This window comes from Podarcis tiliguerta (assembly GCF_965153285.1).
Source record: "Podarcis tiliguerta genome assembly, chromosome: 14".
Lineage (NCBI taxonomy): Eukaryota > Metazoa > Chordata > Lepidosauria > Squamata > Lacertidae > Podarcis > Podarcis tiliguerta.
In genome coordinates this window covers 37,161,104-37,378,108 of record NC_139547.1, presented here as the reverse complement: position 1 = coordinate 37,378,108, position 217,005 = coordinate 37,161,104, and the positions used below count along the sequence as shown (strand labels likewise).

The 217,005-nt window shown below is 45.9% G+C and overlaps 1 protein-coding gene and 1 long non-coding RNA gene across 3 annotated transcripts; one reads left to right on the top strand and one right to left on the bottom strand.

The window, feature by feature from the left end:
• The first annotated feature begins 78,883 nt into the window (after positions 1-78,883).
• On the top strand, positions 78,884-82,555 carry LOC310664777. The gene is made up of 4 exons (XR_014505056.1): positions 78,884-78,902; positions 81,670-81,747; positions 81,984-82,053; positions 82,142-82,555. It is a non-coding gene; the product is annotated as an uncharacterized lncRNA (long non-coding RNA).
• Positions 82,556-99,875: 17,320 nt separating this feature from the next.
• On the bottom strand, positions 99,876-213,768 carry NTN3 (netrin 3). 2 transcript variants are annotated; one of them, XM_083412442.1, is made up of 8 exons: positions 213,543-213,768; positions 213,319-213,407; positions 177,178-178,189; positions 156,680-156,868; positions 131,261-131,410; positions 128,950-129,003; positions 107,601-107,675; positions 99,876-102,695 (listed from the first exon to the last, which is right to left on the bottom strand). In XM_083412442.1, the coding sequence occupies exons 3-8, from the start codon at positions 178,142-178,144 to the stop codon at positions 102,367-102,369; spliced, it is 1,764 nt and encodes a 587-aa protein (XP_083268568.1). In that variant the 5' UTR covers positions 178,145-178,189; positions 213,319-213,407; positions 213,543-213,768; the 3' UTR covers positions 99,876-102,366. The 2 variants fall into 2 exon arrangements, with proteins under 2 accessions (XP_083268568.1, XP_083268567.1); XM_083412441.1 differs by having other exon boundaries at positions 213,319-213,651.
• Between the last annotated feature and the right edge of the window lie 3,237 nt (positions 213,769-217,005).

Genomic DNA, 217,005 nt, shown 5'->3' with positions numbered 1-217,005 from the left:
TATGATAGGAAGCATTTTTTTGGTCATTTTCACCAATATACAATTTAAATGTATCGGACGGATATGGCCAAAGACACCTAGATCTTTTTCGCATGTACTGCTGCCAAGCCAGGATTCTCCCATCCTTTTCTTATGTCATTGAATTTCTCTCACCTCAGTGTGGGATAAGCGATGGAGCATATGTCGGTTAACTTCTTAATCAGGAGTCGGCAGATACTAGCCTGGTTTACCAGCCAGTCATTATTTGTGCTTGCCACCAGACTGTTCCCCTTTATCCTCTGGCATGGGAGACAGACAGAATCTTATCTCATTTATACAGGGGTGTAGAAAGGAACAGCATGAGTCTCTCCTGCTGCTTGGAAGGGACTACTGTATTGCAGCTTCTGACCTGCTTGGAAACTGCAGTAGAAATTAGACTTCTGGGCTAGTAATCCGCATGGTACCAATTGTTCCGCTTGCCAGAGAACAGGGGCACTCCTGGCTGCTAGCAAACCAGTGGGTGGATCTGTGTAAACCTATTCTGAATGGATAGACCTTAACAGAGGGACTGGATTTCAGGGAAACCCATAGAGCACACCACTTGTACCATGAAGGACTTCATATATCTCTGGATTCTCTCACTTTAGCTTCTTCTTTTTTTTTTTTTAAAAAATACCCCTCCTCTCTTGCATCATTGAATATTTGAGAAGCAGAAATGCATATTGGTGTGAACAACAGAGTTGGCAGTGCTAAGCCACTGTACGTTTTTGCATGATGCTGGGTTGTTTATTATTATTATTATTATTATTATTATTATTATTATTATTATTATTATACCACCCTATACCTGCAGGTCTCAGGGCAGTTACAACATGAAATCACAATATAAAATATTTACTATACTCGGTTCCCATTGCGAGCACCAGAGTGGGAGGCAGGGAAATCAACATTTTTGTCTATTTATTGAATCTTTGTTGTAATACCCACCAGGAACTGAGTTAGTAGATCATGAAGCCATAAGAACAGCCTGGCTGCAGGCCCATCTAGTCCGGCCTCCTGCTTTTCCAGTGGCCAACCAGATGCCTATGGGAAGCCCACAAGCATCACCTGAGTGCAATAACACTCTACGTTACTTGTCTGCAGTGGCCGAGGAAGGAAGCAATGGGCTAAGAGTGGAGGACTTGAAGGAGCAGGGCACCATCCAATTGCTTGCTTCAACAATTTGGAAATATCATCAGCTACTTGTCCCCTTATGGGACGCGGGTGGCGCTGTGGGTAAAAGCCTCAGCGCCTAGGGCTTGCCGATCGAAAGGTCGGCGGTTCGAATCCCCGCAGCGGGGTGCGCTCCCGTTGCTCGGTCCCAGCGCCTGCCAACCTAGCAGTTCGAAAGCACCCCCGGGGGCAAGTAGATAAATAGGGACCGCTTACTAGCGGGAAGGTAAACGGCGTTCCGTGTGCGGCTCTGGCTCGCCAGAGCAGCGATGTCACGCTGGCCACGTGACCCGGAAGTGTCTCTGGACAGCACTGGCCCCCGGCCTCTTGAGTGAGATGGGCGCACAACCCTAGAGTCTGTCAAGACTGGCCCGTACGGGCAGGGGTACCTTTACCTTTTACCTTACTTGTCCCCTTACAGTGAATGTCTCTGTCCTTGGGGAGTTGGGGTGGATATCGAATCTTTGGCTCATGTGCTTCTTGCCTGTAATTTCTATATGATGACTGAATCCAATTGCTGACTCCTGTTGTCTCAAAATTTCCAGGTGGGACTTCCAAATGGTATCTGGCCTAGCTTTTGGCAGATTCAAACATTACATTTCGATACCATTTTCCATTGTTCCAGGTTGGAGACTCTGTCCTGTTCAAAAGCTTCTTTTTCCTCAGTAAACAGCAGAGAGCGCCCTTTCTCTTCCTAAAGCCTAATACTGTATAGGAATATCAGAAGTAGCTGTAAATTGGTGTGTGTTGCATTAAGTCAGACTATGAGGAAAACCATTGAAATGAATGGACATGACTAATTTAGGCCTATTAATTCCAACATGTCTAGTCAAAGTAGAACGTAGAAGGATAAAAGCCTGAGTTTTAAGATGCACCCTCTTAAAGAGAGGGCAAGCTTCCCCATTGCAGCTTATGGTACTGCAGAAGCTAGTTAGGGTTGCCAAAGGAACAAAATGAAAATGGGGCAGAGTCCTTATAGGCCACCTGCTGTGCAGAAAGGAACAGGCAAAGCTTTTCATAACACAGGGGTAAAGGTTACCACTTGTTTAGGTCCTCAGAGTCAAATGCCTGGCTTGACCTCTTGCTCTTGGCTAGCAGGTTCATCACATGAAGCCATTCCATACCTTTCTTAATGCTTATTTCCCTGATCAGCAGGATGTAAAAAAGGGGGAAAAACCATGCTCATATATGCCTTGAGTTGCCAACTCCACTCCCCACCCATCCCAGCAGGGCTCTTGTGCCACTACCATCTGCACAACAAAAGAAACAATCTTTTCTCCCTGCAACTGAATGAAAAGATGTTCCTCACTCAACTTTGTGTCATGACTCCAGAGTCTGGCTTTGGGGTCAGAGGCTGTGGAGGCAACGGAGCCAGTCCAGTCCCCAGGCCCTGAAAATTGAGAGACCGAGCTTGAGGCTGATGGACAGGAGCACAGAGAAGAATGTCCTGTACCACTGTGGCCTGGCGGGCCGGAGCCTTGACCCTCATGGCGCCTCCCCCTGAATCTCAGGAACCAAATGCCTCACTGGTCGAATGGTTCAGGGAGCACACCAGATGAGAGGCTATGGAACAGACCAGAGGGCTGGCCCTTTATGAAAAGGAGGTTATCCACAAGGGGGTGGAGCCTCGGAGAGGCAGTCGGAAGAAGGAGGGCAGAAGCTTAAAAGGGCTCAGTCTGCTCTGAACTTTTGTTGGAGCAAGTTGCTCCCCTGGAGCTATCCGTGGTCCTGACCCACCTTGCTGCATGGGATCCAGCAGCAGATCAGATCCTAACACTTCGCTGACTTTTTATATTTATTTTACTTAGGGTGGGATGGGATAGAGGAAAACTTGAGAAGCTGTTGGGCCAAAAGTCTTTCAGAATGGTATAAAACTTTAGAAAGAGTCATAGAATAATAGAATTGGAAGGGAGGCCAAAGTTCATGGAGTACAATCCCTGGCAACACAGAAATCTTAGCTAAAGAATCCCTGACAGGCGGCCGTCTAACCTCTGTTTAAAAACCTCCAGTGAAGGAGAGTCCATCATCTTCCAAGCTAGTCTGTCCCACCGTCAAACAGCTCTTACCACCAGAAAGTTCTTCCTAATGTTTAGTTGGAATCTCCTTTCCTGCAATTTGAACCCATTGGTTCGCTTCAGTTCTTGTTGTTTGTGGCTTTAACAGCAGCTCAATCTGCAGGCATTGGGACAGGGTCACCAATGCGGTGCCCACGGAGACTTTCCCTGGTGTCAACAAGGTCCCTTCCATCCACCCACCCCAACTGAAATTAGGCTTGGAAGAAGGACTGCACTGTAACCAGTAGAATAAGTTGCTGTTTGTGTGTTGCACCCACAACAATTTCTCTTGTGTGCAAATGGGCCCTGAAAGGTTGGTGACGTCTGCATTAGTAGTTCAGATGCTCTACCACTGACCAGTGGCCCTTTGCAAGGCCTTTTCACTACTGGCCCCAACTTGGTGGAACGCTCTGTCACAAGATACTAGGACCCTGTGGGACTTGACATCTTTCTGCAGGGCCTGCAAGAAAGAGCTGTTCCGCCTGGCCTTTGGCTTGGACTCAGTCTGACCCTTATGTTTCCCTCCCCTTATGGTTTTGACTTTTAAAATGAGGCTGCATTTTTAATTACATTTTAACCTGTATTTAATTTTTTTATGTTTTTACTGAAATTTTATTGATGTTAGCTGCCCTGAGCCCGGCTCTGGCTGGGGAGGGCAGGGTATAAATAAAATTTATTGTTATTATTATTTGCCCAAACCACTGAGTGTGTTTTCCCCGCCCTGGTGGTTTCTCAGCGTTTCTTCAGGGCTGTGCTTTTGCATAAGAACATTGTGCCCCAAAACATGCATTTTGGGGTGCCGCCATTCTCTCGTGTGAAAAAATAGGATGTCCCGTTTTCCCAGGACAGTTGCAGGATATGTGCACACACACACACACACACACACACACACACACACACACAAGCATCACCATTCATGGGCATGCATACCTACAACCCGAAGTGGTCTAGCGCAGACAAAGGTTTTACCTCAATGAGAACTAAACCCATGTCTGGCCCACTCTTGCTATGCTCTCGCTCCCCTCTGGCAACCTGACCTCACCCAGAGAAGCAGGTCATAAAGACCATGAGCAGATCCTTTGCTCAGACCTTTTAAAAGGCTGCAGCCGGGCCTGGCTTTATTGCACAGAGAAAGCAACACCTTGTCCCTGGCTAACTGCCACAGTCTTTGGAGGCCAGGGCAGGTCGAAACAGAATTTAATTATCATTGGATTTTTTTGAATGGCAGCTCCAAGAGGGCTCTGAGCAGATCAGTGCCTAGGAAGGGAATGGCTAGAAGGAGAGGGTGGTGGGGGGATGAATTGTTGTATTGTCCTCTTTCTAACGGCCCTGCCAGGGCATGCCCACCCAGGCTCCTGCCCCTGCTTGCTCCTCTTCTTGGGACACAGTTGGCAGAAAGGGGATTTTCCAAGTCGTTCCAACCAAGCGTAACAGTTCCCAGGGATCCTTGGGAGGTAAGATAAAGCAAGTAATTGTGCACCAGAAAGACAGAACTCTGGGTTCGAGGCAGTGAGTAAAAAGTGTGCCCAGGCTGGGAGGCAGGGAGGGTGCTGTTTATTAAAGAGGAAGAAAAGAAAAGGAATGTACAGGTCTGCAACAAGCAGTCTATAGCAGAGTTTTTCTAACACACCGGAGGCTATGGGTTGCATCCAATGCTAGTTCTGATCAGAGTAGATCCATTGAAGGTGATGGACAAGACATTTCAGTGAGTCTACTTTGAGTAAATGTTAGCTGATGAGGTGTTCATTTGCCAGTGGAAGCCCTGCACAAATATTTCTGCTTGCGCAATGGGGTTTCACCCCTCCAAATTGGCTCAGGGTGTGTGTCAGGAAAACCCCCAGAACAGCATGCTGCGGGGGGGGGGGGGGAGAAGGAATGGGGGAGGCATTGATCTATCTGGCAAGCAGCAATGCTTGTGCAGACAGCATGATTGGAAGAGTATGAAGTTGAATTCTACCCAAAATCTTTATATACATATATGAATTTACTGGTAACTGGGGACTACAATCTGGCTGGCCACTGACAGAGACAGAAAACTAGGTTAGATGGTCTTCTGATCCAATATGACAATTCTGATGTTCATAACAATATGGTAGCCAATGGTCAGGGTTGAGTCCACAGCAAATCATCCAATAGTTTTTCAGTTGAAGGCTTGTGCTTTTGCTCTTAGGTTCCTACAACGTCACATGTTGTACAGCGAAAGAGAACATCTTTAGCAATAAAAAGAACAAAACAAACAGTAACATTAAAGAGACACTAATAAAAAAAATAGCAAAACCTTTGCCCATGGTAAGAGCCATTTCTGATAAGAGAAAAAGGCACTCTGCATATGCTCAGAGGACTTGATGGCAGGATTTTTGAAAACAAAGGCAGCCATAGGCCAAGGCTACTTTTATTCCTGCTTACACTTCCCTAGAGCACAGGCAGATGGATTGCTTTGTAATTATCTGCATATGGTGCACCGAAAGGGCTCTGAAGTTATTAAAAAAAAACACCTGGGTGCCTTTATGATGTGCAGAGTGGCTTTTCATTGCCGCTGCCGAAATAACTCTGACCTTCACATACTAAGGACTAGTGGAAAAGATTCAGAGGGCAAGAGACAGAAACCAGCACCATCTGCAGTGTTTTTCAGACAGGAAGGCAGTGGTCCTATGCTATGCAGGATTGGATCGCGCCAGTGGTGTAGCGTGGGGGGTGCAGGGGGGGCCGGCCGCACCGGGCGCAACATCTGGGGGTTAGGGTTAGGGGGCGCAAATCCACGGGTTAGGTGGTGCAAATTACTTGACTTGCCCCGGGTGCTGACAACCCACGCTACGCCACTGGATCGCGCTGCAAGTTTGTTAGGCTTCTGAATGGCACCCACAGAGAATTCCCAACAGCACCTTGCAGCCACCGGCTGCATGTTTTTGCTTTTGCAAAGCATAGGAGGGCACACTGTGCCCTCAGCTCCATGTCTTGACTGATCCTGCCGCTGAGTTCCTGCAGAGCTTCTATCTTGATTTCTTTCTGATGCGATCTGCTTTTCATTTGGAAGGGATTAAACTGTATCTCACTCTCTGCTCTCTTGATCAACTTTAACCAATGGGTGGGGGTGGGTGGGGGGCTGAATTGCCAGATTCAATCAGACATGTTTGTCCAAGACCTTTCGGAAACTCACTGGATCCGGCCCAAATTTTCATTTCTTACATGCATTCCTTGTCGTCTGATATTTATAGTTTACTTAAAATAAACGAGTCCTGATGTTCCCGTCTTCCGTTTCCCAAGGGGATATGACAGTGGGGCTTTGCTCGACGTCTGGGGCTGCCATCTTCTTCTTTCTCTCCACAAATGCTTTGATTTCCACCCCCGACCCCCCTTTCCGCGTTCTGTAAACATTTTTGACGGAACCCTACATTGTCCAGATGCAGCTCAGCTTTGAAGGACTGCTCTAATTTCCAAGGAGGATGTTTTACATTTTTACCCATTCTACCAATAAAGATGCAAAGGAAAGATTACGACAGATGGAAAAAAACCGATAGCTCCGCTGCTGCCTGCCTGCCTGCTCAACAAGGGACTGCGTCCTAATTTTTTTTTTGCAGATCCCGGTAATCATCAGCTGGGGAACAAGCCGAGTGAGTTGGTGCCAAGGCTCTAGTCTCGGGTCAGAATGTGGCCCTCCAAGCCTCTCTACCAGGCCCTTGGAAATATTTCCCAGCCACACCCCCTCTCTGCAGGCCACGCCTCTCACTGACCCTGCTTTGCAGCCTCCTGGAGTGTTCTTCCCTTGTAGAGATATTAGCCAAACTCATGGAAAAGAAGGCTGTCAATGCCTACCAGCCATTATGGCTATGCTCATTACATTTGCAGTAATGTTCCTTAATGCTAGTTGCTGGAAACTGCAAGAGGGGAGAGTGAACCTGTGTTCAAGTCCTGCTTGTAGGTTTCTGACAGCCATCAGGTTGACCATCGTGAGAATGGGATGTTGGACGGGGTAGACCACCGTGAGAATGGGAAGCCATTGACCTGACCCAGCAGGCTCTTCTTGTGTTCTTAGTCCACTGTACAGCAGTAACACTTGCACCCCTTGCTCTGCCCACGTTTGAAGCTGGCCCTGCACATTGCCCATTACAGCAGAGGTTTTCAACCTTTTTGAGTCCACGGCTCACTTGACCAACTACATTCTTTGTGCGGCACCCCTGTGGGGCTCAGGAGTCCAGTTATGCCATTGAGATGTGGAAAATATGGAAACAATGAGGAGAGGCAGGAGTGAAATGTGGAGATATGCTTCAGAGATCCAGACCATGGGGAGCTCCGAAAAATTAACAATTATAATTTAGACTATACAGTGGTACCTTGGGTTAAGTACTTAATTCGTTCCGGAAGTCCGTTCTTAACCTGAAACTGTTCTTAACCTGAAGCACCACTTTAGCTAATGGGGCCTCCCGCTGCCACCGCGCCGCCGGAGCCCGATTTCTGTTCTCATCCTGAAGCAAAGTTCTTAACCCGAGGTACTATTTCTGGGTTAGTGGAGTCTGTAACCTGAAGCGTATGTAACCTGAAGCGTATGTAACCCGAGGTACCACTGTAATTTGGTCTTTTTTATTTTAATTGGAGTATTATGATTGGATATATTAATTGGATGTTTTTTATTGGAAAATCAATAAAAATGATTTTTTAAAATAAGGAGCCCAGTTATGCCACCCCTTGTCTGCAGAGCTGCCAGCCTCTCGCCCTTTTTCGAACAACCTTCCTTTAAATTCTGAAGCTCCCCATTAAGCCACAGAGCTCCATGAAGGATATTCTGTGCATCTGCACTGAGTGAATTACATGTATTATTAATCCCATGTTAGTCCTGCTCAGAGTAGACCCATTGAAATTAATGAGTAGCATATGTCAATTTAAATGCATCTACTCTGAGTAAAAGTCACTCGCAGCCACTTTTTTTTAAATATACCGCTAAACTGCTAAGGTGGCAATTACATTTTTTTTTCATGGAGAAAACCAATTGCCAAAAAATATAAACACACGTAATTAAAATGCACAACAAAACAATTTCCCCCAAACCTTAAAGCATCCACAATTAAAATGTATCATAATGCAAGCCTATCCAGACAGCACATCGAAACGGTTAAGACAGCTATTAAACCAGGAGACTGTAGTTAGGGGAACAGGGAAATAAACAGGTGTGCCTTCAAGAGCTGGCAGAATGCCAATAACCAAGGAGGCCTCCGGTATTTCAGCAGGGAGGGCGTCCCATAGCCCTGGTGCCACCAGTGAAAAAGCCTGCAAGCAGAAAACCATCAGGGGAAACCAACTGGGTTCGATTAGCTGTGAGGCTCTACCAAGGCTGGAACCGGGATCTCTGAGCTTTGTGACCAGCTTCTAAAGCTGGCGCAAGACATTTTCGCCTGTGGTAGAACAGCAGACGATACCCACGCTTAATCTTAAGGGGTTCCCAGAGCCTGGTATGCGATGTAAGGGTTCCTGAACCAATTGAGAACAGTGGACCCACTGCTAGTCAACATATAGGCTAAGTGTACAATTGAGAAGGAAGTTTAGCATAGTCAGAATTTTCCCTAAAATGAGAGGGACTGGGGGGGGAAAGTTAAAACGGAAAGTCAAGAGGGTCAAATCTCTCCAGAATGCTTGGGGTTTGTTTAAAACCACACTCATAAAAGAAAAAGAAACCAGACACATTATATGCTATTTGGTGGCCGTTTATTACAGATGCCAAGACATCAGGTTTACAAAACACCGTATCATCAGCATCAGCTCAAATTTGGATGTCATGATTATGTTTCTGCTCTGAACTTTGTCCTCAGATATCTTGATCTCTTCTGGCCAATGAAAATAGTGACACATGTTCCTGGCAATACACAGTGCAAGGGCCCTGCAAGAGCAATGCAGAAGATGAATTAAACAGGCAACAGTGACTATACATAAGAATATATAACCATTACTTACCTGGCTTCCAGCATAGGGAGGAGGGTTTTTCATTGTTTGCTTTTTATATCTTGTTATATTTAATTTCTGTTTTGTGACTTTACATGATATGCATATCTTATGGAAGAAGCCAATAAAATTATTTCAAAAGCAGCAAACCACAGTAATAGAAGTTCTGCAATAATGTATATTGCAGGTTAGAAGAGGCGTCTCTAGGCCCAGGTGGATGACAGTGTGGTTAATGTGCAGAGTCAAGGAAGCAATTAGCTCCCTCATTCTGGTGTTTTCCTTGCCTCTGTTTCCCCTCCTGCACAACAAAACCCCACATTCTTCTCTGACAACTGCCTTTTTGAGCCTCAATCATCATAAAAACAGAATGCATTGTATCTGATGCTCATTCCCTTGATTTAGGGGCCAGTGGAACAACCTCTTGCTCCTGATTCATCTTCGAACCTTTCCTTTAGAACAAAGGGTTAATTGCAACTTTGCTTGGCGGTCTCCAAAATATGTGAAAATTGCTATTGTTGTTCACTCACCTCCCCCCTCCAATGGTCTTTCCTTGAAGCAAAATCTGCCCAAACTCTTCATACTTTTCTCATAAGTCACGCATTCCAAACACTTTGTCATCCTTTCTCATCTTCTTTGCATCCTTTCCAGCTCCTTGGTATCCTTTTTTTGAAGGACCCAAATTATAGGAAACCATTTTTTCAAAGGCCTGCTGCTAAGCAGTGGGGGGCGGGGAGGAAGTTCTGTTATCTCTCATGTTACATTCACATGGTGCTCCTGATGATGATGCAGCCTGAATCACGATTAGCTTGTGATCATAGGAACACAAGAAAAGCCCTGCTGTCTGCAAGCAGGACGTTAGTGCACTCTGATCACTTGTACCCCCCAGCAACTGGTATTCAGAGGCATAATGCCTCTGAGGGTGGAGGGAGAATGTTAAGTTGTGGGTGAACATATCAGGCGACACAGCAATTCTTCAAACAGCTCTTGTTTATTCACAGGCCAGAACAGAACTGAACTGAAGGGTTCAGTCAGCCTGCTTATATGGAGCTCCAGTACAACGTAACTGTAACAATTTTCTAAAACTATCCAATCACTGAACGTCACTTTCGATCCCTTATTTGCATAACTATCTACAGTATCCCCCTGCTGGCCCAGGGTGAGAACTTCAGTACATAACAGAGAACATAACCATCAAGGTCATTTTTGTCCCCAGAGTGGAGCTAAAGAAACCTAGAACTGGGGTGGGAATCCTGCGGCCTTCAACCTCATTCCATACAGCCTAATTTCATTCAGGTGGCAGGGAGGAGGGTGGGCAATGGAATGGAAAAGGGTGCTGGAAAGAAAAAGAGAGACACACACAGAGGACTCAGCTACATTAGTCCAAAAACAGCATTTTGAATGCGTTGTAAACATGCAACATCAGATGGCGCTGTAGAGCAGAAAACATTTCTGTGTGATTTTACATGGCTTTTTTTCTTTTGTTCTAATGATTTAATTTCTGACTTATTTATAGTTTTCCCCCCTGTGTGTAGATCCACCAAGGGGGGGGGCAGTAAGAGAGAAAATTAAAAAGGGGAGGTGGCAGAGAGAGAGGGAGGGAAGGGGAAAGAAAGAAAGAAAGAAAGAAAGAAAGAAAGAAAGAAAGAAAAGGGGATTAGAGGGAGAGAGAAATAAAAATAAAGGGGGTGGCGGAAAAAGAGAGAAGTGGTGACCCTGCCCACTTTTGGACCAGATCAGCCAAACTGAGAGGGGCGTCTTGTTGTCTGGGCAGCCCAGGACCTCCATAGACACGGCCCAGGCTTGCAGCCAGGTAAAGTCACTTTGGGCTGCTAACACAGCGGTTCAACTTCACCCCCAGAGGTGCACCCAATTGTCTCTTGAGACAGATGGATGCCAGCAAACAACACTGACTGAATCTCCTTTTATTGCAGTTTGCCCAGTGCTCAAACCAGCCTTTCTGAATATGAATCTTGTTCTTGGCATTATATGCGACTCCCCCTCTTTTCTGTCTTCTGCTAATAAAAAAAACAAACCTTCATGAGGCCCTGAGCCAGAAATGCTGTGTTGAGGTAGCCTGAGGGGGCCAGGAATTGTTACAAAACTGGCAGAGCATAAATACAGGGAGTCTGATATGTTGATAGCTATTTAATTGCACACAGTATTCATCAAATAAAAATTAATTTGATATAATTTTACAATAAAGGATTAGGGCTCATTAGCTTTTGCAGTCATCTGCCAGAACACCGGGGAGCTTGTTTTCTTCTTAGGCCTAAACAAGAGATGATGCTTGTTGCTTGTGTGAAGGGAATTAATGTTCATGTTTTGCTTTGTGCAAACAAGAGTCACAGGAAAGCCTAGACAGCCTCAGAACTGTGTGGTGTGGGGTATAGGATTAGGCTAACCTCCTTGCAGAGTTCTACAAGGGCCAACTCTGAGACTAAGGAGGAGGAGAGTGACAGACAGACCCAGTCCCTGGGATAGTTGTAAATAAGGAGTCAAGCAGGTGGGGCTGCCTGAGGGCAGACTGAATTTGGTGGGGCAGTGCCCTGTTTACCCTAAGAAACCCAGACTCCAACTCCCATCAGCTCCAGCCAGCATGGTCAATGGTCAGGGGCTGTGAAAGCTGTAGCCCAGAAACATTCAAAGAGCCATAAAGGTAAAGGGACCCCTGACCATTCGCGGACGACTCTGGGGTTGCAGTGATCATCTTGCTTTATTAGCCGAGGGAGCCGGTGTACAGCTTCTGGGTCATGTGGCCAGCAAGACTAAGCCGCTTCTGGCGAACCAGAGCAGTGCACGGAAACACCATTTACCTTCCCGCCGGAGTGGTACCTATTTATCTACAGGGCCGGGGCGGGAGAGTGCTAGAGTCCTGTCTAGTCAAATTGCGTGGGATCAATTCCAATCTGTTACCTCCGAGGATGTGGACAGGCTGCTTGGACGAGTGAAACCAACCACCTGTCTCCTTGATCCTTGCCCATCCTGGCTTATAAAAGCTAGCTGGGAAGGGCTGGGCGATGGGCTTCGTGGGGTGGTGAATGCTTCCCTCCGTGAGGGAGTCTTCCCAGACCCGCTGAAAGAGGCGGTTATTAAACCGCTTCTTAAAAAACCATCTTTAGATGCGGCCACGATGGCCAACTATCGCCCAGTCTCAAATCTTCCATTCTTGGGCAAGGTGATTGAGCGAGTGGTGGCTGAACAACTCCAGGCACGCCTGGAAGAAGCGGACCATTTGGATCCCTTCCAGTCGGGATTCAGGCCTCATCACGGGACTGAAACTGCCTTGGTCGCACTGGTTGATGATCTCCGGCGGGCTAGGGACAAAGGTGAGAGCTGTTTCCTAGTTCTGCTGGATCTCTCAGCGGCGTTTGATACCATCGACCATAACATCCTTCTGGACCGTCTTGAGGGGCTGGGAGCTGGGGGTACTGTCATACAGTGGTTCCGCTCCTTCCTCCTGGGCCGTGTTCAGAAAGTTGTGGTGGGGGATGAGTGTTCAGACCCCTGGGCTCTCACTTGTGGGGTGCCTCAGGGTTCTGTCCTCTCCCCCATGCTTTTTAACATCTATATGCAGCCGCTGGGAGAGATCATCAGGAGGTTTGGGCTGGGTGTTCATCAGTATGCGGATGATACCCAGCTCTACCTCTCTTTCAAATCAGAACCAGTGAAGGCGGTGACGGTCCTGTGTGAGTGTCTGGAGGCGGTTGGAGGATGGATGGCGGCAAACAGATTGAGATTGAATCCTGACAAGACAGAAGTACTGTTTCTGGGGGACAGGAGGCGGGCAGGTGTGGAGGATTTCCTGGTCCTGAATGGGGTAACTGTGCCCCTGAAGGACCAGGTGCGCAGCCTGGGAGTCATTTTGGACTCACAGCTGTCCATGGAGGCACAGGTTAAATCCGTGTCCAGGGCAGCTGTGTACCAGCTCCATCTGGTACGTAGGCTGAGACCCTATCTGCCCGCGGACTGCCTTGCCAGAGTGGTGCATGCTCTGGTTATCTCCCGCTTGGACTACTGCAATGCGCTCTACGTGGGGCTACCTTTGAAGGTGACCCGGAAACTACAACTAATCCAGAATGCAGCGGCCAGACTGGTGACTGGGAGCAGCCGCCGAGACCATATAACACCGGTCTTGAAAGACCTACATTGGCTCCCAGTACGTTTCCGAGCACAATTCAAAGTGTTGGTGCTGACCTTTAAAGCCCTAAACGGCCTCGGTCCAGTATACCTGAAGGAGCGTCTCCACCCCCATCGCTCTACCCGGACACTGAGGTCCAGCACCGAGGGCCTTCTGGCGGTTCCCTCACTGCGAGAAGCCAAGTTACAGGGAACCAGGCAGAGGGCCTTCTCGGTAGTGGCGCCCTCCCTGTGGAACGCCCTCCCACCAGATGTCAAAGAGAACAACAACTACCAGACTTTTAGAAGACATCTGAAGGCAGCCCTGTTTAGGGAAGCTTTTAATGTTTGATGTATCACAGTATTTTAATATTCTTTTGGAAGCCGCCCAGAGTGGCTGGGGAAACCTGGCCAGATGGGCGGGGTATAAATAATAAATTATTATTATTATTATTATTATTGCACTTTGATGTGCTTTCAAACTGCTAGGTTGGCAGGAGCAGGGACCGAGCAACGGGAGCTCACCCCGTCGCAGGGATTCGAACCACCGACCTTCTGATCGGCAAGTCCTAGGCTCTGTGGTTTAACCCACAGCGCCACCCACGTCCCCCAGAGAGCCATAAGGTAAAGGTAAAGGTACCCCTGCCCAAAGGCCAGTCGTGACCGACTCTAGGGTTGCGTGCTCATCTCGCTCTAGAGGCCGGGAGCCGGCGCTGTCCGAAGACACTTCCGGGTCACGTGGCCAGCGTGACGAAGCTGCGTCTGGCGAGCCAGCACCAGCGCCGCACACGGAAACGCTGTTACCTTCCCGCTATAAAACAGTCCCTATTTATCTACTTGCACTTAGGGGTGCTTTCGAACTGCTAGGTTGGCAGGAGCCGGGACTGAACGACGGGAGCTCACCCCACTGCGGGGATTTGAACCGCCGACCTTACGATCGGCAAGTCCTAGGCACTGAGGTTTTACCCACAGTGCCACCCGCGTCCCCCAGAGAGCCATAGTTCCTTACTAAAGCTCTATGCCCACCTCTCTGTCTTTCTGTACACACACACACACACACACACACACACACACATGTTCTAACCCAAACTCTACCTAGGACAGTCCCCTCTTGGCTATCATGGCATCAGTCACCTCCTAGGAAGAAGAGCCTGTTTGATCAGGCCGATGACCCATCCAGCTAGCATCCTGTTCTCAGAGTGGACAAGCAGCCTGTAGAAGACCTTCATGCAGCGCCCAAGCGCAAGAGCACTTTCTCCTCCTGTGGTTTCCAGCAACTGTTATTCAGAAGCATTGCTGCCTCTGACTGAGGAGGCAGAGCCCAGCCATTGCTACTAGTAGCCATATCCTCCATGAATCTGTCCCATCTTCTTTTAAATACCTCCAAGTTGGTGGCTCTCACTGCCTCTTGTGGGAGTGAGTTCCATAGTTTAACGATGCACTGTGTGATAAAGTAACTTTCTATCTGTCCTGAATCTTCAGTTCATGAGTTCTAGTGTTATGAGAGGAGTGGAAAAATGTTTCTCAGTCCTCTTTCTCCAAGCCACGCATAATTTTAAAAACTTGTATCATCTCACCTCTAACTTGCCTTTTCTCTAAACTAAAAGCCCCTCCGAGTCCATTAAACAACAACATGCGAATTGCTTCTAAATGCTGCAGTCTAATTGCGTACTCTGATTTCGTGACACTTTTTATTCCATTATCTAATACTGTTGTAAGTTTGAAGAGTCAGACCAAATCCTTGATCCCAGGGAGGGATTAGAGGGAAGCCTCTGATTAGCAATCATATCCATATGCTGAAGCGGAACATTTGGATTTGTGTTTTGTCTCCACGCCTCCCCTCCCTAACTTCAGGAGCATCTCCAGGGCTCCCTGCCAATTTCACACTATCTCCTTTCCCCTTGCTTTGTCAGATGCTCTAGACTGTACTTCAGTGTAGCGGGAAAGAAAGCCAACACACAGCAAAGGCTGTCACTTGGGCGTGGAGGGGGGTTCCTAACATTCTGGCCCAGATAATGTCAGGTCTGCTGCTTGACAGAGAGGAGATTACATTGGATAGAAATCAACACAAATAGCAGCCCGGTTCTTGTCTACATAAATGGAAACACTTTGTTTATAATGTTCTTCTGGTTGTGATCAACCAGAAGAACTTTTTTTTTTTGCTTAAATCAGGTGTGTGTGTGTGTGTGTGTGTGTGTTTTGAATTGGACAAGAGCCGCAGTACTGGGTGGGGTGTCTAACTCCCGCCCAATGTAATTTCTTTGAAAACACACACACACACACGAGAGAGAGAGAGCTTCTGTTAGCTTTCTGCAATGGCGGCTGGTACCCATTGAGATTGGTTGGGTGGAAGGCAGGGAGGCCACCATTAGATGGCACCAGAGAGCATGACAGGCAGAGCCAACTCATTTGACATTTACCCTTATCCTACAAGGAAGAGGAAGCTGACAGCTAGTGTCACCACCCGGACTGGTTGTAAGAAAGAAGACAGGCTGTAGGGTTTGAAGGAATCAAGACTGAGGTTGGTGGGCCAGTGTCCCCTTTATCCTAATGGATCAACCTCATAAGAACATAAAACAAAGAGCCTGCTGCATCTACTGGCTACCTAGTTGCTTGTGGGGAAACCTCAAGCAGGACCAGAGCACAAGAGCACTCTCCCCTCCTGTAGTTTCCAGCAACTGGCTTTCTGAAGTACTAATAATAATAATAATAATAATAATAATAATAATTTATTTGTACCCCGCCCATCTGGCCGAGTTTCCCCAGGCACTCTCGGCGGCTTCCAACAAAGATTAAAATACATTAAAATGTCACACATTAAAACTTCCTTGAACAGGGCTGCCTTCAGATGTCTTCTAAATGTCAGGTAGTTGTTTATCTCCTTGACATCTGATGGGAGGGCGTTCCACAGGGCGGGTGCCACTATCGAGAAGGCCCTCTGCCTGGTTCCTTGTAGCTTTGCTTCTCGCAGTGAGGGAACTGCCAGAAGGCCCTCGGCGCTGGACCTCAACGTCTGGGCAGAACGATGGGGGTGGAGACGCTGTCTGTGTGTATGTGAAGACTCATATCTATATTGTCTCTATCTTCATTCTCTACTGGAGCTAAGAGCCTTTCTAGGCACTTCTTAACAGCCATGCCGTTTGTGTAATTTAGTGATAAAACAAGCATGCACAGCATTTTGTCAGGCACAGTTTCTCAAGCAGTGGGCTGTGACTTACTTGTGGGCCTTGGTCCACTTTCAAGTGGACCTGAGTTCCACAGCCTGCCCTGGGTCTCCTCACTTACCTGCCTCACCCCCTAGCTGTGCCTGTGCCATAGGAGATAGTGTCAGCAGCATTTATTTGAGCAGGGATGCTTGCATTTGTGAGTGTCCCTGCTTCAAGCACTTGTGCCATGGCTAGGTGTCGTATTTACAAAATGTTGTATTTGAGGCTTGCCAAAGTCAAAACAACCAAGGGATGCCGACAGGTCTAAAGGCAATTGAATTTTGAGTTTAAAGATTCATATTTAAACAACGGATGGAAATAGAATGTTGCTATGAAGTTTCTCATTCATAAAGACAAACAGTGAAACTGGAAAAATCAGCCAAAACGGAATATAGTATTAGTGAATTATTGAGTTATGGCTCTAAACCAAGGCAACAATGAACGAACCACCAGAACATTTGCAAGAGAAATGCCATTTCCTGCCTATACAAAATTCTGGACCTGAATGTTGGATCCACAAAGATCAAGGAAGTTTTCTCTTGTTTTGCTTTATTCCTGTTCTGGGAAACTTCTGGCATGTGCATCCCTGGAGCACCTTCACAACAGAGAGCTGTTCCAAGACAATAAATGGGGAAGTTGATTACTTCTTGGAAAAGAAATGTATTAGAGAGACTCACGCAATGTTCCGCCAGGGCAGGCTATGCATCTATGCTCTGACATTCCTCTCCTTAGATTTAGCGGGCCCTCTCCATTTCGCTATGGTGCCTGCCTAGAAACTTTGTTTGGAGACATGCATAATCTACTGTTTCTAGTTTCACCATGGCAAAGCCATATATGCCAGGAATTTAACAAAGGAGGGGAGGGAAACTCAAGGAGAGTCTAGGCTCCTGCCTTGGATATTCAGCTGTCACTCAAACCTACTGCTACCATTGCTGCTGCTACTACGAAAGTCACTGGCTCTTCTACAGAGATATAAGAGAAATTTAAGTAAGCTGTGTTCTGCCAGCTTGCTCATTAAGAAGAAGCAAAGCTCCCATTTTCTAATATTCTAGCAACACAAAGGCACTTGGCATTCGGAAGTGGTTGGCGGCGAGGCGCTCCTCCACGGACCCAGGCATTCTGGCAGTGGTGTCCCTGCTACCTAGCAGGAGGGTGCAGGGCAAGGTGGCAAGGTGAGGATGATGTGGGTACCCTGGTAGAGCTCGTCTGGCACTTCTGCCTTTGTGCCTACCCTACCCCAGCACAATAAGTAGTGGCAATGCTGGTGCCAGGAAGCCAGCCTGATCCCTCTTAACTCCTCCAGCTGCTGCTTATATTTTTACGTTATTTTAAATAAATCAATTGGTTTTAATTTCAAAACATTGTATTATTTGTATTTTGACATCTGCTAGGAGTTTTTTTTGGGGGGGGGTGTGCTTCTCAGTAGTAACATCCCTTCTAAAAAAAAGAGAGGAAAATATCTTAGCTGCTTTAATTTTGCCAGAAAATTGTTTTATTTGTACTTACACCCTTTGGAAAGCTGTCTTCTACTGAGTCAGGCCATTGATCCATCCAGCTCAGTATTGTCCACTGCCAGTATTGTCCACTGATTGGCAGTGGCTCTCTAGAATTTAGGATTCTCTCTCTCTCTCTCTCTCTCTCTCTCTCTCTCTCTCTCATGTGTTCACCAGCCTCCATACTGAACATATGCAGATCTTATGCAAATCAGTGGCCTCTCTTTTTTTTTGGTGATGCGTAAGTGGCAATCCTAAAAACAACAGTTGCCTATGTTTTTAGCATGCCTTCCTAAAACTTGGTCAAGTCACTAGAGGCCAGATAAAATTACTTTGGAGGCTGCATTCAGCCTGCCGGCCATTAGCTGGCCACCCCTGATTTAAACAATACTAGGGTTGTTGCCTCTATCGGGTGGAATTCCCAGTTCCCTTAAGCAGCACAGTGACTTATTAGTTCATTCATAAATTACTTGTTATTGCTTTAGGGAATTTAGACCAGCAGAGACAACAAGCCTCATATTATTTAAATTTAGGAGCGGCCAGCCGATGGCCTACAAGCTTGATGCAGCCTCCAAAGCGATCGTATTTGGTCCTAGCAGATTTTTAAAAATGCATAGTGTGGTTACATTTGCTCCAAAAAGTTGTGGGTGATGGAGATTCCACCCTTTAAAAGTCACATCCCTTGGGGTTTTGTATGTAATGCCCTGGTGGTGCCTGAGCTGTTGCCAACTTGCTTGGAGAGCCTGGCCACAGTAAGGGTGTTTGGCCTGCACTGAAGAGTGAAGCTTCCCTTGCAAAAGGAGAGACACCAGCCACCCTCCCGCCTCACCTCACAATTTAAATAGTCCTAGGCTGGAAGAAAGGTAATTCAGGAGGAATTTATTTCACTAGTTGAGTCAACTTTCTTCAGCCCCTGGATTCATCCGTTCAACTCCTGATTTGCCCCTTTGCCTGAAGGCTCTTACAGAGAATGGCCTTGGGGTGCTTAGCCCATCATCCATCATCACGTGTTCTTCTTAAAGTTGTACTTCAGGAAAACAAATGGCTAGTCAAGATTGTGATACAAGTTGATGGTGTAAAGAGTGTATGTAGAAAGAGAGTTTAGTCCAGTGCTCAAAGAACTGGGCATGGAGGACCCAGAGGACTTTCCCAAGAGTCAATATTTTTGGACTGTCAAAAGGGTATCATTAAAATTTGCATTAATGTTTATGAGAACTGATAGTGCTTAGAATGAACTAGTTCGTTTAATGAAGTTCATTGAATTAGTTCAAAAAATGTCTGAACTACACCTCAAAGCAGTTCTCATATCAGCCAGGTGAAATGAACATAAATTTTGTTCATTTGGGGGTAGCACTTTGAAATATTTCTGGTCCAGGTTCACTCTCTAACATTTTTAAAGATGCTTTTGCCTCCTTGTATCATAACCGCTGGGAAAAATTAAACCGCTGGGAAAATTAAACAATTCACATTCCACTGTGTGTGCGCTTTGATGTTTTCTTGTTAATATTCTGAATGTAATATTCTTTTTCATTTTAACCATTTATATACCATCTACCACAAAGAATGCTGAAATAAAATGAACATGAACCAAACTAGTTCATTATATAAAAGGACAGACGTGAACTGGAATCATTTCCTTTTTGGACATGGTGAACTAGAACTAGTTGCCTTTAAAAAATGAGCTTTCCGAGTTCTGGAACTGACTGGCTTTCAGGTGCCCTGCCAAAGAAAAAAGGCCTAGCTCTCAGCTACCTATCAGCTTCCTGCTTTAACAGGAAGCATGTGGAGAGTAGCTTGGAAGGGTTACTGTTTTGTATTCTACCACTGGGTTTGCCTAGGTTACCTTCTACACTGGTTCTCTTAATCCTTTAAAAAATTCTGGTGAAATTTCCTCTTGTTCCTCGTAGGATTTTTGCAATTAGGCCCAATTTGTGTAACAGATTAACTCATCTTGTACGTTCTGAAAGAAGTTTCCATTTTTCTGTGAAAACGCGCTAATTAATACCACAAGTGATGTCGTGATTTTGGCCCATCTGCAGGAACGTGGGGCTTGACAGCTCCTAACAGAAACCAGCTGGCCTCTCCCGTCTCTTGATCCAAGCCATTTTCCCAATCTCTCTGCTTTTACCCCCATCAGGTTTCCAACCTCTTTACTCCCCGCTGGTCTGTTCCCCCCCTAATATGACAGCTTTGGCTGTTAAAATGGCATCTCCTCCAGCTCTCCTTTCACCTTGACTCCAGTGCATTTGGTTTGGGTTCCCTTGTGTGTGTGTTTGTGTCTGGTTCCACTCCCCTCTTTGTTTTATGTTACACACAGCAGAACATCATAGGGAACGGTCTGTATCAGCTACACTCGCTTCCTCCTCCTTTACATCTGTTGCTGGAGACACTGGGGAAGAGTGTTCAGCGGAGGACCACACACCTAGGTTCCACGGCAGAGAAAGGGGTTGATATTATTCGCCACCCTCTGGTATATACTGAATAATCAAAGTCTGCTTTCATGGGGCTGGAAGAGGGACACCATTTTTGGGTCTTAGAGGTGGAATGAAGTTGTTTTGGGCCACCACAGGTACTTGAAGGCTTAACAAACCCTATAAGCATTTATCAGTTCTCTGCCTCCCTTAGTCATCCTAAGATACACCACAAGGTTTGAAAATGCATCCTGTGAGTTAAGCCTCATTTGGGGCCTGCATGATGCTTGCTGTTTCTTGAATTAAAGGGGTAGCTAGAGCAGTAGTTTTCATGTTGAGGATGGGAACTGGTCCAACATCAGCTGGAGAGTCGTGGTGGGGGGTTATTGGTTTGTTGTTTTTATTTTGATTATCTATTTTGTGGATTTATATTTTGATTTTGTTGTGCGAACCGCCCTGGGCCCTCCGGGTACAGGACAGTATATAAATTACAACAACAACAACAACAACAACAACAACAACAACAACAACAACATATGTATCCACCCAACATGGATCAGCTAAAAATCCTTGGCAGGTCTTAGTAGACCACTTTATAAACCTTTTTTATTGCTTGACAAATCAAAACACACACAAACCCATATTTCAATAGCCTTTCTAATGCAATGGATGTGCCTGCTTATTTTTTTGAGGGGGAGGGTTAGAAATAGTACTTTCCACAAGGCAGCGATGGAACCAAGTCATAGGAGCTCAGGATCAGTTATGCCAGCTTAGTTCCCACACTCACCTTTTAATTAATAACTACAAATTTGTACTTGCATCATATACCATCATATACTGTATTTACATGGCTTCACTTCTACATTCGTCCATTGGATCAGGCCAGTGGCCCACCTAGACCTGCTTCCTGTTCCCACGGTGATCAACCAGATGCCTATGAGAAGCCCACAAGCTGGACATGAGCGTATGGACCGTCTGCCCAACTGCAATTCCCAGCAACTATTTGTATATTTCATAAAAGGCACACAATAACAAAGGGTGACCAATCAAGGGATCCGGTGTGCGTTGCACCACTTCCTCATGCAGTTGCCAGCAGCATGTGTGAAGCAGCTGCCTAGGCATGCCTCTGAACAATTGCCACAGAAACCCATTCTGTGCCTTGTTATCCTCATGCTGGGAGGCCTGTAGCTAACCTGATCATATTGACTCCTTCCCACAAGTATTTCCATTGGCCGCGATCCTTTCCTGCACCTCTACATGTACCCTGGGAGGAGGGTGGGCTGACCAGTGGAATGTCTGCTCCATCGGCCGCCTGGCCGCCCCCATTCCCCTACCCACCTTTTCGTTTGTTTGTTCTCTTCCTCTGACTTGGTCAAAGACCTAAGAAACAACAACAGTTACTCTGGGCGATGCGTGCCGTCGGGCCTTCTGCCTTTCCCCCAAGTCCCACTGGCACGCAGCCTCCTCGAGGGGGAACCTTGCCAAGCAGGCATGCCCAGAATCTTGAGCCTTAATTGGGTTAATTACAGCACATAGCACTATGGCTCTTGTGTGTGTGTGTGCGTCCTCCCCCCTTTCTCAAAAGGACAAAATATTTGAGATGATGAATGAGCAATCAAGGATGTTTTTCTTTCTTTGCCTCACTCTGCTTGCCAAAGAACCCAACGCAGAGAGAGGAGAGAGCGAGAGCTCTAGAAAGTCTTCGACTACAGTTCTTTCTGCCAAGTACCCACCCTGGGTATTAATCCTGTCAAACATGTGTTTGCCCTTGGGGGGGCTCCCTTCTATTCCTTAGCTGTGTTGCTGGTAAACAAATTGCTCTTAAAGCCATTTGCTTAACTTTATTCCTTCCTCGACTTGAGTCATGCACCATTTTCTGTTTTTTCGCACACAGTTCCAAGTAACTCTATACCCTACTCTTTTTTTAAATTGTTATTTCCTCTGCACCCCTTGCCACGAAATATTATTTTTGGTAAACTTCCCTCCATGCCACATTGTGCTTAATAGGTCGCAGAAAGGAAAGCTGCACCAAACAGCAACATCAAGATCAACATTGTGCATCCATGTAAATGTGCTTGCCCCAAGAAAATAAAAATGGGACTTGATAAGCCAGATCCAAAGAGCTCTGAGCGCAGGGGAAACAGCCGCCAGCGCTGTTCTACAAACACTTGTGCAAGAGTCTACTACGCCATGCTTAGGGATGCTGACAGCTGTTGTTCTGCATGCCCAGATGCTCAGAAAAAAACTGCTTGCAAAATCCACCAGGGATGGGTTTTCTAGTTTTACAGCAGCCCTGCGGTTTGTTCATGCAAGGAGCCATGAGGGGGATGCACGGAGTTGCCTTTAAGAACGTATATGTGCATAAGAAGAGACTGCTGGATCGGACAAATGGTCCATCAAGTCAAGCTTCCCATTCTCATAGGGGTCATGCAGATTCTTGTAGGAAACCTGCAAGCAGAACCCAAGCACAAGAAAATTCTCCCCTCCTGTACTGTCTTGCAACTGATATTCAGAAGCATTACTGTCTCTGTGGAGGCAGAACATAGACATCATGGCTAGTATCCTCCATGAATTTGTTTGATCATCAAGTCCTGACTTTTCCAACATTCAGCTTCCTTGTGCCAATATCTATCTATCATCTATCTATCATCTACCTGTCTCATAGTTTGGGTGCTAAAATCTGAAAATGCAGTTTGTATCATTCCACTGGGACCTGGTGACTTGGTACGGAGAATAATTTTAATTACTGTTTGCATTTCTTCTAATTACAGGGTTTGCAAGAGACATTTTCTTTGTGTTTCTGAAAGATGAGGTAGTTTGCAATCTCTGTGTCAGCTGGGTTAATCTCTTTGCAGTAAACTTTAGAACAAAACTCTAGGAATGGCAAATAGGAAAGGAGTGCTCTAAGCTTTCAATGCCATTGACTATATGGCAATTTTGTATGCATTTATAGACACATTAATCCTGAATCACACATATTCATTACATTCTGGTATATTTTTTGAGCCAAGAACTGTAACGCAAAATTTGGAGAAGTTTGAAATCTGATAGATAATTGTATTCTGATGCCCACATTAGTCTAAGAGAAGGGGTTCAGGTCAGTTTGCATGGGAATCCACAGAAATGGAATTCTGGAAACACCTCATGTCTAGAGCTCTCTTAATCTTATCCCTGAAGCATGGGGAAGGCAAATGAGATGCCATTTGTGGTGCCATCTGCCGGCCAGCCATGGAACAAACATTTTTGTTTCCTGCTGGGTAGACAGATATTGGCACATACCAGAAAACATCTGGCAACCAGTACTCATTCTAGTGTGGCAAAATATTTCCTCGAAGGCGCCATCCCAAGCACAGTCGTTCGGGCAAGTCGCTCTAGCATCTGCTCAGCTGAAATTGTTGTGGTTCCTTGTGCTAAACAGAGTTCACCATTTGATGAGATTCACCTCCCCAGCAGTGGTGGCTGGTCCATACACCTAAGAGGGAGCTACCTCAGACTGCCCTCAGTTAGCTCCCACTTCCCTGCCTCTTTTCTTACAGCCATCAGGAGGTGACTCTGCCTGCCACTGATTCCACCTTCTGTTGGCCTCCCTGCCTCCCACCCTACCAGGTCCAAAGGGTACCAGCCATCACTGGTCCTTAGTGCCATAAGAGACAAAGCCTAGCTTGCTCAGTCAAGAAGCATCATGATGTCGCACCATCGTGAGGCTCTGAGGTGTGGGGGCCTGCATGTGTGTGGCAGAGGCCTCTCTACCTAGTGATCTTCCACTTCTAAGGCCATCTCTACAACCCACAAGGAGCTTTGAAGAAAAGCCCCAAAGTATGCCTTTCATTAAGATTTAATAAAGCGGCGGCGTGTGTTTGGAGTGCAAACTGATTATCAGAGCCTTTATTGAGGATTAATAGCAATGTAATCGGTGCCTATCTGGATCCGAAAGGCATCCATTACAGAGCTTCAAAACCTCCACCGAACTGTGTTTCTAATTGGCCTTTAAGAGCATGCTGTTGCTTTATTAAACCCTAATTAAACACACATTGCGTCGATGCAATTCAAAGTGGTTGCCATAAGCTACTTGTCATTAATATGCAGCCTAATGTGTTTTTCAGCTTGGTTGCTCGGCTAATTATTATTAGTTTATTTCCCTTGCCTGGCCTTTGTTGTCTTCGTAATTTGGGGAGGCGTATATTGTTTTCTTCATGGTTCAAGTGGTGTTTTCTTGGGAGGAAGGCAGGGGGAGTGCAAGCTACTGCCATGGCGGTAGGTGAGTTGAAATGAAACCAGGATGTTCTTACAACAGAGGCACTTTGGAGCTATATCACTTGATTATGATAAGCCGCGTTGTGATATTTATTGGGTGTGTGTCTGTACTTTGACTATATTTAGGGGACCTTGTATGATCTAGAGCAGGAGCGGGGAATTCCAGGCCTCTCTGCCTAGGCCTTAGGATGTTCCTAGGCCACACACACTTCCTTGGCCACACCCCTCGCTGGCTTAGCTCCGTGCCCTCAAGTGCTCTTGGCTGGCTTGGATGCATCTCTGAGCTGTCACAGTGCCTCTTGCTCACCTGCATGGAGGGCAGCAAAGTTTGGGTTGGACAAATGAACCAATAGCTCTTGCATCTGGGTAGCCCCAGCCTTGCCCAGGGAAGCTGCAGCGGCACCAGTCATTGGAGAGTGGCTCTGTGGCTCTGCCCCAACTCACCAGTTGCTACTGCAAGTCCACCTCAAAATCTGCAGCTGAGACTATTTCTCATCTGTATGATCATTAGCTTATTCTGCTATAATGAGTTTTGTTAAAAGGCACAAAGAGGCCCAAATGAATGACTGAGGGTTCATCCACACTTACTTTTTTGCCCTGTCCATGTCTGAGCACTTTCCCCTCTTTTTTTTGATGATGCAGCGTATTCTTGTTTTGAGTGATTTTGTTTCCTACACCTGTTTCCTAATAGTCTGCAGTTTTACCTCCATACTTGTAGAAGTGTTGTTTTGAGAATAGAATGTTGATTATTGTTTTGTTGATTTCTAGTGAGTTGAGTTCCCTCCTTTTTTAGCTCCTGTTTGTGTGTAGCATGATGAGAGGGCCGTGATGTCTTGTTCTATTTTGCTAATTTTTGAGGTTTGTTTTTTAAGGGATGCTTTCGCTTTTATGCAAGCTCCTCTGGTGACCACTTCCATTGTGTCCTAAAAGAGGGGGGTTGTTGTATTGTCTACGTCATTTTTTTTTGGGGGGGGGAGTAGTTTTGGAGAGTTTTTGCGAGACTTTCTCTAATTAGTTTATTTGTGGTTAGGATGGGACTGAAGGACCATGATGGGGTGGTTCGTGTTTCTTCTCCTATATTAAGGGTAGCTTCTACTGAGGCATGGTCTGTGATTTTAATGTTACCTATGCTTATTGATTTAACCAAGGGGATCAGGCCGCGCGTGAGCAGAATGCTGTCTAGTCTGGACACTGTGCCATGGCGCCTGGACTTGAATATGTGTCTGGCGTCTCCTGGGTGTACTTCGCCCCATATGCCATAGAGACTGCTGTTTTTTTAAAAGCATCTTTAGCAGTTTGTAAGAGTCCCTAATTGTTTGGGGTTTCCTTCGGAGGAAGGTTGCCCATGGGGTTTTAGGGTGGGTGTCTTTCAGGGAGATGCGTCTCATATTCACTATATGCATTTTTTTAAACTTTGCTTTAAACAAATACAGTTAAATATAAATAACCAAAATTACAAAAGAAAAAACCTTAATAATAATAATGAAAAAAACTAGAAAACTACAAAAAAATCCAAGTACATGGCATAGAACATAAGCCATTATGGGAAAGAAAAAAGAAAAAGGAAAGAAGGAGGAGGAGGAGGAGGAGGAGGAAAAAAAGAAAAAGAAAGAAAGAGGAAAATGAGCAAAAACACAAGAAGTCTCATCTATTGTACGCTTCTGTCAAGGTCACAGCAGATCATTATTCTCATCAGTTCTATCTGCATTCCATAGAATCCCTCATCTTGGTATCAGGGAACTATATGCATTTTTGTACAAATCCTGCATCAAAAAATTTGAATAAGGGCAAATTTTGCAAGATATATGTGCTTTGCTTCACATGGTGTTTTGAGAAGTGTAAATAGGTAGATTCGCCTTTTAAAGTGAACTGAATCAAAATTCTCTCCTACCCTTAATCATGGGGAGAAAGTTATATTCTACAAAAGCTCATGCTTTAAAAGTGAAACCAGTTAGTCTTTAAGATGTGACAAACTCCAAATCTTTCCTTTCTTAAGGTCAGACAGAGGTGACAATTAATGGTGCAGCGAAATTGACATCGCTGGGGTTGGGTGGCTGTCACCTAAGCATTCTTTAAGGACCCGCAACATGAAATAGCTAAACTATTAACTACAAAATGTGACATCCTTGAAAGCAGCCAGAGGCTTAGCAAGTGGTAATTTTAACACAAATCGTTAAAAAACAATTGAGGCTGGTTTGGGCTTGGGGGAGATTCAGCAAAAGACAGATGTCAGCCTAAATTCTGTCCTGGGCAAATTGATTGAAAGCATTATTACCACTCAGATTGTGAAATACATAGAACAACAAGCTTTGCTGAGAGGGGGAATCAGCGTGGCACTGACAGAGATAAGTTTTGGCTCATTAAACTTTTAAGATGCTGCTGCCCCAGACTGGCAGTTTTAAAAATGAAATCTGCTACTAATATCCCTGCAAGGAAGCTTGTGGTTCACACTGCATTCCAGGATCTTTGCCACTACTCATTATGAGCTACTTCCTGGGTCTTTTTCCAAAAAGAAGATGGTAACATTCATCTTAGTACTCAGCTGTACTGTGGGGTGCTGTCTTTGTGCATGACTGAAAAAAACACAAAACAGTTTGGGAGAGTCAAGGACTGCAAAGACCATTATTAGGGTGTGTGTGTGTGTGTGTGTGTATGCATATACTTTATATTTTTCTTTCCTAGGGCAGGCTCTGTGGGGGGAGATTATGTGGGAAGACGGGGGAGGGGAGAATGGGCACCATCCATGGCACTTTCTCATAAATCCAAATATGCCATAGGCCTAAAATGGTTGGTGACCCCTGATTTAGAAGATTTGTTTTTGAAGATTTGCCTTCAGCAAAGCTATCAGGGCAGTGCACAGTGGGGACAGTCAGACATAGAATCATAGAATCATAGAATCATAGAATTGGAAGAGACCACAAGGGCCATCGAGTCCAACCCCCTGCCAAGCAGGAAACACCATCAGAGCACTCCTGACATATGGTTGTCAAGCCTCTGCTTAAAGACCTCCAAAGAAGGAGACTCCACCACACTCCTTGGCAGCAAATTCCACTGTCGAACAGCTCTTACTGTCAGGAAGTTCTTCCTAATGTTTAGGTGGAATCTTCTTTCTTGTAGTTTGGATCCATTGCTCCGTGTCCGCTTCTCTGGAGCAGCAGAAAACAACCTTTCTCCCTCCTCTATGTGACATCCTTTTATAATAAATATGCAAATCACACATAGGCTCCCTGTTCTTCCCCCTTTTCTTCATATTTATGTTGGCCTTACTGGCATTGGCAGTAGTCAGCATCTCTCTCATCTGCACCAGGTAGAAATGAACTGCCTGCCATTTTGAGGAATTACAAGTTCAGATGCTCAAGAGTCAGCTTGCATTCAGAAGTGAACCAACTGGATTCTCACATCCTGAGATGCAAAATGGGAAGCAGCTAGCCTCCAAATTTCACAATTCTCTGGATTTTTAAAAAATGCATCAAAAATGTATCTAAAACCTGCATTTTATGTGAAAGTGGTATATAAACGCACACTTTGCATTTAAATATGTATATTTTGCACATGTGCACACACATGTTCATGTGGATTCCCCACACCAGAGATAAATACACAGTAGGAAATGCATTAAGAATTAACACATTTGAAACTGATATGAATTGACAATGGGCTGATGTACTGTGGGTCATTAAAATGAGTGCTGGCTTGCAGAACCAGTGCAGAGAAGGGGAAGGTCAATGCCAGTGGTAGACCCTGGCATGGTGCTGGGACCATGATATCTGCCTGAGGATGCTGAGTGCTGCCACCAGCCCTGGTGGAAAAGCTACAACCATCACAACTTTCTCTTTAAAAAATAAATTGAACTTAGAGAACTTCAATCTTGAATAGTCCTGACCTGGTGGGGGAGAAAAAACTTCCCACTTGGTAAGTTTGCTTTTATTAACAACAAATTCCTGTACTTTTCCAGTCACTTTCTGTCCCATTTTTGTCTTGTTGCTTGAGTGACTGCGTACTTCTGTTGTAATAAGCAGAGGTGGACACACTATGGAATAAGTAACCCAGGCTGAACTTTCACCTCAAAACTAAACTGGACCCAAATCAAATTTTCTTCCGTTTGAGAAAATTTGGTACTGATTTTCCTCTCCTATTATTTTTTAGGTTTTGCAGCCTTTGTAGTTTCTCGATTCCTGCTGAGAGCAGAGAGGCCAAAATACTTCAACGCTGGCGGGCCTTGCATCGTTTCCAAGAATCTCTCTCAATAGGAAATGGTGGTAGAAGGAGAGACTCCTAAGATTTGCAAGGCAGTTCAGCTGAGCATTAGGGTGAATCGGTGTTCATGAGTTGACTTTCCCCTGGTTGCCGCCTCCCTGTCTGCTCCCAGCCATTTGCCTGCCCTGGTATCCGGCCACCTGACTATATGCAAATATGGAAAGAGGGAACAAATCTTTAAAGCTGTGGTCTGAGTCAAAATGACACCCCAAAGTTCTCCACCTTGCAGGCAGAAAATAGGGGGTGGGGGTAGGGAAAGAGCCTTTGCTAAATATTACCAGGACAGGGGGGATGTCACAACAGCTCACAGAAGAGGGCCTCACTGTTAGAAACATTGGTGTGGCTTTCTTCTCTCTGCCCCACCTTAGGATGTTATCCTATGGTATTCCAGGGGCCACAAGATGCACAGGAATGTCCTCTCCAAGGACAGAGAGAGCGCTCTGACCTCAGAGAGGGAGATCTGATGTTGGATTTCCCCTTCCCTGCAGGGAGATGACTGTACTCCTGGATTGTCTGTGTTTCAACTGTTGCCATACGAAGCAACAACCACATCAGAAGAGGTCTTGGGTTAGTTCAGTTTAGTATGCTTCATAGTGTCCCAGATGTAGTGTCATTTAAGGGTGAGATGAAAATCACACACACTTAAAAAATGGAGAATATTCAGCACTCCCTTCTTCTTTTTTGGGTGGTGGTGGTGGGGAAGAATGTAATCATAAAGTTTTCCAGAAGATTCTGCTTATTTCCAGCCCCTTACAAGTTAGCTCATTTCCTCAGTAATAAAAAGGATCCCCACCTTACTTCCGTCTAACAAAAGTTCCTGATGCTGGGAGAGATTTCACTCCGTCTAGGTTCACTGAGGTGAATCTCCACATTTTAGCTGGAATTCTTTCCTTCTGAGATGTTTCCGCTAATGATAATCTCAAAGGTGGTGGGGTAGTTTCAGACTCATCAGTCTGCCAGCAAAGCTTTAAAGACCCCCTAGAGAATAATCAGGCTGCAAAGATAATGATGGACCCATTAGAGTCAAAGGCAGTTTATAAACATCAGAGAAGAACTATGGGGAGGAGAAAAATCTTCTTAGAGAAGTCGCACGCACAAAGAACCTTCGTTTTCAACGGGAACTCGGTCAGTGTATGTAGGATACTGTAAGATTGGTTGGCCCAGTTCCAATTAAGGCAATATGTACATCCACTTGGTCCACCTATTCTCTACACTGACTAGGAATGGCTTTCCAGACTTTCAGACGGGGTTCTCTCCCAGCCCTAAGCAGAGATGTTGGAGATTGTCTACACTGAATGGCAGGAATGCTGGAGAAATTAGATTCAGTTCACATTTAAAGGCATGCCTACTTAATTTGCACTTCTTGAAACAGTACCCAAACCAAAACACAGCCACCTTTGAACATTCACATCACACTTCTCTGAATTTTGCAGTGCTGTTCTCCAGCCCAGTAAGGTGTACAAAAATGCACATGTAAAGCTATGGTTTTCGCAGTAGTGATGTATGGAAGTGAGAGCTGGACCATAAAGGAGGCTGATCGCCGAAGAATTGATGCTTTTGAATTATGGTGCTGGAGGAGACTCTTGAGAGTCCCATGGACTGCAAGAAGATCAAACCTATCCATTCTCAAGGAAATCAGCCCTGAGTGCTCACTGGAAGGACAGATCCTGAAGCTGAGGCTCCAATACTTTGGCCACCTCATGAGAAGAGAAGACTCCCTGGAAAAGACCCTGATGTTGGGAAAGATGGAGGGCACAAGGAGAAGGTGACGACAGAGGACGAGATGGTTGGACAGTGTTCTCGAAGCTACCAGCATGAGTTTGACCAAACTGCGGGAGGCAGTGGAAGACAGGAGTGCCTGGTGTGCTCTGGTCCATGGGGTCATGAAGAGTCGGACACAACTAAAGAACAATTTTTTGTAAAGTGTGCACGAAATGCGCACGTTGGTGAAAACAACATACAAAAATGCATTCTGTCACAGGGAAATAATAGGCAAAATTGTGCACAACCATATGTATCGGGAGAAATCCACGCTGACATTCAGACAAATTCTCAGGATGGAATTTGTTGTTGTTATTCTTGAAAACCGATGCAAAAATGGGAAGAACCCAATTTTAAGATTGGAAAAAATGAGAAGATGAGAGAAACTGAAATGGACAGATCCGCCCACCCCTACTGACCTGCCCCTGATTTTCCAGGCTTTTAGACATGAGTCTCTCTCAGCCCTGCCTATAGATCCATGCAAGGCAAATGCTCTACCATAGCACTACAGCTCTTCCCCAATGGTTCTATGACCACTGAGCATGCTCAGAGTTCGTGCGATTTTGGTATCCCCCCCACCTTAGCACTTTCCCTAACATTTTTGTATTTCTGCAAACCTTGGGATTATCCTGAGCCTGCTGATTGTGTGTGTGTGTGTGTGTGTGTGTGTGTGGTATTGGTTTTGGATAGACAAGGACCCATCCTTGGAGATAGGCACCCTCGCTTTGAAGGGCTGTCCATCCAAGGCTGGTTTAAAGATAAAGAACCCGAAGGAAAGAGAACAGGAGGGGCCTTGAGCCTCCCCATCAACAATTGACGCATGAGCAGCAGACTGAGCAGGTGCACACACCCCGCCTGAACTCACAGTCTTCCCCACAATGCTGAGATGCATTTTCATTTGGATTATAGCAGTTCACATAAATGCAATTCAAATAAGCACTGAGCAAATTCTATGTAAATAGAAGTCCTCTTTTGGAGTGAGTCCTCTTTCTCTGGCAATGTGTGAGAGCCAACCTCCTTAATGTGGAGTGTGGGTTCACTTTTAGTATACTGGGTTTATTATCTGGTCCTGGATCAGGGATAGGTAAAGGTAAAGGGACCCTTGACCGTTAGGTCCAGTTGTGGCCAACTCTGGGGTTGCGGTGCTCATCTCGCTTTATTGGCCGAGGGAGCCGGCGTACAGCTTCCGGGCCATGTGGCCAGCATGACTAAGCCGCTTCTGGCGAACCAGAGCAGCACACTGAAGTGCCATTTACCTTCCCCCCAGAGCGGTACCTATCTGTCTACTTGCACTTTGACATGCTTTTGAACTGCTAGGTTGGCAGGAGCAGGGACTGAGCAACGGGAGCTCACCCCGTCGCGGGGATTCGAACCACCGAGCTTCTGATTGGCAAGTCCTAGGCTCTGTGGTTTAACCCACAGTGCCACCCGCGTCCCTTGGATCAGGGATAAGGAGTGCTTATTTTGCTGCTAGGCAGTCAGGGAGGAGGTGCTTTTGCCTCCACGAGAGCACAACTACTGGCACTTTGGTCTAGTAGAGACTAGGCAGCTGTTTCAAAGTCATGCAAAGCTGTTTCCAACACACACACACACACACTCCTTGAGTTGCCAGGTTGTCAGTTCCGGATGAAGTTCCTGAAGCCCTTCCGTTCCTGGGAGGCTCTTTGGCTGGCTTCACAAAGTGCAAATTCTCCCACAGGACTGAGATGACATTTACACTGGGTGGCTTTACCTCCATGGCCCTTTAAAAACAAAATGGGTTTCTGAAACGAGCCACCAGTTTGAGATGGTGATGAGAAACCTCTCCTGCTTTCTTGTGGCAATTAGGGAGAGGGAGGGGCTGGAATATGTGGAGACCTGCTGCTTGCTGGTGTATCCAAATCACATAAAGTTTATCACAATCCCCCTTCCTCACACAGTGATTGTGCTGTCAGCAAGTCTTTCTTTACTCTGTCCAGACATTTGCTCACAGCTGTGGCGTCCCAAAAGATGTGGCTGTTTCCACTATATCCCATCCTCTGTGGGGCTAGGAATATATATTTTCTTGGCCGCCTCGCTTTCCAGATTTATAACAGATCTCCCAATGCTGCCCGCTGCTTAGCATGTGGTTGGAGTGATCTGAATCAGGAGGAATTGGATATGTGTTTCCTTTTAAAGCCATGAGCCAGCAGTGCTCTCTGTTGCATTACCTGGTCCCATTGATTTCAGTGAAACTGACAACAAAATAAGCACGCATAGACTTGCAGACTGGCACCTTTCTGGGGCCTTAGAATTGACAATCTTCCTGCATTGCCAACAACTTGCATTGGGCCTGAGCGGTGCATAGGTTATGGTTGGAAGAAAATCGGCCTGAAGGTCAAGTCAAGACTGAAGGATAAGCCAGCAGGCAAGGTCATAGAGCAAATCAAAAGTCAAGGCTGAAGAGCACGGCCCAGGTGAGAGGGTTAAGGAACCAGTCAGGAGTTAGAACTGAAAAGCTATTCAGAACTGGAGGGCAAACCAGGGCAGAAGAATAAGCCAATGAAACATGGCACATATCAGAGACTCAACTGGTACAAGAATAACTCTTACACTCTTTCCTGTCCAAGTGGTTCTAATAGATGGTGGGGGTGGGGGTCAGCCCTGAGGCTGAGGGTATTTCATGGAAATGCTGCCTTCTGCAGCTGAAAAGGTTCACCACATGGAGGAGCTGCACACAAACCTAGCAGTTCCTGACAGTTGCACACATCACACTACATTTCAGAGGCTGCACAAGCTGTTCAACCTCTCTTGCTAAAAATGGTGACTTTCTGGGAACCTCAGTGGGCAGTAATACCCCTTTGTGCCTGCAGGAGGTGATGCAAGAACGGAGGCACACTGGAAGATTTGGGTGTCTCTTGTTCAACAGCTCTGTGTTTGCTGATGCTTGCTGCTTGCTCACTCACTGCCTTCATTGTTTCCTATCCAAATGTCTCATTCTCTGCAAAAACAGAACTCTTGAAAGTAAGATAAGGGAGACAATTTATAACAATATTTTCGTGAACTTTGGAAACTAACTTTGCAGCTAGATTTTCCAGACCACACAGGCAGAAGTTACACTGTCCAAAAAGAAAAGAAAAAAGTGTGTGTGTGTGTGTAAATATATAAAATTTAGAAAGGAGAAAAGATGATTTCCAAGAATTAAGTATCACGGGAATGTCCAAAAGATGATGTGGGGAATATTCTCAACTGCTTGCACATCTGTAGTTAATTTTGGAGATGAGCTGAATTGTTTTTTAAAAGGAAGAATAAACACTGGCATCAAAAGTGTAAATAAAGTTACCAGACAAAACTTATGTTCAAAGGAACTTGACTCGACTGTATTAGCCGGGCAGACTTTAATGGGCTGCCTGGAAATGGCAGATGATAAAGGACTATCTATGCTGATTAGCGTTGTGTAACTAATTGTGTTTCTCTGTTTGTATGTGTGCTACTAACACTTACTTTTCAGGGACCTGAAAACAACACTATCCAGCCCCTTGGACCAGTATTATCATGGGTTTCTTCCGTAACAGGCAAAACCTCATTCCTCTGCAAACCAAACCCCAAGTCTTTGTATCAGCATCCGGACCAACATGGCCCCATCCATTGGTTGGTGAAGGACCTGCTGCAGGAAACTTGCTTCCCAGCTCTCTGTCCAAAAGGGGGAAGGGCCAAAGCTCAATGGTAGAGCAGTTACTTTGCATGCAGAAGGTCCCAGGTTCAGTTCCCAGCATCTGCAGGTAGAGTTGGGAATCTACCCTGTCTGAAACCCTGGAGAGAAGCTATACATGATACTGGGGTAGGTGGATTGGTGGTCTGACAGTTTATGTGAGAACAGGATGCTGGACTAGATGGGCCCTTGGCCTGATCCAGTAGTCTCTTCTTAAGTCCTTATAGATCAGACTGGTGGGGTCCCCAGTAATTTGGGAGCATGTCATCTGGCCCTCTTTGGCCTCCAGTGGCCTCCAGTGCCTTGGGGGATCCAGTCATAGAGCCCCAACACCAGAGGGCATATTTGTCTTCAGAAGGACCAGGTAATTATGACCGTTGCTGTTGTCACTCCTTGTAATCAAGTGGAAAGGCAGGTCCTATAGCAGAAAGGCGCCAAGGAAAGTGAACACTGGTTTAAAGGAGTTCCTTTAAAACAGTACAAAATCTGGCATCCCTTAAGTTATACTCCCATTACCATGTGTGCGCATGCATCCATGGGCCTGAGTTTCTCCCTCTCTGCATTGGAGGTTGCTCCAGGGTCGCCTCTCAGAAAGTGGACAATATCGTTAAGACGGTCATGTGACAGTTGCCCTAGCAACCCGGTACATTAGGAAACACTGGCCTGGGTCCTACTTTTGTAAACTATTATGAGAAAGGTCAGAGGTTAAATGCAGCACATGTGTGGCATTAATTAACAGGATTTCAAGGGCTCTGCTGGAGTGTCTCTCCAAACCTCTTACAGCAGGGTCCTCCTTTTAACCCCTTGGATGCTGTTTGTTTAGCATTGCAGACGAGGTGTTGCCATTTGATCCCAAATGATTAGCAAGCCCGGTTCAGGACATGCTAATGTCAAGAGGTCAATTTGAGTGCCAAAGATCTTTGGCTTTCTGAAGTGGGAGCGGGGTGGGTGGAGTGGGCAATCACTGGCAGCTTTAATGCACTGGAGCTCAGCAAAACACATTTGCGGCAGTCTCCACCATCCATACTCGCCCTCCAGTATTTCAGGGGTGGAAATAGGGATACTTCTATGGACTTGTACAACCTCTGCTCAAGGGTCTGCTGTATACTTTCCTGAAAAAGCATAGTCTATCCAAGCTTCTGAAGCAGGTGTGTAAGGACCAGCACTCAATGACAGCTCCTGTGCTGGTCCCGTGGGTTAACTGTAAGGTGAGGTCCAAGTCCAGTCCGAGGCCGATGGTGCAGTATGGAGGCAGTCTGTCAAAGCTGAAGCTGGGTGCAGGGCAGGAAGTCAGGTGAGGTCAGGAGCTCCAGCAGGAAAGCAGGACAGGGTTCAAGCAAGAACTGGCTACCAACGATGTTGCTCCCACAACTTGGGACTGAGGCTGGCTGGCTTTTATCTGCCCCGAGGCATAGGGCGGCCCCAATCCTCAGGTGACTTGCCTCTCCTGGCCTGGAGGTGAGCACTCCTCCTGCGGGAGCTTAGTTCCCTCCGCCTCTCTGCCCTGAGCCTCTGTAGCTCAGGAGAGGCTGGAGGGTTACCGGACCCAGAGGCAACCTCAGTTTCCTCTGACGGGGCTGAGAGTGGAGCACCTGCAGGCAATGGGTCCTCCATCAGCTCAGGAGCCAGAGCAGACTCAGTTGGTGCCTGCAGCTGAGGATCCAGCACAGGTGAGGACCCTTCAGGCTCATACCCCAGCCCTGGCTCAGCTGGTTCTGGAGGTGGGGAATCCTGTGCAGGCTGGGATTCCTCAGGTTCAGCATCCAAGTCCGAATCCCAGGCCATCACAGCTCCCATGTTTCTGTACTGGTGGCCATATTTTTCTGTACACAATGCCCCACAAATCAACTCAACTTCTGGTCCTCATATGGAACAACTGCAACTCACAGGTAGAGCATCTGCTTTGCATGCAGAAGGTCTCAGGTTCAATCCTCAGCATGTCCATGTAAGGCTGAGAACCCACTCCCACAAGTCTGAAATCCTGGAGAGTCATGGCCAGGCAGTGTAGGCAATATTGATTGAGATGGACCAATGGCAGCTTCTTATGTTCCTGTGTACCATTGTGATCACAGAATCTTAGAGTTGGAAGGGACCCAAGGGACATCAAGCACAACCCCCTGCAATGTGGGAGCTAAAGCATCCATGACAGATTGCCTTCCAACCTCTGCTTAAAAACCTCCAAGGAAGGAGAGTCCACCATCTGAGTCCCACTGCTGAACAGCTCTTACTGTCAGAAAGTTCCTCCTAATCCTAGTTGGAATCTCCTTTCTTGTAAAGTATTGCCTCAAGTCTTAATCTCAAGAGCAGGAGAAAACAAGCATGCTTCCTCTACCATGCGACAGCCCTTAGGAAACTTGAAGATGGCTATCTTCAAATGTGCCCCAGTCTGGTGCAAAACCCCTGAAGTATTCCCTATGAATTCTGATGGAGTTGCAGAACAATCCAAATTCCCTTTGGGCTGGGCTGACTGGTGGTGCTTAGGATTGCTCCCTTAACTCTGCTTTACATTGAAGCCTGATTCTGCCTGATTCTTATTCAGGTATAATTTGTGTTAATGGGCTCAAAAATCCAAGTGGGTTCAGCAATGCCCTTCCTACTGTGGCCTGGCAGTCCATAATAACACTATCTTTTTTTGTGGGGGGGGGGGGGCGGACAAAGCACACAACAAATTAAGAATAAAACGTTTGATCTCACAGTGGATTTATTTTATTCATTTACTTTTCTTGTTTTATGGTTGTAAATATTTTGTTTTATGATTGTGTATTTTACTGTTGTAACTCCCACACCCTAGAGACTTCATGACAAAGGGTGGGTAAGAAGTCTAATAAAATAAGTAAACAAATACATTCATACACTGCCAGTGCATAAGGAAAGTATTGTAGCGGATTACACCAATGCACAATAAAACATTACAGAATCATGAAAATCACAGCATCAAAATGGATCCGGATGCACTTGCTACAGAATCACTGTATATGACTCAAATGTATTGTAACAATGGCTGTAGCTCTGTAGTAGAGCATGGAGAGCAAAAGCAGCCAGGGTGAGCATAGACCTTGGCCAAGAAAAAGGTTAGGCCCCCCTGCTGTATGGAGTCCTAATGATAAGTGTCTGCTTATGCTGTGAGCGAGGGCCTGACAGGTCCCATACATAAACCTTTAGAGCTTGGGAAATCACTGTTGCCATGGAAACCCTCTGGCCCACAAGAAGTCCCCAGCCCCAAGGCCCAGGAGAACTTCACAGAGCTGTAACTTGAATGGCAACAGCCATTTGGAAAGAACACATTTTATCTGCTCCTCTGTTAGGGTTAAACGGGGAATCATTCCTCTTTTTTGTATCCCGTCCAGCAATGTTAAAAAAAAAAAAAGTACTGCAAGATGCTCTGGGGATAGATTTGGACAGTCCCTTCCAAACCGAGATGCTTAATACAGATTCTGTACTGCGCTCCTCTAGGGTCGCCATATTTCAAAAAGTAAAAACCAGAACACCCCAAAAGTTGTTCAGCTATTTATTTATTTTTTACAAAAACACACAAAAAAACCCACCTTGATTTTTTTGATTGACTTGCCTAAGATCCAGGACAAAGCAACGTCTAGATTCTGCTGGAAAGTTGGGGCTGAGGGGCTAAATGTCAGTCTAGAATGCCTGATGTCAGCTCTCTAGTGGCCTCATATGGATATTAAATAGAATGGGGGATGAGATGAAACCCTGCTCTACACCACAGGAAAGCTTCAATTTGATGGTGGTCTTTTTTGGGGTGCTGCTGCTGTCTTGCAAATTCAAGAGAATACATGCTAATCCTGCTGGATCCAGCTTTTACCCAGATTCCTTGGAAAAGCAAAGACGTGTATGTGTGCTTCTCCCAAAATTTCTCTATATTTCTTGATGATCAAGGGAAGGGGAAGAGAAGCAGCCAGAGAGGGATGCCCGTGGCACTTGCTCAAAACTCTAGATGCACCCATGGGCCCAGATAGGGTGGTGATCCCTGCTATGTACGGTTTAGCTCATGATTGAATGTGCCGATTGAAATGCGGAATCCAGTTTCCATATTTTCCCACGCTCCCAGGTGTGCTGTTTCAGTGGACCTGCTCACCTCCATCCTGCATTGCCTTGCCTAATCCACCTCTTGCCCTCAGCTTTTTCAGTCTGCCTCACCCCCAGCAGCTAAATGTAAAACAAGACTTCTCTTGGGGGATGACCCCAACCGTGTGAACTCACGCCATACTCTGTTTTGGTTTTATATATATTTGCTTCCCATCTCTCTGGGGTGTGTCTGACGTGACTTTTACCTCTACGTTTCGGCTTGGATTTTCCCACCAACATTCCTTGCTCCCTCCCTGCCTGTTTCCCCCATCGCTGCCAGTTCTGCTAGCTCCGACCCCTGTTGAACTCAACGGCTGCTGGCAAAGGTGTCGATTTTTGCTTTGGTTTCTGGAGGACCTTCCCTGGCTTTGCCATGTACAGAGGAGGACTGTCTCATATTAGGAGGAAGGGATTTAGCTCAGCGCTGGAGCATTTGCTTTGTATGCAAACCCTGGCATCTCCAGGTAGGGCTGGGAATATCCGCTGTCTGAAACCCCGCAGAACTGCTGCCTGTGCGTGTAGACAATACTGAGCTAGTTGGGTTCTGTTATGGGTCCCATGGTGCCAGCCAGGGCGGGGCAGGGATGGCAAGATAAGTCAGAGGAGGAGAGGGAACGAGAGGTTGAAGGTGGGATGAGCTCAATGGAGATGGAGGGGCTTTTGCCCCATGGTTGCTAGACGTCACAGAAGGAGCAGGAGGCTACCTGAGTCAGTCTCCTCTCTGCCCCTTGAGAGTTATGTTCCTATGGTAACTGTTAAGTTGTGAGCGAACATATCCGACGACACAGCGATTCTTCAAACAGCTCTTGTTTATTCAAAGGCCAGAACAGAACTGAACTGAAGAGCTCAGTCAGCCTGCTTATATAGAGCTCCAGAACAATGTAACTGTAGCAACTTTCTAAAACTATCCAATCACTGAACATCACTTTCGATCCTTCATTTGCATAACTATCTACAGTATCCCTCTGCTGGCCCAGGGTGAGAAATTCAGTACATAACACCAACCAAAGAGGTGGCTGGCAAACCAGCAGGACCAGTTGAATTAGTTGGAGGGTTGGACTCAGGTCCCATTGCAAAAGCATACACCCTAAGTGTCCCAGAAGAAAACAGACACCCCATTCTTTGTCACAAGAGAACAGCGGCCATTTCAGTTGCCATGATATTCCATGATTTTGCAGTGCAATTCCCCTCCCCCAAGCACTTTTTGGGGGCTGTGATCTTGCATGGTGCCCCATTGGAGCAACGCTTCGAAAAAAAGTGCTTTTGGTGGGAGGGGAACTGTGGCGTAAAATCATGTTAGATGATGGCAACCAAAATGGCCGCCATGTTCTAGTGATAAAATACAGGAAGATGGCACCTGGGAAGATGGCGTCCTGGATTTTTTTGCTTCAAAGTGTTGGAGGGTATGTGCCACTGCTAACAGACCCAGACTTCTCCCTGTAGCAGCACACATTTGCCAGCACAGTTTTTTTGGGACAAGAATCATACAAATGACTGGTGCTGGCCTACAGCAGGGGCATGTCAAGGGTCAGGGACAATGTCTTAGCTAATGCCTAGCCACGTATCTTAGAACTCTGCCTGCAGGCCTTTGAATCGAGCCAAGAGTCTAAGGACCATGTCTGAGAGTGGAAGCCAGGACAAGTTCCCAGGTTCATCCACCCCAGAGTAAAATGATCAATGAGGCCCCATTCCAACAAGTTACTCTCTGATTGAGAAATTCTTGCAACTGTGAATTTCTCCACGTATTGCAGTAATAGATTCCTCGTAGCAGAACTCTTTCCAGGCTCACATGTACATTTCTGGCAGTGGATCTGGGGTCAGTCTAGCAAAACCAAGATGAAGAGAGGAGGAGGGAAGAAAGAAAGAAAGAAAGAAAGAAAGAAAGAAAGGCCACATTCTAAGGGATTGCAGATGTCTGGATGTTAGCAGGACTTTGGTAGCGGTGGCTGATACAACAGTTCATAACATGCTGAACAGGGGAAAAATGTTAAAAGGGAAACGTGCCCTTTTAAAGGGTCCATCGAACCATCAAAGCCAGTTAGTGTAGGCTGGATATTGGAGCCAGCCTTGTCTTATAAATAAGAATGAAGCAAGCCTCTCTGTTCCTTCATTGAAAAAGTCCCAAGTTGCTGAAAGAGCCAAACAGGAGGAACAGGATGTGTGGGCGTAGGCCACGGACTTGGCATAGTTCTGAATGAGGTGGACTATTAGGAGTTCTGTATATATTTTTCTTTTTGAGAGATTTTCTGCTCCCTGTTGCCCAGAATGCAAAAAGAAAGTCCAAGACAACACATAGAAGCAGCAACAGCAGCTTGGCTATTCCATAAGAACACATAGAGGAGCTGGATCAGACCAAGGGCCCATCTAGTCCTGCATATTGCACACCCCACAACTGTCCTGGGAAATCAGGGCATCCAGTATTTTCCCACAAGAGCACAGCATTCATTTTGGGTGCCATGATCCTGTGCGATTTCCACAATCTCATGCACATTACATGACTTGCTCTGGGGTATGTCCTAGAAGATGTACATCTCGGTTTTTGGCCTGGACATGTTGGAGGGTATAATATTGTTGTCACAGTGGGAAGCCTGCAGGAAGCATGCGAGTAGGATTTGAATGCAGCAGCACCCTCCCTGCTTGTGATCCCCAGCTCAGAGGCATACTGCCTCCAACTGTGGAGGAAGAACATGGTCATCATGGCTCTTAGCCAGGGACTGTCATATCCTCCATGGATTTGTAATCTACGGAAGCCATCTGAAGAACCTCTTCCCTAAAGAACCTCTTGCCTTGATAACTGTTATTCTCCACTCTTAATAAAGACTAGATCTATAGCCAAAGTCTCTGCCACCCCCCCTTACTCCGGTTTAGGCTATGCAATTAATCCAGGATTCGCTCCATTCTCTCTCTCTCGTTCTTTGATTGGACTATAGGCTCTCTACCCACAAGGCAATGCTTCAAGTTATGTGCACAAGCAACATGTTTTTCTGTGTGTGGTGTATCTGTATCCTGGGACGGGAGCAGCGGCCACATTTAAAACACTCTTGCAAAGAAGGAATTTTGCATCATGAATGGAAAAAACCTTTACTTTTCAGCGTAAGGGAAGAAGCAAGCCGTTTCTCTAAGGAGGCACTTCCCATGGTGTCTAACAGCTGGAAGGGTTGTGGCGAAGGAGACTGAAGGTTGCGGCTCTGCAAAGCTGCTCCTCTGGCCACATAATGGCATCTGCTCTCACCACACGCCGCCGTCTGTGCGTCCAGGCATGAACACGCCCATGTAAATGCATGTCCGCAAACTGCATTAGAAACCACAGGAACCTACACTTCAACTGGCTCTGTTTAGCCCTGCGGCTGGGCTGAAAATTCAGAGTGAAAGCCAAGCTCTGGCAGCTGCTGGCTAGCAGATTATTTTGGAGCAGCCTCTCTTCTGACGGTGATTATTCGCCTAGTGGGAGGACAGTGGTGGTGGTGGGAGACTTTTTAAAGGATGTTCTCCTGGGAGTCACCAGGTGGTGCTCTTGAACATCATCAGTTTGTTTCACTTCCCACTTTTACTATTCCAAAGACCACAGGAGCATGGCGCCTTCCCATTCTCTATGGTTAAACCAAAAGCATGAAATGAGCATGGGGAAAAACGGTTTATATAGAAGGAATCTTCTTTCCCTGTTTCATAGTTAGAATACTAGCTGATCTGCTTCTACACAGCTTTGCACAGGGGTGTTGGAGAACTCCAATAGAAACAGAAACAGAGTGGAAATTGCCAAGGTTCACTTATTAATTCCATGTCCAGAAGAGAAATCAGTCCAGTGAAGATAATCGGTATTCCCTCTTGTTTTCAGTCTGCAAATGATACTTAATTCAGACATTCCTCCCTTCTTGGCATTGTGTTTCCTTTGCATTGAAATAAATGGGGTGGAATAATGGAATGATAATTAATTACATTAAATTCCGCCACAGCGGACAGCAATCCAAATAATGTAGTTTTGTTGGAAGCTGAACTGCAGCAGAATGGAAACAGTGCAGCATGTGACGGACAAGGGTTGGAATGGAAATCCAAATCTCACATTCCTATTTCTACAGTGCAGGAGTTGACTGTCAAATGAATTTCTGAGTTCTTTAGACATTGACCAGTTAACAGCCCTGACCATCCATTGACGCAGCTGGATGAGACAGCAGAAGATATGGAAGCACAATAAAAATGCTGGTACTTCTGTCCTCGTTGGATAAGTGTGGAGGAATGCAATCAGTTCCTGTACATGGATCTTTCACACTGTATTGATTTCAGTTAAATCAAGCATGCTCAAGTCTGTGTTCCATGGTGGCCCTGATGCTGGAGCAGAATAAATCTGCTTGTCATCTTCCCAGAACACTATAAATGGGGCAATACCAGCAGTTGAGATCCCTGTCCAGGAAGAGCATTTGGGGGATGCCTGTATTTTGGAGGCTATTGGGAAGTACCATTCTGTAGATTCCCCCCTTCTTAAGTGGTGGGATGGACTCTCTACTGTCATTGTGGGAGCCCAGGGGAGGGTTTCCCTTTGTTGTGTTGGCTCCTGGGGAGGTGACCATATTTTTTCACACCATGAACCAAAGTTGAGTCTATTATAAAACAACTATGGCAGTAGTGGAGGCTGGTCCATTAGGACACATGGGGCACTGCTGCACCAGTCTCATTCTACACTCACGGAGCACCCACATGCCTGCCTTCGTATTTACAACCTGCCCAGGATGGTGGCACTGCCCATCTTCCTCCTCTTTCTTAGTCTCAGTGTTGCCTTTCTAGAACTCAGCAGGGGGACAAAACAAGAACTAGTTAGCTCCGCCTGTCATTGGCTCTGAGTCCCCCTACTCTTGGGCTCCCTGCCTTTCACCCCACCAGCCCCAATGGGTAGCAGCCACCACTGCATGACAGCCACTATGTTTTTGAACTGGGGGCCATGTTTTTCTTCCTACGGTGCCTTGGAAATCAACTCAACTTCCAGTCCTCATGTGGAAGAGCTGTAATTCAGTGGCAGAGCATCTGCTTTGCATGCAGGAAGCCCCAGGTTCCATCCTTGGCATATCCAGGTCGGGAGATACCCCAGTCTGTTTCTGGTCAGTATAGACAATATGGACCTAGATGGACCATCAGTGTAGATTGAGAATCAGATTGTTATTTGCTTCTGTGATCATGTCTTGAATGGCTATTGAAATGTGTGTGGGCAAAAGCCAAAATGAGTTTGCAACGCCATTAAGAAACCGAAAACACCCTTCCTGAAAATTCTCTCCTAGGCTCACTTTGATGATGGTGAATAATATGCTCCAAATGTTCTCTGCTTGCATGACATTCGCAATCAGTGTGCCATATGACGATTTTGGGACAGTCTCACAAAAGCATTTTACATATTGCTCACTACTGGCTTCAGTCATTAACTGAACCACTCAGGAATATCCCTGTGAATAAGGGGCAAAACCAACAAGGATGGGTATCTTTCTGCCCAAGCGAATTGGTGATGGAGGGAGGAATCCACGTGAACTGGACATGAGTGTGGATGAATAAGCACACGCCTGAGGCCCAGAATTAAAATCTTCCATGGGTTAGCAACACCCTTAATTAGTAAATAGCTAGAGACTATAAACAATGGAAAGAACAACAGTGGTGTCTTTTAGCCGCAGCATTTTGAAGGGAAGGTCTTCAAGCAATCTTGTTTGTCTCTGCATGAGAAGCTGGATTATGTCTCCACTGAGGTTGGCCTCCTTCGAGAAATAAGGACAAGCTGTGGGGGCCTGTGTGCAGCACACAAGGCGTTTTGGAAGGAACAAACTGGGACGGTGTCTGGCGGCTTTAAATTGTTCACAGTTTCCTTGGCTTCAAGTTTTGTCTTTTTGTGAACATTCTTGACATGTTGTACCCCGTGTTTTGACCGGCTCTCTGGGGAGAAGCATTTTGTGTACTTTAAAAAGAGAAGAAAAAAAGGAATGAGTAAGAGAGCGAGAGAAAGGGAGGCAGAGAGGAGGTAAAAAAGAGAATTATCCTCGTTTTAAAACTGGCACCAAACTTTGTAGCTTCCCCAACCCACCCCTGTTCAAAGATGCATTTTAGGAATGTCCGTTGTTATACCCTGTCTTTCTAGTGATCCAAGGCCAAAACTTCAAAAATCAATCAATCAATCAATCAATCAATCAAGGAACAATGCAGAATTTATAATGCCAGACCTATACTTTCCAAGAGAGCACAAGTTTCCTGAAGTAAGTTAGACCTATGCGATAGATTCTGTGGGGCTTTGATGTTCTGGGATATGGGAGAGACTCTAAAATAAGGGACATCTGGCAAACCTAAGTCATATCAACACACACGTTTTCAAGAGTCTTCCGTTTTCTCTACCATTTTGAATTTCACAGTTTCCAATCCCATATGTTCAACATTAGTCAGGCACCATAAATCTTTGAGCATTTTTTCTTTTTGTTTAATTTAGGGTGGAAAGAGAAAAATCCCAAGGTGATCCAGGATGACCCCATATCAGAAGCACATAGCCAAGAAAGTTAAATCTCCAAAATGCTTATAAGGTCTGTACATGTGTGGTGCACTTAAGAGCATCATGGAGCTCATTACCCTTTGCACCATCACAAAGACTATCTGGAACTGTAGGATGCAATGGTAATTTCGCTCTCTGGCTACCTTCACCGGTCCCTTTTGCCACTTAGAAGGCCAACACTTCTGTTGGAATATGTGTACCAGATCTGTGGATAAGATAGACCCATAAGCACCTGGTGCCATCAGCAATAAGCCTGAACGGAGGATCAAACTGTTCTCATTTTTTAAAGTTTATTACAGAGACTTTAGGGTAACAGCTGCATCTTCCATGCCATTATATTTTGGGAAATCTTCCCCTAATGGTGGCTACGAGATTGATGCTGATGAACTGGAAGAATAGAGATATGAGTCCCCTTAATCAATGGCTTGACAACATGACAATATTAGCAACATGTAAATGGACTGTCTATAGACTCAGACTTTCTTTGGATAAATATAATGATATTTGGAACAACTTTACACAGAATATAATAGGTTATTGATAAAGATATTTGTGCTGGGATAATAAGACTACACATCTGTATACTAATGTATGGAAATTTAATTGAGTAATTTCCTTTTATTTCCATTTTCATTCACATTTTTCTTTTTTATCACTCTTTTCATAAATGAAATTCTTTTAATAATATATTCTGGGAAATCTTACTAATATGTGTAGAATTGTAACTTTTCTGATTTATTCATAACGACTGATACTCCCTTGCTATCTAATGGACTCTAGTCGTAATAGGACATAAGAATATAGGAAACGGTTTTATACTGAGTCAGACCATTGGTCTATGTAGCTTAGCACTGTCTAACACTGAACCGGAAGTGTGGTATAGTGGTTAAGAGCGGCAGGCTCATAATCTGGGGAACCGGGTTCGCGTCTCCGCTCCTCCACATGCAGCTGCTGGGTGACCTTGGGTCAGTCACACTTCTCTGAAGTCTCTCAGCCCCACTCACCTCACAGAGTGTTTGTTGTGGGGGAGGAAGGGAAAGGAGAATGTTAGCCGCTTTGAGACTCCTTTGGGTAGTGATAAAGCGGGATATCAAATCCAAACTCCTCCTCCTCCCCCCTTCTTCTTCTTCTTCTTCTTCTTCTTCAACAAGGTTTCAGTCTGGGGTCATTCCCAGCCTTAACTGGAGAAGCCGAGAATTGAACCAGCGGCCCTCTGAACACAACACAGTTGATCCATCACAAGAGTCACAACCCTTGCTCACAACTTAATGGCATACATGGCTATTGGGTGGTCACTTGCACATCACCAAAAAAGAGAAGACCTAATACAAAAATAGGATTAATATATGCAAAAACCCAAACCCCTTTCTCATACTAAATGTTATATATAGGTGGGCATTTAGAAATAATGACTATAGTTTAAGTAGAAGGACAATCTATTTCAACACAGTGGGGAAGATAGTGATCAGGTGACCTGTGTGCCTGGCCCAGCCTGCTGTCCATCCAGGCACTGCTAACTGTTGGTGGGCACTTTCAAGTCCCTCTTCCCCACTCTTTCTTCTTAGGGTTCTTTATTTCTCCCCTGGAACAGGACCACAGTCACAGCACACATTTAAAGGGCTATGGTACCACTTTAAACAGTCATAGCTTCTCCCAAGGAATTCTGGGAGCTGCTGGTTGTCCTATTCCCTCCAGAGAGCGACAATTCCCAGAGCGGCTTAAGAATTGATCTCTTTACAAAGGGAGCTCTTGGAATTGTAGTTCTGGGAGGGCAAGAGGCATTTCCTAACAACTCCCAGCACCCTTAACTAAGTAAAGTTCCCATCATTCTTTGGGGGAAGCCATGGCTGTTTAAAGTGGTACAATAGTGTTTTAAATGTATGGTGTGAATGTGGCATTGGATTGGACAACCATTCAAAGACGGGCACTTTAGCCGTGACTCCTGCATTGTAGGGTCTAGATAACTCTTGGGTTTCCTTCTCTGAATTTTGGACTGAAGATTTGGACATAAGGCTGCCCATGACATTTGCCTTTCAGGCATTATACTGCCCATCTGCAGAAAAATATAACGAAACTCTCATTTTTTTCTGGAGTCATTCCTCCTTGGGTGCGTTTCTGCAGTGGACTGAGAGGTGGCAGCAAAGCCTCTTGGAACGAAGGGGCAGATGAGCTGTGGGCGTGAGTGTGAGTGAGAGAGATTGTGACAGTCTGAAACGCATCTTTTCAAAGTGTCCCTGGAAATGCCCGTACAAGGTTATTTCAGATGCCCTTCCATCCCTTGTAAGCTGTATTCAGTTTGGAAACAGGAGCATGGTTGAGAGAAGGGATTCCAGTTCTCTTGGGAATTCCAATGGGAAAGAAGTAAAAAGAAAGAAAGAAAAGCTTCAGAAAACGAGGTGCCTGGAATTAGGAAAGAGGGTGATGCAAAGCGATATGCTCTCTGCAGTGCCGGTGGGTTTGCACATAGCTTTACATTTATTAGCTAAGTTCCAGCTACAACATGTAGCATTCGAATTGCATGCAGATCAGCAGCTTGGCACATGGAACATCTATCTACATGCAAATATGCATTAACTGGCAATGTCCTATTGGGCTCATCTGAAGTCATAAATTCTATGGCTCCTTCTGAAATTATAGCTTGAAACTGCTAGAGCCCCATAGCCTCATGATTTCCTTAGCAATGTAGCTAGGGCTAAAAAAGAGGAAGAGGATTTTATGAATTCACAAAGATAGGAAATATCAGTTATATGGGTGAGGCATACATTTTCTTTTGGTATGTGGCAGCATATTGCTTATGCAGCACGATATTTACAGGATGATAGAGACTAGAGAGCTCCCCAGTTGGTATAGATGAGGGGTCTCCAACCTGGTATCACGAAGGCTTCCAGTGGTGCTCTGGGTAGGTGCATCAGATACTGAACTTTAAAATAGTCCACAGTTGTCCATACTGTTAGGATATTTCTGTTCCACCTTAAAAGGGAGCAGGCTTTGAGTCACAGAGTCTGCGTATTTCCTGTTTTCACAGGATGTTTCTGTTGTGTCTTTGTTTTCCTCTCTCTCTGCTGGAGACATTGAAGCAGGCAGTCATGTTTTTCTTTGTTCTGATCAACGCAGAAATAAACTTGTAAATAATGCTCTCCTGAGTGCATCTTTCGCTGTGTGCTTTATCTGCTGATAGAGCGTGCACGGCTCTGGAATGTGGCAAGCTATTTCTGGAGCTCGTGTCGCTAATTGCTGATACTGCTTGTCTACGGGAGATCGATGGACGTCCGGAGACGACGTGGAGTCATGATGGACTTTGTCTCCCTGGCAGTATCCCAACACATACTTCTTCTTGTCCCATGCCTATTGAGAAGAGGGCTTCCAAAACATGAATTGTGCTTATGAATTACGAACAGAGGTGGAAACGCTATTACCCTATTCTGGTGGCAAAGGTTGAGGGATTGGACATTATCTGGAACCAGCCGGCTCCCCTGTTGGATTCACATGGCACTGGCAGTGGCAGCAGCAAGAAGCAACATCACTTAGAGGGAGCCACCATTTACATTTCCCACAATGCCCCGGAGTGATGTTCCATTAGGGGCATAGTGGGAAATTTAAATGGCAGCACCCAGCCACCTGACAGTCATTAGAGTGCCAGAAAAAGTGGTTTAAAACAGGGGGTGGGCAAGGCATATGTCAGCACTGGTGGGTCCTGCTGGGGCACTGGGGACTTACGAGTCGCCAGGGAATGTCTCATGTTGGTGCTGCGCTTGGCTAGATAGATGTGAGCCTCCTGTGCTTTGATTTCAATAGCAACAACAAAAGAAAGCCAGCTGCCTGTCACTGGAAAATAATTTGCCTCAAATTTAGTATGCCCCCCTTCCTCGGTCTCCTGTCAGCGAGTCACTTCAGGTGCCTAGAAAGCTCTCTTTCCACACACTGAACAGGGAAGATTGGATGAGCTGATATCAGAGACCAGCTGGGGAGGACTGAGTCGCTCCTGAAGGCTCATTGACAGGGCTCTGGCCATCCCACCGATGGAATGCCTCTCAGCTAACTGAGGAGAATCCCAGGGAGAGCTGCAGGTGTGCTCAAGGCATATGGGATCCTTGGTGGTGAAAGGAAATCCAGGAATTATCTCTTTCTTTCTCACACATGCTCCCTTATAGGGTGGCCGAGTGTCCTCATTTACTGAGGACAGTCCACTACTTGAAGGGCTGTGAGACAACAGTCCTTAATTTGATGGCATTCTTGGTTGGGCTATCCAGTCCAAGGCCAGAGTCATGGCTCCCTCCAAAGAATTATGGGGACTATTCATGGGCATAGCCAAGGGGGGGGGGGGTCAGGGGTCAGGGGGGCAGCTGCTCCCTCCTAGATCAATAAAAAACTTAACTAACTGAGGTTTCCCCCTAACATGAAGCCTGGTTTCCCCAACATAATCCTGGCTATGTTTTTTCAGTATGCTGACAGTAGACCCTCTCACAGAACGAAAGTTCCCAGAGGGAACTTCTGGGTTCAACCACTTCAGATATTGTAGCTCTGGGAGGGGAACAAGGTCTTCTGACAACTCTCAGCACCCTTAACAAACTACAGCTCCCAGAATTCTTTGGGGGAAGCCACAACTGTTTAAATTGGCACCATAGAACTTTAAATATATGGTAGCCATAGTGAGATGGTAGCCATAGTCTGGTTTATATAAAAATAACCCTAACAGGGAGAGCAGGGGCCTCTTGATGTTGCCAGTCAGCCATAAGCACCTGAGCAGCTGATTAAGGAAGCATCCACTTCATCTGGTCACTATGCTGTGGTGTTCTCTTTCCTCTCCCTTTTTGGGAATGTGAAAATGACCACCGTGAGGCTACCTTTGCAGACCCCACCTTCAGACTTTGCAGGGCACTGGCAGTGGGGAAAGTCACACACAAAGTAAGAGAACAAGATGCCCAATGCTTTATTGAAGGGCAGGGTGAGGTGGCTAATATGCATTTTGAAAAGTTTGTTTGTTTGTCTGTTTGTGATGCGTTTGGTTATCATTACCAAATTTTGCATGATGGATGCCATTTTGAGTCAAGGTTTCAGGCTGAACCTTTGAAAACTGTGCTGATTTTAACCTAATTTTGCATGGTGGTTCCTGACATCAGGGGGGCAGGTTTTTGTATAAATTTGGATGCAGCTGGACATTGTTTTTTAATCATAATGGTGAACTGAACCTTTCAACGCTGTACAGTGGTACCTCAGGTTACATACGCTTCAGGTTACATACGCTTCAGGTTGCAGACTCCGCTAACCCAGAAATAGTGCTTCAGGTTAAGAACTTTGCTTCAGGATGAGAACAGAAATCGTGCTCTGGTGGCGCAGCGGCAGCAGAAGGCCCCATTAGCTAAAGTGGTGCTTCAGGTTAAGAACAGTTTCAGGTTAAGTACAGACCTCCGGAATGAATTAAGTACTTAACCTGAGGTACCACTGTACTGTTATTTGGGTTTCTTAGAATTCCTGAGCAAAGCTGAGTGTGAGGCTGTTGGCATACAAGAAATCCGATGTCTATGTTCAATGGTGATTAACCAAGTGTGGTCACTTCCTACTCCAACACCTTCATGGATCTCCTGCCTGAGGTCACCAAGATACAGCAGTGTAACCCTACGGGGTTCAGCGCAGAATGCAACCAGCTCTTATTTCAGGACTGCTCCATGTCTTGGTTGATCCTTATTTATCCATTGCAGCTCTGGGCTTCCCCTTTGTATTCTTCCCTTTTGTTTTCACACAGACGAGCAGGGGAATGTTTTTTATTTCCTTTCTTTAAAACGTTGGCTGCTTTCCCCAACACCTCCCCCCACCTCTCATCACCCAAGAAAATGGTTTTGATTTTGTCCAGACGAGGTTTTACAGGTGGGAGGATCACGCTCTGAATCACAACTTTTTGGGTGGGATGAAGGGAGTTAAAAAAAAAATTAAAATAAAATAACCGCAGCTCTTTTGAAAGAAAACAGATGGGCCTGCGATTCTCTTCGCATACAAGCGAAGACCAGATCCAAGGTCAGTGAAGCAGAAAATGATTACAGCTCTGGAGAAAGGATGGGTTTGTGGTTCATGCACAAGCAGTCATTTGGGTTGGGTCAAGGCTTTACCTCTGCCCCACTGGAAAATGTAGCTGAACTTGAGAGATGAACGTTTGAGATTCCCTCCAGAAACAAACGGCTTGAAGGGAGTGAATGTCTCTTCCCATCAAGGAAATTAAAAGAGAATGTTGTATTCTTTGGATGGATGCAAGTTCTTGATAGGTTTCCATGTAACCTTTTCTCGCTTTGTCACCGTGTTTCGGGTGACATTAAGCAGGGGTAGTCAACGTGGTGCTCTCTAGGTGTTGTTGGACTACAATTCCCATCAGCCCCAGCCAGTATTGTCAATGGTCAGGTGTGACCCAACTTATTCTCAGTTTTTGTTAGATTGTGAGAAGTTTTAAAAAGTTGGACAAAAACCCATTTCCATTGACTTTTAAAAACACTCTTTTTGGTTTGCCTAGAGGTGCACAAAAAATGTTGCCGCCCCCCATTGAAGGACATGTCCTTCTGACAGGTATTGTTGAGCCTGCACAGATGCTCAGAAAGAGCCGCTTGCAAGATTCACCAGAGGTGCGTTTTCTTCTTTTACAGCAGCCCTGCACTTTGGTCAGGCAAAGAACTATGAGCAGAATGTGATTCAGTTCACATTGACAGGTGGATCTAACTAATTTATACTGCTCAACACAATATGCAGACTGAAACACTACCGCCCCTTGAAATTCACCCTTCTTCAGATTTTGCAGCGGAGTGTTCTTCTCCCAAACAGTGTGTGTGTGTGTGAGGAATTGTGCATAAATGAACTTATTAGTGAAACATACAAAATGCTTTATATTAGGTTAAATTGCTTGCAAAAATATGTATTAGGCAAAGTTGTATATGAAAATGTATTCCCAGTTGCTGGGAATTTTAAGTGAGCAGAGTGCTGTTGCCCTCAGGTAGGCCACCATGAGAACAGAATGCTGATCTGGATGGGCCTTTGACCTGATCTAGCAGAGCTCTTCTTAAGTTCTTATCAAGAGGAAACTGCCCCTCCCTGCACATCCAATGAGCAGGGAGGGGATTATTTTCTTCTGTATGGTGTCACTGGGCTGGGCTCTCTTTGCCAGGGCACTAGACAAAGAGCGTTTTGGCACTACCAGCCATTTGCAGTCCAGGTGCTGGGTTGGGAAAGATAGCAACAGGACTTCCTGCATTCTTGAAGCTCCCATCCTGTTTCTCATCTTCTATTCTTCCTCCCTAAAGCCATTTTTGGGTGATTTTTTAAGAAAGAAATCTGAACAGCAGCATCAGATTGCCCCGCTGAGGAAATCCTTTCCCTTCATAGTAATCTCTCTGGCAGGGAGAACACAGTGGCCCCTTTGAAGTTGCACTTGGTCACAACTAACCCAAGAAGACTGAGCAAGGAAATACCTCTCCTCTTTGCTCTCTGATCACTGGAAAAGCATTGCAGCAGATCCTTACTCCGTACCTTCAATACTGCTGCTCTCAATGGTGGAAAAAAGGACTTTGCGCAGAGTGCTGCTAGCTCTGATGCCACTGCTGCAGCTCTAAAGCCCTGCTCTAAATCTTGTCTCTAAAGACCCTTGAAGAATATGACTGAGAAGCAGGAAGGGGTGATGGTGGGATGGGTGCATAGGTACCAATTGGTTGTTGTCATGGACTGGTTGGGTGCAGAGGAATGGTGGGAGGGATCAGCTGGGGAACCACCAAAGGAAGAAGGCTCAGAGCCCAGGGAGTGGTGGCAGGACAACGATGGGTGGTCACAGGGAGGAGAGGGAGAAGATTGGGAAGAGGAGGTATCAGAAGCTGCAGGAGCAACAGGGCTTAGTGAGCTGGGAGAGTCTGTGCCAGAGAGAAGTCCAGAATCAGAGGCAGAAGCTGAAGCAGGAGGGTGGCAGGAGCAAGGCCAAGAGGCAGAGATGAGTCAGGCTGGTGAAAACTCATAGGTGTCCCCCCCTTTCGCTGCAACAAGCTCCCCTCTGCCTTTGTCTCCCAGAACCAGAAGAGGCATGAAAAGGGTGAAGGAGAGGTTGGCTGCATACAGGTACAGTCTCCAATTGCTTGGGGAAAGGCAGGGACTTTCAGTCTTGGCAGCTGATTTTCATGGAGGATGACCACTGGGAATCATCTGCTCTTCTAGCCTCAATCATTTTGATTGTTTCTAATATTTGGCATGCTATAAGTAAGCAGCTGTTCCCATGTTGTGTCCCACCTAATGTTAATACTGGGAACAAAACTACTTCTTTGGGGAATTCAAGAAACGTAAATGGGCTAGACATTTCCACTGTATGCTGTGTTAAAGTTACCACCCTTAAAACAAAGCCAAGAAAACAGAATAATTGGTGACTTGATTGGTTTTGAGCACTTATCACTTGTCTTTCAACTATAGAGCCTCCCATGAGGTTTATTATATAAATCCGAATTACAATTAAATGCCTTTAAAACATCTAACCAGCGAGAGAGAAAACCACAGCTAAAAATAAAACAAATAAACATCACAGCAAATTAAGCAGCAAAATAACAGTTAGAGCGACAAATCAACCATTAAAAGGCTGGGGGATTAGAGAGTTTCAACTTGGTTCCTGAAAGATAATAATGTTCTTGGCACTATGAAACTCTTTGTGGAAAGGGTTTTCCCTGTTTGAATTCATCTGAGAGAAGAAATGAATTTCCTTCCAAAGGTTTCTCCTCAAAACCCTCTTTAATGAGTTTTATTTCAAATGCTATGTGAATATTCTTGGTCACAGTATGGAGAACCTTTGGCCCTCCAGATGTTTGCTGGACTACCATTCTTGTCATTCCTGGCCATTGGCCATGCTTGCGGGAGCTGATGGGAGTTGTAGTTCAGCAACATCTGGAGAGCCAATGGTTCACCAAACTGTGTACACACACACACACACACACACACACACACACACAGAGCGCACAGCAGGGCACATAACACTTTCCGATGACTGGGGTGGTGAAGGTGAATGATCAAAAGCCATAAGAAGGGGCATGTTGGGTTGGGGAGTAGCATAACTAAATATTTGATAATAGTAATGTTACAGCTCATGGTAATTCTTAGTCATATAACAAATTTATTGATCCAGCCACCAGACCACACAATAAAATCTATTCACCATACAAGACAGAATACAAAATTACTGAATATCTATGTTAACAGATTTGTTGTTGTTGTTGTTTAGTCGTTCAGTCGTGTCCGACTCTTCGTGACCCCATGGACCAGAGCACGCCAGGCACTCCTGTCTTCCACTGCCACCCGCAGTTTGGTCAGATTCATGTTTGTAGCTTCGAGAACACTGTCTAACCATCTCGTCCTCTGTCGTCCCCTTCTCCTTGTGCCCTCCATCTTTCCCAACATCAGGGTCTTTTCCAGTGAGTCTTCTCTTCTCATGAGGTGGCCAAAGTATTGGAGCCTCAGCTTCACGATCTGTCCTTCCAGTGAGCATGTTAACAGATAGAAATTGATTATTATATTGATGTTGATAATTGATAATTGCTATCCAGCTGACCTTGACAGCTGGCCTGGAATGGTGTTAAATTTTGGTATTAGCATGCAGTGCTACCCAATATTTACTGTGTTTGGTAGCTGTCATGTTTTTTCAATAGGCCTCTCTTTCCCAATGAAATGTGCCCAAAGTGGCTTAGACAAACATTCAAAACATCAAAATACAAAGCGATGGGGGGGGGGGGGAGAGAAGTCTGTTTACACAACATATCAATAAATTAAAATATGTAAAAAAAATAATAATCTGACACTCACTATCTGAATTAAACATTAGGGGGAATTAAATAGAATCTTTGCAATGCTGTAGGCAGGTTCAGCATATCCAATGGGAGGATTGCAATGGTGAAGCTGCTGCATAGGATAGGTGCTACTGCAAAATGACTTTAGTGTGGTACTTTTTTTTGCCATGTGTTACGTCCCGATGACACCGCAGACACATCCCTGGACCTATGGCCAGCACTGATATGAATGAACCCACTTGGCCCTCCTTAACAGAAAGCTTGTTCACACATTATACTGACAGAGGTACAATCTGTCTCTGCACGGGTAGAAGCGTTTGGATGAAATAGTGTGTGCCTGTTGATTTTCCAAGCCCAGCTGTTCTGTACAAAGGGACACAGGCTGTACACTTGTTGAACGCAATGTGTGAACACCCCTTGTGTAAAAGAGCGTACACGTGTTGAGTCGCACAGCTCAACCACAGGCACACAGATTGTATACTCGTTGCACATTACATGCAAATAATTGTGTGAGTATAAAGCTCACCCATTTATGTACACAGGTACACATATTGTAGATACCTTGTATGTAACATGGGAACACCCCTAGGGTCACAGTTGTTGACACTTTCATGTGGGATCCCACCCCCCACCATTCAATGCTTCCTCACCTCTGTAAAAACAAAACCAACCTCTCATTGAGTGTAGAAAATTAGCAGGTCAGGTAAAAAGGAGTTAGCTTCCCCCAACTTAATATTTTTTATTTGCAGGGGGTGGTGAACATTAAATGGTCAGCCATTCGGCTTGCACCCTGACATGTTAAGGACACAGAAAATCGTGATCACCAGGATCTACTGCCTTTGGGCCCCTCAAGGTTCGGCGAAGTGCAACTGAGCGCCAAAATGAACACCCAGGGGTCAGTCTAGAGCCCTTTAACAGAAAGAAAGAAAGAAAGAAAGAAAGAAAGAAAGAAAGAAAGAAAGAAAGAACACCATTTCCTCAGCAGTCAAACCCCACTCACATCCTCCTGCTCTGCCCCCCTTCCTCTGGCTTCTTCCACATCTTCATTTATTACCCCATAGGGATTCTTGAAGCTCAACAGATGCCTTCCACAGAGAGGCCTACTGTGATCGATAACTGAAGACAATGAGCCTGAGGAGGAGCAAGCCGGGCCGCCTCATGAATAAACATCAGGCGGTTTGGAAGACACAGCTTCCTCTCTTCACAAAACCAGGCCAATTGTGCGGCAACCGCTTAAAATTCAGCCTCGGTCGGGACCCGTCTTCCCAAGCCACCAACCTGCCCCCCGAAAAACCAATTGGGTGGCAGTGGCGGCGGCTGGGTGGCTCCTTTATTTATTTATTTTCTCTCTCTCCGACTTGAAGTGACAAACCTGATTCTTTTCACCCCTTTCCTCCCCGCCACCCCACTTCTGCCGCCTCCTCCCAACCCACCCAGTCCCTCTTCTTCCTTCCTTTTTCCTTTACCCCCGCCTTGTTTCGTTCTCTCCCTTGCTTTTGTGAGTTGGGCCATGACGAATGGCAGAAAAAGGAGGGTGCTGTGAGAAACTGGAGTGGGCCATTGAGAGGGTGGGTGGTTGAATGCTTTCCTCATCTACTTAGGGGGTGGGTTGTGGTTGGGTTTTTTTGCGCCTGTGTGTATATATATATATATATGTCTGGCGGCTCAAAAGCTGGAATGAGGGGCAGAGAAATGCACCCAAAGTTGGGCCATATAGGATGGGCTCTTCTGTTTTGTTTTGGTGGCCAGAGGGGTGTGTTTGGGAAGAAAACCAGCAGCGAAACAATGGGGAATGTTTTAATACTAGCATGTTTCCACCCCCAACCCCCGCTTCCAAAGCAGGGGGTATTGACTTGTTAGAGGGAAAAGAGCTTGCCAAGCTGAGAACTGACACTCCTTTCCACCCCATTCCTTTTCCTTGCACAGGAAAATCAGAGTGTTTGCTTGCTGCTGAGCCACTTAGAACAACATAGCGGCTTGTACTAAGTCATCTTGCTCAGTATTGTCTACACTGAGTGGCAGTGACTCTAGAGGATTTTTGACAGGGTTCTCTCCCCGTCCTATCTGGAGATTGCAAGGATTGAACCCGAGGCCTTTACACGCAAAGCAGATGCTCTACCACTGCAATGCTTGTCCCTGTTAGGATTGTGCTCCAGCTGTTTGCATCTGGAAAAAGGCAGGGTGGCACTTTGAGATGTTGCTTATATGATCTATGGATGGGGGAGAAACTTGATTCCATTCACATTTCAAGGGGAACCTATTGAATCCAAAATGCAACCTTCCTTTGAAATTCACATTTCTCTAAATTTTGCAGTGCGGTTTTCCAGCCCAGTAATGTGTACAAAGAGGCATATACTAGGGGCAAAATGGGCATGTAAATGAACACAGCATCCAAAATTGCATTGGGTTAGGGGGAACTGCTTTGCAAAAATATGGATGTTAGCAGAAATTCACATTGAAACAACAAATTTTCACGAGGGCTTAAAAAGTAAATTGCAAACTGATGTGGGAATGTGGAGAACCAAACTTTAGGTTGGAAAAAATAGAAACTGAGAGAAACCAAAGTAGGCAGTTTCAGTCATTCCTAATAGGAGCAAATGTGGTTCAATAAAAACCTAGACGATAGGTAAACTTTGAATGCAAATGCATCTGCAACTGTTTTGTACATGCCAAGTGTTCCCATTTACAGGGATGGTTCACATTTCAGGTGCATCCCCGTTGGAAGGGACCCTGAGCACCATCTAATCCAACCCCCTGCAATGCAGGAATATGCAGCTGTCCCATATGGGGAATCGAATCTGCAACCGTGGCATTATCAGCACCACACTCTAACCAACATATTTTGTCACCATAAAGGCATGGGGACCTCAGGCCCTCTTTGGTGTGAGAACAGAGGCCATTATGAAATACACATGAATGTCCCTGCTTTCTGTTGTGTTGAAGGGTCACACCAATCTGAGACCCAAATCCTACTGTCTGCAGAAGATTGAGGGCTGCAGGATCAGTGCAAGGGCATCATCCGTTCCAGCATTCAAGCAGCACCAAGCTGGATGCTCCTGAGCAGGGCAGGAAGGTGCTTGCTATCCACTCTTGTTCCTTGGTGCGCTCAACATCTGGTAATTGGTAACAAGCTCATCTTGAGACACACCTCTTGTATTTCAGACACCGCATAAGCCTCCCTTATCTACCTCTATTAAAGAGTGAATGTGACCCCCAGCAATACAGTCTGAGCGAGTGCTTGATTGGAAGCACCTGGTGGAAGCAATGGCTTAGTTGGAAGCAAGTTCTGTTGAAATGTGTTAGACTTAATTCCAAATAAGCATGTAAGAGGCACCAGCTGCAGATTGTAAGATCTCTGGGCACAGCAGCCCTTCTGATGCATCTTAGGGTCATATTAGATGAGATCTGTGAGATCTCTCTCTCTCTCTCTCTCTCTCTCTCTCTCTCTCTCTCTCTCTCTCATAGGAGCAACAGAGGGTCATGAATCGGATGGCGGCCACCACCCTGCTTGTTTCCCCAAATAAACCCCTGTCCTCAAAGTCACGCATGGGAAGCAGATAGCTAGCCCTCCTTGCCTCATGCCATGTCCCTGATATGATTAAGGGCCTCCCCACATCTGCTATTCATATTTTAAATAAAAATTGACAAGAGATTCCGAACACAAATTTTATGCAGTATCTTGCTCCAGGTGTGGCGGCTGCTGCTGCAAAAGAGAAAAGAAAAAAGGAACTGGGAGGATGGAAGGCAGGGAGGTCAACAGTAGGTGGCGCCAGAACCAATGACAGAGAAATCTCGTTATTGTTTCCTCTCCATCCTTCCCTCTGCTGAGTTTTACAAGTGCAACACTAAGAGTAAGGAAGGGGAGGAAGCTGTCAGGCAGTGCCAGCCCCTGGACAGGTTGTGAGTGAGAAGGCAGGCAGGTGGGGTCTGGTTGAGGGCAGAGGGAGGTTGGTGGGGCAGTGCCCTATGCACCCTTAATGGACCAGCCTCCATCATCTTGCGCCTGACTGGTGGGAATGATAGAACGAAGCAGTGTCCCTTTATTTCTCCATAAAATGTATACTGCAAATATCATTCCTATCATAGGATGACAAAAAGAAGTCCTCATCAGAATTTAGCTCTTCTTCCCAGATCTGCAGCTTTCAATCTTTTCAGATTCGGTGCCGACTTTTAGAACCCTGTCTAAACCCTGGGAGGGCACTCCCAGTCAGTGTAGACAATCCTGAGCTAGATGGGCAAATGGTCTGACTCTGTATATGGCAGGTTCCTATGATAGGGAACTCCTGCTCCCGGTCATCCCCAGCTAGCATGGCCAGTGGTCAAGAAGGTTGGGACTTGAGGCAACATCATTCCCTGTTGCAGGTTTTCATTGCATGTGCCCATTTTGCAAGCCTCCCACCCTCCAAAAATCTTCTCACCGTGACTGCAAGTTAAAAGCCTGGAGGAGGGCCGGTGTATTACAAATTCCCATACGAGCTCCCCAGCCCCAGCCCCCGCCACCCACTTCCCCTGCCACTCAGTGCCCATCAATAGGGGGAAACAGCTACTGTTTAATCCTGTTTGACAGCTCTTTCATCATCGAGCTCCTTCCCTCCAGCTTCGCTGTGTCTCATCCAAGACTCCTTTGTGGCAATAATCAAAGCCTGGTGAGTGATGGCCTTTGCGGAGGGGGAAGGGGAGGAAGAGATGTCAGGGGAACACAAGGAAGACCCTCCTCGTTCTTTGGGGCTGTGACCAGGACTTGCTCGTGGGACAGCAAAAAGCATCGGCATGGAGCTTGCAAAGAGGGTGGTGCTGGAGCAGAAGGAGGGATGTGGCGTCCCTTTGTTCTGGGCCCCTCCCACCCATTCAGAACTCCACAGGTGCGCATTGTGGGTGGCAGCCTGGCTTGGGAGCAGGATCAGGCCTGTGACTCTCCCCCCCCCCCCCAGGTTTGGAGGCCGGGGCCCAGCCTGCTTCCCTTCCCTCACACTGTGAATATTCATGGTTCCTGGGTAAGCAGATGCTCTGTTTGGACAGGAAATGGGTGGAAACAACAGACCATGGTCACTATCCTTGGGGGCATCATTTGCTCAGCTCTGTTGACACTCTGCTGCCATTGCAGACCTGGGCACTTATTCTCCCTCCTCCTTTCCAATTGCTGTGTGGTCAATGGTGTGTGTTTATGAGTGCTTGTGTATGGGATGCTGCCGCCCCACTTTTCATCACTCTTACAAAGGATAATAATAATAATATAATAATAATTTATTATTTGTACCCCGCCCATCTGGCTGGGTTTCCCCAGCCACTCTGGGCGGCTTCCACAAAGACCAACAATACACTAAGATGTCACACATTAAAAACTTCCCTGAACATAGCTGCCTTAAGATGTCTTCTAAAAGTCTGGTAGTTGTTTATCTCTTTGACATCTGATGGGAGGGCGTTCCACAGGGCGGGCACCACTACTGAGAAGGCCCTCTGCCTGGTTCCCTGTAGCTTTGCTTCTCTCAATGAGGGAACTGCCAGAAGGCCCTCAGCGCTGGACCTCAGCGTCCCGGCAGATGGGGGTGGAGACGCTCCTTCAGGATAACTCCCCTTAGGGTGGATCAAGAGATAGCAGGAAAGGCGTCTCTCTTAGAATTTTAGAAATTGATGTGGAGGGGAAGCATATTTGTTTGGGGCCAGTGACTAGCAGCTTGGACAGCCAACTTTGCATTGTTGTGCACCCCAAATGTCAACCTTATCACAGCGGTGAAGCATGTGCCCACACTGCCCAGGGCGGGCGTGCTCCTGAGGGGGGTGGGGCGCACTCTTGGGGGGCAGAGCATGGAGGGTTCAGGGTAGGAGAGGGGCAGGGAAGCTGCTGCTCACTCTCCTCCTGCTCTCTGCAGCCAGGTCAGACATGACCCAGCAATTGACCTTCTGCGACTGGGTGCACCTCGCCATGGCTGAGGAGGGCTGCTCTCTGCCACTGACTCAGAAGAGCTGCTGCCACCAGGCCTGAGGTGTGCCGCCCACTCACTTGCCATTTTGTCACCCCCGCAGTCATGACACCCGGGGCGGACTGCACCCACCGCACCCCCCTTCCTACGCCTCTGCCTTAGCAGGAAGGGACTCTGCAGTGTCCTGAGGTGGGATTGATAGTTAAAGCATCCTTTAAAAGGCTTAAAGCAACAGAACAGGAAAGTTAAAGAAATGAAGGAGGAGAAAAGACTGTAGAGGAATGCAAACATGAGGCATCAGGGTTTATTGAGGTCCATTTTGCATTACAGGGTGCTTCCAGCCTGATGCTATTTTGGGGTAGGTGTCAATCACATGCCAGCAGATTCAGGCTGCACAATTAAGAGTTGATTTGGAGGTCATCTGCAACAAATTAGCTTTCCCCAAAGATTAGGCTTTATGCAATAAGGAAAGTGAAAGGGGAAGTGTGGGATAACAATGTCATTTAACCTCCCCACAAACAAATAAGAATGAAGGTTCAATCCCTAGCTGATATTGTCTAACCTCCTGAAAATAAATGAGGATGAATGCTCAGTAAGTTGTTTGAAAGTGACTACAATTTCATAGGCTGCTTACACAGCATACATTTAAAGCAAAGCACATTATTTCCCCCAAAGAATCCTGGGAACTGTTAATGGAGCTGTGGCTCCGTGAGGGGTAAACTACAGTTCCCAGGATTTAATTGTGCTTTACATGTATGGTGCCTAAGCTCCCTATGCCAGTTCAGAGGGATGTGGTCTGAGTTTTTCTTTTCTTCTCTGGCCATGTGGTGCAGCACAAGATCACCGCTGAGTAGCAAGCAAGCAAGCTAGCAAGCTTATGTGTTTTAAGGAACATGTATGCTTTTATATTCATACAACAAGAACATATTTCTGCAGAGTCCCTTGCCACTGGAGCAGAGTAGATCCAAGAAGTATGGCTGCTTTTCAGGAAACAAACCTCTTGTCTCATGCATCATTCAGCTGTGTGTGGACCAGGTTGATCTGGAGAAACCCCTGGAGCAGATTTCTGGGTTTTCTAGTTGGTAGCAACTCCTTGGGTTGTCAAACATATTGAAACGCAGCTCCTCAACATCCTAAGAACACATGTTAGCTCATAAACCTGGGATTCTCTTATCTCCAAAGGGCACATCCGACAATTAGCTTATCTGCGCTGCAAGTGAGGAACAGCAACTCTTATCTAGATGACTTCCTTATGTTGGAGAGGTTTGCAGTCCTCTGGGTAAACTGGTCACAGTCTTGGTATCGACATAGATAAAGCAAATGACTGGGCTGTAGTAAAATGGGCCATATGCAACAATTGTGGCCCTGGAACAAATATGTTGCAGCATGAAGTGCATCTGCTCAAGGTTCAAGTCACTCCAGTTTTGCCCATCATACAAATTTTTGCAAAGCGACATTCCCTAATGGAATGCATATTTGTGCGTTATTTTCAATAATGCATTTTTTGCACGCATTACATGTCAGAGGATGGCCATGCTTTGGTTTGTGTATTGGTTTGGAAAGTGCAGATTAGGTGGGTTTGCCTTGAAACGTGAACTGAATCAAATCCCCCCCTCCATACCTACTCCCAGGTGAGTGTGTGCAAGATTGCAGCCTTCATATGCATGTACCGTAAATGTGTTGGCATGGATATGGGCTTGGGAGAAAGATACATCCGTTCCTTCTTCATTCGTTTAACTTCTTGCAACTCCAGGACAGGAGCTGCTGAACCCACAAGAAGGAAGAAAATTTTCAAGGTATATCCTCAAAAGATAAAAAGAGGGATAAAATCGTTTTTCACCTGGGACCTGTATTTGAAAATAGGGGCAGTTCCTGGTATAAAAGGAGAACTGGAGTCAATGCCTGGCACCACTGAAGGAGACCCATCAGTGTCAATTAGTGCAATTAAAGCAAAACCAATTCTGCAGTACATACATATGTAAAACTAGAACTCAATGGGGCCATCCAATGAAGCTGTATGGGGGGGGGGGGTGCGGACAAAAAGTCTGGTTTTAATGTAAAGAACTATCCGAAGGGAGCACAAGAGCCTTGAAGTAGCCCATCACCAGTTAGCATCACCTGATCAGCAAACAGAGTGGCCAAACACATGTCCTGTTGTCTTCTCCACTATGGTGAGATCCATTGCATTTCTATCAAGATTATAGTAATTATTTCTATTTTTTTGTCTATACATGTACATTACCATGTGCCAATTTTGTGCTAATTTGTGTTTTCATTTTTTTTTTTTTTTTGGTGATGCAAATCCTCCTTTTTGGCAATACCTAATGAGAGCCTACGCGGGTGGCGCTGTGGGTAAAACCTCCGCGCCTAGGACTTGCCGATCGTATGGTCGGCGGTTCAAATCCCCGCGGCAGGGTGCGCTCCCGTCGTTCGGTCCCAGCGCCTGCCAACCTAGCAGTTCGAAAGCACCTCCAGGTGCAAGTAGATAAATAGGGACCGCTTACCAGCGGGAAGGTAAACGGCGTTCTGTGTGCTGCGCTGGCTCGCCAGATGCAGCTTGTCACGCTGGCCACGTGACCCGGAAGTGTCTGCGGACAGCGCTGGCTCCCGGCCTATAGAGTGAGATGAGCGCACAACCCTAGAGTCTGGCAAGACTGGCCCATACGGGCAGGGGTACCTTTACCTTTACCTTTAATGAGAGCCTACATGAATGGCAGGATGACTGAAATGACCCCTGCCTAGGATGGATGGATTTCTGCCACAGCTTTGCACGATTCTGTTATGGCTGTTGAAAGATGCCCCATTCTTCAAACGAAACCTTTTCCCCCCCCATCTCCCCCCCGCTTGCTCTGAAGCAGGCCTCCTTGCCCCACCAAACTCCTCTGCCTTTGATCTACCCTGTGTCCCGTAACTGAAGGTGATTTTGCCAACTTGTCCAAAATGATGTTTTGCCTGGATTGCTGCAACAATAAAGTCCTTCCTCTGGCCCAGGCCACATCTGCACTGCAGCTTGTTTGGCCCCCAAACCCTTCTCAGGGTCAGTGATTTCAAAGGAACCATAAAACCCAACCCAGGCCTCCGCCTTGTGATACAGCTGCTCTCCCTGGTCACACCAGGATTGCCACAGCTGGGGAGATTTGGCCTCCGGGAAGCACATGCTCTGGGTTGGGACTTACTTATTTATTTGAGGGGGTGGGGAGGAAGCGAGGGGGTCGGGAGAGGCATGCCTTGCAATGCTCCTCCTGATCATGTCAGGAGAGGAAATACGATTCAGAGCAGGGCATTTCCATGTTGACTGAAGAGTTCTTACGGACGTGCAGGTAGATGGGTCTGTGGTGCTGAAGAACATAAGCAGTTTCTATTTGCAATAGGTAAAGAGAAGAGAATATTCTGAAGAGAGAATGCTGTGCTCTGCCAGGGAGATTCGGGATTCAGCTTGTTTTATGCTTTCATTCATTTAGGTTTTATGAAATTTCATTCCAGGTTTGTAAACATTCATTTTATTTCAACCCAGCTGATGTCATTTTAACGCTGCACTTTAATATTTGTTGAAAGAGGGTCATTCCCCTCCCTCCTATTAAAGGAGCATGGTCAGAATGTAAGGACCATCCCAGGTAAATTAGGGACGGCTGATGCGTGCGGGGATATAAAACCGTGGAACTGAGTTTCTGCTGCCAGGATCCCAAATTCGCTTGGCATCGGGCTTGTGTGGCACCGTTGCTCTTTCCATGCCCTTGCCTGCCAAGTAAACTTGTTTTCCAGAATACTCGAGTCAATCAAATGCCATGAATCAGAATTCAAATAAATATCCCCAATAATATTTACTTGGCAGTTCCTTGCTCCCATCGACGTACCTTGCTCTCTTTCCATTTGTTAGGGTGGAGTCAGACAACACAATTGATGGTTTTTGCAGTCACCAAGGAGGTTGCTTGAAGGGCCCAGGGGCACGGGTGTAGCCAGGATTTTTGTTGGTGGGGGCAGGCCTTTTGTTAGGGGGGCAGAACCTCAGTTAGCTATGTATTGTCATTGATTGTCATTGATTTTTTTTTGGGGGGGGCAGCTGACCCTCCCTGCCTCCCAGGGGGAGCAGCCTTTGCTGCCATCACAGGCCACATCTGCACCTTGCATTTAAAGTACCGTATTTTTCGCTCCATAAGACGCACTTTTCCCTCCTAAAAAGTAAGGGGAAATGTGTGTGTGTCTTATGGAGTGAATGCAGGGGGGAGGCAGGCAGGAAAAGCCCATAAGAGCTGCACAAGCTCTGCACAGGAGGGAGAAACGACTGACACGGCCAGTCAGTCCCTTCTCCCTCCTCGTAGAAAAGCCCGCAGGAGCCGCATGCTCCTTAAAGCGTGCAAGGCTCCTGTGGGCTTTTGTGGGGGGGTATTGCCATAGCTGCGCGCAGCCCCTCCGACCGGGATAGGCTGTGTGTGGCTATGGCTTCTTTAGCTGTGCGCAGCCTCTTCTGGCTGGAGAGGTTCTGCGCTGCTAAAGAGGAAGCCAAGATGGATACCGCTTGCTGTCTTGGCTTCTTTGCTCTTTGGGGGCTGCGGGGGGGAGGAACCCGGGCTTCCCCCAGCAGCCCCAGAAGCTCTGGGAGAAGCGGACAGACTGCGCACAGCTAAAGAAGCTGATTTCCTCCTCTAAAAACTAAGTGCGCCTTATGGTCTGGTACGCCTTATGGAGCGAAAAATACGGTACTCTTGGACTACGGTCATGGCTCCCCCCCCCAAAAGCATCCCGGAAGCGGTAGTTTTGTTAAGAGTATAGAGAGCTGTTAGGAGACCCCTATTGCCCTCACAGAGCTGAAATTCCCTGAAGTCCCTGGAAGGAGGAACTGATCATTAAATCGTTACTCTGCCATCTGGCAATACCTGTGGCTTTAAGCCAGCAACTTAAATTGGGCCTGGAAATATGCCACTGTAGCTGTCCAGTACTAATGTAATGCAATCACTTTATCCACCAGGGCTGCCAGGTCTTAAGTTTGTGGTTCTGAGATGAGTAGCAGCAGGTGGAATGGGTTGGAGTGCCACTGCTTAATTTGCTTCCCAATGTGCAGGTGACTGCTTGTGACTGAGAGGTAGAGGGGAGTGGTGTTGGGGAGGTCAGCATGGTGTGGGTGCAATGGCAGGAATGTCAGATTGGCTTCATCACTGCACCTGCACTGTACCAACCTCATTGCCACCTTGCACATTTTCATCTGGGTTACTGGCAGGGACCTCCATGTTGGGAAGGCAGGAAATCAAGACCACCCCAACCCACCGGTTTCCACTTCTTGAAATACAGGTTTTGGTGTCCATTCTCTGGACCTCAGAATGGCAAGGTTAAATCTCATGTGCTTCAGCTAGTCTCCCAATGTGAACCTTGGGGCTCAGAGTCTCACCAGGGTATTATTTTAAAATGTTTCTTTGAAACAAAGGTTCACGTATCATTTTGAAATCAAATATCTTGCACAATAGTTTTGTTCGATACCTTTGCAAACTTCCAGTTTCTCCAGGGACACTAAGGGTGCTTTCAGTCTCCCAGTATTTTCCAAGAGAGATTCAAGTGCATAACCAGAACTTTAGGTTTACACAATTAAAGTGGATAAAAGTGTTCTGTCATCCAGGTGCAACAAATTCACTTAAGCCAATAAAATAAAACAGACTTTTTGCAGTTAGGAGAGTGATGGGGAGAATGTGGGATGAATGAATGACTAACTAACTAACTAACTAACTAACTAACTAACAGCAAGATGCATAAATACCTTGTAAGCAAATCAGGATGAAAACTCAGTATCATATACTGTAGCTGCCCTATAAACAAATCAGAATGAATTCTCAGTAAAGACTTGATATCATCTAACTACCATGTAAGCTTTGTGCAAGCAAAGCTGAATGAATGCTCAATAAACTGATAGTCTAGAGGAGTCTTTAGCCAAGCTAGAGACATCTGGTTGGCCACTCTGAGAGCAAGTTTCTGGACTAGGTGGGCCATTGGCCTGATCCAGCAGGGTTCTTCTTATGTCAAGTTTCCTTTATTTAAATCTGACAATAGCAGCCAAAGGAGGATGAAATTTGAACTGGGACCTTTGCACTGCGGAAGGTGTCTAAATATTTTATTATTATTTTATTTTTAAATCACAATGCCATTTTCCTGATTAAAATTCTCCCCTCCCATCCTGAAACTATTTGCTCCCCAAAATGTGCATTTACCCATACGATACTTTTTTTTTTCTAGGGAAGGGGGCCTCCCAGCTTTGCAAAGCTTGAAGAACTCCTGTGTGAGCCCCTTGTATCAATGCCCATTCCTGTTGTAACAATAAGCACAGCTCCAATCTCTTGGTCAGAATGGACAGCTTCTCATCCACCCATGCAAAGTCCCAGCAGATTTATGAATGCATTGCTCCTTGACCCTCTGGTTCAGAAAAACATTCCAAAGGCAAACAAATCTAAGATTTCTTGGGAGCAGCTGCGTTTCCCTCTTGAACTTATTTTTGCAGCTTTTTATTTCCAAACCTTCCTGGTCAGCGAGAGGCTGAAGGGAAGAATTCTGATCTTCACCCTCCACACCTGTTTGCATAGGATGCTTCTGTACATCAAATCAGGCCATTTGTCCACCTAGCTGAGTATTGTCTGTGCTGGCTGGCAGTGGCTCTTCAGGGAGACTTTAACAGTCCTAGCAGGAAGACCCAGAGATTAAACCTGGGACCTTCTGTGTGCAATGCATGTGCTCTACTACTAGGGGTGGGAGAATTAGTCAATTCCAGTTTATCATATTTCTAGTCTCCATGGTTCCACATCAGTTTGTAATTTTTTTACATGAAAATCAATCGGCATAGTGCGAAATTCTCCTAATATATGTTTGCATGTGGTTCTGCTGAATATATATATTTTCTGCAATGCAATTTGTCTAATAAAATGCATTGTGCCTGTTATTTTCAGTAATATATTCATTTAGATGCATACTTTATTTAGTATATGCATTTTTGTATGCGTTATTCAGATGGAGAGCTGCATTGCAAAATTCAAAGCAGTGTGAATTTTGAAGGATGACTACCTTTCAGTTCACATATTGTTTTTGAAAAGTACAGATTAAGTAAGTTCACCTTTGATTGCAAACTGAATTTAATTTCTCCTCCATTCCTATACTGAGTTATAGTGCTTCTCCCTCTTCCTCCTCCTCCCCTACTTTGGATGACCAGCATTTCCCAGGCAGGTTGAAGCTCCTTTTAGGTGGAAAAGGAGTGAACAAGCAACATCTACCTTCTTCTTTTATGCAGCCCCCTCTACCCATTCAGGAGGGAAACGGCCATAGCTCAGTGGTAGAGCATCTGCTTTGCACACAGAAGGTCCCAAGTTCAATCCCTGGCATCTCCAGGTAGGACTGGGAGAGAATCCTGCCTGAAATCCGGGGAAAGCTGCTTAGATAATACTGAGAAAGGTGGACCAATGGTCTGACTCAGTATAAGGCAGCTTCTTACAAAGAGAGTTTTGGGTGGGATGGAGGCCAGATTGCCCTGGGTGTCTCCCACGTTCTTTTTGCTCAAGGACCAAACCTTACGGGGGGGGGGGGGAGGAAAGGTGAAAAGCGGCACAGCCATTTGCTTTCAATTGTTTATTCAGTTGGGCTCTGCATTAAAAAATGCTTATGCCTTCTCTTTATAGCTTTTCACATGGGCTTCGTGCCAGTAGGTGTGCTGGGACAGGGTACTGTATACATTGCAATGTCATTAAACTGGGAATGAGAGGAGGACTGGAGCTAAGGGGGATGGGGAGAGAACTGCATCTGGAGAAAAATGTGCCTTTTATTTTTTAAAAAAGCTCTCTCCAGGGTGAGCTGGCACCTGTCTTGCTGTCCTAAGGTAACTGACCATTTCCCTTGGCCAAGAGGAGGCACATAGGTCCTGGGGAGCTGGACATCCAGGCTGTTGGGGAATCTCATCATTCCATTCCATTCCATTCCATTCCGTTCCATTCCATTTCTGTCTTTCAAGAATTACAAAGTCTTCTGCTAATAGTATAATGCCCTTATACTCAGTGGAGGCTGCTAGTTGAGGGCAAATGGGGCACTGCACCACCAATCTCAGTCTGCCCTCAGCCAGGTCTCTTCCGCCTGCCTTCTTATTACAACCAGTCTGGCGTACATGCCTGTTAGCACCCCCATTTCTGTGTTGCTGTTCCAGGACTCAGAGCAGTGATGGACTTTGGGCTCTCAAATTTCAGCAGCGCCTTGTGCAACACTGAAATTCAGCACACCCCTACCTCTTCAGCTTTGTTCTACAGCGTTGTTGTGGGTCCTCATGCATCATGGTGCCCAGTGTGGCCAAACTGGTTGCGCTACCCTAAACCACCTCCTCTCAGAGGAAGCTGGAGACAAAACTAGAATTAGCTGGCTTCACAGGTCGTTCGCTCTAATTCCACCTATGTTTGGGCTCCCTGGCTCCCACCCTCCGACTCCCAATGGGCACCAGTCACCATTGCTATGCTAGGGATGGAGAACATGTGGCCTTCTAGATGTTGTTGCACTATAGGAGGGGTGAGTGGGGGAATCTTAGGCCTGGAAGTGAATGATGGTGGCCTTGGCCGTACCTCCCCAGGCCACACCTTCACCCTAGCCACACACCCTCCCCAGTGTTAGTGAAAACAGTATACAAAAATAGCATACTTTGAGAAATAAATGAAATGCATTATAATCTATAAATAAAAAAATACATTATTTTAGGGACAATATAAATACGAGAGGAAATATGCTTTGCAAAAAATGTGCATGTTAGACAAAATGGCATATGAATGTATATTTTAGGAGAAATTCACACCAAAATGCTGATTGATTTTCATGAGAACTTAAAATCACACACATGCAAACTGACATGGAAATATGGACAACTGAACTTAAGATTGGAACAATGAGAAAATAAGAAAAACTGCAGTTGACCTGTTCTCCTAGCTCTACTTTGACCCCACATTATTCCTTTATAAGATCTCCCTCTTGCTCTCAGCAACGGAGGGTCGCTCATCTGGATTTTAACCATTGTTGTTCACAAACTGAAAGATGATTTTCCCCCAGTGAAAATTTTACAAGAGGACGAGGTTTCAAAATGAAAAGGAATGGGACCTGACAAGCCTCTGTCCAAATTCATTGACTTTCCGTGTTCACATCTGAATCCAAATGTTATAGCTTAGACCTTTCTGTGGTTCATTGTGGTCCATATGTTTCAAGAAAACAAATATCTGAGCTCCTGTGGGGTAGACAGGGTTGTCCGCCATCTGTAAAATAATTTATGGCTCATCCATAAAAATAAAAACATCCATAAAAATAAAAGAAGAGGAGAAAACATAAAAAGTCTCTAAAATATAGATTTTATTTTATTTATTAATTTACTTTTTAAATCTATATATATATAGAGAGAGAGAGATTCATAATTTTCAACCACAGGCGAATGTTTAACATTCCTAAGCGCTGAGGCCATTTTTTTTTTATTGCCTTCATTGTTCTCAATGAGCTGGAACCGTGAAAATGAATATCTGCCCTGACCCCATTAGTTAAAAAACTGAAATGGAAAGAAGACGGGGAAAAGGCCGAGAGAAAACAAAGTTGTTCAGAGCAATGATTGAATGCAAAAATAACAAAGGAGAGTGCGGAAATAAATTTGCCTGCCTTGAAATCGTTTTTTTAAAGTGATATTTTAATGTAGTCATAATAGCAATGAATCATCACTCAGCACTTTGCCAGGGGGCTGCTTATTATTATTATTATTATTATTATTATTATTATTATTATTAACTTGCAAACTACTGTCATTGTTGAAATCAAGGAGGGTATCCTCCACCCGTTCTGCCACTCCCGCACGATGAGGTCAGTAACGTGGCTTAGTTTGGCAGCAAGTAAAATAGAACGGGGGGGGGGGGGAGGAGGTGGAGGAGGTGGAAGGAGCAAGGATCCAACTTGCAAGTGGAGGCCTGACTCCAATCAAGCTATCTCCAGGCTCAGTAACAAACACAGACCACACAGGCGCTTGCTGAAATAACTTTTACTGGTTCCGCAATATAACCTCCAGCACTGGCAGTCTGGTAACCAGAAGAGAAATTACAGCCGGCTGCTTGTCTCTAGAAGGGTTGGCAAGCATGTAACTCAGCCAATGCACTGAGGAATGCGTTGGGTTTTTTTTTGGGGGGGGGGATACTCCGTAGGGTGAGCATGTTAAAAAATACACAGAAATCAAAGGGGGAAGAGTGTGAGAAGGTGTACACATGCCCTTATCCATATTGCAATGCTCATCAATACAGAAGGGATGGAGGGGCAAATAGCTCCCCCCTTTTGTGTTCAGACCCAGAAACCTCCCCCTTAAATAAATTCACACTTGACTCAAATTTTAGTTTTGTTTTTGGCAGAATTTAGGCCACAACTTTATTGATTACAGAAAGTGACTGGTTGCATAGGCTCTGGTTCGACTAGCTCCCTGCCATGCAGGTAGTGCTGACCTAGGGTTCCAGCATAGGTCAGCCAAGGGTGAACACCTGGATAAGCGGAAACCCGAGAACAGGCTATCTCCGCCACCCAAATGTCCCCCTGGACTCAGGCGCGGGCACAACCCCCTCTCAGGGATTGACCAAACCATCGAGTCCCTGGATTCCTTTAACGGAATACCCTTCACATAGGGATAGCGAGAGTATTCTCCCATCCCTATCACCTGAACCAGAGCCTATCCGCAACCTTACAAGTTGTGATGATTTGCTACGCAGCAGGCGAAACCCAAATGGCAACAGCCAACCAACCAAGTAGGAAAAATTCCTACTGTGCCCCTGTCCCAATGACAGACGACACGCAATGGCATAGCAAGGTCAAGCGCAAAGCCCTAAAAGTAGGGTGAGCGGGTGTTCCGAATGCACGCACTGAAAGAGGAAGCTCTGGGTCACGTGCATGGGTATATATAGGTCCCTTGAACCGTTTGGACTGCGTCCCATTGGCCAGATTACACCCACCTATGAGGGACCTACCAATCAGGTGTTGTGGCTGACCAATCATACCCACCCACAACACAGGGTGTTGGTTTTCCAGGTCTCACCGCAATACGTGCCCTCTTAAGGGAGGGCCCGTTTTATGATAGCTTCCTTAGGTGTTGTTTTTTTGGAAGGCTGCGGGTACGATTTGTCTTGAATTAGGAGGAGCTCAAGGGATGGGGCTTGTGAATTTCGTTGTTTTGTTATGTTTCCATCCCAGCTTCAAGGTGGCGTAGATAGTTGCTTTCCCAGCTGTTTATCTAGGCTCAGAACAACCGAAGAAGGAGGGATGTGATTTTGTGGGGAGCAGGCAGAGCAAGGGTTAAATATGCTTCCCTGGAGTGGGGGGCGGGGGCTCTGAGGTCACTGGTTCACAGGTGACAGGATCAAATGTTGCTGTGGCAAGGAGGCCGGGGCGGTGGGATCCTTTGTGGCCTCCCCGCAGTTCTTTCTGTGTCCCAGGCTTCCAGCTTGACCCAGTTCGCCACTGGCCAGATTGCCTCCTGCTAATCATCACCCGACATAATTGAAAAGCTCCCGAGCCCTGTCCAAGGGATGTCAACGATGGCAGCGAAGCAAAGGCTGCAGGTGTGCGTATGTTTGTGTGTGTGTGTGTGTGGATGGGGTGTGTGTGGAGAGATGAAGGAGGCAGTGGCACCCTTTCTGCTGTTCTTTTTTTCCATCCTGGCCTGATGGGGGAGGGGGGCAGGGAGGCTTTTAACTGGCATAAGGTTACAGCCAGGCAGCCCAGCGATGCTAAGGATGCGAGGAATCTGCTCTCAACCTCAAAAGGATGCATTCTTTTTATCGTCTAATTAAAAAATGTAAAAATAAAAGGGGGCGGGGAGGGGGGTTTCGCCGGTGAATTGCTGCACACCTGCTCATCTGACAAGCCAGGCAGAGAGAGAGAGAGAGAGGGTGGGAAGAAGCCAAAGAGGGAGGGTGACAAAGGGGAGGGGAAAGGGGTGAGGAAAGAAAAGTGAATGAGGGGTGAAGGTCAGAGAGGGCAGCCAGAGGCTTTTTTCTCATGACAGGGCACAAAGCACGTTTCAGAAACCAAAAGAAAGGTGGCAGAGCGGTGTCCCTCGATTTGGTTGCCCCGTCCATTAAGGCAGGCTGGTCTGATGGGTGGTTAGTGTTTTGGGGTGAAAGGCAGGGCTTGGGGGACTCTTTTCAGCCCCACATTCCTTTCTGGGGCAGCCTTCCAAGGGCTGCATGCTAGTGATGGGTGGGATCCCATCAAGCAAAATATGATGCCATTGGGCCAGAACCAGATCCGCTCACTGTGCCAGCCTGGAACTGGCACAGGGAGCAGACCCAAATGTCACGCCCTTCAGACACTGTTGAAGTGAGTGGCCAGGCTGCACACACAACAGCGGCTCCCAAGCTTTGCTGGTGGTATTGTGGGGGCCAGATTTCACCCTAAGAAGGGAGAGCAGGGATCTTGAGGTTGTCCATCAACAGTTAGTAGCACCTAGGCAGCACACCTGGTCACAGACTGCCCCATAATGGAGAGATAAGAACAGAAGAAGAGCCCTGCTGGCTCAGACCAAAGGGGACCCATCTAGTCCAGTGGCCAAGCAGCTGTCCATACAAAACCCACAAGCAGAACCTTAGTATTCTTCCCTCCTATGGTTTCAAACATCTGGCTTTCAGAAGCATAGAGTTCCAATAGTAGAGGTATTCTATGTCTCAGATTTATATTCAAATCAAAGCAATTATTCCTAAATTTGCATATATACAGACAAACAAGCACTTGCTAATGTCATGAAAATCTGTGCTCTTCAATCTTAGCGTGTCTCCTTTCTGCATTTGGAGATGTCTGAGTGGTTGCCTTAGCTATCGGTTGTGCAATCTGTTTCACTGTGTTGTGGCAACAGAATACCTGTAGTGTTTTCTACGCCTCTTGCTATTATTATTGCAGTGTTGTTGTTTATTGTAGTTTGGACTGTGTGTTACTTCCACAGTGTTTTTTAAAATTGATTTTAACTTCTGAACTATTTTGGGGTTGTCTTTCGGAGGTGGAAAGCAGGCCTGAATTATTTCATACATAAACAGTTAAAAATATGTTGTGTTTGCATTGCACCCTCTAAGCACCCAAATCACTCCATACACATTCACTCATCAATCCTTACAACAACCATGTAAGGTAGGACAGAATTTGGATCTCCATATGTGCAGGGCCGGGGCTGAGAGATAATGGCTTGCTGAAAGCCACCTACCCACTTTGTAGCTGAGCTGAGATATGAACAAGGGGCTTCCCATATCTCACACTCCTTAACCACTATGGTACAAACAGTCGTTGTGACCACAGTGCCTAAACAGCCACCAAATGTTTTGATGCTTTGTCATTATAGCCTAACACAGCTGTTGTTCTGGATATGACCTTACAGTGGTTCTAAATGGGGACAGATGTACAGTGAACACACAACCAAAAACCCAGAGCTGCACGTGTGTCAAAGCTTGGAAAAGCACCCAGTATGCATTGATCGCATTATAGAGGCTCAACACATGTAACCCACAAGTGGCAGGGCTGTGGGACTAGCAATCGCTACACAGTGTGCATTTCCAAACACAAAAATTCAGAGCTTGGATAGTTTATGATTATGATTGTCGGAACAAAAATGTCTTCAATTCTTTCCAGAAAGTGCAGGTAACAGGTTCCTGTTGTAGCTTGACAAGAATGCCATCTCACAGAACAATGGCAGCAACACTGAAAGCCCTGCTGGGTGGGGCTGATGGAAATTGTTGCTCAAAACATCTGGAGGGTGCCGGCTTAAGGAAAATGGTGCTATAGCAGTATGTGGGAAAGTTGGGGTGCCGGCAACACCATCGTCTCAGTGAGAGAAATCAGAGTGTAAGAGGGTTTATTTTTATTTTTATGTAGCATCAATTTCTTTGGGAATTTCTTTGAGAGTTGGTCTTTGCCATGATGACTGAGAAATCTCCCCACATATGTGGTGTTGTTGCTGATGTTCTTTTATGGCTGATGTTCTTTTCTAACTCCATCATTGAGTGGATGAGGCCCAGTCACAGAAGGCAGATCTCCAGGCGAGTTGATATGTGTAGTGGATGTTTGGCAAAATAAATCAAACAAACTGCTATCATCTTAAAGGCTGTTGAGAAGCTACACTTAATACAGCACATTCTCTAGTATGATTATGAGGCCCCCAGTCAAGAGAGTATCTAAGGAACCTCAAGCATGCTGTGGTCTTGGATCAGAATCCACAAATGCTGCAATTGTTACTCAGACACAGTTGTGATGAAAACCCTTTCTCTGTTCTGAGCTGCCCCCACCTTACAAATGACTTCCTGCACACCTGTACCCACATTAACGGATAAACATACATTTAAGGAACTTGTTTGATGGTGTATCATACAGAACTGCCCAGAGAGATGCAGATCTGAAGCTCTGGTCCAAAATAATATTTTGAAGGATATGTGTATCATTGGAGCCCCTATAGAAGTAGCTTTTATGGCAATGGTTGCTCTGTACCCCACAATAAGGAGATATTTTCTCATACCATGTAAACCAAGGCTCCCTGTTTCCATTGTTAGGGAAGAGGTATATACGAAGCAAAGGAGAGGAAACATTGATTTCTTTGTCTGTGGAGGTACTTGAGTAGTACACATTGCCCCTCAAAAAGAGGACAAGAGAGAACACCAGTTTCTATAAAATTTGCAGGTGTCAATTGATATGTACAGGTGCAAATGTAGAAATGAGGACTACAGTTCAAATAGAAATGCAATGCATCTCACCACAGCGGGGATCAGAAGAGTGACCAGGTGACCTGTCTTTGCCTGCTCAGCTTGCCGTGCTGCTCCGAGGCCTCTCCTGCTCTCTCTTTCTGAAGGTTCTTTATCTTTAAACCAGGCTTCTAAATAGAAGATTGTCACCCATCAAGCGGGACATGTGATTAACCCAGAGTGGAGCTGGAGAAAAGGTCTCCCCACCCACTTAAAGCACTAGTGGTGTGCTCAAGTAAGTTGACCCCGCCACACACACCTGCCTAAGAGCTGGGACATAGTTAGCATTCTTGGCTGCTGGAACCCGCTTCCTGCCTTCCTGCCTCCTCTCTCTCTCTCTCTCTCTCTCTCTCTCTCTCTCTCTCTCTCCCCCCCCCCCCGCTCGAGAGTGGTCCGTTGCTGCCCAGAGTTTGTTTTCTTAGAAGGTGGGCTGTGGGCTTGCGAAGCTGAACAATTTCCTGCCCTAAAAGAACATAGTCCCTTCCTCTCCTTTTTGGGGGTGGGGGCAGTGCTTTTTTCCCTGGGGGGGGGACGCAGGGGTACGCATACTCCTAAACATTTTGTGAATCTAAGTTTGGCCACATTGAGCGGCAGTATTTCAATATAAGTAGGAAAATGAGAGTACCCTAAACATTTCTTTTAAAGAAAGAAAGCACTATCACTCACCTCCTTCGTCTCTGCTCACAATTTCACACTACACACCCCTTTTGCAGAGCACAGCCTGTTTTTAGAATAGCTGCCCAAGTTGGGGGTGGAGCTGTCAGACTAGATGGTAGCCTTTGCAGGGATGCTTAAGGGAAACATTTCTCTGGACCGGCTAAGTCCACTGTCCAGGGACTCACTGTGGGTGGCCCCTCCTGGTCTCCCTTCTCAGGTTTTTTTTTTGGGGGGGATCTTTTTATCTTTAAATTGGACTTACCTTTATCTTTAAACTAGAAAGCCCTTCAACAGAGGACACCTTCAAATAGAGGACTATCCACTGACAGCTCTTCAAAGAGAGGGTTTAAGCAGAACTCATGTCTACCCTAAATTTATATGTATGGATACAACTTATGAATAAGGCAAGGTGACTCACTCTGTTGTCCAGCTCCTCACTGCTGATGGGCAACATCAAGGCCCCTCTTGCTCTCCATTAAGGGCATAAGAGACTAGATGGATTAGGCCAACCAACCAACCAATGATACAGCCATAGACTCCCTAAAAGGAGGCATTCAAAGAAGAAAAGCAGGAGCATTAAAACGGGCTGTCTTCTGACAGTCTTTCAAATAAGTGGCTGTTCTCTCTACGGCAGGACATATCACCACACTGCAGCAGAAGACACAAGAGGTAAAATCACAGCTTTCCTTGGCACCAGTTATGCCTCAGGCCAGAATAATATTGTATCCAGCTTGGATCACCACATTTCTGTAGGCCTTGAAATGCAAACATTAAATGGGGATGTTTCAGAGGAAAGTGACAGAAATGAGAAAGGTTTTGGATGGAAAGCATGAGGGAAGACAGGAGATGGAAAGAGCTATCCTTATTTAGCTTGGAGCAGAGATGGGCAGCTCCTATGCTGGGGAGGAGGGGGTGTTCCCTGAATGTGGCGTCATTGCTGGGCTCAAAGTGCCAGGAAGGATGTAAGAGCTGGAAGTTCTTTGGTGGCAGACCAGCTCCTGTTGAGTTCAAGACAGGATGAATGCGTCCATAGCCAGCACTGAGCACCAGCAGCAGTTGCTGGAAGTCTTTTCAAGTGTCAAGAAGTTCTACCTAACCTGTTCTGGCAGGTTATTATATTAACTTAGAGGTATGCAAGGATTCCCCACCTCCGCCCCATTTGAAAAGTTGATATGTTTCTCTTATTAAGACCTCTTTGTTTACTTATTCACCCATTCATTTATTTTTTGTTGAATTTACGTCCTGCCCTTTGTCAAATGCATGATCTGACAATTGAGAAATGTGTTGCTGCACTCATGCAAATTGTTGAGAGGGGGATGGATGATGTTTGTCAGGGTTCCTTTGCATGGCAAGCCAACCCTTCACAAAGGTTGTGTGTGATTCATTCTGAGGTTCCTTCCCATTCTATAACCTGTGGTTGGAAATCATGAAGTAATGTGCCATGCGCAGAGAGGAAGACCATGGGCTGGAAATGCTGGCGTTGCATTAGGTAACCAATCTACCAGCAAATCATTAATAGATGAGAAGGCAATGCTGAAGTACAAAATATGAGTCCAAACAAAGCTATTTGGGCTCCATCACACATAACTAGGACTGTGCATTTTGCCTGTCGGCAATCATGTTTTATCTGATTCAGATATCAGTATGCTCGGCCTCTTGACATTCTTCCAAAAACAAACAATAAAGTTTCCAGTCCTCATGACTAACAAAGTTATTGTCTGATGAAATCTAAGAACCTTGTGCAGGGCTTCCAGCTGTCAGTTTCTGGACATTGCTTAGACTTTCCAACCATCTAGCAAAAGCAGACAAAATCATGTAAAAATAATAAGTAGATGTATGCAGATTTGATCTATCTGCATGCGCATTTCAACCTGGTGCAGAATTTGGAACTTGCAGCTAAGAATATTACTTTCAACAAGGTGGTGCCCACCCCCTCACAATGCCTTGGACTACATCTTCCATCAGCCCCAGCCAGTGATGGCTGTAAGAGTATCTATAGCCCTGGTCACCCTGTGCCCTCCACATTGCTGACACGTGCTTAGAGGTTATCACTTCCAAGTTAAAACTTGGAAATTGCACTCCAGTCCTTCAAAGGAGCTAAACTGTTGACAGCTAGGAAACAAACAGTTGATTCCCTTCGGAGACCTGTTGGAAATCTGTGTTTCAGGGAACTCTTGAGTGCACTGAGGAAAACCTTCTGAGGTGGGCCCCTCTCCCAGCCGCTCCAAATATTCTTCCCAACGCCCTTTTCCTTTCCCATAAGAAACCCTTAAAAATGACACGCCTATCAGGAAACCTCAAATCAGGGCCAATGTTTTTGAAAGACTTTGGGGGGAGGGGAAAAGAAAAAAGAAAAATACACATCTGCCAATATAATCTGACTTTTCCAAATAAATAAAACCGGCTCTCTCCAACTTTGATCCGGTGTTCTAGCCTTTTTTATTTACTTAATTGTCCCATCCAAGTTCTGAACGGGCTGGTTGCCCACAGCTGCTGAGCCTGCATTCCTCGGGGCTTATCACGGGCTGCCTCACCTGTTTATTATTACCCCAGCAGGCTCCGGTAACTGAGGTCTGTCTGAACATTGCACCCCTGCCGGAGCACTCACCACAGGGGTTCCACCTGCCTCGGCTTTTCACAGCACACTCCATATTTGTTACCTGCTGGCCTCACTGCTGTGCAGAGGTGGCTGTTGCCTGTTGGAACTAGTGGGACAGAAGGCAGGGAGGCCAGAATCAGATGGGGCCAATGACTGGCAGAGCCAGAGCAAATGACAAGCAGAGGCAAATAATTCTGGTTTTGTCCCTATCCTCCTCCCTGCTGAGTTCTGCTAGGGCATCATGGAGACTAAGGAGGAGGAGAGTGACAGGTAATGACACCCCACCCACCCCATACTGGTTGCAAGCAGAAAGGCCAGAAAGTGGGGACTGGTTTGAGATGATGGGGTAGAGGCCCCTTTTCCCCAATGGACCAGTCTCCACTGCTGCTCCACTGATAGAAAGGGGTGTATTGCTGTATGAGAACACAGACCCACCATGTCTTGGGGCACCTTGGCATCTCCAACTGGACAACAGCACATTGAGCACAAACTGGGCATAGGGCCAGGCAGGGGGAAGCAAGGTAAACTCTGAAAGAGAGGAAGCTGCCTTCCACCAGGTCAGACTAGTCCAGTCTTACCTACTATGACCAGCAGTACTTCTCTAGGATCTCAGGCAAAGAAGGTTCTCTCCCATCACCTGCTATCCCAACCTTCACCAAGGTTTTGACCATCAGCTCCAGCCACACATGGAAATGCATCAGAAAGTGTGGAATGAGCCAAGGATGAATGGGAAGGCATAGAAAAAGCACAGCGCTACTACAGGTGCCATATAATGCCCATTCCACATTTGTAAGAACTTGATTGATTCGTGTGGCAGCGCCTGCACTTTGGAACTCCCTGCCTATTGAGATGAAGTGGGCGCCTTCACTATACTCTTCTTGGTACCGGCATATGGGGAGAGACCTAGGCTTTTTCTTCTTTTTCTGTATGCAGGGTTGTTGTATGTACAGTATGTGTGTGTTTAATCCAAGGTATATTCATTTTATATCCCACCGTTCCACTCAAGGAGCTCAGAGCAGTATTTTAGCCTCATAACATAAGAACCTAAGAGCCTGCTGGATCAGGCCAATGGCCCATGTCGTCCAGCATCCTGTTCTCACAGTGACTAACCAAATGCCCCCTGAGTGCTCTCCCCACTTGTGACTCCCAGCATCTGGTACTTAGGGGTACATTGCCTCTAACAGTTGAGGCAGAACATAGTCATTTTGTGGCTAGTAGTCAATGACATCTTTATCCTCCATGAATTTGTCTAATCCCCCTTTTAATCCATCCCCGTTGGTGGCCATCACTACCTCTCGAGGAAGTGAATTCCATCATCTAGCTATGCATTTCTTTTGTCTGTCTTGAATCATCCCACATTCAGCTTCATTGGATGTCCAGCTTGACAAAATGGCTCCCGCCCTCCTTGAGGCACCTGGCAATTTCAGGCCTACATCTGTATCAACTGACTTCAGAGAGATGAGGGGGGAGGAGTTGCAGGGCTAATAATTCCTTTCCTGACAGAGGTTTCCTGGGCCTTGAAACCATAAAACAGCTGCTTTTCATTTCGGTTGGGATATTTTATATTCTTTTTAAACCGATTGCCTTCAGGATGAGGCGAGCTGCAGGGTTAAGTAAAGAAATAAAATAAAACAACAGGGAAACAGTCGACTGCTGCAGTTTTCCCCGTCATGGAGCTGTCATGAGGAGAAAAATGGCACCTGTTGATCTCCTGGCTACCGCGCAGCCACAAAAAGGCAAAGAAGCTAATTTTGAGGCTGAGTTTTATTGCTCTTTGTCCAAGTAAATGCGTGACTTTACAGACAAGTTTCTCATTAAAGTCCCTAAAATATCAGAACTTTGCAGGAATGGTGGAGGAAGTCGATTTTGTTTGCATTTCAATGAGAAACTACCTAATTTTCACTTCTCAGACCAATATGTGAACCAAAACACACCTGTCCTTCAAGATTTGCACTGTGGTGGAGCTGTCTAACCAAACAATGTGTACAAAAATTGATATATCAGGAGAAGTTCCTTGCAAAGATGTGTATTTTTGTCAAAATGTCATACAAAAATGAGCCCTAAAATGCCAGAAAATTTCCATGAATTTAAAACTGGAAAAAGTAGAAACTCAGGAGAACTGCGGTGGGCAGATTCTTTCAGTCTTAATCAGAAGTCCGCTCCATAGCAATTTGCAGCAGGGGTCTCATTGGGACTACCCTGTTCTGTGGAACAACATCCCTGTTGAGATATGGTAGGTGCCCACTGTTTGAACTTTCCAGAAACAACAGGTGGCATTTTTGTTTTGACATGTTTTTCGGAGACTTCACCTGGTGCAAAATTCATTGACCAGGTTGCTTACTGGGACAAGACAATTTGAACATATAACACCAACACTGCACTGGCTGCCAATTTGTTTCCAGGACCAGTTCAAAGGGCTGGTTTTGACCCATAAAGCCTTAAACAGCTCAGGAACACAATACTCCAAGGTCTCCTCTCCCCACATGAACTGAGCCAGATCCTGCAATCACCATTTGATGCCCTTCTTCATGTGCCTCCTCCATGAGAGGTCCAGAGGGTGGCAACATGAGAACAGGCCTTTGCTGTGGTGGCTCCTGGCTTGTGGAACGCTCTCCCCAAGGAAGCTCGCCTGGTGCCTTCGTTATATATATTTCGGTGCCAGACGAAAACGTTATTCTTCTCCCAGACCTTTGGCTAATTAATCTATGGCCTTTTAAACTATACGGAGGATATTGTTATTGTTTGTTACTATGGTATGCATTTTTATATTGTAAACTGCTCCTTGTATAGAAATTTAATAAATAAAATAATAACAAATTATGTGTTCATTCTGTATCATTTTAAAACCTATCATTAGCTGTATTTTTTGGTACAGTGGTACCTCGGTTCTCAAACAGCTCTGTTGATGAAAGTTTCAGTTTTCAAATGCTGTAAACTCAGAAGCAAATGCTTCCATTTCTGAACACGCCTCGGAAGTCGAACAGCTTCCACTGAGTGTATTTGTTATTTTTCTCAATTTTCTCTATTACATTTGCAGGCCGCCCTTTGCGCCTCAGTTTCCGAACGTTTCGGAACTCGAATGGTCTTCTGGAACAGACTACGTTCGAAAACCGAGGTACCACTGTACTCTTTTCAAAGCTTTCTTTCAAGTTTTAAAGTGGCTGTAGGTCAGTAGTACACCATCTGCTTTGCATGCAAAAGATTCCAGGTTCAATCCCTGGCATCTTCAGGTAGGGCTGGAAGAATGAACCCCAGAGAGATCTTCTGCCAGTCCATGTAGATAATACTGAGCTAGATAGACAGGTATAAGGCTGCTTTCTACGTTCCTGTGTTTTAATTGTTTTTATGTAGGTCGCCTCGGGACTCACATGGAAGGCGATGTGTAAATGAATAAGTAATAAAATAAAAAAGAGGCTGGCAGGTAACCAAAAAATTCTTTTGTTGTTGTTATATCAGCCTTAAAAAAAGAAATCCGGGACATTTTTGCACATGTGTGTGTTTTATTGAAGAACATTGCTGGACAGTCCAGACACGAATCAGGAGAGCTGGCGCTGCTGAAAGGAAAGGAGGAAACAGCCAAGTCGAATGGGAGTTGCTGAGGCAGGCAAAGCATTTAGCAGGGCTGAAAGTCAGGTTCCCTGGGGACCCTGCTTTCTTGGAGGCTGCTCTTGTGTGCTTTGGATCTTCCTCATAAGAGATGGCTGCTCCTGCGGTTTTCCTGACTGGGATACAGCTGACGAAAGACACAGGTGAGGAAAATAAATGAATGGAACTAACCAAATAAATGGGAAGCAAATTGGCTGGGGCCTTACCTTTGGAAACAGCAACGGTGGCCACACCTAAAGACCCTTCCTCTCCTGTTTTCAAAGACTTCGGCATTGGATGTGCTGTGCTTAGAGGCACAGAAATCTGAAGAGTCGAAGGAACAGCCCAGGCTTATTATCCCCCCACCCCTCTTATAGGTAAAGAAATTATAGCCCAGGGCCAATGAAAAACAACAACAACAACAAAAGCAATTCCTGTGACACACCACAGACAGTGTGATATTTCTCCCTCTTCAGGGTGACTCAGCCAATTGCCACTTACAGTAATAGATGAATTGCTGATAAGATCTGTACCAAAGTTTTGCAGTACAGTGGTACCTCAGCTTACATACACTTCAGGTTACATATGTTTCAGGTTACAGACTCCGCTAACCTAGAAATACTACCTCGGGTTAAGAACTTTGCTTCAGGATGAGAACAGAAATCGGGCTCTGGCGGCGCAGTGGCAGCAGGAGGCCCCATTAGCTAAAGTGGTGCTTCAGGTTAAGAACAGTTTCAGGTTAAGAACAGACCTCCAGAACGAATTAAGTACTTAACCTGAGGTACCACTGTATATCTCCACCTGCTAAGTGGAGTGCTCCAGTTCTGCAGAACGGTAGAGCTGACCCTGCGGGAGGTAGTGCAGTGAGTCAGTGCATCTGGCTGTTAACCAGAAGGTTGGTGGTTCAAACCCACCCAGGGGCGGCTGGGGGCAGGACTCCTGCATTGCAAGGGATCCCATGGGATCCCTTCCAACTCTATGATTCTATGATCTCTACGACTTCTACTGTCTGACATTTCAGTTGGTCCTAATGAAGATATTAGTTTGACATTACTTTTTTGTATCTCAAGCAAAGTCTTAGAATGAGAGTGAAACTTCGGAACTGCTGGTAGAGCCCACCAGATCCTGGGAGCTTTAGGTCACTTTGGACCACTTCTTTTATGGATGGATTCACAAATCTACTTGTGGAGCCCATTTATTACTCAAATTCAGTAGCACATATCTGAATGACACCACAATGGCAAATCTTTTAATTGCTGGAAGTGCAACAGCATGGATCATTCAGTTTGTAACTTAAGAGTTAATTCTATTAATGTTTAGTTAGCCAAGAGAAGGATGCGTGGAGGTGCGGCTTAGCAACAAGATAAAATGGCATAATGTTTGCTGAGGTAGCACATGCTCTGATTGGCTATATAGTTCCGAGGGAGCTTTTCCTCATTATGTTTGGTTGACTATCTCCCTGCTATGTGCAAGGCCTGAAGCAAGAAAGACAAACTTCTCTGTTATTCTCTTATTATATATTTTATTTGGTTCAATTTTCTGAGTAAAGTGTTATCAGGATTTCTTTTCTCTCTGGACTCCATAGGCATTATTGACTTTGCTAAGTTCTTGCACAACTCCTTTTTATTTCAACAGAGCTTGCACCAGAGACTTCTGGATGAATTGTGCCTCCCTACCTGACTGCCTCACACTTCTTGCTTGTTGCCTCACCAACATGAGGAGGTGATCCTTCTTTCTTAATGCAAAGCACATGTACCTATTTTTATCTGAGCAGCATTGGAGGCCATCCATTGGGTACAGATATTCATGTTTAGTTACCGTATTTTTCGCTCTATAAGACGCACCAGACCACAAGACGCACCTAGTTTTTGGAGGAGGAAAACAAGAAAAGAAATATTCTTAATCTCAGAAGCCAGAACAGCAAGAGGGATCGCTGTGCAGCAAAAGCAGCAATCCCTCTTGCTGCTCTGGCTTCTGGGATAGCTGCGCAGCCTGCATTCGCTCCATAAGACGCACACACATTTCCCCTTACTTTTTAGGAGGGAAAAAGTGAGTCTTATAGAGCAAAAAATACGGTAATCCTTTCCTACTCTTGGAAATCTGGGCCTTCTTGCAAAGGAGACAAAAATAAATGCAATGGGTGAGGAAGGAGCCTTTATTGCAGTATGATAAACAGATGCATCTCAGGGCATAACTATGCATGATGGTTAATTATGTGATTAGCGATCGCACCATGTGTTTTAAAAAATTAAATACCGGGCATTGCTGGGAGATGTTATCAAGAAAGCAGCTTGCATGGAGGAAAAGTTTATGATGCCCCTTCCCAGTTGCAATGTCCATGAAATCTTCTCTTTCTGCATTGCAGAAAACAGCATCTGGGGCAGCACTGACACAAATGGGAGCTTTGTTTCAAAATGATAATTGCTGCACGTTGAGAGGGGTGACTTTGATGAAGGTTGTTGCTGGGGAAGGAAGGCTTCAAGAGCCCCTAGCTACACAACGCAATCTTGATTATAGTTCCCACCCACAACGTCTAGTATTTAATAAACACTGCATTATTGCTGATCATGTCATCATTAATGGCACTTGAAGTTAGGGCCTCAGACATAAATGTCTAATCTCTGGGCATCCTGTTATTATTGTCCCCTTTTCATCTGCAACATATAGGCTGCATGCAGGTGTACAGGTATAAACATAGGAAAGCCTCCAGTACACATGCCCCAAAGGAAATCAGGAGCTCCACTCTCACTTTTCAGCCAACCACAGTTACTTGTTTAATCCAAACTGAGAGCTGAGGTTAGTGGTAATGATGGTTTAGGGAAACAAGCCAGCATTGTAAACCATGGTTTGAAACTAAAGCACAGTTATTGCTAACTACAGTTTGTCCAGGTTTGGATGTAATGAGAAACTGTGGTTAGTTGAAAGTCTTTTGATTTCGCTGCAGCTACACAGAAGAGCAATGAAGATGGGGGGAGGGGCTAGAGCAGAGGCTCCCCCACGTTTATTCTGCTAACCTCTGATCTTCTTGCAACAGTGCCAGTGGAGGGTAGTGGGAGGGCTAGTTCAGTGTTACATACTGTCTAGGCTGCAGTTTATCTTTTGTAGCTTCCTTCCTCCTCATCCACAATTACCCTCTGCAATCTATTTAACTGTCCCTTTGATGAACACTCCTATATTCACCTTTTTTAGTGGCTCATAATTTATCTGCACAGCACAGTGGTGTGTGAGGAAGGGCGGGTGGAGAGAGAGAGAGAGGGAGAGAACACCACACATTTCACTCACAGGCAGTTCTTGTGATGTTCCTGGGTGTGCCTATGCTAGATGATTGATGGGCACCATGTTGGGGGCAGATGGAGTGTGCCGGGGGTTCGCCAAGAGCACTGAGCTGTCCAATATGCTGACGGATGAAGCGTGTCCAGACCATGAGGGATGACACCTCCAGCGGCCTAGCCTCCTTTTGCATCTCTCCCGCCCCCCTCGGCTGCTGTCACGCTGGGGCGGTGAAGGTGATGGAGCGTGTCCGCTCTGCAAAGGACGTCATTGCCTGTGCTATGCAGGAGTTTTTGCTGATGGACCATCTTTCTTCCACTCCCAGCATCTTTTCCACTCTCTGGGCCAGATCCACAGTAAGATGTAAATCATCTTTGCACACTCCGGTTGAAGGAAGTGAAGCTGCGCCAGTCTACAGGGACTTTGCAGTTTACCCCTGTGATTCTTTATTCCTGTCAAAATGTGATTCAGTGAAGCTGAGCTGCGTCATGATGTGTTATCTCAGAGATGCCAGCTGTGCTGGGGGAGTCACCCTGCAAGGCAAGCAGCCTGATCTTGTTCAACAGCCTATGCTGAAGCAGGCCATTAAATGCTTTCTTTAGAGTGGGCATCAGGAAACTTGGGCCTCCTAGGTTTTGTTGGACTCCAACTCCCACCAGCCCTAGCCACTGTAGCCGGTGGCCAAGGATGATGGACATTGTAGTTCAATGTTCAGGGATGATGAGAAATATAGTCCAACAACATCTGGAGGACCGTGGGTTTGGAGCCAGTACTAGTCCTTTTCATGACTTAGGTCTAGTAATTTCAGTTGGTCTACTGTGAGTATAACTTTGTTGTTGTTGTTGTTCAGTCATTTAGTCGTGTCCGACTCTTTGTGACCCCGTGGACCAGAGCATGCCAGTATAACTTAGTTGGATTCAACTCACAGATTTTGCACCGCTGCTGTAAACTCTGTCAAGCAGGGTTGAGGAACATACAATCTTCCAGATGTTGCTGGACCCCAACTCCCTTGATCATTGGTCATGTTGACTGGGGCTGATGGCAGCAACATCTGGAGGGTCACAGGTATATTGAGTAATATAAGAGGACAGTCTTCTTCAAAGGCTTATAAGCCTTTTTGAATGAATGAAATTACCCCCCCCCCAACTTTGGAAGGTGCCAATCAAGTGGCCAAGATAGGTCAGGCAAAAAAAAAAGAGGAATAAAAGTGGTGTGAATGGAATTCTACATTTTGACATGTTCACAAGCAGAAGGCCGTCTCCCAACATCTGGGCTGGGATATTGCGCGTTGCCTAAGAGCAACTCCAGATGTTCCAAATGCCTTTTATTCATTGCCTTTTATTCATTACATTTTCTTCCTTTCCTCCTTTTCTCTCCCCGCCACTATTGGCTCACTAAATCAAGGGAGACAGGCTTTTTAAAGAAAAGCTGGCCAGGGGAAATAAATAAATAAATGGCCCAATGGCAAGATGAAATGAATTCTCTGGAACCAAATAAGCAGATGTGCCCCCCCCCAGCCGCCAAATGAGGTGAGAGAGGAATGGCGGGGTGCTTCTGAACCTTTGAGCAAGGTTGACTAGCCATGAGCTGAAAGGAACAAACCGCAATCCTGATACTCCCGAGAAGGGATGGAAAGGAAAGGCTGGTGCTTGGGCAAGAGAGATGGAGAAAAAGATACAGTGGTACCTCGGGTTACAGACGCTTCAGGTTACAGCAACCCAGAAATAGTACCTCGGGTTAAGAACTTTGCTTCAGAATGAGAACAGAAATCGTGCCGTGGCAGCGGGAGGCCCCATTAGCTAAAGTGGTACCTCAGGTTAAGAACAGTTTCAGGTTAAGAATGGACCTTCGGAACGAATTAAGTTCTTAACCCGAGGTACCACTGTATTCAGAAAAGTGGCCAGCTGATGCCTGGCTGGCTTCAGTGCATATTCTCCACCTTGTCTGCTATTTCTTACCAACTCTATTGGTTCAGAGGTGGAAATGGTAAAGAGGAGGGGATTTTGCTTGTACATAGGACATTCCTAGGAAGGTGTGTGGGAGGCATTTCTTAAACTGATGCAAAAGCGTTGTTGAGTTATCACTTAAAAAGAATAATGCTGCTGCCCTCCAGTCATGGTCACTCATACTAGTGGTTCCTACACTCAGGCAGTGGCCAGAAAGGTGCCTTAGTAAGGTTCACAAGCAGACTGTGATGGCGAGTTCCAGTGCTCAGGAATGTTAAGGCTGAGCATCTCATAGTTGGACACTGTGAGTACTCTGGGGGCAGGGAATAAAATATTCTAAGTGGTTAACTGGAAATCCTGCTCAGCCCAATTCACAAGCTTCTGCAAATAGCAGGCCTAGAAACTTTAGTCGCATCCGCACCATATATTTGAAACACATTGAATGCACATTTAGAACTCATGGCTTCCTCAAAGAATCTTGGGAACTGTCATTTTGTTAAGGGTGCTTGGAACTGTGTCTCAGGCTGTCCTTAACGTACTTGAGGGTCAAGTTGTTTAGGGCTCTGTGAATCAACAAAAGGACCTTGAACCAAGCTTGGTAGGAAATTGGCAATTTGTGATTATTGGTGGTGCAGCAAATGCTCAGAAGCAGACCTTTAAAAAAAATTTTTTTTAATTATTATTATTATTATTATTATTATTATTATTATTATTACTTCTCAGCATATCCACAGCTGAGCCCTTGCATTGAAAAGCCCAAGGCTAAGTCCTGGAGAACTATGGCACAAATGAAACACCAGATTTAATCATGAGTCATCTACATCCAAAACCAACACATTATCATCCATGATCCCATGCTGACTGATGACACAAATCTTTCAGTTTGCTGTCATTGACACCCAAGTTCTTCAATGAGATCCAAGTTCTCTGCAAAAATGCTGGACATGGAAAGACACAGGCCCACAAAGCAGGCAGGTGGAGACTGGCTAGGAGCAGACTCAAGTTGGTGGGGCAGTGCCCCATTTGCCCTAACAGATGAGTCCTTCACTGCAATTCTTGGGTATGGGGTTTTTCTCTGTAAGCCTGTCCCGGCTAAATGCTTATGGAACCTCTTTCTGGCCTCCTCTTAGCAACACACAACAGTAAGGACAGCAGAAAATTCACAACTATGTGACGACCTTTCATAGAATTCTAGAAGACGAGATGTAATGTTAACATTAATTGCTTTGTCACAATTTAATATTAAATGCTTGTTACAGTGTTAAAATGCAGATGTTTTGATTAAACGAACATCTTTCTTAATTTGTACTGTTTATTTCAATAGTATTATTATGAAGTTGTACACAGGGTTCTGCGTCTTTGATGAACTTATCTCCTGTAGATTATATCTATATTTACATACCCACTAGGTACTGCCACCCCTTGCTTGCTCTGTTTACCAATCCTGTCTACCCCTTTGTACTTCTCCCATACCTGACAGAAACTACCCCTTTTTAAACCTCACCCACCCCCGTACCCATCCCCATCACAGTTTGCATCCAATCCCTCCCCTTCAGCATCCCAGTGTGGGCAGGTCTATTAGGGTAAATAGGGCACAGCCCCACCAGTCTTTGTCCAATCCCAGCCAGCTCCCACCTGTCCTCTTACTTACACCCAGTCATTGGGTGGCACTGGCTGTCAGCTTCCTCCTCCTCAGTCTAAGTGTTGACCTTGTAGAACCTGATACTACAGAGGATGGAGACACAACTAGAAATAGGCCCCATCTGCAGTATAGATTTAAAGCAATATCATACACTTTTAAGCAGCCATGGTTTCCCCACAAAGAATCCTAGGAACTGTGGTTTGTTAAGGGTGCTGGGAGTTGTTAGGGGACCCCTGTTCCCCTCACAGAGCTACAATGCTCAGAATGGCTTGGTGGTCCATCGCTCTTCCCAGGAAACTCTGTCAATGGTAGCTCTTTGAGGGGAATAAGGGTGTCCTAAAAACTCTGAGCACCCTTAACAAACTACACTTCCCAGGATTTTTTTTTCAAGAAGCCGCAAATTTTTAAAATGATGTGATACTGCTTTAAATATATAGTGCAAAGGGGGACTTATTTGGCTCTGTGACTGCCTACTGTTGATATTTCTGCATTTCCACTCTCAGTGGGGACCAGATACAGCTGCTAACTAAATGTCATTCTCTCCAAGCAGCCAGAGAGCAAATCTTTGCTGATTTCAGAACCAGAGTAAAAAGCTGTTGTGACAAACAGTGGTGGAAAGAACCTGCTGCAAGACATAGTTTTCAATGGGCCATAAGCCATCCCTTGTTTGGCTCAGCCTAGCCCATCACTGTTTGCATTGGCCATTTGCAACATAGTCTGACTCAGCTCTGGGCAGAGCTTTCCAGAATCTTGTAGGTGTGGGAGGAAGGATGAACTTGTGGTCAAATCACATCATCCTATTACTGGCATATCTGAAGAACGTCTTTAAAGAAACAAGAAAAGGGCCGGATTTTCAACTGACTAGTTGTTGCAAAAGTGTTGTGGATGGCTATATTTTGGAAAAACCTGCCCCAGTTCCGTCTTTTGATCATTGGTTGTTTAAGACTTGGGAGATTGCGTTACATAGCTGAATTAAAGTACCTTCTCAAATCCGAGAGACTGCCATTTCTTTATATTTGAACTGATATCTAATTATCTTGTAGCTAACAGGACCAGTGGTCAAGGATGATGGGAATTGTAGTCTCAAAACATCTGGAGGGCCGAGTTTGCCTATGCCTGATCTAGTCCAACCCCCTGCAATGCAGAAATCTTTTGCTGAATGTGGAGCTCGAACCCAGACTTTGAGATCAAGAGTCCTGTGCTCTACTGACTGAGCTGTTGTGCCATCTCTTTGCTGCAATGGAGGGAGGTGGAGTCCTAGGCATGGAAGATTGTGCCAAACTTTATTTATTTACTTTTCCACTGGTGCTTTCCATCCTACCTCCCCCAGAACTGATGGCCACATAAATCCCACCTCTTTGGAGATTGCTACATCCAGATGCGTATATACTCTCTCTCTCTGTGTATGGGTTTCCCTCTGGTTATATTTCAGAGAAGGAGCAGGGTCTTACCCACCCACCTCCTTTAAAAACAAAGATGACAAAGTATAAAAGGTATTTAGTGCACAGCTGGCTCAGTCTCCCTTCCCTGAGGTTCAAAATATATGAAGCATAATCAGATCCTAATTTCAGGCTGCTCCTAAAATTCCAATTACATCACAGCCACCTATTTTAAATGCCGTTAAAACTGGCTCAGCTTCCCCCATGCATGTTCTGCATGTCGCCACATGCGTTTGAAAGCAATGGTCAATGTGCTTTATGGCACATTGGGACGTATCTCCCACCCCTCTCTGACCTGCTTTTCCAGATGGGAGTTTATGAGATCTCATCCAGAATATTAATAACAGGACTTGGAGGAAATGTACAAACAGAGTCACTGGGGTTTATAGCCAAAGAGGATGCCAGTGGAGATGTATGGGAAAAGGTGAGCACACCAGATGTTTATCTCTGGTAGCTGTTCTAAGCAAAAGGGAAGTCGAGGTCATGCAGGGCTGTAACCCTAGGGCTGATGGGGTGATTTAAATGAGCCAGGCTTCTCAGAAATGTAATGAATTCATTAATTTAGTTTAATTTACATCCTATTCCTTCAGTTTTCAATTAAATTTTCAGGCTGCAGAATAAAAAATGAAATAACAGAAAATAAATGTGCTACCCCGTCTCCCAACTGTAAGTTTTGTTGTTGTTTAAGTTTCTAGACCCTTTGCTTGTGAAGATATAAGGCAGAAATGGACAGGAAAATGCCACCCAGTTGCTCCTTACCAAACAACCCATGGATATTGAACACAACCACTCCCTCCTAGTATTCTGGTCAATTATTGTCTGGTTGATTGAGTACATTTAAACCTCATTCAAGGAACTCAAAGTGGCATACAATCCCCTAATTCTTGATAACCAACTTTAAGGTCCTTGTTCTCCCTTCTTAGGGTTCTTTATCCTTAAACTGGACAGGCCTTCAAACAGAAGACTCATTCTGCCCATGCAAAACGGAAATGGACTGAAATAGATTGATCCTTTCATTTCTAGACAAGGAGGCTACTGCTTCCAACTCTCTTTATGGGCTTCCCAGAGTTAGCCAGTCTTGGAACCAGGATGATGGCTTAGAGCAGAGGTGGGGAACCTTTGGGCCTCCAGGTGTTGCTGAACTACAGCTCCCATCAACCTCAGCTTGCATTGCCAATGGCCAGGGATAGCGGGAGTTGTACTTCAGTGACCTATGGAGGGCAATATTTCCTTACTGCTAGATTAGATCTTTGGCTCTTCTTTTGTTCTTCTTATGACTATCTTCCTCAAGATGTGATCTGCGACACCCACTGAAGAACATGCAGCTTAGCGGACTGTGCTGTGACATTGAACAGAAAAGTCTTACTACAGTGGAGGTCCATGCCATTGTCTCAGGAAGAAATATTTGGCTGGGTTTGGCTCTGTTCTTTGGAAGAGTTTTCATTTTTACTAATGAGATGAAATTGGCAACCGGGTTGTCTCTGAAAGCTGTGGCATTCAGGCATTCAAAATCATTAGCCATTTGGAGGGGGAAATTAGGTCATGGAATAAGAGTGGACAAGAAGGGCAGACACAATAATGAAGTGAATCCAATAAGCAAAGTGCTTCCATTTGTCTTGGACCCCACAATGCTTTATTACCATTAACTTTCCTCCCTACGTGCTGTGCATCTGGTAGGCCGAAGCCATTTATTTTGCACTGCGTGGGTTCTTGAAAGGGGTGGGGGAACAGGCTTGTGTTTATTTTGACAACAGAAAGCTCTGCTTCTTGGAGTTTCTGGATAATGTGATTTGTCCAAGATGAAGGAATAAATGGTTTATTTTAATCCCTTGTATACATGGGCTGTTGTATAAATACAGAATGTGCTCTTACAAAGGCATTGTGGTTTATTACACTATTAGAGGGGCCAGGTTTGCCAGCCCCAGTCAGGGGGTCTTCAAGGGAAGATGGAAAATTTCACACGTTGAGAGGCGACTCACTGAATCCACCTTGTGGGACGATGTCAGGCTTGTCCCAAGCACCCGTCAAGCCATGGTTTGTATCTTTCTCCAACTGCAGGAGAATCCAGGATTATACTTGATTATACTTGAGATGCTGCTGAACTACAACTCCCATTTTCCCTCACTATTTGCCCATGCTGGCTCAGGCTGATGGGAAATACAGGTCCAGTAAAATCTGGTTAGGCCCCCTTGCCACCATTAGGCTGTCAGTGACATTTCAGTTTGGTGATGTGCAGAATCATAAGAGATCAGTCTCAAATCCAGATTTCTGTTGCTCCAGAGCACAAGAAGGGGAAGAGGGGTAATGAAACCAGGGCCTGGAGCTGCAGACCAGCTCTACCAATTAGAAGGGAAGGAGAAGCCCTGTTTTAATTGGACTGAAATTCACTGCACACAGAATTGCATTCTGTCACAGGGAACCAGCCCTGTAGGCTCTTGCTCCCACCTGTGTTGCCTCATCCACACCTTGTGAAATGTGGAACACTCTGTCAGCATCTCTTCTGTGTCCTCAAAAGCTCAACTGTCATATGTCCGCACAGATGCAGCTTCTTGTAAGCCTTGGTGCTCTTGAGGAAGTATGTAAGAGCAGGGAGAGGTCAACAGTGTGCAAGTTGAGGGACAGGGAAGCATAGCTGAGCCATGAGGTAGCGTCAACTGGGACAAGTTGAGGTCCTATAGCCTTGGTCCCTTTAACCTCATTCTCTCCATCACCACAGCACTGGGAAAACACTCACAGAAGGAAGCCAGCAGGTTTTGCCAGATGGCTGACCGCGCTGACCCCAACCATTCCCCCACCTTTAACTCTTCCTTAAGAAAACAAGGAGCGGGCCAGCCAATCAGTTTATGGCTTCCTCTTGTTCAACCATGTTCTTTGGCTGTAAACTCCGTCTTGCTTGGCCAGCATCCTCTATTTTGGCTGGACTGAGGGTAGAGTATTGCTTTTATAGGTGCCTATAAAACAGCAGGTAGAATTTGGATTATTCATGGAGATGGTGCAAAAAGAAAAATTATGAAAACAGGAAGAAGAAGAAGAAGAAGAAGAAGAAGAAGAAGAAGAAGAAGAAGAAGAAGAAGAAGAAAGTACCAAACTCTTTCCTTGACCCTACAGCTGTGGAGGTAAAGAAAATACAGTATGTGTGGAAACCTCAACAGGTGGCTGGTCCATGGAGAGCAACAGCCATAACCACCCTCAGTTTTGCCCATAATTAGTAAACAGAGAAACAGGAGAATATTCAGCAGTTCTGTCCTTCAGTTTCTCAAAAGTTTTCTTCCCCCTAAGAAAGAGGCCTCTGTTTTCTGCATAAATGGCAGGGCACTTCAGAATTTCTTTCAAATTTTAGTAGGTTTGGGGTAGGAAATGGGCGATTCTCTCAATATCTGTTTCTCTCAGTTCCTAATTTTTCCAGTCTTTAGTTCCATTCTCCACATTTCCATTTCAGTTTGCATTTGTTTAAAAAAGCCCTAATGAAAATTCATCAGCATGTTAGTGCAATTTTTTTCCATTGCACACATTTTTATATGCAACAAATGCATTTTTTGCAAAGCAATTTCCCCTAACGCCACACTTTCCCTTAATGCCATGTTATTTCCACAAACATATACATCTTAATGCAATCTTTACCCTAGCATTTGTGTTTTTGTACACATTGCTTGGTTGGAGAATACTGTATACATTGCTGAATTCAGAGGAACTCAAATATTGAAGGATGGCTATGTTTCAGTTTGCAAACCTATTAACTTTTTTTTTTTTTTTTGCATTTCAGATTGAAACATGAAGGAGTTTTTATTTAGGTCATTAAAAAAACATTTTTATTTATTTAATTCTCATAAACAAAGCAGGAGTTCTTTGCAAATGTACAATTACAAACCAGCACTCAACCTCATCTGTAAGCTAATAACATCAGCACGCACCCTGTTATTGGAAAGCACCGTTTGTTTTTCTCCATCTACTCTTTTGCTGATGGTTCATTCAAATGATGAGATGGTTACTCCCACAGTAACTTCTCCCATAATTACTGTACTCTTGAAGTGTGTGACCCCTGGATCTTGTGATAGATGGATATATGTTTCTATGCAGAGAGAGGTGGCTTGCAAATGGTTGCATTAACAACCTTGGAAGGCATTCTCAAGAACACATTGTCCTAGATGCTCTCAAATGCGGATTCCGTCCACATGAACTGCTGAAGTAAACGCACCACTATAAATGTCCTAATGCTGCTGCTCAAAATGTATTGTCTTTTCTGGAATGGATATTCAAGCACAGAAGATGTGTCTACCCTATAAGTTCTGAAGGATGCATTCATGTTTCAAGTATGGCTTTTCTGTATAAAAGTGACTGTTTTAGTTGCAGTATAACCAGCAAAGAGTCTTGTAGCATCAGCTTTATTGTAGAACAAACTTTTCAGGGACTTCTATCCCACTTCATTGGATGCATGAAGTGTTACCTGTGTGCGTCAACTACACTTTTGAAAAAGCTTTAGGAGCAAAAAAGCTGGTACGATATGATCCATTAGAACATCATGCACAAGCAGTGGTGGCTGGTGCCCATTGGGACTGGTGGGGCAGAATGCAGGCAGCCCAACACTAGGTGGAGCCAGAGCCAATGACAGGTGGGGCCAACTAATTCTAGATTTGCTCCCATCCTCTTTCCTGCTGAGTTCTTCCAAGGGCAACCATGTGATTAAGGAGGAGGAGGAAGCTGACAGGTACGACCGCCACCTGCTGGACTGGTTGTAAGAAGGCAGAAAGGTGGGGGCAGGCTGGGGGCAGATTGGGATTGGTGTAGCAGCACCTCATGTGCCCTGATGGATCAGCCTCCACTGTGTGCAAGTCGAACAATATCATATACAGTGGTACCTCAGGTTAAGTACTTAATTCGTTCCGGAGGTCCGTTCTTAACCTGAAACTGTTCTTAACCTGAAGACCACTTTAGCTAATGGGGCCTCCTGCTGCCGCCGCGCCGCCGGAGCCCGATTTCTGTTCTTATCCTGAAGCAAAGTTCTTAACCTGAAGCACTATTTCTGGGTTAGCAGAGTGTGTAACCTGAAGCGTATGTAACCTGAAGCTTATGTAACCCGAGGTACCACTGTATACTGAATGCAAACATTCTGGGTGTGACATCTGGTATGCTGGAACAATAGGGCTTTGTAGATGATTTAGAACCCACAAAGAAATAATCCTTGACAAAGAAGCTCCAACAATCTGTTTCAAAATATTTCAGTTTTGATGGCTGCCACCTCGTTGGCTTGGAAAAATGTCCCTCTGAACAACCAACAAATCTGGAGGTATTTGAAGAGAGGGAAAACCTCTGGGCAGGGATAGAGGAATTACTCTACTACACTCACTCCATGCCATTTTCACATGTGCCATTTCCACAAGGACTTTTGATCCTGTTATTTGCATTAATCTGCAACATTTTTTTAAAAAAACTTTACAAAAGTTTGTGTTTAAAATTGTAAATATTTTTGAATGTATTTGCTCTCAAAATACACATTTCAAAACGTTAAATTTACCTCAAAAATCTACATTTTAAAATGCTTGTGGGATGGGAGCGGGATTTGAGCCAAGGACTGTGTGACAATATTTGGGGAAATGTAAAATCTGATGAGTACGTACATTCAAATCTGCACGTTTGATTGGTTATCGGATTCCAAAAGCATCTATACTTCTGGATCTATAGACTTAACACACAAGGCTGTAATCCTATATACAATCTTCCTGGGAGTAAGATCCCTTGAACCCAATGGGACTTCCTTCTGAGTAGACAGGTTCAGGACTGCACTTTAACTTAATTTGAAAGCTGACATTTAATTATTTCCTTAAAACAAAAAACCCCTCTCATATAAGCTACCCTGCTTAATAAGACTTTTCCCATCCTGACTGTGTTCTTAAGACTGTCACCTTAGCATCCACTGCTCATTTGAAAACCTAGCTGGATTACCATGGAAAGCTGAAACCAAAGCTTTGAAATAAATAGCCTTACTATTTTATCTCTTCTGGGCTACCCACTTATTTGCCTTTAACAGTATGCTTCTTAGATCTACTGCAGCGCTGGATTTAGGGTGGTGTGGGAGGTTGCCGAGCTGAGGGGATGCAAATAAGAAATATTTACCTGAAGGAGTGTCTCCACCCCCATCGTTCAGCCCAGACACTGAGGTCCAGTTCCGAGGGCCTTCTGGCGGTTCCCTCCTTGCGAGAAGTGAGGCTACAGGGAACCAGGCAGAGGGCCTTCTCGGTAGTGGCACCCGCCCTGTGGAACGCCCTCCCATCAGATGTCAAAGAGATAAACAAATACCTGACATTCAGAAGACATCTTAAGGCAGCCCTGTTCAGGGAAGTTTTTAATATGTAACACTGTACTGTTTTTAACACTTGATTGGGAGCCGCCCAGAGTGGCTGGGGAAACTCAGCCAGATGGGCGGGGTATAAATAAATTATTATTATTATTATTATTATTTAGGGGACATACCAAATTTTGTCCTAGCTCAGGGCACCATATTACCAAAGTCCACCCCTGCTGTATGCCACAGTCAATCTATTACTCTTTGTTCCATTTCTCATTGGCACGGTAAGAATACTCTTGCTGGATTCAACCACAATTTTAATCTTGTCTAGAGGTGGCTCTCCAGATATTTTGGACTACAACTCCCACCAAACCAGACTAGTGGCTAAGCTAGCTGGGGCTGATGGGAGTTTGAGTCCAGCATCATTCTAGACCTACTCCAACATTCTATTTACAACAGAGAGAAAGCCAATGTGTCTTGACGTAAAGGAAATCCTCCTCCCCTAGTTGTTCATTCTGCTGAGTATTGAGTATTCATAGGTATATTGCTTCTGTACATTTAAAGTGAAGAAGGGTAAGCTATCCTTCTTGCTTTCATGCATTGCAATGAGGAAATTGTGCCTGAAACACACATTATTATAAGCAAGTGAACATCAACAACATCTCATGAGAAGTAGCATTTATGGTTCTTCAAATAGGGATGCTTTAGGCATCATTAAAAAATTATCCAATCTGGCATGGGGGTGAGTAGCAGCAGTGGTTTTTTGGCTGCGCAGGGTGGGCTTTCAATCTCAGGAGATTCTTTCACAGTTGTGAAAGGATATCCTTCCAAGCAGGGGAAGCTGGCTGGCTGAGCTACAAGTATGAGCAAGATGAAAATATGAAGGAGGATGTCACTGCAATTATTCCCACTAACCAGGCGACTTGGCAACAGGTGTGAGAGGGCTATGAACAAGAACCACCTTGGTGGAGACCACATAACTGATCTGGTGTGGTGTCTGCCCATTAAACTTACCGGGGGCAGACAAGCTACAGCAATCTTAATTTCTTTAGAATGCCTCTGGACTGTGTGTTGAGGCCCAGAGGCATTCTGGGAAAATTAAGGTGGTGGTATCTGCAGCTGCTTGGCTTGATGTTTCTTCAAAATGTGTATGAAAGCAGTTTTTTTAAAAATTCCCGCAAACCAAAGGGAGGTGTTGGCATTTGGGCCCTCTAAGATTTGGATGCTATCTCGCTGAACCTCCACTTGCTCCTGCAGCTGACAAAATGGTGGCCTAAGGTGCTTCTGTCAGTCCAGATGGGAAATGAGGAGATATGCTCTTCAAGGAAAAAGCTTGGGCAGACCAGACATGACAATGTTGTGGCCTTATGTACCCTGGCTGGACCTGCCTTGCAAGTCATGTGGGCAAAACAACAATGAAAGTGCTTAGACTATGCTGAAACGGCAGCCAGATGGCTTTTGAAACTGCTGCTAAAAAGAATTAACATTGGCACTGAGCCAAGGTGCTCATCATCTCATCATGCACTTGTTCAAGCTGATGAAATCATCATTCTTTGCCCCAAACAGATGGCAGGATAACCTTGTGTACCTACAAACCCTCTGCAGTGATCTGCTGGTGACTTTAAATAGCAGCTGTTATTAAACCAAAGTATTAAAAACAATAAGGCTGGCTTTAAGAATTGAAAGGCATTGCTATACATGTGACACACTGTTCGGTTTAAGTGTCTCTGGGCTCCAGAGTTCATTTGTCATTATTTCCCCCACTTTCCATAAGCAGTTAAATGTTTGGTCCTAAGTGTGCAGACCCTCTGTGACATTGGAGCAACTGGGCCAATGGCAGCCCTGACAACCCAGGCAGCCCACTTTCTGTGATGTCAGAAAAGCTGAGCCAATGGCAACCGGTAGGCAGTCATGGCAACACTTCAGGAAAATCCTTCGGTGACATCAGAACCATTGAGCCAATGGAAGCCAGAAGGCAGATGTGACATTGTTCAAGCAAGTCAATGACAGACATAATGCCTTAGACCTTCTTTGGGGCTTCTGATATCACAGACAGCTTGCAAGTATAGGACTGGATGGCAATTTGTTAGTCTCAGTAAGAAAAGTTTACTGTCTAATCAGAGCAGATGAGTTAAGCATCTAGTGAGATACAAACATTCATTAAAAGATCCTTAGCTTGTTTGTGTCATAGCTGTCAACTTTTCCCCTTTTTTAAGGGAAATTCCCTTATTCCGAATAGGATTCCTTGCAAGAAAAGGGAAAAGTTGACAGCTATTGTGTGCATCTCTGTGTGTAGGTCTATCTTCTGTTCAGTATTTGGTGGGAATGAGCCGTGCAGCTTACATATTTTTCAACCCATCCAAATTTATATGGCAGTTAGATACAAGATGCGGACATTCCTTGACAGCCAGAAGAGGTAAAAAAAGAGAAGGTTTTTTTGCGGCTGTCATGTTACCCCCAAGTTGTTCCTCAACCAACAAGGCCAGCTCTACAATTAGGCAGAGCTTAGTCAAGTCATATTAGGGGCTGGGTACTGGGGGGAGGGGCAGGGAGTGGTGGCAAGGTGTTGAAGCACAACCTGCCCTGTGTCCCCTAAGCCAGCCTGCTCCCCTCAGGAAGACACTGTCCCACTGTCAGTGTCAAAATAAGGCTCAGTTGCTAGTTCAAACAGCTTCTGTATGTTAAAGAGGGTCCACCACCTTGTTGTTTGCTTCAGGTGGCAAATGTCTTGGGGTGGCGCTGACCACCAAGAAATGCAAACTTTACAAGGGCAGGCAGCTCAGGTTCCCAGTAAAAGAACTCGCAGTTCTGAAGGCCAGGAGGCAGCAAGGTGAGACTGGGAGATGAGCATCAGCCCACCTCCCAATTTGCATCTTAGGGTGGCCTCCAACTAAGTTCTACTCAGAGAACCACTAAAATGAATGAGCCTAAGTTAGCCGTGTCCACGGATTACAGTGGGTCTACTCACTGATTTCAATGGGTCTACTCTGATTAGGACCAGCACTTGAAGCAACCCTGAGCAAAAACCAGAGCACAAAAGCGGGAAGGAGTCTTGGTTCACTTTAAAGACTAGCAGACTTATTGTGGCTTTAAGTGTTTATGGACCAGAGACCAATACATCAGGTGGAAGATACAAGCACATACACAAGAGATACCCACACAGAGACACAGAGGTATAAGGGGTGGCAGTGGTGGTCAATAGTGAAGCCCAAAGTTGGTGGAAGGCAAAAGGTAGAGTCTCTGACACATTTGCCCCATGCTTATAACCTATTTTCTCTGTTCTAACAGTAGATAGCAAAATTGGAGTAAGGTGAATTATGGGTATTGGAGGAGGGATCCAAAAGGGCACAAAATGGAGATCTTCCCATTACTGCTTTTTTCAATGACCAATGGCTGTCACAGCTGCTCCCTGTGGGGCGAGCACTTGTCCCCATGCCCCTCCCAGCCTTCCCAAATTCAAACTGAAATTTCTCCATTGAGAACTCTGGGTTCAGCCTTAATCTTAGTCATCTGACAGCTTAAATCAGCCTTCCCTCAACCTACTGCTCTCCAGATTCTTCTTTGTTGTCTTCTTTACTTCAATGCTTAACAGTCCCAGCCAACATAGTCACTGGTCTGGAATGATGAGAGCTGTAGTCCAGCCACATGCAGGCAACCAGGTAAGGCTGGGTTAGAGACATGAATCAACTGCAAATACGTTGAGCATCTGAAAAGGTGCCTGTATCACTTGTAAAAACAAAGCTAAACCCTGCAGATAGAAAATGCTACCTTACATTTCTTCACTTGAGAACGAATGAGAAAGGACTGTTCTAAAAAGGAAGCCCACTGTGACACAGGGCACCACCTGTATTCAATATTTCAGCTTCACTTTATTTTTAACTTTTAAGTCCCACCCACTTAGCCTCTGACCTCGTCCATTTGGAGTCTTGGCCAAGTCTGAAACCTGCCCTCAGGCTGAAAGAGGTTCCCCACCCCTGATCTCTGAAGAAAGTTTATTTAGGACAATTGCTTTTCTCGTAAGCAATTTTGTGCAGATTGAATTGATGGCTCAATTAAATGTTATCTGATTAATTAAGCAAGGGAACATTTATCGGTGTATGTGTGTCAGAGAGAGCAATGAGGCAATACTTCTCAGCAGACCATCTTCATTTTTGCCCGTCTCTCCCAACGGAGGGCCATTTTGATTAAAATTCTCTGTCGCTATTTCATGAGGGCCTCCACTCCCCCCACTGTCACCCCAAACCACAAAACCCTGGGACAATGAGACCATCCGGGACATTATGAGGGGGTTCCAGGATGCCATCGCAGATGTTCTGCTCTTGCTGCTTTTGCTGCTTACAGAACAAAAGAAGGAACCCCCCTCCAAAAAAAAACTATTGCTGAATCCCACCCCCCCACCCCGCGAATGTTTGAGGAAACACCCCTTTTTCTGCCTCTGTGAACAGGGTGGAGCTTTCTTGAAAGCCATTCCAAACTGATAACACCACCTCAGGCACCTCTGAGTTCCTGCCACAATCCTACCACAGATCTGTTTAAGGTGTCCCAACATGGGTTTTTTCTGGGGGTGGGGTGGTGTATTCACACCATACCTTTAAAGCACTATGATACTACTTTAAATCATTATGTCTCCCCCCCCCCCCAAGAATTATGGGAGCTGTAGTTTCTAAGGGTGCTGGGAGTTGTTAGGAGACCTCTAGTTCTCTCACAGAGCTACAATTCCAGAGTGGTTTAGCAGTCAATCCCTTTTCACAGGAAACTCAGGGAGTTGCAGCACTTGGCAGGGGGATAGAGGCCTCCTAACGATACTCAGCACCCATAACAAACTACAGCTCCAAGATTTCTTGGGGGAAAGCCATGGCTGTTTAAAGTGGCATGGTAGTGCTTTAAATGTATGTTGTGAATGTGGCCTGTGTATGTGTACATGTGAGTTAGAAAGAGAGAGAGAGAGAGAGAGAGAGATTACTGTTAACAGACTTAATATGACTACCTAGGAGTGATTAGTGGGAAGGGGCATCACTTTCCGGAAGTAGGAAGCATAACGTGGCAGTAAGGTCAATGTTTTGTGGGTGTGCAGATGGAACACCAGATTGGCTCTGTCGGGGCACATGTGCCGTCCTGACCTCCCCACCACCTCGCCCCTTCCCAGTAAGTGACAGCTCCTGTGGTTGCCCCTCTGGAATTTGGCAGGATCAGAGAAACACTGTCATTGTTTTGTTTTGTTTTTTTTTAAAAGAAAAACAGGGTGGGAATTTTGCTCCTGCTCAGAGACATTCTGAGCTGTCTTCTTCCAAGTCTCTTCAGTTCACCAGCCTTCTCCTTCAATTCGCTCCTTGTTAAAGGTTTGTCATTACTGTGTTACTCTTAATAAACTTTTTTTTAAAAAAAGGACCCATGCACGCAACCCCCACCCCCAAGGAATCATTGCCAAAATATACACTATACACAGGCGAGTCCATCCATTCACATGATATGTATATGTACAGAGTCTCTAGGAACAGTCTGCTGGGTGCAGTGCACAGGGGACCAGAGAGAAGGGAGGCATGTATTAACAGACACGAGCCTAAACCAATCATGGTTTCAAGCACTTCCCCTTTTTCTCCCGCCTCTGCAGTTTCCTGAGCCGCCGAGTCCAGGCATCCCTCCACTGGATCACCAAGCTGTTCTTGTCAGCCATTAGTCCTGGCCGGTCAGTGGGGTTTTCGCTGATCCCCATGACCAAGTACTTCCTGCTGATTTGGATCTTGGGGCATTTGCAAGCCAGGTCTTTCATGTGGATCCACAAGAAGTTGTCGCCCCTTTTCACCCGTTCGTCTCTGCACTTGTAGACCGAGAGGATGTTGACAGTGAACTTGGCCCAGTTGGCCACCGTCTCCATGTCTAAGACGTTGACTTGGACAACTGCAGGGCAAGAAAGGAGAGGAAGTGAGGCCACAGGTGGCAGGGAACTGATGCTGAATATGTGAAGCGATGCATTAGAATTAAACTTACAAAGAGCTGTTGAGCAATCATGAGATTTCATTGTCATGCCCCAAGCATCAGTTTCTTATGCTGTTTCTGAACAAGCTGCACTGGCTGCCAGTATTTTACCAAGTGAAGTTGAAAGTCTTACTGTCAATGCATAAACCCTTAATAGCCTAGGACCAGCTTGCCTGAAGGTTACCTGCCTTGTCCCTTCTAACCTGGCCAGACCACTGCAATAACCTGGCCAGCCCTCCTGACTGTCTCACAGTTATCTCTTTATTTGTTTAGTTTCTACACGAATCAAAGCTTTTAGCAGCATAGGGGCACAAGTAAAGATGCAACTCTGTTCCTACTGAAGTCAGACAGGTGTGTACAATCCAGATATCTCATTGCCCGCCAAAACTGCATTTGTTTTTAGAGAATTAGTTAGAATCAATTATTCTGGATTTTATGATTTTATGGTTTGCGGCTGGGACTCAGCTGAGTCCCATCAGCAGAAGATATGAGTGAGAGGAAATGTCCATCTAGCCCACCTTCTTGTTCTCACAGTGACCAAGCAGATGCCTCAATGGGAAGCCCTACTGATGGCTCTTCAACTTTAAACAGGGTTTGCACTGACCAGCCCCTTAAAGCACTTCTTTAAACAGAGGTGGTCAACGATGCAATAGCATAGCAACCTGCAATTTACGGCAACTTGTTTTTACTCCATTCATAATCATTTCAGAGGCAAGCATTACAGGTTCCTGAGATTTGCACTCTGAGTCAAGGAATGCAGCTTTGGGTGACCTTCTCAAGGTGGTAGATCATCTGTTATCATCTCCATGTCTCTACACCAAACCCTGCAAGCGTCCCTATTTTCCAGGGACAGTCACGGGTTTACAGAAGCCATCCTGGAATGTCCCACTTTTCCTTAGGTCATCTCTATTTTCACTAGAGAAATGTTGGAGGGTATGGAGTTGTGCAACCCCTGAGCCAAGGAGATAAGTACTGTACAACCTTTAGAAGACATCTGAAGGCAGCTGTGTATAGGGAAGTTTTTTAATGTTCAGTTTTTTATTCTGGTCTTATACAGATTGGAAGCTGCCCAGAGTGGCTGCAGCAACCCAGTCAGATGGGTGGGGTATAAATATTATTACTGTTGATATTATTATTATTATTATGGAATAGGACATTAATTGGAGAAATGTTGGAGGGTATGCTACACCAATGTTGTTACTAGCTTTTTAAAAAAATTATAGGATTCATATGTTTGGTTTATATTGATGCCTTGTAGATCCTGATAGACTGAAAAGCAGGGAACACAAATGTATTTAAATAAACAATCTCTGATCACAATTATCTGCAAGGCTAACTGCCTTTGCAGAAGATATCGTTTAAAAGCCAAAACACTTCTCGGCTGCCACCCTGTCTCACGTCCATCTTCCCGTTCCCTTCCATCTTGCCAAAAACATCTTTTCTGTCTGAGCCAAGGAGTTCCTGTGGGAGATCAATCACGAACCACAGTCTCTTTTAGGGATCCTCCCTCTGCTCCAAAGAGTGAATGTGCTTGTGTCAGGGTGATTTACAACCTGCCGTCAGGATGTCCTGAGTCCAAACTTCACACACATCCCATCCCATTCAAACCCTCTCACCCCACACACCTTGCAAAACAAGGGGACTGGGAAGAAGAGAGGGTACTTTTTAACATATTTGGCAGACAGGGAGTGACTGTGGGTTTAGGCAAGAAGGGGAGAGGGTCCAGCAAGTTTTCCTAGTTGTGTGTGTATGTGAGAGAGACACACACAGAGAGAATTTCAAAGTGGAGAAATAAGGCAAGATTGGCAGCCCCTGCAGCCAGGAGCATGTAACAAACACAGGAAACATAGGGAAGCCGTCCCATACTATTTTTTTTGTCATCTTTATTACGTCACTCTTGTTTTGTCAATCCCTGTTTGGAATCTGATCACCGGGAATCAGCAAAACAACTTCGCTCGTGTCGTATTGCTTGTGTAACAAACAGCAGGGCACTGGTAGGTTTGGATCCACTGAATTCAGTGCTGATCCCACTGGGAGGTGGCTAATCTCCAGGGCCCAATCCTCAGAGCCCTGGAGTCGCTGTAGCACCCATCCCTCCTCTACCACGACTTTCCACCATAGTCAGCTTGAGCTAGCAGGGATACCGTATTTTTCGTCCCATAGGACGCTCCGTCCCATAGGACGCACCTAGTTTTTTTGGGGGGGGAATAAAGGAAATTTCCCCCCCCTTTATTTCCCCCCCCAAAAGCAGGTCCGGGAAACCGAACCAGGTCGAGGAACAGCGGGGTGGCAGCGCTGTGCCTCCCTGCTGTCCCCCGAGCTTGTGGGGCTGGCCAATGTCTGCCTGGCGTGAGGGGCGCCCTGAAGCAGAGCGCCCCTCGCGCCAGGCAGCAGGCTGCTATCCGCAGAGTGGGGAGCGCTGCGGGGAACTCCTGGAGGGCTCCCCACGCTGCGGGTGTCTGCCTGGCGTGAGGGGCGCCCTGAAGCAGAGCGCCCCTCGTGCCAGGCAGCAGGCTGCTATCCGCAGCGTGGGGAGCGCTGCAGGGAACTCCTGGAGGGCTCCCCACACTGCGGGTGTCTGCCTGGCGTGAGGGGCGCCCTGAAGCAGAGCGCCCCTCGCGCCAGGCAGCAGGCTGCTATCCGCAGCGTGGGGAGCGCTGCGGGGAACTCCTGGAGGGCTCCCCACGCTGCGGGTGTCTGCCTGGCGTGAGGGGCGCCCTGAAGCAGAGCGCCCCTCGCGCCAGGCAGCAGGCTGCTATCCGCAGCGTGGAGAGCGCTGCGGGGAACTCCTGGAGGGCTCCCCATGCTGCGGGTGTCTGCCTGGCGTGAGGGGCGCCCTGAAGCAGAGCGCCCCTCGCGCCAGGCAGCAGGCTGCTATCCGCAGCGTGGGGAGCGCTGCGGGGAACTCCTGGAGGGCTCCCCACGCTGCGGGTGTCTGCCTGGCGTGAGGGGCGCCCTGAAGCAGAGCGCCCCTCGCGCCAGGCAGCAGGCTGCTATCCGCAGCGTGGGGAGCGCTGCTGGGAACTCCTGGAGGGCTCCCCACGCTGCGGGTGTCTGCCCGGCGCGAGGGGCGCTCTACTTCAGGGCGCCCCACCCGCCGGGTGGCAGGCTGCTATCCGCAGTGTGGGGAGCGCTGCAGGGAACTCCTGGAGGGCTCCCCACGCTGCGGGTGTCTGCCCGGCGCGAGGGGCGCTCTGCTTCAGGGCGCCCCACCCGCCAGGCGGCAGGCTGCTATCCGCAGCGTGGGGAGCCCTGCGGGGACCTCCCGCAGGGCTGCCTAGGGTGCGGACGTGTTCCCGAAGCGCCGGGCGCTCTGCTTTCAGGGCGCCCGACGCTCCGGGAAGGAGGCTGCTATCCGCAGTCTAGACATCCCTGCGGGACCTCCCGCAGGGCTGCCTAGGGTGCGGACGTGTTCCCGAAGCGCCGGGCGCTCTGCTTTCAGGGCGCCCGACGCTCCAGGAAGGAGGCTGCTATCCGCAGTCTAGACATCCCTGCGGGACCTCCCGCAGGGCTGCCTAGGGTGCGGACGTGTTCCCGAAGCACCGGGCGCTCTGCTTTCAGGGCGCCCGACGCTCCGGGAAGCAGGCTGCTATCCGCAACCTAGACATCCCTGCGGGACCTCCCGCAGGGCTGCCTAGGCTGCGGATGTCTTCCTGAAGCCTGCATTCGCCCCATAGGACGCACCCAGATTTCTCCTTCATTTTTGGAGGGGAAAAAGTGCGTCCTATAGGGCGAAAAATACGGTATATGGAGAGGAGGGGAGCGAAATGGAAGAGCTGGGTGGCCTTTGATGTCAGCATTCTGAGCACCCAAAGGCCATATCTGAGCTTGAGATATAGTCCACATTTGCATGATACTTTCGAAACAAGTCATACCACATTAAACAGTTATGGCTCCCCAACTGCTATCTGCCTAAGCCACCCCCCCCACCTGCTAGCCTGCCTTCCTGCTTAGAACCACTCCATCAGATGGCACAGCCTATCATCTTCCTCCTCTTTAGTCTCACTGTTGCTGCTGTAGAACTCAGCAGGGGGAGGATGGAGAGACAACAAGACTTAGCTGGATCTGCCTGCCTTCCATTGGCTCTGGTGCCACCTACTGTTGACCTCCCTGCTTTCCACCCTCCCACCGCCAATGGGCAACAGTTACCACCTGTGCAAGATACTGCCTAAAATTTGTGCTCAGGATCTCCTGCAAATTTTATTTAAAATTTTAATAGTGGCTGTAGGCCCCCTGAATAGGATCAGGGACATGGCACCAGGCAAAAAGGGTTATCTGTCTGTTTTGTCTGTGGGGCATTGAGGGTTTGTTTGGGAAAACAGTGTTGTGCTGTGGCCCCAATCTGATTAATGACCCTTTGCTGCTTCTATTATATTTAGGTGAGAGAGATCGAGGTCCTGATCTCATCTAAAGTGACGCTAACATGTATCAGGAGGACTTATCAGAGGCGGAGCTTACTGTTCCAGCACCTGGAGAGGCACACATGCTGTGCACCTGTGGGGGTGGGGCTAGCTGCCCACAGGGGCGCCACCCGTGGCGAGGATCCCAGGGGGGTGCTGCCAGCAGTGAGTGTCTGGGGGTGGGGCGGCGATGTCACCCCCCTCAGGGATGACACCCAGGGTGTGCTGCCCCGACCGCACCTCCCTTCTTCCACCACTGGGACTTCTGAGCCCAGAGATCTTACAGTCTGCAGCTGGTACTTCTTAAATACTTATTTGGAAACCACTGACCAGAAGGTAGCGCAAGTTCCCAGATGGGAAATTCCTGGTTTGACCTTTACATTCTGAGAAACCTTTTTGCATTAGAGAAAAGAGAGCTGCTCCTTACCGTAATCTTTCTTGCAGTACTTTTTCATGTTAATTTTGTAGTTGCCTTTGGCTGGTTTGCAGTAGGAGTCACAGTCTGCAGGAAAATACAAGGGTGAAATACAATTAGGATGACAACTATGTAGTCAGCAAGGCGGCAGCAACATCATCATAGAGAGGGATGGACAAAATTATCAATTTCTGTTTCTCATTCTTTCTAGTCATTTCCACAGTTCTCTGTATTGCTGCATCAGTTGCCAATGCCCACCAGCTCCCCCCCTGACCATTCCCCATTCCCTCAGCACCCATGGGGTTGGGAGTACAGTGGTGCCTTGGTTTACAACCATAATCCGTTCCGGAGGTCCGTTTGTAAACCAAAACAGGTTGTAACCCAAGGCGCGCTTTTGCCAATGGGGCCTCCCAAATTTTTTTTTTCGTAATCTCAAAAAAAATGGGTTGTAATCCAAAAAAAGGTTGCAAACTGGGACACGCACTTCTGGGTTTGACATGTATCCAAAACGTATGCAAACCAAGACATATTCAAACCAAGGTACCACTGTAAAAGGAAATTTCTGCTTTGGACCCTAGTCATGCTAGGTCAAATGCCCTTGTAGTTGAGACTACACAATATTAAATAAACAAGCAAGCAAGTAAGCAAACAAATGATATTTGAAGGAGACATTATTATTTAGAAGTCCAGCTTGTAAAACCCATTGAGCTTCAACAAAAGCTCTTCAAACCACCGAAATGCAGCCTTTAGGGTGATGTTCAACTAAGTTTTTCTTCAGAGTAGACCCAATGAAACATGACTAAGTTAGCTCTGTTTATTTCAGTTGGTCTACTTATTTGAAAACCACCCTTAGTTTTTAGTTAGAAAAGCAAACAATCTTAAACTGTTGGCATGAAGTAGGAGCCAAAGAAAATGAAAGAAGTACCCAGCTTTTGCTTGATTTTAAATCATTCTCTTGACTTCCTGCACTAAACTTTCATTAAAAATAGTATAATTTGAAAGCCTTGCCATCAGCTCATTCCCTTGCCATAGCAAGGATAGTTCATCAGTTGCTCTGGTGTTTTGATAGACAACATCACCTCTGAAGAAAGTTCCACAATGGCAGTCCATCACAATGCATATAGCTAAGTGCTTCTAAGCTGGAGCTCATCTGGGCAAACAAGCTTGTGGAACACCTCTCTGCCTCTCTGCCTTGACAACAGAAGAGCAAGGAAAATTTTGCATGCTGCTGCTTGCATCAGCCTTCCTGGTGTGGGCCCTGCTGCCTCACCCCCAAGGAGGAAGTTAAGGAGGCAGTGGTTTCGGTCCCATCCTATGTTTGTCGCAACCCATGCTGCTTCTGTTCTGCTGCAGTTCAGCTTCTGCTAAAACCTACATTACTCTATTCACTATCCACTATGGCCGAAATGAATTATGTCATTAACTTCAGTGCATTTCAGTCGAAGGAATGTATCAAAAGCAAAGTAGAAAATGATCTAATAATTTATGCAACATTTGGGGACTAAAAAAAAATCCCACCACAACAGTGACTATTGCTTGTATTCACTTGCGGGGTTTCCGTTTCTGTCCTTGGGCGAATGTGTGAAATGCTGCATTTTCTGCTCCTGTTTCTGATGGAATTTCACAAAATCCCTACCCACAAGCAACACAGGCACCTGGCATTAAACAGCCTGTCCAAGTCAGGATCCAAACTCCCCTCCTTTCTTGGCCAACCCCAAACCTCCCCTCCCCCCCTTCCCCCATAAACATTATTTTAGTAATAAAAAGCAGAGCGACAGAGACATTTCCTCCCCCTTGTCCTCCCCCCACAATTCCCTGTCGCCTATCCTTTGAACGTCTCAATTTGCCTCTCTTCAAAGGTTCCGCTTTTTTGGCTGTGCTTCACCCCCCCCATCTTTTTTCTAAACCCCATTTTTCTTCCTTCTTTTCTTCCTCTCTCTCGGGTTCCTTGGCCAGCTTGGCTGTGGCTGGCACCACCTCCTCTGGGACGGCTGGCACCATCTCCTCTGGGATGGGGCACACAGTCAATGAAGTTCCCTTTTGGGGTTTTCTTTCTTTTCTTTTCTTGGTGCTTGTGAATTGCCAGAGGCTTTGGAGAAAGAAAGTTTGCAGGGGACGGCAGGGGGGGGGAGAGAGAAAATACACTTATCTACATACCCACAACCTCTTGGGCATGCCAACTTTGTTGAGGAGAAAGGGCAGGGTCCCAGAAAGAAATGCGGCCCCAGCTGGGCCTCGGCTGCTCTTGCCATTTCCACTTTGCTCCCTTTTTTCATCCCGGTTTTTATGCTGCCTGCTCCAAATTTGTCTTTGCTAAAAACCACTCAGCATGGAGCTAATTCTGCCCCAAAGCAGAGTGAGCAAAGCTATACATTCCAGACTGCCCCTTTCCCACCTCGGCCAGGCCTGCAATGGCCGGCCCTTTGTTGGCTTTGTTTTTCGCTCCCAGCTCCTGTTTTCATGGGGCAAAAGTGACGAGCCAAACGCCAGTGAGCTGAATGACGGCAGCTGGATCAGTGCACTGCCTTTTCTCCCTCCCTCGTTCTCTCATAGCACTTTCCCCCTCTTGCCTCTTTTAAGGGCTGTAGCTGAGTGGCAGAGCAACTGCTTTGCATGCACAAGGTTCCAGGTTCAATTCCCAGCATCTCCTGGTAGGGCAGGGAAAAGACCCACCTCAAAAATCCTGGAGAGCTGCTGCCATTCAGCATAGATGATGCTGAACTAGACGGTCCAAAATGTTGACTGCCCCCTCCCCACAATCCACCTGTCACCATCAAGATCTTTTGAAGTGGTGCTCAGAGATTTGGAAAGTCAGATTAAAAAAGAGGGGGAGGAAGGTGGGGAGATGAGGGGGAACAAAATGTTTTCTTTTAAAAGCATTAATTGGGGCAGTCCAGAAGTCATAATCCTCCACTCACACACACTCATCCTCCTGTCAGTCTCAAGACCATTTGAAGAAATGCTCAGAGATTTGGAAAATCTGATTGACAGAGAGATGTGGGAGTTGAGGCACAGAATCCTGTGAGGCTGACTATCTTTCAGCAGGCCTGCCTACTGTAGCTTGAAAGTGGTGCAAGCTTTCCAAGTTCTACAGAACTCTTTGTACAGCAAAGTGAGAACTCAGGGCACAAGCTGTTGCCGTCTTTGAAACTCCTGGTTGGGACAATGAGCTATCAGCTCCTTGCTTCTGTTTCAGACTTAGGCTGTTTCTTTGATGTGGCCAGGAAAGAAAGAGTGGCTGAGTTCCAGTTCCTGTTGTCCTACTCCATGAGATTCTCACAGTCTCTGAATAGAGCTGATTGCTGCTGCTTACTCAGCCACTATGCCAAACTCCTCGTTCTAGCCCAGCCACTGCATGTAGTGCTCCTTTGATATGGTCAGTCTTAGCTGGAGTGAAAAAAAGCTTTGTAATGACCCAACAAGGAGGGCCTCATGACCCACCTGTGGGTCCCAACCCACTGGTTGAAGACCTATGTTCTAGAGAAGCTCACAGGTCATTGTCAGGCCTGTTAAAACCAACAATAATATCATTTCCCCTTTTAATTTTAAAACTTAGTGTGGTTGCCTACATAGGGAGTCCCCCAAGAATCTAGAAACCACTTGGTCTTTTAAATGGCCTCAAAGCAGGGATTCCCATTCGAATTAGAAGACTCCTTCATATAAGAGGACTGTCCTCCGTAATGTAAGGGGGCCTGCCCACACTGCCCTACAACAGGGTGTTCTTCTGACGGGGCAGGAGAATGAGACGGTTTATGGAAGACAGTAAATGCAGCATCAGAATCATTTTGTCGGGGAGAAGTTAACTCGCCACAGACAGGATCCACGTTATCACAAATGAGAATACGTCTATTCATATCCACCAAGTCATTGATAAATGAGTTGATGCATTCGTGGCGCCCTCGAGCTGTGGGCTGCTACAGCATGATCAGGACAAGGGAACATGTCTAGCATAAATAAAGCCTAAGTGAAGAGCATAAGAAAGGAGTTGTAGGCACTGCAAAGGCGAGGTTATGTTTTGTTGAGTCTCCATTTGCTATGACTAAAATTTTTCTTCCAAACGGCTGACTATATTTGGAGTTACAAAGATAGTTGCTTAGTCTAGTTTTGCAGGGAGAGGGAGAGGTTCCGAGCCAAAGACGCCCAGATAGAGAAACCATTTTTCATCGTTTTTATTTTGCATGTCTCTGAAGCGGCAGAAGACGTGGGTGTCATCAAACAGATTTCAGAGCCCACAGCAGCAGTGGGGTGGGGGGCACCTTTTGAGGCCTGAGGACCCCCTTCCCTTCTGGGCAAACTCCAGGGGTGGCACATGCCAGAGGCAGAAGTAGGCAAAGCAACACGTTTACTCTCACAACTCTCTCTGTCCACACAAGCAAGAAGCATCACCAGAGTTCAAGGACACATTATAGCCCAGGAGAAACACACCAGTTGCCCTCCATGAAGAAATATCTCATAAACTAAAAGTATCTAAAAGGAGGATTTTACTTCTTGTATGAACATTGAGGCACATGGTCAGTACCACCTGCATATACTAACATATGGCTCATTGAATACCTTATGGAACCTTTATTCTCAATAAAGATGGAATTCCCAGGTGAATAAGGCAAAGGTAAAGGACTCCTGGATGGTTACGTACAGTCAAAGGTGACTATGGGGTTATGGCGCTCATCTCGCTTTCAGGCCGAGGGAGCCGGCGTTTGTCTACAGACAGCTTTCCAGTTCATGTGGCCAGCATGACTAAACCGCTTCTGGTGCAACAGAACACTGTGACGGAAGCCAGAGTGCACAGAAATGCCGTTTACCTTCCCACTGCAGTGGTACCTATTTATCTACTTGCACTGGCATGCTTTTGAACTGCTAGGTTGGCAGGAGCTGGACAGAGCAACTGGAGCTCACCCTGTTGTGGGGATTCGAACCGCTGACCTTCTGATTGGCAAGAGGCTCAGTGGTTTAGACCACAGCGCCACCCGCATCCCTAGTGAATAATGCATTTATTTCTATAGATCTTTATTCTTTGTAAAGACAATATTTGTATGAGTTAATATTTTATTATCTCTTTGGAGCTGCACTGTATCTTCGTACTTTCGTCCTTCAGGCTGTGATGCTTTGTGGTTTATATTTCTGGATCTTTGTTTTATTTCTTTTTGTTATGTTTTCACTTTTTAAAAACACACACACACAAATGGGTGAAGTATTAAATAGATAAAAAAGACACAAGGAGGGTGCAAATCAGGGCTGGTGCGTTGTGTGGGCTGAGGCTGGGGGGGGGGGCTTGGGAAGAGTCCCAAAAACCAGACAAAAAGGACTGGAGGGCTACATCTAGCCTCCGGGCCTGAGATTCTCCATCTCTGCTGTAGTAGAGTATTTATCCAGATGGCAACAATAACATACAGCAGCTTCCTAGGACCACAGCAAACTGTGACCTAAATCGCCTCCTTTTGGATTTGCCCCCAAGCTGGAAAGTGTGCACAGGTACTGTCAGAACTCCCTGCTTGATGGAAGATGTGCAGAAGGTTAAAAAGAGGGAGCAGGAGAAAGACAGACCTGGCAGTTGAAATGGTTCTTTCAGAAACCAAAAAGACCAAGCCAAACTGAGTTGCCAGTAATCCAAATTGAAGAGACGCTGCCAGAACTCTTTGCGACCATAAATCTTTGTCCCTGTTTTGTATAATTTTTTTTAAGTGCCACAAGATGTAAACTAATCTGCTCAGTTAGAAAAACATGGGATATATATATATATATATATATATATATATATATGGGGGGGATTGGGGCAATCTTTGGCAAAAGGTTTCAGTAGGGGGGAAAAGTTCTTAAAAGGACTGGAAATTATTACGATGATTATTTATAAAAGCTATAAAAATCCCCCCGTGAGTGTAAAGTCTGCACCACCCCCTCCTCTGCCCCAATCCAGAGCTCTGCATTGCCTTCCTATTCACACCCTCTCGCCAGAAATGAGCGAGTCTTCCCAACAGACAGCAGGAACGTGACAGCGAGGAACAGAGATGGTTCTGACAAGAAGGATGACTACAATCGCAAGGACGGCTGAGGCAGTGGGGATCAGGGTGGGTGAATTACTTTCACCTGCTACAAGAAAACCAGGGCTTCATTTGAACCTACCAGCACCAAGCTAGGCTCCCCAAACCTGCTTTCAGTATGAGACCTTTGCCCCTGAACTTCTTGTGTCAGATTTTCACGTAGTTCAGGAACGGCTCTCAAGTTATCTGTTGGACTCCAAATCCCATCAGCTCCTGTCTGCATGACAGATGGTCAGAGATGATGGCACTTGTAGTCCAGCAACATTTGGAAGCACCATGTTGGCTGTCCCTGATGCATTTCTGTCCAACTCTCCTGCAAAAGAAGACTCTACAACTGAATACAAAAGCAGAAGCAGGCAAGTCTCCCGTGCACCTGTCAATTTGCCTTCTGTGCCACCATTCAATAAAGATAATGGTGGAACATAGAGCCCCTGTGGATGTTGTTGGACTACAGCACCTATCATCTCTAGCCAGCAAGGCCAATGGTCAGGGATGGCAGGAGTTAAACTCCAGTGGTATCTGGAGGAGCACAGGTCCTGCATCCCAACAATATACCAAGCTCCAGTGGCAAAGGTCACGACTGAGTAGGTTTTGTGAGCCTACAACTGCACTGTGCAGCCACAGAATTTGGTAACTGGTGCTATATAGCATATAGTCAAAGGCCCATACATAAACTATCAAGCACTGCAATATAAACTGAGAGTTCCCTGTGAAGAAGGATTGTCTCCCTAGGTACTAACTTTGGAAGGTCAACTTCAGGTACCTTGACAGACAAGAGACAAGCCACACCATCAAATTTCTGTTGTAGACTGCCTCTTTCTGTGACGCTTGCTCGTATGATGCTTTGGGGTGACCTTTGGCTATGGGGTTGGGAAATTTCTGAAGTCTTTAAAAGTTGTTACACACTTTTGTTCTGGGTCATCACTCTGTTGCAACAGAAAATAACGACCTGCCTTGCATTCTTCAATTGGTTCCTGCCTCTACTCAATCTTCTCTTACTGTTAATGAACTTTGGGGATATTAGGGATACAATGTTACATATGCTTCAGGTTACAGACTCCGCTAACCCAGAAATATTACCTCGGGTTCAGAACTTTGCTTCAGGATAAGAACAGAAATCGGGCTCTGGCGGCGCAGCGGCAGCAGGAGGCCCCATTAGCTACAGTGGTGCTTCAGGTTAAGAACAGTTTCAGGTTAAGAACAGACCTCCAGAACGAATTAAGTTCTTAAGCTGAGGTACCACTGTACTGGGCTGTAAAAGCCAACTCCATCCCCCCCCCTTATATCAGTATCAATCCTTGGCTCTCAGGTTCTGTATTGCGTTCTTAGAACGCAAGAGCCCTGCTGGGTGAGGCTGAAAGACTCATCTAGTCCAGCATCCTGTTCTCAGTGATGTTCAGCAACTAGTATTCAATATCATACCTTTACTTCCTTCATTTAAGTGCTAAAAAGCAGCTCCGGGTGTGTGTATGTTTGTGTGCAGTGGAGGGGGGGAGGCAATAGAGACCAGGAAAATCACATGGGGGAGAAAGGGTTAACCCCCCCTTCCCTGGTTGCAAAGTTCTAGATGGGTGGTGTCGGCTCCGGTTTCATTTACTATTAAAAACAATGACCCATGGATCTCTTAATGTCATCTCATATGGGTTTAGTCCCAAGGCCCTCCTTTTTAGGAAGAGCTTTTTTTGAGCAGCTTACTAGAGCTGGCTACGTCTTATAGTGATACTTCAAGCTGTTGTTTTATTTGTCTTTGGTGACTGTTCCATTTCTCTGTTTATAAAGTTTGTATGTATTTTATCTTAGTGGACTGTAATAAGCCTTTGGCTGGGAATCAGGATCTAAAAATGAACAGGATCTAAAAATGAATAATAAAATATAAATTAAAGATACGGGAGCCCTGCTCTCCCCCCATCTATCTCTCTCCCTCTGTGTGGGCCTATGTCCACATGTAGACTAACCATAGAAGACCATCTTCCAAACTGGGTTGCTTGCAAACTGACCTGATTTGTTTTAAGATAAAACGTGTGCCAAAATAATGTGATCTTTGTGTGTATTTTTTAAAAAGGCATATTGCTGTGGAATTGGGATGGAAAAGACTCGTGAATGAACAGAGATGGTATGTTTCTGAATACCAGTTGCTGGGGGGTCACAGGTGGGGTAAATGCAGGGCTTTTTTTCCCCAGCCGGAGCTCAGTTTTGGCACCTCTCGGGTGAGTACCATTACCAGTGCTTTTTTTCCTTAATTTTTTTTTAGGGGTACTCTCATTTTCCTACTCATATTGAAATACTGCCCCACAATGAGGCCAAACTTAGATTCACAAAATGTTTAGGGGTATGCCTACCCCTACGTGCCCCCAGAAAAAAAGCACTGGCCATTACCATTCTAAGAGAACAAGAGAGGAGTTTATGGTGAGTTTTTTTCTTGAAACACAGAACTGGGTAGAAGGTTGTTGCATTCAGGTCCTGTTTGCAGATTTCCCATTAGGGCATCTGGCTGGCCACCGTGAAAACACGATACTAGACTCTCTCCTTTTTTGTGTTCCAGAGCTTTCCCTGTGAAAACCTGTTCTTTACTACTGAATCGGAGCAAATGGGAATCCATGGAAAACACAAATTGCCATTTGTTCCAATTCAGCAGTAAAGAGTGGGTTTTCATGGGGAAATCTCCATAGCAAAAAGAAAGAGCTTCAAAGACTGAACCTGTGCCTGGAAAGCATGGGACAAAATGTAAGTGTGGATAAGCCCTGCCTCTCACATGCCTGGAAAGAGGGCGGAGATGCATGGTGTGTTCAGAAACCTCTGCTTTTTGCATGACTGGAATGCAACCTACTGTACAAAGGTAAAGGTTGCAGCCATTGGTTCTGTGCATTCTTGATTCTGGCTCCACCCACCACTGGGTACCCACCACCCCCAGAAATTTGTCCATGAGGAAATGTTCCCCACTTTTGTGCCGTTGAGATGAGAGCTAGGAAGGAAGGAGAAGGATGAGGGAGGGAGAAATGGTCTGGGATTTGGAAAGGAGGAAAGAAGAAAAGGGGGAATGGAAAAATGGAAAGAATGTGATCAAAGGGGAAGGAAGGAAGGAATTCAATCCAGGATTTGGAAAGGAAGGATGTTGAAAAGGAAGGAAAGAAGACCATGAGAGCAAAAGAAGGGGGGAGGAAAGAAAGGAAAAGGCCTAATGATTTTCAAAACTTAGTTAATAAAAATATGCCTATGAAAGGCAGGAAATAGTTTGGGGAATTAGTAACGTAAGGAACTTTTTTCTTTTTTTTTAGAAGGCTCAGTTTTGTGCAGCGTACCCTTCTCAGACTGTAAAATTAATTTCACTCCACATTTCTGTGAAGTGCAGAAAGAGAAAATGGAAAAAGAGCAACCAAAATTCATCTGATGTGGCCGGAGGTTGAGGGTAGTAATAGTTTTCCATGCAAGACAGTTTGAGGCTGGTGTGTTCACATGTATTCCAAGTATCCCCAGTTCCAAGTACTATATGGAATCCCTTGTTCCTTGGGGATTTTAAAATACTTGCTCAACCATGCATCTGAAAAATGCTCCCTGAATTGTTTTGGGGATAAATCCAGGGTGAGATGGGTTAATTGCCTTGTTTCAGGGGCCACATTTCAAGGCAACGGAATCCCCAGAGAATGCTTTGCTTTGCCAGGGAGATTCAGAATTTTAAGTTTTATCTGGTTTTACATACTTTTATTCAGACTTCTATAATTTCTATTTTATTTTATTATGAGATTTCATTTCATTTTAGTCACTCTAATATTTGTTAAGAACAATAACCCCTCCCTCTTAAGGGGCAAGGTGTGATTTGCCCAGGAAATTCAGCTTTCTATGTTTGTTCATTTTGTAGTTTTTCTGGCGCCCTCCTTGTCGAACGCACTCTCATCAGATGTCATGGAGATAAAGAACTACACAACTTTTAGAAGACATCTGAAGGCAGCCCTGTATCGAACAATTTTTTAATGTTTGGTGTTATATCATGCTTTTAGACATGTTGGAAGCTGCTCAGATTGGCTGGGGCAATTGAGCCAGATGGGCGAGGTATAAATAATAAAATTATTATATTCATTTCTGCTACTTTGTCTCACTGTTATATTGTCAAACTCTGCATTGCATTGCTCTAAGGACTAGAAACAAAGGAATCTGAATTTCTCTCATACAGGTCAATTCTGAAAGAAGGAGAAGGGCCTGCCATTGTGTAAACCAGGGATGTGGAACTTCTGGCCCTCCAGATGTGGTTGGGCTTCCACTCCCATCAGCTTTAGCCAGCATGGCCAATGGTTAGCAAGTGGGCAGGGCCGGATTAACCATTAAGCAAAATAAGCATGTGCCTAGGGTATAAAGGGAAGGGGGGCACCACAGAATTTTTCAGTTGCCGGATTGTTAACATTGATGGTCACGAATTGCTCAGTTGAGCATTCATTTTCTCAGCAGAAGTATATAAAAAAACCCCAACAGAACAACTGTGCAACAAGGCTGGCTGGATGCCTTATCGCTACTGAGTATAGAAGCAGATGGGGTACATAAGATTAGTTTTGAGGCTCTGAACAAAGACTTTTGTATTGTTTCATTTCAAAAAACAAAATTTTATTTTACGGCTTATTGTTGTTTATATTTTGAATTAGAAATTATATGGGGGCACCAAAATCCTTTAAGTGCTTAGGGCCTCTAAAGGTCTTAATCCAGGACAGGGGTAGCCAATATGGTGCCTTCTGGGAAGTTGTTCAGGCTAGAGCTTCCATAATCCCTGATCATTGGCCATGCTGGCTGGGGCTCATGAGAGTTAACAGTGTCCAATGACACCTGAAGGGCACAACATTGCCGACTCTTCTCTCAGCATAGGCACACATGGCTCTGTTTACAAGCTACTTTGCTGCTTTCAGGTATGATGGATTGACTCACCGCTGTGTGCCACTAGCTTACTGGGTTGCCAACCTAATCAAACAGCTTGCTAACTACACAGAGGATTTGTTCCTTTCATTCCCTCTGGCAATTTCACTTTGGCCACCTTGGATCTTGGCGGGCGTCAAAGGCGCTGCTGCTGTAAGAACTATACCTGAAGCAATGCAGGAACACCAAGCCCAGGGGATGGAGATGGGGATGAGTTCTCCTGCTGCCTTGTCTAGGGGCAGCAGTAGACAGATGCCCGCCTCTGTGCTAAATGAGGCAGAAAGTTGTTTTTTGCACCAGCATGGTAGGCCTAAGACTGCTTGAATGTGAAGGGAAAGGAGGAGAGCAAAAGTCTATAAATTAAAAGCAGAGTCCGTAAATGAGCTAAAGGGGCAACGCGATGAGATTGCAAAGAGAAAGCTCAAATCAAATAGATTTCCAAATGCGGAAAGCTGAGGATCAGCTCACTCACGCTAGTGTATCCATCATGAGGTACAACCTTATAAAAGTGTCAAATGGGGTTGGACGGGCATCAGAGAAGCTGCTTCGTAAGCACCACGATCCCTTGCCAGCTGCTGGTCTGGCAAATTTCCCCTCCCTGCCCCCATCCATAATTCTTTCAAACTTTCAGAAAACCATGCCATTGCTTCAATTCTACAGATTCTATCCTGCCCATTTGCGGCAATTCCAATGCAATGGTTGCCCGGCTGGAACATTAAGAAAACTGATTCATTCATTCAAGGTGATCTGATATTGGGCTCGTCCACACTTCCACTTGTCTTGCTGTTTCCCCCTCCCTGGGAAAAGCCCCTCTTTACCATAGAATTGGAGGAAACGTCAAGCTGGGTTTTTTGTGGTTTGACGTTTGCTCTGATTCAGCGGTAAAGAGTGGATTTTCCTGGTGAAAGCAGCGTAGCAAACAGAAACCCACTCAGACTTGTGCCTAGCAAACACAAGACAAGCAGAAAACCTCTTGGACCCATGCTTTCTAGGACAAGCAGAAGTGTGGACAAGCTCGCTGTTGGCTAATTTAAAGTTGTCTTCTTGGTTCCAAAGGATAACAAAGCATTGTGGGCATCACCTTCAACTCCTGATGTTATGGCCTGGCTATCTGAAGCATCAACAACTTCTATAGGGTCCTTTTTGAAGACTCGGATCATTAACTGAGTCCCTGCTCAGATCCCGTGGCCTTAGGAACATAGAAAGCTGCCTTATACTGAGTCAGACCCTTGGTCCATCTAGCTCAATACTCCCCACACTGACCAGCAGTGACTCTCGGGGATGTCAACCATGGTTCATTCCCAGTCCTACCCAGAGATGCCAGGGATTGAACCTGGGACCTTCTGCATGCAAGGCAGATGTTTTACCACTGAGCTATGTTTCTTTCCCAACCTTTCAAGACAAAGCAAGTGTTAACTAGGCTTCTGCGCAATGCCCTGCCAAGCAAGGTGGACTTCAGGCACTTGGTGAAGACATGACTCTTTAATAAGGGTGATTAAACAACATTTATGCTGCTGTAGGTTGTGTTTGCCTTAATGACTGCTCAATATGTTAATCTGTGTTTTATTGAGGTGCCTTTTTTTGTATACGGCAACTAACAAATGTAATAAGTGTTAATCATGACTACAGATCTGTCAATTTTGATTTCACACAGTTTCTCGTTTTTTCTCATCTTAAATCCAGTTTGCCCTATTTCTGCTCATGAATATATTTGCACTAGCTTTTTAAAAAAAGTTTGCATAAAAATTATTATTTCTGCCTATTTATATGCGTTTTTGCAAGCAATTTCCCCTTAGCAGCATCCATTTTTCAATGTTAATACACACTTTACAATATTAATACACACTTTTTTTTGCAAGCACTTTCCATCAATATACACATTTCTCTGCTCACTCTTTGGTGAGAGAACTGCATTGCAAATTTCAGAGAAGTGTGGGTTTCGAAAGAGAGCTGTGTTTTGGCTTGTGAATTGCTTTGCAAAGTGAAAATCTGAACAGTAGCACTGGGGACAACATGCCATCAGATTATATTCTGGGCTCCTATAGAAATCGTCTGACGTTCAAGGTGCCCTGTTCATTTTTTCCTCTTCAGGGAGGGAACCCCCCCCCCCAGCACACATCAGAGAGGTTGCATTGGGGGGTGGGAGGCGGGGGGAGCTCTTTAACATTTGCTAAGTCTGTGCTGCTCACCTGTATTGTAACATAAAAGCTTTATTGGAGCAGAAGGGGAAAATAAGATTAGAAACAGACGTCAATAAAACGGCTGCCCTCCCCCACCTCACCCCGCCGCCCCAACTCTTTCCTCCGTGAACCTACTGCCAAAGCAAGCCTCTCCCAAACTGCCTTTTTCTCTCCTAAAAAACCATGCTCTCCACATCTGCGTCTCTCCCCTACAACCTGCCTAGCACCTTTATTCCATAGTACCCAAACTCCTTTTTCCACTTAAGCAAATCTCAGTGGCCTAGCTAGGCACCTTCACCACCACCGGAGGAATGATATGAATGCAGCACTGCGCTTGGCGGGGGGAACCCATTTTGTGGCATGCATCCAGGTGGGCACTGAAAGGAAATAGGTGCCATTTGGTGTCAGGGTGTATGAGCAAGGAAAAGACACAGGCAGAAGACTGGTGTGTGTGTGGGTGTGGGTGTGTGTGTGTGTGCACTTTCTTTTTTTCTTTTTCACACATAAGGCCTGTGTGAGTGTGCAAGCTGGTGCTTGAGAAGGAGATGGTGTGTGAGATTGGGTGCAAGAGAGAGAAACTGCACAACCTTTATTTTCTTTTCTTTTCTGGAGGGAGGTGTCCTACCTATGGCTGTCCTGCAGATTTTAAACGTGTCTCTATTGTGCGTTTGTGTGTGAGCCGTTCAACAGGATAGAATGAGGTGCAAACTGAGGCGGCAATTGCAGCTACAGCCTCTAGTAATTTCTGGACTTTGGTTTGCGGGGGACTTCTGAAAAATTCAGATTCCTAAGCAAGCCTTCATCTGTGGAAAAAGTGTGTGCTGGCTCAACAATCGGCAAGTTAGTAGCATGCCCAAGTGAGCATACATGTAGGTGGGGCAGATTGAAAAGGTGAGAGGTGGAGAGGCCTAGCATGTGTATATCAGCGGCAGCTGAGTAAGTGTGGATGTGAAAGAGAAAGTGGAAGAGATCCATAGTTGGCATAACAGGAAGGCTGCTGGGCTCCACTTCCATTAACTTTCATGAAATGTTTTTCACTCTTTGAACTTGGCACCGGCTCTCTATGTGTGTCTCTCCTCTGCTTGTATAATATGAAAGAAGAAAGTCCGAGTGAGTTTGCACATCTGGTTTATTTCTCCTGCCTTTTTTCTTTTAAAGGAATATTTTGTTTTAAAAAGAGATGTAACTTAATTAGGTGTTATGGCTGCAAATCTTTTTACTGCCGAATTCCTTCAAGAGCCATACACGGTAGAATTGTGGGCATAACAAAGCATTGAGAAGTGTGTGTGTGTGTGTGTGTGAGTGAGAGATCCCCATCTGAAATCCTGGAGAGCTGCTGCCCTTCAGTGTAGACACTACTGAGCTAGACAGAGCCAATGATCTGACTCAGTAATTGGTAGAGCCGTGGGTTCAAGCCCCACATTGGGCAAAAGATTCCTACATTGCAGGGGGCTGAACTGGATGACCCTTCCAACTCTACAATTCTATGATTCTAAGACGGCTTCCTATGTTTCTATGAAATGTGCCCCTGGTCATCCAATTTGGGCTGATGCAGATAGTTCATGCAAATTTTACTCCCTGTTTAACTTCTTCTTTCTATTGTTGTTGTTGTTGTGGTTGTTGTTGTTGCTGCTGCTGCTGCTGTTACAATATTCAGTTTCTTAGTTGCCTTATAAGGGAAGTCTCTAAGTGACTTTTCATACCTACCTGCCCTTGTGAAATGTGAGTTCTTACTTCTATTTGTGGTTTATATTAGACAGAAGTGTCAGGAATCAGAGAGAGAAAGAGACAAAGCTGGAGAATGCAACGGAGGATGGTCCATTAGGGTGAAATGGGGCACTGCCCCACCAATCTCAGGTTGCTTTCTTGCTTTCAACCAGTCGTGTCAGCTTCCTCTTCCTTGGTCTAAGTACTGCCCTTGCAGAACTCAGCAGGGAGAAGTATGGTGATAAAACTGGAATTAATTGTCTCCACCTGTCATTGGTTCCTGCGCCATGTACTGTTGGCTCCCTGCCTTCTGCCCTACGAGTCCCAAAGGGCACCAGCTGCCAACGCTGGAGATTGGAGGTGGGGATATATTGTTGGACCCCAACTCCCAACAACCCCATCAACGTTTAGAGGTCCACAAATTCCCCATCCCCGATGTAGATGAATATAGGAGATGGGATAGGAGAGTGACAGATGGCGGTGGAAATGGATAAAAGAAACTGCAGCAGCAATAAGGTAACAGCAATTAAGTGGGGGTGGGAGGAAAGGTCATCTATCTCTAGAAGATAAAACAGTTTTGAGTTGGCATGGGTAGAGCCATCTAAATCCCTGGCTGGCAGCAGCAGGGTTTAATGAAACAGTGTAGCCACATCTGCATCCATCGTTCTGGCTAGAGTGAAAGTCAGGGGGCAGGTGGAAGCTGCAATTCCACTGTGCCAGTTCCCAAACGGACACAGTGAGGAGGCCTGGATGGGGCTGGTGGCTGTCATGTGAGGGCAGCGGGCTCAGCTGAGAATCCAGGGGATCCCTTGCTGGCCCAGGTCTGCCCCTCCCCACCGTGAAAGACCCAGCAGCAGTGGTTTGTGCACACTATATGGGCAGGTGCACTGAGGCACCTTTTGGCAGCAGAGCTTGCTGTAGTGCAGAGGTGGTGGATGCAGGCAGGGCTGGGCGGAGGGACCCTACTCTTTCTAGCCTGGCAGACTTGAGTTACAGCCTAAGAGACAAAAGGGCACTGTCCTTAACTAATCCCAGAATTGCAGAGCCACCACACAAAAGGTCATGTCCTGGCTCTCAACCTGCTTAACACCTGATGGGGGAAACGGATGGTGACCTGATGGAAGAGGTTCCTATGGAAGACGGTGGATAGGCATGAACATCCCTCTGCTCACTGTGAAAGTAGTATAATCTTCTGTGTGCCCTATGTGCTAGAGTTTAGAAAGGATTCCTCCTCTGTACACACTGCTCACTTGTGATCAAAGTGACCCTCCCACAAAGGGCCCAGAAGGGCAGGCAGCAGAGACACCCCCCCCAACTCCTCAGGGGAGCATTCTTCCACACCAGGAAGGAGACAGGGACTGCATAAGCTATGGAGGACCATAGCTCAGTGGCAGAGCATCAGCCTTGCCTTCAGAAAGTCCAAGGTTCAATCTCTAGTATCTATAGGTACAGCTGGGAGAGACCCCTGCCTGAACCCTTGGAGGGCTGCTGCCAGTCAGTGTAGACAATACAGAGCTAGGTGGACCAATGACCTGACTAAGGCAGCTTCCTATGTTCCTAAGCCCCAGCATTGCCGGTGGGGAAATGATGCTCTTTTCATCATTTTCCACGGGGGAGAAGGACCTCCCTTTCCTCTAATTGAGGGACAGCTGCCATGGTGCCTCACTCTTAATGTTGGAGACTACAACTCCACCATCCATTGGCCATGCTGACTGGGGCAGTCCAAAACATCTGGAGAGGGCACAGTTACCAGCCCTGCCCTGTAACTTGACATTTACAGAGCAGGAACTAGACGTGCAGCTTCCATTTTCAGCCATAAACATTTATAGTCAGATGGGGCCTGAGCCTGAATAGAAGCCAAGGTGGGTGGTGTTGGTGTTGGGAGCCCAAATCATTCCTCTTCATCCGTGCAGCCCTTTCCCCTTATTAAAAACCAAAAAAACAAAACAAAACACCAGTTATTTCATCTCTAAAGGCTTTCTAAACATACAGCAGGTGTGTCAGATTCTTTGAGGTGTCTGGTAACAGTGCTCTATTTGTTTCAGTCCCCTTGCCTTTCAGGTGTTCAACTCTCCCCCTCCCACTCCCTTTACTAGCCCCCCACTCCACATAGACCAGCCCAAGCAACAGCTTTCTCCCTCCCCCTCTCCTTGTGTTGAGAGAGAGAGAGAGAGAGAGAAAGAAAGAAAGAAAGATCCTAAGTTCAGACAGCTCTTGCTTGTCATTTTTGTTGTTGGTTGTTCCAGTCACTCTCTCTCCAGATTTAGGCCACATTCTCACCACACTTTAAAGCACTATGATATCACCTTAAAATTAATTAATTTGTTAAGGGTGCTGATAGTTCTTAGGAGACCCCCTATTCCTCTACCAGGGCTACAGTTCCTACAGTAGTTGCTAACAGTCAGTCCCTCATCAGAAGGAAGCCAGCTGATTTGCGCAAAACCAAAAAATGATTGCGTTCTGCGATCTGGTGCGAGCCAGCTGACTAGTGCCAGAGCAAAAAACTGGACATTCCAGGTTCTAATCAGAAGCAGGGATGGCATCTGTAATTCCCGGATGTCCTGCTTAAAATATTGTGGGTTATAGCCAATATTAATCTGCCTCAGAGTAGACCTGTTGCAGCTAACCGACAGGCCTAACTTTGGTTCTTTCATTTCCCTCTACATAGCTTTTCATTTCTGTATATAGCTCAGGATACAACCCTGTATTTTTATTTATAATTATTTTCTCTAAATATGAATATGAATCAGCAGCATATGGAAATCTTGCAGAGCCAAGTTTACGAACAGACTTTTAAAGGATTATGTCTTTGGCTGGATTTTTTTTAAAAAAAAAAAATATGGATTTTATTGTCAACACTTGTATTCTGGTTTGTCAGATACTGCAAATGCTTGGTAAATAAATAAACAGTTCCCAGTTCGAGCCTGAGGAAAAGGAGCACGGAAGTGGAAACTGTTCAGCCTTAATATCTAGGTGATCTCAGGCCTCAAAGAAAGGGCCCAAATATGATGATGAAACTCAGCATCAAAGAGGCTCCCCCAAGTCACCTAGAGAAATTCCACCTCCATCTTTGGGAAATGAGTATCACACTCTCGGGATTCTGTTCATATTAGATGTTTTGGCACTAATTCAGCACAGCAGAGGCAAGGCAATGTTCTTGGGGGGGTTGGCCTAGATGACCAGCCTTAGGGTCCCTTTCAACTCTACAGTTCTATGATTCAACTCTGCTGCTTCCTCCAAGGACCTCAAGATGGTATATACATAGTTGTCCTCCTGCCCACTTTTTTCTCACATCAACCCTGTGAGGTTGGTCAGGCTAAAACTGAGTGACTGGCCCAAATCTACCCAATGATTTTCATGGCTGAGTGGGGATTTGACCCCTGTTCTCCCAGATCGTAGCCCAACAATCTAACCTCTGCACCTCTGATATCAACAATCTTATTAAGTACACTGCTTAGTTTTGTGATTAAGTGCTCTCTATACCTTTCTAAGTGGGATGCGGGTGGCGCTGTGGGTTAAACCACAGAGCCTAGGACTTGCTGATCAGAAGGTCGGCAGTTCGAATCCCCACGACGGGGTGAGCTCCCGTTGCTCGGTCCCTGCTTCTGCCAACCCAGCAGTTCGAAAGCATGTCAAAGTGCAAGTAGATAAATAGGTACCACTCCGGCAGGAAGGTAAACGGCATTTCCGTGCACTGCTCTGGTTTTGCCAGAAGCAGCTTAGTCATGCTAGCCACATGACCCGGAAGCTGTACACCAGCTCCCTCGGCCAATAAAGCAAGATGAGTGCCGCAACCCCAGAGTCGGCCACGACTGGACCTAATGGTCAGGGGTCCCTTTACCTTTTTTATACCTTTCTAAAAATAAACAAATGACAACACACATACACACACCTTCCCAGCACAGAGTGAGGGTGCAACCCAGTTACTTGCGAGTAAGCCCCATTGGATCCAATAGGTCTTACTTCTGCATAGACATGGTTAGGAATGCAGTGTTAACTCAGCTACTGCATATCTCAGGAGAGTGGGCACTCAGTGCCTTTTCTGAAAGCAACCTTGCTTAAAATTTCTTCAAGAAGCAGCTCCCCACCCCCGCCTTGGTTTTCCTGTCCCAAGTACCCAGGTTCTCCCAGGGTGGACCCGGAATATGGCTCTTCAAAGTGTATTCTGGGAAGCAGCAACATACTCTGCACATATTTGAACTAGAAACAGGCGTTTATAAAAAGAAAACCACAGATAATTCTATGGACCACTTAAGCAGACTTCCTCTGCTGAAAAGTAAAAATAAAGAGCCGAGGTTTTTCATCAAGTTCCTTTTATATTTTTCCAACTAAAACTTTTCATAAGAGCCCTCAATATATTTTAAACAAAATCTGAATCTTTCCTTCCCAAATGTATCTTGGAATGAAGAAACTCGGTCCACACCTCCACCCCCTTTCCTGAAGTGTCCCTTCTTTGATGTGCCTAATTAAGAGGCCTAACAGCCAAAAAGTGGCGGGGGAAGGAGAGAGGAGTTTCGTTTCGGAGGAAAGTAGGGAGTTGCCATGATTTTATTCCCCATATTTTATTCCATCAGGGCATAGGACATGCAATGCAAATGGGGGGGAATGTAGTCAATTACATATCATTTGCAGACTGAAAGCAACCACAACCGGATCGATTTCCTTTCTGGACATAGGATGAATACACAGACATTAGCAATTTCTGCCCCCGTGGCCATTTTCATTGGAATTCTCTGACATTTCTGTTCAGGGGTGACGACGAACTCCCTTCCTTTGTATCAAGCTGGGAGGGGCAGGCAGGAAGAGCAGAAGAGAATGGCAAAGGGAAAGTTTTCGCAAGCGATTCAGCAAGAAGTCCACGTAATGGGGCAAAGCGAAAGAACTTTCCCACTGAATTCCTAGCACAAAAGAGCAATTGTGCTAAAGGGTTGGAGAGAAGGGGTGGAGGATAAGGAGAGATTGCCAAACGCAAGTGGTGGTTTTGGTTTGTTTGGCTGTTGTTGTTGTTCTAGGTAGGATGCGGGGCTGTACATGTGCCCACATTGGACAAATGGGGCATGAGCAGGTGGCCTAATTCAGAAGGACTGCAGGTCTTTTAGACCTCTGCAACCCTGCTTCTCACCGCGTCTCACCCACCACCTTGTTCCAGCTGCACCCTCCACCTGCAGTTTCTACGCACAGGTCTGATTACATGTCCAAAGTCCCAGACAAAGAGGCCCCCATGGCGCATCATTCTGCTCTGTGGCTGGGGAGTGGGGGTGGGGGAGATGTCTGATTCAGTTCACATGTGAAAGCCAATCGACCTAATTCACACTTTCTGAAAACAATATGCAAACTGAAACATAGCTATCCTATGAAATTCACACTTCTCTGAAATTTTTGCACTGCAGTTCTCCGTTCGATTAATGGGCACAAAAATGCACATAGTAAGGTAAAGCACGCCTTAATAATAATCATAATAATGATTGCCTTAGTGAAAATAGCATAGAAAAATGCATGCGGTGTTTTCGTAAATGTATAGTTTGCAGCAATCTGCCTGATAGAAGCCGAACAGCATAAAATTTAACTTGGAAACTTTGAGGCACAGAACAGAGAAACAAGGATCCAGCCATTCCTAGTAGCAGCAGAATTTTGAGACAGAAATATTTTCCCACAGGTAACTAATGTGACAGCCAAGAACAAAGAAGAGGAATCTCTTGTGCCTGGGAAGAAGAAATGGGGATGATGGACAACACTTGATCCCCAGAAATGCAGCAGGAGGCAGTGGATTTAGAACCACATTTGCACCTACAGCCTGCAATTTAGCTGGTGGAAACCTGGTCACTTTTGCCCTCGAGCAAACTCTGAGGCTAGGAGCAGCTTTGGCATCAAAATTCCAGCTGACAACCTGAGAAAGGGACACAGAGCCTGTGGCTCTCCAGATACATTTGGTCTCCAACTCCCTTTAGCCCCAGCCAGCCTGACCGACACAGGAAGTGGCCCTATGCTGAGTCTGACCATTGTTCCATCTAGTGCAATAGTGTCTAAAAATGCAATAAATACATAGTTTACATGGAGGCGGTGATGGAAAGATACAAAGGGAGCAAAGGAACAGATGAAGTGAAAGGCTGCAGTTGCACGGAAGATCATCTGCCTTGCATGCAGAAGGTCCCAGGCTCAATCCCCAGCATCTCCAGCTGGGGATGGGAATGTACCGTCTGAAATCTGGGAGAGCTGCTGCCAGTCAGTGTAGGCAATGCTGAGCTAGATGGACCAATGTGTCTGACTCCATATAAAGCAGGTAGCTTTCTACGTTCCATAACTGAAAGCTATAGGAAGTTTTGGACACACATTTGGAGAGAGAAAACGATGGAAGAGCTCTGAGTGCATCAATTCCACTTCAGAAACAAATCCAGTTTGTTCAAGTCTCCGAAATCTGGGCAGACATTCATGCAAGCATTTTTTTTTTTTGAAGCATCCCCTAAAGTTAGGCAAAAATAAAAAGTTTACAAAGCCAGGGCAGTCTTCCCATTTTTGCGTTTCAACAGAATAAACACTCACCTGCTGGTTCTTCTGTGCTAGTGACCACAGAGGTGGGGTTGATGGCAGGAATCTCTGGAAAAGAAAAGGTGAAATTTCTTAGTTGGCTTGAGCATTGTGTGTGCTCGCCTGGCCACCGTCCCTTCCCACTTCCAGCAGACAGGTTTGAGAACTACATCTGCAGAATCTAGAGGAGTGTGGCTCTTGAAGGATAGCTGTGTTTCAGTTTGCAAATTTGCACATTAGCTGTGAGCTGATCCAAATTTCTCCTGTATCGTTAGGAACCGCACAGTCCCCGAGGCAGGCTCCAGACCTCAGGATGAAGGGATCCCATGCAAAGGAAATGTCGAGGAGAATGCTGAAAACAAAAACAAGTCCAAAGGCAGATGATGATACAGCCACCACCTTGTTGAAGCTAAGCAGATGTAGGTCTGGTCAGTTCTGAGATAGAAGGCTGTCTGAGGACCGTTTTTTGCTTTGTTGCTACTGTGGGTAAGGGGTGGGAGTTTCTTTTTGTGGATGCTTGTGGGTAGCAATTTAGGCCCCTCAGACTGAGAGTCTGGGTGGTTTGGAGGGTGGGAGTGAACAGAGTGAGAGTCTGTTGGCATAGAGTGGGGGCCTCTCTGCCTCTCACACAAAGAGCACCCCACTCTAGTGGACTCCCGTAAATGAAAAATGGGTCAGATACGGTTGTTAAGATCACTGGTTGTTTAGCTGTTTCTATATGTTTGAATGTTTCATTTGTTTTTCCTACGTATTTGGTTCAATTCGAAATATTAATTTTTGTTGCTGCAGTGTTGCTTGTTTACCTTACGATGGAGTTGTTTATTGGACGTGTTTATATGATTTCGTAATTTTAGTAGATTGCTTTTCACTGTTTATTTTTATTACTTTGTTCCTTGCTTGGGGATTGGAAACATTCATTGCAGAGCGGGCATTAAATATAAATTATAATAAAATAAATGTATGCCACCTTGAGTTCCATGATAGAAGAAAGGTGGGCTATAAACATCTGAAATAAATAGCTCTAAAATGTCACTTTTTGGTTGAATGCTTATCTTCAGTAACAAACTGTCAGTCTCTATTACATTCTTCTGGGATTCATTGGCTCCCAATTAGCTAACAGGCTACGTTCAAGTTGCTGGTACAGTGGTACCTTGGAAGTCGAACAGAATCCGTTCTGGAAGTCCGTTTGACTTCCAAAATGTTCAAAAACCAAACTGCTTCTGATTGGCTACAGGAAACCGTGGAAGCCTCATCAGACGTTCAGCTTCCAAAAATAGTTCGCAAATCAGAACAGTCACTTTCAGGTTTGCGGCGTTCGGGAAACAAAACGTTCAAAAACTAAGCTGTTCGAAAACCAAGATACGACTGTATTGGTGTACACAGTGATATAGAGCTTGGGACTTGGCTACCTAAAAGATCACCTCATCCCTTACATACCCAACCAATCACTTCATTCTGCAGGAGAGGTCATCCTGCAGAATCTACCCTATCAGAAGGCTCATGCCACACAATGTTGGAATCAGGGTTTAAGCCAGGGGTCAGCAAACTTTTTCAGCAGGGGGCCAGTCCACTGTCCCTCAGACCTTGTGGGGGGCCAGCTATATTTTGAAGGGGGGAAAATGAACAAATTCCTATGCCCCACAAATAACCCAGAGATGCATTTTAAATAAAAGGACACATTCTACTCATGTAAAAACATGCTGATTCCCAGACCGTCCGTGGGCCGGATTGAGAAGGCGATTGGGCCGGATCCGGCCCCCGGGCCTTAGTTTGCCTACCCATGCTTTAAGCGTTGCAACACCTGCCTTCTCCTGCTTCCTCCCATTACACAGACACTTTCTATTGTTTTTTCAACACCTGCTAAAGTCTTTCCTTCAACAAGCCTTCTAAAAACTTTATCCCAGTTGGTATCTGTCTTGGATTTTAACAGATTTTATATATGCCCTGTTGCTTTAAACCATATAATAGGCAACCAGTTCAACTGTTTTATAGATGTAACTTTTTTTATATACATGCTATTACATTGTAAATCACATTGGCATAACTGATGGAATGTGATTCATAAACGAAATAAATAATGGCGATGCTAATTATCATCCTTTTAATGTGTGTGTTTTTTTAATGCTCTTAAAATGTTTTTAACTTTTACATTTTATTTTCACTTTCTTTTTAATTGCTTTGTTTTATCACCAATGCGTTTGATGCCATGTGTGGGATAGGCATCCAATTGATTAATTTGTCATCATCGTCCGAGTTGCAGAAGCTGTCATTGCAATCAGAGAAGCCCATGACAACAAAGCATGAGAAGTTGGGTGGCGGTACTCACTGATACATGGTGCCACTGGTGACCGACTCTGTTGGTAACCTTTGGCACAGCGGTTGCAGGTCAACCCGGTCACACCGTCTTTGCACGGGCATTGTCCAGTGGTCTGGTTGCAAGTTTTTCCAGCTGCGCCAACAGGGTGGCAGTCGCAGGCTAAAAAGGCGGGGGAGGAGTGGAGGAGAGCAGAGAGAAAGCGGAGAAAAGGTTAAAAGTTGCAAGTTGCAAACACACAAATACATTTCATAATACGACATGCCAGGGGAAGCAGAACTATGCATGGACAAAATGGCAATTCAAAACACATGTAACAATGAGCAAAAACTCTTCCAGATTCTCCAGACCTAGCTCAAACTGCCGTGGCACAACAGGGCAGTTATATGCTACAGGGCAAGAGTTATGATCCCAGCCCATCAGGGATCTCACATAACACCACATAGCCGATCATCTGAGGACAGACACAGCCTATTCCAATTGATAACAGGGCTTCCTGAATAAACAATCCTGAATAAGCAATCCCTGAAAAAAATCGCTAAAAGGAGACGTATCTTTCAAATTGTTTGCAAAATCATTCCCCCTCCTCACTTTCAGCTCAGTCCTGAACATGAATACAATGCAAGGGCTAAATATCTGTTTGTGGATCAAATGCAAAATACTAAATTATTACCACGGCACTGAATAGACTGCAGAACCAAATGGGAGACAATAGCTTTTTGTAATAAAGGAAGCTTCTCTAATCCTGCAAAATACAGTTAGATTTATTAGCAAGCTCCAACTCTGTTACCCTCTTTCTCCAAAAGCTTTCTCTTCTCTCTCTCTCTCTCTTTTCCTATATAATTGCACTATCACACATACCGTAATTTGGCTTAATACTCAACTCATCCCCCAAGGAGTTCTGCAAACTTGTGTTTTTGTGACCCAGTTTTAGTCACACACAGTAATTTGCAACATTTGCATTTACCAGAGTTTAATGCTGCATTTTATGGATGCCTTTAATAATGAAGTGTTGAGTATATTAACGTCATAAAGTTTTGTTTCTGTCTTTTCTGAACACAGTTTAATGTGGGAGCTCAGAATTCTTTAAGAAGGATCCTTCGCCCAGGAATAGCCAACATGGCACTCTCCAGAAGTGCTCAGGCTAGAACTCCCATCATCTCTGACCATGGGCGTAGCTAGGAGTTTTGTTGAGGGGGCAGAACCGACGTGATTGGTCAATCAGTATTACTATTGTTTTACTTGATCTAGGGCAGGGGTAGGCAAGGTTTACCGGCCATGGGCTGGATCACTCCCACAGAGATCGTCCGTGGGCCGGACTGGAGCAGCACGATGCCGGGAAATCATGTCTGCGCATGTCCACAGCACCGGAAATCACTTCTGCGCATGCCCAGATGCCGAAAATCATGCCTGCACGGAAGTGATTTTCAGCGTTTGGACATGCACAGACACAATTTCTGGTATCTGCGCATGTGCAGAATCATTTCTGGCGCCACTCGGCGAGTCCCCGCGCTACACCATGCTGGTTTAGCACAGCGCACGGGGAACTCACAGAGAGGTTGGCTCGTGGGCCAGTAAAACAGTCTTTGTGGGCTGCATCCGGCCCATGGGCCGCACGTTGCCGACCCCTGATCTAGGGGGAAGCAGCTGCCCTAGCCCCCCTGGCTATGCCCATTGGCCATGTTTGGCTGGGGCTGGAGGTCAACACCAACTGGAGTGCTTCAAGCTGCAGAAGTCTGCATAGACTAAGCTGAGATAGATGGACAGGCTCATATATTTATGACAAAGGCGGAGCCATAGTATAAGGCTTGGGTTTGGAGAAGGGAGGTTGGCCAAGGAGGAACAAATGGTCCTTCTTGAAAGCTTAGAAGTTCCAGCTTGGGTACTAATCATGCCCTGTGGACATAACCTCTAGTTGTTTATGAGATAGCTGTCCTATTTCAGTCCTTTTGCCTTGGGGGAGGGAGGCAGAGACAACTTTTTAACTTCTAAGCATTCAAGAGCATCAGCAAAACTTGGTAGCAAGCCATAAACAAACTTCACTCAAAGCACCCAAGTCAGACTTAATGGGTAATCCAAACCCGAGTTCTGCCGGGATGAGCAGAGTTTGCAAAAGGCAGATCTCCAGCTGAGCCTGCGCTAAACCAGCTTATGTCACTCATCCCAGTTCATCTGCAGCTGGCTGAACTGAGGCCACAGTAAGTCCCCCCAAAGGAGAACATGGTGAGGTCTGGGGGAGACTGGCCCCTATTCTAAACTCCTTGCATCTCAGATAGGTGACCAGCAATCCAGTGAAACTTACACTGGCACTAAGCTATGCTATGCTAACATCATTCCTATTGTCTTCAGTGGGTCTTCCGGTCTGCTCAGGCTATTTCTTGTATCTGTTAAACTTCACTGTCGCTTGTGAGTCTCTTGCAGAAGCTGGCCCTTAAGGAATCACCCAACTATAGACCAACACGCAGCTGTTCCTTGGGAATGTAAATCTGCCATAATGGGACAATACAAACCATGGGAAACTCTTCTTCCTTTCTCTTCCCCTTTCAGTTGCAAACCAGCCTTGATGTTTGGGTCCCCCACTCCCCTTCCCTTGCTCGTTTTCAAAAAGCTTGACAAGTCCTGCAGGAGGATTGCATGCAGCCTATCTGTGATATGTTTTCAGTTACACAATTTACATCTGACTCTGCGCTCTTTGAAAGCAGGGGAATAATGGATAATACATGGCAAAGAGTAAACTGATGAATAACAAACAGGAGCAGGAGGTTGGGGGGGGGGGTTGAGGAGGGAGGGAAGAAGAACAGCCACCCTCTGAGTTGAAACACTCAAGGGCACATAGAAGCCTGTTTGTGCAAATGAGGACTTCTGTGGGACTTGCAAGTGGGCTGGAGCAGGAGCCAGCGTGATGGTAACAGCACCAAGGAGCAAGCAGCTTCTCCTTATATGTTGCCACTTTGGGCAGCACTTATAGCAGCTGTGGTTGGTGCCCATCGAAACCTATGGGGTGGAAGGCAGGGAGCCCAACAGTGGGTGGCGCCAGAGCCAATGACAGGGGGAACCAATTAATACTAGACTTTGTGACCATCCTTTCTCCCTGCTGAGCTCTACAAGGGGCAGCACTGAGACTATGGGATGGGTTGTAGGTCAGGCAGGCAGGTGGGTGGGAGGGCTGGCTGATAGCACACTGGAGTTGGTGGGGCACTGCCTGTTTCACTATCACTGGGAAGTGAGGAGGTTGCTGCCATGGGGCAAGGGTGTGCAAAGATGAGGTCTGGCACAAGCACCCAGCAATCCCGGGCATCTGCCTGAGGCATATTGGGGGAACCCTGTGTCTTTTGCAGTGGGCACCATACACTTAAAGCTGCATTACACCACTTAAAACAGAGTGGTTTAACAGGGAACTCTGGAAATTGTTGCTCAGTTAGGAGAATAGGGATCACACCACCCTTAGCAAACTAGAGTTCCCAGGATTCATTGGGGAAACCCAAGGCTCTGTTTAGAGTTGTAGGATACTGCTTTAAATATATTGTTTATATAAGGCCTCGTGGGACGCGGGTGGCGCTGTGGGTTAAAGCCTCAGTGCCTAGGGCTTGCCGATTGAAAGGTCGGCGGTTCGAATCCCTGCGGCGGGGTGTGCTCCCGTTGTTCGGTCCCAGCGCCTGCCAACCTAGCAGTTCGAAAGCACCCCTGGGTGCAAGTAGATAAATAGGGACCGCTTACTAGCGGGAAGGTAAACGGCGTTTCCGTGTGCGGCTCTGGCTAGCCAGAGCAGCGATGTCACGCTGGCCACGTGACCCGGAAGTGTCTTCGGACAGCGCTGGCCCTCGGCCTCTTTGAGTGAGATGGGCGCCCAACCCTAGAGTCTGTCAAGACTGGCCCGTATGGGCAGGGGTACCTTTACCTTTACCTTTACCTTATATAAGGCCTCAGATGTCCTGCCTCTTCCCCCACTTAAAAAAACCCCCTATACAGTGGTACCTCAGGTTAAGTACTTAATTCGTTCCAGAGGTCCATTCTTAACCTGAAACTGTTCTTAACCTGAAGCACCACTTTAGCTAATGGGGCCTCCTGCTGCAGCCGCACTGCTGGAGCACGATTTCTGTTCCCATCCTGAAGCAAAGTTCTTAACCCGAGGTACTATTTCTGGGTTAGCAGAGTCTGTAACCTGAAGCGTATGTAACCTGAAGCGTATGTAACCCGAGGTACCACTGTATTATTCTTAGTTTATATTTATTCACACTCACACTTTGCCCTGCCTGAGCCTCAGCTCCTTGGGTTAAGCTCCTGGAGATCAGACTGTTTGAAACCAGCACTCACAGCTGCCTTCCAGCATTAAGCTCCGGGCACCCAGAAACAGCCAACTTTCCTTTCTGCCACCCCAGGGCTAAGTAAGCTGCATCAGGGGGACAGTCTGTCTCCTACGGAAACTGGAAGGAATTTCCACGCTGCTCTCAGCGGTCTGCCGATCATGAGCAAGTGACAGGGCAGAGTGGAAGGGAAACTGCGTTAAGGCTCATTAAAGGTAACGAATTGCAACCTTGAGAGAGACAGAGAGGGAGAGGGAGGTAATCCAGAAAGAACTACAGAGTGTAGCTTCCAGTGGGGATTCTTTAAATTTGGAAAAAACGTGTAGTGAAGGAGATCTGGTTTATGTCAGGGGGGGAAAGGGGCTAAATTTATTTACAATGCTTTGCTCATTTTTATTGTCAGAAAAGCAAACAGTGAGGGTGGTTTGCACAACCAAGTTGCTGGGGCCAATTAACCAATCTTGACGGTCCTTGGCCCGAAAGGAATCAAGAGCCTTGGCTTCTTCCCGCCATGAAAAATTGCGCATTAAATAAGATTCATGTTAACCATGTAACTGCAGATTAATAAAATGGAGAAATATTATTAAGACCACATTTATTACACTGCAATTGTGGTGGACATTTCTGTCAGCCCTGTAAATATATAATCTGCAGTTTGCAACCACCAGGGGCTCTTAAAGCGGAACGGTCAAAATTAGGTCAAAATGTGACGGAGGTATGTCCTCTGTCTGAGCCATTGATGGATGAACACACAGTGACCACTGGGCTCTGGGAAGGAGAGAGGAGCAGCAGGGGGTGAATGGAAGTGCAGGGTAGCTGTGGCCAAAGCCCAAAGATATGTGGCCATCATGATTTGAGCCTGCTCTACCCAAGAATTGGAACAAGACGGTAGGAAGACAATGGGGCAGAGTGGACAGTCAGGGGATACCATTTCTGAAAGCTAATGTGAAGGAAATAAGGATTTCAGCTGTTTTGTGTTGGTTCTTTGGTTGTGACATTAGGCTTGTAATTTTTTTCCCCTTTAAAGGCTCTAACATACAGGAAAGTCTAATGTGCACAAGAAGGTGAAGTGTTTAAGAAGGCATGTTTTGCTCAGGAAGTTTTGCTCAAAGGTTCATTCTAGAAACCTGGCAGTGAAGGGGAAATAGAAAAGTACCCAATACTGTGCCCTTCTCCTGACTGGTGAAAAAGTTGGAAGAGAGTATGTGAAAATATTGAATATGTTAAGCTAGAAACTAAGATAGGTGGTCAGAAGGTTGCAGAGTGGGAAACCTGACGAATTAGAAAAAGGGCTGAAACACTTAAGAGACCATTAAAACACACAGTGGTACCTCAGGTTATGTACTTAATTCGTTCCAGAGGTCCTGAAACTGTTCTTAACCTGAAGCACCACTTTAGCTAATGGGGCCTCCCACTGCCACCGCGCCGCTGCTGCGCGATTTCCGTTCTCATCCTGAAGCAAAGTTCTTAACCTGAGATACTATTTCTGGATTAGCGGAGTCTGTAACCTGAAGTGTATGTAACCTGAAGCGTACGTAACCCGAGGTACCACTGTAGTAGAAATCACAGTTGGGCACTTTAGGAGGAAGGCACCAGAAGAGGACCACGAAGGGACCACGACTCTAAAGTGAGGGATGTAAACTGATAAGTATTTGCACGATTAGGGAAGCAGTCTTGAAAAGGTAGAGCTGAATGGGTTTGTCTCTGTTTATTTATTTGTTCTTGTGGGTAACTACTCAAAGGACAAAATTACTTTGTTTCTAAAACAATTTTCTCAAACACTTCCTTACCAAAGCCTTAAGTAAAAGCATATTTTGTTTTGGAAAACTTTGGTCTGGGGCCTTGTTATTTACCCCACATGTAATTGTCATACTACTCTACCCAGTTTGGGGAGTGGGTTGGGTCAGTTAAAGTTCAGGCGCTTAAGGGGCTGCTTAGAGGAGGTGGGCAGAGAAACATAAAGCTATCCCCTTGGAGGTAATGGCTTGGCTTGGCTGGTTTTCTCACCAGACTTTCCTCTTGCAGTGTAGGGTACGGCTCATGATATGCGAGAATTTCTCCCAAGTAGAAAATGGGTGCATTGAGGACAAGGATTCTAGCTAGGGTGGCCACTCAGGAACCATCACTAAAAAAATGCATCATATCGTACAAACATTATTCTAGCCCGTATGCTATAGCATAACAGCCCTTGCGCCGGCAGTTTGAGAACACTGAATCTGAGTCTTTATCTTGGACCTGGATGAGCCATCCCTTCAAACAGAGTACACCTTCAAATAGATAAATGTCATTTGCAAAGTTGGATGCATGTCTGCTCTAATTCTAGCCCAGCTTGCCACGCCACTTGCTTCCTGATGCCAGGGATTCAATCCGGTCCTGTATACCTGAAGGAGCATCTCCACCCCCATCGTTCAGCCCGGACACTGAGATCCAGTGCCGAGGACCTTCTGGTGGTTCCCTCATTGCGAGAAGTGAGGTTACAGGGAACCAGGCAAAGGGCCTTCTTGGTAGTGGCACCCAACCTGTGGAACGCCCTTCCATTAGATGTCAAGGAAATAAGCAGCTATCCTATTTTTAAAAGACATCTGAAGGCAGACCTGTTTAGGGAAGTTTTTAATATTTAATGCTGTATTGTTTTTACCACTCAACTGGGAGCCACGCAGAGTGGCTAGGGAAACTCAGATGGGTGGGGTATAAATAATAAATTATTATTATATTATTATTATTATCTTGCACCTTTGGTATGCATAGCAGGTACATGTACTCATTCAACTATGGTGACATTATGCTAGGTCAGTCTGTCTACCTTGCCCAGTGCTGTCTACTTCTGAGTGTTAGCTGTTCTTCAGGTTCACGGACAGAGATCTCTTGCTTCCTTATTCTTTTAAGTGAGTGAAGGGACCTTCTCCTTTGGCCACAGGAGAAGGCGAGGCCAAAGACAGCAGGATGGGCTCCATCTCTCCCTGCTACTGGGATCCTTGCTATGCCCCAAAACGTGTTCAGGATCCCCCTGGAGAGTGAATAAAATGGCTAGCAGATTCACAGCCCTGAGTCCAGGGTACCGTTACTTTTGGCATCAGTTTTTGCTGGATGAAAGGAGGGAGAGAAGCAGCGAAGCGTGATGAGTGTTCCATCAGCAAGTCTTGGACAAGGGCCTGCTTAAAAGATGGGGGGAAAGTATCATGGTTTCCATCAGTGCAACAGTCAAACATGACTCCAATGCCAAACAAAAACACACATATGCGCACATCCCCCCCCCAAGAGATGTTATCGTTTCCCTAATTTTCACCAGATGGGATCCTGCCAATGCGCCATGTCCCAGCGCAACAGGCCCTCTCCAACTCAGCAAGAAGCAAGCACACAGCACCTAATGGGGAACAGATGCAATGGGCCTTATCAGATCCTAGCCAGGATTGGAAACGGACGTGTTTCTGATGAGGGTATTTGAGGGGCTCAGCTGTGATAACACATGGCAGCGGGTGGCGGAGTCCTCAGATGATGTTGAGCCTTCCCTCAGTCACAACATGCTTTGATGCTGGGAAGCTGCGCGTAACACTTCTCAGAGTGAGCTGGGCTGCACTCTTCCTCGTAGAGCAGCTTTAACAGGGTCACAAAACACCAAACCAAAAAACCCACCCTTCAGAGGTCCCAGCAGTCAGTCTGCATGATAACACCAACAAGGATGACAAGGTAACCACAAACCAGGAGTGGGCCATATCTGTCTGGGGCAGCACCCCAGTTCTAGGTGGGGCCACAGCCAGTGATGGGCAGAAGGACCAAAAGTGGTTGGAGACGCCCCTTTCCATCCTTCTGTCACTTCCTCCCCCCCCCACTCTGTTCTACCCCTTTTCTCCCTCCTTCTCAGTCTTTCTCCCTGCCCTATGGACTGCTGAGGGAGGTCCTTTCTCTCTCCCTGTCTCCCACTTCTTTAAATATTAATAATTTCCCAAAGGTCTATGGATGAGTTGACATTTCAGGTTGGTTTTATTGCTGGTGGTTTACCAAGTTTATCGCCAATTGTTTCCCCCTGCTGTTTAGTGCTGATCTTATCTGCTTTATCTGATAGTTTAAATTTTAAGACACCCCCCCCCATTTTAGCACTAGGTTTCCTAATCACTTTTATTTACTTTAAACAAATATCAGCAATCCGAACATTGAACTATACCAAATATAAACAGCGGGTAGAAACATGAGAAATATTCACCACGTGACTAGACTGCAATAGATCTAGATCTAAATCATAACAATGGCTTAAGGACCGGCAATTTGATACAAAACTTTCCCTCCCCCCCCCCTCTTATGCTTCAATCCTTATTGAACTCAGGTGGACTTACTTCTGAGTAGACCTGTATGGGGATTGCACTGTTAACCAGTGTTAGAAACTGATATATGAAAGCTAGGAGCTAAATGGCACCTTAAACCTAGGTTATTGGTGCAACAACAGAATGTCTAGGCACACTTTTTATAACAAGAATACAAAGCTGAAAATGAATGAACTGCAGTTAAAATATTATGTTCATTTTTCTCATGGTCTAGTCCTTAAGAGGATCTCTTCTCCAGTCTTCACAGAGTAGCTGGAAGTGGGGAGGCAGAAAAAGGTCCTCCTTTCCTTCCACTCTGCAGTTTTAATCTGAAATCTTAGGCGCAGTACTGTGCCTAGGGCTCAAAAACTGCTCATGCTAATGAAATGCCCTGTTGCAAAATGCGCCTAGAACAATGGGAGTTTCGGACATTGCTGTTTAACTGCAATAATTATTTGTAATACTTCTGCAATTTAGCATCCTTCCCCATCCATAGATGGAACCTTAAAATATGTGTTTGGGAAGAGCAGGGAGGAGCGATCAGATTTTAGCAGTTGTTTTATCTTGTGAGTCACCTTGCTAAGTGGTGGTTTTAAGTAGCTGAGTTAGACTGTTGGTTTAGTTTTATCATTCTGGGAAATCGGGCATGGCCCCACCAACCGCAGTGTGCCACCACTTGCCTTCCTTCCGACTGACAACCAGTCCAGAGGGTGGGTGGAGCTGCCTGCCAGCTTCCTCTTCCTTGGTCTCATTGTTGCCCTTATGGAATTCAGCAGGGAGCGCCACCTACTGTTGGTCTCCCTGTCTTCTACCCTACTAGTCTCAATGTGTACCAGCCACCACTCGGCCAGGTGAACAGGCAGGTCAGAGTGCCAGAACAGGTGTTGGCATTTCCAGAGTGTTTGGGACAGCAGCTCCCCAAGGGTTCCGGGTTCTGACACCAGCCCTTGGTATGAACTATAATGCTGTCATAAGTCAACCAGCCCCCTGAAAGCCAACTGTATTCAACGCACTGATGTGGGTTCTCTGGAGGAAAAAAAAACAAATCAGGAATTTTCCTGGTGCCTTAAAGCTAGCATGTTAATTTTATATGCTATATAAATATCTCAAATATTTTTCCAATCATCAAAAGTAGTTGAACTATTTCATTTGGAATTAAAAATTCAATTAAATATAATTAATGTGGTGTAAAATCTTATGTTTCAAAGCTTTACTTGGAAATTACTTTTATTGGAATACTTGTAAATAACTTTTAAGACATGACAATCTAATAGCATGTACTCTCCATACATAGTTTGTTTCAAGGGAGAAGGTGCAATGAAAACACACACATACACAGAAATCTCACACACATTTTCTACAGATAGTAGCCTGAAAATAATTAATTACATCTTTGAAACTGCTCAATTTGTCTGATAGGACACTAGGATCCATTTATTATGTTACCAATTTGTTTTTGTGAACAAATATATTTTTAGATGTTGAAAAATTTCCATGGAAAAAGCGGGTAGTGGAAAATTCTCTGGAATATTATTTTGTTGCAGGAAATTTTGCAACCCACATCCCTGTACAAAGGCATTTCAAAAAGACAGCAACTTCTGACACTCAAAAGTTTGGCACTCGGATGCTTGGGCAGGAATTCAAGCAAGCTGGTAAAGTATCATCAAAAGGACAGATGTCGAAGGGTTGCTCTGACGGCGCGGGGGGTGTCATGCTTTCTCAAGTGCTCAGATCTAACCCTCACAATGAAAGGTTGAAGGGTGTTTGCTACAAACACTGCCCATTTAATCACACAGCAAATTATGGGATGTGCTAAGAAGTGGCTTCCCAGACTGGACAAAGCTGCTACACTAGCTTTGTGGCAGGTGGGTCCCTGTTGCTTAGTGGGATGAGAAGGTCTGGTTCTGCCAGTGCATTTGCACTGTGCTGACCTGCCTGTTCTCACCCTTCTCCCTCCCAGTAAGGAATGCCAACTCACCTGCTGGAAAGCCGGTGTAGTGGATCTACCTGATTTGCTACAATGCATGTGGTGAGGGATGCTGAATCGGGTTCTTTTAAAGAGGAATTAGACAAATTTGTGGAGGAAAAGGCTATCAGTGGCTACCATTCACGATGGCACTACCATCAGAGGCAGTGTGTCTCTGAAGGTCAATAGAATGGAAATCAAACAAGCAAATACAATCAATATTTGTTGCTTTTGTTTTCAGTCCTCAATCAATATATAACTGATTATGTCCCCACCACATTTGCATTGTGTTTCCTTTGCAGTGAAATGAATGGGGTGGAATATGGTAATGGCAACACAGAATAACAGAATTATAGAGTTGGAAGGGACCCCAAGGGTTATCTAGTGCAACCCCCTATAATATATAATTGATTACACAAGCTACTTAATTTTGCCGCACAGGAACAGAGGGACAAAGATTGTCAATTTGGCAGAAGACAAACTGCAGTAGAATGGAAACAGGGCTGCATGCAGCAGAGAGTGAGTGGAACAGAAAATGATGCCATCTTACATCCCTAGTGGAGACCCAACCTAGGCTAGAGTTCTCCGTGCATGTGGATGATTTAGGCTGGGTAGACAGCTCTGCCTCTGGACATGCCCCTATAACAGCAATACCTTGGATGAGGCCATTAAGTTGCCAGCAGAGACCTTAAATCATCACGTTTCATTTGCCAAAGAGCCTGCCCTTGCCCCTCGAAGGGAGGATATTTTTGCTTCTAAGAGCTTAGCTGCTGCTGCTTCCCTGGCTTTCATTGGGTACTGTGCACATTTTATGGCTTTGCTTAAATTATGGGGATTAATATTGAGACGTGCCTTAGTTGGCTTTTCAGTTACAACCGTTCAATTAACTCACCCTGAGCATTTCTCCTGTGTTTTCCATATGCCCTGCTTTTCCATATTATCAAGTTCACTTCATACTTTATCCGTTGGCAGAGGGATCATTAGAGGCATTAGCCTGTCAACTTTAATATGGCCTTTGCCTCCCAGACATCCTTGGGATGCTGTACAAGTGCTCAATGGGATGCTGCCTGCGCTTTGGATGTGTGATTATAGAAAGCTTGTAGAAAAGCACATTTTGGAACTATCTTCAGAGTAGATTGAGCTCCTGGCTCCAGCACAGAAAATGCATTAGAGCTACCATTTGAGAAAGACATTAATGGCATTAAGAACAAATCAAAACACAAGCCCTGGTGCCTTCTTGCCCATACAAATCCAGTTGCCCCCCTTTATTTGCACATCTATTTACATTTATGTAAATTTGAAAGAGCCTTTGGTTCCTTTAATAGTTGCTCAACATCCAGAAATTTCAGCTAGCATGGCTTCTCTGATCTTTGCCTAACAAACCGAACCTGCAAGGATCGGACAAGGATTAAAATATACTCAGTATCCTGGGAGCCATTTGGTTGATGAGCAGTTTATGCAAATGTATAAAACAGGCAACCATTTTTCTCCCCTTTTGCTCCTACAAAACACCATCTGAGGTGAAGCAGGGGATCACCACGACCCCATCTGCAGCAGTAGCGTGGACCATAAGAAGACAATGGAAGCGGTCCTCAAAGCACCTTACATAGACCTGGCAAGCATCCTAGTTAGATATTTACCAAGTCAGGGCAGGGATGGGGATGTCCATTTTCTCCAGGTTTAGGGCAGTATATAAATTGAGTAAATAATAATAATAATTCTCTGGTAGCAATATTGCCACTTTACTATCTGACTTGAATCTTTCTTATTTGGCCAAGAGTGAAAGACCCATTTATGAGACCCACTTTTGATTTAGCCCCATTTGTCACCACTAGTGTTTATTTATTAGATTTCCATCTCAAGTTTCCATCAAGGTGGCTTCACACACGCTTTTCCACCTCCCCTTTTTACCCTTACAACAACTCTGTGAAGTGGGTTGGGCTACAAGACAGTGACTGGTTGAAGGTCGCCCAATGAGCTTCATAACTGAGTGGGGATTTGAACCCTGGTCTCCTGGGTCTTGGTCCAACACTCTAACCACTACACCACACTGGCTCCTGACCATTCTGCCTGCAAGGGAATCACTTGATCTTTATGGTTACTCTCTCAGATTGGCCACTAGAATACAGTCAAGAACATACCATTTTACAGTTTACAGGCAAAAGACAGTTTGGGATTAACAGCACGACAAAAAAGCTAGGATATGTGTTATCGCACAATCACACTTGAATGAATTTTTGAATGCTAGTGTGGTTGGTAGAGAGGTTTAGTTTTCTAATAATGCATGCTGATGGCGCAGAACTTTGCCACATTGATGATGATTTCGTTAGTGGAGTCTGACAAAAGGAGGGAAGTGTAAAAATTATCTAGTGTGCCTGGGAATTTGATTAAAATAGGTGTGACGAATAAGGAACAAATGTCCTTATACTATAAGCAGTATGGTAAAATATGCTCAACTCTTTCAATGCTGTATCGACAGAAGCAGACCTGTTGGTTGTATGGAATTTCTTTCAGTAAAGCCGGTGGTCTAATAGGATATGGGTCGCAAATCCCAAAAGGCTGCCCCTCCTTCCTCTTAAGAGATCTCCATTGAGGCTCCTCTGAACCTCCCAAACCTTCTTGCTGGAACAATGCAGGTTTCTGTGCAGCAAGACTAACAGCACCACCTGCGTGCTGTGTTTACAGATTCCAATCACTTCTTCATCTTCAGGTCTCCATTGAGGCTTCCACAAAATAGCGAGCAGCACCCTTGCCAGCACCCAGGAGCTCATGGAGAGCAATGCTGGAGATCCACAGAGAAAAGAGCTAAACAGGGCAGGGGGAACCAACATCTTTCTCTGGCTCTGTAGGCAGGTGACAAGCGGTCTCCCAGGGCTTCAGGATTGGCTTATCCTGGTAGAGAAAGAGTGGCAGCCGAAACACCACTGTCCCGCCTTGGTTTGTGGTTTGGCCATCCATCACAGTCGTATCACCTCTTAATTGAGATGCTTCGTAACTTCCTAATGCTCTGCATTTACATTCTGGGAAGATCTCAAAGGAAGGACTTGCCTCGACAGACGCCTGGCTGCTGCTTCAGCGATAGAGATTAGAGAGTTTGAAACCAGAATATATTTTCATCTGAGGAAGGGAGGGTGGGGGGAGCATCTCTCAGTGCTCTCCTTGCAAAGGAAAGAAGACTGAACGGCTGCCAGAGTCGGGCTGGGGGAGTGAGTGGGTGGGTGGGAATGCGCCCAGTCTCCTTCCCTTTGACTATATTCCTGCACAGACAGCCCTGAAGTCTCCCTGACTGGATTCCTTGACACCGCCACCCCTCCCCACAAACAGCAGCTTGCGTGTGCGTGTGTGGCATAGGATAAAGAGGATCTCTCTTAGGAAGACTCCTAAATCCCGAGCAAAGAACATAAGCTAAGAGACAAGAGCTTCTGTTTCCACTGCGCCTGGCTACAGTGGTGCCAAAAAGATGGGGGGTGGGAAGGTAAATAACTGATTCAGAAAACGGCTGGGACCAGAATGTATCTGACTAACCCATATCCAGGAAGAACGCATGAAGAGCTCTGCTGGATAAAGCCCATGAGATATCCAGGCCAGCATCCCATATCTAGTCACTGTAGCCACTGATAGCCTTATCCTCAAGGAATTTGTCCAATCCTCTTTCCCCTCCCCCTATTTTTATTGTTTTATTGTGCTACAAATCACCAAAAAAGTGAAGCAAACCAAATCACCCCACCCCCTTTCCAGTAGATGAGATTAAAGATTATTGTGAAGTCAGCACTACCAGAACAACACAATTCCAGTCACTTAGTCAAATGAATGAACTAGCCATAAAGGAGTAAAGGAGGTTCTGCTGCATCCTCTTTAGCCGTATATATAATAAAAGGTATACTAATCCACTGCAAATGTGCCCTTTCATTTCAAACTTTTCAGAAACTTAAGTCAATTTGTTAGTCAATTTTTCTACCAAAGCTAATTGCCACACTTTCTTCATTACCTGCTTTGGAAGTGAATTCCATGGTTTAACTACCCGCTGCATGAGGCAATCATAGATGGCCTAAGCCAGGTAGGGGACCTGGGGCCTTCTATATGTTGTTGGACTCCAACTCCCATTATCACTGACCGTTGGCTGTTCATTGGCTGGGGCTGATGGGTGCTGGAGTCCAGCAACATCTGGAGGGCCACAGGCTTTAAACTGGACTTTAAGCAATATCTCTACATGTTGTTAACTTGCTCCATAATAAAAATACTGGGGCACAATTGTCTCCAGACATTTTGAAGCCCAGGGGCAAAAAAATCATGTAAGGCAGTATATGAGAACTTCTCTAGCTTCCTGGTAAAAAGTACAGTTAAAAAGAAGACATAGGGCTGTCTCCACCTCATCCCTGTTGCACAGGCAGCTTCTATCATTTGCCGGGACGTTGTTATATCCGCCTTCTAAAAGCTTAGAAGGCAAAATGTTAAACCGTGCCAAGGGAAAAGACTGCCTATATTTGAGAACAGATAGCCAACATAGATAAGACATCCCATTGCTGGAGTTGAAATGTGGCAGACTCAATAACCGGGGGGAGATGCTTGATAATAACTTTGGCCTGCTCCCAAATTATCAATAGCAGATAAGAAAGAGATAGCTCGTTTGAACTAATTACCCGGTTGTCTCTCCAGAACCTCAGGCAGACTTGGAACCACCAAGTCAGACACCCAGGAAGCCTGGGAGCTGAAGTACTAGGGTCTTGATCTGCCAGAAGGCAGAGGACCAGTCTCTGTTTGAAGGGCTGTCTGGGTCAAATCTGGTTTAAAGATAAAGAATTCTAAGAAGTGAGAGCTGCAGGTATCTTGAAGCTGCCCATCCATCATGAGTACCTGGACAGCTGACTGAGCAGGCAGACACAGGTGCCTCATCACAGTCATCTTCTCCAATATGGTAGAATGCATTGTATTTCTGTTCAATCATAGCAATGATTTCTACACATATAAATCAGCACACGTACATTTTATGCAAATCTACACTCGCCTTTGTCCTGTTTTTGGGGGAGGCAGGGTTAACATGTCAGTGGCCATCTTAACCAGGAACCACTACTCTGACTTCTGTGTCTCTCAAGTTGACACTTTGCTACCTGCAACCCAATTTCATTCCCTCCCCACTTCCAGGGATCAGGCTGAAATTAGAAGTACCTAATCCGAACACAAGACAGAAGACAAAAGACAGAAGACAGAAGTGCCTGGCGTGCTCTCGTCCATGGGGTCAAGAAGAGTCAGACACGACTAAACGACTAAACAACAACAATCCGCACACAACAACACACAAACTGGGATGCAGCTATCTTTTAAAAAATGTACACTTTTCTGAATTTTGCATAGAAAAATGTGCATATTAGAGGAAGGCGTATAGAAGAATATGTACATTAGAGGAATGCAAATATTAGTGCAAGCAACAGACAAAAATGCATTACATTAGGGGAAGTTTGGCAAAATTGCATTAAGCAATGAGGGCAAACGTACACTAATACACTCAAAAATTCAAACAGACACAGAAATGGAGTCAACTGGGAAAGTGAGAATTTGAGTGAAACCAAAATTGACTGATTTATCCATCCATAGCCACTATTTACCTGCAGGTAAACCAAGTACATAAAAGCAGCTGTGGTTGGCATCCATTAAGACTGGTGGGGTGAAAGGCAGGGAGCCCAACAGTAGGTGGAGCCAGAGACAAAGGCAGGCAAAGACCACTAGTTCTACTTTTCTCCACATTGTGAAGTTGTACAAGGGCAACACTGAGACGGGGAAGGAGACTGATAGGCAGTGTCACCCCCTAGACTTGTTGCAAGGAGGCAGGCAGGAAGGGACTGGCTGAGGCCAGCGGGGCAATACATGAGAGCATAAGAAAAGCCTGTTGGATCAGGCCAATGGCCAAGCTAGTCCAGAATCCTGTTCTTGCAGTGGCCAACCAGGTACCTGTGGGAAACCTGCAAGCACACTCACGATCACTCCTCCATCCTGTGGCTCCCAGAAGCATTACTGCTTCCAACCATGAAGGCAGAGCATAGCCATCGCGGTAGCCTTATGATCCATGAATTTGTCCAATCCTCTTTTAAAGCCATCCAAGTTGGTGGCTCTCGCTGTCTCCTTTGGGTGTGAGTTCCATAGTATAACTAGGTGCTGCAGTGCCCCATTTGCTCTAATAGGACCAGCCTCCAGTACACACAAGCAGGGGAGGGAAGGGGTTGGTGAATGAAGGGTTTATAGTGGGAAGCTACTACTTTATTTATACCCCGCCCATCTGGCTGGGTTTCCCCAGCCACTGTGGGCGGCTTACAGCATATCTAAAAACATAATAAAAACATCAAACATTAAAAACCTCCCAGTACAGGACTGCCTTCAGATGTCTTCTAAAAGTTGTGTAGTTCTTTATCTCCTTGACACCTGAAGGGAGGGTGTTCCACAGGGAGGGTGCCACAACTGAAAAGGCCTTCTGCCTGGTTCCCTGTAACTTCATTTCTTGCAGTGAGGGAACCAGCAGAAGACCCTTGGAGGAGGACCTCAGTGTCCAGCTTGAGCGACGGTGGTGGAGATGCTCCTTCAGATATACTGGGCCGAGGTCATTTAGGGTTTTAAAGGTCAGCACCAACACTTTGAATTGTGCTCGGAAATGTACTAGGAGCCAAGGTCATTTTGGACCAGTGTTATATGGTCCCAGCAGCCACTCCCAGTCACCAGTCTAGCTGCTGCATTCTGGATTAATTGTAGTTTTCCTTCAAAGGTAGATCCACATAGAGCACATTGCATTAGTGGAGACAACTAGAGCATGCACCACTCTGGTAAGACAGTCCATGGGCAGGTCTCAGCCTGCGTACCAGGTGGTGCTAGTTGACAGCTGCCCTGGACACGAAATTGACCTGTGCCTCCATGGACAGCTGTGAGTCCAAAATGACTCCTAGTCTGCACACCTGGTCCTTCAGGGGCACGGTGACCCCCCGTTTGGGACCAGGGACTCCCTCACAACAACCCACCTGCTGTCCCCCAAAGACAGTACTTCTGTCTTGTCAGGTTTCAGACTCAATCTGTCAGCCACCGTCCATCCGCCAACCACTTCCAGACACTCACACAGGACCTTCACTGCCCTTACTGGCTCTGATTTGAAAGGAAAGGTAGAGCTGGGTTTCATCATCATATTGCTGAACACTTAGCCCAAACTCCCTGATGGTCTCTTCCAGCGGCTTCATGTAGATGGTAAAAAGCATGGGGGAGAGGACGGAGCCTCTGAAAGGTGGGGGGGGGAGAGAAAGTGCAAGCAGAGGAAGGGAAAGAGCGAAGGGGAAATTTCACAGCCGCCGTGGTTCCAGGCTTCCAGCAACTCCCTTCCCAGCCCCACAGAGGAAATGACTCAGGGTTTTTTCGAGAAACCGCAAGCTGACAAGTTCACCGCCTGCCCTGCCACTTTTGTGCTGGGTTGCAAGATTCAGGGCACATGTCTCCCACCCAGCTGCTCTCCAGGAAACACGGCGGGTCGAAGGAAGGGGGATCAGCACAGCAGGCTGGGCTTCGCAATGGCCAGGGTGCCTGCGGATGGTAGGAAGATGCCCGGCGTAGCTGCCCAGCTGAGATTAGACAATCTCAACAATGAAGAAAGTGGGAATGAAAAACTAGGTTGAAAGCACAATGGCTATGGCAGCATTGCCCAAGCAGTCAGGAAAAGTGGAGTAGTCGGGGAGGGGGCGAAAAATCCTCTTTGCAAGTAGATAGCTATGCATCTCTCTCTCTCCTAAGTAGAATGGGTCCAAAGGGGTGGGTGGGGGAGAGGAAGTAGGAATGGGCAATTCTGTGAGTTCCACTTTCTCTCAGTTTCTCATTCTCCCAATCTTAAATACCTCACATCAGTTAGTGAGTCTCAGGGGTTTTTTTTTTAGTCCTCATGAAAATTCATCAGCATTTCCATGCAAATCTCTCTGAACATACACATTTTGTACTCAGTTTTGCCAAATATACTCATATTTGCAGAGTACCTTCCCCTAACAGTGCATTTTTGTATGTTATGTTCATGAATATATGCATAATTATGCACCTAGCATATGGATTTTTGTACACATTACTTGGCTGAAGAACTGCATTGCAAAATTTGAAGAAGAGTGAATCTCAAAGGGTGTCTTTGTTTCGGTTCGCAAATTGTTTTGGAGAATGCAAATTAAGAGGGCTTACTTTTAAAAGAGAACCAAATTGAATTCATGACCAAAGACTACCCCCCTTCTCTTCATCTTCACTCAGAATGGGCTTACTTCCTCCAGGTTTGTTCCAAGAATTCTCAGCAGGGAGAGGTAAACCTGGGTTTCTTTTTTAAAGAGTTCTCTGAAATCTCAGGAAGATCTGTTTCACCTCAAATTAACTAACTAATTAATTAATGACAATTTATTAATTTATATAGCGCTTGTTTGCCAAAATGGCTTCTCAGTAGTTTACCTAATTAAAATAACCAATAAAAAAATCAATTTGGGCATTAAAATATCCTCAATCAAAATAAAAAATAAAAAAGACAATTTAAAAGCATGAGAATTAAAATGGTCAAGAAACACTGACAACACTGATGGGGCCTCTCATATTTCATCAGGGAGGCCATTCCACAACATTGGCGCCACCAGTGGAAAAACGTGAATCCTTGTTACCACAAGTTGAAAGGCCGTGGCAAAACCAAATGGTTTTCCAAATGGAGAAAGGACACATTTCCATAGTAGAGCACATGCCTTTGTTACAAAAGGTTCCAGCTTTAGCCACCACCTCCAGGTAGGGCTGAGAATGACCACCTGCTTGACCCCTCCTGCAGTTGGGATCAGACACTGGATTCACCTGGCAGGCCATAGCCAAAACTCTTTTCCACCTATCCCAGGCAGGTCAAGTGCATGATGTCAGTTGAATCAACTTCAAAGGAATTATCAGGAGCTCACTCTGAGCCAGGACTTGAACTGAAGGCGGAGTGCAAGCAGGGGTGGTGTGTCCCATTTCACCTCATTCTGCCCTGCCCCTACTGCCTGCGCCATCTCCACCAGCATTGGAGAAGTGGTGCCAGCATCAGCACTGATTTTCTGAGTGAGATTGCCCCAATTTCTAGTGGTAGCTCACCAAAATTGCGCAAGGTCTCTGCTGCGATTTCAGGGAGATCTTGATAGAAATTGGCACAATCTTGCCTGAAATCGGCACCGGCTTCTCTGCTGGCGCTAGAGGTGATGGGGCAGGTGGGGTGCCACATCAAAAAAGTTTGCAAACTGACCCAAAAATGCAGAGAACCAAGACTAGAAAAAGGAGAATCTGGAATCAGCAGATTTGACCATCTGTACTCAAGCAGCTCATGCGTTGGACTGCCATATTCCACCCTTCCCCGTGGCAATTTCCTGCTGGAGACTCACCCACCCTGCTTTTCATAACCCATCACCCAACCCGTCCCAGGCAGCTCCTGGAATGTCAGAACCTGCTTGTTTCCAACGCAGCTGCCATGGCGAGGCTACAAAAAGCACCCGGTCGCTCAGGGGAAAGAGTGTGAACTCTTCAGGCTACGGGGAGACGGGACGGTGTAGAAGCGAGGCGCACATGAATGGGACGCCTTGCCAACTCAGCTGCTTGGGTGATTAAAAATGATTAGCTCCCTATTTCCTAATGACCTGGCTGGGAGGCTTGGCTCGCTCGCCTGGCTGTGCCAGACCCCTGCTACACACCGTCTGCCAGCTCTGCCTTCAGCTTTATGAGGCGCTTGTTAAAACTGTGAAGTTTCTCCTCGCTGCATCATCCACGTTCCATCTAAACCCCGAGGGCAGGTCGGGATTTTTCTAGGTAATGCAATCAGGCAGAGAGGGAAAGGGGTTTCCACTGCAGCCAGCGCAAGGCACTTCTTCAAAGAGAAAGTGTGCGGCTCATTTTGGCCCAGGGTGCGCCTCAGCTACAGACTGTTATGACCTGCCAGAGAATTTCTTCCAGGTGCAAAACATCCATAAACTAAAATATATTCGGTTACTGCAAAAATAACGCCGCCGCACCACCCACCCCAATCCTACAAAATCCGACTAAGGGTCAATGCTTATACACTAAGAGCATTTAAAAACAACGGCCTATGACTGAAATGCTCTTTTGCATACAGCCGTGCTTTGAATGTTGAAAATTCACGTTTTGACTTGGGAGACGAGAGAAAATGTAGAGTGCGAGATTGAAAATGCAAACGGAAAACGTGAGCATCAGCCATCATTGCTCCTTCGCTCTGCATGCTGAGAGCAAAAAAACCCCACCTCAAACTGTTCACTTGCTTCACTGCTGTTCCCCCCGTTTATTTATTTTTTAAAATGCTTTATTCATATGGAACTTTTTGTGGACTGCAACAGGTTGAGGAGGGAAAAATTAATACACATAGCTTGCAGCCATCATCCTGATGAAAACTGGCCACTCGCTCCAGGGCATTAACTGGCATTAATGGAAGTGTCCTTCTGGATGCAAATAGCAGCTTCAGGGAGCAATGGTTTCTGGGGGCAGGGGGAGAAGTAAGGCTTATTTCCCACCCGCTGGAGGTTTGATGCTAGTCAGGGTACTTCCAGCAATGTGAGAGAGCTGGTTCATATGCAGAGCAGAGCTTATGGGTGACTAACCTGTGGCCCTCCAGATGTTGGGCACCACTTTGGCCATTCATAGTAAACACAAACACTGAAAGGGAGACATGGACCCTCCACTAATAAGCTATGGAAGCTCAGCCACCTCACTGTGACAGTGAAGAGAGGAAATTTTCTCGCCGGAAACACTCTTGGCTCAAATAAGGACTTTTGGGTTGGAGAACACGCGCCCCAAGTCTGCTTCCTGGTCCAGCTGCACATGGCCCGGCTCTGACAGCAGTGGTGTGGGTTGGAAAATTGTTGTCAGAACCATTGCACTCTTTTTCCATGGAATTTTGTCCCCTATTTTTAGAAATGTGACGCTCATAGAATTAATTAGTAACATAATGAACGAACACAAGACAAGTCAAGTTGGTCATCTGGGATGGGTGCAATGCCAGTCAAATCTCTGAATCAAAATTGTAATTATTGGCAAGGGGAGTGAGGAGGTTAACCATCTTCAGTGCTTTTATGTTGTCTAAGTTTGAATAATGCCAACGAGTGCAGGCTATTGATATGGTATTGCAAGTATTTCACTAAAATAATATTTCTGTGTAAAGTTTTGAACTTGTTTTAATGGGTATGCACAGCATTTCACTATATGGCTGGAATCCTAACATACTTCCTAAGGAGCAAGTCCCACTGAAAAAGTAAATATCCACAGGATTGCACCAATAGAGTGCTTTACTGAATTTCCTCCCTCACCCCACCCTGCCCCTAAATTAAATATTTCACTTTCCTTTCTTATTGGTGCTGGGAAACTTTTGATATTTTTAAAGAGGACATAATATTAGCTTTTCAGTTTATTAAATATTATTTAATTATATTGCTATACCACCCATTAACACAATCCTCTGGCAGTTTATAAAGTCATTAAAAATACAAAACAATATATAATAAAAAATGAAAACAATTGAAAAAGCTATAAACAGTGCAAATTGACGCATAAAAGTGAGCGCAACCACAACAGCATATAATCAATTTAAAAGCAGAGTAATAACAGCAAGGGGAAAATAAATTGGTGCGAGAGTTTTAAAAGGCCAAATTCCTATTGTAAATTAGAAGGCCTGGAAGTATACAAAGATCTTCGCCTCACCCCCTAAAAGTCCATAGAGTGGGCACCAGGCCAGCATCTCTGTTTGCATTCCACAAATAGGGAGCCAGCACCAGAAAGTCCCCGTCTTCACCACACAGGTGCCCAGTGGGACTGGTAGAAGAAGAAGAAGAGTTTGGATTTGATATCCCGCTTTATCACTACCCTAAGGAGTCTCAAAGCGGCTCACATTCTCCTTTCCCTTCCTCCCCCACAACAAACACTCTGTGAGGTGAGTGGGGCTGAGAGACTTCAGAGAAGTGTGACTAGCCCAAGGTCACCCAGTAGCTGCATGTGGAGGAGCGGAGACTCGAACACGGTTCCCCAGATTGCAAGACTACCGCTCTTAACCACTACACCACACTGGCAGGGTCAAATAATTATAGTGTTGACCCCATCCTCCTCCTTCCTACTGAATTCTAGAAGGCCAATACTGAGACTAAGGAGAAGGAAGTTGAGACAACCTATGCCACCCCCTGGACTGGTTGAGAAAGAAAGCAGGCAAGTGGGGGCTGGCAGAGGCCAGAATGAGGCCGGTGGGGCAGTGCCTCATTTATTCCAATGGGCCAGCCTCCACTGTATTTACCAATCCCCATGGACCAGTTGAGTTTTCAAATCCATTTTCAAAGGAACCTCATGCATAACCCAAGCAATAATGCTACCAAGTGCTTGCTAGATCGTGCATAACGGTTGCATGGCGAGGTTGTATTTCGTAGATCAACCTATCGGCTGAGCCTGATAAAACACCATCTGAGCCACCAAGGCCACCTGAGCCTCAAACCAATCATGATAGAAGATTCCAAACTGTTAGCCTGCTGGTTTTGGGAGACTGCAAGATCCTTTCAGAACAAGCTGAACATCACCTAACTGGGCAGATGAACCATCCACTAATAATACCTGTCTTGCTTGGACTGAGTCTCAGTTTATTGGCCCTCATCCAGTACTTTACTGTGCCAAGGGCCTCACCTGAGTGAGATGAAAGGGAGATGCAGATCTGGCTGTCATCTGTGTATTGGCGACACCTCAGGCTACACCTCTGAAGAACCTCTCCCAGTGGTTTCATGTAGATATTCAATAGTGTGGGAGCCAAAACAAAGTTCCGAGGAACCCTGTACAGTGGTACCTCGGTTTAAGAACAGTCCAGTTTAAGAACGATTTGGCAAAACCAGAAATAGTGTCTTGGTTTGAGAACTTTACCTCAGTCTAAGAATGGAATACAAACAGTGGAAGGGCACCAGCGGCGTGAGGCCTCATTAGGGAAAGTGTGAATCAGTTTAAGAATGGTTTTGGTTTAAGAACGGACTTCCGGAACGGATTAAGTTCATAAACTGAGGTACTACTGTAGTGTAAATTGCAAGGGACAGAGAAACATTCCCCAGCATCACCTTCTGGAGTCATCCATCCAAGTACAGACAGAAGCTAGCGCAATGCAGGACACCCACCTGCCATGCTAGGCACAAGGAGGGAATGGCTGATTATTTCAATAGGCCACTGGGATGTCAAAGAGGAGCAATGGGGCTGCAGTCCCCAATCTCTCTTTCAGCAGGGGGTGACTGTGGCAATTTCTGTTCCAAAACCAGGTCTAAAGCCAGAATGAGAGTCCAATAAACATGTTCAATCACATCTCAATGCATTTAGGGCAACAGAAAAGAGTACTCCTCTTTATCACATTGCAATAATACGATAACTTCAGATGAAGGGAAGATGATGATGATGATGATGATGATGATGATAATAATAAGTAGTGGACAGCCTAGTATAAACCCACCACCAATGCACTATTATTGTGCCAACCGCATGTTGCAGAATACACCTGCCAGTCCAGAAGGTCCCTGAGTGCAAAACCATCCTTGAGAGCCAGTGTAGTGTAGTGGTTAGAGTGAGAAACTAGAACCTGGGACACCAGGGTTGAAATCCCCACTCAGTCATGAATCTCACTGAGTGACCACTGTCTGCCACTGCCTCTCAGCCCAGCCCACCTCACAGGGCTGTTGTGGGCATTCATTGAGGAGGAAGGGAACCATGTATACCACCTTAAGCTCCTTGGATGAAAAGATGGGCTATACAGTGGTACCTTGGGTTACATACGCTTCAGGTTACACACTCTGCTAACCCAGAAATAGTGCTTCAGGTTAAGAACTTTGCTTCAGGATAAGGAGAGAAATCGGGCTCTGGCAGCGCAGTGGCAGCAGGAGGCCCCATTAGCTAAAGTGGTGCTTCAGGTTAAGAACAGTTTCATGTTAAGAATGGACCTCCGGAATGAATTAAGTACTTAACCCGAGGTACCACTGTACATGGAATAAATAAGTAAACAAAATAAACATCAAAGGAAGACAGCTACCATGGTTCTGGATGCACCTTTCAGCTGTTCTAACAAGCGTTCCAGAAAGATATATATTTTGAAAGAGGATGCTGAGAAGTCTGAATGAAGAAAAGAAATGCTAATTGCGGTGGATACACATTAACCCAGGGATAAGCTATACTGTGGGTTAAAAGCTGATGATGCATGGAAGAAGCCTGCTTCTCATTTAAACCCAGACTCCAGATTAGTATAAATAAACCATGACGGGGGAAGGAATTATTCAGCGCTGATAGAGCCATGGTTTCTTGCCTGAGAGAAGCACCAAACTAGCAAGTGCGTCTCCTTCACCTTTGGCTAGGAACTCAAACGTCCATTCTGAAATTAATTAAACTGGATTGTAAAGTAGCGATTATCAGGTTTGGTTGAGGCACTCACTTGTTTGCACTGGGATCACTACTTCGCTCTTTGGGGTGCGCTTCTCAATGTAATTTGACCTTCACAACTATCATTAACAACAGTAGCTTTTTATTTCCCAGTAGGGCAAATTCCCCACCAACCTCAGTCTGATCCCAGCCAGCCCTCACATACCTACCTTCTTACATCTGGCCCAGGGATGGACCAGTCAGTCAGATTCCTCCTCCTGAGCCTCAGTGTGGTCCTTGTAGAACTCAGCAGGGAGGCAGAAGACAAAACTAGGTGAGTTGACTCGGCCTGGCACCACATGTCCTGTCTAGGCTCCCTGACTTCAGCCGTACCAGTCCTAATGGTTGCCAGCCATGACTAAGTAAACTGGCAAACTCCTAAGAAGAACCTTGACCTTTCTCACAGGGAAGGTTGGGAGATGTTCTTGTTCCTTACCTTTGCAGGCTTTTCTGTCAGTGATGGATTTACTCATGTCTCGGTAGAAGCCCTCCTTGCAGTAATGGCAGTGTCGCCCAGCAGTGTTGTGGCGACAATTCAGGCAGACGCCCCCACTCTTCCGCCCTGAGAGTTTGTAGAGCTCCATGTTGAAACGGCAGCGGCGGGCATGAAGATTGCAGTTGCAGGCTGTGAAAAGAAGAGATGAGGCAGGTCAAAGGAAGATCTGAAAGACCCACTCACTCTCCTCTTCTCTGTCATACAAGTCAACTCCTCAATTTGCTGTTTATGTCCCAACTGAGCAAATTAGGGCTTCTGTGGCCCACCATTTGCCTCCAGTCCAATCTTGGCATCCCAATGAAGGCCATGGTTCCCAAGAAGGCAGTGTGGTACAGTGGTTCAGGTGCTGGATCAGGACCTGGGCGACCAGGGTTCAAATCCCCACTTAGTCATGCAGCTCACCAGGCAACTTTGAGCCAGTCATATTCTTGCAGCCTAACCTAACTCACAGGGTTGTGAGGATAAAATGGGGAAGAGAGCAATGTATGCCACATTAAGCTCATTGAAGGAAACGTTGGATATACACGTAACAATAAATAAATAAATCTACCATTTGTAGTAACCATGGTTTGCTCTATTTTGACATCACAGTAAACTATGGTTATCGCCAACCAGAAAATGAGGGAGGGAACTACAGACTGTGAGAGGAAGGGAAGAAAGGAGTGCAGAACTCCAAGGCACAAGTGCCTGATGTCTTAATGCATCGTTGGGATGGGGCATCTGAACCGAGTCTTTATGTTAAAAAGAAAAAAAAATCGTAAATTTATTACATTGATTAAAACTATCCTTATTCTAACCCATCCCAGGCCACCAAAAATTCACTGATAGAAAACACTCAGGGTTGTACCTAACTAAGTTCTAATCAGATGACATTCGCTGAAATTCATGGGCCCAAGTTAGTTATATCCATTGATTTCAATGGGTCTACTCTGAGTAGGATCAACATCGGAAACAACTTTTAGAAGGGGAAAAGCTCCTCTCTTATACACTTGCCTTCATTTTATACACCTCTATCTTCACCCATCCCTCTCCCCATCCCAAGAAATAAAATGGGGAGAAAATGGTCACTCCACTCATCTTGGCTCCTGCATCTCCCCCATGCAATACCTGTTCCATCCAAGGCCCCTGCCCAGTGCCCGTGAGAAGACCACCCACCTTGAACTGGGCTGGGGGGCGGCAGGGACATTCTCTCTGCTACTCACTGCCAGAGCTATTAAGGAGCACGAATTGTACCAGCTGCAACCAGGTTATGAAATTGGGGGGGGGGGTGCAGTGCGGGGAGAGAGTCAGCAGTAGCAGCAGCAACAGAAAAAGCTGCTAAACTCATTTTGCTCCTTCTCCCTCCTTCTGCATCCCTGGTCCCTCTCCCCATTAACCACAGAAACCAAAGTTGGGAGGGGGGGTGGACAGGATTCTTGTGTGCAAACTTTCTTCTTCTTCTTCTTTTAAAGGGAAAACATACTGCCAGCTCCTGTTCAACATAATCACAAAAAGATAATGGGAACAAGGTTCCCCCTGGCTATACCCCGCCGCCGTCCGCTGCCCTTGCGGCCCCTGCCCTTATTCCTCCCTTCCCCGAACGAGTCCTGGCCAGGGTGAGAGTTTTTCCAGGCGTGCTGTGAAATTCATTAATGTGTCAGCCCAAGATTTAACTGCTGGGCCTGCTTATCATTTGCATGAAATTTCCTCTCGGCTAACTCACTGCCCCCCCCCCGGCATCCTGGCGTGCTTTGCAGACCTCGCTGTTTCTCTTTGTAACAGAAGAAAGTGGGGAGGGCCGGGGGATGGGGAACCCCTTGAAGATCAAACAGCTCCAAAGCACATGGGGGGAGACTCCGGGAGCTCAAATAGCTTCACGCTGGCTAAGAGCAGGGTTCCCCGTATCCCTTCCCAAGAGCCTTTGCTCCATCCTAACTACAGAGCAAGATTTGCCAGGACAATAACAATAAACATATTTTCATAGTGCACCCACCCACCTGCCCGTATATATATAAAAACACCTCTGTAAAACCCATGGGGCAAATCAGAAAGAACATGACAATAAATTCTCTTAAATGTCAGGATCCAATTGGTGCACAAGGGGATTCAATCCTGAGTTGGCAGCAGCAATCAGAATCTTCAGGTTGTGGCCAGGGCTTGCCAACACTCTGCTCCTGGTGATGCCTGCCCTGGGTCACGCTTTTCAGGGACTCCACTGAGAACCGGGACATGCTGGATCCACCATTTAAATTCCCCATGTGACTCCTCTGGGGCATTGTGGGAAACTGATTGAGGCCGCCATTTTCCTTTCCCAAAATGCCTCAGACCAACGCATTGCAAGGAATTAAAAGGACAGCTCCAGCAGCTCCTAAATTAGACCAAGCCAAAGTTATGGGGCCGAGTGTGAAGGAGAGGATGCAAAACAGGGTCCCCTAGAGTTAACCCTGATCTCAAACCGTTAAGGTATGTTGCAGCCACTAACACGTGTCCAAGAAGGAGGACAAAGCAACACATTGCCCATCTACAGGGAGTACAACCTGGACAACAGAGTGAGCAGGCACATACTGTAGGCCACCATCTTCCACTATGGTAAGCTGAATTGCATTTCTATTTAACTTACAGAAAGCAGGTTGTGTCCCGTGTTATTCCTACTCAGGGTAGACCAACTGAAATTAATGGGCATGACTAACACAGGTCCATTAATTTCAAGGGGTTTACTCTGAGAAGGGCTTAGTTGGTTACAACTCAGTAGTTCTCAGTTTGCAACTATAAACTTCGATTAGCATGTGCAAATTTTATGCAAATCTCTGTCTTCTTTCGTCCTGTTTTCCTTTTGGCGATGCATTTTTGGGCGATGTGTAAGTGGCCACTTTACCTCTGGCTTGGGAGAGGCTCCATGCCTACCTTTTAATGGGCCTGGATTTAAATAGGGAGAGCTTGATTGGGAAGAGATAACAGTGTCATTCACAGATACTTGGCTTATTTCAGATTTTTAATGTGGACTCACCCAATCAGACTTCCCAAGACGATACATGAACTGAAATGCAACTACCCTCTGAAATTTGTACTTCTCTGAATTTTGCACTGCTATTCTCCACCCGCAAAATGTGTACAAACCACACATATTAGGGGAAGGTGTGCATAAGAATGTACATATTCATTAAAATAACATACAAGCATGCATTGTATTAGGTGAAAATTGCTTGCAGAAATGAACTTTAGGAAAATTGCATTCTAAAATGTGTATATTGGGGAAAATGTGCACTAAAAAGCTGGTGAATTTTCATGAGAACTGAAAAAAATAGCAAACTGATGCAGAAATGTGGCTAACATAACTTAAGGCTGGGAAAATGAGAAGCTGACAGAAACCGAAATAGACAGATGTGTCCATTCCCACTGGCACTTCTGGCTCACCACTGATTTATTGCTGGGCATACACTGTTCTCTCCCTCCCCTACAAGAGCCCTGTGAAGTAGGTTAGGCTGAGAGGCACTGACTGGCTCATGGTCGGAGAGCTTCATGGCTCATTTGGGATTTGAACCCTGGTCTCCCAGGTCCAAGTCTGACTCCCTAACCACTACACCACACTGGCTCCACTGATGGCTTGCTTAGTGCCTGGGGAGTGGCAGCTGGCACATCCCTCCTCCTGACCTGAAGTTCCCATGTACAGGACGTTCCGCATTCTGCTCCCTTTGTTAGGGAAGCCCTCAAGGACTATTCATCAGAGGTGAAGAGGTGAGATGGGAAGGAAGCATGGGTAAATAATTGTCCAGGCTTGTCTCATTGCCTCTGACTTCATCAGTAACAGTTTAGCTTAGCAAGGCCAGAGGCCAAAGAGAGGCTTAAACTACTCACAGCAGCACCTAAGCAACAGGAGACCATTGCAGTTGCACCAACACTGGAAGGTGCTGCCTCATACCAGGTAAGGCCATTTGTCCATATAGCTCAGTATTCTCTACTCTGATTGACGAAAACTCTCCAGGGTCACAGACAGAGGTCTTCCGGTCATCCCCTATAACCTGATCCTTTTAACTGGAGAGACAAGGCATTCAACTGGGGGTCATCTGCATGCAAGAGAGGTGCCCTGACACCACTGAGCCATGGTTCTTTCTGTACTTAGCTTCCTCCCAGGCCAAAGAAGTATCTAGCCTGAGATTCTGTTCCCCCAAAGTCCCTAAGAAGAGACCACATTGCAATCACATAAACCTTTGCAGGAACAAGGTATTTCTACGTCGTAAAGTAAGTAATTCTTAAACTTTGGAGCCACTATTGACAAGTCCCTGCACCTCCTAGACTTATCATCTGCTAGAAACGAAAGACAACCATTTTACAAGGACAGTCCTCTGCTTGGAGGTGTCCACTACATGAATTGTTGTCCAAGTCCAGTTTAAAGATAAATAGTTGGAGGGACCTTGAAGTCACCTATCAACAGGGAGCAGCACCAGGACAGCAAACTAAGCAGCCACACACAGGTCCCCTCATCAAAGTCCTCCTTACTAAATTTGCACGTACCCATAAAAGAGAATAACTTTTAGGCAAGCTTCCATCCTCTTGTTCAGTCATGCAGTCCCTCCTTTTTTTACATGTTGATGGCTACTCTTTGAACAGATGGAACCATGTAAATGAGGGTGAATATGGAAGCAACTGGACTGTGCTAGAACCCACAACTTTCATATATTAATATACTAACCTATATTAACACCCAGGATGTGGCCATCTACTGAATCAGACCATTGGTCCATCTAGCTCAGGATTGTCTAGGAAGCGGGTCTCCATGGTGTCAGATGGGCATTTGTTCTCAGCCTTGGCTGCAGGTGCTGGGGACTGGACCTGGAGTCATCTGTGTACAACTCAGACACTCTACTGCTCATCTAAGCCCTTCCCGCTCCATGTTAATGATCATGGATCAGATAAAGAAAACGAGTGCATCTGATTCTTGAAGACAGATTATACAGATCTGCTTGGAACGGAAATAAAGCCAGAAATAAAGATATCCAATTTACTTTCTGGATCCACTCCGTCTGGACAGCTACAAGTATTTAGAGCTAACTAGAGCTCCCGCTGTTTCGGTTTGCACTGGCAACCTTTGCATGTAACCTGTGCAGGAGATATTTTCCATTTTGGCTGCTACTCTCTCCCAGAGGGGAAAGAAACTGTTCCAGAAAATTACTTAAGCTTCTGCATATGGCCTACTCTGCTCACCCCCTCTTGTTTTCAGACAACGACAGTAGCCAGGGACGGAATCCTGAGTCCCTCAAAGGAACCACAGTACCATCAGTGGAAGTTGCAGAGGCCAGTTCTCATGAATGGTTATCAATGGGAGTCTTACTCAAGCATTCCTCAGGCCTTAATTGAATATGCAAGAAGGGGAGAGAATGCATGAGGGTGCAAGCTCCATCCCCATCCCTAGTGACCTCTCTTTGTTTAAGGGAGACTGTCTAAGGCAGGGAACCCTCCTTTACTTGTGGAGGTTCTGGGTTCCAAAATGTGTGGGAGCCCCATAAGTACAGGCAGTGGTGGCAGACGCCCACTGGAGCTAGCAGGGATAATGGTGGGTTTCCATGTAGATGTGGGTTGGCTGAGGGCAGACTGAGGTTGGTGGAGTAAAGAAATCATTAGCCCTAAATGGAAACAGAAGTGGAAATTGCCAATGTTCCCTTATTGGTCCGATGTCTAGAAGAGAAATCAATCCACCGAATGGCAATTGGTATTTGCTGCTGCTGTTGTTGTTTTTCGGTCCGTAAATAATAAGTGATTGTTAAACTTCTAGTTTAAATTGTGTTTGCATTTAAATGAATGACATGGGAATAATTAAAACAATAATTATGCTAAATTTGTAACTTATGTAAATAATTCTGAAATTATGTTAACAGCAGACAGCGAGAGATTAATACTGCGGTATTTGGCAGAAACTGCACTGTAGTGGAACAGAAACAATCCTGATTGTGCCAAAGAGACAGATATGAATGGAAACGGCTGCTTTCGGACATTCCTTACCCCACCCACTTGTGTGTCCTGAATAAGATGAAGGTGATGAGTTGAAAATGGCCTGATTGTAATGTAGGGAGGTGAAACTAGGAAGGAGTGGGAAAGAAGAGTCTTTCTTGAGATGTACATGTTCATTACTGCTGCTTGTATAAGAAGAGAGAGGGGTATGTGTAAAAATCAAGTCTAGTCTACAAAGGCAAAAATTGCACATATTGCTCTGCTCACTTTTGCCTCTGGCTCCTCCCACCAGAATGTGGCCCTCAGGAAGTTGCCCAGAAGGGAATGTGGCCCTCAAACTGGAAAAGGTGCTACAACCCCTGGACTGGATGGACCTTTAGTTTAATCCAGCAGAGATGTTTCCATGCATCATATTGGTCGTTAACCACTGTGTTGTTCTCTCAACGATTGCTATAATTAAACAGTAGATTCCCCCCTCCCCCACTTTTAAATCCATGAATGTTGATGGAGGGAAAATAAGATTTTAGTCCACATCATGCATGTGGCCGCACTGGCCATTAAAAGGTTGCCACTGCTAAACAACATACACAATTGATAACACCTGGGGAGCAACACTGTGGCAGCTAGCAGTGTCGAAGCCAAAGTATTTAAGATATCTAGTAAATGCCAAACAATGTGGGAGGCATTGTTCAAACGAAGCACAAAGCAGCCAGATTCTGCCATCAGTGAAGTCAAAGGCTTTTTGTTCAGCTGTCTGTTTTTTGAAAGATCACTCCCAAGGTTGGGGTAAAGCCAGTAGCAGAAAAATAACTTTCCTGCTCTAGCATGTGGATAGATATTAATACCACTAGGAAATTTTTGGAAATCGAGGCCTAATGAGACCCTGGAGAGAATGCAATGTACACACGTATCCTTTCAAGAATTCAGCTGGTGCATAGAAGATGGATGGTTTTGCAAAGACCAGCTACAATTACAAATGATACGGGCAAAAAACCTTAAATAAAAATGAAGGGCAGAATTAGGTTGGCCATGTCTCCTCCTTTACAGACCACAGTTCTCTGTTTCAAAGGTGGAAAACCTGCAGGCAGCAGATGGTGCTGATCTTTGAGCATCCCTGACTATTGGTGGTACAGGTGGGAGTTGATGGGAGTCATAAGCAAGCAACATCTGTGCTTGAATGGCTGCCTGGTCCAAGTGTGGTTTAAATATAAAGATCCATAAGAAGGGAGAGCTGGAGAGGACCTTGTTGCACCCAGAGAGCAGCTCGATCAAGGCACACAGGCACCTGGGTCCTGCTCTCTCCCTCACTTATGGTGAGGTGCATTATCTTCTCATTTAAATGTTAGTCACTATTTCTGAAGATGCATCATTTGCCTCTGGCCCTACCATAGGAGCCAACGCCTAGGAGCTGAGAGGTCTTCAGCCACCCCAATAAAATATTTGAGGGGGCCAGGCCCCCCAAAAGTTGATAGGCATTGCCATTCAAATGGTGTGTGTGCACTGCATCATGTGATAAGATTATGTGGGGTGTGACTTACCTGCCCCCTCAAATATTTTATTCAACTTGGCATCCCTGGGCCCTGCCCACCACTGGCATGTGTGACCCTCATGAACTTTTCCCAGTAGGGAGTATGGCCCTTGTGTCTGAAAAAGGTCCCCGTACCTGCTCTAGACCCCCAGACCCGACTGTCAGCATCCAAGAGCAAATTAAATCCCAAGGCAGATTGCAGAAGAAAACAAGCAGCCTACGCGGTAGGGTTGGCATGTCTCCCTCAGATCCTTTCCTCAACATGACTGCGCTTGATCTTCCACCACGAAGCATGTCGTTTGCATATTCTTCCCTTTCCCTCCCAAGTCGAGGGGAGGAAGAGCAGCTAAAAACTTGTGCTGCAACCACGAGCCAGTTTTTGTTACAGCTCAATCTCTCCCTGTCTCATGTTAATCACTAATTAAAGGCCTGAATGGTCCCTGCTGTTTGAGGGTATTAATAAGAATTTAATTGCATAGTTTCAGGCTAATTATATAGGAGCTCGCTTCCTTCCTCACACAAGGGCAGCCAATTTCTCTCCCCCCTCACCTCACCCCGCCTTTCAAAAATCACATGACCAATTAAACAATCACAGGTTCAATTAATTTGTAAATAATGGGCCAATTACATAACGCTGCAATTCTCCGCGCCGTTTCTAAAGGCCACCGACGTCCGCCACCCTCCTCCCGCAGGAATCCGTAACCTGCCGTCTTCCTCCAAGCATTACCGAGCATTAAGCACACTTACTGTCTCCAAACTGGCTGGGAGCAATTAGTCAATGGAACAGTCTCCATGAAATTCTAGAGCCGACCTCAATGCCAAAGCCACAACAGATCGGAGCTACACCCCATGCCTTCACTGGAGAAGTGCCTGGCTGCAATGCCTGCAGGGCAGGGTTGCTACTTCCGCCGTGTAGGAGGGCAATCCAGGTCCTGAAAATGCCACCACTCCCTCAACCACCCAAAACCATCTTAATGAAACCATTCAGTAATAAGCACGTTTGGAGCTGCACACCATGTTTAGCTTGGCCCCTTTACCAGGGGCTGCCTTGATCGCACCAGAGAGAGCAGTCATTTCAGGGGTGGCGTCGAAGTGAGGAGAGGCCACATTCACACCATGCATTTAAAAGTGCCATGATAATATTCTAAAAGGGCATGGCTTCCCCTGAAGAATTCTGGGAGCTGTGGTTCACTGAGGGTGCTGAAAGTTGTTAAGAAACCCTCCTATTCCTCCTACAAAGCTACCTTTCTCAGGATGCTTTAACAGATAACCCCTTTCCCCAAGGAATTCTGGGACCTGCAGCTCTCTCAGGGAAATAGGAGCTCTCTAACAGCTCTCAGCACCCTGAACAAACAACAGGATTGGCAAGCTGTTCTGTTTGCTTGGTTTTTGTTTGAAAGGGACAAAGGTGGCGCTGTGGGTTAAACCACAGAGCCTAGTTCTTGCTGATTGGCGGTTCGAATCCCTGCGACGGGGTGAGCTCCCATTGCTCGGTCCCTGCTCCTGCCAACCTAGCAGCTCGAAAGCACGTCAAAGTGCAAGTAGATAAATAGGTACCGCTCCAGGAGGAAGGTAAACAGTGTTTCCGTGCACTGCTCTGGTTCGCCAGAAGCGGCTTAGTCATGCTGGCCATATGACCCGGAAGCTGTACGCCGGCTCCCTCAGCCAATAAAGCGAGATGAGCGCCACAACCCCAGAGTTGGCCACGACTGGACCTAATGGTCAGGGGTCCCTTTACCTTTACCTATCAAGGATGTAGATGCAGATGCAAAGCATGGAACCGTGGTTGGAATGGGAGGGAAATGTTGCATGCCCATGGTTTTCTATAAAGGAGACACTCATAAGAACATTAAGTCCAGGGTCTAAAATAATCTAGTTGCATCACTGGATGGTCCATTTACCAATGCAGTATCCTGTTTCTTTTGGGCTCAATCAGATGCCTCCAGGACCCCAAAAGAAACATCCCTCATTTATTCATTGCCCCCAGCTGATGGTAGTCAGAGTAGCGCAGCCTCTGACCAAAGGAACATAGGAAGCTGCCTTATACTAGATCAGACCATTGCTCCATCTGGCTTAGTATTTTCTATACCGACTGGCAGTTGCTGTCTAGGATGTCAACCATGGTTCTCTCCCAGGCCTACCGGAAGGTGCCGGGGACCTTCTGCATGCAAGACACTGAACGTGAAGGTTGCAATTAACTGCTCACCTTTAATTCCATACACACACTATGACTATGAGCAGGGCATCAGTGGCATGGAACATGGGGCACAAGTTGCTGTTTCTGACATTTTTTTATACTGTAAACCACCTTGCAGTCTTTTGATGAAGGATGGTATATAGATTTAATACATGACAACGACAACGATGATGGTGGTGATGAAGATGATGATGATTCAGGAGTCCTGTCCAGTTTCACACTTGACCACTCTAAAAACTGGGCTAAAGAAACCAACACTTTTACCCAGTATAAGGAAGCTTTGTATGTCCGTATGATTCTCCACAAAGCAAGTGGATGAGCAACTAAATTAACAGACCTGCCAAACTGAAAGTGAGGGAGATTTAGGTTCCGTCCCTGACATGAATGTTTTCACTGTTTGGTCAACCTGTTCCTAAGGTACGGCCAAGAAAATTGCAATGTTTAACATTTGTATTTTGATGATATTTCTAGATAACTGCTAGGCACAAAACAGGTTTCATCTTGCCCTATGTCAATGTTGATTAATAGATTAAATCTTTATGACTTTATTCTGTAAACTTTGAGCTACGCATTTCCAGCAACCTTTGCTTGCAAAACAATACATGTGAGCTATCTAGCAGCTCAGATTTAACAATGGCTGCCATAATCATCTGCAAAGTATTCTCAGATCTTGTCAAGCACTCTGGTTAAGCACTTCTGGCTCTGCAAACCTTAGGCTGTTTTGGTCCAGAAGCATCAGCATGAAAAGAGCGGTGTTGCAAAGTGCTTTGCTTTGATTCAGCAAGCTCAGCACCCCAAATAGTTTAACTGCCAATTTAGAAATATTAATGAATATCAGGATGACACCGAACAGAATTAAAATAAAGATGAGGGATCAGATATCAAAGCGGGAGGCAGATCATACCTAAATATAGGTGTCTGACTAGAGTGAACAGTCCTGACTTAGTAAATTCATTCTAAATTATTTTTAACTCTCTAGCACAGCCCAAGTTGCATTCTGAAACTATGGGTGAGACTGGGCTGTGTGTTTGTGTGTAAAAATTTCTCTGGCTAGCACTGTGCTGTATCCCATTCCTTCTGAATTCTAAGTGGAAAGACTCCTAAAATTAATTTTTAAAGCAGATCATGAAAAATTTGCCACAGCTTCATTTGCATATTTTTTTAAAAGAAATCATTTCTTGTATTACATTTGTTACTTGTGTTGTTTTGCTTTTTCAGTTTAATCATGCTTATACTGAAAAATGATCCTTTGAACTTTATTGGAAACTCCAGGGGCATCTCTATCATACCTCTATGTTCTGTGCATCTTGACTCTAGTGAATACACAAGCCCATAAAGGCTGAAATCTTATCCACACTTATATGGGAGTAAACCCCATTGAATTTAGCTGGGCTTACTTCTGAGTAAAGCTGCAGAGGACTGTGTTACAAGGTGAGTGGACTTTTGGAGGCGCAGATTACAGCTATAACAAAGGCGGCTTTTTTTCATCTCCGCCAAGCTAAGCAGTTGGCTCCTTATCTCTCTCGCCCTGACCTAGCCACTGTGATCCACGCGACGGTCACCTCCAGACTGGATTATTGTAACTCGCTCTACGTGGGGCTGCCCTTGAGACTGACCCAGAAACTCCAACGGGTGCAGAATGCCGCAGCGAGACTCCTTATGGGGTCGTCACTGCGAGATCACATTCATCCAGTACTATATCAGCTGCACTGGCTCCCGGTGGAGTACAGGATCAGGTTTAAGGTGCTGGTTTTAACCTTTAAAGCCCTATACGGCCTAGGACCCTCGTACCTGCGGGACCGCCTCTCCTGGTATGCCCCACAGAGAAACCTACGGTCTGCAAATAAAAACATCCTGAAGGTCCCAGGCCTCAGAGAGGTTAGGCTGGCCTCAACTAGAGCCAGAGCTTTCTCGGCTGTGGCACCAATCTGGTGGAACGCTCTGTCACAAGAGACTAGGGCCCTGCGGGACTTGACATCTTTCCGCAGGGCCTGTAAGACAGAGCTGTTCCACCAGGCCTTTGGTCAGGGCGCAGCCTGACCCCCTCCTCTGGCAATCTGCACAGGGTCCTGCTTGCTGGTTGCCATCAATTTGTTTCTGATTGATTTTATGGTGAAAAGTTTTTAGAATGTCGGATTGTTTTTATTGTTGTTAGCCGCCCTGAGCCCGGCTTTGGCTGGGGAGGGCGGGGTATAAATAAAATTTATTATTATTATTATTATTATTATTATTATTATTATTATTATTTTGGACAAGAGAGTCAGAGGTGTGCTAAAGGAGAATAATGAGATTGCAGAGAATCTGAACAAATTATTTGCATCTGTCTTCATAGCAGAAGATGTGGGACAGAACCTGAACTAACCTTCTCATTAAGACAGACTGAGAAAATGAGACAAATCGTGGTGGTGAAATCTGAAGTTCTAGGCATTATCAACAAATCACTGCATCCAAATGGCATCCACATGAGAGTTCTCAAATAACTCAAATGTGAAATTGCTAATCTGCTAAGAAAAATAAGCAATTTGTGCCTAAGATCAACCTCCACACCTGAGGACTCAAAAGTGGCCGATGTAACATCATTTTTTTTAAAGGATCCAGGAAATTACAGGCTGAGTAACTTAACACCTGTTTCAGGAAAATTGGTAGAACAAGTCTTGCTGAAGCAGAACCACCATGGCTTCTGGAAGGATAAGTCCTGTTTCACTAACCTTCTTATGAATTCTTTAAAAGTGTCAACAAGCATATAGATAAGGGTGGTCCAGTCAGCATTATTAAGACTTTCATAAAAACTTTCATAAAATCTTTCAATAAAAGGAATCAGAAAGCAGGAGAAAACAGACACTTCTCCTGATGGAGGGATATAGAAATCAGATTCTCCCAAGTATTGCTATTGGGACTGGTGGAGCTTTTTTAGCTTTTTCAAAAATGATTGATCAGGGAGGTTAAAAAAAGAAGAAATTGTGGAGAGCTTCAAAAGGTTCCCTCCAAACTTGGTGAATGGGCATTGAAATGGTCAGTGTGATTCAATATAAACAAGAGCAAAGTGATGCCCACTGAAACACAAAATCCTATAATAGCATAGAATTCAACTAGCTTTTACTTACGAGTAAACCCAATGAAATTAATGCACCTAAGTTAGTAATGTCCATTAATTTCAATGGGACTAGCATGTGATACCCTCCACAAATTCACTAAACTAGCAGTGACTGGCCAGGAACAAAACCTTGGCATCATGGTGGATAACACAACAAGGAAGCAGCTTAGCCTGGGAGCCTATGCAGGTGCTATACAGCCCATCCTGGCTCTCATTCAGGCCCTGGTCCATGCAGGTGTTTCCATGCACCTCTCCCTTCTCTTGACTACACAAATAGTCAAGCACTTATGTGAACCTCTTGTTTTTGTGTGGCTGGAATGTAGCCTGCAGTTATAGAGTTGTGTATGTTGCCCTGCCTACCTTTTGTCTCTGGCTCCCCCTGCCCCACTATGTGGCCCCCAGAATGCTGTCCATGGGGTGCTTCAGGAGAGAAAAGGATGGATCAGGTCTACCTTTTCTTCAATTGTTGCTTCCGTATATTCCTTGACTCCATTTCCCCCGGCTAAGGTGGTGGTGACCTTCCCAATGGCAACCATTTCCCCACCCCATCCAACCTGAATTCTAACTAGAATAACATTATATAACCATGGACTAACATTATGTGATCATATAGCACATGGCCTTGTTCACAGAGGGCATCCCAGGATGAGAACGGGAAACACCCATCTTTGCCACCAGCAAACGAACCAGCGGAAATGAGGTGACCCGGGTTATAAATGTCTCCATTTTCATCTGTGAAATGTCTGAAGGTATAATAGCTGTGTTTGTTTTTAATTTTGCAGCCCCATCTACAAGCCCTTGTTCCACAGAAAACAGGGAGCACCAAACCGCAGTGGAAAAGGCTGTTTTTCTTGATACATATCTGGCTCATGCCATAAGTGTGGAGGAGGAGAGCGTGTTCTTACAAGACTTAGTGGTATATTATTAGGTGGCAAATGAGTGCTGCATTAGGGGAGGTGTGTTACTGTTCAGTCCCTGCCTCTCCAGTAGTCCCTAGTTTCTGTTGCCCCTGTTAAATTCTGCCTTTGTTCAGAATGTCAGCCTCCATACTTACTCACACACAAACACCCATCTCTTCCCCATGCAGGCAAGCAAGAGGGATGATCAGAGTTCAAGGACCCATTCCAACCAGGCAAAAACACTCAAGGAGGGAATGAGGCAGAGCCAATGAGAAGTGCGGCCTGGGGAGAGTTCTGAGGGCCAGACACAGAGGCCGAGGGGGGGTGGGCACATTCGTCCCCTAGGTCTGAGGCTCCCCACTCACATAAAGGCCCCCTTCTCAGGTAAAGATTGGTCACTCAGCCAGCCTCAGATTTGAGGCTGTCCTGGTTGAATGTCCTCAGTTGGTGGGCCCTTGTGGACCTACCTGGTGGTGGCAGTGAAGCAACCACTCTGTGAAGTGCTCTGAGCAGTACCAGAAAAACTGGCTCTGAACTGCCATTTTAATTTCCTCTCAGTTTCCTCGACATATCACTCCAGGATACTATAGCCTCAGAGAGATGCTGGATCTAGCTATCTGGTGCCAATGGCAGAGCTTCATGCTCCAGCACCGGGGGGTGGAGAGCAGGTGGGGGGCATGGCTGACGCACGTCTCGGGGGCGTAGCGCATGTCCTGGAAGCATGGCGTGCCACCTGTGGGGGCGTGGCGCCCAGCGTGGGCGTGGGACAGCCGCGATGGCGCCCCACCAGGATCGCGCTACCGGGGGGTGAGGTTCCAGTGCAGACATCCTAGGGCCCTGGTGCCCCAGCATCTGCCCAAAGATGCCAGCTGCTGACACCTGCCCTGTAGCTGTATCATCTCTCTTCTCTGTCTCCATTCATCTCCTTGTGGCAGAAAGTGTCCCCACCATATTTGTGGAGCAAATCCCATCTGAACTTAGCACTCTTCATCGATAAATATGACTTTCTATTATAATGATCTGAGCTGACCAAAATATTCAGAACAAAAGAAAATGCATCTCTTTAAAAAGACATATTCCCTTGGAACATCTTTGTAAGTGATTTGGAGGGGAGGGAAAGAGATTTCTAAAAAAAAGATTCTAGCAGAAAAAATTCAGGCATCCTGACACGAAGGGACAATATGATCACCTAGACTATCCCTGGCAAGTTTCCTTAGGCCTAAACGTTCCCAGCTGAACAACTCATCCGGTCTTCCTTTTTTTCAGTATAATAATAATAATAAAAGAAAATTAAGCTGCAGACAACCAAAGGTTTGTGCCAAACACACTAAACCCACAACTTGGAAATGTGCCCAAACCACAAATGTACTGAATCCTGAAAACTGTTCAGATCCAAGTTGTGTTTTTTGTTTCAGTAACCAGACACATTTTCGTTTTAGGAAAACATGCACACAAAAATTCATTCATGCCACCCACCATTCTTTGATTAAATTGGGACGGTCTCTCTTTGACACAGAGTTTGCCATGCTGTCCCAGAATAAAATAATGAGTTCTCTCTCTCTCTCTCTCTCTCTCTCTCTCAGAAGCCTCACACAAGCACCATCCCAAAGACCTGGGAATGATAAATAATCACAGCTTGCTGTCCTACGAAACCTGGTGGCCAAACCACAGCTCCATGCACGAGAGAAAGAGGCTATGACTGGCTGTAAGGACTGGTTGCGTTAATGTCCTGTCATGAGCCACAGTGTTCCACTGATGCACTGAATGCTGTGAGAATGGAATGCTGGATTACATGGGCTTTTGGTTTGATCCAAAAAACCCCCCACGTATACACCACTTGATTGTTAAAAAACAAGCACAAAGTCATTTACAAAAAGGTAAAATAATAAAACCGTGGGGGGGGGGATCATCACCATAGTTTAAAAGAAATACTAAAACAGATTAAAGTTACTTCAGTTATGTTCTTATGTGAAGAAACACAGGAACACAGCAGCAGCAACCTTATACCAAGTCCAATCATTGGCCCATCTAGTTCAGTATGGTCTACACTGACTGGCAGCAACTCCCTAAGACTTTAGACAGCGGTTTACTCTCAACTAGGGATGGATTGATCTGTAGATTTGAGTTTTCTCAATTTCTATTTTTTCTAATCTTAAATTCATTTCTCCACATTTTTGCAGTAATTTGCAATAAAGAAATGAATTTAAATCAGCAGAGTGTTAATTTCTCCTAATACACGTTTGTATGCAATCTTGCCTATCATACACATTTTTGCAAAGCAATTTGCCACAATGTAATGCATTTTTATTAATATATGCATTTTAGAAGACTTCACCTTCTATGTGCATGTTCTTAAACATTACTTGGCTGCAGAACTGCACTGCAAATCTGAAGGAAGGTGGATTTTAAGGATGCCTGCGTTTTTGTTGGCACATTGTTTCAGAAAGTGTGAATTTGGTAGGTTCACCTTTAAATACAAACCGAATCAAATTTATCCCCCATCTTTTCTCTTGGAGATGCTGGGGCTTGAACACGGGGCCTTTTGCATGCCAAACCGATGCTGAGCATCTTTCTTTCGGAGAGACAGAGAGAAAGAAGTTGCATAGGTCCAGCAACCCAGGATTTTGCAACTGTACTGACACATTTATTCCAAGTCAAATGCAGACAGAGAGGGTGTGTATGACAAAGGCAGGATAGGGGAGTGCGGAGACTATCCATGTCAACAATCCTAACTGTGTTGACAGGATACCTCAACCTCTGTGCCCAGCCTTAACACCTTTCTTAACACCTGTCTCAGTTGTCTAGGTGCTGCACAAGGAATAAGGAAATGCAAGCGTCTCTGTCTGCAGGTTTATGACTGACAAGGAAAAGAGGACAGAGGAGGCAAAGGCAGGCAAGCAAATTCACCTTTGTACCAGTAGCAACCCTAAAATATAAATATAAGCCACAGAACATGAATGCCAGATGTCAAGGCTCATGGTCCAAGGACTCTGCATAGAGTACAAAGGGGCAATGTTGTGGCAAGCAGAAATCAGGCACACACAGAGAGCATTGCAACTAATGCAGCTCCTCTTGATGTCCACTCCAGAATGGGGAGGCTGTGACTCTCCATTCCTGATGAGGAACGGTTGGGGGAATTGGGTATGTTTAGCTTGGAAAAGAGGAGCCGGAGATAGCAATCCTCAAATATCTAAAGGGCTGTCACATGGAAGACGGAGCAAGCTTGTTTTCTCCTGCTCCAGAGCGTAGGACCCAAACCAATGGATTCAAGTTACACAGAGATTCCGACTAAACATCAAGAAGTAGTTTCTGATGGTAAGAGCTGTTTGACAGTGGAGCAGACTCCCATGAGAGGTGTTGGACTCTCCTTCCTTGGAGGTTTTTAAGCAGAGGTTGGAAGGCCACCTCTTATATATGATCTAGTTGAGATTTCTGCATTGCTGGGATTCGGACTAGATCACACTTGGGGTCCCTTCCAACTCTACAATGATACGATTCTATGAATTTGCTTCCTTCCAACCAAGCAAGAAACTATGGTTGTTCTTATTTTTTAGAAGTTGGAATTCATTTCACGCTATCTGTGAAGGTCTCTCCCCTCCAATTTTTTAAAAATTGAATTTATGATTATGCACGTTACATGAGATAATAGTTGGAAGCATCCACCTCAGCCTTGAGAGTGAAAAGCAAGCATCAGTGACAACAAACAAACAAACTCCAACAATTAAGTATGGAATACACCAGTTAGAAATTAAATTACGATGGAATCTACCAAGCAGTGCGGTTGAGGGAAAAGAAAAGTTTTAGACATTCTCATTGCTATGGAAGATGGAGCTCCTCCAGAATGAAAGCTGGGTGATCGGGGCGCAGTTGTTCTAACAGTTCCAGGTAGGGTTGGAAAAGACTCCCCATCTGAAAACCAGGAGAGCAACTGCCGGTCAGTGTAGTAGACAATACTGAGCTTGATGGACTGATGGTCTGCCCCAGTATAAAGCAGCTTCCTACATTCCCTTCCCCATTGTACATATGTCAAGAAACTGAGGTAGAAACACCTAGAAAGGCAGAAGGTTCTAGACTTGAAATCACTGGTGAGGGGAAGGGCTGAGGAAGAGGATCAGTGGAAGACGATCCGCCTTGGACACAGAATGTCCCAGGCTCAATCCTCAGCATCCTCAGCATCAACACCTGCCTGGAACCCTTGAGAACTACTGCCTGTCTGCCTAGATTGTTCAGTAGTCTGACTGCATGAGGCAGCTTCCCTGCTGTAGACTCAGCTTTCTGGCACTGCTCAGAGAGGCAGGCTACAAACTTTTTTTTTTAAAGGGTGGGGATCTACAACAAGCACCAGCACTGTGTCTTCCTGGGGCAGGGGGTCCCCAGCAGCCGCCTGAGGGTGTTAGACGTTGGCGACAGCCCTGCAGTAGTAGTAGCCACATCTACACGTCTCTGGCCGCACCACATTTGTAGAGCAATCCCCATAAGTTTGCCTACCTTGGCTAATAAAAAGGGCTGGCTAATATATTCTGGAGCCCAGAAGACAGCTCTCAGAATGTCCTGCAAGGTTATGACACACGCTCCCTCGGCCTGTACAGTGTGTGGCACAGGGTAGCCTGGGCTAGCTGCAGAACAGTGTTGTGGGGTGGGGTGTGGGGACTTCCCAGGCGGGCCCTCTCCCTTTAATTGGTGCTAATTGCTGCGTCTGTTCCTGCTGGCCGGGGAGATGTCATGGTTGAAAGGCACAGAGGGGAACGCTGGAGGAGCTAATCCGGCTTTCAGCCGCTAAGCCCCCTTTCGGAGGCGTGTGATAGAGGGGCTCTTTCACAGAAGGCACAAAGCCTGCAGGAGGAAAGGGAGAAATAGGAGATGGAGCCGACAGGAAAAACTTTCACACGGCAGCTCCGCTAAGCCGCCTTTGTGCGGGTGGACCCGTCAGGGGTGTCTTAAAGGGACACTGCCTCCCTCCTCCTCAAAGCCCTACGCCTGCATTCCTTTTTCTCTCCTCTTGTTCGCCTTTTCAGTCCCATCTGCCAAAGGGTTGACCCCCATAGGGATGCTAAAGGGGGAAATCTCCCCAAAGTGTTTGTTCAGCTAGCTAGGAGGGGCGTTTGAGGGAAGCGCCAATGACTTCGAGAGACTTTGGGCCAGGTCTCTGCTGAAATTTATCACACTCCTCGGCCTTCCCTGCATTGAGGTTGAGTTTCCTGCAGTTTCCTGAGCTGCTTTCTGCTGAACCGCTTTATTCATTTGAGAGCTGACAGAGGTGCAGGCAATACTTAGTACAGTTTCATGCCACCAGAGTTCCCTGCTGTTGATTCTGCAGTTCAGTCCTCCTTAGTACTTAGCAGTCTGGACAGAGGTTCAGTGACATCAGTGTATGTAAGACTCAGTTGGGCAACCTGTGGCAGTGGCGTAGCGTGGGTTGTCAGCACCCGGGGCAAGGCAAGTAATTTGCGCCCCCTAACCCGTGGATTTTAGCACTCGGGCAGAGAGCTGCAAGTGCGAGCGCCCCCCCCCCCATGTTGCGCCCGGTGCGGCCGGCCCTCCCTGCACCCCCCACGCTACGCCACTGACCTGTGGCCCAAGGGCCTGATTTCCATGCAGATCCTGGTCTAATTTATTCAGGTGGCAAAGAAGCTAAATGGAGTGTCAGCACTGCCCTGTCACTTACCCACCTACCTACCTACTGCCTGCCCTGCTGCTCTCCAGCCCCCAGGCCACTGTATTGAACTTTGATTGCTGCAATTCGGCTGATGCTGCCATTTTGGTTTTCCTCCACAATGAACCAGAGGCTGCCTCAATTTGGTGCACTGTCGGATAAACAAAATGGCAGCCACCCAGGTGCTAGGCTACTCTATAATGTTACAAAGAAAGAAAAGTGGTGGTGGTGGGGAGCCTGTTGCACCACTGAGCTACAAGAAAAGCCCTCACTGTGAGCCTTCAGGAAGGCAATAGCAGGGACCTCTCAAATCTGGAGCCAGCTGTAATACTTACAGGTCCCCTAAAGGTTTAAAAATAATCTGTATTTGTTGGAATATCAAAGCATGAAAACTATTTCTGTGGCACCCATTACCGAATTCATTTGGTTTCAATCTCCTTTGTACCTCTCCCCATGTCTAGCTACTATTTCCCAGGGCTGTTTAATTCACCATACACAGGGGTGACAAGCATTCCTCCAGGCTCCTCTATTCGGAGCTTGGGACACATCCTCTCCCTAGACAACACCTTTCACCATCCCTCCTACCCTTCTTCTTGGCTGGAATGTGCCCTAGAACTTTGACCATGCATCTGGCTTGTCTGGATGGAGAGGGGTGTGTTTATACCCATCGTTTGGGTCACTTTTACATCTGGCCCTGCCCAGTACTCATATGTCGTCCCTGAAAAGTTCTCTAGGAAAGCATGGGGTCCTCAGGGGAGTGCAGGTGTGTGCAGAAACTTACCTTTCTGTACTGAGGTAGAATGTACATCCATCACTCCGCCCACTTTTGCTTCTGGCCCTGCCCACTGCTGGCATCTGGACCATGGGAGGTCTGGAACAGTTCCCCGCCCCTGACCTAACAAAATAGGCTGAGGGCTCTTGCATACGACAGCTCATGTCACAAAGAGCCAGTTGTGCAGGGTAGGGGAGATCAGCAGTATTCGTTCCTATGTGATCTCCCCAACCCAGGTTTTTAGTTTTTTAGTTTTGGCTTTGTTCTGCTTGACCAGAAGACTGGCTGCAACCGTTCTAAACCAGATAGCAATGTACAGCACCAGGTCATAGGAGGTGACGGGACGCAGAAAGATAGGAAACTCTCTTACCTAGGCACTCGTTAGCCTCCCTGGCAGTGGCCCTCTGCCACGGACGGTCGTAATGGAACGGTTTGCAGCGGTCGCACTCAGGGCCCTCTGTGTTGTGCTTGCAGTCACACACCAGCTTGCCTTCTTTGTCCTTCACGCAGCGTGAGGCGTGCCCATTGCACTTGCAGCGCCCCCCGACCTGAAACTCGCCCACAGCATAGTAGTACGAAGAAGAGCTAGCCCCGCCATCCTCATCCTCGTGGTCCCGGCCCCCTAGTTCCCGGAACAAATGGGGGCGGCTGAAAATGACCCGGATGTCCGTGGCCGTCACCCAATCCTGAAGGACGGGGCTGTTGTCAAAATCTTGGGCTGACGGACGCCCGTCCAGAGTGCTGAAGGCAATGAGCCCTCCTGTCAAGGGGTAGAGGTCGGTGTGCCCATCGGTGCACAGAGCCTCCTGCTCGTTCTGTTTGGTGACGGTGGCTTTGTTGGGCTTGCCATAGATCTTCCGGCACTGCGAAGAATAGTACTGATAAGGCACCCATGTTTTGCCGTAATCCATGGACTTGAAAACAGCAGCTGACTCCGGACGGGGAGAGCAGAACTGCAGACTCACATAGATCACCTCAAACTTCTTGCCCAGGGAGAGGGTGAGGGTGATATTCTGGGGCGAATGGTGCAAGGTCTCTGAGCGCCAGCAGGTCATATTTGCAGCAGTGTTGAGGTCTGTGAGGTAGGATGCTGGGTGAGCTTTCCGGGGGTCGGAAGAGTCACAGTGGCGGGTCGCTGGCTTCCCGCATGTGCTGGATGCATGGACCTCCTTCCCAAAGGCGGCGTTGACAAACTCTGGGATGCAGCGGCGGGGTGCCCCCTTTTCGTCATAGCAAGGGTCAGGCGGGATCTGTTGCACCGCAAAGGGGTTCACAGCCTGAGACAAGTCTAGTCCGCAGGCAGTCAAGAGCAACCACAACATAGACAAGGGGTCCATCCTCCCGGTGAGAGATCTTCAAAAGTCACAGAAACCAGCTTCTCTCTAAATGAAAAGCAAATGTTGTGTTAAAATGGTTCCAGTTGTTCACTTGGGATGGGGGCTGGTGAGAGGACAGGAGCTCAGGCTGCAACATGTCTCTGGTCTAGAGAAGGGAAAGACTAGAGAGGGAAACACTAGAGAGGAAGTAAGCCAGGCAAGCTTGCAAACATTTTCAGCTCATGTCAAAGATTTGGAGGAGTAGCTGAGTTGCTTAGGACAGGACAAGAAGCAATGGGTTCAGACTAGTGGAAGGTTGAACATTTTTTTAAAAAAATGCTATGCACCTGCAAAGGCAATTCAGCAACATCACAAAGAGCTCAGGGAGATTGTAGAACCCCCTTCTTTTGATGTCCCCCCCTTGGGATGTTGCAGAACAAAAAGGATATCCTTTTTGGAGTTTCTCTGCATAAGCTGCGGGAAAAGAGTCTTTGAATTCCTGCTGTGAGCCACAGAGGGAATGGAAAAAATCCTATTTCTTTGTGAAGAGACAACTATTGGCATCTTGCTTATCTGTTTAACTGAGGCCAGGATTGTCTCATAGCCAGTTATCTTTCAGAGCCAGTTGGGAGTGATTAGGGTGATGGGCTGAGGAGAACTGTGTTCAAGTATCCACTATGTCACAAAGTGCAATTGGGACTGTCACCTTCTCCCAGCTTGGTCTACCACAAAGGGTTGCTGTGAGGACAATATGAGTACCGGTATAGGGGAAGGAATGAACCATGTACACTGCCCCAAGCTCCTTGGAAGAAGAGCAAAACAAATACTAATAGAAATAAATAAAGTACTATAAACTAACTTTGATTTGCAAAAGATGTAGGCTGTGCACAGCCGAACAAGAATGTCTACATAGGCACAAGGTGAAGCTAGGTATAATGTGGATTGTGGGGATCAGATGCAGATCAGCTGGGATGGCCTCAGCAGTTGGCACTATAGGGCCAAGACTCACGTCTCCAAGTGTGGAAGCAGAGGCATGACTTAAAATGAACAACCGCTACCATTATCCTCACTCTCTCATTCTGGATAGTAGCACAGTTTGGGGAGAGAGAGAGGCAGGCAGACAAAGAGAGATACATTTGTGATAAGTGATAAGGTGACCCAACTCAAGACATCCTGCCCCTCCTGCCACAGTTGTGGGTGCTGCACATCAGAGCACATTTGATCCTGTAAAAAGGTCCCTGCAAGGAAGCTCCTCAGTCCCGAGGTCCAACTGCAAGGCAAAGTGGATGGTCCTCCAGTCAATTGTAGCTGGAAATGTTGGGGTAATGGGGGCCAACAAGAATCATGAACAGGTGAGGGAAAGAATTGGTACAAAACAATAAGAACCCACATACAGGCATATAGATATGAATGGAATTCATTGCGTAGAACCCTTACAGAAGCCCCAAATGTGGTTCAAGTCTGTGCCTCTGACTGCAACTTCAAATAATTGGAAGATCCATAGCTTGATAGTCTGGCTCTGTATAAGGGGGTTTCTTTTGTTCCTGCCTTGTCAATGCTGGAGAGCTGCTGCCAGTCAGTGCAAATCGTGCTGGGCTTGAGTTCCAACCCCTTTCTTGCTATCTGCATCTGGCTCGCTCCTTGCACAGGGCTCTAGTTAAGTGCCCCCCCTTTCCCTCCCTCCCTCCCTGCACATTCCTCTCCTGGCTTTGCTTCTTTTTAACTCTCCCGCCCTCCTCAGTTCCTCCAGGTGCCCTCCTCCTCTCCAGAGGACAGTGTGTTCCTGCCACATGCCGGGTGAAAATTCAAAGGTTTAATTAGCTCCTAATGCCCCCAGTAGGGAAGCCAGCCAGCTTCCAAAACCCAGCATCCCACATCAAAGGCCGAGGAGGAAGGTGTGAGCCCAGCGGGGCTGATCCAACCCCACTGGGCAGCTATTCTCTGGAAGGAGCGATGCTTGTTCCCACCCACTGCAAAGCCAGGGCAAGAGTTTACTCTCTGAATGGGATGCTAATCAGGCAATTTCCCACCTGCCTTCATCCTGCTTCGGGTTCCCTTTGAGCGGCTTGTCCCTTAGATTATGGAGCAATGACAGTTACTAATGGAGGAGGCTGGGTTGGGTGGGGAGATCCCAGGCTTCCTAGCAGCAGTTAAGATGGCTTCTGGTACGTTGTCTTCAACCTGACGTTAGAGGCAGAATGTGGTTCCTGCCTTGGGCTCAAAAAATAAACAAAAAGGAAGGAGTTGCAAAGCAAGATGTCTGCAGACCAGCCAATATCCTCCAAGACTGATGGGTTTTTTCAAAGGCGATTATATAAATTCAGGGGGAATAAGGCTACTCAGTCGGCTTCTAGCTGCTGTATGTACTACTTCTAATATTGCGAGTGGGAGAGTCCAGTTGGTCTCGTGTCCTGCATACAGGTTCCCGATAGACAACTGTATGGCCACTGAGGGATTAAGACACTAGACTAGACAGGCTTTTGGCTTGATCCAGCAGGGCTCTTCTTATGTCCTGAGTAACAGTGAGAGAGGGCTCTTGCGTTCCTTCCTTGCCTGTGTGCTTCCTGGAGGGATCTATTTGGCCACTGTGAGAACAGGATGCTTGGTCTGATCAAATTGCATCCACATTTGATTTCAAGCATAGTGGCCTGGCCCACTGAGCAGGGCCAGGGAAGCAGAGTGAAGGATGAGCAGGGGGTGCAACCACATTGGATCACCATACAAACAGAATCTACCAAGTCCTGGGTGGATCCCAGTTGGTCCAGGAAAGAGCCGTCAGTAGCAAAATACATTTGCCAAATGCCTACCGTCTTTTCAACCCGCGACGCATGTTACTTCCAGAATGCAGTTTTCAGCAAACTAGTACAGGAGGGACTGATTGTTAAACCACCCTGGAAATGGAAGCTCTCGGGGGTGGGGGTGGGAAGGGTCTCTCAGCACCTGTAACCAACCACAGCTCCCAGAATTCTTTGGGGGAAGTCATGACTGTTTAAAGTGACACCATAGTGCTTTAAATGTTTGGTGTGAATGTGGCCCTAGTTAGATACAACTCATTTTCACTTTGGGGCACTGTGGGTGATTACAAATCACAGCTTGTAGCCACCAGGCAGGCAGCCACCACAGGGACCCTGATGGCAGGTGTTGGCTAGCCTGTGGACCCGGTGCTGGCAGGTACCTGAGAGTGTGCGGGGTGCTGGTGCCAGGTCTGGGCCAGCCACTCTGTCTAGCCTAACCTACCTTGCAAATTTGTTGTAAGGGGAAAATATTGGATTTCCACAGTCTACGCCCTGAGCTGAGACAGTAATCTGATAGATAAATAAAGAAAAATGAATTGCACAACCTAACCTGAGGCATGCTGCCTGCCTGGATTAGGAAGGAAGGAAGGAAGGCGGACAGCCAGTTGGAAAAAAAAATTGTCTGCATTTTTTTATTTTATTTTTTTGCAAAAGAGAATTGCTGTTGCAATTTGGGTACAGGTTTGCTCTCTTCTCCATGCCAAAACCACTAATGGCCTTGGAAACTCCTCCTTTACTAGACCAAGATATGGCAGGCATTTGGGCTGGCTGCTTCGGATCACACCTGATCATAACAACTGAGAGTGTGGTTGTGGGTGGAGAACAAGGACCCAGGAAATGACTAGGTTGTCCTATCAACCACTGTTCAGTTTGCTTCATTCAGCAAGAACAAAAGAAGATGCGTAACACTGAGTCAGATTCTTGGTCTATCTAATTGTTTTGTCTATCTAGGTGTTTTCGGGACACCCCCAAACCACCAAAATTGTTGAGTTTTTCAGTTGACCTGCTTAAGATCCAGGACAAAGTACCACCTTTCGGAAATCACCCCTGGACATCAATTCTGCCTTTGAAATCCTGGTAATAGCCGGGGAAATCTGGACATATGGCAGCCCTATGCTGACTGGCAGCAGCTGTCCAGGATTTTTGGCAGGAGACATGCTTCCAGTCCTACCTGGAGATGCTGGGTATTGAACCTTGGACCTTCTGCATGCAAGGCAGATGCTCTACCACTAAGTTACAGCCTTTCCCCAAATGCAGTCTGTAACTAACTCTTGTAATGAAGAGCTCTTGGATTCCAGAACCCAAGTGCTCCATTCTATCGCAATCCAGTCCTGTGTGTCCTGTACATCAATCAGTGAGTGTTCTGTTTAGAGGTTTTTGCCTCCCTTAGAGTCACCCTCCTCCTAAAGTTCTGCTGCCCTTCTGCAAACCTAATCAGGCTAATCCCTCCCTCTTAGAAGGTGCCATTTTAGCTACAGAAGCAGCAACACTTGGAAAATCTCCTTGATCTTGGTATATATGTTCAGAACATGCATTCATTTTTTGCTTCATGTGATAAATTTGTATCCCACCCACTTTCCAAGAAATTAAAAGGGATGCATCCAACCCTAATCAGAGTTGACCCACTGAGAGCTACAATTCCCAAAGTTCCCTGGGAAGAGGGATTGATTGTTAAACTACTCTGAGAACTGCAGCTCTCTGGATGGAATAGGAGTCTCCTAAGAACTCTCAGCGGGACGCGGGTGGCGCTGTGGGTTAAACTACAGAGCCTAGGGCCTGCCGATCAGAATGTCGGCAGTTTGAATCCCTGCGACGGGGTGAGCTCCCGTTGCTCGGTCCCTGCTCCTGCCAACCTAGCAGTTCGAAAGCACGTCAAATGGCAAGTAGATAAATAGGTGCCACTCCGGCGGGAAGGTAAACGGCGTTTCTGTGCACTGCTCTGGTTCGCCAGAAGCGGCTTCATCATGCTGGCCACATGACCCGGAAGCTGTACGCCGGCTCCCTCGGCCAATAAAGCGAGATGAGCACCGCAACCCCAGAGTCAGTCACTACTGGACCTAATGGCCCTTTACCTTTAAGAACTCTCAGCACCCTTAACAAACTACAGTTCCCAGGATTCTTTGGGGGAAGCTATGACTGTTTAAAGTGGTATGACTGTGCTTCAAATGTATAGTGCATGTGGGGCCACAATTGAACTAGATGGACCAATGATCTGTCGGTATAAGGCAGCTTCTTGAATTCCCATCGAGTTACATATCTCTCTCACACAGAGAGAGACACATTAGTCTGGCAACTTATTCAGCAAAGCTCTGTGCAGTTGGTGCAGAATGTCATAACACATAAGGAAATCAGCCACAGCTTTGCTGGCTGAAATAACAACCAGCAACGGGTCTACAACTGTCGCTCCAGTACCAAAGCGGGTGGGGAGGGAGAATGGGGGAAGCTACATCCAGCCCTCCTATTTTATAGTTTGGGTCTAGGCAAAATGTCTCTCCCTGGCGCCTGGGATGATGTGCATTCTTGGCCAAAGGATGCCCTAAACTCAGGATGCGCCAGATTGCTTTGCACGGTGCTGAATCAATTCCAACAATTTGAAGGGGGGAAATAGATACACTTGTTTTATATTAAAGGAACAAGGGGTCCTTAGTAGAGAAGTGAGCCAGCCAAGTAAGCAAGCCACTGAGCTGGGTTCTGTGCCCAGCTCCGCCAGAAAAGTATTTTTGAAATATTAATTTCAAAATATACATTTCCCCCTTTTAAGCCAAGAAAGTGTGAGGGATTTCTTTCCATTTAGCTGTCACAAACGTGTGCATTCTTATGGCCATGCAATCTCTCTCACTCCCCAAAGATGAATGATGCAGAGCTTAAAAAGTCAATACCGGCTAACAAAGTTAGGCGACATACAACTCCCCCCACATGGGCTAGGAGTTCAATAGGTATAGGAGGAGGCAAAGCCCCATTCAGGCACCCTTTATATTGTGCATTCATGATGAGTTGTGCTCATTATGGTATCGTGGCAGTTATACTGCGATTCCACTTTCAATACTGTGCTATTCCTCTCACAGAGCTACAGTTCCCAGAATTCCCTGGGAAGAGGGACTGGATGTGAAAGCACCCTGGGAAATGTTGCTGTGTGAGGAGAATAGGGGTCTCCTAACTACTCCCAGGTCTCACGAAGACTTCCAACTGTGCCACAATTTGCAGGCACAGGTCCGAGCATTTTCCCCCCTTTTGTCCCACCAGGAAAACCTACTCTTTACTGCTGAATCAGAACAAACGTCAACCAGCTTTTCCATGATGCTTTGGAGGAAGCCATGAAAATGGTATCGTAATGTTTTGTGGTGCAGGTGTGGCCCTTGAATTGCCTTGATCTGACAGCAATGTGAAGCAGGAAAAAGAGAGAGAGAGAGAGAGAGAGAGGGGAAGAAAGGAAGAAAGGAAGAAAGGAAGAAAGAAAGAAAGAAAGAAAGAGAGAGAGAGAGAGAGAGAGAGAGAAAGAGAAAGAACGGAAGAACGGAAGAAAGGAAGGAAGGAAGGAAGGAAGAAAGAAAGAAAGAAAGAAAGAAAGAAAGAAAGAAAGAAAGAAAGAAAGAAAGACTAAGCACCAGCCCCACTGAATTCAAGCACCAAGTGGACACTGAACTATAAATTCCCCAGTCAGACCCCTAGGAGCAGAAGAAGCAAAACAAAACTAATCTGCAAGTGACTTTGTGGGTTTTTGTTTCCAAAGGCTTTCCAGGAAACAATGACTGAGGTGGTTCTACACATACCAGTGAGAAAGTTAGTGTGTGTGTGCGATCGGGGCTGTGTACACACTCCTGTTAACCCTGCATTTAATGCGCTCCCACCACTCATTTGTAGGACTAACTATCCACATCTATCCTACAGTTCCTTGAGAAACATTGAAGAAGAGCAGATAGTTTGTCAAGCTCTGCATTACTATACTGCAGCGGCAGCTAGATTATGTGTAAAGAGATTTAGATCGTGTTTGCCCAGGTCCAGCAACAGAGCTTCAACCTGGCTATATAGCATAATTTCACCACTGGTTTTTTTAGTTACCAGGCAGCAAATGGTGTCTCCTCTTGGGTCTCAGAGAGACAAGCAAGTGAATGGCAGAGCATGGAGTTCTTGTCTTTCCTCCTCCTTCAAAACTGCTCCAAGGTGGGTGTGATGCTGTCTCTGTGCTTTCCGCCCCATGTTCCCTGGGAACTGTCCAGCAAAAGAGCACAGGAGAGCAGTGCTGAATCCTAACCCCAGGACACTGTGGAAGGGTCTTCCAGCTGATCCTCCTATCTCACCAAGGTGGACAGGAGCAGCTTAGACCTCCTATGGCAGATGTTTCATGGGTACCACAGCTGACTTGAGAAAAGCTTGAAGTGTGCACTCAAACTGTTACAGGGCCCCTCCAGACATCCTTTTTATTCTGCATTCATGCTGATTTGTGCTCAGGATAGTATTGGGGCAGTTATACGTAGTCCCGCTTTCAATACTGTTGGCTCCCGCAAAACTTCCCAGGCAACGCTACTGCTTCGTTTCCAATCAGTGCATGTCCCAAAACTCCCTGCTGAAATCCTACAACTTGTTATACAGTGATACCTCGGGTTACAGACGCTTCAGGTTACAGACGCTACAGGTTACAGACTCCGCTAACCCAGAAATAGTACCTTGGGTTAAGAACTTTGCTTCAGGATGAGAACAGAAACCGTGCAGTGGCGGCGGCAGCGGGAGGCCCCATTAGCTAAAGTGGTACCTCAGGTTAAGAACAGTTTCAGGTTACGAACGGACCTCCGGAACAAATTAAGTTCTTAACCCGAGGTACCACTGTACTGCAAATGCTCCCCAGACATTTCTGCCCTGCATACAGTATGTTGTGCTATAGCACCAGAGCGTCCCTCCTGATAGCAATGATCACACACACACACACACACACACACAACCCCCGCTTCTTTAGGAGGTCCTAAAGAAATAATTTGATTTACCCATGTTTGTCCTACAACCCTTCCCTCTGGTTTACATGGACACAGAGAGATAAAATGTCATCCACAGCCTGATGAAAAATGAGAGGATGAGCCTCTTACTTTGCACCAGGCTAGGAAATACATGGAAACAGCAAAAATTGCCATTTCTGAATATTTTTCCAGCCCAGTGCGAGATCAGAGGTTGAGCTCCCCCTCTGGAAAACTGGGGCAGGGTGGGGAAGAGAAATGATCAAGGTGATGACCACAAACAATGTCTGGCTGCTAAGGACAGACAGTATTTATAGAATGTTGTAAACATCCAACACACACATTGACCAAAAGCTTAGAGTGGAGACGGGGAAGCTGTGGTCCTCCAGATGTTGTTCATCTACAACAGGGCTGGGGAACCTTGTGGTCAGGGATGGTGGGAGATGGAGCCCAGCAACATCTGGAGGGCCACCACTTCCCCACCTCTGCTATAAATGATGTAGCTCCAGGATTGCTAGAGCTATGAAGGGGCAGTCTTCATTGACTACTTTAACCACTATGCTAGGCTGCCTCCAGTGCAGCAAGATCTCAGGTAAGCATAATTTTACTGAAAGTGATGACATCCAGCTTTGGCTGGATCATGCCCTTGGTATGAACCTGCTATTCTATCCCCATCCCAGTCCATTGGTTATGCTGGATGGGGCTGATGGAGTTTCATACCGTATGTGCCCATTTTATATGAGATCTGCATATGTGCTCATTCTATATGGTGTGGGTGGGCTTGAAGGCCACCAGAAGTCATTGGACTTGAATCTCCATCAGCCTCAGTCAGCTTAACCAATGGACTGTAGTGATGATGGGAGCTGTAGATCAGCCACTTATGGAAGGACACAGGTTTATAAAATTAGGTGTGGCATAGAGAAAACGGACAGAGAAAAGTTCTTCTCCCTCTTGCATATGACTAGAACTTGTGGACATCCATGAAGCTGAATATTGGAAGATGTGGGACACATTACAGGAAATACTTCCTTATGCAGTGCATAGGCAAACTATGAAACTCACTCCAAGAGGCAGAGAAGGCCACCAACTTGGATGCCTTTAAAAGAGGACTGGACAAATTCATGGAGGAGAATGTCACTGATGGCTACTAGCCATGATAGCAATGCTCTGCCTCCACACTCCACAGTTGGAGACAGCAATGCTTCTGAATAATAATAATAATAATAATAATAATTATTATTATTATTATTATTATTATTATTAATTATACCCCGCCCTTCTCGGTTCAAAAAGCTGGGCTCAGGGCAGCTAACAACAAATTTAAAACACTTTAAAACACTTAATTATAAAAGCAGCATAAAATACAGTATAAAAACATGAATAACAATAAAATTCAAAAATCAATTAGATAATCCCCAGGGCTAGCTGGCTGAATTGGTCCTACTTGGGCCAGTGAGGAGGCCAGGGGAGAATTAGCTGTAGGGTCTCAGAGCAGGTGATCTTCATAAAAGGGGAGGGGGAGGGAAGAGAAGGGAAGGGAAATAAAAGATCAGGCTGAATTCAAATTAAAGGCCAGGCGGAATAGCTCTGTCTTAGAGGCCCGACAGAAGGAGGTTGAATCCTGAAGGGCCCTAGTCTCATGGAACAGAGCATTCCACCAGGTTGGAGCCATCACTGAAAAAGCCCTGGCCCTGGTGGAGGATAGTCTGACTTCCTTAGGGCCCGGGACTTCTAAACTATGGTTGTTCATGGACATTAAGGTCCTCTGTGTGGCATACCAGGAGAAACGGTCCTGTAGATACGAGGGCCCTAAACCACAAAGGACTTTAAAGGTGAAGACCAGCACCTTGAACCTGACCCTATACTCCACCGGGAGCCAGTGCAACTGGTAAATACCAGTTGTTGGAAACCATGGGAGAGCAGAGAGGGCTCTTGTGCTCAGGCCCTGCCTGCAGGTCAGCTGCAAACATCTGGTTGGCCACTGTGAGAACAGGATGCTGGACTAGATGTGCCACTGGCCTGATCCAGCAGGTCTCTTCTTATGTTCTCAACCTCTATTATATGAGGAGAGGCGCTCAGTTTGTAAGTGAGGAAAGGGCCAGCATTTCTCTAGGGGTATTAATGTCAGAATCTGCAGTAGAGGTTCTGACCTTTATCCTTGGGGCAGCTGAGTGACCCTCAAGGAGCCCAGTGCTTCTTCTTTCCTTCTCTCTCTTGTTGTACCTCTCTTTCTCTTTTAGTTGAGTCATGTTATGTCAATATTTTCTCTGTTAACAAAGAAGTGGCTTTTTTAAAAAACATTTTAAAAAAATTCCTCTGTAGCGGGATGATGAATCAGCAACAGACTTCGAGCCCTTGGGGCCCATAAATTCCTGCTGTTTTGATTCCCCGCTTCTGTTTTTATTACCCAGGTCTTGGCCAATGAGCCAACAGATGGGGACCAAAATATCAGGGCTGCCAATGCTCTACATAAGCACAAATCATTGCTGGGCATATCTTCCTGGGGTGGAGCTTTTGAACGGGGGTCAGATATGCATCGAAGGGCCTAAGTAAACATCGATGTGAAATAAAATCCCTGTGGCATTTTTTATTTTTATTTTTTTGGCGGTGGCATTCTAAGAGGAAAGCTGCTTTGGGAGGGAGGGATTTGGAAAGAGAAGCAATGCTGTAGGTATTTAACTCTTTCCTCCTGCCATTTCTCCATTCCATTCTGCCTTCCCCCAGCCAAACACCCCAACTAAGGTTCTAAACACATTTACTCCCATGGGTCCATAGCTAGATCCCTGCAGGGGCAAAGGGTGGTGAGTTAGAACAGATAAAAGCCACTTGGAGAAAGGATTCAACACACCTAAGATCATAAGAACATATGAAGAGCCACTGGATCAGGTCAAAGGCCCATCTAGTCCAGCATCCTGTTTTCACAGTGGCCAACCAGATGTCCATGGGAAACATGCAAGCAGGATGAGAGCACAAGAGCCCTCTCCTCTCCTGTAGTTTCCAGGAACTGGTAATCAGAAGCCTCCAACTGTGAAGAAGGAGCATAGCCATTGTGACTAGTTCATAGCCTTATTCTTCATAAGTTAGTCCAACCTTCTTTTAAAGCCACCCAGGATTGGTGGGATAGATCAGTCAGTAGAGGAGGAGACTCTTAATCTCAGGGACATGGATTTGAGCCCCAGGTTGGGCAAAGTTTCCTGCATTGTAGGGGGTTGGACTAGATAACCCTCATGTAGTGTTTGAAATTGGCCAGGGGCCAGGCACATTTTGCTATCGGCCACTTGTGACCAAGTGAAGATGCCTAGGCTCCAGCATGGCACCTAACATCTCCACCATCTGGAGGTGCATGCCTGGGGGTCATGGGATCCACAAAGTTTTCACACACTAATTCCACATCTTGTAGGAAAATGTCAATAAGTATGTGGACTGTCCCTTGATAAAGTGACTTTTCTTCTTTTAGGTCCTCAAAGTTCTTAACCTAGCTCAAGGTTGTCATCTGAACTAGCCAGATGTTTAACTGATAATCAGTCACAGTCAGTCCATCGTTCGAAAAATAAGACTATGATTCTATGAGGGTACATGCCATCACTGCCTCCTATGGGAATAAATTCCATTTCCCCTGTAAATAAATCTTTTCTTTTATCTGTCCTGAATCTTCAACTCATGTCCACAAGTTCAAGTGGGGGGGGGGGATTACTCTCTCCATGCCATGCATTTTTTATAGACTTCTGTAACATCACCTCTTACTCTTTTTTTTAATAAAAAAATTAAAATGACCCAAATGTTGCACACACACACACACACACACACCAGTAAGGTACATCACCGCAGGGATGAGTCTGTAGTAATTGTGATCCTGGGTAATTAACAAAAACCCAATACTTGAAGCAGACTGGGTATGACTGAGTTGTACACCAGTATAGTGATTCTATTGAGCGGAAGAGATCTGGCTACCTTAAGTACCACACACACACACACACACACACACACACACCTCTCAAATACCAAGGTCTTGCTTGTATGTAGCAGTGAGCTCAGGGCAGGACTTTGGAGCTACAAGTTCAGGGCCCAACACAGCGGAATGCACACGAAAGGTTCCAAACTCAGCAGAATTGGCTGATCACATTCCAAAGACAGTCAAATAACAGGCATTGCCAACCTAAGCAGGTCTCCACTTAAGACTGTTATGAGTCTACAATTACCTAATTACATCACTGCGTCTGGCTTATCTTTTGAGGTTAGGCAAGTGGTACCTGGTGGAAGGGCCTTTTCCTCCACCACAGTGGAATTTGAGACCGGATGCTTGGAAGAGAAAAGACACACCCCTCTCCTTGCACCTTGAACGTTATTTCCTAATTGGAAGGATGCAGAAAGAGAGGAGAAAAGCTTGTCTTGTGGCTCCTTGGCTCCTTGCAACAGTGCCAGAAGCACAGGAAGGGAAAATGGAACAGTAGTATCAGATCCAACATGTTGGACCACAAATGGGTCACTAATAGGTGGTGGAGCTGTTGAACCTGAAGGCCGAGTTATGTGGAAAAATAGGTTCTGCATGCAGCCAAAGAGCCTCAGTTGGGGATACTAGCTTAGCATCACCCATGGTATCTTTGAGTGAAAGATTCTGATTGATGCTCAGTCCCCACCAACAGAAAAGAAGTCAGAAGGGGCTGATTTCAAGTCTAAATTCCCAGATGAATGAGCCTAGTGTGGAGATGCCAGGAACCACTGGATCCAGAACAAGGAACCTCCAGCTCAGTGTTTGCCTGTCCCCATTTTAGTAAGGCATCAAAGCTGTGGGGTTTGGAGACCCTTTTAGTGAAGTGAGGAGCACTGTACTGGTCCTATCCAAGTCAACCAGTGGCGCTGCCTCAACCAGCCTTTCAGTTCAGGCTGGGACTTTTCCCAAGCAACGAAGGGTGGGATAAAATATGATAGAAAATCACACCTTCGGCATGAGAGCAATGTGAACACTCAAGCACAGTGTCTCTGTATTTGTATCATTTATAAACACATCAGAAGCATCTTAACTCTACTGCTCTCGTACAGTGGCAAATTCAGAAGCACCGTGTCCTTTCGCAGTAATCACAGCCAGGCCCCCTGATCATCACACCCCTCACAGCTAGATCCCCTTCAAAGATTATGCAACCTTCTAAAAAATACAACCATCTTATAATTATACAAAAATAATAATTAGGGATGCATTTCAATTATCAGTGCAGACCTCATGTGTTGCCTTTCATCTAGATCTACTATTTTCTGTGCACATATATGGGCAAATAACTGGGGGTGCTCCAACTCAACTTCTTTCAGAGTGACTTATGTTGTATTTTCCTTGAAGTTCAGTTGTACGTAACAGAACTTGCATAGCATTCTCCTAAAACTGGAGCATCATGTGTTTTCGGTATCGCCAAATGCTTAGCACTGGAGCATACAGAACAACTCCTCCTTGGTGTTCTTCCCAAATGCCTTCTCCAGAGTGACCCTAGGAGCCACTCCTCAGGGGCTGACTCACCTCCTTTCACTCTGGTGGAAGAAGCCACATCAGTCAGAAACCTTTGGGCCCTAGGTACAGAACTGAGGGTTGCATCCAGCTAAGTCCTGTTCAGAGCAAACCCACTGGAATTAACGGACCACCATTAGTTGCATTCATTAGTTTCAGTGGGTCTACAGTAAACAGGACTAGCATGGGATACAGTCCAGAGGTTTCAGTATTATTTTTAATAGGTTGGGAATGGAAGTTAGAAATCAGGGCCTGGGTCAAGGAGCAGCCTACTTGGAATGGAGTGGCTTCCCATTCCCTTTTGTGTTACACTCCTATCGCTTTGAGCCAACTTTGTAAAAGTTCACTATGAATTTCATTGCATTGTTCAGCAGTGAGACACAAGGACAAGTCCTTCAACCACCACCTAAGCCAGGTCTGAGCCAGAACGTCCTTGGGGCAACTACGTTCTACTTTATGTTTTGCAGGCGCAAAGGGAAAGTGAGTCAGATCCTTGGCTCCATCTAGCTCTGGGCTGTCTACACTGATGGAAAGTGACTTTCTAGGCTTTCCGGCAGGGTTCTCTCCCAGCTCTACATGAAGATGATGGGATTTGAACCTGGGACATGGAGGGGATTGGTTGAATCATGTCTATTTAAGAGACCATCAAAAAGCTGGGGTTCAGAGCCCTGAAGGAAGGAGTTGTTCAAGATGTTACCGTCAGAGACCCAAGTCGTCATTAGTGTTCTAGACAAGCACACATTGTAACTATGGTTTATTGAAATAAGTCAGGTTTGTTAACAATGGTATGGATTGTTTCAACAAACCATGGTTAACCCCAATGCAGTCTGTCCAGGTTTGGACATTAATAACAAACTGTGATTAGCTGGAGATGATGTGGATTAGCAAACACTTCTGATTTCTTCATGGCCACGCCTGAGAGGCAACACGAGCACAGGAACCTGAGGCTCATGCACAACGTAAAACTAAGCTATTATAGTCAATGGCACATGTGCCTTTGCTATTTATTTTATTTATTCAATTTATATCTTGCACCTTCCTCCAAAAGGAGCCCAGGGTTGCAAACACGTCAAATGCTAAAGCAATACAATTAAAAATTCTAAAAACCAGCAATTTACACACCCACCCCAAAATCCTCCAATATTTGAGGAAAGAAATATAGTGCACTTGTTCATATTTTAAGTGAATAAAGTTCACTTCAGTTTCCACATGGTCTGGGGTGGCACTCCTTGCTTTAACAAGTTTTTTTCCCCATGTTTTGGCAATACATTAACTCCAAAAATATACATTTCCTTGAAATCCACCCTGCCTCTACAATCTGGCATCACAGATGTTTATATTTGCATTGCTGCACAGTTCTTCACAGCTGAAATACTTATTTAAAAAAAACAAGACCAATGTTGCAAAGTGCCAAACGTGTTCCAAGCAAGGCAGATTGTACAAAAGGTACACTTGGCAAGCAAATTCCAGCGCTGAGTACAGATTCTCCAGACACCAGCAACAAGCTGGGAGCGGTAGCTAATACCTCAGAAGACTGACTCAGGATTCAAGATGACATTAAAAGATTGGAGGACTGGGCTCAAACCAACAAAATAAATTTCAGTAGGGACAAACGTAAGGCTCTGCACTTGGGCAGGAATAATTAGGTGCACAAATATAGGATGAAAGACATCTGGCTTGACAGCAACACATGTTAAAAGGATCTAGGGGGTCTTAGTGGTCCGTAAGTTTAATATGAGTCAACAGTGTGATCCAGCAGCAAAAATAAATAAACAGCTGAAGCAATTCCGGGCTGCATCAACAGATCAGGGGAAGAAAGAGTACTACTCTATTCTGCCTTGGTCAGACTGAAGTACTGTGTTCAGTTCTGGGTACCACAGTTTAAGAAGGATATTGACAAGCTGGAATGTGTGCAGAGGAGGGCAACCAAGATGATCAGGGGTCTGGGAACAAAGCCTTATGGGGAACAGTTGAGGGAGTTGGGTATGTTTAGCCTGCAGAAAAGAACACTGAGAGGCAATATGATAACCATCTTAATGTTGTCACACAGATGATGGAGCAAGCTTGTTTTCTGCTGATCCAGAGGGTAGGACCTAAACTAATAGATTCAATTCACAGGAAAGGAGATTCTGACGAAACATTAGGAAGAACTTTCTGGCAGGAAGACAGTGGAACGGACTGTCTCAGAAGGTGTTGGACTCTCCTTCATTTTTTAAACAGAGATTGGATGGTTACTTGAAAGGGATTCTTTAGTTATAATCCCACCATTGCAGGGGGCTGGACTGTACAGTGGTACCTCGCAAGACGAATGCCTCGCAAGACGAAAAACTCGCAAGACGAAAGAGTTTTTCGTTTTCTGAGTTGCTTCGCAAGACGGATTTCCCTATGGGCTTGCTTCACAAGACGAAAACGTCTTGTGCCTTTTTTTTTAAAACCGCCAATGCATTCCTATGGGAAACCGTCAATGCACAGTGGTGCTTCGCAAGACGAAAAAATTCACAAGACGAAAAAACTCGCAGAACGAATTAATTTCGTCTTGCGAGGCACCACTGTATCTTCCAATGCTACAGTTCCATGATTCTATAAGCAATCCAGACCTGTGGTGAGAAAATAGCTATTCTTCGAAGAGGTACTGCTGCTAGGAGGCCAAGATGAATTCTCAATCAACCAGCATTCTTTTTTCAAATAAAGAAAAATGGAGGTGTGTTTTTTTTTTAATCCCAAGCTGTAGAAAAGAGTTTGTGGCTGATTATTAATAAAAGATGACAACCCGGACAATAACAGAACTGTTAAGTGATACCAGCCTAGAGAGATTCCAGATGGAGAAGGCCACTGGGTGACCTCTATGCATCCCAAGTGGATCAGAATTACGCCCTACAACATCATTTCTAATGCTCTCCGAGTGCGATAGCCACGGCCATCCCCTTTCCTTCCTAGTCAGCTGGGGAGGAAAGTTCAGTTTCCTGTATATTTTCACATCTACCTCTCCCTCCCTGTGTCTCTCTTGGGAGACTCTTTGCCTTATTTGGAAATGACAGAGGAGGAGGAAAAAATCTGGTATCTCCTCTGGCAATGCACCCCTGCTCATCTCTCTCTCCTCCCCCCAGCCCCCTCAACAGATTAATTTCCAAGAAACATTGCTCGATAGATGCGAACTTGCTCTGCATGGTGACAGAATTAAATTTACAAAGAGAACTAAAACATGGCACTGCGTAGCTGGAAGCCAACCCCTGTCTATCCCACCGGACTCAGCGATTGCCAGAGATGCACTTAACCATCATTTCAAATACTCTGCTGGGGCAGCAAACATGAGAACTGAAGAGCAGCTGGACGAAGGATGATGAGAAGAGCCTGAGGTCTGTAATGGAGAATTAAGAGATGCCTTTGTGTGTATTATGAAGTCTGGTGGGCATGGCGTAATCGTATACATTACACAGAGTGACCTGAAGATGCTCTTGCCTACAACTACCCCCGGGCTGTTTACACACCATACATCTAAAGCACATCTCCCCAACGCCAAAGAACCGGGAACTGTAGTTTACACCCTTACAAAGCTGCAATTCCCAACACCCTTAGCAAATTATTTTGTCTAGTTCTACCAAAATGTACTACCAAATGATTAAGGTACTAACAAAATGATTAAGGTTTTAAATGATAATTTTAGGTTATATTTTAGTGATCAATATTTATTTATTATTATTTTTACTGCCGCTGTATCTGAATTGTCTCTGTTGTACACAATTGCAATTCAATGTATCCCTGTTGTGTTTTATGATTTCCCTGATATTGTAAGTGACCCGGAACTGGTCTGTAACCGTAATAATAAAATTCAATTCAACTCAATTCTGTCTAGTTCTCTTTTGAAGTGATCCAAGTTGGCAGCCAAATACTGTCTTGTTAGATAACAAGAGCAAAACAAAGAGCTGCAATGCTAGAGGCAGACTCTGTGCGCAGGGCAGAGAAGATGCACAGATTCCACCTTCCCCTCTTTACCAGATCCAGGGGCAGAGTTAGAGGCAAGTAACTTAGACAGATTCTGGGGGAGTGGAACACTTAGAGAGGGTGTATCTACTGTCACAGGATATCGATTTAACTCTTTATCTGTTTATTCCTTCTATTTATCAGTTGCTCAATAACAACCATGCTCCTGGAGGGGGGAAGGGGGGGAGAATGCTAAAAGATGCTCTTAAGACCACAAAATTCACATAAAGTTCTAAAGAGCAGCACTTTCACTAAAAAAAGAATCCTTATAAATCACAGGAATAAAAAAAAATCATGGCAAGCAGCAATTAATACCAGACCTGACAAGTTCCACAGGATTAAGCAATTTCATTAAAACACAGCAGTCATACATAGAGTTTAAGACGCTTGTGTGAAAATTAAAAAGTCTCATGCCTGGTGCTGAAAATATATTAATGTAGGCACCCAGAAAGCATCTCTGGAGAGGGCAGTTGACAATGGAGGGGCTGCTACTAACAAGTCCCTGTCTCTTGTGGCCACCTGCCAAATCTCAGCTGGAAAAGGCACTCAGAGAAAGGCCTGCGTTTATAATCTCTGGACCTGGGAATTGTCCATTTCAGGGGCTGGGATCCTTTTTCAGCCTAAGGGCCACATAACTTTCTGGGCAACTTTCTGGGGGCCACCTGTCAGTAGTGGTTGGGGGCAGATGCAAAAGTGGTAAGAGCAGTGGATAGGAAGTTTACCTTTGTACAGTTGGCAAGTTTCTGCACATATTCACACACATACAACTCTCAATCTTCCAGGCAAGAAGTTTTCCAGCCAGGCAAAAACTGTCAGGGTTCAAAGCAGGAATAGTGATAGATGTGGCCTGGGGAGTGTTTTGAGGGCCACATTCATCCCCTAGGCCTGAGGTCACCCCCCCCCCTCCCATGCAGCTGATCTATCTGCTCAACAGCGGAAGCAAATAGTACTAATGGTTTGTTTTCACTTGAAAAATAGACTGCGTACTTTTCCCTTTAATATGTGGGGAAATTGTTTACATAATTAGCGCCCAACTTGAAAACAGTGTGCATGCAACTGACCGCTATTGTAATGAGATCTGAACATGCAGATTTCTCCTCTAATTTAACAGGGATAGATCATGCATTCAAGTCAGGGAATGAGCTGAATAGGTAATCAGAAGGCAAGGTATTCAAAACTGAACGAATGAAGATGTTCTTCCCCTAAAGCACCATTTGGTTCCTGTCCCAGGTAAACCAGTGCCCTTTAGTCTGCCTTTGGGAGCAATTTTCAAGATGTCTTTTGAAACAAATTTAGAGCATGAGCATGCACTCCGCTCCCCCTTTCTTCTATAACCATAAATGTCATGGAATGCATTTGATTTGCAGCTATTCTACACCAGAGGCAACCAGGTCCATGGTGAAATTAAACATTATAGTAAACATTCTTGAGTTTTAAAAGCCCGAGTCTGCAAATGGAATACTTACAAGGAAGCCAGCTGCCCTGAACACAGCGGGACTTACTTCTTAGCAAGCATGCACGGGATTGCACTGTTAAATCCCTAGAGAGCTGAACAGCGCAAGTATAAATATAGTTACTGCTAGGAAGATATACACTCAAACTCTTAAAATAGTCACCACCGTTCCATGAGGCTATTTCAGAGTTGGGATTGCAGGGCTTCTCCATCAGCTCTGCGGAAACATCCCCTTCCTCAGGTACTTCCCCCCAACTAGCAGCAGAGATGCCACCAGGCCCATAGCAGAGGGAGAGGTGCGGCAGGAGAGACTTTACATTGGCTCAGCTGAGAAACCAGAACCTCTTTGGCTCCTCCTCTCATTAGTTTCAGTGGGTCTATATTGAACAGGACTAGCATGGGATACAGTCCAGAGGTTTCAGAATAATAATAATAATAATAATAATAATAATAATAATAATAATAATTTATTATTTATACCCCGCCCATCTGGCTGGGCTTCCCCAGCCACTCTGGCTACACTAGAAAGGACCTTATTATTATTATTCAAATATATATCCTCCGCCCATGTGTCAGGAACATGCCCAGCAGAAATCTCCAGAGGTGGAGGAATTGGCTGCACCTGAGTCTCCACCTCCAGAGGTGGAGGAATTGGCTGCCCCTGAGTCTCCACCTCCAGAGGAGGAGGAATTGGCTACACCTGAGTTGCCAAGAAGTAGGAGCAGAGTCACCAAGAAGTGATTAGAGCAGAGGTGGGCCAGCAGGAGGCGGGGGAGGACGTGGCGTATATCTGGCCTTGAGAGGGGTCAGAAGCCAGAGGAGTCAACTGACTCTGACAGCGAAGGATGAGTTGTGGAAGCCTGGACTGCTGTAAGCCTGTTATTGAGAAATAAACCTCAGCTACTTAAACTGCCAGTGTTCCGTGTCTTGTGTGGGAGAAGCCCTAAACCTGACACCATGGCAGCAAACACACAAATTCTAAAGGAATTAAAGCGTCTAAAAACAATTCCAATATGGATGCAGACTGAGAAATATCTCTCCTAGCACAAGGTTCCAGCTGCAACACCAAAAACCTTCTTGTTTCCTCTGCTGCAACTGTAGTTCAATTGTGGCTCCTTTACATGAGGACTGGGGAATGCTGCAGCCCTCCAGATGTTGCTGAACTACAGCGCCCGATATTAGGCTGTACTGGCTGGGGCAGATGGGAACATCTGAGACAACCCAAGGTTCACATGTCCTGCTTTACATTTTGATCCAGCTGGGGAATGTTTCTACCGTCATCTAACAATTTGCCAAGACCAAAAAAAAAAAAAAAAAATCAGCTGTGGACATGGATAAAACATTCCATGTGTCGCTGGGGGAAAAGAAAAAGCACGCACACAACATGGACAAACAGCTAACAGCAAACTGTGTGGTAGAGAGGGGGACCCACAAGGCAAGCCATAGAAATGAGTCTAAAGAGGGCACTACTCAGTATGCAGAAGGCCCCAGTTTCAGCTCCCTGGCACTGGCAGTGAAATGCATCTCAGAAAGTCAGGAAATATCCCTGCCTGAGACCATGGAGAGCTACTGCCCATCAGAGTAGCCAATCAGGCTAGATATATAAGGCAACTTAACCTGTTGCATGACAGCAATTCAGGAAACACATAACACAAATACACCAAAGACCCAAAGTCCAGAGCAGAGATAGGGAGCCCTCCAGTTGCCAGACTCCAACTCCCAGCAGGCTTAGCAGCATGGCCAATCTTTAGGGATGGTCGGGGGTTCAGCAATATCTGGAAGCCCCACAGATTCCCCCTCCCTGGCCTAGAGGAGAAAGCTAAGCAGAAATGTGGGTATGAAATAGACATGCAGCACCCATGGTTCTTAAGCCAAAACACAGTCAGGCAACTTTAAAGCCATCGATTCCCCGTTAGAGATAACTGGATTGTGGATTTTTTAAAAATCCAGTTCAGTGTTCTAACCACTGCACTATGCTGCCTGTCAAGCCCTTGTTCTGGGGCAGAACTGTAGCCGTTGCCCAACTGCCCCGGGGGAAGCCACTCGTTGTGATGGAGTTGGACTCAAGGCCATACAGTGACCCAACTGCTTGCAACGCTGATTCTAATAAGGAAAGGGCAGATGTGTTCTGCATGACTTGCCACCGAATCTTTGCTTGTACCACTTTGGCTAAAGCATGAGCCTTGAAAATCTGCCTATTGTATTGATGTAACTTCAACCCAGAGCCTGACCCTATTGTCTTAGAACCTGACTTAAATTAACATCATCCGCTGCCCACCCTCAGTGGGGAGAGAAATTAGCATCTTCTGAAAAAGAGGCCAGATTTCTTGACTTACAAAACACAATGGAAAGAAATCAGAATCAGCACAAAGGCGTTGGAGAGAGAAAAAGCTGCATCAGAAAGGGCTGTCAATGCTCAGTCCACTTGCCATTCTGTGCTTTATCTTGGAAGGAGCAGCTTTTTCTTCCTTAAAGCCACAATTCAGCTCCCATTCATCCAGCAGGGTTCATCCAGCGAGGACCTCGCCAAGGAATCAAGCCTTTAGCTGTGTGCTTCTGTAACAGCAGCAGCAACACAGGCAGGCAGGCACAAACCCACAGCACTCATCTGCTGCAAACCACAATAGCTGTCATGAATCCGGGGCCTACTGACTCAAGTTTTGCTCACCAGAATGGAAGGCAAAAACACCTCCATATATGGTTCAGTGTGAAATGATTTATCTGCCCTTAATGCTTATGGGGACCCACCACTGTGCTGCTGAGACTATTTGACTTTTGAGCCCCGTTTATTGCATCTGCTCCTTTGGGCACAATCCTTGTTTACTCAGGTCACCCAATCCACAATCCAGTTTTTCTGCTGGAGAGCTCAGGAATTAAGGTGGTTTGTTAAAGCTGGAAAAGGAGATGAGTGCTGGTATTCGGCTAGTTAAAGAAGAAAGAAGAAGAACAGTCTTGGTCAATTAAGAGCATAATAACAGCCCTGTTGGATCAGGCCAATGCTCAGTCTAGTCCAGCATCTTGTTCTCACAGCAGCTAGCCAGCTGAGCCTGTGGGGAACTTGCAAGCAGAATCCATGCACACGTGCGCCCTCCCTTCCTGCGGTTTCTAGCAACTCGTACTCAGAAGCCTCTGACTGTGGAGGCAGAGAACAGCCTCCACCATGGCTAGTAGCCATTGATAGACGTATCCTTCAGGAATTCATCTAATCCTATTTCAAAGCCATTCCAGTTGGTGACAATTACTGTCTCCTGAAGGGGTGAGATCACTGGTCAAATCTTGTCCAATGGCACACCCTCCAAACTTTTACTGTACTATACATAGGAAAACAGGCAGATGGATGCAGCATTCATCTCCTATCACACACACACACACCATATGCTCAACCTACTCTTGTACCACTTTCACAGTCATGGTGTGTCCCCCAAAGAATCTGGGAACTGTAGTTTGTTAAGGATGCTGGGAATTGTAGTTCTGCAATCCCTCTCTGCACCCTTAACAAAACACAGGTGCCAGGATTCTTTGGGGAGAAGCCATGACTGCTAAAGTGGTGTAAAGGTAAAGGTAAAGGACCCCTAACAGTTAAGTCCAGTTGCAAATGACTCTGGGATTGCGGCGCTCATCTCGCTTTACTGGCCGAGGGAGCCGACGTTTGTCCGCAGACAGTTTTTCCGGGTCATGTGGCCAGCATGACTAAGTCGCTTCTGGTGAAACCAGAGCAGAACACAGAAACGCTGTTTACCTTCCCGCCGGAGCGGTACCCATTTATCTACTTGCACTTTGACGTGCTTTCAAACTGCTAGGTTGGCAGGAGCTGGGACCGAGCAGCAGGAGCTCACCCCGTCGTAGGGATTTGAACCGCCAACCTTCCAATCAGCAAGCCCAAGGCTCAGCAGTTTACACCACAGCGCCACATGTATGGCATGGATGGGATCTTATTCTCATGCCAAGGATCACTTCCCAGTCCCCATCCCCTCCAGAATTACGCATTACCCTTGCGGCATGTGCTATTCATTTACACTGCAGACACAGAGGTCAAAAAGCTGTTCGTTCTTTTGGGGTAAAGGTGTGATAGGAAAACATCGTTCTTCTGCAAGAGGTGTGGGGAACTCCAGATGTTGCTCAGCTAAGCATGGGCGATGGCCAGGGCTGATGGGAATTCTAGTTCAGCAACATCAGGAGGGCCAAGGGATCCCTATCCTGTCCTACAATAGGCACCAACAGCTAGGGTGACAGGACCTATTTTCTGTCTAGGGCTCAGTTCCCTTGGGGGGAATCTGCTGGGAATCCGGGAATCCGTTGGGGTTCATGGGGCCAAAGGCAAAAGCTTAGCAGCCCTCCTTCTCATCCCCTCTCTGCCTTCCAGCCCCCCCCCCCAACGTCACCCTCCTTTTTCTTTCTGCTCATTTCCAAAAGTCCTGTTTACTGAGCATTTATCTTGATTTGTTTGCACAAATATCACCTTCACCCAATACATTCAAAGCACATGCCTGGATAGCTCAGTTGGTTAGACCATGGTGCTGATAACACCAAGGTTGCAGGTTCGATCCCTGTATGGACCAGCTGCATATTCCTGCATTGCAGGGGGTTGGACTAGATGATCCTCAGGGTCCCTTCCAACTCTACAGTTCTGTGATTCTGTGATTCCTTACCCCAAGGAATCCTGGGAGCTGCAGGATTCTTAAGGGCTCTTGGAACTGTGTGTCTGTGAGGGCAAACTACAGTTCCCATTCTTTTGGGAAGCCATGTATTTTTAAATGTGCTTTAAGCATATGGTGTATGGATGTGACCTTTGTGCAAGCAAATTAGGGGGAGGTTAAACGGTGTCAGCCATTTACAGAGCATCCATTATGATCTGGTCTGTGGGGAAGTTGTATGACATTGCATCAAAAAATTATTAGCCCACACTATTTTAGTGTTGTTAGCAGCCCTGAGCCCGGCTTCGGCTGGGGAGGGCGGGATATAAATAAATTTTATTATTATTATTATTATTATTATTATTATTATTATTATTTCCAGTGCATTTTGCTATCACTTTGCTTATCACAAGTATGGTAGCAAAGTAGGGGGGAGGGTTGTGCAAGAGCACCAAATCAGCTTCAATTGCATGAAAAGAATTTGCTGGTATAGGCCTGAATCCTACCTGAAATTAGCAGCAGTCTGAAAGCACCCTCTTCCTCTTTCAGCTGCCCACTTTCCAGCCATTTCCTCTCTCCTTGTCACCCGCAGAAAATTAAATCAAGGGCTGCTTGAAATTAGGCTGTGGGCTCATTGAGCTTAGTATATGTGCCCCACCACAAACTGAACAGATGAGGCAGTAGTTCTGGCTCCTAGATGCTTTTGGTTACCATTATAATTCACCCCCAATACACACAAACACATACACTGAAGCTGGCTTACGTAGAATTTGAGACCTGGTATCTAAATTTAGTAAAACTTGTTAGTAACATCTCTTGTATTTCATGTCGTGCAGCTAAACCTACATTTATGCAGAGTCAGTGATTTGGGGTAGAAAATTTTCCAAGGAAGCTTGTCAAGAAATGGAAAACTTTTTCACTAGGGAATTTCCCCCATTTGAGAAGTGCATTATTTCATAAGATTAGTTAGTAACCTAATGAAGGATTACAAGTCAAAATGGGCAACGGGAATAGAAACCATACCAGTCAAATCAAAAATCAAAGTTGTAATTGGTTTTCACGTGGGTTTTTTTCACGTGGTTATTCCGAAGGGAAACATTTATTTATAGGCTTCACCCTTCAGGCATGCTAAAAATTAGTATGTTTAACAGTTGTCACTGGATTCAATTTATTTCTTAAATTCCAAATAACTGTGAGGGAAGTCTGTGCTATTGAGTTGTCACATCTCAAAATATTTAAAAAGATTCCAAGAAAAACAATTTACAACTGAAGTCTGAATTTGTCTGAATATAATGTTTAAAATCGCACTCATCCACTCTTCCATTCTGAACAGAGTAATTGAGTGCAACAGTTGCTGATGTAGGTGCCTTTCCCCCATGGATTCTTTGAGGGGAGTGCACTCACTATACTGTTTTGTGCTCCTCTCTTTTTTCCTGCCATTTTTGTTGTGGCAGCCATTTTGTCTTACATCACACCCCGTGGCAGCCATTTTGAGACTGGTGCCCACGGAACTCTCTCAACATTCCAAATGTGCCCACTGGCCCAGAAAGGTTAGTGACCCCTGGTATGGAACATTGAAATGACACAGTTCCTGCCAAAATGATGGACATTCTTGCTGCAACTCCACATGGCAATATGGGAGGGTGGGGGCAGTTTCATATAAATGTATGCCGTCTCCCTAAACCTGTGCTCTCTCTGTTTTAGCAGTGCATAAATAGTCACCATATCATGCAGGAAGCAAGCTGAGGGAGGTCTTGCAGGAAGTGAGTTCCACAATCTGTAGCACGGACTACACCAAGTACAAGAAGACCCACTCACGGGAGGAATATGGAACAGGATCTCTCCCAAATATGACTGCACACAGGCAGGTTCATATGGGAGCCCTTCAAATATCCTTTTCCCAAACTATTTAGGACTCCTCCAGATAACCTGTTTTCATTGCGCATCCATCCCAATTTCCTTGCATGAAGCTTCTACAGTGGTTAGACTGTTACTGAGTATTCAATAAGCTTCACCCTGATTTGTTTGCAGGGTGTTTACATACCTTCTCGATAATCATTTATTCAGGTTTCTTACTTCTCAGTGCATTTCTCACTTTCCTAACCACAAAAGTCCACTTTTTAAAAGTGGATTTGTTGAGCTAGGGCAATATATTTCACAGAGAAGCCTCTGGGCCACCAGATGTTGCTGAACGACAAAACCCATCATCCCTGACCAGGCTTGCTGGGGCTGATGGGAGTTGTCGTTCAACAACATCTAGAGGACCAAAAGTTCCTCACACGTGGGCTACGGTGACAGAGTAATCCACTTTAACTGTGCAAACATTTCAGGCAGCCGTTGCACAGGTGCAGATGACAGCCTTAGTGCAGAGAAACAACTCAGGCAATGGCCATTGAGTGAAGACATGCCCACCTCTTCTCTGGTAAGAAAGCAGCTTGAAACACAGAGCAGGTGGGGAGGAACACTTTTGCTGTGTTTTAAGCCACTACTACATCTGTACCCTCAGACAGCAAGCAAGGAAGCTTTCCTTTCCCTTGATCACCTGCATTAGCCTAGAAATGATGAAGGGTGCAATGCAGGATGTGGCTTTTCAAAAGAGGATGTTTTTCAGATCTAAGCCCTGCTGCAGTTTGCGGACCAAGGTGCTTAGCAGTCCAACGGCAGCCCACCGAGACACTCGGCGATTAGGTAGCTTTAAGAAACCTGGTCTGGAATGGCACATCCACCCCAGCCGTAAGCCCTTTATTAACATTTAATAGCATCCAACTTGTTGCTTTACAGGACCTTAATCCCTGCCTAGGCATCCTAAACCCCTTCACACATTCCTGCTGCATTGTCTGGCTGCCTCACGTGTTCTGGGGAATAGCACTTGGTATGCAAAGAGCTTTATTACCACTGATCTGATTCCACATGGCGTGGCTGCATGTGAGGTTTGTTGTGGGGGGTGTCTTGTTTTAAACACAGCCCTACAGAACTCCTGTAGTGGTTTGCCCTACCGTCCCAGTCTTGGAACAAAGCAATCTGCTTTATAACAAAGTCCTTAGTGCTGTTTTGTAAATCGTCGGGATAGGGTTTTTTGTTTGTTTGTTTTTTGTTTGTTTGTTTGTTTGTTTGTTTTGAAGAGGAACAGGATTAATGTTTTGCAAGTTTTCAAAAAGGGCATGCAGCAAACCTTATTTGCAGAACACAGCAGCACTGAGCTGGTAGACAGAGACAAATGCTCATATGATGCAGTCCAGTTCTTGGCAACGGATACCACTTAAACTATACTGCTAAGCTTTATGTTGTGTCTGAATGCCAGCCAAGACTGTAATATCCAGAATCTATTTCACAGAGAAATCATGCACTTTTTTTAACCCCCCCCCCCAAAAAAAAATCAACTTTGGCAGAGAGATTTGTTAAGTGCTGCAGAATCTGGGAATGGTCCCTTATCCACAAAATTCTACAGTTTTTGGGGGGGAGCAAAGGACAAAATATCTCTGAGCACATACAGAGTGCCTTCCTATCCCACACCATGCAACTAGCAGCCACCACCTCAGGCATTTTAATAGCAGAGATGGGGAAACCTCTGGTCCTCCACATGTTACAGGACTCCATCTCTCATTGGCTGGGCCTTATGGGAGCTAGAGTTTTTAATTTTATTTATGATTTCTGTAAACTTATCAACATGTTGATTTTTTTAAAATGTATGCTGCTCTGAAGTCCTCCCTGATGAACAGCAGGATCCCAAAACACCAAATGAGCAAATAAAAACTATCTGGTGCACCATAGGTTCTACATTTGTTGATTCACCAAACCTGTGACTCTCCAGATGTTGGTGAACTACAACACCCATCATTACTGCCCATTGGCCATGTTGACTGCTCAGCCATATCTGGAAGGACACAGGTTAGTCATTGGGCTTCCAGGTATGACCGTGAAATTCCCTAATGGGACTGTCCCCTCCTTGTGCCCCCACCCCATCCCACCTAGCAAGTCTATTGACTTTAAGTCTAATCTTAAAGTCTATTGACTCCCTCTGTTCCATAAAAGCAGCACTACAGGAAAACCTCAAATCCCAAATCTGCCTGCAAACCTCCTTGAACCACCCACTTAACAGGTGCAGTCCCTGGGTGGACCTCTGTGTGTCCACCAACATCACACCTGACACATACCTGAGCAGTCCTATTATCTGGGGATGCCCAGGACACAATGTGGATTTCTGTGTTTAAAGGGCTGTCACACGGATGATGGAGCAAACTTGTTTTCTGCCACTTCCTCACATACATACATACATACATACATAATTTTATTTTTATCCAACCTTTCCACAGTTCAAACCATGCTGAAGGCGGCTTGCAACATGAAAAATGCACATAACTGCAACATAACAAAAGTAGTCATAAAATATAAATAAAACATTGTAAAAAAAAAAAAAGCAGCACCAAACTGAACAATATCCGCATAAATCACAATATCTAAAATAAAGGTTTAAAAAACCAGCAGCAATAACCCCCCCCCCCAAAAAAAACCTAAGAGGTTGTTCAGCAGCCTCAATTTTTGTAGCTGGAGTCAGTCAGGGCCCCATCCTCCCAGGCTTGCCTCCCTCATGCCAAGGATGCATATGTCTCATGGACTTTGCATCTGCTAACAGTTCTCAAACAGACTGTTTGACTTGACTAGCAGTGCCTGCATATCATCATCACAATGATGTCCTCAGGTCTCCTCAGTCTCCCACAGCTTTGCTTAGTAACTCACCTGTCCCTACCCAGCTATTTCCATGTGCAAAACATCCCTCCCGTGCCCAGAGCTCTATTAATTACAAAGTTCAGTCCTTTCCACATAGGGATGAGAAAGTCTGTCAGTTTCGGTTTCTTGGTTTTCTAATCTCCAAGCACATTCTCTGCATTTCCACATCAGTTTGCAATTTATTTTCTTCATGAAAATTAATCAGCATTGCAGTGCAAATTTCTCCTAGTGCCCTTATATTCCTATGCTGTCTTACCTAACATACACACTTTTTTGCAAAGCAGTTTCCCCATAGCTGTGGTTCAGTTCACATAATGTTTCAGAATGTGCAGGTTAAGTAGGTTCGCCTTTCAATGTGAACTAAACCAGATTTATCCCCCATTTCTAACCCCCACCCCACTGGATCCAGTTTCTGAAGTACTACTTAAGACTAAAGCATCTCTGAGCGCCAACAGAGTGTTTTTAAGCCTAACACCATGCAATTACAACCAGCCTCAGAAAGCCCATTGGCTCCCTCTGTTTTAAGAAAGACATATTGTAGGGAAACAGCCAATCTCAAATCAGCCAGTGAACTGACTACCTGTTTAGCAGGAGCAATGCCTTTGTTGACGTTCACATGCCAGCTCCTGCACGGTGTCCACAAAAATTGCACCAAACACGTCTGCAGGCTGTACACAACTGCATCCTTATACTGAGTCAGGCCATTGGTCCATCTAGCTCAGTAGTGTCTACACTGACTGGCAGTGGATTTTTCCAGGGCTTTAAGCAAGAAGAGTCTTTTCCCAACCTAACTCAGAGATGCCCAGAATTGAGTTTGGGACCATCTGCATGCAATGCATGTGCTCTACCATTGAGCTACAGCCCTTTCCCCTAAGTGCTTATCTTTGTCTGATGAATCAGCACCTGGATTAGTGCCAGGGGGCCTTTTCCATCCACTTATCTCGCTTCCAGATGCAAGGACAACTGCAACAGATGCTAGCTCAGGTGGTAGATGCATCGCCAAAGGCTCGCTTGTCTCTCTCAGGGACAAAGTAGATATTACTTTAATTGCGTAGCTGGCAGCTACATCTGGGTTTTGTTTTTGTGTTTTAAACCCAGATGTGTTACTAAAAGGTGTTGGTACTAGTATATAAAGCCCTTAATAGCGTGGGACCAGTTTACTTGCAAGATTGCCTTACCCCATACACAGCCACTCTACCACTTCAATCTGCAGAGCTGGCACTGGTACAAGTTTCACATGATCCTTGTTCTGTCCTTGCAAGAAATCAATCTTTTAGTGTTGGTAGAACCCACACTTTGGAACTCCTTGCCTATTGACACCAGACAGCTGCCTTTGCTGCACTCTTCTCAGCACCTGCTTAAAACACTTTTTAAGTGTTATCCTGAGATGTGGAATTTGACATGTGTTTTTAGCTTTCTGTTAATTTAAATGATCTTTTGAATGTTTTAAAATATAGACAACTCTCCGTTTGTGCGGGGGTTGCATTCCAGGTCATTGCACATGTCAGCGGTCACATGTAAGCCCATTCTGATCCGTCCCCTTCCGGGGCCACAAACGGCACGCATGTCAGCGGTTGCACATCAATGGGACACACGCAAAATTGTCACCGCCTGCACCTGTTTTTACTGTGTTTAAGTGATATCTCTCACACACGCATATAACCACGTAGAGGTTTCATTGCAATCATGCAGTATATTAATTTTGTTAAATTAAATAAAATGCATATTTATTTCTTTTTTTTAAAATAGTACTAGGTACAGAAGACCATAATCTTCCCTGGGACCACAGATCATGGGGAAAGAAGTTGGAGTCCAACACCATCTGAAAGACCACAGATTTCTCACCCTGGCTGCAAAATGTCCACCTTAAAATTTAAATGTGTGGAGATTTTGCTCTCTATTTCAATAACCGTCATTGTTCACACTATTAGGAAGCCGACAGCTCTCCGTCCTTGAACATTCCCAGTCCTAACTGGAGATCATGCTTGGTAGCTCTTCCACAGAACGACAGACCTTCCCCAAAGGGTCCATTTTCTCATTTCGGAGCACCCCCTTTTGCATCTCACAACATCTCCCGCTCTCCAAACTGAATTGGGGAGAGAGTTCAGTACTCCCTGGCAAATCCAAGAGAGTCACTTCTCAAATGAGGCAAGAGGGTTGTGATGAGCCTTCCCAATAAAGTGTTTGGGAATAAGCAATGAAATCAGCCTGCAATAATAAATGTGAGAAACACATGGTAAGAAGAGGGGTGATTATGTTCAACTGGTACTTGCTGCCAGCAGGCACACAATACAAATTATCCCAAAAGGTGGCATTGCAGTATCAGAAGCTGGAGCTCAGCTTCAATCTGCTTCAGCAGGGACCCTGAGAACCTAACAAGAGCCAAAGGCCCATCTAATCCATAGGAAACACAGGAAGCTGCCTAATACCAAGTCAGACCACTGGTCCATCTCACTCAGTGTCATCTATATTGACTTGCAGCAGCTCTCCAGGGTTTCAGGCAGGGACCGCTTGTCTCCCAGCCCAACCCAGAGATGGTGGGGATTGAACCTGTAACCTTGTGCATGGAAGACGGATGTGCTACCATTGAGCCATGGCCCTATCCCCTCTCACAGTGGCCAACCAGACTGGAGAAGCTCCGTCTGAAGGGACCTTGTAAAAGGACTGCTATTTTGGGCAGGTGGAGTTGAGGCTTCCTAGGATGCCATCTGCTCTCATCTAGACAACCTGCCCCTAAGCCCACATGTGTTTGAGGATAGGTTTCTTGTTCATGGGAGAAATGCACTCTGCACATGCTCAGAAGTACCTCGGTTACTACATCGGTAGCCCCAGGGCTGAACCCTGGCTTACATTAAACCTTGCTGACTGCATTTTGAGGCAGGCAGGGACAAGCTCCAGTCTCCAAAGCAGCGCAAGCCCATTTGGCGATGTCTAGCAAGGGACGTGGGTGGCGCTGTGGGTTAAACCACAGAGCCTAGGACTTGCCGATCAGAAGGTCAGGGGTTCGAATCCCTGTGACGGGGTGAGCTCCTGTTGTTCGGTCCCTGCTCCTGCCAACCTAGCAGTTTGAAAGCACGTCAAAGTGCAAGTAGATAAATAGGGACCACTCCGGTGGGAAGGTGAACAGCGTCTCCGTGTGCTGCTCTGGTTCACCAGAAGCAGCGTAGTAATGCTGGCCACATGACCCGGAAGATGTCTGCGGACAAACGCCGGCTCCCTCGGCCTATAGAGCGAGATGAGCACGCAACCCCAGAGTCGGTCACGACTGGACCTAATGGTCAGGGGTCCCTTTACCTTTACCTTTAGCAAGGGACTGGAGAACGTTTCGACCAGCAGAATGATGAGGCTGAGTTCTGGGGAGTCAGATCTAAAACCCTTCCCTGCCACAAGGAGACATGAGGTGGAGCAATGTATTAGCTCCTTTGTGTTGTTGTGCACCAGCACACCTCTGCTGCAAGCTTTTTCTCATTTTCTCATCCCAGCACAAGTTTCCAGGAACTCTGCAAGACTTCCTTCCTTTGCTCTGCCTGCAGAACGCATGGGTTTCCTCTTCCCATAATAAAGGCAAAACATTTTTGTTTTAGGGGCAGGGTTTGTGCCTTTGTCTTTTTCTCTTCAGCTGAGCCAAATCTGCTAACATCTGGCTATCTTTGTACTTTGATAAGTACAGTAAGTTTTTAATTTTCATCTGCTGAATGCTGGCGGGTGGATGGGTGTGGATTCATAAAGAAAGATGGGGTAACAGGGAGGAACATGTGCCGAGAGGATCTTCATTAATGATCCATCCTTTGCAGTTCTGAAAAATGCACCAGGGCTCTTTTTCAAAAAGAGGCCTGTGAGGGGTGTGGCCTGGGGTAAGAGGGTGTGGCTTGGGGGAATACCAAGGGCCAGGCAGACGGGACTGGAGGGCTGCATTTGGCTCCCATTCCTGACCTAACCGCACCATGCTTCACCTCTTCCTCCATGGTTTAGAAGTTAGAGCTCAAAACTGGGCAACTCATCTCCCATGCACGTGAATGCAAATACATGCACACTCAAGAACATTAAGATGCCACATATCTTGGGTTGTGGCCAACTAGGTAAAGGTAAAGGGACCCCTGACCATTAGGTCCAGTCGTGGCCGACTCTGGCGTTGCGGCGCTCATCTTGCTTTAGTGGCCGAGGGAGCCGGCGTACAGTTTCCAGGTCATGTGGCCAGCATGACTAAGCCGCTTCTGGTGAACCAGAGCAGTGCATGGAAACGCCGTTTACCTTCCCGCTGGAGCAGTACCTATTTATCTACTTGCACTTTGACATGCTTTCTAACTGCTAGGTTGGCAGGAGCTGGGACCAAGCAACAGGAGCTCACCCTGTTGTGGGGATTCGAACAGCTGACCTTCTGATCAGCAAGTCCTAGGCTCTGTGGTTTAACCCACAGCGCCACCCACGTCCTGTGCGGCCAACTAACTTTTACTCAAAATAGACCCACTGAAAATAACAGCCAAGCTAAGTTAGGGCTATTAATTTCAGTGGGTCTACTCTGTTAGTTAGTTAGCCTGTTTCATTTCAAATGCTGGAGAACCTGATTTTCAAACACTGAGGAACAGTCTGTAGGATGGTTTTTCTTCTTCTTCTAACATCTCTTTGAGCTAAAGAACACCTTGTCTTTTGAAACCATACAGGACAGGCTACTGAGTAAATAAGAACAGGAAGACTGCTAGTCTACCTTTCAGGGATGTTGTGAGGGCAAACACAATGCTTGTATAGCCCTTCTGCCAATTAATAGCAGCATCTTGGGGATGGAGGGAGAAAATCATTGGAAAGAGCATTCGCCTTGCTGAGGGGTTCATTACTCTAAAGAATGATACTCAGAATGAAATGCAAAATAATAAATAAAGGGAATGCAGCTGCATTGGTCCAGAAGAAAAAAAAAGACCAAAACCAACGATTGAGTAATACTTTTAATCAGACCAACCAAAATGTCATGAAATAGCAAGCACATGCTCTCCAGAATTCTGCATAAGGTTTTCACCCCAGACACAATTTCAGAATAACATCTGAATCCGAGCGCACTACAATCACAGAGAGAAAAAACAGAGCCTCTTCACAAAACACCTCATTTGTAGAATTCACTACCACAGAATGTTGTGGCAGCAATTGACTTAGAGTGCTTTGGAAGGCGGCAAATTCATGGTCCACCCAAAAAACAAAACTATTAACCATGATGGCTATATGGAACTTCCATTATCAGAGGTAGTCTCTCTGTGAATACCGGATGGTGAGAAACAAAGGAGGGACAGTTTTTCGATGTCCTTCTTAGTAGCTTCTCAGAGTCCTCTGACTGGACACTCTGGCCAATGGGATGCTGAATGGCATGAATTCTTGGTCTAACCAAGGAAGGCTCTTCTTATGTTCCTTATTCAAAGAATGGCAGTAATTTTTTTAAAAAATGAAGTCTTACATGGAGGCTTCATATGCCAGAACAGCAGATACTCTATTTGGGATGGGTGTGTGTGTGCACACATAGCTTCAGATGATGCCTTAACTCTTAAAAAGAAAAGAAATAATTCTGCCAGCTTTCTGGTGCCAAAACACACATGCTAGCAGTTGCTTATTAAATCAGCACTTCACTTCATCTGGGAACAGTTTTAGAGAGGAGAAATCTCTAAAGCGTTAAGCAGCAGAGGGAAGTGGGTGGCTGGGGGGCAACAAATCCAGTAGCCACTGGCAAAAAAAACCACAACTCCCTCCCTCCCACACATACTTTGAGATGCACACCCCAGACATTGGGATCTGAATGCAGAGGGTGAGACGGACATCCCTTAAAGGGCAGCTTGACCCACCTGCTTCAGGTTGAACTGGAGTTCACCCAGTCGATACAGAAGAAAGCTGGGAAGTAGACAGTCTCTGCAGAGTGGTGGATAACGAAATTACAGCTGAAGCACCAGAGTGCCAGGCAGCCAAAGAAAAAAAAGCTCCAAAGTGACTATTCTCTGGGAAATATATGGGATGGGTATTGTTCGGAGCAAAAGGGTACCTCTTAGGCACCATCTACCAACAATGTCTCCAGGAGAAATTGATGGAGCTCGCACAAAAATCCACAAGCCCTCTCACCCAAGCCTTTATCCCTGATGTGTGATGTCAGGGATGGGCTTTTCAAAGGACATCTGGCAACCCTGCGGAAATCGCACTTTGCAAACACAAAGTCAAAATTGCCATGTGCATGCGCAGCAGCATAGATTTTGAAGGTACCTCAGAGGTCATTTAGGCTGACCCCTTGCCTGTGCAGGAAAGTTGGTGCTACAACAACCCTGATAGGCAGCTACCCAATCTCTGCTTAAAAAGAAAAAGTTCTAAGGAAAGAGTCTGCCACCTTCTTATACACAATCTTGCAACACATCTGTCCCAGGATTCTGTCTCTAATGTCCATGTAAAATTATGCCCTGCTCAGTTACAAGGTCTAACCAACTCCTGTACCATCTTACAGCTGTTGAAAGCCAGAACATGCATTCTCTTCCCACCTGCCTTCCTGGACCCATTATTCTGAACACACCCACCTCTTCTTCCACTTCTCTCCCTCATCTCCTGAAGTTTATTCCAGAATGAACCAGCCGATCTTCCTACAACCATGTTTAAAGACCCCCCTGGCTCTCCCTTATATAAAAACTGTCCATCAAACTGAGCAGCGGGACAGTTATTTTAGTCGACAAATTGCTTAAAGGTGCCAATTTGTTATATAATACTAACTTTCTCACACACGCCATAGGGACCAAGAGTTAGTGCAGGATTTATCAAATGGAAAGGGTTTTAGAAGTTCTGTCCCTCGATTGAAATTCCAAGAAGAAGCTCTGAAAGGATTAAACAGGAAATAAAAAGGAAAGGTGGAAGGGGAGGGGGAGAGAGAGAAATAGATGGAAAGAAAAATAAAAAGTCCCATTAAATACTATTTACCTTGGACAGGGCTGAATTAGCAGAGGGTGTGTGTAAAAGCCGATTCTTAATCTATTCAGTAAGCAAAAATGGAAAGAGAGATTTTCTCCCCCACTTCCAAATACAAATAGGCAAGAAAGAAAGAAAGAAAGAAAGAAAGAAAGAAAGAAAGAAAGAAAGAAAATATTTTCTTGCCTTTTAAAAAACAATAAACATTTAGCACTGCAGGGCGGGTGGGGAGGGAGAACAACTTACTGCGACGAGAACAGGTAGAAAGTTCCACTCCAACGCCCAGCGGAGAGATGTCAGCGGAGTGTAAATTCCAGACACCCAAATCGTCTTGGCTAAGAAAAGGAAAATAAAGAGTTTGGAACTCTGGAGAGAGAAATTCTGCTGGTGCAGCTGGTTGCAACAGCAGCACACGCACACACAAAAAGGTGGTGGAGGGGGTAGGAGCCACAAAGCCAGCCCCCACCCACCCCAAAGTCAGCGTGGTTGCTGCTTCAGCGGCTCAGGGCGACTCCTGGGTTCTTCGCCCGCTGCCACCCGGCTGCTGCTGCTCCTGCGTCTCTCGCTCGCACTGAACTACCCAATGAAGGGGCTGCTTCGCTGGGAGGGACCGAAAGAGCGGCGAGGGGGTGGGAAGAGAGGGGGGTGGGAGAAATGCAACAGTGGAGAAACTGAGCCTCAGCGTCGGGCTGCCTTTAAATGGGAGTTTTAAAAAAAGGTTTCAATAAATCCAAGGGTTGGGGGCGAGAGAGAGAGAGAGAGAAGGAAAAAGTCAACTCCCCGAGGAAATCAGAAGCAGATTTCAAGACATTTAATCACATACAGGGAGGTGTGTGTGTGTGCATGTGAGTGCGAGAGAGAAAGTTATGCCCTTCCCTTCCTGGGTTCGCCTCCCTCCCTCTTTCTTTCTCTCTCTCTTTCCTCCTTCCACCTCCTTTGCTCTGCCTTTTCGGTCCTCTCTGTAAAAGGGAGCTCCTTTTCTAGCCGGGGCTGGCTAGCCCACCGAACCCCCCACCCCCACCCCACCGCTAAAGGGAAGGTGGAAGAGGAAGGAGAATTGGGGAGAAAAGTGCCGCGCTGAGCAGCCAGAGGGGACACGCAAGGCAGGAAAATAGAGAGAAAGGGGGAGATTATAAACTATTCTTGCAAGGAGGTGAGGATGGGGAAAGGAATTTGGAAATTAAAACAGGGAGTCTCGGGGGGAAAGTGAATTCAAGGGCTGGGAAGCGGGGGGGGGGGGGGGTAAAGGGCTTGTCAGGCACTGCTGCACTTCCAGCTTTTTGGAAAGTCATAGAAGAGGTGAAGACAGGGCTTGGTTTTATTTCTCCTTTATGATAGCTCAGTTAGTTAGACCATGGTGCTGATAACGCCAAGGTTGCAGGTTCGATCCCTGTATGGACCAGCTGCATATTCCTGCATTGCAGGGGGTTGGACTAGATGATCCTCAGGGTCCCTTCCAACTCTACAGTGCTATGCTATGCTATGCTATTTTTTTGGCTTCACAGGCTGTTGGGTTCTTGGAAGTTCTAGGAAATTGAAAAAGGCGGGGCCGGCCAGGGGAAGCCTTCCCCCTCTAGCTAACACCAGGATGGATAGGTAAGGAGAGGAAATGCCAGTTCTGGGAAGGTGCGGGTGTGTGTGTGTGGATTTCTGCAAGCAGAAAAGGAAGGAGGTTTGCGAGGGCTTTGAAGGGACGCTGCAGCGTCCCACCTGAGCCACTGACATCTCAGGTGGTGCAGCACTTTCAACCTCTTCATCAATTGAGTTACTTCCCGGAATTTCAAAGTGGTCCAGACCATTTACAGCAGGGGCACGGAACCCATCACCCTCCAGACGTTTCTAGCCCATCGCCCCAGATTCCTGCATTGCAGAGAGGGTTGAGCTAGATGACCCTTGGGTTCCCTTCCAGCTCTACAGTTCTGATTCCCTGACCCCTGGGACTGGTGGAAGCCCAACGACACCTGGAAGGGCACAGATCCCTGGCCCTGCTTTGCAGTAACCCTACTCATGCCTCCCCCACCTCCTAGCAACCTCTGTGCAATTTGGTCACCCCATACGCCCACTTTACAGAAGGGCACACTGAGGCCGTGAAGGATAGAAGTTGCCCAAAGGGCCACCCAGGTTGTCCGGAGGTTTGAAGGCCAGGTGTCTCTCTCCCCCCCCCCCCCCCCCGATTTAAATCCCAGCCTTTGTTTGATAAAACCTGCCCGAGATTTATTGCTCAGCCAGGGATTCTCAACCCTGCTGTTAAACGGTGCATCCCGCCGGTCTTGCAGCCGGCAATGTCCACATGTGGCAGACAAATTACTCCAGGATGCTCATTGTAACTCCACCATCCTGAGGAATGCGGTGAGGTTCCAACGTCAGACCCAAGCGATGGTCAACTGCTGTATGCGCAAACATGCAGGAGTTACTCACAGAACAGATGGCAGCTGTGACCAACTTGTAACTGCATTGGCGGGAGAGCCAAAGACAAGGGAGGGTGGACACATTTTTTAAAATGGAAGAAGCAAAAAAACAAAAACAAAAAACACACCCCATGTTACAATTAGGTAGCAAATTATCACCTCTTCATATGTGTATTTGTGAAAGGTGTCTTAAAGGGCGGCTTCCTGGATTTCTGGTTATCAAACACCATAATGCAGCCCTAGCAGGTATTTTAAAGTAAGGTGCCTTGGGTTACTCTGTTAGATAAGCGACTAATAAAGTGTAACAATGACATTTTAAGCAACAGAGTTCAATACAGGTCACGACCAATTTATGTGTGTCCAAGTGACATGCTACTCCACACACACACATCACACCAAGCCCAGAAGTAGCTTTGAAAATGGCGAAAATGGCCCCAAAAGAACCCAGAAAGGGAGTGGGGGAGGTGCAAAAAAACAGGGTACCCGCAAGCCGACCATTGAGACCTGTGGAGGGTTTGAGTTTGAGGAAGGAGGTTTAGAGGTAGTGATTGGGGTGGAATTGGGTGTCTGGTAAGTGCTGCTGGTTTTTTGAAGTGTTTCTCAAGGGTTTCCAGAGGTTTAGAGGGTGTTTGTAGGCTTTCCCAATGCTGCTTCAAATACACGCGATTTCACTGACATGCGCGGTGCCTTGGAACTTAACCCTGCGTAAATGGAGAGTTGCCTGAAGTGCATCAACGTGCAGAAAAAGAAAAGGCTCTGCGACCCTCCGCATGTGTGCACAATGCCTCTCTGTCACCACAGCCTAGCCACATAGAGCCCTTTGAAACCCAGGGTTAGCGGATAGGCCGTCCAAGGTCAGAGGGGGCAGAACTTCCAGGTCGGTTTAAGTTGCAATTCCAGAAATCTGTGTGGCGCGCAACCAGGCAGGCATGGAAGTCTCCCCACAGGCTGTGTACATGGGAAGCTGCCTTGACTCAGACTCATGGTGTGTCTTGCTCAGTATTGTCTACACTGATTGGCAGCAGCTCAACAAAGGTGCAGGAAGTGATCTTTCTCAGCACGACTTGGAGAAGGCGGTGGGGACATTTTGCACACATAGCGGGCACTCAAACAAAGAGCCATTTAAGGTTAAGGGAACTTCAGGCTCGGGTGCAAGATGTGGCCCTCCAGGACTTTCTACCTGGCCCATGGGACCTTCCCCACACCGCATCACTCACTGGCCCTGCTCCATTCCCTCCCTGAGTGCCTCTGCCCAGCATGTCCTCTTATTTTGCCACTTTGGGTTTAGAAACCTCTATGTTGAGCCTGGCTTATTGCACCAAGGCAAGAGTCCCACCTGTGGCTCCACCCAGTTTTGGCCTGCAGCCACACCCGCCACCAGGATGTGGCCCCCCAGAAGGTTGGCCCACGAGGAAATGCAGCCTCAGGCTGAAATATCTTCCCCACCTCCTCATAGAGCCACCTATGGACACATGGCATTGTGTTCTAGAAAAGCACTATTTCACCTTCTACCTCAGCTTTTCTC

Bases quoted from the DNA above. Each gene is read 5' to 3' on its own strand.
- NTN3 (XM_083412442.1), bottom strand. From the start codon at position 178,144: ATGGACCCCTTGTCTATGTTGTGGTTGCTCTTGACTGCCTGCGGACTA. The intron at 129,004-131,260 runs GTGAGTACCGCC...TTTCTTTTCCAG, and splicing joins ACCAGTGGCACCATGTATCA to AGATTCCTGCCATCAACCCC. The intron at 107,676-128,949 runs GTGAGTGTTTAT...ATTTTCCTGCAG, and splicing joins TAGCACAGAAGAACCAGCAG to ACTGTGACTCCTACTGCAAA.